Source organism: Delphinapterus leucas, chromosome 4 (genome assembly GCF_059928025.1).
Source record: "Delphinapterus leucas isolate spDelLeu-1000000601 "Yukka" chromosome 4, BTC_Dleu_Yukka2, whole genome shotgun sequence".
NCBI lineage: Eukaryota > Metazoa > Chordata > Mammalia > Artiodactyla > Monodontidae > Delphinapterus > Delphinapterus leucas.
Window position 1 is genome coordinate 12,260,093 of NC_143132.1, and position 243,793 is coordinate 12,503,885.

The 243,793-nt window shown below is 41.0% G+C and overlaps 4 protein-coding genes and 1 pseudogene across 12 annotated transcripts; all 5 read left to right on the forward strand.

Moving 5' to 3' along the window:
• The first annotated feature begins 31,798 nt into the window (after positions 1–31,798).
• On the forward strand, positions 31,799–33,365 carry LOC111163833 (microtubule-associated protein RP/EB family member 1 pseudogene; annotated as a pseudogene).
• Positions 33,366–40,658: 7,293 nt separating this feature from the next.
• Positions 40,659–60,561, forward strand: EPCIP (exosomal polycystin 1 interacting protein). Its single transcript, XM_089910297.1, has 2 exons — positions 40,659–41,544; positions 57,250–60,561. Exon 2 carries the CDS (start codon positions 57,309–57,311, stop codon positions 57,966–57,968), a length of 660 nt encoding a protein of 219 aa, XP_089766423.1. The 5' UTR covers positions 40,659–41,544; positions 57,250–57,308; the 3' UTR covers positions 57,969–60,561.
• Positions 60,562–80,212: 19,651 nt separating this feature from the next.
• PAXBP1 (PAX3 and PAX7 binding protein 1) lies at positions 80,213–114,021 on the forward strand. The gene is made up of 18 exons (XM_022552816.3): positions 80,213–80,667; positions 82,108–82,236; positions 87,050–87,226; positions 88,787–89,008; positions 89,535–89,638; positions 90,547–90,764; positions 91,274–91,463; positions 95,037–95,160; positions 98,573–98,672; positions 98,760–98,875; positions 100,741–100,940; positions 102,406–102,550; positions 103,241–103,362; positions 104,194–104,270; positions 104,632–104,698; positions 108,167–108,313; positions 109,968–110,122; positions 112,823–114,021. Exons 1-18 carry the CDS (start codon positions 80,325–80,327, stop codon positions 112,938–112,940), a joined length of 2,754 nt encoding a protein of 917 aa, XP_022408524.2. The 5' UTR covers positions 80,213–80,324; the 3' UTR covers positions 112,941–114,021.
• An 8,569-nt stretch (positions 114,022–122,590) lies between these two features.
• Positions 122,591–210,615, forward strand: SYNJ1 (synaptojanin 1). Of its 8 annotated transcripts, none has more exons than XM_089910298.1 (29): positions 122,591–122,701; positions 123,612–123,757; positions 145,895–145,981; positions 147,849–148,116; positions 151,121–151,346; positions 152,123–152,206; positions 156,992–157,053; positions 158,198–158,294; positions 159,671–159,840; positions 162,222–162,303; positions 164,749–164,901; positions 167,948–168,113; positions 172,915–173,106; positions 175,003–175,087; positions 179,228–179,368; positions 180,845–181,037; positions 181,282–181,440; positions 182,655–182,811; positions 183,429–183,546; positions 183,646–183,861; positions 186,724–186,802; positions 191,048–191,210; positions 194,799–195,008; positions 196,333–196,440; positions 200,119–200,157; positions 200,288–200,358; positions 201,986–202,094; positions 202,378–202,571; positions 208,439–210,615. In XM_089910298.1, the coding sequence occupies exons 2-29, from the start codon at positions 123,634–123,636 to the stop codon at positions 209,234–209,236; spliced, it is 4,551 nt and encodes a 1,516-aa protein (XP_089766424.1). In that variant the 5' UTR covers positions 122,591–122,701; positions 123,612–123,633; the 3' UTR covers positions 209,237–210,615. The 8 variants fall into 8 exon arrangements, with proteins under 8 accessions (XP_089766424.1, XP_030616791.2, XP_089766428.1 ...); XM_089910299.1 differs by lacking the exon at positions 122,591–122,701 and adding an exon at positions 122,787–123,427; XM_089910304.1 differs by lacking the exon at positions 122,591–122,701 and adding an exon at positions 141,887–142,202 and having other exon boundaries at positions 123,661–123,757.
• A 5,734-nt stretch (positions 210,616–216,349) lies between these two features.
• On the forward strand, positions 216,350–232,201 carry CFAP298 (cilia and flagella associated protein 298). Of its 2 annotated transcripts, XM_022552937.3 has the most exons (7): positions 216,351–216,751; positions 219,014–219,181; positions 223,463–223,530; positions 228,787–228,945; positions 230,651–230,782; positions 231,506–231,601; positions 231,893–232,201. In XM_022552937.3, exons 1-7 carry the CDS (start codon positions 216,613–216,615, stop codon positions 232,001–232,003), a joined length of 873 nt encoding a protein of 290 aa, XP_022408645.1. In that variant the 5' UTR covers positions 216,351–216,612; the 3' UTR covers positions 232,004–232,201. The 2 variants fall into 2 exon arrangements, with proteins under 2 accessions (XP_089766431.1, XP_022408645.1); XM_089910305.1 differs by lacking the exons at positions 231,506–231,601; positions 231,893–232,201 and adding an exon at positions 231,407–231,504 and having other exon boundaries at positions 216,350–216,751.
• Positions 232,202–243,793: the final 11,592 nt, after the last annotated feature.

Genomic DNA, 243,793 nt, shown 5'->3' on the forward strand with positions numbered 1-243,793 from the left:
GTGTCTAAATCCTGTACTGTTATTTTGCAACATTAAGAGTCCCAAACAATAAGTATAATCTTAACTCATAAATGTGCAAGGTCAATGATATTTGGCTGTTGGAAATCTGAATAGAGCAAAAACATTAGGCTGCTAGAGGGTAAGAGGGACAGCCTCCATCCCTGATGTGGTTGAATCATTTTCTGTGATGTTGTTCAAGTATATACTGCACACATGAGCCCTGATGTCAACAGTGGTCCTTTAAATCTGGGGGCACGAGTAGGAAAGAAAGTTTCAAACAACTCAACAAAGAACTGTACACTAGGGCTGCACAAAAACCATCCCCGGGGGGTCTCTTTCCATTTTCCATCTCTCCTCCAAAACTTTGCCAATATTTCCCTGCAATGGCCATTCTTTTCTCAGCAAACCTAAGACTTTTTCCTACTTCATCATGACATTTTAAAGGCATTTCAAAGACAGATGCCATGACTTGTGAAGAACTTTGGGCTGAGAAAACGCGTATGTTTAGTGAAATCTTTTTAGAGAATTATGCTTAGAAAAATGGCATTTCCCCGTGAATTTTGCCATGGAATGACTCCTTTACCATGGAAAGCTGTTGGAAAACTCAAGGGCTTCAGTAATCAGTCACCTGTTTGGGGCAGGCTTCTCTCTACAATCCACTAGGATTAAAAAGAACCCAGGGATGAGTAAGACCAAAGCTGATCCAAGTTCCATACAAAGATTGAAGAAAAATGAATAAATTCTTAGAGCTGCCTCTTTGCCTTAGTACTGATGAGATACGAAAGTTGCTGGTGGAAGCCATTTTTAATAGCAAGTGGTAGACTAAAATACAAAGCTTTTCGGCTCAAAAAAGGAGACCTGGTGCTAAAGAAAACGGCATAATTAGCAGGGTAGGGGATGGGCATTGTATGCAGGTCTCTGTGGAAGGAAGTGCCATTGACCTACATGTACAGTCTTCCAGGGTGGCAAAGTGACCCCTCTAAGAGCTACCCTGTCCCTGCAACATGGGAAGAATAGTATTTCCTACTGTTGTTGTGATGAATAATTTATGTGTAACGCTATGTCTGGTCGCCTGGTCCAGCAATTAAAAATATATATAAAATCAGTATCTATATCTAGATCTGTATCTATCCAAAGCAGAAAAGTACTAGTGTCTTCTGAGGCATCCAAAAAACCCAACGGAAAACACAGGGCCATGGTTGTAGCCTAATAAGTTAACCTAACTGGTAAATCCCACTCTGGTGCTAGACTACCAGGTAAGACTTAATTCATCAAATGTCAGGTCTGGATGTCTGCCTCCCTCATTTCACAGATGAGGAAACCGAGGTTCAAATTCACATGGGGTTAAAACTCAGGTCCTCTAACCCCCAGTCTAATAATGTCTTCAGCACATTCATTTTAAAGGAAATACTGTAAATGCTGTAAACTGGTTTATCTTTTGGGTACTTAATTCTAATTTTATTTGTATAAAAAGGGACATTTGGGTGAGGTCAGTGCGTTTTCTAATTGACACTCTTTGGCCACTTTTTGCCTTCTGAGTGTGTTTGCAGATCTGTAAGAGCTATTTTTAGAAGTTAATTACAGTGTCTAATCTTTCCAGGTAAATGCTGAGGTGGTGGTTATTGTCTTGTTACTTGCGAAGTCAAATAATCCAAACTAAACACATCTATTCTTTTTTCTTAACATCTTTTAAACATTTAACACTGAAAATACATTTTTCACATAAAAGAATTATTATTTGAGAAAACTGTACCTAAACCTGGGCCCAAGGGAAAAATGAATGGCAAACAGGAATGCCAATTAAAACAGGTTTTATGAGAAACGTACTTGCTTCACCTTACACAGGTTTTCTAAGATGCCCTCAGCTCCCCTAGAAACCTCTAAAAGGTTTTTGTTTTCTCCTTTCCATTCCCTTTCTGGGGTGGCTGCCAGACCAACTTCACCACAAGCACCAATTCAACGAGAAGGGACAGAAGCTAAAACAACTACCCCTCGGGGCTCAGGTTAGAATATTAGCAGCTCATCGCTTGGACTACATATTGCATCGATTCAACAGACTCCTTGTAAAATTCAAGTATTATCAGCACACCAGTTCGGCAGAGATTATCTTTTAGAGAAAGGGGTACAGAAAGAGAAAGCTAGAGCCCCCAAGATGAATTTCGTCCATTCTCCCAGTACCAGCTCACAGAAGATGCATACGAGAGCCACCACTGTTTAACTAAAGATGGGACCTGGATATTCAATCCCGTGTGAGAAGGAATATGGTGTAGGAGGTTGAAAACCAAAACAAAAAACAAAGAGGCTGTGCAGTCAGAAGACAAGGCTTTGAATTTTATTTCAACTACTCAAAAGCTATCTGACCTTGGTTATTCTTTTCTGCATGTATAGACTTTTTTTTAGTTAATTTTTTGTCGAAGTGTAGTTGATTTACAATATTTTATTAATTTCAGGTATACAGCATAGTGATTCAGTATTTTTGCAGCTAATACTCCATTTTTGGTTATTACAAGATAATGACTATAATTTCCTGTGCTACATAGTATATCCCTGTTGCTTATCTATTTTGTACTTAGTAGATTGTATCTCTTATTAATCCCATACCCCTAATTTGCCCCTCCCTCCCCCTTTGGTAACCACAAGTTTGTTTTCTATGTCTGTGAGTCTGTTTCTCTTTTGCCTATACATTCATTTGTATTATTTTTTAGATTCCACATATAAGTGATATCATACATTTGTCTTTGTCTGATTTCACTAAGCATAATACTCTTTAGGTCCATCCACGTTGCTGCAAATGGCAAAATTTTATTTTATTTTTTTATGGCTGAGTAATGTTCCATTGTGTATATGTAACACATCTTTTTTTTTTTTTTTTTTTTTTTTTTTGCGGTACGCGGGCCTCTCACTGTTGTGGCCTCTCCCGTTGCGGAGCACAGGCTCCGGACGTGCAGGCTCAGCGGCCATGGCTCACGGGCCCAGCTGCTCTGCGGCATGTGGGATCTTCCCGGACCGGGGCACAAACCCGTGTCCCCTGCATCGGCAGGCGGACTCTCAACCACTGCGCCACCAGGGAAGCCCGTAACACATCTTCTTAATCCAATCACCTGTTGAGGGGCACTTGGGTTGCTTCCCTGTCTTGTCTATTGTAAAGAGCCCTGCTATGAACATTGGGGTTCATGAATCTTTTCAAATTAGTGTTTTTGTTTTTTTCTGGTTATATGCCCAGGAGTGGAATTGCTGTATCATACGGTAGTTCTATTTTTAGTTTTTTGAGGAGCTTCCGTGCTGTTTTCCACAGTGGCCGCACCTTGTTTAAGTTATTAAACTAGGTTGTGCATGGTTTCTTCATCTATAAGGTGGGGTGATGTTGGATATTCTCAAGCTCCTCCAGTGCCCTGCTCTTCTAATTGAGGTCCTTGGACCAGCAGTATCCACACGACCTTCTTAGGAATGCAGAATCTCAGGCCCCGTTCCACCTGCAGAATCAGAATCTTTTTTAATAAGACACTCCTATGATTCATACACATGCTAAAGTTTGAGAAACACCAGCTTAGAATACACTTTTCTCTACACTCTCAACTTATCCCTTGAGGCTTTGGCTGGGTGGTGTATAAATGAAGGCTAGAATTTTCGGCGAGGATCCCCCATACACCAGAACACTACCCAGCAGTAGGGGTTGCCAGGCAGTTATTTAATGAGTTTTATGATACATTGAATCTTCCAGACATCAAGGTAATTTGACCATTAAAGAAATAACTTTTTTTAAGGTAGCCCAAAACAAGCCAACTCAAGCGATTAATGGGATTAGTGTGGTGATACTGAAATCAGAGCTGTACCACGTGAGTCTCTCTCCATCACTCACCACTGCTGTCCTCACGGCTTATCATGGCACATTGTTTCACCAAATTAAACACCAGAGGGATGTTGTAAAGGCAACATATGGTCCTCTTTCAAAAGTAGTTAGCCTGACATTGCACAAGTGGCCTCATCGTGGCTTCCCTGAAACCTTCTAAATCAACGCATTGAGGGTATTTGCTTTTGCAAAACAATGTCTCATAAAAGTAGTTGCTTCTAATTGCAGGGTTGCTGTTGTCAGAAGCACAGCCAGGATATGAGATGTGAAGGAGAGCAGAGGGAATCAGGTTAGGAGGGGGAAATCAACTGTTCATCTTTTCCTGGGAGACCATGATGGTGGCAGCAATCATAGGAGAAAAGATGTCTGTTCTCAGAACTGCCACTTGGATGGATGTGGAGCTCTCAGACTATTTTTTACCCTCTCTATTAGGCATAGCAGACAGGACGTAGGTTTTAGAATCAAGATATGAATAATTACATGCAATTAAAAGACTTGCTGAAAGGGAGAAGATTTTCTTTAATGATCGGGAGAGAGGGAGGACAGTGTTCTGTGGAAGAGCCAGGCTCAAGGTAGCTTTGTCAGCCTCTGCTGGGCCCAGTGGAACCTTCAGAGTTTATAAGAGGCATTTTATATGCCATTGAAAGGTGAGACCAGCCCAAGACTGAATCTCAAGAGAAAAGTCATTAGGCAATATTAGGAGTAATGTTTGGTTGTTATTTTGCATTTATGTGTCTGACCTTTCCTCACCAAAGTATAATTACCAAACAGCAATCCTCACAGAGGCCCTGTGAGCCCAGTGTGGGATGGCATCAAAGCCATCTTCCTTTCTTCTGGTTGCAACTTTTTTCCCTACTCTCCCCTCAAAGCACCCCCAAAATAAGAGGGCTTGACCAAACTGGGTGTGGGATTTAGATCGCCACGGTGTATGTCAAGTCATTCTGCGGTACACCTTAAATTTATACGGAGCTGTATGTCAATTATATCTCAATAAAACTGGGGAAGAAAAAAGATTTTACCATGAGGTACCTCCTACCTTCTGGTTTGTGTGTAACACTTTGTCACATGTTATGGAACAGTTGCCACCACCCTTAGGGGGCAGCCCTAGGTCCATAGCCCCTTCTGTGTCTATGCAGGGGCAAACACAACCAAGCAGGTAGGGGATCTTTGAATCACAGCCTGGAAAAAAAAAATCTTTTTTTTTTTTGTATTGTTGAAAAAGAAGATATGATTGTTTTCTAAATTTTCTAAATATACTGTAGAGGATAAAATAAAAAGTGAAAGTTTTGTCAACTGACCATCCGCTCTGATCACCCCTCTCCCTTCTGCCTAAGGACACCACTGTTACCGGGTACGTTAGCTATTCTGAAAAGGATCTTAGGTGGTGCGTCATCACTTTCCCAATGGTTATCGGAATCTCCTCTATGATGCTGAGAATGAGCGAAAAATGTCCCTGTAACTTCACCCTGGTGAGAATATCTCACAAATAACATAGCCTTTTACACTGGAAGTTGGGAGATACTGATTTTTATCTTGATTGATTTTTTTAAACTCTGGTAGGATCATAGGGATGTTATTTTGCTCTTCATAAAACGGACATGATAAAACTCACCACCTTCTTACCACAGGGCAAGAAGCAATAAATAACTAGGTATCCAGGATGATAAAATCCAGGACAGTGGCAGTTTTAGTGACCTCAAAATTCCAAGTTGTTTTCCTTAACCCAGTGAAAGCCTTAAACATTTAAATAGGCAGAAGTTGAATAAACAATCATCAAGGTCGTTATCTGCCAAAGAAGCTATTCGTAAAGTAAAAGGATGATTTTAATAAGAAATAAAACTCATCTACCGGTCTATTAAGAAAATTCAGCGTGGAGAGATATCATTATACATGTGAGGGAAACATTGTGTTCCTGCTGGAATAACAGGGGCGTGTGTGTCTTAGAGTGGAGCGTGGCCCCTCCGTTACAAGGCTCAGAACGTAACACAAATCTACGCCCTCAACCACGACAGGGGCAGGACCTAACGACCAGGCTGCTCCTGGTGTGGGATTCATGGGGGTTGGTGTGCATGTAGAGCCTTTGTCACTCAGCTGAAATAATAGATAGTCTTAACCAATTTCAATGACCTTAATAAACTCGTAACCCTGGTGTTTTGGCCACTTTGGGATCTGCTGTAGCTGAAGCGTAGCAAGCAACCAACTTGCTGGGAGAAGGCGCCACTCAAAACACACCTGTGATGAGTTATTTTTTGGTATCAGTTTAAAGCCCAAACACTGATGCAATTTGGCCCTCTTTAGAGCCAGGCTGCATCAGCCGCTCTCCCCATTAATTAGCGTGAGCTCTAAGATGTTGCTAATAGCTACACGTCTTGTAAATATGTTGAGTGGACCCAGCCCCTGAAGGCTCTCACTGTTAAGTGATATCTCAGCTGGGGCTGGCAGAGCCAGCGTCCCTACCAGGGAATAGCAGAAAGGTGTGCAGCCTCTGTGCAGAATCAAAACATCGTGTTCTGAGCGCTCCCTTTCTGGTGCGGTTCCCATAGAGGTGACTGCCTTTTGGTAGTAATGATAGTAATACTGAGGAGAATAAAAATAAAGAAGAAGGGGAAGCGCAGGAGACAAAACTTGCATTTACACTCACTAGGGAACATTTCTGATGAGGCCGGGTGGTGGGATTTTGGAAATACTGGTTTCTTGCCCCCAAGGTAAATGGGGACATCAGCCTAGCAGAGAAGAAAGTCTCTTGGACTGTTCCTTAGTCAGCTGAGATAACCGGTCAGCCGCTTTAGAGCTACTAGCTACCAAAACTAAAACCACAGCCAAAGATGATGAAAAACAGGTTTGCAAACCAGCTTTCGGCTAGGAAACTGCTAAGGGAGAAGAAAGGATGAGTGAAGAGGTGGAGAGGCCGCATGGCTGCAGCATGGTTGGTTTGCTAACTTTATGCTTGAGTTCTTTTGTAGGATTAGGTTCAATTTTAGGTGTGCAGTGGAATATGGGGAAGGGTGATGGTGGAAACCAAGGGGAGAGGAAGCCTGAGTTTGGGGTGAACTCATCCCTGTTTGTCAGTTTCAGCTGAAACTCTGCCAGTTTCAGCACTAGAAGTCCAATGCCCAGGGAAACCGCTCAGCCCCAGACCAGGACAACTGGTCACCTTCCTGGAGTCACAGAAGTGCATAGTGGACAGGGACCCCAAAGACAATCTCATCCAACTCCATCTTATATAAGGGGAAACTGAGGCCCAGTGGGGCCCATGAGCAGCACAGCATGGGGCTCAGGTCTTTTTAATCAAGAATGAATAGATCTACTGTCTTGTCACGTGGGTAAAATCACCAGAGATTACTAAACGCAAATATGGCACCAAGACAAACGACAGGCTCAAAGGAAGGTGAATTCTAATCCCGGTTCTGCCACTAAATGGGGACCTTGTATAAGATAATTCCCACCTGCCAAGCACTCTCCACAGATTATTTCAGAATCTGAATGATAGTCCTTTGAGGGAGGATTAATCTATCCATTTACCAGATGAAAAATTGGATTCAGAGAAATCAAGTAATTAGCCTAATGTCATAGTAAGAGGGGAGATTTGAAGGTGGGCTGTTTTGACATCAAAGTAAATATCCTCCCCAGAATGACACTTAACTGGTACGAAACTGCAGGCAAATTCCAACAGCCCATTGTTCCCACCAAATGACTCATCAAATAGGAACGACTGTTGGAAAAGAACTTTTTTCCGTTTGTGCACTGCAATCACAGAGGTAACCCAATCATCACAGAATGCCCAAATGTTGATAACTGAGGGATAAGTACCTTGCTACTTCCAAGAAGGATTTAGCTTAGCAAGATACACGTATTGACCTGAGCTTTCATTTCTTTTCTCTTCTTTTCTTCTCTGAGAAACTCAGTTTCTGATAGACTTAAAAAATTTTTTATGTCATCAGTTTCTTATCTCTACCAGAATCAGAATATAAACTCAATGAGGACAAGAATTTTGTTCACTGCTATAACATATATACCTGGCACATAGTAGGTTTTCAGTACATCTTTGTTGAATGAATGAAAGAAATTCAAAATTAGACATATAGAAAAGTTAAATATTTTTGCTATACGTTTTTATTTTATAGCATATTCAAAGCTGATTACGAGCTCAACAGAGGAGGAAGTAGAAATTAGGGAAGCAAAAATATATCTGCCAGAAAAATTTTACTCAAAAAATTATTGGATGGGCTCTTAAATAAATGTGTGTATTTTTAATTTTTGTAAATTAACTATTTTAGTTATACTAAAGGAGATTGCTATTTAAATTAATCAATTTTTTTATGTGTGTGGGGATCATATAATGAAACAAAGAAACGAAATTTTATGGTAAAGTTAAGTCTCACTTCCCTTTGTTTATATGGTGATATATACATAGGGAGCACAAAGACGAATGGTGTGATATATTATAATTATTTTTGCCTCTTGCATATTTATCAAGTATCTACTGTCAAAACAATAATAAACCGAATTTTTCAAGCTGATTTTTAAAGTAAATCTTTAGATCTTTTCTAAATGATTAACATTTTTAAAATTAGAAATTTCTACAAACATATACAAGCACTTCTGTTTTTTCAGCATATATGTTATACATAGGTTTCCTCTGATACTGTGGATGAGGTGGGTATGCAAAATTAGGGTTTGGGATTTATGAATGAAGCTTCATATCACTTACCAAGTTCTATGTTCCCTAAATAGTTAGCATTTGAAAATGATAACATATTGAAATGTATATTTGACAGTGTCAAGTAAATAAGAATAAATCACATAACTTCAAAAATGTTATTAAAATAGCCTCAGCCCTTAAAACACATTTTAGAGGAAAAAGTAAACTCTTATGTATAAGAGTTAATCATAATAAAGCAATAAGTCAGGTTTGATGGCAGGAGATCAGAAAGTAAGCTTAAAAGCAATATATGGTGTTTGGAGTTTCTGTACAAATGTAATGGTCTGAGAAATAACTTTCTCATTGGATTGCACTGCCACTCTGTTTTAGATGTGCTATTAAGATACTGATGGAACATCTTCTTTCTTTGTGGATACAAGAGGTCTAGTACCATAAAGAATTGATTAAATCTGTGACCATTTCAAGGCAAACAGTGCATGAAATACCCATACTACAACAAGGAAATGTGTCAAAGCCAGGTTAACAGATGCATGAAGCCATATGAACTCTGCTTCTTTTGGCTTAGTCTTTATATCTCCCTAGAACTATGACTAATCCTCTTTATGTGAACAACTTCAAAGACTCTGATTTAAAACACATGGCACACATATAACAGACAAACTTAGTTCCTGCCAGCAGGTAATCAGAGGCAACAAAAAGTGTCTCTTGATGAGGAATTGCCTTGTTGTCCAAGGCACCACTTCAGTTTATCCAACAGAAATTCGTCATGTCACAGCCCACTGCTCAGAGGCAGAATGAAGCCTGGTTTGCTGAGGCAAAAAATAATATAGCCTATCAGACTTGGAAGCGTTCAATTTCATCCCAGTTTACCTACTTATAGAAAAACCTATTAACTTTTGTATAACTAACTTTGTAACCAGGCACTTTAGTTAATTATCTTATTTCTAACAGCTTTTCAATAGACTTTTATGAATTTTAGAAATATATAATAATATCATCTGCAAATAATTCCTAACCCCATATGTACAGGGGTTTTTTGTTTGTTTGTTTCTCTTCTCTTTTGTCTTCTCTTTTCTTATTGCATTGGCTAGTACTTCCAGAATAATATTAAATAATAGTTTTCATAGTGGTCAATATTGTCTTATCTTTGATAATAGGAAAATGTTTTTTCCCATTGTGTCTAGGATCTATTCCTAATTAAAACTTTTTAAATAAAAAATGGCTGTTAAATTTTGATAAAAAGTTCTTTTGGCCACCAAAGATATACTTATGGGGTTTTTGCCCTGTGACCTATTAATATAGCGAATTTTGATATCAGATTTCATACTGTCAAACTATCCTTTCATTCCTATGACTTTTGCATTTTTATTTTATTTTTATTTTTTTTTTGTGGTACGCGGGCCTCTCACTGTTGTGGCCTCTCCCATTGCGGAGCACAGGCTCCGGACGCGCAGGCTCAGCGGCCATGGCTCATGGGCCCAGCCGCTCCACGGCACGTGGGATCTTCCCGGACCGGGGCACGAACCCGCATCCCCTGCATCGGCAGGGGGACTCTCAACCACTGCGCCACCAGGGAAGCCCGACTTTTGCATTTTAATAAACTCCTGAATCTTATATGCTAATATTTTCTTTGAGAATTGTACCTAAGGATATACAATAAAGAAATAGTATTATCCCTCTCCACACTGATGTTTCTATTCTCTTTGGCACTGTAGGAAGGGGGATGCTGTTAATCCACCTCTAGAAATTTTTGCTGAAAGCAAATAATAATAATAATTGTAGTTCGCATTTATATAGCATGTATTCTGTGACACCTGCTAATCTAACAGCTTTGCATGTATTAATACCTTCAACCCTCAGAGCAGCCTGTAAAGAAAGTACTATCATCAGCATCAGCATCTTTGTTTTTCAGATGAGGAAACTGAGCTTAAGTAACATGTCCAACGTCACACAGGTAGTAAGTGACAAAGTCCAGGCAATTTACCTTGAAAGTTTATGCTTTGATTCCCTGAGTCACTCATTTATCCAACTGTAACATGTACTTACTGAGTGCCTACTATTTTGAAGGCACTGCACAATACATTTGCCTTTAAATAAGCAAATGGATATTTAGGCGTATGTAATGAATCTAATATCTATATCCCTTTAGTCTAGGCAGTATTTCCATAAATCTTTCTCCCCAACCTTTTAATATTTCTGTCCCGCCTACTGAGACCCAGTATGTAGACTGAGGGAATATTAAGTTTAGCCCAAGATACTAGCTTAGTCTGATGGCATCCTGGCAGATCCTGTGTGGGTGCCCATGGTGACAAGGGAGAACTAAATACCAAACGTCATCAAATATCAGTTTGATAAAGAGGCTGCAGGTGATGCTGGCAGACACAACACGTCTTGTCTGGAAAAGGTAGAAAACTAGCTAGGCTAAGATGTGCCATAGACACAGCGTGCTTGGTCGGGAGAAGGGTAAAAAACAGGGAGAAAGTGCTTCCTCACATCCATCAGCACAGGAAAATCACTGAGTGCAAGTTCCAAACAAAGCTTGAGAGTGGAGCAGTGGCCAGGAGGTGGCTTTCACACCATATGTCTTTTCCCCTGCCCCACAGCCCCTGTGGCATTTTTGAAGTGTTGGTCCTTGATACCTTCTATTACCTGGTTTTAATTAACCTCCTGAAGCCCCTTTGTCTGGGTGGCAGTGTCAGCTGTGAGGGCGATGAATAGAAGGCAACCCTGTCAATATTTTTGGAAGGAGCCTTGTGAATGGGCCTGATGAGCCGAGGTTGGGGGGCAGGGAGGGTTGGAAGGAGTGCTTCCTCTTTAATCCGGCATTTAATCACTGGAGCTGAGGACAATGGAGGCTCCTCCAGCCTCCCAGAGTCCAATTCCATTTGGCAAGACCAGCCCTCTTTCGTCAGCCTCCCAAGGAGGCCCCAGCTCCCCACGCTCCACACAAGATTCGCTTCACAAGTGTCATTGAGATGAAACAGCCAGTCCATGGGACTTATGACTGTGGGGCCCAGCCTCTGCGACCAGCCCCAGCCCATCCTTCACAGGCCTTTGTTACCCTATGGATCCATAATTCCCTGAAAAGCTTTATTTTGATTTCTAGTCACCTTTATATTTAAAGTTCTCAAAGCAAGTACAACCCAGTGGAGTTATTTTCGACATACATTATTTTTCCTAAGAAAATTAGGATTCCGCTGAAGAGTTAAGGGTGCCAGGTGGTTCATAGCAATATGAAATTATAAACCCAGTGGCACTAAAATAAAAGGAAACTTCTCAGTGATTCTAATCTCTTCCTTTCCCTTCTAAGTCCTTAGCTGCTATGGCTATGTAATTCTATATAATTGCAGCAAAGATGGGATTTTTGTATTTTGCGTTTTTTCAGCCATGTGTTGTTGAATATTGCTATGCCGCTTTTGTAACAATTGTTTTAGTGTCTAGATATTTATTTCATCAAGCTCATATAGTTAACCTGTACCCTACTGCTGGGGATATATATATATATATATATATATATATATATATATATATATAAAGGGATGTTATACTATAGGCGAGACAGCTTCAGCCCTGGGCTGCCTTTTTCCAACAGTGTGATCTGTGTACCTTAACCACTCTGAACATGAGTTTCTTTGTCTATGAAGTGAGGGTAACAGCACTGTACCTCCCAGGGCCACCATAAAATCAGAGATGATGTGCATGAGAGCTGTTTCTGAGCTGCAGAGCCCATACAAGTGGTAGTTATTATTAGCTTGTTTCCAAATGTTCAACCTTAACAGTAAAGGTTATAGTGAACATTTTCAAACACATTGTATTCAACTTCTTTTGAATTCTTTGCCTAAGACAGATTCCAAGAAGTCTGATTACTGGATCAAATATTACGAACGTGTATTTCATGTTATTAGATCTCAGATCCAAATTGCTGCCTGATTTTCAAATGCTTTGAACCAATTTACATGGTAACTGGCTATGTAGCCTTTTGCCAAGACCTCACGGACACAGCAAATTTTCATCCTAAAACATGTTGGCTAATCACATAAGTTGCCGCCATTTCCATTGCTGGACTACTGGTGAAGTCTGAATATTTTTCATGTCTTCCTTTATGAAAAAGAATTCCTTTTGTGTGTGATTGCTTATCTATTTGTCACTAAGTGAGCTTTTATACAGTATTAAGACCACTTTTTAAGGAACGCAAATTCCCCAAGGTAGCAAGAAAGAGACTACAGCATGCAGAGAAACCAACTTGAGCTTTAAAACATCACTTATATACATACTTGCAGGATTCTGTAGTCAATGAGCTCTCAAAAACCAAGAACCCAAGTCTCAACTTTTTTCTTGAAATGCCTCCCTGCACTATGGTTTATCCACATCTGATGCCTGACCCTGAATCTTCGGTCCTTTTCTGCAGTGTGGTGTAATCAAAGGGTGTTGCCTCTGTGCATCCCAGGAGATCAAGAAACTGGGAGACCATGCAGCCTGGATTGAGTGGGAAAGTCTTTTTTTTTTTTTTTAACATCTTTATTGGAGTATAATTGCTTTACAATGGTGTGTTAGTTTCTGCTTTATAACAGAGTGAATCAGCTATACATATACATATATCCCCATATCTCCTCCCTCTTGCATCTCCCTCCCACCCTCCCTATCCCACCCCTCCAGGTGGTCACAAAGCACCAGGCTGATCTCCCTGTGCTATGCGGCTGCCTCCCACTATCTATTTTACATTTGTTAGTGTATCTATGTCCATGCCACTCTCTCACTTCGTCCCAGCTTACCCTTCCCCCTACCCGTGTCCTCAAGTCCATTCTCTAGTAGGCCTGCATCTTTATTCCCGTCTTGCCCCTAGGTTCTTCTGACCAATTTTTTCTGTATGACAGTCTCTAGGTCCATCCACCTCACTACAAATAATTCAATTTCTTTTCTTTTTATGGCTGAGTAATATTCCATTGTATATATGTGCCACATCTTCTTTATCCACTCATCTGTCAATGGACACTTAGGTTGCTTCCATGTCCTTGCTATTGTAAATAGAGCTGCAATGAACATTGTGGTACATGACTCTTTTTGAGTTATGGTTTTCTCAGGGTATATGCCCAGTAGTGAGATTTCTGGGTCATATGATAATTCTATTTTTAGTTTTTTAAGGAACAAGCTGGAAAATCTTGAGAGAGGAGGCAAAATTGCCCTGCCTTGGATCAACAACAGCAAAACACAGATGTGAGGAGCTGGTCCACCTAAAGCATTTAGTGCTCTGCTGTCCTGTCTATGGGGAACTTCCATTCCATCCAGGAGATGGGTGTTCACAGAGTCAAAACTTGGAAATAAATGGCAAAACAAAGAGGTAACTATAAGAAAACTCAAATGATAGTATTATAATCACAATATGTGAGTGTAAATATAATAGTATAATATTTGAGTACGGTGTTATAATTACAATATTTGAGTATTAGTATATTAGAATAATATCTGAGTATGGCATTATAATATGTGAATACTGGTCCTATAGTATATTCTTTGAGTATGGTATTAATCTTATAACATTTGAGTATTAGTATTTGAGTGTAATATTAATATTATAACATTTGAGTATAATGTTTAAGAATAGCATTACAATTATAATATTTGGGCTACATCCTAGCTGGAGGACTCCACGTTAATGTACTTGAGCCTCAATTTCCTCATCTGTGGGAAGATATTTTTTCTCAAGGTAACATGAGAAAAATGTGTGTTGAAAGATGCGTTTGTAATATTATTTAATGCTTTACCATTTACAAAGCACTCTCATGACCCTGTCTTGATTGAACCTTATGGACTCATTTTACAGATGAAAACACGGAGGTTCAGAGAAGTCATGTGAATTGCCTAAGGTTACAGGAGCCAGATTAAACCCAGGCCTAGACGTCTACATCAAATGATATTTTATTTTGTATCTCCTAAGTATGTGGCAAGCTTATATTTGCTTACGTTGTCTCGTGCAACCCTCCAGCCTCTCCAGATGAGTGGTCAGTTCTACTTAGCCCTGGCCCATAGAATGACACTGAGGCTCAGGGAGATGTAATCGCCCAGGGAGTTGATGGCAGAGCAGGTTGAGCTGTGGTCTATCTGACTCCAAAGGCTGTGCTTATTCCACGGCACATCCAGCCTCCCCGGGAGATGATGCATCTTGGCTGGGGGAGAGAGTCAGGAGGCTTCTGGAGCCACATGAGACAGGGGCACTGTGACTTTCTGCAGAAGTGCTGAGTGGGTTGGGGACCACAGAGGCCAACAGCTTTTATCTATAGCTCAACCAACCAACAGGTTGGTTCTCACATGTGTGCTCCCATCTTCATAGCACATCATTGAAAACGAAGCCAAAATCCCGATACTTATTATTTCGTTTGGGATGGACAAAGAAGATGAAACGTGAGCAAAAACTTCTTTGCCATTTGAGCTAATCACTGAAAACAGATTGTTTGCTCGCTCAAGGTAACGAATCTCTTTCTTTTCCTAAACCTGAAGACACACACAAATAAACAATACACTATCATTATTAGCTTGTTGTTAAATAGGTTTAATGCAAGTTTCTATTTCTTTGGTTTTTGCCTTCTGATTATGGTGTACTTTGTAAAACTCCAACAAAGTAACAATTAACGGAGTAAAAAGTTTTCGAGTAAAAATGAAAATGCTCTTCTCACCTCATTTAAATAGAGAAAATTTATTCTTCAGGTTTAGGGCTCTGCTTTTTAAAGTGTGTGGTTTAGGACTTCCCTGGTGGTACAGTGGTTAAGAATACACCTGCCTAACGCAGGGGACACGGGTACGATCCCTGGTCAGGGAAGATCCCACATGCCACTGAGCAACAAAGCCAACGCGCCACAACTACTAAGCCCGCATGCCACAGCTACTGAGCCTGTATGCCACAACTACAGAAGCCTGCGCGCCTAGAGCCTGTGCTCCGCAACAAGAGAAGCCATCGCAGTGAGAAGCCCGTGCACCGCAATGAAGAGTAGCCCCTGCTCGCCGCAACTAGAGAAAGCACACGCGCAGCAATGAAGACCCAATGCAGCCAAAAAATAAATAAATAAATTTATTTTTTAAAAAAACTTTTAATAAAAAAAAAAGTGTGGTTTATTAAGGAAGATTTTTGTATTATTCTCACAAAATTCCATGTTAATTTGCATTCCTCCCTTTTTCAGGAGATGTGACAACATTGTGATTGTATTAATCATATGAATTAAATATAATGTGCTTCGTTATTGATTTTCATTTCATTCCTTAGCATCCAGTACAAATATTAGAAAGGCCATGCTTGAGTTATGATCATTGCAAATGACTGTAGGTAAACATTTAATATTTTAAAAACAAAATCTTTTCATAAGATTTCTTTTTTAAAAAAATACAGCTAAACTGTTAGTCCTCCCATATTAAAACAGATGCTATTAAAATATAATTGTTAGTTACAAAGGGAAATGGAAGTCATATTAAATTAATATCATATTATAGCAAATTAACTTGAAATCTATTTATATTATCAGTTTTCATTTTATTTACAATTTGATGGCTTTAAAAAATTATGCCGCCAACAGACACATGAAAGAACGCTCAACATCATTAATCATTAGAGAAATGCAAATCAAAACTACAATGAGGTATCATCTCACACGGGTCAGAATGGCCATCACCAAAAAATCTACAAACAATAAGTGCTGGAGAGGGTATGGAGAAAAGGGAACCCTCTTGCAGAGTTTGTGGGAATGTAAATTGATACAGCCACTATGGAGAACAGTATGGAGGTTCCTTAAAAAACTAAAAATAGAGCTACCATATGACCCAGCAATCCCACTACTGGGCATATACCCTGAGAAAACCATAATTCAAAAAGAGTCATGTACCACAATGTTCATTGCAGCTCTATTTACAATAGCCAGGACATGGAAGCAACCTAAGTGTCCATCAACAGATGAATGGATAAAGAAGATGTGGCACATATATACAATGGAATATTACTCAGCCATAAAAATGAACAAAACTGAGTTATTTGTAGTGAGGTGGCTGGACTTAAGAGACTGTCATGTTGAGTGAAGTAAGTCAAAAAAAGAAAAACAAATACCGTATGCTAACACATATGTATGGAATCTAAAAAAAAAAAATTGTCATGAAGAACTTAGGGGCAAGATGGGAATAAAGATGCAGACCTACTAGAGAATGGACTTGAGGATATGGGGAGGGGGAAGGGTAAGCTGGGACAAAGCGAGAGAGAGGCATGGACATATATACACTACCAAACGTAAAATAGATAGCTAGTGGGAAGCAGCCGCATAGCACAGGGAGATCAGCTTGGTGCTTTGTGACCACCTAGAGGGGTGGGATAGGGAGGGTGGGAGGGAGGGAGACTCAAGAGGGAAGAGATATGGGATATATGTACATGTATAACTGATTCACTTTGTTATAAAGCAGAAACTAACACACCATTGTAAAGCAATTATACTCCAATAAAGATGTTTAAAAAAATTATGCCATTGCTGTACACCTGAAACTAACACAACATGGTGAATCAACTATACTTTAATGAAATTTTTTTAAATTATGCTATTTCTCCATGTCTATCATTAGTTGAATTTTATGCAAAAAAAATTTTTTTAAAGTCTGTTAAAACCAGAGATGATTTTGAAATAAATTGAAACAAAAATTTGTTTCATTAATAGAGCAAATTACGAAACACAGTTTGACCTTGAACTGTGGATAATTAGCATATGTTGAATGTGGTGGAGAACAGTTTACAGAATTAAGTTTGCCCTGGGAAAAACATGTTAAAGGCACAATTTTAAAACAGATTTCCCGCATTTTCAACTACAAGCAGGAGAGGATTTGTATGAATCACAGAGGATAGGACTGTGGTCTCTGGAGCTGCAAACTGTGGGCCTTTGTAAGTTTTATTTAGCACCCTTGCAGATCCATGGAACAAGCACAGAAATATTTTAGATTTTTGAAACAATTGATTTCTTGAGTTTCAAAATATTTTTCCCATATTTCAACAGCCATGAAATTACAAAGAGAATAATAACAATAGTCTGCAAAGAAGTGTGGTTTTTGTCTGAACACGGTTTTTGAAAACTCTACCGTCAGGTTTAACTGGCCGGGCTCAGTTTATGGCGCGTGTATGGCTGATGCGTGTGTTCTGAAGGAAAAATAAAGTGAGTAATGATTTGTGATTGTTTGCTACCTGTAACCACATTGACAGCATTAGAGCATAACGCTGGTGACATAATTAAAATACAAGAGAGCTATGCAACCCTCTGGGGAGAAATCAGAGCCCGAAGAAGGGTAATCTCCCAGCGCCAGGCCCCAGCTCTGCCAGGTTCATTAGGACACCTCGGCCTGGAGCCCTTCACCCATCTGCCAAGGGGGACTTGGCTTTGCCCACCTTTCATGGTTCAGCTCCAGAGCTGGGAACACAGGGCTGAGAGACCACGTGCAACAGGCAAACATGGGTGAGTTCTCCCGTTTATCTTGAATGCCCATGGCCTCTTTTCTCATCCTTTGCACCCCTTCTTAGTCCCAGCTCTTGGTTAAAGATCTGATATCCACATTTATGCCCCCCTGTCATTTTAAGTAGTTGGGTTGCTTCTGCTATTTAAATCTGAAAACTCATCTCTTAAATAGATAGAGGGGGTTGAAGTTAAAGTTCACTCATGAAACTATGAGAACACAGATGGGGTAGCAGAGCCACGGGCCCTGGTGACCAAGCCTGCTAATGTCCCAAGTCTCAAAGCTGCAAAGGCCTCCAGGGGCCATCTGGTTGGGCCTTCAGCTTTCAGCCTTGAGGCAGGTAAGGTGATGGGCCTGGTGACTGCCTAGGTTTGTCAGTCTACCAGGGCAGTAGCGCTGGGGCAATGCCAGCCCCCCGACACCGGCCCCACCTGCTGGTGGAGTGAGCTCCTCCCTGTAATGAGCTACACAGCACTTACTTTCTGTGGATTTCGTGAAGACTAGAATTTCCGTGGCGGCACTGAGAGGAAACAGTGAAATAGCAGGTGATTATATACAGGCTGTAATGAAACAGGCCAGGCCCTTGTAGACAAAATGAAGAGCATGGATTAAACGACTTCTCAGGTCCTTCTGAGCCCTCCAGTTCTGAGACTCAAAACAATTAGGGCAAAGGCTGGTTTTTTTTCTTTTTTATTAAAGTGTAGTTGATTTACGGTGTTGTGCCAGTCTCTGCTGTACAGCAAATTGACTCAGTTACACACATGCAGACATTCTTTTTCATGTTCTTTTCCATTGTGGTTTATCATAGGATATTGAATATAGTTCCCTGTGCTATACAGTAGGACCTTGCTGTTTATCCATTCTATATGTAATAGTTTGCATCTGCTAACCCCAAACTCCCAGTCCAACCCTCTCCCTGCCCCCTCCACTTGGCAACCCCAAGTCTGTTCTCTATGGCAAAGACTGCTTTTATTTTTTTAATTTTTTTAACATCTTTATTGGAGTATAATTGCTTTACAATGGTGTGTTAGTTTCTGCTTTATAACAAAGTGAATCAGTTATACCTATACATATGTCCCCATATCTCTTCCCTCTTGCATCTCCCTCCCTCCCACCCTCCCTATCCCACCACTCTAGGTGGTCACAAAGCACAGAGCTGATCTCCCTGTGCTATGCGGCTGCTTCCCACTAGCTATCTATTTTACGTTTGGTAGTGTATCTATGTCCATGCCACTCTCTCGCTTTGTCCCAGCTTACCCTTCCCCCGCCCCCCATATCCTCAAGTCCATTCTCCAGTAGGTCTGCATCTTTATTCCTGTCTTACCCCTAGGTTCTTCTGACCATTTATTTTTCTTTGCTTTCTTCTTTTTTTTTGGATTCCAATATATGTGTTAGCATACAGTATTTGTCTCTCTCTTTCTGACTTCCTTCACTCTGTATGACAGTCTCTAGGTCCATCCACCTCACTACAAATAACCCAGTTTCGTTCCTTTTTATGGCTGAGTAATATTCCATTGTATATATGTGCCACATCTTCTTTATGCATTCATCCAATGATGGACACTTAGGTTGCTTCCATGTCCTGGCTATTGTAAATAGAGCTGCAATGAACATTTTGGTACATGACTCTTTTGAATTATGGTTTTCTCAGGGTATATGCCCAGTAGTGGGAATGCTGGGTCATATGGTAGCTCTATTTTTAGTTATTTAAGGAACTTCCATACTGTTCTCCATAGTGGCTATATCAATTTACATTCCCACCAGCAGTGCAAGAGTGTTCCCTTTTCTCCACATCCTCTCCAGCATTTATTGTTTGTAGATTTTTTGGTGATGGCCATTCTGATCAGTGTGAGATGATACATCATTGTAGTTTTGATTTGCATTTCTCTAATGATTAGTGATGTTGACCATTCTTTCATGTGTTTGTTGGCAGTCTGTATATCTTCTTTGGAGAAATGTCTATTTAGGTCTTCTGCCCATTTTTGGATTCGGTTGTTTGTTTTTTGGATATTGAGCTGCATGAGTTGCTTGTATGTTTTGGAGATTAATCCTTTGTCAGTTGCTTCATTTGCAACTACTTTCTCCCAGTCTGAGGGTTGTCTTTTCCTGCTTTTAAATCGAGAACACCATCTAGCTTCCTGCTCCCTGGTACCTCCTACATTCCAATTTCTTAGCTAGAAAATTCTCTGCTTCCCCACCCCATCCCCCATCCCCACCTCCAGCCCTTATGCCCCTTGTCTCCAAGTCTTATTATTTCCTTCTTCAAATTGTTTCTCAAGTCTTTAGCTTCTCCTTCCAGTTATATTATTGCACACGCATCCTATCACCTCCCCCACACGTCTGGGCCACTCTTAGGTGCTTAATGTGAGACGAGATTTCCCTGCCTAAAATGTCACTTCCATCACGTCACTGCTCTGATCCACAGAGCACCGCCCCTCCCCATGTTCTGGCCTACGCCCCTGCCCACTTGTACTCCTTATTGCCTCCCTGATGTCAATCAATCCTCTCCTCCAGGACTCCACTCTCTAGCTCACTACACCCTGCTCGCTCTTGATCAGCTGTCTGTTCACGCTGTTTCTTTTCCTGAGAAATCCTTCTCCTTCCCCAACCCTTCCAAGTGTTATGGGCTTAACTGTTCCCTCGAAATTCATATGCCAAAGTCCAAACCCCAGAACCTCAGAATCTGACTCTACTTGGAGATTGTGTTTTAAAGGAATAATTAAGTTAAAATGAGGTCATATGGGTGGGGCTAATCCAATATGACTGATGTCTTCATAAGAAGAGGAGAAGAGGACACAGACGTGCACAGAGGGGAGAGCATGTGAGGACATGAGGAGAAGACAGCCACCTACAAGCCAAGGAGAGAGGCCTCAGAAGACAACCATTTTGCTGATACCTTGATCTTGGAGTTCCAAGACCTAGTCTTCATAATTGTAAGGAAATAATATCTGATGTCGATGCCCACCAGTCTCTGGTACTTTGTTACACAGCCCCAGAACTCACACATCAGTATCACCCACTCACCAAAGGATCCATTTGAGTCCCACATTCCCTGACTGCTCTTGTCTATCCTGTTCTCCCCTTTCTCTGAATATCATGATGGAACTATTGAGAGTTCAGCTGGGCAAGGAAAGACATGAGGATGTGATAGTGATAAGAAGTAGTGACAGGGACTTCACTGGCAGTCCAGTGGTTAGGGCTCCGAGCTCGCTTCCACTGCAGGGGATGCGGGTTTGATCCCTGACTGGGGAGCTAAGATCCCACATGCTGCACAGCGCAGGCAAAAAAAAAAAAAATGTGTAGTGTCAAATCGATAGCAACAATGGATTACAGGTCCAAGTTGGGTCAAAACTTGTGGGAGTTGGGAGTTCCAAAGATAAGTGGTCATAGTGGGAGATTGGGATGAACAGGAGAGGCAGTCATGACAAGGGGTCACATCCAGTGGTTTGCTCTTCAACTGGCACTTTAAGTTGCACTTACGATCAATCTCTCAGAGGCTAGTTGCTAACAATTTTCGAATTGTCCCAGTTGTTCGGGCACCTCCCAGTTACCACATTCACTATTCAGTACTTAGTAGCCTCCAGCGGGGCAAGGGAAAGGAGATTTGTCAAAGGGCTCATCGATTCAGGGCTACAAGGTGAGGATGAAGCCTGTAAAACAGAAGATTAGGGGAGCACAGGGAGCTAACTTACACCTACCCCAGCGACAGACACTGGGAGCACAGCAGAGAAGAAGAAACCCAGTGCCCTCAGTGAGCTTACCTACTAGTAGGGGTTGCAAACGCTCCAGGGGCCACTGGTGACAGTACATCTATTCCCACAGAAAAGTCAAAATAAGGCATGGCACATTCCCAGTCCAGCTCATGAAAGTCTATTTTGAAGTTAGAAATGGGTCAAATAAACCATACATCTTTCAAATACAGCTCTCTTGCAGTCATCAAAAAAAAAAAAAAAAAAGACTAAGGTAACCCTTTATGTACTGATAAGAAATGAATTTCAGAAATGTTAAGAAAGAATCCAGGGACAGGGGCTTCCCTGGTGGCACAGTGGTTGAGAATCTGCCTGCCAATGCAGGGGACATGGGTTCAAGCCCTGGTCTGGGAAGATCCCACATGCCGCAGAGCAACTAGGCCCATGAGCCACAACTACTGAGCCTGCGCGTCTGGAGCCTGTGCTCCGCAACAAGAAAGGCCGCGACAGTGAGAGGCCCGCGCACCGTGATGAAGAGTGGCCCCCCGCTTGCCGCAACTAGAGAAAGCCCTCGCGCAGAAACGAAGACCCAACACACCCAAAAATAAATAAATAAATTTATTTTTAAAAAAAGAATCCAGGGACACAACAGTATCTGTAGTATGCTTCCATTATGTAAAAATGGGCGAACATACACACACACCTGGACTTACACACACACGAACTTGTGTATTAGAATACTTCTGGAAAGTTATACAAGAAACAGGCAACACTGACTCTGAAGAGGGGAACTGAAGGACCAGGGTGAGAAGAGAACTTAACTTTTTTTTTAATTGGAGTATAGTTGACTTATAATGTGTTAGTTTCAGATGTACAGCAAAGTGATTCAGTTATATGTATATATCTATTCTTTTCCATTATAGTTTACTACAAGATATTGAATATAGTTCCCTGTGCTATAGAGTAGGACCTTGTTGTTTATCTATTTTATATATGAGTCTGGATCTGCTAATCCCAAATCCCTAATTTATCCGCCCACCCCAGCTATCCCCTTTGGTAACCATAAGTTTGTTCTCTATGTCTGTGAGTCGGTTCCCATTTTGTAAATAAGTTCATTTGTATCATACTTTAGATTCCATATATGTGATTATCATATGATATTTGTCTTTCTCTGTCTGACTTACTTCACTTAGTATGATAATCTTTAGGTCCATCCATGTTGCTGCAAATGGCATCATTTCTTTCTTTTTTATGGCTGAGTAATATATATATATATATATATATATATATATATATACACCTCATCTTCTTTATCCATTTATCTGTTGATGGGCACTTAGGTTGCTTCCATGTCTTGGCTATTGTAAACAGTGCTGCAATGAACACTGGATGTATATATCTTTTCAAATCATGGTTTTCTCCAGATATATGCCCAGGAGTAGGACTGCTGGATCATATGGTAACTCTATTTTAAGTTTTTTAAGTAACCTCCATACTGTTCTCCATAGAGTTTCCATCAATTTACATTCCCACCAAGACTGTAAGAGGAGAACTTACTTTTATTGTATTTCCTTTTTTACTGTTTGCGTTTTTATCACACGGTGTTACTTTTTCGGTTAAAAAAAACTAATTAATAAAAAGTAAATATGCACACTTGGAAAGAATAAAGTCAGTTTAACTTTTCCTCTCATACTGTATTCAAACCAAAGTCCAGAAGGATTAAAATTGTTACATTTTTAAGAATTAATTATATATTGCAATCATCAGTGAAATAATTGATTCAAGCAAGAGCTATCAATGGATTTAAAAAGCAAGTAGTGAGAGTTTTTGGGGGGAACAAGAGAGTCACACAGTCTCAAAGCTTCACCCCACAGATTACTTTTTAATTGTGGAAGAAAATTTAACCTGATCTCTGGGTGAGGAAGGATGTTTTCAAGCATAAAAACAAAAGACGAAATCCACCCCGCCACCGACACACATACAAAACAGGTCTGATTGCACACAAATTCAAATTTTCTTTCCCTCAAGAAAATTCCACTGTAAGCCTAAGAAAAAGTAATCTTCAAATTTCAAAGAATAACTACTATGAATATGGTAATGAGTTAGCATATGTATTATATAAAAAACTGACACAAACTGACTTTTAAAAAGTAAGATCACAATAGGAAAATGGACAAAGGAAAAAGATATTTCACAGAACATATGATAATAGGAAAAAAAAAATCTTGCTGCATCATTCATCAGTCATGCCAAGTGAGACGAGATTGCACTTTTTACTTTTCAAATTAGCCAAAATTTGAAATGGGTGAGTACTTAAAGTAACAGGCACTCTCACTGAGGCTGGAGGAAATATAAATCAGTTGAAATGCTCTAAAAAGAATTTAGCCAGTGTACATCAAGAATTGAAAAACAGTTCATAGGACTTCCCTGGTGGCGCAGTGGTTAAGAATCCGCCTGCCAATGCAGAGGACACGGGTTCAAGCCCTGGTCTGGGAAGATCCCACATGCTACGGAGCAACTAAGCCTGTGCGCCACAACTACTGAGCCTGTGCTCCTAGAGCCCGTGCTCCGCAACAAGAGAAGCCACCGCAGTGAGAAGCCTGCACACCGCAACGAAGAGTAGCCCCCGCTCGCCGCAACTAGAGAAAGCCCGCGCTCAGCAACAAAGACCCAACGCAGCCAAAGAATAAACAAACAAACAGTTCATATACATCAACTTAATAATTCCAGTTCCATGACATTAATCTAGATAAATAAGCCAAATGCAAACAAAGCTTTATCTAAACTATTCATCACATCATTGTTTATAATAGCAAAACACTGGAAGCCACTCAAATATCCAGTAATAGGGAAATAGTTAATTACATTACAATACTTCCGTACAATAGACTATCTTGCAGCCAATAAAATCAGGATTTTTTTTGGTGAGATAATAATAAATCAAATAGCAGCAAACAAAACCATACAGTAGGATCCCTATTTGGATTTTTTTTTAAGAAAACCGTTAAAAAAGAATTGGAAGATTAACAATGATCATCTCTGTGTAGTGAGACTATACGTGATTTTTATATTCTTATTTATACTCCTTTGACTTTTCTAAACTTTTAATCGATTTTATAATAGGAGAAAATTTTATGTAGCAATGGTAATAACAACATAAAAGCTAACGTTTATTGGGCATTTCTTACATGCCACGCACATTACCTGCATTATCTCATTTATAGATAATCCTGTGTTGGAGGGATTCTCATTACTTCCACTTTACAGATAAAGAGATCAAACTCAGTGTTAGCTCCAGAAATCAAATCAGGCAGTCTCTCTCCAGAGCGCACATGTTTGAAGAATTTTAATTGATGAAGCGAAATGCTCCTGATAATTAAAAATTATGACAATTTTTTTGTAATGAACAGAGAAAAATATTGACATCAAAATGTTAGCAGCGGTTATCTCTGGGGTTGGAATTTGGGATGATTACAATATTTATATTTTTAAAAATAATCATAGATTGATGATAAAGGAAAATGATAAAAAAAATAGGAAGTATTAATATTATGGGTTAATTCAGAAAACTGACAGCCATGCAGTAGGAACATTTTAATTAGAAAGTATATTTTGAGTTCCAAAACATTTGAAAATACAGTCCCTTCATAGAGAGGTAGCTGGCTGTGCCATTTTTGACAACCCAATATGCTGATACAGCAAGATAATAGCACTTTTTCAGTACCTACCAAGTACTTCTTTGTATATACCAAAGTGCTAGCGCAGTTGTTTTTTATTACTTTCCCTTATCTCTCTTTTTTTTAATTTTGTAAATTTATTTTTTATTGAAGTACAGTTGATGTAAAATATTATGTTAGTTTCTGGTGTACAGCAAAGTGATTCAGATATATATATATATATATATATACTTTTTTCATATTCTTGTCCATTATGGTTTATTACAGGATATTGAATATAGTTCCCTGGCTAGCACAATATTTTGAACATAGAATTATCTCCATAAATGTCTATTTATGAAAAGTGGCAATACTAAAAGAAATGTTCTGGAAAAAAAATTTTTTTTTAATTAATAGGCACAATAACATAAAGTAAGCATCTTATAAGGTGAATTGATTCCTAGCTGAGTCATATTAAGACCTAAAGCTGCACTGCCTGTTATTCAGATTCTTTCCAAGACAATCGGATAAAGAAAGCTTGTGAATATAGAACATCAGAAAGAAGGAAAGCAAGATTCATTTTCAAACCCAAAGTTAGGTCCAAAGACACTTCCTCAGAAAAGTATCTGCTTCCTGCTGTGTTTTCACTGAAGAGTTTGCTGTAATTAAGTATACCCTCTCTTCTCTTTCACTCATTCTCTTCCCTTCCCTACTTCTAACTCAGTCTCAGTCCTCAGGGGACTGTCAGTGTCACTCCTTCCTCAAAAATAGAAGCTTGTACCACTTCTAAATTGACTTCCTGAGTCAGGAAAGCTACTGAGAGAGCTTGCGCACCTCCTAGAGGAAGCTGGCTAGCCTGTCAATCTGGTTTGGTTTGCAGAGAAACACTGCCATCTAGTGCAAGAAAAAGCAATGTTTCCATTCATTTTCTTGAGCTAATGGTGGATAAAATACTTACAGCACAATCTCACTTTTAGGCTGAATCACATTTAAGCTTTCCCAGGAAAATGTCTGAACTTCTTTCTACCGTAAAACGTACATTTCAGTGAATTGAAAGAATATGTGGGACTTCCCGGGTGGCGCAGCAGTTAAGAATCCGCCTGCCAATGCAGGGGACAATGGTTTGAGCCCTGGTCCGGGAAGATCCTACTTGCCGCGGAGCAACTAAGCCCATGGGCCACAACTACTGAGCCTGCGCTCTAAACTCCGCGAGCAACAACTACTGAGCCCACGTGCCACAGCTACTGCTGCCCACGTGCCTAGAGCCTGTGCTCCACAACAGAAGCCACTGCAATGAGAAGCCCGCACACCGCAACAAAGAGTAGCAGCGACGAAAACCCAACACAGCCAAAAATTAAATAAATAAATTTATTTTAAAAGAAAGAAAAAACACGTAATTGGGTGATTCTTTTCTATAGAAATCACCAGAAACCTGAGCTAGACAGGAAAGGGAATGAGGAGAGAATAAAGGTATCTTTAGTTCATGATTAATTTGCTGTCTCCCTCATTATTACTGCTACTTTCGCTTGTTTGTGTACATATTTTGATTCTTTGTCGAAAGCTTCACCTAACCCAGTCCCACGGACTCAAGATTACATATGTGTTCATGTCAGCAAAACTTCCTGATGTGACAGTCTGCTTTGGTAATCTCGTTTTGGGAATATGCTATTAAGAAATGACTTTCAAAATAGAGATGAACTAACACAACATTGTAAAGCAACTATACTCCAATAAAAATTAATTTAAAAAATACAGATGAACTGATGATCCAAAGCTCAGAGTAAAGACTTAAGATTTATGGGCTTCCCTGGTGGCTCAGTGGTTAAGAATCTGCCTGCCAATGCAGGGGATACGGGTTCCAGCCCTGGTCTGGGAAGATCCCACACACTGCGGAGCAAATAGGCCCGTGAGCCACAACTACTGAGCCTGTGCTCTAGAGCCCACGAGCCACAACTACTGAGCCCGCGTGCCACAGCTACTGAAGCCTGCGTGCCTAGAGCCCGTGCTCTGCAAAAGGAGAAGACACCTCAATGAGAAGCTTGCACACCGCAACAAAGAGTAGCCCCTTCTCGCTGCAACTAGAGAAAGCCCACGCACACACAGCAAAAAAGACCCAACACAGCCAAAAATAAATTAATTTTAAAAATAATAATAAATAAATAAATAAATAAGATCATTGAGTGCTAGTCCAAAACACTTATTAAAAAAAAAGAAAGACACCATTTAGTGTGAAGAGGTAAGCCACAGTGTGGGAAAATATATTTAAAATACATGTACTCAACAAAGGACTTATATGTAGATTAGTAAAGACCTCCTATAAAGTGATTTTTTAGAAGCTAGAAAACCCAATAGAAAAATGGGCAAAATTATGGACAATTATTCATTTCACAAAGAAGATATCCATCAAATAGTTATCAAGAAAAGGTCAACTAATATGTGGCAACCTGGGTGGGGGGCAGTTTGGGGGAGAATGGCTACATGTATATGCATGGCTGAGTTGCTTTGCTGTGCACCTGAAACTATCACAACGTTGTCAATCGGCTATACTCCAATATAAAATAAAAAGTTTTTTTTTTAATTTGAAAGAAAAAAGGTCAACTAAGCCCACAATTCTATACCGCTATATACCCACTAGAATGACAAAAATAAATAAGACACTACCAAGTATGGATAGGATAAGGAAAACCTGGAACCTTCATATACTCCTCGTGGGAGTGTAAAATGGTCCAACCATCTTTGGAGAGTGCTTCACAAGATGTACTAAAGCTGAAACACTTGTGTACTCTATGACCCAGCAATTCCACCCCTAGGCATGTATTCAACAGCGATGTATACAAACGGTCACCAGAAGACATTCGTAAGAATGCTCATGGCCTCATTATTTGTAATAGCCGAAATCGTAACATAAGCCAAACGCCCGCAACGGGACAGGCCACAGCAGTGAGAGCCCCGAGTACCGCAAAAAGAAAAAAGAGAGAGAGAATGGGTAAATATATTGTGTTATATTCACACAGTGGAATAATATAAAGCAGTCAGTGAGAATGAGTCAAATGAATAGATCTTATAACCATCATGTGGAGTGCAAGAAACAAATAAAATACAAAAATAATGTTTCCATATATATAAGGTCCAAAAACTGGTATAAAATCAATCCAGGGTGTTCTAAGTCAGAGTAGCGGTTATCTGGGGGAGGCAGAAAGACTGGAAGGGGACTTCTGAGTCTGGTAAAGGTCTCTTCCTTGACCTGAGTGCTGGTGACAAAAGCATATTCAATTTGTGAGAATTCATGGAGCTTATGCACAATTAAGACCTGGGAACTCTGCTGCAAAGAGGTTTTATTCCAATAAAAATTTGCTTAATCAGTCTAACGAACAATGTGCAAGATCTCTATGGAAATGTCTCAAACTCTATTAAAAGACATTAAAGAATATTCAAATAATGGAAGTGTATGTCATATTCACAGATAGGGAACGTCACTATCGCAAAATTCAAATTCTCTGCAAATTTATCTACAGCTTTATTGCAAGCCTGATTTTTAAAAATCCTTAGGGGGTTTTCTGGGAAGTGTGAAAAGCTGGATCTAAAATTTTTAGAGAGGAGCATGGGTCCAGAGTAACCAGTACAGTACACTCCTGGAGAAGAGGAATAAAGTGGTATAAGGAATTTATTGGGATTTAAATCAATTAAGGCAATTTGATATCGGCACAGGGATACACAAATTTGCCAGGAGAATAGTACAGAAAGCAGAAACAATCTCAGACATAGACAGAAATTTTATGTTTGCATACCAATAAATGGAACTGGGAAAATGAGCTATTCACATAAAAATGGATACTTACATCGTATCATGCTCAAAATTCGTTATAGATAGATTAATAACTCAAATGTGAAAAGCAAAACTTTAAAATGTTCAGAAGAAAATATTAAGAAATGTCTTTAAAACTTCAGATTAGGGAAGGGCTCCTAGGGATCCCAGCCCTAGGATTCACTGGCTGTGAGATCCTGGGCAAGTTACTCCCTGTTTAGTTTCCACATCTGAAAAGTGAGGACACTTGTGGCACCCACCACATAGAGCTGTTGAGAGGTTTCCATGAGTAATACGCACATTATTATTATTTGTTGTTGCTGTAGAAGTAGCTACACTCAGTTACAAGGGACAGGCATTCTCAACTTGGCAGATCTATGCCTAACAACGTTCAGAAATTTTAGTAACTAAGGGAAGAAAAGGATATTCAATAGTGGAGGGTAGCAAAGAAGACGGAAAAGCAACAGAAAAACATAATAAAGAAAGGACAAATTAAGAATTTATGATCCACTCCTATCAAAAGCCAAACATATGTAAATGGGTTGAATTACTCTAGTCATCGTTTCATTTGATCTGTATCTGTGTGCATCCCTGCTACTTACCCCCAAACTGCCCCCACCAAGAATAAGCTCCGTGGGGGTGTATTTTTGTCTTCTCTCTGTCTACTTCCACATTCTGAAAGGCACAGTGCATCGTGGAAATCCAATAAAAATCATTTGATCAAGGGGACAGAATCTCCAACCTTGATGGTGCAAACATGAACCGGACAACGTGTTCTTTGTCTATTTGGAGGCACATTTTCTGGTAAGATGCTGCAGAAATCAGAAACATAGCAAAACAGAATCTTCTTGGAGGTCCAGTAGACTTTGCAGTAAGTCTTTTATGCTCATCTATTATAACAAGTAAATATTTATGACTACCTAGAGTGTTTTAAATAGTTCTTTAATTTCACAGTATTTTTACTACATGTTCATAAAACATAGAAAAACTGCAGTGTACAGAATTATGACTCACCTGCCCAAACAAATGACATTACATAGATACAACATTTTGTGATTTTGCCGCTGTAAGGGTGTGTTTTTTCTGCAGTAATTTTACTGTTATACCATGCTTTTTATTAAAAGATTTATTACCGTCATCCTAATTTTATCAGCCAGTTGAACACAGCATTTCCTGCTTTTGCAAGTGACATTTAAAATACTGAAAAACTGATTTTTTAAAAATTCTGTGAACCATAACACTTAATTTCATTTCTAACTGACCAAATAGTAACATTGCTTTGTCACCTAAAGCCAGTCAGATTCCATGAGTTTATAAAAACATTATTTGGGGCAAGTCCCACAAATGATAGTTCTATGATCTGAAATACCCAGTGTTTGCTAATTCCTCCCCAATAAACTTTAAGGGTTTATAATAGACACCCAAATCACCATTTGAGAGCTACATATTAGGAGAAATCAATCAGAATTAGGCCTACTCTTGATTACTAAGTGGTCAAAAGGCCTACAAAGGCCTACTCCCATCCTCTTGACTAGCTGGGCCCCCCTCCCCCTCCCATCAAAACAAGAAGCTGATTTTTGTTTCTGGTTTCATCATATCAGTGTCTGGTTTATAACTAAATTAATCTCTTATTGCTTCATGGATAGCATCTCTAACAGACATTAACTTTTTGTCAATAGTTTGACACTTCTAGAAGAAATGAGATCCAGCGAGTGCGAGCACCTCCTCTAACAGAGCGTTTGTTAAGGTAAGTGTTGCTGGCAAACCTTTGGGACAGCAGGGTTTAAGGGCTGATTCTGTGAGAATCCAGTGTCACCAATAGGTGGCGTACCTGGTCAGAAATCCATAGGCTGTGGGGATGTATGGAGGTTACAGACAGCTACAAACGTTGGAAGCAGAAACTGAAGAGATGCTCATGGCCCACATAGACTAGCAAATATCAGGAAGTGGGTATTTAATAACTGAGGCACAATACTAACCGAAAATGTAGGATGTAAGTGAAGGATGGCACCGCTAAGCTGGAGCAGCCCTCCACTTTGAGTGCTACAGGCGCTCTCTCTTGGGTGATGGAGCCCCAGTCTCCGGTCCTCTGGGCCAGGGCTCTCTCCGTCTAGCTGTCGGTGAATTCCAGCCACCTGCCCTTCAGCAGGCAGCCAGTAGATCCCCAGCTTAGCTGAAGGCACAGGCTTGGTGGGGATTCAGGAACTAGGCCCAGCAGGTTCCCGCATCTGGGATACATGAACCTACAGATACCATTACACTGGCTGTTTAAACCCAGGTCTCCTAAGAGTCCCCTCCCTCCTGGATGTAGATTTTGCTAGCTGGGCTCTCTGTACAAAGTTAATAAAAAAGCTAATAGGTGTCCATTCCCTTCCCCTTTCTTCCCCTGCCCTTCATTAGCTGTACCCTGCCCCAGGCAGTCAAATGCCCACCAGGTTTATACTTCAGTCTCCTAAGACTTTAGGTAGATTGAGCCAGTTCCTCAGAGCACGATCACTTCCCAGTTCACTGAAAAAATGGAACTTCTGTTGCCTCAAAATTTGACTAGATCCTGAGCCATGATCACCTTCTAAATGACCAGCCATCCACTTCTGTGGCATCTCTAAAATATCTCTATGTTCACAGCATAAAGGGTGTCCTTCCATTATCATATTCCAATTTTAAGTCCGCTTCCAGTAAAAAGAGGTGATACTGGTTTTAATGAATGATTCCTGCAATCGGCCGCAAAAAAGATGGAACAGTTATGCATGGGGGCTGCTGACTGTCAATTAATGGATATGCTGTTCCCTGGTTATACTGCCTTGAAGAAAAGGAAATTCCAAACTAAGCCAAATCATGAATATATCCAGAATTTTAAAATATTACAAGCAGGTTTTAAGAGAATGGATGTTGACAAAATAATTCTTGTGGACAAATCATTGAAAGGAAAGTTTCAAGTCTATTTTAATTTGCTCAGTGGTTCAAGGAAACTTTTATGTGAGTACGATGGAAAAGATTATGACCCTACTGTAGCTGCTAGACAAGGTCAAGATATATCAGGAGCATCTTCCCTTGTTGTTAGAGTTTGAACAAACCAGCAGTGCAGCTCCTTGGAGGCCAGTTAGACTCAAATACTAATACAGGTTCTGGCTGGGAGAAAAGGTCTTGGCTTAGGCAATGGGTATTATGAAGCAGTGAGATTAATGCCACAGGTGAATGTATTGAAAGGGCTGACAAGTAGGAGAAGCAAAGGATTTCTACTTTGGAAAGCTAAGGAACTTTGAACTGATTGCCAGGAGAATGAGGAAGAAGATTGCCCTGTATTGGGAGTGTGGCATCTCTGTACCACAGATGAAGCTTTGTGATTCCTAAGGAAGGGGCCCCATGGGAAGGACCAGCAGAGCATTAACAGCCTGGACCAGCAAAGCAGCAACATCTGGATGCTTCACTCCAAATCGTGCTTAACTGTAAAACACTCTCCTTTATTATACTTAGAGGACTTGATGGTTTCTTTCCATAAGCAAAAAGCACTTCTTAAAGTGCCCTTTGCAGCAGTGTTATTTTTTTTCCAATTAGTTTGAGTTGGGATCATTTTCCTTACAGCACAGTATTAACATCTAGTGGGTTCACCTCAGAAATGAAGAGGTTGATCTTGGGAGCTCTCCTTTGTGCTCCTGGCAAACGATGATTTCCGGGGAGGATGTGTTACGAGGTGGAGACTTCATAGAGAAATGCAAAGACTGAATTGAAGTAAGCTACAGTGAAATCTGGTTACAGAACATTTTAATGACTTTTACCACCATTAATAAGAAGGAAAAAAGAAATCCAATGAAAAATTTTCAGCTCTTACTTCATTTAATCTCTCTGTCCTTTTGAATACCATATACTCCTATCTCATTTGAGAAAGGATTTAGGATAAGGTTAATATTTTTGGAATGTATTATAATAGGTTGATATTTTCTTACTTTTTCAATTACTTTTTTAACAGCTTTATTGAAATATAATTCATATGGTATACAATACCCTTGTTTAAAGTGCAAAATTCAATGGTTTTAGTATATTCACAGAACTGTGCATCCATCACCATAGTCAATTTTAGAAACTTTTCGTCACCCCAAAAAGAAACCCACATGCATTAGCATTCATCCCTATTTAACCCCAAGCCCCCAGCCCTAGGCAACCACCAATCCACTTTATGTCTCTATAGATTTGCCTACTCTGGGTATTTTATATAAATACCATATATAAATATGGTATAAATACCATATAAATACCATATATAAATTTATATAAATACCATACCATATGTAATATTTTCAGACTGGCTTCTTTCACTTAGGTAATGTTTTTAAGGTTTACCCATATTGCAGCATGTGTCAGTACTTCATTCCTTTTATTGCCAAATAATACTCCATGGTATAAATACACCACATTTTATTTATCCATTTGTCAGTTGATGGATGAAGACAACGTGGGTTGTCTTCACTTTGGGGGTATTATGAATAATGCTTCTGTGAACCTCTGCGTACAAGTTTTTGTGTGAATGTGTGTTTTCATCTTCCTTTGGTACACACCTAACAGTGAAATTGTTGGGTCATATGGTAACTCTGCATTTTATCTTTCAAGGAACTTTCAGACTGTTTTCCAAGGTGGCTGCACCATCAATTACTTCATATCTAAAAAGTTTCTCAGTGTTCCAGAGATTTAATTACACTATCCAATTAATTTTCTCCTTATTTTTCTATGATATTATATTTTAAATTCACTAATCGCATATGGACTTCATTCAGTAAATTTGAAGTTTGGATTTTCCTCCAAATTCCTCACCAGTGATTCCAGAATCATTGCTGAGTAATCTTTAATCTCCTCTTTGATATGTATTCTCTTCTTTTATATATCACATTTTTATATTTAATAAATGATAATTCTGAGTTGTTCATGCTGTTCCATCGATCAGTCCAAGTCAATACCACATTACCTTAAAGACTGTAACTTTTTTTTAATAATGCATGTTGCTAATCGTCCCTTATCACTCTACATTTTTGTAATATTCTTTGTTTATTATGTCGTTTGAACTTCAGAAAATTTGTATTTACTCCTTTGAAAAAAAAATCCAACGGGATTTTATCACTATTGCATTAGCTCTGTAAGTTAATTTGAGATGTTATTATTTTTACAATATTTAAGTCTTCTACCTTGAAACATACAATTTCTGCAGGAGAAACTTCAGAACAAGTCTTGAGTACTTAGTGACTTGTTTCCTCTATGAACTAAAGGAAAAAGAAGAATCAAAAATGCTTCTGAGACTCGGGGTCTGAGTGACTAAGAGGACCTCAATACAAGCCAACAGAGTATTGCTAAGGGCTATCAGAAAGAAGAGGGAAATGTTTTCAATGTTACTTTGGAGGACAGAAAAACAGTCAATGTCTCAAAATTATGAGGAGATAGATTCAGACAAACATACTAAACCATTTTACATAGTAGAGCTCTCCAAAAATGAAAAAAAAAAAAAAAAAAAGCTGTTGTGTGAGAAGGTAAACCCTTCATTTCCGGAGGCATTCAAATGAAGATGGAGTACCAAGTATCAAGATGACAGCCCTCTTATTTCTAACCGTCTGTGCTGACTAGTTGTTCTCCAAATGGGCTTAGTATAATTGAAACAAGGAACTGGAATTTATGAAGAAGAAACGTAAAAGAAGATCAGAGTCAAGGATGGGCTTTGGGTAATGCTCAAAGGAAGGAGAAAGAAGAGATAAAAGAAGAGAAAGAGGGCTTCCCTGGAGGCGCAGTGGTTGAGAGTCCACCTGCCGATGCAGGGACACGGGTTCGTGCCCTGGTCCGGGAGGATCCCACGTGCTGCGGAGCGGCTGGGCCCGTGAGCCATGGCCACTGGGCCTGCGCGTCTGGAGCCTGTGCTCCGCAGTGGGAGAGGCCACAGCAGTGAGAGGCCCGCATACCGCAAAAAAAAAAAAAAAAGAAGAGAAAGAGATGATTAGAATGATGAAGTAAACACTAGAGAAAAATCACAGACCCATGGATGATAATGGAGGACCAAGGAAAGGCTGGCTAATAGTCAAATACAACAGAGAGGCTTAGAAAGTAAAGTAGTAAGATTTACTTTCTAGTAAAGCTTAGAAAGAGTCACTAGATTCAAAAATAAAGTCATAGGACAACCTGGCGAGTGAAGGTCCAGTAGATCTATTTGACAATAGAGTCATAGTTGAGTGACACTGTAAAGTCAAGTGAAGGTTTATTTTTTCCTGTTGAAGAGGTTGTGCACATCCGAAGTTCAAAGTCCAGACAGTACAGATTTAGAGATAGAAAGTACGATAGACCCTGGCATTTGTAACCTTGATACTCATGGTTCTTACTGTTTGTCAATGACCCCACGATCCAAGGCAAGTAGTAATTTTTAAATGTTGCCAAAGCACACACTGGAATCATGTCTGCTGTGAAAGTGCTGTGCAGGAGTGAGTCACTTTTTTGGAGAGCAAGCCTAGCCAGCTGCCCAACATCTGTATCATATCATGGCTTTGTTATTCTCTACTAATCTCTGAATAGGCTGTAACTGTCATGAAGCGGTAGGAACTCTACTTCTTCATAGATCCAGACAAGCTCATGGATCATGTTGCTATTACAGTGATGTACTATGACAAATTACTTTAGTCCAGGTGACGCTTGACCAATGTGGGGTTTAGGGGCACCGACCCTCCTCGAAGTAGAAAATCCTAATATAATTTAAGTGGACCCTCGGCATCCACAGTTCCTCCATATCTTCCCATCCACAGTTCCTCCTCCACAGTTCCGCCCATAGATTCAACCAACCATGGATCGTGTAGTGCTATAATATTTACTAATGAAAAAGAATCCCCATGTAAGTGGACCCACGCAGTTCAAACCATGTTGTTTAAGGATCAACTGTACTTTACAAAGCCACTGAAGTGCCTGAAAACATCACCATGATGTCTTGGATATTCTCTCCATTTTCTGGGGGGAATCATACATGAGAGATACTCAAAACAGTGCGATTTTTGAAGCTCTCAGGACACATTTCTTAAAATTATTAAGATTCTACTTACTGGAAGAGGTGAGGCTATCACTGTAGAAGAAAGCTCTCTCAGGAAATGGGAAGGGCTGGTTTTTAGCTCAGAGAAGGAAGAATTTGGAAAGAAGAATAAAGGATGTGTCTCAGACTATTTCCCCAGAGAGCGGACCTCAGAAAAATTGTACCTGCATGTCCTTTATTGTATCTGCATGTGATCTCAAGAAGGAGTAAAAGAGAGTGAAGCAGTGAGAAGCTGCACAAGATATGTTACTGAGTTGCTTGATCCCATGGACCTCTTGAGAAGCCATATGACATCGTCTCAGGACTGCCAGTCTGGGAGGAGAAAGGAGGAAGCATTTATCCAGCAGCTCGCATCCCTCACTAGTCAAAGAACATTCCAGGAAGCATTAGCCCTCCAGCACTTCTGGGTTGTACTTATGAGGATACCGAGGGGTGCCTGCAGAGTCCCAAGCCACAGTGAAAACAGATAAGTCCTAGGATGGGAGGCAGGAGGTGCTGGCAGAATGTCTCCATGTGCAGTTGGTTGGGTGGCTGGAACAAAAGATACGTGTGCCTGAAAGGATCTGAAGTGGTACATGAGAGGTGCCTGATCCAAGATGTTTGTGGTTTAAGAACACGTGTGTTGATGTGAATAGGATGATAAGAAAACTCAGACCACGTCCTGGCTCCACTCAGGGCAAAAAGATGCCAGGCGCTCTTACAGGAATGAGGATGCTGTGTTAGGAACGAGCATTCGCTATAAGTAGAGAAGAGTTGTCAAAACCACCAGGAAGAGCAGACTGAAAGGATGATGGGATAGTGGTAGGGGTCCATCTGATGCCAAGCATCATGAACTTTTAATTCTTTGCATTTTCTGCATGAGTGCCTTCACCCTAAGAGTAGGAACTGAGAAAGCAGACTCTGTGGGTCGGGTGGAGTGATATGGGGCATCTAGCAATGGTTGGGTGGGAAGGTCATCAGAGTGGTGGTGGGGGGGCAGCATGGAAGCAACTGATCAGAGAATCAAGAGTAGGTACAACAGACAGAGTAAAACCAAGGCCCCAATATATAGAGGTTTCTGTGGCAATAGGAGCAGAGCAGGAGCATGGGAGAAGGAATAAAAAAGGAAGCAGTGGCATCTGGAAGGTGGAACAGAGCCGTACACCGATGACAAAGTCTACAGCACACTCAGTGCTACCAGGTGAAGACATGAGTGCCTGTATCCTGCAGTGAATGAGTAATATGGTTGTTGGCATCGCCAAGAAGGAGTTGAGAAGGAAAGAAGGAAACTGACATGGTTCCTGAAGTTGTCCAGGACAGAATAGACAGTACTAGACGATACTGGTGATGATTTGGAGGTGGCTAAGCCAATGGTAGTAGAGTCCTCAGATGATAATACATAGAAGAAAGCCTGTTGGAAGTGGTGGGGTGCGACCTCATCATAAAAGAGTTTAAGGAGCCAGCATGTGAATGAGCAATCAAAGCAGCGGCTGAAGCTTGAAGACAAAGCAAGATTTGCTTCAGTAAAGGCTTACACGAGCACTATTTCTCCAGGACGTGTCGGAGAGGTAGGTGTAGATTTTCACTCTTACTTAATACACTGGGTATCATTTGAATGTGCTAGCGGGAGCCTGCATTGCTCTTGTGATGAGAAAAAAAATGAAAGAAGCAAAATTAGTCAACGACAAAAGTAGGATTCAAGCCCACAAGGAACAAATACTTTTCCACTACCCCCTTGACTCTGCAGCTGAACAGGAAAGGCAGTGGCATGGTTTCTTTAGTCTTCCAAACACTTATCTTTGCTAAATCAACTTAAACCATGTGACCCCATTAACACGAAGAGCAAATGGAAGTGAGTGTTTCAGAAAGATGGAGAGATATATAACCTGTGGTAAATGTTTAACATGCCACACACAGAGATCCAGCCATATTTCATCGGCAGCTGTCTTTTTTTTTTTTTTTTGGACTTCAAGTTTCCAGGGAGGAACCCACCCCTACACTCTCTGTGCCTTCATTCCAGCCCCTGACTCGGCAAGAGGTCCTGGAAAGCATCCATGTCATAAACAGAGAAGGTGACAAAGAGTAATGATTATAATAGCTACCATGATTGAATGCCTCCTCTGTGCACAGTTTAGGCTCAATACTGTGTGTAGTTTATCCCAGTTAGTCATTAAAATAACTGTGAGCAGGTTATATTAACTCTATCTTGAAGACTGGGTGGTACAGAGCTGCTGTAGGGATTCAGCAGTGTCCTCAGGGTACCAGGCTCCTTCACGTTCCTGCTCTGTCCTCAGTGATAGGAATTACTCCCCCAATCTGTGTCTGTGTTCAAGCAGGAAGAAGCAGCAGAAGAGGCAGTACCAGCAAACTTACCTTGTATTGGCCAGAACTAGTGTTTCACTCAGGGATCATGTCGATTAGAGACAACAGAGTCCATTTTAGCTGGTTTAAATACAAGGAGTTCCTTAAGATATACAGAGAGTTCTTAAATCATTGGGGAGGGCTGAAAAGACTTTAGCTGAACTCAGAATGCCACCGTAGAATTGGGTCATCAAGGCAGCTGCTGCCTCTTCCATCATCAGACAGTTGCTGAATTAACAGGCCATCTTCTCCTACAGGAAGCCAGTGCCACAGTCATCGGCTCCAAGGCATCTGCCACAACCTGGAAGCAAGTCAATCAGAAAACACCCCCCACAGCACTAGCTCCCAGACTAGGCCAGTTCTGCCGAGACCCAGGCCAGCAACAGAGATGCTCACAACCCTTCTCTTGCTCCCCGCTGAACTCAGTTCCCAAACAAACGCTCATGGTCTTCTCTCCTTGTGATTCAGTTCCAACTCAAGGATAAAGGATCAATAAATCTTAAATCATGTGTGGAGCCCCAGCTGCCATGGCAGTTGAGGACTCTGCAAATTGACTATTTTGGTTTTCCAATCTCTGTAGCAGAGGCAAGCGAGAGAGAAAAGCGTTGGCACAGAGGTTGAGTGCACCAAGCCATTGTATTAGCCACAATTTTCCTGGAAAGTTGGGAAAGCTGGTGTATGGACAGTCATCCTTCCCTTCTTCCATCCAAGGCATCCCGGCCACACATACCATCTCATTTAATCCTCACCTCAACCTCTCAATGACATATTGCTATCCCCACTTTATAGATGAGGAAACTGAGGCTTATAAAGTTTAAATAATAACGTTCAATATCCTTTCATAACCTCAGTGGAATATAATCTGCAAAAACTAATAACTGGATCACTATGTTATACCCCTGAAACTAATGCAATACTGTAAATCAGCTAACTGCAATAAATAAAAAATTAAAAGGTAATAATGTTCTAGAAGGTAGCAGAATCGAGATTTGAACTGAAGTCCATGTTCGACCATCCTCATGTGGTAAAATTAATATGTTTGCTTTGCTGAAACTAAACACCAACAATAATGGATTCTCTCTATTCTTAATTCCCTTGCTTCTAAATATGAATCACTGGCTTTCAAAGAATACTCGTAGGTGCTCTCCCATCTCGAAACCTTTGCTCCAGCAATTTTCTTAATTGCCTGTGTTTCTTGATCCCATGGACCACCTGAGAAGCTTGATGATGTATGTGTCAGGACTGTATGAGGTGAGAAAGGAGGAAACATCCATCAGCTCACATCCTCCATCGGCCAAAGAATCATCCCATGAGGCATTATTGCCCTTTTTCTCCCATATCCGACTACTCATATCCAGCCATCCTTTCAGGCCCAGATCAAGCACCTTTCCACAGAGACTTCTCCGGTCTCCCTGCCAAAATGTAGTCCTGCATTTTCCGAATCTCCTACATGTTTTCTTTGTACCTCCCTTCAAACATTTCCCACATTCAACATATATAATCACCCCTTTCACATTATAACTTCCTTAAAGACAAGAATGACGGACGACATTTATCTCTATTGTCCTTTAAAACTTCTGGCACAATGCAGGAGTGTGGAAAGGGTTCACCAGATGAATAATAAAGAAATGAATAAATTTCCCTAGGGAGGTGCTCCCCGCTTTAATGTATTGGATAATCTGTATCTGGGTAATTATAAATCAATTGCTCTAGTTTTCTAATGTTTTTAAGTAGAAAAGCTTTTCTCCATCACCATCATTCACCTGATTTCTTCCATAGTGAGCCCTCATCAATTAATGTAATAAAATGTTTTTTACATATTTATTTGATTTTAACATTTTTATAAAAGGAACTAAAAAAAGAGAGAACAGGAGAACACCTTTGTTGTTCGTTATTGTTGAAGTATAGTTGATTTACAATGTTGTATTAGTTTCTGGTGTAGAGCAAAGTGATTCAATTATACACACACACACACACACACACACGTATGTTCTTTTTCATATTCTTTTCCATTATATGTTATTACAAGATATTGGGTACAGCTCCCTGTGTTATACAGTAGGACCTTGTTCTTCATCTGTTTTACATATAGTTGTTTGTATCTGCTAATCACAAACTCCTAATTTATCCCTCCTCCTCCCCTTTCCCCTTTGGTAACCATAGTTGTATGATGCTATCTGGGGGTTGGGGGGGGGTTGCGGGATCTTAGTTTCCCAACCGAGGATCGAACCGGTGCCCCCTGCATTGGAAGCGTGGAGTCTTAATCACTGGACCACCAGGGAAATCCCTGGTAACCATAAGTTTATTTTCTGTGTGCGTGAGTCTGTTTCTGTTTTGTAAATAAGTTCATTTGTATCATATTTTAGGGCTGGCTTTGGCAGCACATATACTAAAATCGTATCATATTTTAGATTCCACAGATAAGTGATATCATATGATCTTTGTCTTTCTCTGTCTGACTTACTTCACATAGTGTAATAAACTCTAGGACTACAACTTTGGAGTTGAAATGAGTTCACTTTCTCTCTGGAACAACCACAATAGGACAATTTTTATACTAGCTCAGGCATTTGCCATAAGTAACAATTCATTGGACCAAAATGAGTGGAACAAATCATGATAGTGAAAGCATCAAGGAGTCTCCATGCTCTACACTTAATTCATTCAATTTCCTGCTACAGTAGAATTTCTTGCATTACTGTTAGCCCTTCAGGTCAGCATAGAGCAGCAGTCTCCTTCATTTCTTCTGGAAACTTTCCACTTTGGAACCCCCAAAAGAGTAGCCAGCAGTCTCCAGGGTGGGTTGTCTCCCACTGTGTGGTTCATGAAACTGGTAGGTGGGCAGCTTCCTTCTGGTTGCCATGGAAATGACCAGGGCCACTGGCTGTCTGAAAACGGAAAAGAACAGCAAGTGCAAGAACAGGCATTCCGTCCGTCCTGACTTGCAGATTATAGCAGCTGTCAAGCCAGAGTGAAGCATCAGGCAGAGATCTGGGAGTGGCGGAGCCAGCCTTGCAGTGGAGCTTGAGAGGTAAGTAATTTCTCTGTTCTTTTTTGAAAAGCATGTCTAGCTTAACAGTTTTTAAGAGCTTCACAATTTCTGCTGCATGGCAGGAAAGTTCTGTGATGCTTTGAAGAATCACCATCGGCACCACCTTCTTCTTGTAGTGTTTGCATTTCCTGAATATAACGCGTACTTATAAGTCACTTTCACTGTGAAACACTCCTTTAAGCTTCCAGGCATATGAGTTGCTCTTTACTGAGATTCTGCCTTTAAAAGGAAATGTTTTCAGTACATTAAGCAAGAATGAAATGATCTTCTCAGTCCCTAAATAGATAAACTCACTTAGGTTAATATTATATAACAAATATCGCCGTGGAATCTGAGCTTCCTGTTTCTATTTTTAAATCTGGCTAAAATAAAATAAAAAAAGAAAACAAACAAAAAAAATCCGGCTATATTACCCTGTTGGTCTTTAATGCTAAATAACAATTAAATGAAAGAGATTTGTGTCATATCTCTTTTCCTTACCGTGATCACCAGCAAAACTAGGAACTCTCAAAACATTGGCTTTTATTGTTTCTTCACTCTGATTTTATCTAATGGTATTATATTTACTGTTTATTTACACACTATTCATGAGAAAACATAGGAAGACAAGAAGAAACCAAATTTAGATGAGCATCAACATTTGGATTGGTTAACTTTTTAAAAACTTGGTTCTTGCATTCAAAAGTGAAACAAACACGATAAATACTGTAGCAAAACAGTGATGGGGATGTTTTAATCAAAACCAGTAATCCTTACACAGTTCTGCATATATTCATTGTTTAATAAATATGTTTTGGGGCAGTTTTTTAGCAATAAGTGTGTTGGTGTATATCGAGGAAAGGAAATGTTTCAAAAGAATTGTGCGTAATATTTATAAAAACCTGTCCTTAAAAGCTACCAAAAATATCAGACCTCATTTGCTTGAAATGTTTTTTAATGAAAAGGATGATATTTCGCAAGTTTTTTACTTTTATTTTTATACCAAACAATTCAATGTAATGCATTATTTAAACATAATGCTTGAAAGGAAAAAAAGATTTCTCATCATGTTTTTTGACAGAAACTGGGCATTTTCTGAAAATAACAGATTCAATACAGTATCTATGGAAATGAATACTTTTCAACAGTTGACATAGCACTTCCCAATTTTCTTTTTCGCATCAATATTTTTATTGCTTGAACCTAGTGTATGATCCACTTTTAAAATTCAGGGTCTATGGAATTCCCTGGCAGTCCAGTGGTTAGGACTTGGCACTCTCACTGCCAGGGGTCTGGGTTCGATCCCTTGTCGGGGAATTAAGATCTCATAAGCCACACAGTGCAGCCAAAAAAAAAGAAAAAAAATTCAGGGTCCAGTGGCTCGTGTCTCTGTGTCAATGGAGAGAAGAGACAAACCACACAGTTCCATGGGTGTGTGATTAAGGGGGCCAGACCTGCCGAGACGGGGGTTGGAGCACCAATGATCTAATTAGCTAAACGTATAGCAAGCCATCCACAGGAAATGCTTGAAGGGTTTGCAACCATTGGTTAATAAACTCTCACAAGAACCTGTGTTGAGTAGAAGGGTGCAGTAGCTACATATTTTAGTTAAGACTTCCCACTGGCTTGCTCTCTGAGAATCTTTGTCCCACATTCCATGACTATGTTAACAGCAGCAGCATTCAACCAATGTTGTCCTTATTTTAAAATCTAATTTATAAGCCATTTCTTTTTCTAAAAAAAAAAAGTGTTCTGATGCTTGTGCATAATAGAACTCACTTCATTCCTTTTATTTCCCGTTCATCTAGCTTGAGGTTAGAGGCCACGGAATCTAGTAATAGAATCCTAGGCATGGAACGTCATGTGAGTAGGAACTTGACCCTGGGGTGGGAAATGAAACTGTAATTTCCACCATGACGCCTTAGAGTATATTTGGCTGTCTGGGTTCAAATCTCAGTTGTCTCTTTCTGGCAACTGTGACTTTGACCAAGCTATTTAACCTCTCTGTGTCTTCATTTTCTGATAAGAAAATGGGGCCATAATTTCTACCTTTACGAGTTTTGTAAGGATTAAATGAAATAAAACATGTAAAATACTTCAAACAGTACCTGGTACAAAAGAAGCACTTATTAAATATTATTAATCTTTGAAAAATATGTGTAGTTCCTGATTTCAGTCATTTTTCAACACACATGGAACTCCCACATTTCTTATGTGAAAGTACGTTGCCTCCTATCGATGACCATTTTCTATATTTAGCTAGTTTAGCCCTGGGAACACAGGGCTGAGGGGCAATAAAGGTGTGTGTAGTAAAATGTTAATACAATAACATCTGTTCTCTATCTAGTGGTCTGAACTCTCTTGGGAGTCAAGAATTGTATATTTGACGAGTTAAGTCTGAGGTGTCTGTTAGCTATTCAGGTAGAGCTATTCAAGTGAGATGTTGGATACATGAGCACGAAGCTCAGGGAAGGGTGTGGGAGCGGTTAGTCATCAGCATGTAGATAATACTGAAATCCAGGGGTTAGCATGCAATCACCAAGGGAGTGGATATACACAGAGAAGAGAGCCAGGCGCCAAGCCAGGGGCATGCAACACTCAGGGAAGACGAGCAGACGTCAGCCGGATACCAAGAAGGAGTTGGCATTGAGGTAGCAAGAGAAACAGGAGCATGTGGCGTCAAGGAAGAACAGAAAGGCCTTTGCTCAGGAAGGAGGGAGCTGGCAACCATGTTGAATGCTGGTGAGAAGTCAAGCAAAATGAGACGAGGACATTAACCATTGGTTTTGGCACATTTGGGGGGTGGGAGTCACTGGGAATCTGATAACAATCACTCCAGTGGAATGACCCTAAGAACAGCCCGCTTAGAGTGGCTTAAAAAATCTAACATAAAACAGGCACTGGGCTCTCAGTATAATTATAGATTTGCTTGCAAAAGCTTGGTTTTAAATTTCTTTTATGGTTAACTGATGTGGACCTATGAGAGGTCTGAGGTAGGCAAGCACTGTCATCCATGAATCTAGCCAATAAAGATCCGTGAAAGATGTGAAGACAGTTTAAGAAATGAGGGTGGTTTCTTAGCAGAAGAGAAATAGAAAACACTCCTGACACAGGGGGCAACATAAGCAGCATGAGGGAGGCATCACACACACACAAAAGAAGACAATACACACACACACACACACACACACACACACACACACACATCCATCAGGACTTGTTCTAACAATATTCCCTGATGCCTTTCCATTCCAGTTTTGATCCATTTCCCATAAAATGATCACTTCTCATTTGCATTTCTGAACTGCCTGGGCTCCAAGGTCATTAGGAAGCCAGGATCTTCTCTGTGTCCAGGAGTTTTACAGGATTCCTTTGGAGTCATGCCTAGTCACCATTTCATGGGTATTCAGTTTAGCCCCAATTGTGTTGCCCATATTATCCACTAGAGTTCTGCCCTTGTCACAAAAATAACCTTCAATGAGTCATCAATGAGGTCAGAAGGCATTCTTTTCAAATAAAATTCTTATGTTAGAATAGTTTTAGACTTACAAAAAAGTTGTGAAGATAGCACAGAAAGTTCCCATATACCCCGCACCCAGTCTCCCCTATTATTAACAACTTACATTACTGTATTATACATTTGTCACAATTAATGAATCAATATTGATACATTATTATTATTTTAACTAATATCTATATTTTATTCAGATTTTCTTAGATACCTAATGTCCTTTTTCTGTTCCAGGATCCCATATTACCTTTAGTTGTAGGCACGTAAAAACCCTAAAAAATCTTCCAAGAAAGCAACAAGGTTCAAATGACCTTTGGTTCCAATACTTGTAACTAAAACCACTAAAGGAAAAATTTAACTCTTACTTGTCTAAACTCTAATGGTTGAATACAGATGAAAGGAAAAAGCTTAAGGCTTACATCTTAAGGAAATAGTTTAAGGTATTTTATGGGCTGTAATAATGTACAACTGTAAGTGGAAGGCCTGAGTCCCTTTTTATTGTTCTGGAAGCGGGTAATTAAAATATTAAAGGTCTGCCAGCATTTTTTTGTTTCTCATCTCCTAGCAAAGGGATTACTCAGACTTATTTTCCTTGGCAACCTCACACTCATATAATACAGGCCCAGTAATTTGAGCAAAGCTCTCCCTGAATTGGTTTCACAAGACTGGATGCTTAAATGTTGGATTGTGGGGAAGTTTGCAGCAGGGGTTATTATAATCCCTCAACGGAGAGCAATTAAGGCAATGGCTTCTGATGCCCACAAATATCTGTGAGATCAATATATACTAACTCAACTCATGCCTCCCTGAAGCCTGGGGAAGCCATGTGGAATGAGGTAGAAGGACGGTGATCTGGGGTCCTGACTCAGGTCTCATGGTCCCTATCCTAGGTGAGTGTGTTTCACCCTTTGTCCCCATCAGATTCACAGAAAAGTTCCAAGGCAACTGCAAACTTAGACGATGCTCACTGGTAAAGTCACAAGAGGTTGCGGATGCCTCATGGGTCTTTTGCCGGATGTCATTCGATGACCTTCAAGGAGACTCACAAGCAAGGCGTAAGATATTGAGTTTAAATTGCCACCCTCTCACCAGTACACAAAATCTCCTTATACTTCCTCCGTCACGGCTGAACCACATGCTGAAATTCCTGCTAAAGAAGAAGATGGATTTTGCTTGCTAATTTGATATGATACACTCCACAATTCCAGGAGGTAAAAGGTAAAAGAGGAAGCAAAGGATCAATAACATGCCTCTCTGACTTAGCTAATATAGGGATTTATTTGGATAATATAAATATTTACAGAGTGCCTCTATGAGTCAGGCGCTAAGGACTGGGGAAACCATGGTCAACGTGAAGACCAGGGGTCTGTCACATCAGAAATCTGACTGACACAGCGTACCAGCAGCAATTGTTCCAGCATCCAATAGACAAACTCGTGGGCGAAATCAACATTCAATTAAGCTGAATGCTTTCAAAACATAAAACGTCTGCTTTTCAGTTCGTTCTTTTAAAAAATAGCTTTATATATATAGCTATTTCTAAAACTATTTATTTATTTTCTTGGCTGCATCAGGTCTGAGTTGTGGCACGCGGGATCTTTGTTGCGGTGCTCGGGTTTCTCTCTAGTTGTGGCACACGAACTCAGTAGCTGTGGGGTGAGGGCTTAGGTGCCCTGCAGCATGTGGGATCTTAGTTCCCCAGCCAGGGATTGAACCTGCGTCCCCTGCATTGGAAGGCGGATTCTTTACCACTGGACCACCAGGGAAGTCCCCAGTTAGTTCTTAATTATCTTAGTCTAGATGCTTTTGAGCACTTTAGTTCATTTCTGTCATTAACTACGTTTAATCTGAAAGCAGTAATCCAATTGATACTTGAAGAGATCCTGGCTTCACCAACCAGTGGGCACAAATAAGTTTTAATTAACACTAATCGCTTGTATCTGGTTGGTTTGTGCTCCCATCTACCTGATACAGGTCCTTGCCTCCTTCCCACCCCCATGTCTACACAATAGAGTCTCCTCTAATCATTTCTTGGGGTCCCCAGGAGTGCCTCACCTGTATTCACAAATGGTCCTTTCATGTGCCTCTGTCCCCAGCCACCATTGGATGTTGACTGCCCCCCACATGCCACTGCCATGGGGCTCCCTGTTAACTTGTTGCCCGGAGAGCAGTATCTGGGGACATCCCAGTCTGTCCTCCAGGAGAGGCCAAATGATGCTATCTGCCCCTTATCCCTCACTGTGCCAGAGCTGGGCTGCCCTCAGTGCAGAAGTGGGGAGAATGACTCTGTCCCCTGCTCAGTGTCACACTTTCTCACCTGGGCAGGTGCCACTGTGCCCCGCATCTCCAAGTTCTTGAGAGCCGTCCATACAGTATCTGCCTACAACTCCACTGGACTCAGCCCAAGGCTTTAATTAGTCTGGGTTAAGAAGAGGCAAGTGCTGTCCCGTCCCTCCACCCATTCCTGCCCCAGACCCTCACACATCATCTTTACTCTTCCTTCTTTTTTCTCAACAATTCCACATATACAAATAACCACCTGGATATGGTCACCCTCTGAACTCATGAGACGTGTCCAGATGCATCTGTTCAGACTGGGCTGGGTCCAATACAGGGCGGCTACTCTATGACAGCTCCTAGCTTGGTACTACAGAAGAATGGAAAGGAGATTAAGACATTGTTACCCTAAGAGCTTATGATCCAGTCTAGTGAGAGTAATAAGGCACATGACACAACTAGTGAATACTGCAGGGCTGTGAATAAAGGGGAGCTAGTGTGCTTGATCCAAAAGTGGTTTGATTGGGTGGTTTTGTTTCCCCATAATTTCCGTATTCCTTTCCTATCACCATTCTAACAAATTCCCACAAACTCAGTGGCTTAAAACAACAGAAATTTATTCTTTCACATTTCTGGACGTCAGAGGTCCAAAATCAGTCTGACTTGGCTAAATTCAAGGGATTGGCAGGGCTAATCCTTCTGGAGACTCCAAGGGAGGATCCATTTCTTGCCTCTCCCAGCTTCTAGAGGCTGCTGGCATTCCTTGGCTTATGGCCACATCACTCCAGTCTCTGCTTCTGTTGTCACTTTTTCTTCTCTCTCTCTTCCTGTATCCCTCTTAGAAGGACCTTTGTGATTACGTTGGGCCTACCCAGATAATCCAGGATCATTTCCCCATCTCAAGATCTTTAACTCAATCACATATGTAAAATCCTCCTTGCTTTGTAAGGTAATATTCACAGGTTCTAAGGATAAGGACATGGATATCTTTAGGGGCCGCTATTCAGCCACCACAATATCCAGCAAACACAGTAGAAGACCAGAAAGTGTTTTGATCATATCCCATGCTCTTGCTGTCTCTGTAAGCATTTTACACACATTTAAATGAGTAGAAATGGGAACTGGACAGTTATTTCCATTTACCAGACTTGCTTACTAATAATTTCAAGGCCTCGCATTCCTCAGAATTTACAGGAGGACGTTTGTAAATTAGGTTCAAGAAAAAATGATACAGGAAGATCTTTTTGTTTTATGCTGAGCCTGTTCTCTGTTCAAATTTTCAATGCAAGCAGTGCATTAAATTAAGCATTACTTTGGATTTTTGGGAAGGTGGCTTTTGGGATGTTCTAATATCCCAAATATATATATATATATATATATATATATATTCCTATTATCACTATAATGCTGACATTACAAAATGCCATAGTTTATGAATAGTACTATAGTACTCTGTGTATTATAGTTGCTTATGAGTAGCAGTAATAGTACTTACGAACAGCACTAATAGACCATATATTATGACATGCACCTTGCTTTACTCTTATTATAACCTTGTGTGGTAGGTATTATCATTCCCATGCCATATTGAGAAAAATGACTCAGAAAACCTCTTTGGCCCAAAAATATTCAGTGAGTTTAACAATCACAAAAATGCTTTAAATTGTGCCCCCTGAAGATCGGAATTGGATGTTGAAGCTAATTTGGCCTAAATTCCAACTTATGGAGACATGAACTTGTATTTCCTCTTTTTCTAGATGAGGAAATCTATCAGATGATAGCAAATAGTGTAGGTCTTACTGTATAAATCAAATGAGAAATTGATCCCATCAGAATCACAGCGAACCCCGTTTCCTGCCTCTCACGATGAACCATGTGAACTTCGATGAAGGGGAAGTGATTGTTGTCGACAGAGACTTTACAAGGTGGTGACTTCAGAATGACTTGGAAGGGTGTGTGAAAATTCAGTGGCTCGTACCAGGGATGGGGAGTGTGCCGCTGTGGAATGTGAAGAAGAAAGAAAAGACAACACTTATCCTAGTAAGAAAACATGGGGGAGAAACCCAAATTCGCTTTCAACATTATAAGCTTTGAAATATTAAGCAATAAGAACATTATTCCTCTTTCCAGTATCATCTTATGTAGTGCTTCTCTCTAAACTGTCCCCTGCAGTGCACTTGTGGAGCAGAGCCAAGGAAAAGGAAAATGCTAAAAATCTTTTTTTTTCAAAAAATCATTCTCAAGATCCTCCACCTAAAGCCTTCATCCAGCATCTCTGTGAGCTTCTCACCCACAGAACACAGAGTAGCCAACATTTCCTCCCTGACCTCCACGGGAAGGGTGATTGCACAGCCACAAACGAGTGGGAACTGGGCCTGAGAACAGGTGGCCACACAATTCTGGGTCCTAGAAAGGAGTCTCACCCCACACTTCTCCTGTATTTCTATTTAACCCTCGCTATCCCTCTAACAAGGGGCAAGGTAGGGATAAGGCTTAAAGCGCAATCCCCTTGGGCAAGAATGTGTTTACTTAAGTCTGTACTAAGGCTTAACCAAGTGAAATTAGACCCCTGTATGGGTGGGCTTTTAGCACCAGCCATCTGAAAAGAGCGGATGAGGGGATGACCAAGGAATTAAGAGGAAGGCACAGCAAGGGGACAGTAGGGGCAGGAGCCTCGACCTCACTCCCACCTCCTCAATCCCACTCTCTTGTGCCCTCTACCCCCTCAAGGATTCCAGATAGTGAAATAAATTTATCTGGAGAGCCTGGAGTTAGAAGGAGCCAGCAAGTGGAGAGAGATAAACCTTCAAAGAAAATACAAAAGAAAAGCATTTTCTCACTTAGAACTCATTGTTTTCTGGTCTCTGCCCCTCTAATTCAATCTCCACCTGGCACCTCCATGAACTTCCTTAAGCACAGATCTACACGGGTCTCCCCTGCTTACAAACCTTCAGCGCCTCACTTTTGCCTCTAGCAGGGGCCTCCAAAGGGGGTGTGTACATCAAAGGGAGTACACGAGCCAGTGGGGTAGAGCTGACAATACTCAAACTTCCATTTTTAGTTTTCATCTGAAGTATTTAAAATTCTACTCTTCGTGTACAGTATAATTATGGTATTTCTAATACCTTTATAAATTAAAAATTATATCTACTGGGGAGGGGTTTTATTGGTGGGGTGAAGATTAGAAGCGGTTGGAGATCAAACCGCTTAGCTTGGCTGGCACAGCCCCGGCCTCATGGCCCCAACACATGCCAAGTACTCTAGTCTGAGATTTTGCTCAAGCAACTCCTCTATATGCAGCACCTCAGCTTTCCTCACCCCATCCCCTCTCTCCTCAGTCCACATAGCACCATCTCTGGGAGTCTTTCCCATTTCTCCCTGCCCAACACTTGGTCTGTGTCTTTAATAAGCACTCACCATGCACATCACCTTAAAGTTAGTTGCCCAGTTGTTTGTTCCCAGAGTACATGCGATGTTCCTTGAGCAACCCATTAGACTCCAGCAGTGAGCGAGGCCATCTTAACTGCTGTCCACGTCAGCAGGCAGTGTGTGCCCTTTTGACAAAATACACTCCAAGAGTATGGGTACACGTCTCACTTGGTGGGATACACCTAAGATTCCAAATTGTCTCCTTTTCAGGAATTCCTCTCATTTTCACCACCTCCAAATCTTCAAGGATTTTTGCAGGGACACACACTGGCGATTACATCTACGAGAGACATCCTCACTTAGCTCCGCAAGTCCTGCTTCAAAGTGGGTTTCTTGGGATGCCCAGACGCTGGATTTCTTCTCCCTTTCTTCCCCGTGCTGTGTTCAGATTTATATTTCAGACTGTCTGCTTCTTGCTGGAGCATCTCATCAGCGTCTGCTTCTCTTCTCCAGTTTCTTCAATTGAGTCTTTCCCTTAATTGTCTTTGCACTTAAAAAAAAATCACTTCTAATTTCAAATTCAACTTACATCTGAATTAAAATTTGAAATCATTCAATTTTTGATTGCTGTAAGGATTTGGAAAGTGTCACTCTATTTTCCCACAATCGTTATGTCTTGTCTTTTGTGTTAAGACTATCGAATTCAAAGCATCATTCTTCATGACATTTCAAATCTGTTTCAGGCAAATGGTCCAAATGCTATCCTCCCGCTGACACAATATCTCCTTACTAGTAATACCTTCTTATAAACAAAACTAGTCCAGTTTGAAACATTCCTTTTGGAACCAAGTATAAACATTATCTACATTTGGGGTGTAATCCTAGATTGAGAAGGAATCTGTGTGGAATTTGTTTTGAAGTAACTGATGTCTGTATCTGCTCAATTCAGGAGTCTTTGCTTTCATGCAGCTAGCTGCTAGTATTAATTGCTCTCAGGATTTCTCCAACTGAGATATAAAAATATTTCAAATGAGTCTGAATAGGAGCTCTGGTTTCTAAACATGTTCAGTGATTCAATGATCAAAGATTTAACGGCCATACATGGTTTTCAGCATCTTGCCTGAAAAGTTTAGGTGGACTCACACCACCTGAGCTTCTTTTGTCATGGTTGCATAAAGCTGTTCATTGTATCTCACAACCTAGGTACGTCAGAAACTTCTAGTGCCCACCAATACCCATATTCTCCTCTCCTCTCCTGGCAAAGTGCTGGGCTTCATTTCCAAGCTGCTTGCAGCCACGTGGTACCATGTGGCTGAGTTCCAGCCCATGAAATGTGGGCAGAAAATACTGTGGAGGGGACTCCCCTACCAGTGCAGTGGTTAAGACTCCCCGCTTCCCCTGCAGAGTGCACGGGTTCGATCCCTGGTCAGGAAACTAAGATCCCGCATGCCGCGCAGTGCGGCCAAAAAAAAAAGAAAAAATATACTGTGGAGGAGCTGAGGGCCCTAGAAGTTGGCCTAAATAAATACATATATACATACATACATAAATAAAGCCTGAGTCGCTGAATGACTGTGGAGCGGATCACACCCTCCCTACCTCCACCCCCCTTTAATGGCATTAGGCTGTATGTAAGGGAGGAATGAACCTTTGCCCTAGTTTCACTGTGCATTTGTTCATTAGTGGGCAGACTCCAGCATGGCATAAGCAGAATGGTCACACATAAAACCCACGCCCCCTGCCCCTCCCTATGCCCCTGGCCCTCCCTATGCCCCAACCCTAGGGGTGTGGAGGGGGCTTATATTAGGACACAGTCTGTAAGTCTCAATGATGGAGCCCACAAAAAACTGGGATGCTGAGAAATGATCTGTCAGAGGAAGTCAGAGGATTCCAGCCCCACAGGACCCCTCGACTGCCCCTTCCCACTGCCACCCCTGCCAACCTCATATCCTGTCAATCTCTCTATCCTACTTTTGATTTTAAAAATTCTGGTCACTCTATGCTAATTACGTAGGTAATTTCCCTTTTATGTTTCTCACTCAAGAAATATTTCTCTAATCAGGTATTATGAACCTAGCCACTCCCAGGCAGTCCTAGGTTCAGACTTAATATCCCATACAAATTGTTATTATAATCATCACATTACTCTGTGATCATTGGTTCCAGTGTGTCTTTGACTGGGGTATAACCCCTTGACGAAGCTCCTACTAGCTTTATCTTCTAGCACAGTGCCTGGCACAAAGCAAGCGCTCGACAAATGTTTACCGAGTGACTGAAAAAAGCATAGTTCGCCAAATGTCAGTGTACCAAGACAATTTTAATTGCTTCTTATAGATATCCCAGTTCAGATTGGCTTGAGTATGGAAAACAACTTGGCTCATATATTTTTAAAAATCAAGGAAGAAATAAAAAAACCAAAAAAAAAAATCAAGGAAGAATGTCAGGCGTGGCTTGATCTGGGCGCTGAGAAAAGGACTGTTAGGAATGTCTCTCTACTTCTTGTCTCTGTTTTCCTCTGTGTTGGCTTCATTCTCAAACTCACCCATTCTGGACACAAGGCAGTTACCAATAGATTCGTATTTCCCTTCTACAAGCTGAGCAACCCCCAGAGAAAGGAGTGTCTTTCCCAACAGTGCCCCCACTACCATGGGCAGGAGCAGGTCAAGGGGTGGGGGCAATGTGATGTATCTGTGCTCACTCTGCTTATGCCAGGCTGGAATTTGCCCACAGATGAATAGATACATAGTGCAAGTAGGGTGTTCATAATCCACGTTCAACAAACCTAAAGAAAGAAATCCATGATAAAGCTGAAGGAGATCCTTAAAAAACTCAAAATAAAGCTACTGTATGATCCAGCAATCCCACTCCTAGGCATATATCTGGAGAAAACCATAATTCGAAAGGATACATGCACCCCAGTGTTCATTGCAGCACTATTCTCAATAACCAGGACATGGAAGCAACCTAAATGTCCATCGACAGAGAAATGGATAAAGAAGATGTGGTCCATATATACAATGGAACATTACTCAGCCATAAAAAAGAACAAAGTAATGCCATTTGCAGGAACATGGATGGACCTAGAGATTGTCATACTGAGTGAAGTAAGTCAGACAAAGACAAATATCATATGGTATCGCTTATATGTGGAATCTAAAAAAAAGGGTACAAATGAACTTATTTACAAAAGAGAAGTAGAGTCACAGATATAGAAAATAAACTTACGGTTACCAGGGGATAAGCAGGGGGGAATAAACTGGAAGTTTGGGATTGACATATACACACTACCATATATAAAATAGAAAACCAACAAGGACCTACTGCATAGCACAGGGAACTCTACTCAATACTCTGTAATGGTCTATATGGGAGAAGAATCTAAAAAGGAGTGGATATATGTATATGTATAGCTGATTCAGTTTGCTGTATACCTGAAACTAACACAACATTGTAAATCAACTATACTCCAATAAAAATTAAAAAAAAAAAACTGAAGGAGAAAAATGTCCAACTAGCATCTCTGCGGAAACCCCATCAATTGGTTACCAGGGATAACTTGTCCCCCTCTGTAACCCTTCATGAGCCTTCAGGCATCTGGCCTCCTTGTTCTGGCCTTCAAGTTCCCTGATGTCCGGAAGGCAGCGCCCTCACTGCTGAGGCCCAGCCAGGGCCTTGACTGCTAGGAAGTTGCTCACAAATCCCTTTGGGGATCTCCAGCTCCACTGGAGAGCTCCAGGAAATCCATATCTTTTTCCCTTCTTACCCCTTGTCTTCTTCCATGCACGCCTCTGAATGGTAACAGCACCTGAAAGAATGAGGTAGACACTTTGATCACCAGGTTCCAGCTGATGTATACGTGCCCATCCCTCCCTTTCTCTCTAAGGCTGGGGTCAGAGCAGGTCATCGATACTGATGACAGCATTCCTAGTTCTGGGATGCTGGGGTTACTGGGACATGAAGTCCTAGAAACCTCCTGTGGAATCTGGGACAGGTGATCATCTAAAATTATCTGTATTTAATAAATTATGCACTGTTCCTTACTAAGTGGGGTATTTGCCACCACATTCTAACACAATTTAAAATTGTTAAGCCTCTCGTTCAGGGAGAATTCTGGATCTACATGTTTCTCAAAGCCCTTTCTTTTACTACAAAATGAACTAATGAATAAATCCTTTAAGAAAACCCTGTGCCATGGACCTAGAGGTTGTCATACTGAGTGAAGTAAGTCAGACACAGAAAGACAAATATCATATGATATCGCTCATATGTGAAATCTACAAAAATGGTACAAATGAACCTATTTACAAAACAGAAACAGAGTTACGGGTGTAGAAAACAAACTTACAGTTACCAAGGGGAAAGGTGGGGGAGGGATAAAGTGGGAGATTGGGGTTGAGATATACACACTACTATATATAAAATAGATAGCTAATAAGAACTTACTGCATAGCGCAGGGACTTCTACTCAGTACTCTGTAATGACCTATACGGGAATAGAATCTCAAAGAGAGTGGATATATGTATATGTATAACTGATTCACTTTGCTGTACACCTGAAACTAACACAACATTGTAAATCAACTATACTCCAATAAAAATTAATTTAAAAACCTATTTGAAAAATCCATTTTTAGAAAGAATAAAAACACTACTTATACTTAAAAAAAAAAAAAAGAAGAAAACCCTGTGCCAACTTCAAAATAAACACAAACACTCTCAGACGCCTTATCCAGCCTCCCGACTGGACTTCAGCCTACCTCTCCCCTATGATCCTATATTTGTGCGTACATTCAGGAGAGCTTTCTCGGTTCAGCCTTCCTGGTCTTCCTCTTTTGCAGATGAGCCCTTGGGGCAGGGTCCGGCTCTTGCCCATTTTTGTTTCTTCTGCTTGGCCTTACCTGACTCCTGCCTTTGCCTCCTTCCCCTTCCCTACTCTCATAGCCTCTGGTCCTCACACGTAGGCCTGACCCACCTTGGGCTCTGGAAGCAGAATCAAGTCCTTTAGAACATAAGCTCATTGTCTTATTCTGGGCTGTATCCCCTGGGCTAGCAAAGTGCCTGCCACCTAGTAAACCCCCAATGGGCATTTGTTGAATGAATGAATGTATTAGGATTGCTGTGAACCAATGTCTTACCATACATTCAAGTTTACTTGGCTGAGCTGATTTTTAATCTCCCAGCACTCACGCCACCAACCTGCTGATGGACTTGTGCTGTCTGCCTGTGTACCTGATCCCAGCGTTTTTAGCTCTGCCCCCCACCTTAGATTTCACATTGACTTACTCTGCCATCTTGTAGCCTCATCTTACTCCCTGAGGGATGCAGGTCTGCCTAGCTTCTTTCCTGCTGTCACCATCCTCTCTGGACACATGTGTAACTCCCTGGAGTGACCTCCCATCAATCCTTCCTTACCACGCTTCCTGCAAGGGGCCATCACTAGCTCTGGACTCTCCTATTCAGAGGTCTTATCCCCAGTGTCTTGCCATGCCTACCACCATATGTATAGATGCACTGAACTGTGTTGTTTGGTCTGTCTGTTCAGTCATCAGCTAACTCAGGAGAAATTTCCTTAGTTTTGCAAAACTGAAATCTGGTGCCCTATTTCATAATGTCTTATTCCACTCACACCATAAAAGAAGACCACACGTCTATTATATGCCAGGCACTGTAGGGCATTTCCCCCAAAATTGGACATCAGTGTTGCTCTTTAAATTAAACAAGCATTCCTACCTTATTTAGGTCATTTAACAGTGCTTATATATTGCTTCCTTTTGGAGCCCTATAGTAAGTTATTTAATAAAGTCAATTTATAAAATTTGTTCTGGGAAAGGAGTAGATAAATCAGGATCATTGTGATTAACTGGTGTGTGTTTAATCTTTTCATTGTCGAGTAACACAGTTAAAGTGGATGCTAATACTGGACTAGGAGACCAGGAAAAGTATGAATGGTCCTACAAACAGATTAATACGATCGAGGGGAGCATGTTTGTCTAGTTAGAAATTGAAGTTTACCATTAACTAAATGTTTCACCGGTATTCATGCTGTGTTAACAGGTAGCACGTGGGTAGCTGATTCCGACAAGGAACTGTTTGTCTCCTGAATTCCAGGAAGTCAGATATTGAGGGGGGGGTGGGGATATGTGCCTGTTTAGAGAGTAGACAGGTATTCAGTACTGGCAACGGGAAGTTTGGAGGAAGTTTGGAAGTACGCACTTAGATCACTCCAAATGCCTGCCCACAGACAGGCTGCGGTAGGTCTCCTGTCCGGCATCTGCTCTTGCTTACTTGTTGGCATGTTAGTCTCACTACCAACAGACATCACGGGGAGTTTTACAGCTCAGGTGAGCAGAGTTCATGGAATTGGCTGAGGCCTCCCAGGAGGTTCTGAGAAAAGAGCATTGCCTGCACTTGGGCTCCTAGCATTGTCTGCCTTTGCTAGAAACTGCAAGAGAGAAAGTTTAAGACGGGTTATTTAGGGGGCTCCTTTTCCGGAAGCTGCACGTTTCTAATGAGAGGCTGTGATCACAGAGCTGCACATTTTCTTTCAGGTGAGTTCCAATGAATCGGCTCATGAAGGGGAAGCTCGCTGGCCCACCCTGAGACAAGAATGGCACCGCCCTCTGGGTGCAGCCTCCTTGTGATCGGTGCACTGGGCGTCTTTGCACTTGACTGCTTCGCGAGAGCTCAGAAGAACAGCACGCTAATTTTCACGAAGGAAAACACCATTCGGAAGTGCAGCTGCTCTGCAGACATCCGGGACTGTGACTACAGTTTGGCCAACCTGATGTGCAGCTGTAAAACCGTCCTGCCTTTTGCAGTCGAGCAAACCAGCTACAATGACCATCTGACCATCTGGTTCACAGACACATCTGCACTGGGACCCCTGTTGAACTTCACGCTGGTCCGGGACCTGAAGCTTTCTCTGTGCAGTGCCAACATTCTCCCCACTGAGTACCTGGCTATTTGTGGTCTGAAGAGGCTTCGTATCAGCACCGAGGCCAAGCATCCCTCCCCAGAGCAGAGTTTACTCATCCACGATGGTGGGGAGAGAGAAACCAGAGAGAAGCCCATGCTGTTACACCAAGGCTGGCAAACCTGTATGTCCGTCTCCTTCTTAGATATGGCACTTTTCAACAGGGAGTCATCCTTAAAATCATACAGTATTGCAAACTCTGCCAGCATGGCCAGCAACTTCCCCTACTTTTCCTACTTTAAAACCTTCCCAGTTCTAAGCAACAAAAGCTATGTTGTCACATTCATTTACTAACATTGTAGCTGTGTCCAACCTTTGGGACCTTTGGCACATTATGGATCATTTCACCAAGGAATCTGTGAACAAGGTCACGGGTATTCCTATCCTCAACTTCACTTCACCCCCAGCCCCCATTCTGCCGGCCCCCTCTGCTCTGCCCATGCCCATCCATGGTAAAACAAAATAAAAAAACCAAAAAACCTACTTGATTCAGTCCAGAAACGAGCCTTGAGGGCCAGCTAGAGGCTAGGTCCTTGCTCCTGGGGGGCAGGTGGAGAAATGTCAGATCAGAAATGGAGAGACCAGTGCACCCCAGGAACTGCTTAGTGGAGCTCAGCAGAGGGGATGACCCCCAGGAAAGGCGGCTTCCTTCAAAACATTGCCTTAAGTTTTTTTTTTTTTTTGCTTCATTTTGTTAGATAGGTTGGAATTCCCCTAAGTAGAGAATGATAGACTTCAGCATTTTGAGACTGTGAGTGCCACAGAATGATTAGGTTCTCTTAGACTGGTATTTTCCAAATATCTTGTTAAGAATATTCACATTGAGAAAGGGGAATCTTGTGAGTGTGTTTAGTGAGGGAGGTTTGAAGCTTGGGCGATAGGGTGGGACCTTAGGACTGAATGAGGGCACTAGGGTCCTGAGGAAGGGATACAGAAATCAAAATTGGAAGTCACAAAAGCCAAGTGCATTGGGTTTTTTCCTTAGAGCAAGGCCTAAACCCAGGGAAAGTTTTCCTCTTCTAGCCCTTCATGTCCCTCTCTTGTCTTGCCTACTATCGTCGGCCCCGCTGTACCACTTCCCCCTTTCTCCTCTCATTGTCTTCATCCCCCACCTCCTTCTCCTGCTCCAGAAATCAGAACTTAGATTAATACCAGGAGAACTATGTTTGACTACACTAGGGACTAGCCTGGGAATGTAACAGTCCCTTATAACATTACTCCCATGGGTAAATATGCCCAGATTACTAATAGATAATAACTAATAATTAACGAAAGAACTTAACGAAAGTCAAGATACTTTGTATGATGGGGTTAACACAAAATGGTTTTATGTGCATTGATACAAGGAACTAACATAACATATTTCTTTTTTAATTAAATTGACTTGGGGATTCCCTGGTGGTCCAGGTCAGGATGCTGCAGTCTCACACCTGAGGGCCCTGGTTCAATCCCTGGTTGGGGAAGTCGGATCCTGCAAGCCATGTGGCACAGCCAAAAAATAAATAAATAAATACATTTAAAAATTAATTAATTAAACTGACTCATCCTTGTACGAAGAAAATCTTCTCTCCCAGAGACCCAGCTTACCATTAAAGTGGAATATAAAGAATCTGTGGCAATTATGGTATAAATGTCTAAATTCAGAGTGCAAAGAATTTGAAACATTACTGAATTTATGATATCATAATAAGACATAGTTCTATTATGAAATGACAGGCTGTCTTGGAATTGATGACTTTATATCACATTCATCACATTTTTCTCTTAACCTTAACACAGGGTGACTGAAATAACCTGAAATGTCTACATTTGCGTAATTGGTGGGGGATTTGGCCATTAGGGCTAATTAGCATGCATCTATAATGTCAGTGTTTAAATTAGACCAAAACTAAGACCAAAATACGAATTTTAATAGAAAAATGTAATGACCTCATTACTGACATTGTATTTGAGAGGTAAGATTAAAGTGATGGAAAAAGACAAAGAAGAAAAAAAGAGGGAGAAAGAATGGCAAGAGGGATACAAGTGAAAAGATTAATAATAAATATATTTACTGTCATTAGTTACTGAAAATGTAACAAATTGAATTTTAATAGATTTTTATTAATAAAGTATAAAATTAACTGACGTTAGACATTATGAGCATCTTAATGTGTGCATAACATGTGATTCTTATAAGAAATAATTGTGGATCAATGGGACTTAAATCAATAGAGGAGGAAAGCTAATTAAGTTATAAATCAAGCCTGAGGTTGCCAGGTTTCTAGACTGAAATGCGGTTCAGGTTGTGCTGACAGAGGACAAATAAGCATATACATGGGGAAACATGGCATCCGGTGCTCAGTCACAGGGTTGGGAGGACAATAGGGAGCGGTGGGGATTGTGGCAAGCTGAGCATGCACATCCACCTGAAGGGTCCACAGCAGTGCCAGCTGGCTGAGTGTCACTGCCATGGGAGAATACAGCAGGGCCAGACCTGATCCTTCAAGGGAATTAGGAACTCCAGGTGCTTTGTAAACGTTGGCACATTATTCTGCTTTTTTGTTTGTTGCTTTAAATACCACTGTGTGGGTCAAACTGTGTCAGTGGTCCCCATGGAGTCCGGGACTAGCCATTTGTCGCCTCTGATCAGTGGTGTGCTAGTGAAAGTTTAACCGTCAGCTCTCCCACCAAAAGTCTGTGTGTAGATATAAATGTGCATAAGTTTATTATAAATTTTATTGATAGAAAGGATGTGTAGCACACAATTTACAAATGATAATAAAATGTGTAATGCTCTTTATTATAAACTCTGTACGCAATTAACTCTCAAAGAATGCGTTAGTTGATTTTTGCCAAAATCTTGTATCCAAAGCCACCCTAGGGCGGTAACTGATGAGCAAGTATAATTCTGGCATAAGTGTTGGTTGATATTTTCACTTATGTTAGGAGTAAGAGGAAAGTTAAACAATAAAGACGTATGTGGGAATGCCACTTGTCAGTCAGTGATGTAAGCAACTTCTTTGCTGAATCAAATAATTGGTTTCAAATACTGGAGGAAACTTTCCTCAATTTAGGGGACTAGTCACAATGTAAGGGCTACAGACATGATACATTTTTAAGTTTAGTCTGCACTGTTAACATTTTTCCCATCACACTCAACAAAACAATAAATAAAACCCTGATATGTAGTGTTTTAAAAGACATTTTAAAGGCATATTTCTTAGCTTTATCCACTGAGAGGGCCAAGAAGCAATGACACTCCTGTAGCAAAAAGCACACCGATACCTACATTTTGGTTCCTCAAAACCATTCCGCATTAAAACAAACAAAAAAACAACAACAAAGAAAATAGGACCCCGGGACTTCAACGCAGGGAGCCCGTGTTCGATCCCTGGTCGGAGAACTAGATCCCGCATGCCGCAACTAAGTCTGCAGGCCGCAACTAAAAGATCCCGCAGGCCGCAACTAAGACCTTGTACAGCCTAAATAAATAAATAAATAAAAATTTTTAAAAAGAAAATAGGGCCTTGAAGAAATAACTGATTCCACAGGGCTAGGGCAGCAAAAATTTAAGGGTGAGCCTGGAACATCTTAATGTGACAGAAAGTAAGAAAAGCTCAATAACTTGATGGGGACATATAAAAAAATATAGAAGCCAGCTTAAAGAATTCCACCGGTCACAAAGGGACCATCTGAGCATCAATATGATCAATTACCAGAGTGCATTTTAGCATATTGACTTGAAAAAAATTCCATGAGTTAGTACTGTCAAAACAAAGGAAGGAAGGGAGGCAGGGAGGGAGGGAGGGAGGGAGGGAGAAAAAGAAGTGGGAATGGGGAAGGGAAAGTACTATTTTACAGAAGAATGGCAACAAATACATATAGAAGGAATAATAGAGATACAAAATCACCATTTTGCAAACACCACCATAATAATTAATTCTGAAAAGAATCATTAATGGATGCTAAAATGATTGGATGAAATATTGTCTAAAAGTATTATCATCCTGCAGATTATTTGTAAACCACAAATGGTACCTTTATGATGGAGAAAGGTCCCTAAATGAGTGACTGAACTTAATGGGACAAATTGGCATCATGGACTGCCTGATGTGATACACTGAGAAGGACACATTAACTATGTAGTAGCATTCTTGCCTAAAACGTTAAACCTGCATCTAACCCAAATCCAAATGGAGGGACATTCTGCAAAAACAACAAATAAGCAAACCAAAAAATCTGGCCTGGACTTTGCAAAACTATCAGTGTCATGAAAGTTTAAAAAAAGGGATGAGCTGTTCTAGAATGAAGGAGGCTAACTAGTCATGACAACTAAATATAATGTGCCATCTTCATTGGATCCTGAATTGGGGAAAAACCAACAGCTATCAAAGACAGGAGAATGGGACTTTCCTGGTGGTCCAGTGGTTAAGACTCCCGTGCTTCCACTGCATGGGGTGCGGGTTTGATTCCTGGTTGTGGAACTAAGATCCTGCATGCTGTGTGGCATGGACAAAAAAAGGGGCAGGAGAAGATAGACGTCTCAGCCCAAGCATAGAGAGTAAATTTCTCTTTCTCTGACTTTTGGTTATATTCAGGCCCTCAAAGGATTGGATGATGCCCATCCGCACTGGTGAGGGTGATCTTATCTCTACCAGGCACCCTCACAGACACACCCAGAAATAATGTTTTATCAGCTGTCTGTGCATCACTTGGCCCAGTCAAGTTGACACATAAAATTAACTGGCACAAACAGGAAAAGGCAACTCCGTAGAATAAGCATCCATTTTATCTAGGGAGAACAAACTACTGTCCCCTTCATGAGGGAAAGGGTCTAGTATAATGAAACTGGCTCATCCTCCCAGGGAGTGTTCCATATTGGGGGATCAAGATTGGTCTCTGCCGTTGACAGGTTGGATGCTAAACAGATCAGAAGTCCATTTGAATCCATACAGAACCTTCATCCCTGACACAATGGCTACTTTGTTCATGAGTCCATTGGGTAAGCACAGGAATAGCTAGGGAAAGAGGTAGACTGGTATCTATAGAATGAGTCATCTCATCCACCTTATTATTGGGAGCACCCTTTTTGGTGGGGGCACTTTGGAGTATTCACATAGACACAAACGTCCTCTTACCTGTGCCCATTCTGAGTCTGTCCTTGTAACTCTTCCCCACATCTCCTTGTCTTATTCCTTCCACATCCTGTAACATTCACCCCAGCCTTTCTTCCTCTGGGTTTTGTGAGAGAAGTAAATCATATAGAAAATGATTTGGGAAGATGGCGGAAGAGTAAGACGCGGAGATAACCTTCCTCCCCACAGATACACCAGAAATACATCTACACGCGGAACAACTCCTACAGAGCATCTACCGAACGCTGGCAGAAGACCTCAGACCTCCCAAAAGGCAAGAAACCCCCCACGTACCTAGTTAGGGCAAAAGAAATAAATAGAGACAAAAGGATAGGGACGGGTCCTGCACCAGCGGGAAGGCGCTGTGAAGGAGGAAAAGTGTCCACACACTAGGAAGCCCCTTCGCGGGCAGAGACTGCGGGTGGCGGAGTGGGGGAGCTTCGGAGCCGCGGAGGAGAGCACAGCAACAGGGCTGCGGGGGGCAAAGCGGAGAGATTCCCGCACAGAGGATCGGTGCTGACCGGCACTCACCAGCCGAGAGGCTTGTCTGCTCACCCGCCGGGGCGGGCGGGGCTGGGAGCTGAGGCTCCGGCTTCGGTCGGAGCGCAGGGAGAGAGGACTGGGGTTGGCGGCGTGAACACAGCCTGCAGGGGGTTAGTGCACCGCGGCTAGCCGGGAGGGAGTCCTGGAAAAGTCTGGACCTGCCGAAGAAGCAAGAGACTTTTTCTTCCCTCTTTATTTCCTGGTGCGCGAGGAGAGGGGATTAAGAACGCTGCTTAAAGGAGCTCCAGAGACGGGCGCGAGCCGCGGCTAACAGCGCGGACCCCAGAGACAGACATGAGACGCTAAGGCCGCTGCTGCCGCCACCAAGAAGCCTGTGTGCGAACACAGGTCACTATCCACACCCCCCTTCCGGGGAGCCTGTGCAGCCCGCCACTGCCAGGGTCCCGGGATCCAGGGACAACTCCCCCGGGAGAACGCACGGCGCGCCTCAGGCTGGCGCAACGTCACGCCGGCCTCTGCCGCCGCAGGCCCGCCCCGCACTCCGTGACCCTCCCTACCCCCGGCCTGAGTGAGCCAGAGCCTCCGAATCAGCGGCTCCTTTAACCCGGTCCTGTCTGAGCAAAGAACAGACGCCCTCCGGCGACCTACACGCACAGGCGGGGCCAAATCCAAAGCTGAGCCCCTCAGAGCTGTGAGAACAAAGAAGAGAAAGGGAAATCTCTCCCAGCAGCCTCAGAAGCAGCGGATTAAAGCTCCACAATCAACTTGATGTACCCTGCACCTGTGGAATACATGAATAGACAAGGAATGATCCCAAATTAAGGAGCCATGTGGATGAAAGGCTCTTGGTGCTGCAGCCAGGAGTTAGTGCTGTGCCTCTGAGGTGGGACAGCCAACTTCAGGACACTGGTCCACAAGAGGCCTCCCAGCTGCACATAATATCAAACGGCGAAAATCTCCCAGAGATCTCCATCTCAACGCCAGCACCCAGCTTCACTCAACGACCAGCAAGCTACAGTGCTGGACATCCTATGCCAAACAACTAGCAAGACAGAAACACAACCCCACCCATTAGCAGAGAGGCTGCCCAAAATCATAATAAGTTTACAGACACCCCAAAACACACCACCAGACGTGGACCTGCCCACCAGAAAGACAAGATCCAGCCTCATCCACCAGAACACAGGCACTAGTACCCTCCACCAGGAAACCTACACAACCCACTGAACCAACCTTAGCCACTGGGGACAGACACTAAAAACAACAGGAACTACGAACCTTCAGCCTGCAAAAAGGAGACCCCAAACACAGTAAGATAAGCAAAATGAAAAGACAGAAAAACACACAGCAGATGAAGGAGCAAGATAAAAACCCACCAGACCTAACAAATGAAGAGGAAACAGGCAGTCTACCTGAAAAAGAATTCAGAATAATGATAGTAAAGATGATCCAAAATCTTGGAAATAGAATAGACAAAATGCAAGAAACAGTTAACAAGGACCTAGAAGAACTAAAGATGAAACAAACAATGATGAACAACACAATAAGTGAAATGAAAAATACTCTAGATGGGATCAATAGCAGAATAACTGAGGCAGAAGAACGGATAAGTGACCTGGAAGATAAAATAGTGGAAATAACTACTGGAGAGCAGAATAAAGAAAAAAGAATGAAAAGAACTGAGGACAGTCTCAGAGACCTCTGGGACAACATTAAACGCACCAACATTCGAATTATAGGGGTTCCAGAAGAAGAAGAGAAAAAGAAAGGGACTGAGAAAATATTTGAAGAGATTATAGTTGAAAACTTCCCTAATATGGGAAAGGAAATAGTTAATCAAGTCCAGGAAGCACAGAGAGTCCCATACAGGATAAATCCAAGGAGAAATACACCAAGACACATATTAATCAAACTGTCAAAAATTAAATACAAAGAAAGCATATTAAAAGCAGCAAGGGAAAAACAACAAATAACACACAAGGGAATCCCCATAAGGTTAACAGCTGATCTTTCAGCAGAAACTCTGCAAGCCAGAAGGGAGTGGCAGGACATATTGAAAGTGTTGAAGGAGAAAAACCTGCAACCAAGATTACTCTACCCAGCAAGGATCTCATTCAGATTTGATGGAGAAATTAAAACCTCTACAGACAAGCAAAAGCTGAGAGAGTTCAGCACCACCAAACCAGCTCTACAACAACTGCTAAAGGAACTTCTCTAGGCAAGAAACACAAAAGAAGGAAAAGACCTACAATAACGAACCCAAAACAATTAAGAAAATGGGAATGGGAACATACATATCGATAATTACCTTAAATGTAAATGGACTAAATGCTCCCACCAAAAGACACAGATTGGCTGAATGGATACAAAAACAAGACGCATATATTTGCTGTCTACAAGAGACCCACTTCAGACCTAGAGACACATACAGACTGAAAGTAAGGGGATGGAAAAAGGTATTTCATGCAAATGGAAACCAAAAGAAAGCTGGAGTAGCAATTCTCATATCAGACAAAATAGACTTTAAAATAAAGACTATTAGAAGAGACAAAGAAGGTCACTACATAATGATCAAGGGATCGATCCAAGAAGAAGATATAACAATTGTAAATATTTATGCACCCAACATAGGAGCACCTCAATACATAAGGCAAATACTAACAGCCATAAAAGGGGAAATCAACAGTAACACATTCATAGTAGGGGACTTTAACACCCCACTTTCACCAATGGACAGATCATACAAAATGAAAATAAATAAGGAAACACAAGCTTTAAATGGTACATTAAACAAGATAGACTTAATTGATAGGTATAGGACATTCCATCCAAAAACAACAGAATACACATTTTTCTCAAGTGCTCATGGAACATTCTCCAGGATAGATCATATCTTGGGTCACAAATCAAGCCTTGGTAAATTTAAGAAAATTGAAATTGTATCAAGTATCTTTTCTGACCACAACGCTATGAGACTAGATATCAATTACAGGAAAAGATCTGTAAAAAATACAAACACATGGAGGCTAAACAATACACTACTTAATAACGAAGTGATCACTGAAGAAATCAAAGAGGAAATCAAAAAATACGTAGAAACAAATGACAATGGAGACACGATGACTCAAAATCTATGGGATGCAGCAAAAGCAGTTCTAAGAGGGAAGTTTATAGCAATACAATCCTACCTTAAGAAACAGGAAACATCTCAAATAAACAACCTAACCTTGCACCTAAAGCAATTAGAGAAAGAAGAACAAAAAAACCCCAAATTTAGCAGAAGGAAAGAAATCATAAAAATCAGATCAGAAATAAATGAAAAAGAAATGAAGGAAACGATAGCAAAGATCAATAAAACTAAAAGCTGGTTCTTTGAAAGGATAAACAAAACTGATAAACCATTAGCCAGACTCATCAAGAAAAAAAAGGGAGAAGACTCAAATCAATAGAATTAGAAATGAAAAAGGAGAAGTAACAACTGACACTGCAGAAATACAAAAGATCATGAGAGATTACTACAAGCAACTCTATGCCAATAAAATGGACAACCTGGAAGAAATGGACAAATTCTTAGAAAGGCACAACCTGCCAAGACTGAATCAGGAAGAAATAGAAAATATGAACAGACCAATCACAAGCACTGAAATTGAAACTGTGATTAAAAATCTTCCAACAAGCAAAAGCCCAGGACCAGATGGCTTCACAGGCGAATTCTATCAAACATTTAGAGAAGAGCTAACACCTATCCTTCTCAAACTCTTCCAAAATATAGCAGAGGGAGGAACACTCCCCAACTCATTCTACGAGGCCACCATCACCCTGATACCAAAACCAGACAAGGATGTCACAAAGAAAGAAAACTACAGGCCAATATCACTGATGAACATAGATGCAAAAATCCTCAACAAAATACTAGCAAACAGAATCCAACAGCACATTAAACGGATCATACACCATGAACAAGTGGGGTTTATTCCAGGAATGCAAGGATTCTTCAATATACGCAAATCAATCAACGTGATACACCATATTAATAAATTGAAGGAGAAAAACCATATGATCATCTCAATAGATACAGAGAAAGCTTTTGACAAAATTCAACACCCATTTATGATAAAAACCCTGCAGAAAGTAGGCATAGAGGGAACTTGCCTCAACATAATAAAGGCCATATATGACAAACCCACAGCCAACATCGTCCTTAATGGTGAAAAACTGAAAGCATTTCCACTAAGATCAGGAACAAGACAAGGTTGCCCACTCTTATTCAACATAGTTTTGGAAGTTTTAGCCACAGCAATCAGAGAAGAAAAGGAAATAAAAGGAAACCAAATCGGAAAAGAAGATGTAAAGCTGTCACTCTTTGCAGATGACATGATACTATACATAGAGAATCCTAAAGATGCTACCAGAAAACTACTAGAGCTAATCAATGAATTTGGTAAAGTAGCAGGATACAAAATTAATGCACAGAAATCTCTGGCATTCCTATACACTAAGGATGAAAAATCTGAAAGTGAAATCAAGAAAACACTCCCATTTACCATTGCAACAAAAAGAATAAAATATCTAGGAATAAACCTACCTAAGGAGACAAAAGACCTGTATGCAGAAAATTATAAGACACTGATGAAAGAAATTAAAGATGATACAAATAGATGGAGAGATATACCATGTTCTTGGATTGGAAGAATCAACATTGTGAAAATGACTCTACTACCCAAAGCAATCTACAGATTCAATGCAGTCCCTATCAAACTACCACTGGCATTTTTCCCAGAACTAGAACAAAAAATTTCACAATTTGTATGGAAACACAAAAGACCCCGAATAGCCAAAGCAATCTTGAGAACAAAAAACGGAGCTGGAGGAATCAGGCTTCCTGACTTCAGACTATACTACAAAGCTACAGTAATCAAGACAGTGTGGTACTGGCACAAAAACAGAAATATAGATCAATGGAAAAGGATAGAAAGCCCAGAGATAAACCCACACACATATGGTCACCTTATCTTTGATAAAGGAGGCAGGAATGTACAGTGGAGAAAGGACAGCATCTTCAATAAGTGGTGCTGGGAAAACTGGACAGCTACATATAAAAGTATGAGATTAGATCACTCCCTAACACCATACACAAAAATAAGCTCAAAATGGATTAAAGACCTAAATGGAAGGCCAGAAACTATCAAACTCTTAGAGGAAAACATAGGCAGGACACTCTATGACATAAATCACAGCAAGGTCCTTTTTGACCCACCTCCTAGAGAAATGGAAATAAAAACAAAAATAAACAAATGGGACCTAATGAAACTTAAAAGCTTTTGCGCAGCAAAGGAAACCATAAACAAGACCAAAAGACAACCCTCAGAATGGGAGAAAATATTTGCAAATGAAGCAACTGACAAAGGATTAGTCTCCAAACTTTATAAGCAGCTCATGCAGCTTAATAACAAAAAAACAAACAACCCAATCCAAAAATGGGCAGAAGGCCTAAATAGACATTTCTCCAAAGAAGATATACAGACTGCCAACAAACACATGAAAGAATGCTCAACATCACTAATCATTAGAGAAATGCAAATCAAAACTACAATGAGATATCATCTCACACCAGTCAGAATGGCCATCATCAAAAAATCTAGAAACAATAAATGCTGGAGAGGGTGTGGAGAAAAGGGAACCCTCTTACACTGTTGGTGGGAATGTAAATTGATACAGCCACTGTGGAGAACAGCATGGAGGTTCCTTAAAAAACTACAAATAGAACTACCATATGACCCAGCAATCCCACTACTGGGCATATACCCTGAGAAAACCATAATTCAAAAAGAGTCATGTACCAAAATGTTCATTGCAGCTCTATTTACAATAGCCCAGAGATGGAAACAACCTAAATGTCCATCATTGGATGAATGGATAAAGAAGATGTGGCACATATATACAACGGAATATTACTCAGCCATAAAAAGAAACGAAATTGAGCTATTTGTAATGAGGTGGATAGACCTAGAGTCTGTCATACAGAGTGAAGTAAGTTAGAAAGAAAGAGACAAATACCGTATGCTAACACATGTATATGGAATTTAAGAAAAAAAATGTCATGAAAAACCTAGGGGTGAAACAGGAATAAAGACACAGACTTGTTAGAGAATGGACTTGAGGCTATGGGGAGGGGGAAGGGTAAACTGTGACAAAGCGAGAGAGAGGCATGGACATATATACACTACCAAACGTAAGGTAGATAGCTAGTGGGAAGCAGCCGCATAGCACAGGGAGATCAGCTCGGTGCTTTGTGACCGTCTGGAGGGGTGGGATGGGGGGGTGGGATAGGGAGGGTGGGAGGGAGGGAGACGCAAGCGGGAAGAGATATGGGAACATATGTATATGTATAACTGATTCACTTTGTTGTGAAGCTGAAAGTAACATACCATTGTAAAGCAATTATACTCCAATAAAGATGTTAAAATGAAAAAAAAATAAAATAAAAAATGATTTGAATGACTATTCTCTCAATTCTCCCAAGATGGAACACGCCTAGATGCATACAAGATAAGTTAATTTATTACGTAAAATGGATACCTTAGGACATTAAGGCTAATTGTCTCTAGGAACCCCAGTTGAGAAGTGGTGATCCAGCCAAGCCATTAATTACTACTAATGAGTCAGAATAGATCTGTAGTTCTACCCATGTTCTTTCCAGGCAAAGCAGACAACCAAACCAACTATTTCCCTCATGCCTACGCCCGATTGGGGCTATAATGCTACTGAGCCCACTTCAGATGGTGCCAGCACATCATGTGGAACCATGTGTGTTCTAGACTTGAATTTTTCCTTCCTTAATCAATTGGTCATAGGTATGGCTCAAGGGACAGTTAGCAATGCATCAAGAGTAAGAGCGGGCTTCCCTGGTGGCGCAGTGGTTGGGAGTCCGCCTGCTGATACAGGGGATACAGGTTCGTGCCCCGGTCCGGGAAGATCCCACATGCCGCAGAGCGGCTGGGCCCGTGAGCCATGGCCGCTGAGCCCGCGCGTCCGGAGCACAGAGGCCGCAACAGTGAGAGGGCCGCGTACCGCAAAAAAAAAAAAAAAAAAAAAGAGTAAGAGCAACAAAGCACAGGGAACAGGTAAGTACTCTTTCAACTTGCTTGTGTCTTCAAGACCACTAGCATCCAGTCACATATATACGACTTCCACTCATGTATAGTGGGCTGTTTTTCATGCCCATCATTATATTTTTAGTAGATCAGATAACTTCAGTTTATTTGGGGCAGCTAAGATCATACGGTCACTTGGCATCCCATGGTTAAATATTCAGTCTCTATTAGGGCTTACATCAAGCCAGGAGCAATTTCTCAAAAGGAGAATACTTATTTGTCATTTAATTGAATTCAACTTCAGCTTACTACCTGATCCGTACTGGTCACAGGCCTAAGATTATCCTTACTATAAGAGTATTTAAAGCCACAGGACTTAATTTGGTCACCTAACAAGAGAGTGCAAAAGAGGGCCCAGGATCAAACAATAAAGCACCTGAATACTTAGGGATCACTTAGAGGAGAGCCAATAAAGGGTTGACAAGGTTAGTGAGGAAGGAAATAACAAGAGCCTGGGGTGTTTTTGAAGGAATGGTGTTCTGGTAAATGTTTAATAATCAGCTCTCAAGGAAAAAGAAGTCCAATTTGAGGCATTTGCTGGTTTCCATGGTGTAAATACTCCTACCGTGGCCAATTTCAAGCTACAATGTGGCATCACTGAACTTGAAGTTGGGAGATCAGGATCAGCTCTGTAAGCTAGACGAGCCAGCCCCAGCACACCATAGAGAGGACAGTGTTTTCAGTAGGAGAGTGGGGTCAGTTCCATTGAAGGCTGTTGATGGGTCAAATAAGGTAAACATAGGAGGGTCCTCTGGCTTTGCGAGAGGTAAGTCATTGGTGACCTCAATAATGGAAGTGTTAGTGAAGTTGTAAGGACAGAAGTCGGATTGGAGAGGTTTGAGGAATGAATGGGACATGAAAAAGGGCTGGAGTTAGTGAAGACATATGTGTGGAGAAGTCTGGCTGTGAAGGAGACCAGAGAAACAGAGCAGTGGCTGGAAAGAGTGGTCAAAAGAAATTTTAGGATGGACTTACTAATATAGTGTGCATGCTGGTGGGCATGACACAGTACAAAGTGTTGATGAGGCAGAAGACAGGAAGGCCAAAAGAGTGAAGGCTTTAAGGGGATAGAATTCTGAGCACAAGTTGATGAACACATCTTTGATAGGGAGAAGGCCACGTTTTTCATTTTCATGAGTGGAGGCAAGGAAGAGGAGTACAGATGCAAGTTGGTTTGTAGATGTGGTTCCCTCTGATGATTCTCTCTTTTCAGTAAAGAATTATGTAGTTATTAGTTGGGGATAGCATGAAGGTTTTGAGAACAGGTACATAATAATCTCCTGGTATGGGAAAGCAAACTGACCAAGGGAACATTAAAAATACTAGATAGATAAATTTGTTGAAATCCCTAAGGTGCAGATGACTCTCTCATGTTCTCTTCATTGCCATATGTTTACACATTTTAAGCCTTTGCCATTGTTTCATTGGAGTGATGGGAGAAGGAAATGATAAAAACCTATGGTTATTCCCACATCTTTAACTCAAAGTCGATTTACCTCTTAAAGACTTTCCTGCTTCTTCTTTGCTTATTGGTTTGCTAAGAGCTATTAGGTTCTTCTTAAGTCAGTTGTGAAATTTGTATTTTGCTAGAATACACATTTTCTGTAGAATTTCAAATGTATTGTCACTGGGTTCCGTAGCACATTTTCTCATAATTAATTCGGCTCTTCCTCGTGTCAGGTTATATGTAAAGTTGTGGGGATATGTATGTGTGCTCTGTATTCTTCCTTAATTAAGCTTGGGTTTTTCCTTGTAATTCCTATGTTTGGGGATTTACTTTTTTTATTTTTTATTTTTTTTGTGCGGTACGCGGGCCTCTCACTGTTGTGGCCTGTCCCGTTGCGGAGCACAGGCTCCGGACGCGCAGGCTCAGCGGGCATGGCTCACGGGCCCAGCCGCTGCGCGGCATGTGGGATCTTCCCGGACCGTGGCACAAACCTGCGTCCCCTGCATCGGCAGGCGGACTCTCAACCACTGCGCCACCAGGGAAGCCCTTGGATTTATTTTATTATTTTCTGATTTATTAATTACTGTTTTATCTTTGACTATTCCTACTCCACACATTCTTGAATTGCTTTGCTGGGTTTTTCTTTCCTTTGTCATTTCTGAGGCTGAATACTTTATTTCTGTTTTCACTTTGGTAATTATAAACTTAAAGTTATACATTATTCTCTGTGTACCCCTTTAGCTATGTACCATATATGTTTATATGGAAATAACATTTTTATTAATTTCTAGAGTTTTAGATAATGTATATTTTATTTCCTCATTGATTCAGAGATTTAGAAGATGGTTTATTAATTCCAAAGTAGTTAAGGCTTTTTTTTTTTTTTTAATTAGAAAGTGTCGCTCAACTTCTTGAATTTGGTTTGTCATTTAACTTTTTCTCTGGTTGGAAAACGTGCCCTATAAAAATCTCTATTTTGAAGAATTTGTTCAGGTTTTTTTTTTTTTTTGGTAGCCAGGTTAATGACTGATATTTATAAATGTCTCACAGATGACATAGGTGATTAAATGGACTCTTTGGAGAGTACAAAATTCTATCTATCTATGTATTTGAGCTCACTGATTATATTATTAAAATCCCATATAAACTTACACATTATTTGACTACGTCGTCTGCCTGATTGAAACTGAGAAGCATATTCAAATAATGTATTACTAAGAAAAATAATGTATTTAGTGTCCATTTGAAGTCTATAGTTAATTTAAGAAAAAACAAGAAAAATTAGCCACTCAGGGACAGATAAAGAGAAGGCCATAGTCTGGCTCAACTATGACTAGGGTTTTGCTGGGTGAGTACGACAAAGCAGGAGGGGGAAAGGGAGTTGAAGTTGTTGCAAGGGAGTGACTATAATCTGGGCCCCATGAAATCCAATCTGGATAAGGAGGGAAACAAAGACAGAAGCAAGAGGATGGGCAGTGAAAAGTGATGGGTTCATTGGACTGGAGGTAGAGTAAGCAAACTAGAAGGATGGAAGTGAAGCTTTCACTGGGGAAGACTCCCTGTAACTCACTAGTAACTTGGAGGAGGTCCAAGATGCAATGATTATGATAGGAGGACTAGAGTCAGGAGGTTAGAGAACTAACTCCAAGTAGATATTGCACTGGAATGTTGAAGCCACTAAGAATGAATGAGTGAATGTTCATAAAACAATTCTGGAAAGAAATTCACCAAAAATTAACTGTTAAGATTATAAGTGATTCTTATTTTCTTCTTTGTATTGTTCTACATTTTCTAAATTTCTAAAATGTAGTAATGCAGGTAGTACTCTTAAAATCAGACAAAGGTTATTTTTTAAAGTCAACTTAGTTTTTTCAAAAATTCAAAGCTTGGGCTTCCCTGGTGGCACAGTGGTTAAGAATCTGCCTGCCAATGCAGGGGACATGGGTTCGAGCCCTGATCTGGGAAGATCCCACATGCCGCGGAGCAACTAAGCCCGGGCGCCACAACTGCTGAGCCTGCGCTCTAGAGCCTGAGGACCACAACTACTGAGCCCGCATGCCTAGAGCCCGTGCTCCGCAATAAGAGAAGTCACTGCAATGAGAAGCCCGTGCACCGCAACGAAGAGTAGCCCCCCACTTGCCACAACTAGCGAAAGCCCGCGCACAGCAACAAAGACCCAATGCAGCCAAAAGATGAATAAGTAAATATTAAAAATAAAACTCAGGGCTTCCCTGGTGGCGCAGTGGTTGAGAGTCCGCCTGCCGATGCAGGAGACGCGGGTTCGTGCCCCGGTCCAGGAAGATCCCACATGCCGCAGAGCGGCTAGGCCCGTGAGCCATGGCCACTGAGCCTGCGCATCTGGAGCCTGTGCTCCGCAACGGGAGAGGCCACAACAGTGAGAGGCCCACGTACCGCAAAAAATAAATAAATTAAATAAAATAAAATTCAAAGCTTGATTTGATGCTTCCCTCTGTAATCATACTATAATGTTACTGTGTATTTATTGTATAGTTTTGCTGCCCTAGAGTAAAACTAAATAACACAGAAAAAAGAAACATTCTTTTGTCTTTATACCCAGAATAGATACTTATAACTTTGTTGTCTTTTTTTTTTTTTTGCGGTACGCGGGCCTCTCACTGTTGTGGCCTCTCCCGTTGCGGAGCACAGGCTCCGGACGCGCAGGCTCAGCGGCCATGGCTCACGGGCCCAGCCGCTCCGTGGCATGTGGGATCTTCCCGGACCAGGGCACGAACCCGCGTCTCCTGCATCGGCAGGCGGACTCTCAACCACTGCGCCACAGGGAAGCCCCTCTTTTACATTTTAACACTAGAAGGTATAAAATACTAAACAGATAAAATTATTTCAGCTGCTCCTCATTTTGCATGAAATATTCAAAGAAAAGTTTACTAAAAGAGACATCCTGGAGCTACTAATTGTAATCATCTTGAAGGAAAATGCTCTGCACAATCTCAGAAATCTTTCCATATTTACTAATGATGAAGGTATTTAAATGGCCAGGGACTTCCCTGGTGGTTCAGTAGTAAAGAATCCCCTTCCAATGCAGGGACGAGGGTTCGATCCCTCGTTGGGGAAATAAGATCCTACATGCTGCAGGGCAACTAAGCTCACGAGCCTCAACTAGAGCCCGGGTGCCACAAACTGCAGAGCCCACACGCTTTGGAACCCGTGCACCACAACTAGAGAGAAGGCCGAGCACTACAACGAAGAGCCCACGCACCTCAACGAAGATCCCGTGTGCCGCAGCTAAGACCTGATTCAGCCAAAAATAAACTAAATAAATAATAAACAAATCTTTTAAAATAAATAATTAAATGACCATTGGCACAAAGGAAAAAATGAATCAAATTTATGATTTTATATCTGTGGTTTTTGCATTATAATATCCTATTGACTTCATAATATTAACTGCAATTGTAATAAATTTTTGGCTTTTTACATGTTTTATTACCTGTCTTCAGCACTTAACTAAAGATCCAGAAGGTGAAAGAACACACCTTTCTTGTTCATTAGAACAACACATCTGCCTTGTTCATATTGATTCCTATTGCCTAGCATAGTGCCCAGACCATAACAGATGCTCAATAAGTATTGTTGAATGAATGGATGATAATAGCATTACCCGGTCTAAGTAGAAGATTTTTTTTTAAATACTTATCCTTACTATGTGTACCTATATGGTGTTTTACATTTTATCTATTTCATTTTTTTTATTATTTATTATTTATTTATTTTTGCGGTACGCGGGCCTCTCACTGTTGGGGCCTCTCACTGTTGTGGCCTCTCCCATTGCGGAGCACTGGCTCCGGACGCGCAGGCTCAGCGGCCATGGCTCACGGGCCCAGCCGCTCCGCGGCATGTGGGATCTTCGCGGACCGGGGCACGAACCCGCGTCCCCTGCATCGGCAGGCGGACTCTCAACCACTGCGACACCAGTGAAGCCCCTTAGTTTTTAATTAATGGAAATAAACTTGAACTACTTTAAGCAAACATGCACACAAACAAAACATCATCAACGACAAAACAAAACAAAACAAAAAGACAGGGCTTCACTGGTGGCGCAGTGGTTGAGAGCCCGCCTGCCGATGCAGGGGACACAGGTTCGTGCCCCGGTCCGGGAAGATCCCACATGCAGCGGAGCCTATGCTCCGCAACGGGAGAGGCCACAACAGTGAGAGGCCTGCGTACCGCAAAAAAAACCAAAACAAACAAACAAAAAACATTTATTCTAAGGATTCTGGGGGTACCTAAGGGAACCCACAGACAGGAGTGCAGTCCTGCTTTAAGAAGAGTTGAGAATAGGAACCGGGAAACGCACAAGAATCCCATATGTTATTCTTTTTGTCCTCTTCTGCTTTCTAGCACATCTGCTTCATCCTTCTGTCCTTCTACACAGACTAGCTTTCTCAGCTCCTGAATTGACATGGTAATTCATGGCTTTCCTACAGCTTCTGAGTTCACTGCAAGTCCAGCCACAAGCAGGGACTCATTGTCTCTGTTTCAAGTGCAAAATCTTGGGAGAATCTGATTGGCCTACCTTGGATCAGGTCTCCATCCTTTGCCTAGTCAGTATAATGTAACCAGGCTTCCAGCCTTCGCTGGGTGGGGTTTAACCTTTCTCCCAAAGGACGCGGTTCCCAAAGGCAGAGGGGGAGGTATCTATAACTACTTTAAGAACTAATCTACCCAGTAACTTATAACTAATGTCTTGTGATCTTGTTTTGAGAATAAAGAGATGTAAACTGTTGAAAATATTGATTTATATCAACATAGGGTAAAATATTTATCACTAATTAAATACACAGATAATGTCTAGTACCATTCAGTCAACAAATATTTATTGCCTACTGTGTGGCAGGCACTATGGTAGGTACTCTCAAGCTAGCAGTGAACAAAACATAAAATCTCCTCCCCCATGAAACTTACATTTTACTTTAAGTTAATGCACAGCTGTCTGCACCAAGGCAAGGGCTAACATAATTTAATTAAATAATTAAATGATTTCTTCAGCTTTTTTTTTTTTTCCAGAACAGAATTATTGAGTTATAGTTTTAGGAAGAAAAGAAAAATCTGCAGATCAGGGATTCATAGACTATTAGATTAGACTATTATTTAGACTACTTATTTGCCTGCCAAATAAAATTTTTAGATAAAATAAATGATTTGGGAGGACTCATACCTTTCACTACTTTTTAGTTTGCCAAATAAGTGTATAAAAACAAACAAACAGGGCTTCCCTGGTGGCGCAGTGGTTGAGAGTCCGCCTGCCGATGCAGGGGACACAGGTTCGTGGCCCGGTCCGGGAAAATCCCACATGCCGCGGAGCGGCTGGGCCCGTGAGCCATGGCTGCTGAGCCTGCGCGTCCGGAGCCTGTGCTCCTCAACGGGAGAGGCCACAACAGTGAGAGGCCCGCATACAGGAAAAAAAAAAAACAAAACACACTACCATATACTATCATCATTATTTCATATAAGGAAAGAGACTTCAGTATCTTAACATGGAAAGAGAAAGACAATCTCTGAATAAAGGACCATTTTTTCCCAAGAGAGGACATCTGGCTACTCTACATGAACAGACTGTTCTTACTCTTCTCATCTGGCAGCTGCCTAGGGAAAACTTCACAGGTTCATAGACCTGCATTTGGTAACTATCGTTCCAGGCTATAGAGTCTGAGTCAGCAAACAAAACAAACAAAAGTGGTTTGCCTTTTTTGTCTGAATTTATGGGCCAGTTAATCCATGTATAGTCACAATTTGGTGGAAAAAAAAAAAAAACAACTAATGAGAATTATTGCTTGGAAAGATAACTTTAAAAAAGCACTGAACTAACTGATTGATTCAAACAAAATGATGGATGTAAGAGTTCTTAGGAAGCAGTCTTTGTCTTCCCAGATACTAAAATCATTCCAACATTAAATAGTGATGACACACTTGGGACTTCCCTAGAGGTCCAGTGGTTAAGACTCTGAGCTTCCACCGCAGGAGGCTCGGATTCAACCCCTGGTGCAGGAACTAAGATCTCACGTGCCATGCAGCATGGCCAAAAAAAAAAAAAAAAATAGTGATGACATACTGTATTCAATAAACAAATTAGTCAGTTTAATACTCAAAGCACAGAGCATTTTATAAAATAATTAGTTTCATATAATATACTGGATGACAGGCAATTAAAGCAGCTACTCAGTTTCAGGAATTTAATTTCCACAGGGTCTATAACCTCTAGAAGGACCTCTGGCTTGCTTTGGCAGCAAGATAACTTCTAAGAGTTTAACTTTGCCCTTCAATTATCTGAATAGGTAGATTGTCAAAGTTATAAATACATGTTGTCTTTTCATTTGTTAGCTTGCTTTAAAACAACCAGTGGTCTCCTCTCTACCCATATTCAATCACCACTTGTACAGTGGAAGATCTTTTTGAGGTTTTAAGCCAAAATATTAACATAGTCCTTAAGTCCTCCGGACCTTGTCTTTGTTACCTCTACCCTAATCAAGTTACTGCAAATCTGTCTCTTGGCTCTGGAGCTGGTGTCTAGAGGCTGACCAGGCACAATTTGAATCTTTTGTGATACGAATTGGAGTTCAATTTCACCAATGAAACACTGTTGGAATCAGAACTTAAATCAATGCTGAATAGCCAGAATATAAGAACTTAGAGTAATTTGAGTAGAATGGAAGCTAGATGTTATTAACGTTCCCTATTAACTGGAAGAAAATGTTACAGAGGACGCTCTCAGCCTAGATCATCTTGCCAGTTTCCAAAAGTGAGTGATGGGTGGGCAGATCTCAAATCCAATCAAAGAAAACCAGAAGATGTGTATGATATAGAAATTCTTGAGCTTGGGATATTTTTCAACTTGGAACTTAAATCTCAAGTGAAATTTTGACAGGATGGTGTAGGCAAGTAGGCACTTTGGTAGGAGTACAGACTGGCACAGCTGCTATAAAGAACTTCGAATTAGCCAAATTACAAACGCACATCTTTGGATTTAGCAATTCCACTACTAGTTCATCCTACTAGTGACCATTTTTCGAAGCTTTTCATTGCAGCATTGATTATTACAGCAAGACTGGAAATAACAGTAATACCAATTTTTTAATGGGACTGGTTAAATAGATTATGGTACAGTCTAACCATGGATCACTATGCAGGTGGGTATTAGAAGAGACAACATTTTATGAACAGATACGAACTGATCTCCAATTTATGTTAGACTAAAAATGCACTGTTTGCACATTGTGTAAAAAGGCTAATTCATAAAATATACATCTTTTCTTTTATGTTCATAGAATATCTCTGGAGGGTCATAAGAAACTTTTGACATTGCTGGTGAACTGGAAGGCTTCTAGAGATGGGTGGGCTTTTTTCACTATATGAATGAATGCCCCTTGTTACCTTTTGAATTTTGAGACAAGAAAATTCGCATATATGCACATAGGTGAAGGACAAGGCCCTACATTTGGTGGCACAATGAGAAAGCAGGTGAGTTCCACTTCAAAGTCAAATACCCGGTTCCGCCCTTGGCAGTTAAGATTGTTACTGTGTGACACAAGTCTGAAATGTGTCACAACCATCTCCAACCCTCAAGTCGATTTTTCCTTCCGTTTGTTTCTGAAATCAGCCAGGTTTCGGAACTGCTAGCAAACCTGGCATTCTTTCGAAAACACCAAAAACACTTTTGCTTTCGTTGTAACAGAGGGAAGGTGGCTAAAATATCAGGCCAAGGAACATTTTATCCTAAATGAGATTCAGTGTTTTTGAAAGTGCTCGATAGCCATAAAGCTGTAGAAATACGAAGTGCTACTCAGTAGAGTTAGTTATAATTATCATACCACACCTCAATGCAGTCTCGAGAGTAACATCCCACCCTCTGGATTGCACTTTCCCTCGCCAAACCTGGCTTCCCCTTCTGGCTCCGCCCCTCCTCCCTCCCCTCCTCCCTCCCCTCCTCCCTCCCCTCCTCCCTCCCCTCCTCCCTCCCTTCCTCCCCCTCCTCCTCCTTCTCTATTTGCCCCTCCCTGCGCTTGGCGGAACGTTTCCTCGCGTGACTACGTAAGTGCAGAAGGCGCACTGCAGCTCCCTGGGCTGAGGGACAGCAGGGTTTACTCTGTCCTCTAATCTCTATGATCCTCTTTGTGACCCGTCGGATAGCACCGACGTCTCAGAGTTCCATGCCGATAATCCTCCACGCCGACAGAGGACAGTGCAAAACGCTGATGTTCTCGCGAGAGGCGCGGAGTTCTCCCCAAGTACTGAGAGCGGGAGCGCAAGCGCGCTCAGGGGTGCACTGTCGCTGGAGGGAAGACGCGACTCGGCTGAAGCTTGGGGGGAGCGCGCGTGCGCCTTCGCGAGTTCTGCGCTGCCGGGGCCGCGGTGTGAGTGCCGGTGGGAGACAGACGTGCGGGCCGCGGGAATGTTCCGAAAGGCCCGGCGAGTGAACGTGCGTAAGCGGAATGACTCGGAGGAGGAGGAGCGAGAACGCGATGAGGAGCAGGAGCCGCCGCCGTTGCTGCCGCCGCCGGGCACCGGCGAAGAGCCGGGCCCCGGCGGCGGCGACAGGGCCCCCGGGGGGGAGTCGCTGCTGGGCCCGGGGCTGCCTCCGCCTTCCGCGCTGACCTCGGGCCCCGGGATTGAAGCCGGGGGCTGCTTCCCGGGAGGCGCGGAGCCCGGCAACGGGCTGAAGCCGCGCAAGAGGCCACGAGAGAACAAAGAGGTGCCCCGGGCCAGCCTGCTCAGCTTCCAGGATGAGGACGAAGGTAACCTTCGCGCTTCGACCTCCCAGATCCCGACACCCCTACCCCGCGCATCCACCTCGAGTCCCCGCATTCCCTGGGCTCCCAGCTTCAGCCCCCGGCAACGGAGCCTCTTCCCGCCCGACCCGCTGCACACTGTCCCCGCCTCCGGCCTTCTGCTCTGGCTGGGGACGTGTTCCCGCGCCGCCACCAGCCTTTTCTTAACTACCGCCTCCTTCTCATCGTCCTCCCGTGCATCTCCTATTCCTGGATCTCAGATCAGTCATTCTGAGTTTTTCAAGTGGAAATTCAGTGTTCCCTGTCCTGCTTCTTTTAACTGGCGGGTGTGTTTTAGGGAGAACTCGAGTCAGGTCCCCAGACTGCTCTTGGCACGTTCTCTGAGCCCTCTGTAGGTCACCGTGCCCACCCCTTTTGCCGTTCTCGTCCTGGTTAGACATCCTTGACCGGGAAGGCCGGGTGTGTAAGGAGTACTCGGTCTGGGAACAGACGCCCGGAGTTGAAGCTCTGGTTCTGAGCCACCTGGGGCCAGTCCCTTGCGATCGCGGAGCCTCAGTTTATCCATAAAAGTAAACAGGGGTACAGATGTGCGGCCTTCCTCGCATTGACATTTGGACAATGAAGAGAGAGAGTGTAATGGTATTTCAGGGCAGTTTATCCAGTCTGGTGTGAGGGGCCAGGCTACAGTGGATTTAGATTTCTGATCGTAAATGAGCCTTAAATCTTAAACCGTTTTACCTCCCGAATTGTTGAGTGTGTGTTTATATAACCCAAGTAAGTCCATGTTATGAAGCATCTCGATGCGGGATGCTTTCTTGTTTCCAGTAATAGGCAGTTTCTCTTTGGCTTTCCTGTTGTTTTTTATCTTAAGTTTGAGAGGAGTACAGCCACATTTTTGTTTTTAATGATACAGGGACAACTTGGCAAAGTGTTTGCGTTTGACTTTTAAAGTTTTCAAATCAAGGATGATGGATACGTCATCAAAACTTATTTTTGAGACGTGATTAGCTCTCAGCTTAGTCTTGAAATAACAGTATGTCAGTTTGTGATGAATGTAGAGTTACTCGGATTTGACAGCTCTGTAAACTAGCACCTTTTGATTTTGGATGTTTTGTTTCGGATACCTTAATAATATGATAATCAGGTGCTTTTTCAATGACTTTTTCTTCCTCCTGCAATAGATGATTCAAGGAAGACAGTAGGACACAGGAACATTTTTTGCAGTTACATGCGTTTTGCCTTTTAAAAAGTCTCAAATTGGCATTATTCCAGATTAACTTATGAAGTTGACTCAGTTTTTGAGAACCTATTACAGATTTGAAATAATTTCAAGTTATGTAATGATTTGGCGTGTATGAGCATATATTTGGAAGAATTTGAAAGTTAGAATGGAAAACACTGTCTGAAAATGGTTACTACAGACTTCGTTTAATTTCTTTTTTTAAGAAAGTGAAGAAGTTTTCAAAGTGAAGAAATCAAGTTATAGCAAAAAGATAGTAAAATTGCTTAAGAAAGAATATAAAGAAGATCTTGAAAAATCGAAGATTAAGACAGAAATCAACTCATCAGCTGACAGTAAGTACCAAACGAATATGATTCTTTTGAAATGACAAAATGAAACTGTTTCTCACAGGGTTTGGTTGGATTTGGTATATATAGTGAACTTGTTCAGTTGACTTTGTCGTTGTCAAGGGTACAAATTGAGTAACGATACAGTTCTTTTGTTTAATTATAACACAGTATATATAGTGAACTTGTTCAGTTGACTTTGTCGTTGTCAGGGGTACAAACTGAGTAATGATACAGTTCTTCTGTTTAATTATAACACAATTGCATTGTAAATGCATTTTTTAAAAAGACAGAACCACAGGAATGTTTCTGCTGCAATGACTAAATTGTCTCCCAATTTTCCTACTAGTGTTCCAACTGCTGTTGAACAGAGAAGGGAGGTTTCGCACTTAAACCTGAGATACAGGTTTATTCCTATTTGAAGGAGTGCTGTGCAAATTCCCGTACTTGTATTTTGTAGAGACAAGCTTTCGATTCCTTTGGTGTTATTTACACAGTTGGTTTAATTCTTAGAGAACTTTTAGGAATGCCCTAAGTCTAATGTTGATAATACTCCCATTCAGCAACCTTATCAGCTACACAGATGAAGACTCCTCAGTGTGTGGCCCCTGCCTGCGTTGTACAGACATCTCTCATGTTCTCTCACAATCTAAGTTAAAATTTTTAAGCAGTCATTTGTCCTTAGGAAAGTGGTTCCATTATAATATGCTAATATGACTGCAAGTGCTTTAGGGAAATATTTTTATTTTATGGAATTAAAGATAGAATTATTATTTCCCAGTTCTCCACTATATGCTTAATGTGGAAAAGTATGTCCTTATATCTCAAATTTGCAATCTTATTTTGGAGACAGCATCACTTAAATGTATAACTGGACCCAGTATTTGGCAAAGTGTCCGGTGAAGGTTAACTACATTTTTTTTTAGAGGTGGGTGAAGGAATGCTTCCTAGATAAAGTGGAATTTGAAGCTGGCTTTTTGATAATTTAAATACCAAAGGCTAGGGGAGCTATGGGGATATTAAAGATTAATGTGACCTAGGCTGTTTTGGAAAAGAGCAAGTATGCCTGACAGGCCAAAGTAGACGATTTGTGGAGGAAGCGGAGGTTTAGGGTGAAAGGTACGTTGCTGACAGAATGTGAAGGATGTTTACAATCTAGTAAGGGATTTAGGGTTGCTGTTTCAGTGGGCTGCAAGATGCCGACATGATGAATGCCTTTTGAAATCTTAACCTGGTGTTAGCATGCAGCATGGATTGGCACAGGGAGAGATTGGAGGCCTAAAGCAGTTTAAAAGCAAGGGCCAGCTTTAATCCATTAGTAGTGGGTTTAAAAAGGTCTCAGTTGAGCAAGACGGAGGCTTTTCCTGACTCAGTGGGAAATTGTGGATGAGTTTAAAATGTTTGCTGTGGGTGTGGGAAAAGAAATAGTAAAAGATGATATGAGAAGTATTGCAAGGGAAGAATTGGTAGACCTAATGTATGAGTCAGCTGTTGGATTTAAAAGAAATAGTCAGATTTGAGCTTTTGTGCCAGGTGACTGAGATAATAATTATGTATGATATACAGAAATAGGGAATGCAGGTGGGAGGAGGAGGGTTTTTAGGGGAACTGATTATTTTTGACTCTAGGAAGCTGCTTCATTTTTTCCAGATCTCTTGAGAACCAACTGTGTCCGATGAAATCGAACAAGGAAGGTCAGGAAAAGTGAGAGCTGAGAAAGGACCATTTACTGTTGGGTTAAGAAATTGAAGCAAGCACAAGGTTTTTGAAGCCACCTTCTGTGACCTCTTCTATCCTCTACTTTCATATAACAGATTTCCTACTCACCCAATAACTCAATTAATGTCCTCCCCAAAGGTGGAGCCTCTGTGTTATATAGATCGTCATCCCTGAAGTGATGGCGCTCTGTAGCTCTTCTCATTCATCAAATCACAATCCCAGGCTTTTCCTACCCCAGCCCTCCTTAGACAGGCAGAGGTGCATTAACTTGAAAACAAGGGTAGTATCAGTCTACTTTTGTGATATTCCTAAAATAATGAGTTTACCTTTAAACTTGAATTTGAGTGGAAATGGCCAGTGAAGAGTTGGAGATGTAGATTTAGATATGGTGCTCATTGAGGTGATAATTAAAACCAGAGTAAATGGAGTTGATGAGGGAGTAGCATAAAGGAAAAATTCCTGAGGACCAAAGACTTCTACCTGTAATAAGCATATACATAGAGAAGAGGGTTTACTGAAGAGATAAAAAGAATCATAAAGTCCAAAGGAGAAAAGATAGGAAAGTTTCAAGATGATGATTGTCAGTTGTGTGAAATAGTATCGGAAAGGTCAGGAAAAATAAGGGCTGAGGAAGGGCTATTGGCAGGGTTGCTGTGTTTTTTTCCGGAGGCGGGCATCTGGCAAAAGAGGCTAGTTTACTTGCCAAGCTCTGTGCCTGTTTGGAGGAAGGAACATCTTTTACTAAATTGCTCAGTGACACTGTATGAATTAGCTGTGGCTGCAGCCTTTGGGTTAGTTGGTGAGCTTGGAATGGGAGAAATCAAAGGCTGTTTGCCAGGGTTGAGGCATGCAAATTGGTGAGGAAGGGGTGGGTAGCAGGTCTGCGCTGCTGCTTTGGGAAGTTTGGCAGAGGGAGAAGGAAAGGACGGTAGAGAAACAATTGGGATCAAGTAGAAGTTCTTTTGCTAAAGAGAAGCCTGTGTGTCTTTGTAGACGGAAGAGAGGAGAGGGAGAGCCTGACCCCCACCTCCTTTCAGATTATGTTAAACTCTGAATCTGTCCAAATGAGTTCACTTCCATTTTCAAATTTGGAGCAATCATAATTTCAGTTTATATATTCTTAATAATATTATGACCAAGAATTTTATCGCATTAATTTTTCAGTGTAGTTTGTTGTTTAAAATCATGTAATCATCCAAATGATACATAGTTACACTACTATTAACTAGACTTCCATATATCAGTGTTTATTTCCTTGTGTTAAATGTATACTTATAAATAAAACAGCTGCAAACCTAAAAAAAAAATCATTCAAATTAGAGAGAATATTTGTGACAGCAAGTTTCTTAAAGTAGTAGTCAAAGAAATTGAGGCACAAGAGGAGCCTAGAAAAGGTTAGTTAGCATCTCTTTTTATAAAGCTGTCTGGAAGGATAATATATGACCAAGTAACAAAAATTCACCTGTCAGCCATGTTTTGGACTTGTATTTGTTCAATCACAAGCAAATACTTATCAACTTACTGAAACACTGAATCTTTTGAAGCCTGCAGAAATCTTTATCTGGGCGTATCTGATCTAGTGAACCTTCTTGTACTTCTGTTTTGTCTATAAAAGCCATTGATGTAGTGTAGATTGAGAGCAGAAGGAAATGGGTAGTTCTTGACTACATCTATCTTTATACATCTGATTAAACTGAGTTTTAAAATCTCATAGCCTTAGAAGTCACTTCAGAGGGAGTCTGTGGCTAACGAGGTAGGATGGTAAATTTAAAAAACTAAAGAGCCTTAAAGCAGAATGACCTAAATCTTCTCAGTAAAGCTGGGGGGCGGGGGGAGTCATTATCCCCAGCACTCTTCTTTAGGGAAGTAGAATATGGTTTGAGAAGAATTAAGAACTTTTGAAGCAGTTTTGGGGAGGGAGGGGAGCATGCTAGGGAAACAACAGAAGTTTATCTTTCATATTTAGAATGAACTGTTGTTTTACTCTTCCATTATATTCATGGTGCCTCTTGTGTGCATTGCCAGGTTCAGTGCTTCAAGGTGAAAAACACTGATTTTCTGAGTTTTGCCTGGGAAGGGTGTAATAGGACTATTAAGTTATAAGTAAAGTAAACCGTTTGGTGTGAAGTAAACCACTGTAACAGTCTTGAAACTGGCCTCGGGAATGGCCTGAGAACTAGAGAGCTCTCTCCTCTGTCCACGCGGCCAAGTACGGCTACTCCACAACTCCCTTCCTAGTTTGCATATGGTTTTTAGTGCCACCTAGTCTCTGACTTGTCTCTGTGTCCCAATTCCAGATTGCCAGAAAAATCAAGTTTAGTCACACATCCACTCTTAAACATTCAGTCATGGCAATGGGGTCAGGGGCTTACACAGTGTAAATGTGACTTTTGGGTCTCAACCCTTCAGATGATGGGTGACAAATGGCTGTGAACTAAAACGATACCCCATAAAGTGTTCATTACAGAAAGGTTTATCTGGTCTGTAATCTTTGTTCTTGATAGAAAGCTGCCTCAAGTGGGCTTAGAGTTTAACGAAATACTGACATGTAAAGTGAAATAATGCTTCCAAGAGGTTTGAACAGTTACCTATGAGAGTTTAGAGGGAGAAACAGTTAGTTTTGATAAACTAGTAAAATTTTGGTAAAATTAAAGGTAGCGAGCTTCCCTGGTGGCGCAGTGGTTGAGAGTCTGCCTGCCGATGCAGGGGACGCTGGTTCGTGCCCCGGTCCGGGAGGATCCCACGTGCCGCGGAGCGGCTGGGAGCCACGGCCGCTGAGCCTGCGCGTCTGGAGCCTGTGCTCCAAAACGGGAGAGGCCACAACAGTGAGAGGCCCGCGTACCGCAAAAAAAAAAAAAAAAAAAAATTAAAGGTAGCGATTGGGCAGGCCTCATGCATCCCTGTGTCCCCTGTATTGTTGTTACCTCCCAATTGTGTTTATTGTGATTATTCATTTTCACACATCAGTGGTTTTAGTTTTTTATAAACAATTAAGATAGTTCAGGCTTTAATGAATTGAGCCCATAATTGCATTAGAAGTGACTCCTTAATTTATGGATCTTGTTTTAGATATATTTTATTACTTTTTTCAAAAATGTAGGCGAACCTCCTTTGGACAAAACAGGTCATGTTAAGGACACCAGTCAAGAAGATGGAGTTATCATCAGTGAACACGGGGAAGATGAAATGGATATGGAAAGCGAGAAGGAGGAAGAAAAGCCAAAGGCTGCCGGAGCCTTTTCAAATGCTTTATCTTCTTTGAATGTTCTCCGTCCAGGTGTGTACTTGCAAATTCTCCTTAGAACTGAAGTAAGCCCTCAAGAATGAGCTGTCTGTAAAGGTGGTCGTTAAGGAAGGAGTTAGCAAAGTGGTGTTTCTTATGACATCCCTCTTTGAAGCCAGGTTGTTTCATTTTGCAAATACAGAAAGTAAGAAAACGAGAAACTTCCCAACTTTCCAAGTTCATTGTCAGACAGGCCGTTTTATCATCAAAGCAAATGTAGGGCTTCAAGTAAATGGTACTAAAGTCCTTTTTTTATGTATTTCAGATTAAGATCTTAACTTTTTTAAGAACTGCTACCAAAAGCAATTGCTGCTAGTTTTATGTTCACACTTTTTTTTTCTTTAACTTTTTTATGGAAATAATTTGTAGATATATTCACTGGCTAATCAGCTTTTGAATAGATAAATGCTTAGTAGCCAAATTTAAATTATGAAGAGTAACCATTTAACTCATTATAAAATCTAAAAATACTTATTCTGTGGGAATTCCCTAGCGCTTTCACTGCTGTGGGCCGGGGTTCAATCCCTGGTCGGGGAACTAATATCCCACAGGCTGTGCAGGGTGGCCAAAAAATAATAATAGATTTAAAAAAAATAAAAATGCTTACTCTGGGTTTGTAAAGTTGTGAAAAGTTATGTATATAGTTCTAGTAGCATTCTAATTGGTACAGTCTTTATGGGAAGCAGTTGGACAATATGAATCAGTAGATTTCAGATGTTCTTAGTCTTTGACCCTGTAATTCCATAGCGAGAAATTTATCCAAGGAAATAATGTTCTTATTGCAACGTTATTTGCAATGAGCAACATTTAGAAAACGTCTAGCAGGAGAGGAATGGCTTAGTAAGTTAAGGTGCATTTACATGATGGGATATTACATAGCTGTTTAAATAACAATTTGAAGAGTAGCAAGGCATTAATTTTTACTGTAGGTGAAAATGTCAATTCATTTGATTATGTAGTAGATTATGCTTTATTGAGTGAATGTTGTAAACCACTAAAAATTATGTTTATGCAAAACAACATGGGGAAAAGCTTATGTTTTAATATGAAGAAAAAATTAGATACAGAATTATATATTTAGTGTGCTTACAGGTCAACTGAAAACTATTTGCAAGAGAAACATACTATAAATCTAATAGTGTTTTTTAGCGTGGAAGATTGTAGATACCTTTTTTGTTTTTATTTGTTTTCTGGTTTAGTAATAAATGTGATTTTATTGCTTTCGTTTACTTCTTAAAAATGAAAAAATATACCATTAAAATAAAACTGCTTTGGTGGATTTTCCCTTCCCCCCCTTCCGGTACATATCGCCATTATACATATTTTTTAGTTTCCCTAGCGACTTTTACTTTCATTTACACTAAACTAAAAATAAATCAGTTGTTTTGCAGGTGCAGTTTGGGAAGGGGGGGCGGGGATACCAGCAGATAACATTAGAACATCACTGTGACAAGGTTGTCCTGATGAGATTCACTTATCTTTCATATTTTCAAGAAAATGGAAACTTTATTCCCTAATATTGCATAGTTTATAATCCTCACCATTTGTTTCCAGGAGAAATTCCAGATGCGGCTTTTATACACGCTGCAAGGAAAAAGCGTCAGATGGCCCGGGAATTGGGAGATTTCACTCCTCACGATAGTGAGCCTGGTAAAGGCCGCCTTGTTAGAGAAGATGAGAATGATGCCAGTGACGACGAAGACGATGATGAGAAACGCCGTATAGTCTTTTCTGTGAAAGAAAAATCACAAAGACAGAAGATTGCAGAGGAAATAGGTAACTTGATTTAATGGGACAGTAAGCCTGTTTCATTGCTATTAAATACAATTTGATACTACAATCAACTAAAAAGTACCTGTACTTATTTGACTATGTTTAATGTTAGAGAACTGTTCTTGCTTGGGTGTAAGTGTCTCATTGGAATTTTTTGAAAAGTGTAGCATGATTTTGGCAGCTAGTGTTTGTTGAGCACTGTGTGACCAGTATTGTGCTAAGCACGTAACATACATAGATACATGTAATTAGCTCTTCATTCTTAGGAGGCATTAGGTTTCCAGAGGTTAGGAAACCTATCTGAGGTTTTAATTGTTACATTGATACTGCCTTTTGCTTAAGGTATGCTGTGTGTTAAAAGAAGCAAAAGCAGAAGTATCAAATGCGGGAGAGATCATAATAGACATTTTAACTTTAGTAAGATTGAGTTAATGCCAATAGTTTTGCTTGATTTTTGTGAAATATCAGGGTAGCATCTCTTCCCTCGCTGTTTTTTTGGAATTATTTACTTTGCTGCTTATGGCTGTAGGTATTGAGGGGAGTGATGATGATGCTTTAGTAACTGGAGAACAAGATGAAGAGCTCAGCCGATGGGAACAGGAGCAGATAAGAAAAGGAATTAATATCCCTCAGGTAAGAACCGAAGAATTAAACTTCAAAAATTAAAAAAAAGAAATTAAAAAAAATTTTAGCTTATTTTGTTAAAGTAAAAACATATTGCACATGGAATTGATCCTTTGTCATTCATTCAAGTAACGTAATGAGGAAAATTATATAAAGTTATGTATCCAGTAAGCTGTTAGAAGAAGCTATATTATATTTTGCCTTTTACCATCCAAAGGATGGAAGAATTTCTGGTTTCTTAGGTAACTGTTTCTCTAACTGGTCCTTCAGCCGGCAGCATCAGCATCATATGGAAGCTTGTTAGAAATGCAAATTCTCACCCTCCCGAGTGAGACCTAGTGAATGAGAAGCCCTGGGGGTGGGGCCGGGCCATCTGTTTAACAAGTCCTCTGGGTGATTCTGTTGCTCCTAAAGTTTGGAAACCACTGTATAGATAAGGTGTTTCTTTCCTATAGAGCTCATTTTTTTCTGACTTTAAAAATTATTTTGTAGAAGATGGATTTCTCAGGAATGCAAAAATCTTATTGTAGATGAAAAATATCTTCCTCAATAGTTGTAACAATTTATTTTATAGAAGTAAGTAGTACAGTGGAAATACCACATAAAATTTTTTTTGTTGCTAGTGTTTTGACACAATTTAATGTCCCTAACTCTAAACTTCTTTGTTATTGTTTTCCCGAAAGTTACTAGAAATGAATCCATCAATCGCATAGGATTAGAAATGAATCCAGCCCTACTTTTATCTGATTTTGAGGAGCTCTGCAATTACTTATTTTAGTTACATACTATTTGGAAAATGGGTATAGTTTTTATTGTTAGTGGGTTTTTTTGTTTGTTTGTTTAACACTAAAGGCATGGGATTTTTCTTTTCATAGTTTCAGCTACTAGTTTTAATATACATCCCATTTCTTTTCTAGGTTCAAGCAAGTCAGCCCACTGAAGTGAACATGTACTACCAGAACACTTACCAGACAATGCCTTACGGTTCATCCTATGGCATTCCTTATAGTTACACAGCCTACGGATCATCCGATGCCAAATCTCAAAAAACAGATAATACAGTCCCTTTCAAAACTCCCAGTAATGAGATGACTCCCGTTACTATTGATTTGGTAAAGAAACAGCTTAAAGACAGGTAGGGCAGATCAACTTCTTAAAGACCTGTCCTCTAGCTTTCCGTTCCCTCAGGCAACATGTAGTCTGGGGTAGCAGATGCAGAATATCGGCAAAGAAGATTCACTGGCCTGTCTTCAAAAGCTAAACAGAAGATGACTTCATACTTTGTTCTGCTACCTCCTTGGATTACTTCTGTGGAAGCCTCGAAAAGTTTTTAAAAATACCACTCCGTGATCTTGTTGAAGACAGTTCTGAATTTGCACCTCTTGGACTCTGAAAAAGTGTAGTCAAGATATGGGGGGAAAAACAAAACAGTGAGATTTTGGTTAGCCCACCAAGTAACTTTATATGAAGTCTGTAAACTGCTGTTTCTTTGAGGAAAAGAGCAGTACAGATGAAAAGATCCACTCCAAGCATTTTTATATTCTAATAGTGGAACTAAATGCATTATTATAAATATTGCAAGAGTCCTGACAGCATAGACTTTCAGATGTAAATGTGTTATATTTATCCTTTTCTGTTCTTAAGGTTGGACTCCATGAAAGAACTGCACAAAACAAATCGACAGCAGCATGAGAAACATCTGCAAAGCCGAGTGGACTCCACCAGGGCTATTGAAAGATTAGAAGGGTCTTCTGGGGGTATTGGTGAACGGTATAAATTTTTGCAAGAAATGCGAGGGTATGTCCAAGACTTGCTTGAGTGTTTCAGTGAAAAGGTAAGAATGCAAAAATATTAATCTCTTTGAATAAGGCAAAATTAAGGAGGTCTAGATTTCTATATTTCTCAGAAAATATCCACTGAATTCAACTTTAGAAGTGATGAAAAGTCATGCTTCATTTTCTCCACTTCATTAACAACCTTCTATCTTGGGGTAATCTAGTGCCTTGTAGAAAACAAAAAAAGATAATTCAAAGCATATTTAAATAAGACTTTGGCAAATCCTGCCTTAATTTAATGGTAGATTATTATTGGCCTGTCCTGAATTATTAAAATATAAGGGACTCATGAAATTTTCTTTTTTATGGTTCAGATCTAAACTTGCCTTTAAACTGTTTCTACAAGTAATTCCAAATATGCCTAAAGTTGCAATATTTTATTAGCTTTTTTTTACCCTAGATAAAGTTGATTGCCATTGCTGCTAATAGCTTTCATCTAAATAAGCCTGTGCTTTATCCATTTCAGAAACCATTCATTGGCCATAATTTCTGTTAAGGTCTCATTTCTTCCAAGTTCATTTTTTTTAGTATGACAGTCAGTTGGCACAATTATTTGCATCCTACTGTACCATTTGTTTGCATTTTTTGTTAGCTGCCCGCAGAATCCTCTTCTCAAACAGCCTTTTAATTGATTTTTCTTTAAGATAAATGTTATTGTTTGATGCATTGGTTTATAGGCATTTGTGGACTTCACAGCCTTTTCTTTAAAAAAAAAAAGTAAAATCGTGGTGCTTTTGAATATCCTGTCTCTATAAACTTGCAAGTGATACAGGATTAGAAGGCACATTTTCTGTTATTCTTGGCCATATGAATTAGCATAGAATCGGTAAGCATACAGTATTTTAACTTTTTATTATCTCCGTTGATTACTTCAGTACCTTAAGGCCAAAGGCTGGCTAAAGAACAGTGCCAAACTGAGTCTTCCAAATGGATCTTAATGGTTCCAGCCAGTCTGGTCAGATCCACCAAGTCTTCTCTGAAGGATTCATGTTCTTGTCCTTATCACCTGATTTCTGGAGAAGCAGCTACATTCTAAGCTATGATATCCCTTGTGGCAGATCTGTGGCTTAGGGTGACAAATACAGGGGTGAGAAAGAAACATAGGTTTGACTGCAGAGGGGCTGGAGTCAAGAGGAGAAGTGGACATAAATGTCGGACCTGGCAGTTGTGTCCTTCCTACTAATAAAGCCCTTATGAGCCCAGGGGACATGGTGCCGGGAGCAGGTCTAATAACCTTTTGTGACTAGAGAAAGGACCTCTGTCTTAAACCATACTTTGTAAGTGAGATTTGTCCCCGTGGAGCTTTTTCTTGAAGTATCTGGGTCTTTGCTTTGGAACTTACTTGAGTAAACTTACACGCTTGTAATTGCAAACTGAACTCTTAAAAAATATCGACAGTAATATGATCAACTAGATTGTACCATTCTTGAGTTAAAGAGACTAGTAGAATATCTAGTTCATATAGTTTTCAATTGCTTACTCTTTTAAAAACACTTAGTAGTGTACTTTATCTCTCCTTGATTACCCTGTTCCTAGGGAAGTATCCCTCAGACTGTGCTGATACGTTTTTACAGAGTCACTTAGATAAATGTTAATGGAGCAGATCTTAAACCGTATCTATTATATAGTGACTACAGTTTAATTAAAAGAGAAGTAGATAATTCCCTTTTAAAGATGAGTATTTCATTTTTGACAGTTTCATATGCATTTGATTTTATTGAGTGCTGCTGAGTTAATAATGTCATAAGTTGTCATTTTGGAAATACTGAGGAATAATTGGATAGATTTGAATATTCATTCCAGTTATACTATCAAAATATTGTTTCAGGGTAAGACCATCAAAATAGAAACATTCTTTTGTTTTTTTCTCTTTTGTTATAAAAGTTCAAGTGGTTTTGAACTTAGATTTTTAATTATTTTGCAGATTATTTTAACTTTACATTGTTTTGTTTTCCTGCCGTCATCTTCCTTCTGTGTTCTTTGTCTTAAATTTGGCCTTGAAATAATGATAGTCAATAACAATTTCCAGTTTGGAGTGGGCAAAGAAATTGTCATGGTGCGCTCTTGAGATAAATTAGTATTGTTAAGAAACATGAATGAGAGCCGAAAATGTGTTTTAGGGCTTTTATTCTCAGTAGAATTTTCTCTGGGCTTTGTTAAAAGGCATTTTAATTACCTAAACAGGAAAATCACGTTATCGGAATTTTAACTATAAATTGAGTAATTAAGGTTCTGTCTGATGCAACCTCAGGCGTGCAGCTCTTATAGTAGAGGAGTGTTAATAATCTCCAGGACTAAAGGAATGCATAGGTACATTTGTCTTTAGTCCTGCACAGTTTGAAAAAATGAGGGGGTAGGTAAGTGTAAGTCACAATAATATGACAGTAATTGCTTCAGAAATCGATTCTAGTTAATTTTAGAGTCTGTGGGCTCAGCTCATATCACCAAGATAATCAGTGCAGATTTGGGGACATTGTTGCCCATGGTGTGGCATATTAAAAAATAAAATAACTCCATCAGTTTGACCTTTCTGTGAACATTGGCTGCTTTTGCAATGGGATCATGCAAGTGTATAAAATTGCTTTTATTACAGACATCTTTGTATTCCACCTGCCTTTTTTTATTTTCCATTTACAGTCTGTTCAGTTCAGGACGCTGCTATAACACTTGGTGCCAGTGTTCCCAAACTCTAATGTGTTTTTTCATTTGCACTAACCATCAGGAAACTAGAATTTCTGGTTTCCTCAGGTATGTGTAGTGGTTGTTAGCGTTTGTGAAGGTTTCATAGCATTTGGTTATAGCATAGGTATTTATAAAGAGAACGTTTTCTGGTTTTTCCTTTTAAGTTAGGTCTCATTCCGTAAGCTTTTTGTATTCCATATGAACCCAGTGAATGCTTAGCTGTGGCTATTAACCTGGAAAAATGTGTTGACTTTGTAAACTGACAATTTATGCAAAGAATTTTATTATTTTACTTACAAATATGGAGAAATTTAAACATTTGATAGGAAGAGAAGAACTTTCTGAGTTTTAGATAGATTGATTTTAGACAGGTTAGTGATAGCTAGAAATTTTATTCACCATATTAATGTAAATGAATGCAGTTCACGTTTTAAATGTGTAATAAAGCCACAAAGGTGCCATTGCATCTTTTGGTATTACACAGCAATAATGGTTTATTTTAAACCACAGAAATTGGCAAGGGAGATCATGCTGCTAGAAAGTTAAAAATGGACTTTTAAAAAGGACTTTCAAGTACTTTATTCTAAAAGAAGCACTAAAATTTCTGACAGTTCTTTACTCGCTCTCTTTACTGATGTTAAAGTGTTTAACCTAACCAAACTTTTGCTCCAATAACTAGGCACTGGACATTATAACTCCATATACGGAATAAAAGAAGAAGTGGTGTTTCCCAGAAATCATAAAACTGAATTACTATTTGTGTTTCATTGAGAGTTCATGATTATTCTGTCCAGAGGGTACTTTTTCAGAAATCCGGAAATAATATGGAACCCTCAAATATATAAGCAGCTGAGGAGTTTGGTGTTACGGAGTGTGTTGTATTTTTACAGGTGCCACTGATTAATGAACTTGAATCAGCAATACATCAGCTGTACAAACAGCGAGCTTCCCGCCTTGTCCAAAGACGACAAGATGATATTAAAGATGAATCTTCGGAGTTTTCAAGCCATTCAAGTCAGTCCATCTTGAAGGTTTTTATTATTCATTAAACAACCTTGTTTACTTAGTGCATCCTAATTGAAAATTAGACGTCTCAGAGCATTTTTTCTTTTTAAAGAAACAAATTTCCTTGCTCTTGTGTCAGGTAGATCTAAAATTAGCATGTGCTTGGATTGTGTTTAAGAAAATATAGCTTTGCGAAGGAACTCAAATCATGTACTAACATTCTATCGATCTTATTCTTCTTTGGGCATTCTTTCATTCCTTATAGTAAAGACATCATCAGTATTTTATCTTAAAACCAGTACCTATTTGGCCCTAACTGATTTCCCCCCATTTTAACACCAATACAAACGCTGTTGTTGATCACAACAAAGGTTTTGAGTTAGGGGCTGGGAAATTCTGTATGGGAGAGGGGGCTTTATTACATAACAAATGATACAACTCCAAGATTAGGGGAGTTTTGAGCTTCACCCCTTAGATAAAGCAAAATTTTTTATATTTAAAATTTTTTTGTATTTTCTAGTTTGCCTCATATAGTGGGGTTTTTTTTTTAGTAAGTCAGTTGGTGCCTACACTTTTTGAAATTTTAGTGTAAAAATTTGGAGATTTAATTTATATTCCTTTCATTATGATATGTGTTATGGAAAACCAAAATTAATTGGAAACCTCTTATTAAATAGTTGAGCTGAAATTCTTTAACCAGACGTTTTAAACATTTTAATTCTGCTTTTTCATTGCCCTCTGTATTCTTGGGTGCTGTAATAGGAATTTTCCTACGTTGGATTTCTCATGGCTTCTTTTGTCATCTCTTCGGTCCCTATGTCAGCAGTTCTTAAATGGAAATGTACATCAGAATTACCCATGATATTAATTTAAAATGCGGATTTCTTGGTCCTGTCCCCAGAGATTCTTGCCAGGTCTTGGATGGTGTCCAGTAATCTGCATATTAAACAACCACCCCAGGTGTTCCAAGTGCAGAGGGCCCTGTTATTCTTTCTGAAAACAATGCTTTGTCATATAGTGTGTCCTCTAAATTAGAGAGACATTGAATCCCTGAGAAAGCATTCTTCTGTGTGCTGGATGGGTTTTGGAGCATCGTAAAGAGGTGGTAACATGGCCGTCAGATGAGTCAGACTCAGATGTAAGCCCCATGAATGGCTTTGACCTTCTGTTTTTGCCATACACGTTTAAATTGGATTAGTACCATCTGGGGCACCTAAATAACTAATGCATCCCGCCCAAATCACTTTTGATCCAGACAGAACCAGATTTCTGGGGCAAATTACAGGTAATCATTGTACCTATGACGGGAAGTAATTTCCTTTTAAGTTAAATGGTTGGGTGAGCCATGCATTTCATCAGATACTTTTTCCTGCCTATAATCTGTTCTTTATAATTTGGAGGTATTTACTTATATGGAATTTGAAGTAAGGGTTGAATGATGGATGTTAATTAGATTGATAGCTGGAAAGAAGTGAAAGGTAATGAGAAAGTGAAAAGTATTTTCCTAGAGGGAGTATTCATTAATTGCCAAACATTTGAGAAAAATTGCATGGGGTACTGAAGTATCGATTCTTTTTCTGATCTTTTTTTAAAGAAACAAAAATACAGCCAGAAATTCATTTGTTTAGATTTGTAAACACTTATCACAGTTACTGCATATAATTCTGACCGAAGTGAAGGAGGCTATCTCTTGAGTCATCTACTCTCTTATATCTCCCTCAATATATATTTTACAAAATCTGTAAATATAATAACATTTTAAGTATTTATTATAGTAGAGAATTTTCTTTAAAATATTTCTTTAATGAAGGGTAGCTCTTAAAGAGGCAGGAATCATTTCTGTAGTTTGGGACTCTTTAGCCAATTCATCTATGGTGTGTAGTGGAGTTCCAGTTGAGGTAGAGCTGGGGCATTTTGTTTACTGACCTTTTTTTGTAATTTGAACTCTGGAACATACTTCCTAATATCCAAGCTATTTTGGAATATGAATGAAAAATTCAGTAAGAGTCAACTTTTAAAAGTAGTAGGATCTAGGGTAGTTAGGATACACTGAAGTGGATACCAGCTCATTTTTGGTTTTATTTTTCCTGTTGTTGCTATCAGTGACACACCTTTGATATCAGGAAAAAAACTATGGAAAAGCCTTAAATTGACGTCTTTCATTTTGCACGTGATCTCCCCCTCCCCCGCCACCACCCTTTGGGTTTTGTGCTTCTCGTTACTATCCCATGTAATACAGAATATCTCCATAGCGTAGAACTTAAATGTAGACATGAGGAAGCATCACAGACAGATGTTTGCCCCACTCTTCCTTCTACCCTAGGCAAGAGATTCGAAGATTCTTCTCTGGAGAAAGAGAGTGGGTCCAGAGAAAAGACCATGAGACACTATAACATCTGGGGGCCCCAACAGAAAGTTGACTTGTACCCAGGGATCTGATGGAGATGCCTCTGTTAGACAGCTCCCACCTACATCCACGAAACTTCCAGTCTCATTCTTACGTAGGAGGTAGTTAATGATCATGGTGATCAACACAAGCAGTTAGAACCAAAGGGACTGAGGAAACAAAGGCAATGCAGGTGACGGGAGAAAATTTAAAACATAATTGCTGTCCTCAGGGAGATGTTGGAAGGGATCCTACACGTAGCACAAGTAGAGGATGCTATAGAAAAGGAATGTTCTAAGAAGAATAGCTGTATCTCAGAAACTAAACATGTGGTAAGTGAAATATAAATTTAAATAGGAAGGTTGAAAGCTAAAGCTAGAAAATTGCCCTAGAAATTAAAAAAGGAGAGATGGAAAATAGGGGAAAAAAGAAATAAGGGAATTGTGCTTTGAAAGTAGGGTTTGCGAAAGCACAACTTGGTCCTATCAGATATGGTTTTCAGTCTATATGTTGATTCTGCCCTTGTTCTTAAAATAGTAATAGAGAATAAATTTCTACAAAGAAAAATTAGAATGAACTAGAATAAATGATTAAACTCCTGCAACAAAGCTGTTTTTTCATCCTTCCTACTTGTGTCTCTGCTGTCATATCATTCAACGTGTGATGCCTAAGTTCGTCCTTAAAAAAGTAATGTATTATTTTTCCCTTTACACAAGTAATTTAGATTTTTAATTTATTTGGTCATCATGATAGCATAAACTAGTTCTGTTACTTAGACATAAGAACAGGGATTAAGCCCATTTGCATTTGTGTAGTGTTGTTGAACTCTCCATTTATTTTTCTCTTCCTTTTCGTGGGAACACAGATTAATATTGAGATTTGCTCTAAACTAGAAAACTATCCAGTTTATCGGTTACTGCAGAATCCTGCTGTTGAGGTTAGAAAGCAGCCTATCATTATGGCTTATTCTGTGCAAACTCTTTCCTCAAGATTGTTGAAGGAAGGCTTTTAATGTTAACCATTGTTGTTTTACAGATAAAGCTCTGATGGCACCAAATCTTGATTCCTTTGGACGAGATCGGGCACTGTATCAAGAGCACGCAAAACGTCGGATTGCAGAACGGGAGGCGAGAAGGTAATTCTACAGATGCTTGCTGTTGGTTTGTTTGTGAAGGGAGGAGTCTCTTTTATCTGGTTTGGGAACTTGATATTTGTTATTTAGGACTCGTCGTAGACAAGCCAGAGAGCAAACCGGTAAGATGGCAGATCACCTTGAAGGCCTGTCCAGTGATGACGAAGAAACATCTACGGATATTACAAATTTCAATCTGGAAAAAGGTTAGACATTTATTTGGAAATGAGCTTCATTGTCAATGTGCTCTCTCCTTGGCTGTGGTTTCTACCATGAAATAATTTGAAGTTTTGTGGCCTCTGCTTTAGAACTAGGCACTTTGGTTTAATTATTAAAACTCGCACCCATTTTTATTGATGAGTTCTCAAAATTAGTGGTAACACTTTGTTGTGGGGTTCATCTAGTACTTGCATTATAAATGGTATCACTCTTTGAATCACAGAATTTTAAAAGTGACAAGAAAATGTTTCGGATCCCAGGGGCAGCCCTAATGCAGCCTGTCTGGTCTAGAAAGGTAAAGGTTGGCAGTAGGGCATTCAGCCCTGAAGGGAATTCCTGATTTTGGGAGCCCCGAATAATTCAATCAAGAGGAATAGTTAGTTCTGTTACATGAAGACATCTCCAGAAGGATCCCCAAGTAAAAGTCTTTATTTCCCACCACTGGCTGTGATTATTTGGAATTATATTGACTGCGAGCCCTTTGGAACTTAGTTGGATAAGCTTATTTTTTTCTCCCACTCTTTTTACAGTGAACATTTCCAAACATACGGAAAATTGGAAAGCATAGCACAGTGATCACCCATACACACCTGTCACCCAAACTCAGCAATTCTTACCATCATTTAGCCAAGTTTGCTTTGGATATGTGTGTGTTTTGCTGAAACATTTGAAATTAACTTACGGACATCATGGCACTTCCCTCTAAAAACTTTAACATCTTTAATGTCTTCTTTAAAAAAAAAGGATGCTTTTCTACCTAACTGCCACACTATTGTCACACCTGCGAAAATTACCTAGAAGTTTTAGTATCATGTCTGCATTCAGTTTTCCTCCGTAACAGCCCCCCCGCCACCCCGCCCAGAATTCCTGGGACTGTTTCTGTTACTCTGTATTTTCTAAACCTGGATCCACACAAGGTTCCTGCATCGCACTTGGTTGTTACATCTTTTTACGTAGAATTAGTGAATATCATGATAGCTTATACGCATACACACACCCCTTTCTTTATTTGTTTAAGGCATTAACTTCCTGAAGAGACCAGGCCACTTATCTTGTAAAACGTCCTACATTCTAAATTTGTTGCCTCATGGTTTTAACTTGTTCTTCCAGTCGCTATATTTCTTGTAAACTGGAAGTTAAGTCTTGAGTAGATTCAGGTTAAAGCTTTTTTGGCAAGAATACTTCACACAAGATGCTGTTACCAGCATGATACCGGATGGCAAATGTTAGGTTGCCCACTATTAGTGGTGCTGAGATGGATCTTGAGAAGTAGGTTGTCATGACTTGGTCTCCTCATTATAAAGAGTCTGCTGTTCCAAGTCATATGGAGCATTAAATAACCTTTTACTTAAAGATCCTAGCATCCATTGCTGATTCTCGTCTATGTCAGTTATTGCAATCACCAACAGACTTTGAAAGAAGAGATATGATTGGTCACTGATAATGCTACTACACATCGGTTATTTACATGGTGATTTGTGGGCTGAAGAGCTAGATAACAGAGTTTGTACTTTCTGCAGTTACTCACAGTTACTCTTCCATGGTGCTTGAAATTTGAACTGAGTTTTTGGGGACAGGTGTTATTTAGACTGTGGTGACAGATAATAGTACATATTGGAACTATGCAGAACGGAGACTACCTGCACTGTGGTTTGCATGATAGACGTTTGGAACCTAAACTTACCTCTGGTGCTTTTCTTTTAAGTTGCAGTTAACAATTATTCCTTTGCTAGTGAGCCTATCTTTTTGATACTCAAGCTACAAAGAAAACACTGAAAATATTTGAACTGTGTTTTTTCTACTGCATACTAAGTTTTGATTCTCTGTGGGGTTTTGTTGTTGTTGTTTTTAGATCGCATTTCAAAAGAGTCCAGCAAGGTATTTGAAGATGTCCTTGAAAGTTTCTGTTCAATCGATTGTATTAAATCCCAGTTTGAAGCATGGCGTTCAAAATACTACACATCCTACAAGGATGCTTACATCGGCCTTTGCTTGCCAAAGTTGTTCAATCCCCTCATAAGGCTGCAGCTTCTCACTTGGACTCCTCTTGAGGTGAGTGGCTTCTATCACTGTTGAAAAGCAATATACTGGACTCCCCTGGTGGCGCAGTGGTTAAGAATCCACCTGCCAATGCGGAGGACATGGGTTCGAGCCCTGGTCCGGGAAGATCCCACATGCCGCGGAGCTACTAAGCCCATGCGCCACAGCTGCTGAGCCTGAGCTCTAGAGCCCGCAAGCCACAACTACTGAAGCCCGCGCACCTAGAGCTCACGCTTCGCTACAAGAGAAGCCACCGCAATGAGAAACCCGTGCACCACAATGAAGAGTAGCCCGCACTTGCTGCAACTAGAGAAAGCCCGCGCACAGCAAGACCCAGTGCAGCCATAAATTTAATTAATGAATTTTAAAAAAACAAAAACAACACTTTCTTCTAAAAGAAAAAAAAGAGCAATCTACCATGATGCCTTGGGCAATTGTAATCTCAAAGCTAGAGATGTGAGCCTCAGCAAAGTGTGTTTCAGGGGAGGTAGGTCACCCACAGGGCGATAACTGACACATTACCACTGGACATAATCTGACGATCTTTCCCTTTATGTCCTGTCCCTTCTCAAGAGAACTGTCTCTTGCTTTTCGATTTTTATACAGTGTCTTTCTCAGTCAACTAAAATTACATGCAGTGACGCTGAGATGTGAACATGAATGAATAAGAACTTGGTTCTTTGATTCCAGAAAAATAGAACATCATGGGAAAGCTCAATGAGGAAGATGAGAAATGGGACCCTGAACTAAGTCAGTGGTGATGGAAATCAGGAGGATGAGATAAACTGAAAGATTTTAGAGGTGGAATCAAAATAGGACCTCTTTGCCTGTTACATAAGGGAGGAAACTCAAATTGTCTGTTTACATGTAGTGGTCATGCTTATGATACGGTTTTGGAAGTTACCAACATATGGATGGAGCCGTGGGCATGAATGAGATGGGCTGGGTTGAATATGTGAACTGTAACGAAAAGAAGACTGAGGTTGAAGCCCTGAAAACAAGAGGAAAAACATCTAAGCTCTGGGAACCATTCAGCTCCCAGCTCCTGATTGCTCTTTGCCAGACCTTGTGGAGCCCCACCCTGTGCATATGTTTCTCAGTGTCCAGCAGAGGCTCGGGGACACTTGTGTGCATCTGGGAGCTCTCCTGTGTAGCTCCTTCCTCTGCCCCACAGCTACTAGCGTTCCAGCCTTCCTGAGCTTAGATTGTCTCCTAACTCAGCAGGACTGCTCTGCTTGCAGTTGCCTACCCTGATCTCCTCTTCTGACCAGGAGCTCACCTCATTGATTCCGTTCTTTCAGGGGTCATAGTCCTATACTGCCTGTGGTCCATTGTCTGAAAATAGATGTTTCATATATTTGTCCAGTTTTTAGTTTATGACTGAAGGCTAAATCCAGTTCCTGTTACTCTTTTCATGGCTAGAAGCAGAAATAGCCACTATTTTAAATGTTTGGGTAACCTTTTAAATATTTTCTAGGCAAAATGTCGTGACTTTGAGAATATGCTGTGGTTTGAATCTTTGCTGTTTTACGGTTGTGAAGAGCGAGAGCAAGAAAAAGATGATGTAGATGTTGCACTGTTACCTACCATTGTGGAAAAGGTGATTCTCCCTAAACTAACAGGTAGAGATTACTGAATTGAACATTCAAACACATTGGGTTTTTCAAATCTGTTTTTAGGAGTTTTTAATCAGAACATATTTTCTCATAGAAATTACAGTATTAATAATAAAGTTACCACCAGACCCAGAGATGGCTAAAGGGTACCTATCTTTTAACTTGGGACTTAAAGACCACCTTGGGGAGGGCCTGGAATTGGGGGCAGTAATTGATCCACAGGCAAATTTCAGGCTCTTAAGGACTGCCTGAAGCAAAACTGAGTGTGTAGTTTCAGGGGGGATATGCATTTTTCTGGGGAGCAGTTTCATTACTTTCATCCATTTCTCACAAAAAAATTAGGAATTGTTGACATAGGGACCTATTTAAAATATTGATATTAAAAATAAAGCTCAAGTTCAGTTGGAAATTCTTGATGCTGGCACAGCATCTCCTAGGATACAGAAATCCTGCTTTCCCGAATCTTTATTTTCACCAAGAAGCAGAAAACCATAGGAACCTGTCCCCTCGCCACGTGTGCCTAATCTTCAACACTCCCGCGGTTAAGAGGACGAAGAAGACTGACGCTTACACTCTAGAGGAAGAAAAAAGTCATGATTGGCATTTCTGAGTTGGGGACTGCTTGACATCAGACTCAAGTCAGCAGCAGTTTACTTCTGTATCTCAGTACATTCTGCTTTTTTTTCCCCTTAATAGTGATAGCTGAAAATATGTGGGACCCCTTTTCTACAACACAGACTTCAAGAATGGTTGGAATTACTCTAAAATTAATAAATGGGTATCCTTCAGTAGTGAATGCAGAAAACAAAAATACACAGGTAATTTAATTATTATCTATGAAAGGTTTTTAAAATTTTTTTTAATTTATTGTTTTGTCTTCTCCTTTCCCTTTGAAAATGAGCAAGAGTTGAGAGAATGAGTGGTTATATTCTGAGCCAGCGAGAAAATCTGATTCTCCCACTTGAGGCGTCTGTCCTTTATAGCCTGAAATATACAAAATTTGAGACAGTAGTTTTTAGTTTCAAAATATCGATTGGGAAAGATGATGTAATTAGTATAGATAGCCTCTCGTTTGTACTGTTTTCACCCTCCTCACCACCCCACCCCCATTCTCAATCGGACTAATCAGACATCCCTTGAAGACCTGTATTTTTTTCGGGAAAAGAAAAACTACTGGAAAGGGTAACAATTGATAATTTAAATGCTGAAACATTTAAATAGCATGTAAAATAACGAGGTATTGTTTTATAAAGTTTCAGAACTTCAGATTGCCACTGCCTGCACTGAACATTCTTATGAGCTATTTGGATATGAGAAAGTACTCCTTATCATTGTTTTATTTTCACTGACCTCATTTTGAGAGGAACCAGATTATAGGTCTGGTCTTAAATCTCTATATAGTAGATTAAGAGGTTGGAAGATTTCTAAATGGCTTTATTGCTTGGTAATTCATGAGGGCTGAACGAAGAGTAAGTAGTAAATATTAAAGACCTTAGAACCTTCAGTGGGGAAAGTTAAAAAATTTGAGATGCTGTTCACTCAAAATTGAATACTCTGTATGATTTGGAATATTGCTTATTTTTATTTACTAAAATTTAACTTTTATCATAACCCTTATTAAAATGCATGATCTATTTTTAACTCTTTAGGTGTACCTAAAAGCACTTCTATTGAGAATGAGGAGAACTTTAGATGATGATGTATTCATGCCCTTGTATCCCAAAAAGTAAGTAACTCCTAAGAACATTAAAGATGATAATATTCTCCATTATTTTTCAGAGAAGGCTTCTTAAACTCCGGAAAACTAAGCATAGCTTGAAATACAAGCTTTACCTACATAGTATAAACGTGTAGCCCAAAGAGAGTGGCTCAGTGGGGAAATTGCTCCCTTACGCAGCATAACCCTTAGTGTCTCACAGTAAATTGCCATTACCTTTTAAAGTTACCTTCTGGAATACAGTTGTTTGAAAATTTGAAATATTAGTTAACTTCTTATGCTCACCCCTTTTACTTACAGAAGTCTTCTAGGAATCAGATGGCATTTAACACACAACTTTGATCATGATGTGTTTCTCTTTTTTTCTTAGTGTCTTGGAAAATAAAAATTCTGGGCCTTACTTGTTTTTTCAACGACAGTTTTGGTCTTCAGTTAAGGTACGTGTCTGTAGGCTATCTAAAAGACTTCAGATTTTGTTTGACTTCATACAAACTAATTTTATTCCAAAAGTTTATTCAGGTTTGATGTTTGCAGAGGTGAAAATGTATTCTGAGTCCCAGTAAGGTCCAAACTAGCCAACAAAACGCCTTACTAAACCACAGCAAGGAGAGTACCAGATACTCTTCTAAGTTGCGGAAATATAGCACTGAATTAAGATAGAAGTAGAGCCTTCATGGCGCTTATAACCAAGCTCAATTGGCAGTAGCAAATAAGTAATCTCAGGTGTGATGAGTTTTGAAAAAAATTCAAAGTTGTATGGGAGCATATGACAAGGGTCACAAATACCTTGATGGATGAGTCACAGAAGATTCCCTTCCACCCTGAGGAAGTGATATTTAGGTTATTAGTTGGCCCTGAGGTAAGGGAGAGCAGGGTATACTAGAACTGAGAAAAGGCCAGGATGGCTAGAGTTAGGGAAGAGATGAGCAGTTCAGATGATATGGGAGCTCTAATTTACATGTAGGCATGTAATCACTCCCTAAATCAAGATGTATAATGCTTCCATCATCTCCCCCAAATTCCCCATGCCCCTTTGTAGTCAAGCCCACCCCTACAGCCTGGCCACCCCTTTTTATTGTCCTGTAGTTTTCTTTATAAGAATGTCTTAGGAATAGAATTACATACTAACTAGCCTTTTGAGCCTGGCTTCATTCACTTAACAGAATGCATTCGTGATTTATCAGTGTTGTCTTGTGTTCACTCCTTTTTATTGCCAAGTAGTATTCCATCGTATGGTGGATATCCCACAGGTTTTTTTGTTGTTGTTGTTTTTTTATCCATTCCCCAATTGAGGGACACTGGATTGTTTCCAGTTTGGAGTAATTATGAATAAACCTGTTTGCACACAGGTTTTTCTGGGTATATAAGTTTTCATCACTTGGGTGAATACCTAGGCAAAGCTGTTTTCTAAACCAACAATATATTAGCGTTCTAGTTTTTCTTCTTTCTCACCACTCACCACACTTGGTATCTTCAGGGTTTTTATTTTTTTTAAGTCATTCTCCTAGGTGTATATTTGTGTCTTGTTATTGTTTTAATTTGCATTTTCCTAACAACTGATGATGTTGAGCATGTTTCCTTTTTTTTTCCCTCTTTTTTATAAATAAATTTATTTTATTTATTTATTTTTGGCTGCGTTAGGTCTTCGTTGCTGCTTGTGGCTAGCGGGGGCTACTCTTCGTTGCAGTGCGCGGGCTTCTCATTGCAGTGGCTTCTCTTGTTGCAGAGCATGGGCTCTAGGCACGCGGGCTTCAGTAGTTGTGGCGCACGGGCTTAGTTGCTCCGCGGCATGTGAGATCTTCCCGGACCAGGGCTTGAACTCACGTCCCCTACATTGACAGGCGGATTCTTAGCCACTGTGCCACCAGGGAAGCCCAGCCATGTTTTCATGTGCTTACTTGCCATTTGTATATGTTCTTCGATGAAGTATCTGTTCAAATCTTTTGCCCATTTTTAAAAATTGGGTTTTCTTATTATTGAGCTTTGAGTTTTGTATTCTTGAAACAAGTACTTTATCAGATATGTGATCTGTAAAGAGTTTTTCCCACCAGTCTGTGTCTTAACAGTCTTTCAGAGTGCAGAAGTTCTTCATTTTGATGAAGTCCAACTTACTATCTTTTCCTGTTATGAGTTGTGCTTTAGGTGTTGCATCTAAGAAATCTTTGCCTAATACAAGGCCACAGAGTTTTTTTCCTAGACATTTCATAGTTTTAGGTTTTACATTTAAGTCTGTGATCCATTTTGAGTTAATTTTTATATAGGGCATGAGGTCTTGAAGTTCCTTTGTCCCAGCACAGTTTGTTGAAAAGACTATCCTTTTTAAAATTAAATTACTTTTGTACCTTTGCTGAGAATCATTTGCTCTTATATGGGTTGTGGAAGGGTTTTTGTAGGGAAGTGACATGAAAATATTGCCCTTTTTAACATATTCTGGCTTCTGTGTGGGGATAATGAAATGAAGTAGGTGAGGATAGTAATAATGAAAATGGAAATTAGTACTTATTACATATTTACTGTGTGCCAAGCACTGTAGCACACATTATCTCATTGAATCCTCACAGCAGCCCTATGAGCTTGACTCTGCTGATGGGACAGTGAGGCACAGAATAACCTGCCCAGGCTCATCCCTTTGTTAAGTGGCAGAGATGGGAGTCTAACTCAGGCCAGTCAAACTCTTGAGCAGCTCTTCTCAGCTGGGTTTCTGTGGAAGAATTAATACCTGATGCCCTAAGGCCTCCATTGCGTATGCAGCTAGAATGGTACTAGCTTGTACCATCCTTGGGAGAATTATGTAAGGAGTCACTCAGATCATTTTCTGTAGGTTTTAGTTCTCTCACCGAGCCCTGCTGGAGGAGAACTAGACCAGAGCTGTTGCTCGTAGTCAGTTGAATAACTGCAGGGCCCACAGAGAGATGACGGTAGCTTCGATCAGGGGCATGGCGGCAAGGACTGAGAGAGAGGCACAGAATGGGGAGAGGTGGGGTTCGACAGCTTGAGGGCGAGGCCGAGAATGATAAGGCTCATGTAGGCTCTGGCTCGATTGAATTGTTGGATAGTGTTGCCATTTCCTAAGATGAGAAATACTGGGAACTTAGAATTTTATGGTGGAATGGGCGGGGGCTTCCATTTTATATGTATTGAGCTTAAGTAGTTCCAATATCCAGGTTCATGAAGTCTGGTAAACATGCAATGTGGTAGTCAGAAAAAGAATTTCCATCTTTTTGCAGGGTCACAGGACTGGTTTAGGCATGATTTTCAAGGGAGGACATTTACCTAAGAATCATCATTTGCCCACCAGTACTTTCTGTTATGATGGGAAATGTTCTGTATCTGCATTGTCCACTATAGTAAACACTAGCTCCATGTGGCTATTTAAACTTTAGTTAACCTCAGTCATTATCGGAAATATTCAGACCCTTCAAAACTGCTTATTAGTGCTTCGGCAAGACATGGTCCAGGGTATTTCATAAGGTGTTTTATTGTGTAAGTAATTTACTTCGTACCTAATTGCTTTACATTGCCGCTCAATTTTTTTTCCTTCTCAAAAAACCAAACTTTTAGTAATAGAAATGAGATTTGTGGCTGCCACAGGTGGGGAGTTGTGGGGAGATTGGATAAAGGGGGATCAAAAGGTACACACTTCCAGTTGTAAGATAAGATAAGTTCTGGGGATGTAATGTACAACATGGTGACTGTAATTAACAATAGTGTATTGTATATTTGAAAGTTGCTAAGAGAATAGAGAAAAGATTTGTAACTGTGTGAGGGGAAGGATGTTAACTTATGGTGATTATTTCACAATATATACTTAAATCATTTTGTTGTATGCCTTAAACTTACACAATGTTACATGTCAATTATATCTCAGTAAAACTGGGGGAAAATAATTTTCTTCTTCTTTCTAGCTCTTAGGGAATTTTCTTCAATGGTATGGCATTTTCTCAAACAAAACTCTTCAGGAATTATCAATAGACGGTTTATTAAATAGATACATTCTCATGGCTTTTCAGAATTCAGAATATGGCGATGACAGCATCAAAAAAGCCCAAAATGTGAGTTAAATGACACATATGGTAGTTTTTAAAGCACACGAGTTAAGATGGATTAAGTTTTCCTTGTTTGAAGAGATTTGAGAATTTCATGAAAACCCCTTTGATTATCGAAGTTGGTGTAATGTTGACAATCTCCCCTTAGCATTTTTTACATAAAAAGTTGTACTGTTATATATGTGTATATTTGTCCTTCTATCCATCTATCTATATCGATATTTTTATAGGTATTAATAAAAGTTTTAATTGGGGGATAATTTTTTAACAGTTGAATGAATGCTATTTTAAGTGTTACTAAAGAAATGGTCTCTTCTCTCATTTAAGAAATAATTTTAGTTAATTTTTTTTTACTTCATATACGTGAGTTATACAGTTTTGATAATTTTTTAAACTATTTTTTAAACAGTCATATGATTAAAGAAAATGTGCAAGTACAGTACAGTTTTTCGACCTAACCACATCAGAGTAATTCTCTGACATGATACCCCCTCACCCTCAAATAGTTTTGTGTCTGTTTCCTATACACATGGATTTTCTTGTACACGGTTACAATATGACCATCAACATCAGGAAATTAACATTTATATATTACTGTCACCTAATCCTTAGGCCCCTTTTCACGTTTTATCAGCTATCTCAATAATATCCAAAGGAACTGGCAAAAGACATTCCCAGATCATCCTTTGCATTTAATTGTCATGTCTCTTTAGTCTCCTTTAATCTGGAAGAGTGCTTGATTCCTTGACCTTCATACCTTCTGAAGATGATAAGCCAGTTATTTTGTAGAATGTCCCTCAATTTGGGTTTGTCTGATATTCTCTCATGAAGAGATTCAGATTTTGCATCTTTGTCAGGAATTGTCCTAGACTTCATTAGTGTGAGTCCCTTCAAGTTGACCTCTGTGACCTTGTGGCATGTCCTCTAATTTGGGGGGAGCACTTTCTTGCTTTCTGGCACACGACGTTCCAGGCTTATCTTGTACCTGCTTGGCCCAGCTCTGGAACCAGTTGTTTCTCCAAGCATCCCCGGGTTCTTTGGTGGGGAGCTGTCTCTACCCACTGGCTGCTTTCTCCCGGGTGGGAAACAGCCTCCCCTTGCTCGGGTTTTGGTACCCCATGCCAGGTTGCCACCATGCCCTGTTCACGTCCTGCTTGGGCTCTTGCCCTAGGCTGCCCCTCCGGTGTGATGCTCTCTTCACTCCTCTGGGCCAGCACGGCTCCTACTGCCAGCAAGGATGCCTACTTACTGAACTGTTTGGCATGGGGAGAGGCTGCAGTTTGGTACTTATGCTATACATGTTTTTACATCAAAAGCTGCTGATCAAAGGACAGTTCAGTTCATTTAGGGCTTTCTGGAAGACTGGAAAATGAAGCAATTGGTTATCAATTTTATGTCCCTAATTTACTTAAATATTGGAGAAATTATCTTTTGCTTTGAGTGTCTATATATTGAAGTTTAAAATTAGGGTATATCTAGGTGTATTTGTGTCGTTTATGTAGAAAATCAGGTTTAAAAGAATATCTCTTCTAAGTAATTAGTTATATGTTGCTCAATAGCAAGTCTTCTAGTTAAATACGTTATACGCATTATCTAGACTCAGCTTTTAGATGCTTTAATTTATTTTTGTTTTAACTGTTTACATCTTTCTTCTTCATAGGTGATCAGTTGTTTCCCCAAGCAGTGGTTCATGAATCTGAAAGGAGAAAGAACTATTTCTCAGTTAGAAAACTTCTGTCGATACCTTGTACACTTAGCAGATACAATTTACAGAAATAGTATCGGGTGCTCTGATGTGGAAAAAAGAAATGCAAGGTAATTATTTGTAATTATTGAATGAAACAGTGATCTAGAGTCTTTAGTTGTTAGGTTTAGTATTATTAAAATGTTTTCAGTAGAGACATGGTTATATTTTACTTTAATTTTTATTTTGATTCTTTTCTTTCTTTTTTTTTAAATTAATTTATTTAGTTTTGGCTGCTCTGGGTCTTTGTTGTTGCGCAACCTTTCTCTAGTTGCAGAGAGCGGCAGCTACTCTTCGTGGCGGTGCGCAGGCTTCTCATTTTGGTGGCTTCCCTTGTTGCAGAGCACAGGCTCGAGGCACATGGGCTTCAGTAGTTGTGGCTCGCAGGCTCTAGAGCGCAGGCTCAGTAGTGGCGGCGCACGCACAGCCTTAATTGCTCTGCGGCCTGTGGGATCTTCCCGGACCAGGGCTTGAACCCATGTCCCCTGCGTTGGCAGGCAGACTCTTAATCACTGTGCCACCAGGGAAGCCCTATATTTTACTTTAAATTGTAAACATTGACTTAGTATTGATAAACCTACCAAAAATACACATTATTTTTTTCATTTTTGCAACTTTTACCTAATCTTTTTTCAATATTTTATTTATGAAGATATTAAGGGAAGATTTCTGGTAAGTGAATCATTGCTTTTTCTGTCTCCTCCCTTGAATAATTGGGGAAATCTCAGGCTCTTAGAATGTCATGGATCTTGGTCTTTGGAGGTTCATTTTACAGATATAAACCCTAGAAAAGATAGCCACTGAAACCCAAAGTATATTGAAGGTTATATCTCAATTTTGAGATGTTTGTGCTCTATGTTGAGTTTTTCTATATCCATATCATAGACTAAGTCATCACTCATGATTTATGGGGAGCAGCTTATACATATTTTTTATCAGGTTTCAAGGAAGGAATGAACAAACAAACCATTACCCCTTTTTCAGTACATTGTCTTGGGTGTTCATGGAATTTGGGGGTAGATCTCTAGCATAAAAAGTAAGTAATAGTAATAATAACAACTAGTACCACCATTTGGAAGAATTTTTATTTTGATTTTCGTGGTTTTTTTTGGTTTTTTTTTTGGCCACACTGCATGGCTTGTGGGATCTTAGTTCCCAGACCAGGGATTGAACCCAGGCCCACCACAGTGAAAGCGCCGAGTCCTAACCACTGGACCACCAAGGAATTCCCAAAGACGAATTTTATTTTTTAAAGTTTCAATTCATATATTCTTCCTAATGTCAGAGTTTTCTTTTCATTTTGATCACACCATTAGTCATACCCCCTAACAAAATCTTTTTCTTTTCCCCTGTTCCCCTTCCAGGAAAAAGAACCTTATTTTCTTGAGAGAAAATTTGCTATCTTTTATAATAAAATTAAAGGCAAAGTACATAGTAAATACTTCAGTGGTTAAAAAAAATCTTTGCCAGGTGATTTTGGGGGTTTTTTTTGTGGCCACACTGTGTGGCTTGTGGGGTTTAGTTCCCCGACCAGTGATCGAACCCAGGCCCTTGGCAGTGAGAGCTTGGAGTGCTAACCTCTGGACCACCAGGGAATTCCCTGGTTTATATTTTTATTTCATCCTTAACATGTCATTTTGCTGTTGGTTGTTATTTATTGGCACTAATATTTCTTCTCAATGTGTTGTTTTTTACGAGATAAATCCTATTCACTTCACTTTAAAATTTGATTCATATATGTAACAGTGTTTTTGTTTGGGAGTAAATATCAACAAACACTATTTACTTTTGTATGGAAAAGAATTTCAGCAGCTGTTTAAGCACCTGCTGTGTGCAGTGCGCATAAATAAAGCAGGTTCCACTTTATGAGTGTGAGTCACAAAATCTTAAAAATTATAATCCTTCCCTGAAAGGTGCTTACTACAATTTTGTAGAGAAGAGACAGCTAATAATGTCACATTGTATGTTGTTTCCCACAAGTGGTTCAAACTATTGTAAATGTTAAAAGTAGTTCCTGGGAGCTTTGTTAGAAATGCAAATTCTCAGGCCCCGCTCCAGACCTACTGAACAGAATTCTGAAGGTGGGGCCTGGTGATCTGTGTTTTAGCACTCTTCTAGGTAATCCTGATGTATGCTAAAATTTGAGGATTACTGAGAATGACTTCTAGCTGGGTGATAAAAGAAGCCAGGTTGGGCTTCCCTGGTGGCGCAGTGGTTGAGAGTCCGCCTGCCGATGCAGGGAACACGGGTTCGTGCCCCGGTCCGGGAGGATCCCACATACCACGGAGCGGCCAGGCCCGTGAGCCATGGCCGCTGAGCCTGCGCGTCCGGAGCCTGTGCTCCGCAGTGGGAGAGGCCACAACAGTGAGAGGCCCGCGTACCGCAAAAAAAAAAAAAAAAGCCAGGTTATACTTTATTAGTGAATTTTGGAGGAGTGGAAATTACTCTGGATCTTGATGGATTGGTCATGAATACCCACGAATATAATTTGTGTTCCAGGTGTACTCTAGGAGAGCTAGGACTCTGGTTTGGGAAGGAATGGAAGGCAGAGCTCTGAAGTAGTTAAGTTAGGCAATAGAGTGCTTTCTCTCCTTTCTCGGTATTAATGAAAATCATGGATCTGAATGAGACTTTGGGGTGTTTTTAGTTTTGAAAATGGGTCCTCTGTTTCTGGGTATTTAAACGTGGGCAGGTTTTTTTTTTTAATATGGACAATTTTTTTTTCCACATGCTGTAACCTGCTGATCCGTGTTTCCTTTTTTCTCCTTTAGGGAAAACATAAAACAGATAGTAAAACTCCTTGCAAGTGTTCGAGCTCTGGATCACGCTATGTCTGTTGCAAGTGACCACAATGTGAAAGAATTTAAGTCTTTGATCGAAGGAAAATAGATCTGTGAGACTGAAAAGAAGCCTATTTGTTCTAATACCATTCCCAATGTAAAAATTTTGTATATATGTAAAGTTTCTTAAACTGTAAAATATTGACTCTTGTTTTAATACAAAGAACATTATTAATATTCAATACTGTGTCTTTAAATGCGATTTCTTCAGAATGAAATGAATTCAGATTATTTCTAGGAAGTCTGTGAATGGTTTCCTTACTGCCTGTCATACTTTGTTTACAGAAGTATTTTATATGGTCATTTAAATTAACCCTCTCAGCTAATTGTTCTCTGTAAACAATGTGTGCAGTGTATATTGTATAATTATGCATATATATATATATATATATATATTTATACCACCATGGAGTTACTTTCACACTGGAAATTTGTGGTGTTTTTCTACAGAGTAAGCCTTTTAACAGCAGAAAATTATTCAGTAGCAAATTGTCTTAGGGAAAATTACTACACTGTTGCAACAAAAGGGCTGGCAAGTGACTAAGTATTCGTCACCTTTTGGTTAGCAGTTGCTATCACCGTAGCTGTACTGCCTTAAAATTGAGAGTTGAGTGTGGACTTAGTCATTGGTGAATGGTGAACTTTTCTTCCTTGAATTAGCATCACAGTCAACTGTACGTTTAATGTGAGCTCTAAATAAATATATGCAACATAGGTTTTTGAAAAGAACATAGAAGTTTCATTTTTGGAAATAATAGATCCACAACCTAATGCATGGTTTGGGGCTGACTCTCCTGTCTCATTCATGATTTTACTCCCTGACCAGCTTAAAAAAATACATGCATTTGGATTTTAGTAATCTAGCATTATATTTTAAACCTCACATATGTGAGTTATGATATGCAATAAAGAACACGCCTTGCTGATCAGCTACCCAAGCAGTTTAATATCCGTGGTCTTCTGTAATGTTTATACCATGTTGTAAATACTCAGAGAACTTGTTTTAAAGTTTATGCTTTCTGATTCTGTGATTTTCAAAAGAGGAACTTTTTGGAAATTAAGGACTATTGTTTGATAATTATATATGTAATTAAGCTTTAGCCAAGCATTAAATTAATTTTTAAATAGAACCTTTGTTATATTTGGCTGGCGACTAATTTTAGTTGGAGCATTTCAAATGACTAACTGAGACTATTAGCATGTGTACCCTTGGTCAAGTCAAATGATATTTAGAACAGTGTCATGCACTCTAATTGCTCTGTCAATTTTATCTTCATTGTAGGATCATTGCTTATCCCTACAGATTCATTCTGGATGAATTCATTCTGGAGAAAGTGGCCTACTAAATAGAATTAAAATAGAACACTTATTCTCAACTTAAACGGACTAGAACATATAAACTCGCATATCTATATATGACATGCACATCATTTGTTCCTTAAATTTGTGTTTCCAAATGCATTGAACCGATTACTTTTCCTATATCTGCATTTAAGGACTCTTGAAGTAAACTCAGATTTTTCATCACGTGACATCCATCAGGCTGTTTTAGGGATGAGTTTGAACACCACACTAGGACCTTGATGTCAGGTGAATTTAGCATAGAACTGTGCATAAAACAAGTGGTTTTCGTTTCGCAACCCAAAGTTTTTTATTCCTGAAATAGCTAAAGGACATTCTTTCTTAGGAAGGAAATTGTCAAAAGATAAATTCAGAGGGTGACATTTTAATAAAGCTGAGGTTTTGTCTTTGCAGTTTTTTCTTTTGGCGCAGTCTTCCAAAATACTTCCAAAATAGACGAGGAAGATTTTTGAAAAGGAAAGTTATTTTATTGAGACAACGTAAACCATAGGCATAAGGAACTGTAACTGCTGTTTTACCAGGTGAGGATGGTGACCCATATCCTTATTGATGCCATGGTATCCCGCATAGACCTGCAGCTCTGCCTGAGGGCTTTCTCTTGGCCTGTGCTACGGGCTGGAGTGTCCACTGCCTAATGTCCCTGGGAGCAACCCTCAGCCAAAGTAGGGAGGGGGGACGATAAATCCCCCAGTGCGTTAGTTCAGGTCATCTGGGGAGCAGTCTCTGAGATGGCGTTAGGTATATTGATACAAGAGATTTGGGGCAGGGAATGACAATGAGGGGCAAAGGAGAGGAGGCGGGAGGAGGCTGGGAGAGCCTTAGTGCTGAGAGGTCGTGAGGCAGGGAAGGAATTAAAGAAGGTGTCAGACATCAGTGCAGTTCGAAGAAAGTTCCAGCAAGGCTGACAGGGCCCTCAATACAAAGTTACGATTCTGAGGAGCTTCATGTCTCCAGGAGCTGGCCTGCCTTTGGACCCCGCCATGCTCAGTAATTGGTGGACAGCAGTTCTTGGGGAGCATGGCCTGTACAACCAGATTGTTGTAGAAAATCTAAGGCACGATTTCACGTCTACCACACCGGCTTCCTAATCTCATAGGAAAACAGTTAGGTTTCACATCATCTCCCAGAGGGCTTCATTTGATTTGAACCATGGTTGTCTGCAGTGATAACCTCATCACCCAGAACTGGCCAAGAATTTCACAAGTCTTCAAGCAAGTACCTTCCTCATGAGAATATACTAAAATGTAGAGTTCCCTAATTGTTTTAAAGACAGGTTTATTGAGGTATGAGTTATAAACTGTAAAGTTTACCCTCTGTAAACATGTATAGTTCAGTGAGTGTGGACGAATGCCTAATTCTGTTTTAAATGCTAATTTCCCTTGAAATCATGAAATCCTCCTAAAAATGGTCAAATGTTTTAGAGCTGCAAAATACAATATGAAAACGTCAGTTGCTACATTGTAGTGGTTCTTTACGGTTACGGTAACTCTTCTAATTTCTAACATTGTAATATCCACATAGTAAAGGGAGTGTTGCCATTCCCTGATTATGGCAAAGAACACTCTGGTCTGTGGTGTCAAGTAAATGAAAATGAGAGCAATTAAACTCTCTATGGGTGTTAGGTTCACAGCTGTTGAGAGTGACTACAGATTTCCCAGCAAAGGCAGACAGGCTAAAAATTGTTATATGGAATTGGTATTGATAGGCAGTGTTGACTGGCCCATGGTCTGCTTCTGGACCTCCGGGCCCCGATAATTTGTACTGGCTTCCTCCCAGCCCTGTCGGTGCTAACTCTAGCAGAGGCTCAGAGGTTAGAGTCATCCTGTACAATGAGAATGCCTAGCACAGAGTTTCTCAGAATGTATATTGTGGTCCACCAGTTCACGGGCTCTTACTTTAAAAGATCTTTAGGAAAATGAGACCTAGATATAAGACATGACACCATCAGACTCCTAAAAGAGAGCGTAGACAAAACATTCTCTGACATAAATCATACCAATGTTTTCTTAGGTTAATCTCCCAAGGCAATAGAAATAAAAGCAAAAATAAACAAATGAAACCTAATCAAACTTACAAGTTTTTGTGCAGCAAAGGAAGCCATAAAATGAAAAGACAACCTACGAACTGGGAGAGAATATTTGCAAATGATGCGACTGACAAGGGCTTAATTTCCAAAATATAAACAGCTCATACAACTCAACAAAAATAACAACCCAATTGAAAAATGGGCAGAAGGCCTAAATAGACATTTCTCCAAAGAAGACATACAAATGGCCAACGGGCACATGAATAGATGCTTAACATCGCTAATTATTAGAGAAATGCAAATCAAAACTACAATGAGGTACTACCTTAAACTGGTCAGAATGGCCATCATTAAAAAAAATCGACACATACCAAGTGCTGGAGAAAGTGTAGAGGGAAGGGAACCCATCTACACTGTTGGTGGGAATGTAAGTTGGTGCAGCCATTATGGAAAACAGTATGGAGGTTCCTCAAAACACTAAAAATAGAGTTGCCATGTGATCCAGCAATCCCACTCCTGGGCATAGATCTGGACAAAGCTCTAATTGAAAAAGATACATGCACCCCAATGTTCATAGCAGTGAAGTAAGTCAGAAAGAGAAAGACAAATACCATATGATATCACATAGGTGGAGTCTAAAATACAACACAAATGAACTTATCTATGAGACAGAAACAGACTCACAGACATGGAGAACATAGACTTGTAGTTGCCAAGTTCGGGGGGATGGGGTGGATTGGAAGTTAGGGTTTAGCAGATGTAAACCATTATTTATATAGAAAGGATAAACAACAAGGTCCTACTATATAGCACAGGGAACTATACCCAATATCCTGTGATAAACCATAATGGAAAAAATATGAAAAAGAATGTATATATGTGTATAACTGCATCACTTTGCTGTACAGCAGAAATTCACACAACATTGTAAATAAACTATACTTCAATAAAATAAATCTTAAAAAGAAAGATCTTTAGGAAAATGTACCTTATACCCCATGCTTGATGATTCAAAATACATGGTAAATGATAAAAATTTGACAAATCCTGTAGAAACCATTTTAAGCTACTTTACAAAAGCACTTTGACCATGAAAGCTTACCTTTTACATGTACCTTTAGATGTTGAAATTCCAGAGGTGCCTGCTGTTTAGGGACCAAGAGCCATGTTGAAGAGTGAACATCCTGCAGCCCTGATCTCAGGAAGGCCAAGCCCTGTTATGGCTCTGGTCCTTTGATTTCCACAAGGATCCTTGTGTGTCACTAAAACCATCCTAGCTCTCTTGACTTGGTTTCTTTTTCCAAATGAAAACTATTTTTGTCACATACAAGTTCCTTGTTTGCTCCAGTTGCAATTTTCTTAACTCTGGTATGTGTGAGCAATTTTTCAGTCTTTGAAGTTTTTGTTTGTTTTATTCTCACAATGATTCTGCTCTCAAACTTACTATATTTTTGACTGACAAAATTTCTATTTTTCCAGTTTAAAATCTTGTCCTTTACTATGAACTTATTCAAAGCAAACAGCTAACGCTATTTGTAACCTACTGTTGTGTTGCCTCTCAAGACCACCATTTTCTCTTTAACAAGGAGTCATCCCTGCCTGTATAATAGGTCTCTGCAGATCCTGATATGAAGGTTAGCTCTAGTCTGTGTAACCTGAAAAAAAGCTATTAAAGATAACTGAATCAGGCTGTAAACATTCCCCAAATTTGCCAAATGCTTTCTAGTATTTTTGATAAGGAAATCCAGGAAAAGTAGGCCCCATTACTAATTTACATGGTGAATCTGTCAAAATTCATAGCCTTGTAACATATGGTATTTTTTTGTCATGGGGATATTCATTTCTAAATTAATAAATCCCATCATTTACCGGTGACATAAGTGTTTTTGACCTAAAGAAACGGCAAATACATGTTTCAACCTGATACAGGGAATTGTCCGTAGGAGAAATAATTTGGTCAAAACCCAACATTTAAAAATCATGTTTTTGTTTCTTTGTTTTTTTGCGGCATGCGGGTTCTCAGTTTCCCCACTAGTGATCAAACCCATGCCCCGTGCAGTGGAAGCACAGAGTCTTAACCACTGGGCCACCAGGGAAGTCCCTAAAAATCATGTTTGCCTTCAATTCATCGAAGCTATTGGAGCTGTTATCTGAAACACCTATTGGGCTGTTTTACTGATTGTCTGTGGATGCTGTAACAAATTACCACAAACTGGGTAGTTTAAAACAGCAGAAATTCATTCCTCACAGTTCTGGAGTCCAGAGATTCGAAATGAAGGTATTGGCAGCGCTATGCTCCCTTCTAAGGCTCTAGGGAAGAATCCTTCCTGCCCTCTTCCAGCTTTTGGTAGCTGCTGACATCAGTTGGCTAGTGGCCACGTTGCTGCAGTCTCTACCTCTGTCTTCACACTGCCTCTGTGTGTGTGTGTGTGTGTGTGTGTGTGTGTGTAATCTCCCTCTGCTGTCTCATAAGTACATTTGTGATTGCATTTAGGGCCTACCCAGATAATCCAAAATGATTTCAAAATTCTTAACTCAATCGTATCTACAGACTTGTTTTCCCTGTAAATTAATATTCACATGTTCTAGGGATTAGGATGTGGATATCTTTTGGAGGTGGTATTTTTCATCCCACCACAGGCCTCATTGCTCTTTTTTTTTTTTTTTTTTTTGCAGTACGCGGGCCTCTCACTGCTGTGGCCTCTCCCATTGCGGAGCACAGGCTCCGGACGCGCAGGCCCAGCGGCCACGGCTCACGGGCCCAGCTGCTCCGCGGCACGTGGGATCTTCCTGGACCGGGGCACGAACCCGCATCCCCTGCATCGGCAGGCGGACTCCCAACCACTGCGCCACCAGGGAAGCCCCTCATTGCTCATTTTCAAGGTTCAAGATGGTGTCAGCCCATCTCTGTAGGCCCTTAGGACCTCACTAAGAAGTTTGTGTATACCACCTAACTTGTATTTTAAGTCAGCCAAGCCCAAAGACACTCTTCAAATTTGGTGACAATTTGTCCAGCTATTTTCATGTGCTGTAATAAAGAAGTATAAATAAGAAAGACAAGAAAAAGAAGAAATAAAGTTTTTAAAAGTCACTAATAAAATGGCCCTTATGTTTTTAAACCCTGATCATGTGCTTATTTCATGACTACAGTGATCTATTTTGAAAGGGTTTGGCCAGAGAAAACCATAATTCAAAAAGACACATGCACCGCAATGTTCATTGCAGCACTATTTACAATAGCCAGGTCATGGAAGCAGCCTAAGTGTCCATCGACAGATGAATGGATAAAGAAGATGTACATATATACAATGGAATATTACTCAGCCATAAAAAGGAATGAAATTGGATCATTTGCAGAAATGTGGATGGACCTAGAGACTGTCATACAGAAGTAAGTCAGAAAGAGAAAAACAAATATCGTATATTAACGCATATATGTGTAATCTTGAAAAATGGTACAGATGAACCGGTCTGCAAGGCAGAAACAGAGACACAGATGTAGAGAACAAACGTAAGGACACCAAGGAGGGAAAGCGGGGGTGGGTGATGGTGGTGGTATGAATTGGGAGATTAGGATTGATACATACACACTAATATGTATAAAATAGATAACTAATAAGAACCTGCTGTATAAAATCCAACCATTACCAAAAAAAAAAAAAAAAAGAAAGGGTTTGGTAAAGCTGTGGCCTTCTACTGACAGCTCTACTAATGAGTCCAATTTAACTTAAAGAAAAGCAGCAATTCAGACCAAGAACCAAGAAACATTGACCTAAATTGCCTTAGTTCAAAAATCGAAAGAAACCAGGAGTAGGCAGAACATCTACTTCTAAAAGGGCCTAGCACAGATATTTCCCACTCTGAGAAAGGAGAGGTTCCTAGAGCAGCCGCACGCAGACACAGTTGCACTGGAAGTTTTGCTGTGGGCAAGTTTGGTTTGTGGTCCCAACTTCACTTCAAACTGAGTAATTTTTAACAAGTTAACTTTTCTGTGTCTCAGTTGTCATAAAAAGCAACTTCCAAGCAACATCCTCAATAACATCAACACATCTTCCGGAGCCATAACCTTACATGTGTTTTTCTGGTGCATATCTGTCTGGTATTCCTTCGGGGCTATACAAGTATTATACCTGAAAAGGCAAATAAGAAAAAATCCATTCTCACCCACTCCCATTTCATTTTTCTCTGTCCAGTGCAACCTCCAATTGAAGTGGGTTCTTCTGGCGGGGGGCGGGGGGGAGCAAGCAAGGACCAGTAGAGTATCTTAATGAGTTTAATTCTGAGGCTGCTGTTAGTAACCACTACCAAGAGCAAAACAGTTTTTCTAAGGAGATAGTACATATTAAATGAGAGAAATCCCCTCCAGTTCTCAGAACTAAACCTGTGTTTCTGCATATCTCCTTCCATAAAGGAAGTGGTTTCTTTTCTAATGAACTATAGCTACTTTAGTATCCTGAAACCAGGGTGGGTCCAGCTTCTCTAAAATGGATGAAGAAATGTTAAATCAAGCCACATGACAGGGCCTGGAGGGGGAAATGATCTTGTGCAACACGCTAGATTTAAATTCTGCTTTTGCTGTTAATAAAAGCAAGAAGGGGAAGAAGCAAAGAAAGAGCAAAGGCAAGAGGAAACAGTTTCCCGGGGTGCTGAGTTCTTCAGGTTTTCAATTCCTTTTGACCCTCCGGGTTTTGACTTCATTCCCACATTTAGGTCTATTAAGTGGAAACGGAATGAGAAGTCCGTGGGACACACTGATATTAACCAGGAAAAATGATTTGTTGAAAAATGAGGATAGGATGAAACGATAAGATGTCTTTAGTTATGAGATAACACGGATGGCAGGAGCTACTCGCCATTCAGTGCCGACCATAGCTGCCTCGGCCTGCGTACAGCCGTGTTGGAGTCTGGAGATCCTGACTTGGAACTTTCCACTCCACTGTACATACAGCTGAGCACTCTTTTTTTTTTTTTTCCACACACACACACACACACACACTGTATTTTATTTTTACAAGAGATAAATAAACTGACACCAAGCATTGTAAATGGATGACCACAACAAAAGCAACAATGTTGCAATTACCAAACACGAAACACACTCATACTGTCATAATATTGACATTCAGTCCAGGAATCCTCCACTGTAACAGCTCCTTTACTTTGCAGTGAAAATTGATTTGTATATTTTTTGCCTCTGAGTCCTTGTGGGATTTTTTTTTTTAATTCAAACAGAAAGTCACGAGAATTATAATCATTCTCATCAGTTCACTCAGTCCCATGTAATTAATTATTTTTTCATCTTGATCTTTTGTTAAAACTTTTATGAATTCATCAGTTTTCCATTAGAGCTCTGAAAATGCTTATCCATTCAGTTCAGCAGTATAGTCAGTTACCAGAAACCTGTACTTGTCAGAGTCTTTTCCATGAATTCCTTGAAGATGAAACCCTTTTATAGGAACATATTTGCAAAAGCATCAGAGTCCACCCAGAACTGTCTGTAAATGACAAAAGACTTAAAAATGACCACGGTTAAAGATTTGATGAAAGTTCATAATAATGCAATTGACAAGGAAGTTTAGTTATTTCTGAGATATACATTTTACGAGCACTCTTTTTTAATAGTGCTCCTGAGGGCTCCAGAGCACACCAGAAGAAAAGGCAGCGAACAGAGTTGTTCCAAAGCAGCCATTAGTTTTTCTTCCTGCTACCTACCCAGACGCTCAGAATAAGAACTCTGCGCTGTTCGCAGTGAGACACCATGGACAGCTCTTCAGGCGCTGCCCTGTTGCCCAGCGTGCTGACTGTCCCGAAGCCTCCCCCCAGCCAGTTAGGCGGGGGAGGCAGGGGGTGGTCCTGATACCCTTCTTGGGCACCTATCAATACCCAGCCCCCAAAGCTTTTCCCCTGAGTCCCTCCCCGTGGTTGGTAAGCTCTGAAAAGCCCACGCGAGGGGCCCGGGGAGGCCGCATCCTCCCTCTCCCAGCAACCTCAGCGGTGGGACCTGCAGCTGCAGCTTGGGGAACACGCCGCAAGAGGAAAAGGTCGCTGCGCGTGGAGGCGGCGGGCAGCTCACGGTTACCTGGCCAGCAGGGCAGCCCAGAAGGGGCGGGACCTCCCCCCGACGCCCCGCCCTTCCCCGCGAGGGGCGGGCCTTCCGCCCCCGGCCGCTGCGCCATGCGGAAGAGATGGGCCTGCTGGAGCGGAAGTGACGCTTCGGGCGGCTGTGGCGGCGGCGGCGGCGGCTGCGGAAGAAGGAGGAGGAGGAGCCGGAGGAAGAGGTGAGCCGGCCGGCTGGTGGGGGGGGCGGGGAGCGGCAGCGGCCAGACGCAGCGGCTGCGGGGCGCGCGGGCCGGCGCTTCCTGAAGCAGTCTCCACCTCCGCAGCCTGGGCGGGAGCGGTGAGCGGCGACCGCGGGCAGCCAGGTACTGGAGGGCAGGCGGGGTGGTTGGGAGACCACCGGTTGTGCGGGGCGCCGCGTCGGGCGGGGAGCAGAGGTGACAGCGGCTGTCAGCCTGCCCGCGGGAAAGGCACCGAGTCAGTTTGGGCGCCTGGTCATCTCTTCTGGCGTATAATGGAGGGATCGGGCTGCTCCGCACTTCTGTCCCCCTGGGAAGGAGCCGCTCTCCGGGCGGTCGACTGCCGGGAAACCCCGAGGAGCCTCGGTCCGGTCCGTGTCCCGACTCGTGATTCTTCCCGGGTGGCCATTCATATCCACTGGCTGCTGCCTGCGGACCCCTCAGCCGGCGGTGCCCTGGCGCTGGGCTGGAGGCGGCGGTAGCCTGTACCGCTGCTCTTGCCCTTCACCGCCGACCCCGGGAGAGCCCGTTGTGTCGGATAATCCTTTCCCCTTCTCTCGCCCCCTAAGGCGCTTTGAATCAGCCTTGTTAACCTTCCTTCGCACCTACCTCTTCTTGCCCCGCAGAGGATCGGCTTGAAGTTTCCGAATCGTTTCCCTTTCAACGTAGTTGACAAATTCTGAAGCAGGAAGCTGATAAACAACTCCGAGCGAAATACGCTCAAAATGTTTCCTTTTGGTAAACATTAAGTAAAGGGGAAACTCATCTTCACCAAACCGTTCATGGACTTGGAGTGATAAAACCCTGTCTTGCCTTGCTGTGAGAATTGGCAGCTTTTCCTCTTGCTTTTCGGTAAAATTAAGTGACGACTTATCTTTTGGAATCAACCATTCTCTCCCCAAGCTCCCCCCCCTTTTTTTTTACCACCCCACCCCCCATCAAAACCTGGCAGGGAGGGACTTCTGGATGCCTTGCAGTCCTTTGCTGCAGAAGGAAACATTAGCTTCATTTGCTTTGCTTTGCTTGGTTTTCACAGGGCTGCCTCGGAAGAAAGGAGAATGGCGTTCAGCAAAGGATTTCGGATCTATCACAAATTGGATCCTCCACCTTTCAGCCTCATAGTGGAAACTAGGCATAAGGAAGAATGTCTCATGTTCGAGTCTGGGGCTGTAGCTGTGCTCTGTAAGTCATCTCTCACAGCCCAGCTGATCAGGGTCTGTTTTGCTTGAAATAATTCAGCTTCAACCATTTTTTAAGGAAGACTCTGATATGCTTTTATTTCCTTTTAACCAGACCTTATTTTCTTTAAAACTTTTATTTTCTTTTCTTCCCCCACTGCAGGTTTTTGTTGGGGCGGGGGAAGATGCAGGTTTTGGTACAGATTTTTGCTTTCTTGGGTTCTTCTGCTGCTTCTCAAAGTAAATCTTTCTTTCCAAAAAATTATCGTTGCAGTGTATAGCATATCACATAAACCTGTAAGATGGCTTGCTTGACATTTTGGCTGTAATGAACAGCATTTCTTATAGGTCAGTTGTAGTAATGGACTATAAGAGTATTTATTTAATATTGTTGGAGGATTTTTTGGTGAGGTGCTTACATTTTCATTAAGAGGATTGTAAACAACCTTCAGAATTTCATGTAAGGTAGGTGATTGATTTCATATTGTTTAAGAAACTACTCTGATAGTTTATTTTAAAGAAAAGGACTACTGCACCACAAGAAAAATAGCAGATTAGTAAGGCTTGGGTTATTTTGTGGGCAGATGGATGAAATTAAAACGAAAAAGATTAATTTGAACATTACACTTGCTAATATAAGATTTCGTCTGGTAACCTCAATTTAGGATTATTTCAAATGTGACTGTATTGTCAGAGGCTCTCTAGTGGTAACGACTTGTTCTATATTATGCTTTTGCTATGTAGGATCAGTTTAGTTATTGGTCATATTTTTAAAAATTAAAAATACCATTTGAAAGGCATACTTACAACTGTAAGCCCCTAAATATTTTGAACTGTTAAACTTTCTCCATATTCAGTAACGAAGGGCAGGAGGCCCTAATCTCGGCATACAGAATACTAACGTACAGAATATTAGTATCAGTTAAACCTGATTGATCTTAATACTCTGAAATAGCAAAATTTTATCCTGATTGGGGAAAAGGATAGTGACATAATGAAAAGTCTTAAGCAGAGAACAATGTATAAGAAATATGTATTTTTTGGTACATGTGGTAACATGGTTTGAGTGAACAGGAAGAGGCTATATGTGTTCTAAGAAACAAGTGTTAGTAATATGGGTTATGTTCAGTCAGACTTAATTCATTTACTGATACATTGTTATTTATGCTTAAATCAACTAAAATATTACTTGCTACAATATTAATTTTGCAAAGCATGTTTCTTCATACTACAAATATTATTCTTATACTGATGAATTCTATCTAGATAAAACTATCTGTGGGGGAAAAAGGTTTGTTTTAGCATGTGAAACCCTTTTCAGCTGCTTGTGTGTTTTGGTGATTTCCTAATTTGTCTAAATTCTAAATGTTTCTCTAATTGTGATTACTGGTAATAATGGGAAGTCAAATTTTCAGCTACAAAGTTTGTATTACCTATAGTTATTAGGGTTATTGCTATACTTTACTCCAAGGTCAGGAAGCTTAAGGATAATCCTACTTCCAAACCTCCAGCAGTCCTCTCTTTTATGCCAAATAATGGTTTAACAAAACAAAACAAAACAAAACAACTTCCCAAACCATCCATTTTGGCATTAACATTCATTTTAAGGAAAAGAATCTTAAAAACATTGTCTTAACTATTTATTAACTCTTTTTATTTTCATTAGATTTAGACTATGTAAGTAATTCTTTTCAGGAGAAAAAAGCTGTGAATGTTGCCTCTCTCCGTAAAGCTAGCATAAATGGATATATAATCTCTTGAGTATGTCATTAGCTTTTCTACTAATTAGCTTTTCTATGTCAGTAGCTTTTCTACTGTAAACTTTCATATTTAAAACATTAATATTTAAGAGCTAACAGACCTTTTTATAACTTACTTGACATGTAAAATTAATTTGACATTCAGGTCAGAATGATACCAAGGTGTGTATTTTTTGTGCTGTAGAATGTTCATTTTTAAAACCTTCACATTTTGTCAGTGCCTGTTGTATTCAGGGGGCTGTGCTTGTAAAATACTGAGGTGTTCTGTTTATCTTCACCAATCTCAGACCTTTGAATTTCGATGCATCTTGCATATTAATCTACCAGAAGAATCTCCTAAAATCATTTTTGATAGTAAACCCAAATGTAACCCTATTTTTCAATAAGATTAAGTTCAGACTCCTCAGCCTGTCAATCAAGGCCTGCCATCATTTGGTGCCACCCTGTTGGTTCAGTGTTGATCTCCTTTGAGGGAGACTGGTGTTTCCTCAGTGCTCTCCCAAAGTAGTGTGCTTTTTCCAACCGTCATCGTGCTGTCCCTCTTCCTCCAAGACTGCTAGAATGCTTTTTTCTGCCTTTCCAGTCGAAGCCTGTCAGTTCCAGCTTGAGTCTTCTTCCTTAATGAGAATCTGCCCCTCCAGCTCACTCTTGTCTCTTCCTTCCCTTCATTTTGTGGAACTTAGTCTGTATCACAAGATGAATGCTTTTTATATGCTGCTTTTGTTGTTCTCTGCATGCTTGTATGCAGGTGTTTTTCTTGAACGTACATGGTGAGAGTGACCCTAGCAGGACTCAGTTTCACGTACCCAAAGTTTGTGACTTCTACAGGCTTCAGTTGCCTGGGTTTAAAGTTTAAACAATTAGGCATCTTAGGCAATACATATCGTTAAGGACTGACAGTCACTTAATTTTCTTGGCTTAGGCCAGAAGTGTCATGAGATAACCAATATGAAATATCATTTTTCCTATTATTAGCACATATTAAAAAATAGGGTGCAAGTGAAAATAAACTCAGCTCATGGGTCCTCTTAGGACCCAAGTATCCACTAATTAATCAAGCCTTAGAATTCTGTCTTAATGTTGATAAAGATGTTAAATCAGTCATGATGCTACGACTTAATCAATCAATGAATCAGTGATTTTCAGCCCTGTGTGCACATTATAATTCCCTGGGAAGGTTTTTACAAATACTGATGCCTGGGCTCCAGCCCCACAGAGATTCTGATATAATTAGATTGGGATGACCATTTCTGAGCATGGCTTATATAGGCCTCTCTATGATAGATTATGGCATAACTTTTTTGGCTCACAGACGCTATCCAAAATAACCATGTTTCCAGAATTTCAGTGCTGTTACTGTCTACTGTGGGGTCCGTAATGAGTTTCCTTGAAACCCTCAGCCTGAACCAAGTGCTGATGTTCCCATAGCACTTTTAGTCTAGTGCTTTTCACAGAACGTGGAACTGTGTTCAGGTTTCTGCATCTGGATGCTTCACTCATTGAGGAAAAGGCCCAGGTCTCAGTAATCTTTGTATCCCTAGTGCTTAGTTCAGTGTCTTACTCATATTGCAGAATAAATGATTATTAAATAAATGGCATGGGGGGAAGACTAACCTAATGTAGATTATAGTATTCTGTGTTTGTAGTGCAGTATTCTGTGTTTGAAAGTGTGGTACCTTTTCATAATAAAATTTATTTTCTGTCTTTTAAAGAATTGCTGTTTGACCGAACTGCTGATGTGAAACACATACGTTACACATTGTTTGGATTTGTTACTGAAAAATTCTCTTGGAAATAACTATTAACCACATCATTAAGGTTTTTCTGAAATGCCAATTAAAATGTGTGTGATGAATGTTCTTCATAACTACCATAAGTACTGTTAACAGTTTGTTTTAAAATTACTTTTCTTGAGATGGAAAATTTTATCGATTTCTTTCATTGCATTTATTTATTTAAAGAAACCTTTGGACTTCCCTGGCAGTCCAGTGGTTAAGACTCCACACTTCCACTGCATGGGGCACGGGTTTGATCCCTGGTTGGGGAACTAAGATCCCACATGCCTCGAGGCACGGCCAAAAGTGAAAAAAAAAATAATAACAAAATAAAAATTAAAAAAACCTTCTGAAACGTTCTTAGATAATAGTTAATATGTTTTTTAGTCACATGCCCATTTTCAGTGTTACTCATTTTTGAAAATTACTAGTCCAGAAAAATGTTCAGTTGAACCAAAAATTTGATGTCTGTGGAGCAGTGACTCAGTGTAGCAAGTGGACTCTCTGTGACTGGTATACTGCGTCTGAACCAGCATAAGCACAAGAGTGATGGTCAGCAAGTTGTAACACTACACCCTTCTTCTTGGAAACTAATTTTTTTTTTAAGTTCATTTATTTTTGGCTGCGTTGGGTCTTCGTTTCTGCGCGAGGGCTTTCTCCAGTTGTGGCAAGCAGGGGCCACTCACTATCGTGGCCTCTCTTGTTGCGGAGCACAGGCTCCAGACACGCAGGCTCAGTAGTTGTGGCTCACGGGCCTAGTTGCTCCGCAGCATGTGGGATCTTCCCAGACCAGGGCTCGAACCCGTGTCCCCTGCATTGGCAGGTGGATTCTCAACCACTGCGCCACCAGGGAAGCCCGAAACTAATTTTTTAAGAGATAAAGGAAGACATCTGTCAGTTTTGTGTTGAGTTCAGTTTTCCTCCACTTTGTACAGCTAGACACATGAAAAGACCATCACAAGGGACGGACAAGTAGCCAGTCAGACAGATACATGCTTTAAATTCACAGGCTATCTCATTATTTTGCAACCCATCTCATGCTTTAGTAAAGGTAAATAATTCGCTTTATAATTGTATCCTAAATAGAAGATGGAGTAAAGGGAAGGTCAGCACATCGGAAATGGAGGATGATGTGCGGGTCACATAGATAGTGAGCGTAACATCTGTATTAAACGTAAGAGAGGAGTTTATAAAGGGCATTGGCAATAAACTCTTTGTTGCAGCTGTTTTCCAAGTAATGTAAATACTTTTTCCTGTGATTATGTATAGCCTTGGAATGGCGCCTTTTAACTAACCCACATGTGTTTGATTTTCAGTGGTTTTTTAATATTCACATGTATATATGGTGCTCACTTTTAGGATCCGCAGTGTTGCCCATTTATGCTGCATAGCTGTATCATAGCCTTACTAGTTGTGTGTGGTTGGTTGACCCTCTGGGTATACAAATGTTAGTCTGAGCGGCGTCTTACTCGTTTGTTCATAAGTGAATGATTGTGCATGTGTTGTATGTCATAGTATGTCGTCACATAAAAGGGAGGGAGCAAATAACCATTACATTAAAATAATATTGGACCAAATGACTTACTTGCTCTAAACAGTTTCTTGTGCCCCTTAACCTGTCTTCAGAAGTTGCATAGAGTTACAGTAGTGTGTAAATTAAATATTGTGAAGTTATGGATCACCTGTTTAAAAGACGGCGATGTACGGTGTTGATGTAAATTCCTAACTCTTAAAATGAGAGCTTTCGTTCCTTTGGGTGTCACATACTGCTACGGTAGGAAGGATTAATTGCGTTTATCTGTCTAGTGGTAAGATTATCTTCAGGCTTTAACTCTGGACCTGGTTTTACCCCACATTGTCCGTCTAAGTGTCTTTGTCTACCTAATTTGTTTTCTTTTATCATGGAAACCTGAGCTGTAAAACAGAGGGATAAAATTCTGGAGCTCTTTGTCACAGAATGTGAAGTGTCTTGCCTTTTCTATGAAACTGTACACGGCAAAGGAGTCATACTTGCTATTCACTGGAAGTTACTCTGCTAGTCACAACATTAAGCCAGAGGGGCCTATAAGCTTTCTCGTTTTATGGCATCCTTGGGGTCTTATTAAGTTTTTAACAGCACCCGTAAGCCACCGTTCTGTTCATTAAATAGTTAGGTCCAAACAATAAATATTTATGTCCTAACAACCTTTAGTAGCTGTTTGGAAAAAATATTGCAAAGAAATTGAAAATAATTTATTTCCTTCATAAATAGCCACAGTTCTTTATTTACGGTATGGGAATGCCTGTCGAGCACTGAACAGCTTTCCAGACCTTGGCACCAGATTGAAAAGCACCACCCTCATTGCCTGTTCCACGTTGATTCTGGAGCAGTACTTGTTTTTTTTTAATCGCAGCAACCACTGAAAACCCAGCTTCACTAAGATATGATGTCTGATGTCATAAAGGAACATACTGCAATCAAATGTTAAAACTCTGAACTACCCCAAGCTAATAGTTTGGGCAGTGTCCAGCATGTGTTGAATATCTCCGTGTTTCTTTCCATTTAAAATATCCCTCATCTCTCCTGAGAGTTTGCTGAAGTGTCCCAGACCATCTCAGCATACAGTTTAGACTGGCATTAGACATGCTTTATTTCATTTAATTCTGTGGGTTGTACTTTTATCCACATTTCGCAGATGTGGAAACTGAGGCTTGGAGAGATTAAATAACTTGTCTAATGACATAGTCTTACCATTTGCCTTTTCGCTGTAATTATTATTTATACTTTTGTTAGGGTGGTGGTTATTATTTGGGGGGGTTGAGGAATGAAGAGCAAAAAGAAAAGAATGCCAGTAGACTTTAGAGTGAAATGGTAAGCATTTTCTAATGAGGGAAGTGTTAAACTTGCTGTGTTTTTACCTACAAACTGTTAATATCTAAGAGGGAAACATGGTTTGATTTAGCGTTAGGTAATTAGAAACTTTACGTTTTAACTTTGCCAGGCCAAGTTAAATGTCAGGTTTTAGAATTTTGGATGAGTGTAGTAGGTGGTGATGACAAGCAGTGTGCATAGTTTTTTGTTTGTTTTTTTAATTGCCAAATGCTACTAGTCAGCACGATTGCCATTTAGATAAGTTGCAGTATCTTATCCCTTTTTAAGAAAAAATTTCAAGTTGAGGAAGGAAGTGCCTTTTTTTTTTTTAAGAATTTTTTTTTTTTTTTTCCTGCGGTACGTGGGCCTCTCACTGTTGTGGCCTCTCCTGTTGCGGAGCACAGGCTCCGGACGCGCAGGCTCAGCGGCCATGGCTCACGGGCCCAGCCGCTCCGCGGCACGTGGGATCTTCCCGGACCGGGGCACGAACCCGTGTCCCCTGCATCGGCAGGCGGACTCTCAACCACTGCGCCACCAGGGAAGCCCAGAAGTGCCTTTTTTATAGTTGACTTTTTCTGTGCAGAAAAATGAAATTTAGACTTGTTATATATCACTTTATGTTAGGGTTGCAAAAATTCATTTTCTTTTTGTAAATAATTTTTGGAATGTTCATATTTAATAGAAAAGAAAATAAATAGCAACTTAAATATCAACACTTAAAAAAAAATCAACCTTACTTCTCTATCCTGGGCAGCAGGATTAGCCTGCTAACATAGGGCCAGTAGTCGTTCCTAAGTGCCTTCATTTCTTTACCACTTAAGTGTGCTATGAGGAAATAAAAGTGAAGGCAAAAAATTTCTCTCTCACTGAACAGTAAAGCCTTGTTATGTGACTTCTTATTATATGATTTCAGGTCTCTCAGATGTTCTAAAATGTCCTTAAAATATAACTAGGCCAGGAATGTAGCAGGATACTTGCTTCTGAGCATGATGGTGTAACAGGATCTGTATTTGCCCTCCCACCTTAAATAACAACAACAAAAAAACGAACAAAAAAATGTGAAACAATTTTCAGCTCTTGAACAATAGACAGCACAAGACACTGATCCCTAAGAGAAGGGAAACAAATGAGGGGAGCCTTGCAGTCGCTGCCTTGAGAGCTTCCAGGCTACAGCAGCAGCAGGGTCAACCCAGACAAAGCCTGACAGTCTCCCTGAGTTGAGGAGATAGAGTAGGGGCTTCGGCGAAACGCGAGCATCTAGAATTCTCAGGACTAAGTACCAGAAAAGGTATAACTGCACAGAGCTCCTGAGATGTGTAGCGGATTCCACTTGAGGCATCAGCTGAGTTCTGATTGGTGCCAGTGGAAGCTATCAAGGCAGGAAAGAACCACCAAAGAGGAGCAGGCAGAAAAATTCCTGGAGCTCAGGGCTGGGAATAGTTCATGCTCCAAACAGCCAGAATGGAGAAAACTGGTAATACTTGGGGGATTGGGTTGAACACTCAGAGAAGGGTATATTACTTCAGTAGTGGAGCCAAGTAGCTCTAGACCACATGCTGCTCTGGTCCTGCATGACAGAGCTTCAAAGCAAGACCCAAAGGGGTCAAACTGTTTCCAGATAATTTCCAAATAACTCAACTGTATCCCAGAATAAAGATTAAGACTGTTTATAGGAATACAGAATGTATATACATATATCCAGCATTCAACCCTGTCAATTTCACAATGTCTGGCGTTCAATTAAAAATTACCATGCATGAAACGAAGCAGGAAGATATACCCTGTAATGAGGAGAAAAGTCAATCTGTAGAAACAGATGCTCAAATTAATAAGAACATTAAAACAGCTATTATAAATATAGTCCATATGCTCAGGAACACAGGAAAGAATGAGCATGTTAAGGAGAGACATGAAAAATGTAAAGGCCCAAATCAAACTTCCAGAATTGAAAAAAACAATGTCTGAAATGAAAAAAATACACTGATGGGGATTAATAGATTAGACTCTGCAGGATAAATGAGTGGTGAATTTGAAGACAAAATAATAGAAACAACCCAAAATGAAGCACAGGAAAGCAGACTAAAATAGATAAACAGAGCATCAGAGGGCAGTGGGACAACTTCAAGTGGCCCCATATATATGTGCAGTTGGAATCCTAGAAGGAAGGGGGTGGAGCAGGAAAATATTTGAAGAAATAATGGCTGACAAGTTTCCAAAATCGATGAAAACTATAAATCCATGGATCCAAGAAGCTAAATGAACCCCAAGCAGAAGAACCATGAAGAGAAAGAACTACACCGAAATATGTGATCAAATTGCTTAAAACGGTGACGCAGAGAAAAATCCTAAAAACAGCCCAGGAAAGAAAAAAAAAAAAAATGATACACATGTAGAAGAAGGAAGAAACAAATCATGATGGACTTCTTCAGAAACAGTCCAAGCCAGATGAGAAAGAGCTAGATCTTTATTTTTTTTATTTTTATTTTTTTTTACATAGAGCTAGATCTTTACTGAAATGGAAAAAAAAAAACAAAAAACAGCCCTGAAACTGTCCACCTAGAATTCTGTACCCAGTCACAAACAAAGATGATGTAAAGACTTTCAGATGTTCAGAAGCTAAACAAAATGAGCCAGTTATATGAGTAGCAATTTAAATAGTATTGCTTTTCTTTGCATCTAGCGCCAGTACATTCAGAAATTTTGAGGTTGTAAAGTCTGAATCAGTGACATTTTGTTACTTAGTTATGTTTTAACTTAAGCTTGAAAGAGGTAGAAAGAGTGGAACAGATCAGTGCAGTTGGGGTTAGTCTTGTAAGCAGAGTGCCGAAAGGAGGTATATATTTAAAACTTGCATGTCATGTTTTTACTGGTGACAGTTTAAATTTGCTTGAGTTTTTTAATGGTTGTTAATAAGAATTTGTGTTTATCTTTTTCCACTAAAATAGATTTCGCAAGTGAAAGCCATTGTTATTCCTCTGTAATGTTACACAATATAAGCAATGCGTTCACATTGGAGTGCATTTCATAGCTAATGAACTAATCAAATTACTGTGAGTACATTTGGCATTTGGAGATACGCATTAACTCTTCGTGGTCAACTGGACACGTATTTAATTACTCCCTCAGTTCAGGCTGAAAGAATTTATGCGCTCTTTATACTCCTGGATGATTTTAAGATAACTTAGTCAGTTAAAAGAAAAAATAAAAAACAAAATACTTCTTATTAAATTATTAACTAAAACGTATTGAATGTTATTAAAATACTCTCTTCTTCCCTTTTATTATAGTCTTCTTACATAACTTTATAAAGTTTGCTTGCTTATATAAACTAGGTCTTCGCAATAAATATTTATTATGGGTTATGTTTCATTTTGTTCACTAGTCGACCGTAGGATTGCTGTTGTCTGTTGAATACCTTACTGAAAGGTAGATAAACAGCCTTTTAATATCCTGTGGACCATGTTCGAAGTATAGGCAGGATGAATCTTATTATTTGTTATTTATTTTATTTTTTAAATTAAAAAAAATATATTTTATTCATTTATTTGGCTGTGCTGGGTCTTAGTTGCGGCACACGGGCTCTTCGTTGCGGCATGCGGATCTTTCAGTTGTGGCATGCATGTGGGATCTAGTTCCCTGACCAGGGATTGAACCCAGGAACCCTGCATTGGGAGCACGGAGTCTCAACCACTGGACCATCAGGGAAGTCCTGAATCTTATTATTAAGTAAATTCCTAGCTGGTTGTACATTAGTGCTCATTAGTGGTCTGTCTTAGTCAATGTTGGGGATGTGACTTTGGCCTATCTTGTTTCACAATTTGATTATTTTCTTGGAGAATAGGGTAGAAAGGTCGTTATCAGATTTGTAGAAGTTGCAAAGCTGTGTGGGACTGATACAGAGCTGGGTAGAATAATTATTTATTTTGGATGGCACAGTTGAGATCCAATTTTTTTTCAAACTGAGAAAATGGGTTAGAACCTACAAAATGAAAATGCCCTCCCCCTTGTTTGAGTTTTGTGTCCATTCCTGAACCAACTGCCGTGGCTGCAGGGATATCAGGTGCTACTTGGGTTGGGCAGATGATTGGCAAAAGAAGGTAGAAATTTCTGTGATTGTTTGAGTTCCCATAAAACCCCACCTGTACCATGGCTATGTAGTAAGGGAGGGTGGGCACAGGTACTGGGTCGATGGTCACCTTGACCACTGCATTCCTTCAAATCTGCTCTCCTTCAGTCTTCCTTATCTCAAGGGATTGCTCTCCATCCACCTAGCTGCTTTAACCAGAACTTAAGAATCACCCTCTACACCTCCTTCTCTCTCATTTCACACATTCATTCCATTACCAAGTACAGTCAGCTCAACCTCCTAATTTCATTGAGAATCCACGCAGTTCACCGTTTCAGCTGGTTCTACACCAGTCAAGCCACTGCAGTCTCTTTCATGGACCATTATAATAGCCTCCTTAAATGGTCTCCCTGCTTCCACTCCCCCACCCACTCTCCAGTGTTCTTAAATACACAGTTTAGATCTTATTATTCCCCTGCTTAATACCCTTCAGGGGTTGGTCACTGAACTTAAAATCCAAACTCTTTAAAATGACCTGCAGTAAAATCGAGTCCGTCTCCCTCTTCAGTCTTACACTGTACTGTCTGTTGGTTTCTGTGTTCCAGCCACATTGGCCCTTTTTTTTTTTTAGTTCTGAATGTATCAAATTCTTTCTGATCTCAGGGTCTTCACAAAAGCTGTTCCTTCTGCTCAGGATTTTATTTTTAAAGATAAACTTGTTTGCACACATGGAAAAGTATATAAACGATAAATGTTCGACTTGATGACTTATTACAGAGTGAACATATTCATGTTACCACTACCAGGTCGAGAATAGAACGTTATTGCTGGCTCTCCAGAAGATTCTCTCATGTTCCTTTCCAATTATCTCCATCATGATCTGCAAAGATAATCACTGTCCTGACTTCTTAACTCATAGATTAGTTTTATCTGGTTTTCAACTTAACATAAATGGAATCATTCAATATGTATTCTGTTGTGCCCAGCTTCTTTCATTCCGTGTTAAATATGGGAGATCATGCATGTTGTAGCGTATAGCAGTAGTTTATTCATTTTTATTGCTTTGTAGTATTCCATTGTATGAATATTCCACTATTCTGTTGACATTTGCTTTCTTTCCAATTTTTCCTATTATAAGTGACACTAGTATGAATATCCTTTTACATGTCTTTTGGTGCACATACATACATATTTCTGTTGGATATTTTCTTAGGAATGGAATTTCTGCTCGTAGGGCATGTGGATGTTGTCTGGAACACTTTTACCTGCACTCTTAATTTGGCTAACTTCCTGTTTATTCTTCAGGTTTCAACTTAAAGGTCACTTCTGCAGGCAGCCAGGCCTATTCTAACCACCACCGTCCCCCACAAACAATTTTAGATTCGGTCCTCCTGTTGCAGTCTGTGGGAACTCCATCACTGTACTTAGTATAATTCATAATTTTGCAGGTATATGATTATGTAATGCCTGTCTTCCCAGTGGAAGGTATTGGGGCACCGACTTTTTTTTATTCCTAGAACTTTGCCAGGATCCTGGTGTATGGTAGGCATTCAGTAAATACTTGTTGAACAAATGAGTGAAAGGTTATTTTTATTTTGAAATGTTGCCAAGATTGGGATGTGCAGTTTATATAGAACACTAATTTGGATAGCTGAGTATCTTTCAGCTGGAATTTTAGTTATTTACTAATACAAAGAAAACCTTTTTCCTTTAAAATAATTTTCTCTTTATGTGTGATGAAATGGAAAGAGTCTTTACCACCAGCTGGTTATATGATCTTGGACGAATCACCTAGTCATTTTCTTCTGAAAATGAGTAGCTTGGACTGCATGATCTCAAGGATCCTCTGACTAGAGGCTCTCTGCTTCCACACCAGAGTGGTACCTGCATGCAAATAAGCCGGCCACAAACTGCGGTGCATGCAACCACAGGCAAATTGTGTTTCTAGGAAGGTCGTGCTAATTTGTAATCCTGTTTTCATATTCTTACTGGCTTTCTTCAGCTTGGTCTTCTGTATCATCAGCTAAGGAAAGACAGTCTGTTCCCACCTGGAAGGTTTGAGCCACAGCAGAATGTTGACCTTGGATGGCAGGACCTTCAGTGGGTAGCGTAATTATTTAGTTTGAAATATTGTTAATTCATCAGAAGTTAGAGAAATCTACATTTAAATTTAATCTTCAAAATACCATTTAGGTTTTTAGAGAAATGACTTTTTATTTATCTGAATGTCTTAGATAATAAGTTAATTTTATTTCTTTCCATTCAGATGGTAGAGTTAGCAAGGCAGATGTGACCATCGTGTTGCAATTATCCTATGTTTAATAAGCCTGTATTTTAGAGACACAACTCATGAGAATCAAGACATAGGTATATGATTATGTTTTCATCTGAATTTCTGTAGCCTGATCTTATGTTTCTTAATTGCCTTAACTTTTCATTTGAGAAGGGCGGGTGTAACACCAGCAATGCTGAGTAATGCCAGCTGTGTCATATGACAGAGTGCTATAAAATAAGCCAGTCCAGCAAAAAAAGGTGTTGAGTAATGTGATAGAGAACAATAGGTATGTTAAATTTTGATAGAGAACAATTGATATATTTATACTCTGAGTGTTTTCTGTAGTCTATAAACAGATAATCTCTATACCTTCTATTTTTATTACTTTCCTGTAGTTTAAATAGGAGACGTAGATTAGGGCTGCCTTCAGTCATGAATTTGTTCAGTTAAAAAACTCTGAAACAGGCACAGAGCTAAAATAATGAATAAGTTATCTGTATTAAGCTGTGGGATATCACTAGCTTGTGGCTTTACGTAGTTTTAAAGGCTTCTTAACTACTTCTGTGATGACAGGTAAAGGTAAGCTTATGATTTTCCAGCTACAAGTTTGACAGGAGGATATGAAAGCTAATTTATTTAGGATGAATGTAAGGAAAACATTTGTGACAGAGTATTAGCAATATTTACCCTTCCTGGGCTCTCCATTCTATAATTGCCGAGTCTGCTTCTTTCCCAATTTGTTATATATCTGTTATTTGATGAATATATGATAGACTTGGGAAGAGCAGGCCATGGGGCCATTCTCAAGGCTGTAGAACTTATTGCTCCCTTTCAAGTTTATAAAAGTCCTAGTGCCCATTGAACTTTTGCCTACTTGGAGGAAAATACCTCTCGGATCACTTAGAATCCAGTAGCCTGTCCTCTCCCACTGACTGGCCAGGTTATCTTGTCTTCTCTCCTCTCTGAATTTATCCAGGATACCAAAGAATGCTGTCAGAATAAATTTTATCTGGGGAAGTATCAAACAGACATCAAAGAAGAGAGAATAGTGTCGTTGATTCCCATGTATCTGCCAGCCAACCTCAGCGATTATCACAGACACTTTTTAAAATATATTTATGTATTTATTTATTTATTTATGGCTGTGTTGGGTCTTCGTTGCTGCACGCAGGCTTTCTCTAGTTGCAGTGAGCAGGGGCTACCCTTCGTTGCGGTGCGTGGGCTTCTCATTGCGGTGGCTTCTCTTGCTGAAGAGCACGGGCTCTACGTGCGCGGGCTTCAGTAGTTGTGGCGTGCGGGCTCAGTAGTTGTGGCTTGCGGGCTCTAGAGCGCAGGCTCAGTAGTTGTGGCACACGGGCTTAGTTGCTCCTCGGCATGTGGGATCTTCCCGGACCAGGGCTCAAACCCGTGTCCCCTGCATTGACAGGCGGATTCTTAACCACTGCACCACCAGGAAGTCCAATCACAGACGCTTGTGTTTATCTATATCCCTTATCTGCTATTTCCCCCCCCCCCACCGCCACCACTGTTTATTTTGAAGTAAACCCTGGACATCATTTAATTTCATCCATAAATATTTTTTGAGAATAAATGTTTATGGCACATATTTTATTTTGCTTTAAATTCTTTTCTATGACCTGATTCATATTCATATATTCACTAGGAGTAGATTCAGAGGCCCTTCAGATGATCAGTTCTAATGACGTGAGAATATGTTAAAAATATAGCTATAATTATAAATTTATGCTTAAGATAGCTCTGTGTTCTCAGGAAATGCACATTTGCACTAGATTGATGACTAAGATTTAAAGCACGAATGAAAGATAGTGTTGAATGTGACATGAGAAGAAAAGTTTTTCCAGTTAAAATAAGGAAAATAAGGAGGAGGTTAGTTACTGTTGTTGCCTGAGGTGTCACAGCAGTAACTTCAGAAGCCAGGCTCTGTCTTACCTTCCGGGCTTAACAAATGAGCTGAAGACATGTGGCCCTCCTTACCTCAGCTGAACTGCACAAGATCTTGATCAGCTTAGAATGACTCCTAAAACAATGGGCTTCTTGGCTATTCCTACCTACCTGTGGTTAGAAATCAGTCACTTGTAAAAAGAAAGGTTTGTTTTTCCTAGCGTTTCGTTTGTTTAATAACAACATGAAAAGGAGGAAAAAAAACCCACTTCTCTTTCAAAAAGCACTCTGTTGCCCTCATGGAAAGCGTAGTAGATAACCTGGAAAGACAGCACTAACAAGAGAGTGAGTGGCCTGAACTTCCGTATCACCACGTTTCCTGAACTTTCATTTCTGCTCGTTGTTTCCTCTGAGCTCTCCACACCCCCTGCCATTTTATACACTCCACAGCTTACACCCTGGTTAGCAGTCATTTAACAGTGCCCATTTTCCCATCCTCACCTTCACACCCCACGACAGACATGACGTCACTGTTAAACTTCAATAATGAAGGCATTCAAATGCTGTCAATGGTAAGATAAAATGTTTATCTTTTTATGCATTATTTATTTAATTATTTATTTTTCAGTTTTTTTTTTAAATTTTTTTTAAAATTTTTAAATTTTTTTTTTTTTCGGTACGCGGGCCTCTCACTGTTGTGGCCTCTTCCGTTGCGGAGCACAGGCTCCGGACGCGCAGGCCCAGCGGCCATGGCTCACGGGCCCAGCCGCTCCGCAGCACGTGGGATCCTCCCGGACCGGGACACGAACCCGCATCCCCTGCATCGGCAGGCGGACTCCCAACCACTGCGCCACCAGGGAAGCCCAAATTTTTTTTATTTAAAAAAAAAATTATTATCACTACTATTTTTGGCTGCGCTGCGCGGCTTGTGGGATCTTAGTTCCTGAACCAGGGATTGAACCCAGGCCCCCTGCAGTGAAAGCACAGAGTCCTAACCACTGGATTGCCAGGGAATTCCCCTTATGTATTATTTTAAAACTTACGAAACATTCCCTTTTGTGCCAAAATCTCTCAATTTATTTTTGTCTATTAGATGAATACTTAGTCAATAGCTGCAGTGTTTAGAGTCACTGTGTTAGGTGGGCATCATGTTGAGATATAAAGAAATAAGACTTAGTTTCTATTGCTACTAGTAGACAAGTGTCTGTGGCATAAAGTAAAGAGAAGAAAGAGATTTCCTTCCAGCCAGAGTAATCAGAGGAAACTTCAGGAAGAAAGCGGCATTTTTTGTTAGGTATTGAAAGATGGGTAATATTTGGAAACACAAAGATGGCTAACAAGTATTCGGGGTGGGAAGAACGTGGTGAACAGCGAAAGAGGGGAGGGAGGGGAAAGAACATGGAGCCTGTAGGAGGGGAACACGTTACTCATTTTGGCTAAGGCCTGGGATGCAAGGGGAGAGTATTAAGGGAAGAAGAAAGATGGGGATGGATTGAGTAAAGTCGTTACAAATGCTGTGTTTTATCTAAAGGTTATACACATTATTTTAAAGTGTTATGGCTTTCTTTCTTTTTTTAAATTAATTTATTTATTTTTGGCTGTGTTGGGTCTTGGTTGCTGCACGCGGGCTTTCTCTAGTTGCGGTGAGCCGGGGGGGCCGGGCTTCTCTTCATTGCGGTGCCTTGGCTTCTCATTGTGGTGGCTTGTCTTTGTTGTGGAGCACAGGCTCTAGGCGCGTGGGCTTCAGTAGTTGTGGCTCGCGGGCTCTAGAGCGCAGGCTCAGTCGTGGCGCACGGGCTTAGTTGCTCCACGGCATGTGGGATCATCCCAGACCGGGACTCGAACCTGTGTCCCTGCATTGGCAGGTGGATTCTTAACCACTGTGCCACCAGGGAAGTCCCATGGCTTTCTTTTTTTTTTTTTTTTTTCCCCATGGCTTTCTTATTTTAAGTAATCTTTTTATAGTGGAGGAATCTCAAATTATTTTCTAGAATTAAGTTACCAGAGAAATGGGACAATAATTTAATTGGATCCCTCCTAATCATGTATTTCTCTGGATTTCATGGAGTTTCACAAAAGAAGGGAATCTTTTTCCCCCAATTAAAAAAATATATATGGGGAGGGAATAAAATGGTATTGTAAGAGTTTATCTTCATGCCATTTAGAGAAAAAAGCTTCATAACTTAGGCATATGCACATGTATTTTCAAAGTTATTTTTGCTGGCTACATTAAGAAAAATTTTTTTAATTTTTAAATAATTTCAAATATATGGAAAAGTTGAAGTTCAGTACAAAAGAACTTTTCTGAACTATTTAAGACTACTAAGTTGCCAACAAGTTACCCTGTCACCCCCAAATACTTTATTACATATTTCCGGTATTCACCTACATAACTACAATATAATCATCAAAAAATTAACATTGGTACCTTACTGTTGTCTAATCCTCAGACTCCATTTAAGTTCATCAATTGTCCCAACAATGTCTTTCGTAGAAAAAAGATCCAGTTGAATTTTGTGCATTTTATTTAGTTATCATGTCTCTTTAGTCTCCTTAAATGCGGAAAAGTTTCTCAGTCTTTGACGTTTATGACCATAAAACTTTTGAAGATGAAGGCCATCTTCATTGTTTTGTAGAATGTCCCTCACTCTGGGTTTGTCTTATGGTTCCTTATGCTCAGATTGAGGTTATCTTGGCAGGAATATTACAGAAGTGCTGCTGCGTTCTTTTCATTGTATCCTGTCAGTTGACACAATCTTGACTTGTCCCATTACTGTTGGTGTTCACTTGGATTACTTGGGTTAAGGTGGTGTCTGCCAGGTGTCTCTGGCTGGCTCTTTTTTCCTTTATAATTAATAAGTGTTTGGAGGTGAGGTACTTTGAGATTATGTATGGTCCCATTGCTCTTCAAACTTTCAGTTTATGGGTTTATTCAGTGGGTTGTAATCTGTTACTCTTATAATTTATTTTGATGCTCAAATTGTCCCAGATTTCACCAGTAAAAGAAGCCCCTTTAAGCCAGCTTCCGCATTTTTGTAACATGCCACCATCATTCTTTGAACACTCCCTTACTTCCTGGTGCAGAAACATGTTATAGGCTCATCTTGTCCCTGCCCTTCCCCTGGAATTAGCTGTTTCTCCGAGGAGTCCTAGTTCCTTTTAGTGGAGAATGGTATTAGAAGGCAAGGTCTGGGTGCTAGGTGTGCTGTTTGTTATTGGAGTATTGCTGGTCGTGGTCCTGTCAATGGCTAGAGCTAAGGAGAACATATAAGTGTATATGATATGCATACATAGTTATACCCACCCATTTATATCTCTGTCAGTCTGTCTCACTAGAAAACCGTGAGTTCATACTGGTAACTCCAATTCTGATCAGCACTGCAGTGTCCTTTCTAGTTTTCTCTCTTTCCATGTTTGCAATTCCCTTCTCTGACAGTGAGAAGCCTACTCCTGAGGTCTTTGATCATTCCCCTGTGCATAACCACTCTCCTGTTGCCCCTGCAGCCTCCTCCACCGCGTGGCTGCCTTCTTCACCCCAGTGGGGCTCCAGCACCCTGCCTGGGGCTCCCTCCAGTGCACCCTGCCTTCTCATCCCGTGCCAGGCCACTCCTACTGTCTCTGGATGGACACCACCCTCCTCACTCAGACTTCAGCATCTCCTGCCCGGCTGCTCCTCCCCCCAAGTGGATGCTTTCTTTCCCCACCTCTGGCTTCAACTCCATGAACAGGGCCACCCTTCTTACTCCACCTAGACTCTCACAGCCTGCAAAGGACCTCCTTCCACCCACCCCAGACCTTTGAAGCGTAAATGGAAAAATAGGTAATCCTCTGCAGTCCTTTAGGTTAAAAATATTTCAGAAGAAAACACTCAGTTTTCTTTTATGAAATTGGAAGTGTCTGGAGTTAAACGTTCGTATGGCTCTGAAATTGCATTCACCAGTTCATTGAACATAAATTACCGAACCCCTCCTGGGTGCCAGGCACTGAGCTAGGTCACCGGGGATAGGACGGTGAGCTAGACAAAGCCCCTTCCCTCATGAAGCTGCATTCTCTGACTCTGTTTAAGCTTAAACAGGTTAGTAGCAAATCAGTAATCTCTCTAAGCCTGTTTCCTCATGTCAAGTGGAAGTAGTCGCAATTCTGCTCATGGGGTGCTTGTGGAAATTGAATAACACATGAAAAATACCTAGCCCAGTAACTAGTTAGCTACTGTCTTGATCATCACAGAAACAATATACAAGTACCTCAGCTAAAATAATATTCGTCACTCTAAAAAAATCATTAAAATTTTTCATTTAATATTTTGAGGGGAAACCAAAAAAATTCCTGGCAGGGAAGATGAAATCTCATCTATTCTTTGAATCTTTTTTTTTTTCTTTTAGCATACTTTTATCTAAGAATATGCACTTTAGTTTAAATTGTGTGTTTAAATGTGTCCTGTTTCTTGAGCCTCAGAATATAATACAAAAGCACAAATAACCAGGCAACATGACATTTGTCTGCATGTTTGTATCAGGTGACAGTCTAATAGATGGGTCTTCTTTGGGCCTGAAAGACATGATAGATTCATATGTTTGGAGCACAGTTAACGAAAAGGTAATTATTATGCATTATTAGAGAGAGAACATTTTGTTGCAGGATAATTTGTTATAAAATGACTTTCTCTTTTCTAAGGGAAGGTGATGACTTAATATTAAAAATTATTTTCTTTTTAACCCTTACTAGCTGCTGGTATTGGAACCCAACTGGTTACTGCTAAACTGGTAGATACATCTAGTAATGTCTACATTATTCTACCAGTGATAGTATTTGAAATGCATATAACATGTAACCTGTAAAACTCTGGAATAGTATTTGCCCTGGAAGCCATGCCTTCTATCATCAGAGATAGCAAGCCTCTCTAAGGTTTGCTTTTGTACATGTGGTACTCTTAACAAGGCAGTATTTAGGGGAAGGAGTTCCTGTTTTACTTTATAAAATATTAAAATTTATGTTGTGATGTTTTCTAGCTGTGTTCCTTGTCACTGAATGTTAGGAGTAACTGTTCTCGAAATATATGGTGCAGTAATAATAATAGGAACTCTAGGAATGCAGAATGAAATTCAAATCCCCATAACTTTAGTGGCTTGGTGAAATCTTCCTCACTCCCTAACTTCATACTGGGTGGTTTGATAAAGATAAAGACCTACCCCTAATAATGAACATACTAGAAAATTGTGACAGTATCAGCTAATTGAGTGACTGAGTCCTTCAGTCTCATAAGGCCTGTGCTGCCAGCTAGCAGAGCACAGCTCATTCGAAGGCAGAAATGGGATAACTAGGAAGAAGCATAAGAGTAGATGGTCTGAAAAGAGGTGAGGCAGGCGGAGAAAGTGAGCTGGTCTGTAGAACCCTGGAGAAGAGCTTCAAAACAAAGGAAAAGAGCTCTAATGCAGAGTACTATGGGATATTAGGAAAGCAGTAGACTGAGAAGATAGCCATTTTGTTGTCAATAAAGGTCGACAGAGAGGGACTTCCCTGGTGGTGCAGTGGTTAAGAATCTGCCTGCCAATGCAGGACACACGGGTTCAAGTCCTGGTCTGGGAAGATCCCACATGCCGCAGAGCAGCTAAGCCCGTGTGCCACAACTACTGAGCCTGTACTCTAGAGCCCGCGAGCCACAACTGCTGAGGCTGCAGGCCACAACTACTGAAGCCCGTGTGCCTAGAGCCCATGCTTCGCAACACGAGAAGCCACCGCAATGAGAAGCCCATGCACCGCAATGAAGAGTAGACCCCGCGGGCTTCCCTGGTGGCGCAGTGGTTGAGAGTCCACCTGCCAATGCAGGGGACACGGGTTCGTGCCCCGGTCCGGGAAGATCCCACATGCCGCGGAGCGGCTGGGCCCGTGAGCCATGGCTGCTGAGCCTGCGTGTCCGGAGCCTGTGCTCTGCAATGGGAGAGGCCACAGCAGTGAGAGGCCCGCGCACCAAAAAAAAATAAAAAATAAAAGAGTAGATAGACCCCGCTTGCCTCAACTAGAGAAAAGCCCGCGCGCAGCAATGAAGACCCAACGCAGCCATAAATAAATAAATAAATAAAATTTAAAAATGTACTATAATTCTGTATCAGAATGTAATTTATTAGAATTTAGAACATACTATCGTTCATGTACAGATCATAGAGGAATGGGGAAAGGGAAAAGGGGTAAGTGCAAGAGATAAGAGGTAAATGAGGAGTGAACCAGTCAGCTAAGAGGTGAGTTGGTGGGTTGTGGGTAGGGAGTGGATAAGGGAAGTCAGTAAAGAAGAAAACTGGAAGGGAAAGGATAGAATGAGAAAGAGGCTCATACCTTTCCAGATTTGTAGACCTTAGAATGTAGTATTTGTACTCGTCCATTGAGTTACTAGCTGTGGTTTATGTTTCTTTGGTTCTGTGTTCAATTTTTAATAAGTGTATTTGCTAAGAACTAGGCATTTTCCTTTAAAGCTTCAGGATTTGTTTTTTTGTTTGTTTTGTTTTGTTTTTTTCTGAATAGAATAACCACAACAGCCTGTCCTAGGGAAATTAATCTGTGGGTTATATTCATTAGCAGATAACATTAACTTCATAGCAGAAGAAATAAATCCAGACAAAGGCCAGACTGACGATTTCCCCCCTGCTAGACTTTGTGGTCAAGTACTGCCATTAGCTTTCATTATTTAAACGTTAGTAGCCTTCTGTGCGTCAGGCACTGTTCTGAGTGTCAGGGATGAAAGGATGAATAGGACAGAATTCCTGCCTTCAAGGAGCAGGCTGGCTAATGAGAGGGACAAGCGATGAGTATATTTTAAATGTTTGGGCAACGTGAAGAGGGAGCTCTGTGAAAGACCTGTGCCTGGAGGAGTAAAGGAAGGTTTCCAGAAAGTGATTTTGTGCTTGTGTTTTTATAGGGTGAATAGAATTTTGCCAAGAGGCAAAGGTTGTGTATAGAGTCTTTCAGGCAGAAAGCCAGATCGCTGTGCAAAGGTACAGAAATGTAAAAGACCATGCTTGGGCCATAGTGATAGTTTAATATGATTGGAGCCTAAGATGCAGGGGGTGGGAAGGAGAGGAGAGTTATGAAAAATGAAGCAGAAAGGGTATGCTGAGGCCAGATTCTGGAAGACTCTTTGTTAAGGAGTTGGGTGTTGTCCTATAGGGGATATCATAACAGAGAGTGTTCCTGGTATTAGAGTAGGTGAACAGATCAGTGGAACAGAGAAGAAAATTCAAAAGCAACCTCCAAAACATGAATATTGTTAAAGGTAGTACTTCAGATCTTTAGGAGAGGATGGATTAGGGAATAGATGGGGCTGGAGTAACTTGTTAATTCTTTGGGAAAAACTGTTAATTTACTGGTTTGAAAAAATATTTTATGCGTTGCATTTATGTTAAGAATATCAGGTTTAGATTTGGACATTTTTGCTTGAAACTCTGGCTTTATAGCTAAATAGAATCTGATGTTTCAGGTCCTTTTTCTTACCCTAAAACTTTTATTTATTTATTTTTATAGCATCAGCAGAAAAAGAAGCAATCAAGAGTACATACTCCAAAGTTCTAGATGCCTATGGACTTTTAGGTGTTTTACGATTAAATCTTGGTAAGTAGTCCATATAATTGGTCTATTTTTTTCATTTCTGTTTTTGTAATTCTAAGGATTTGAGAGAGACTATCTATTTCAGACTCTATATCTGAGCTATAAGTGTGGTAACAGCTTTTAAACCTTAATTAAGCTAATCTTGAGATAATGCTTCTTGCCCGAAAAGGCATGCTACATGCTCATGCTCTTGTGATTTTAAGTTCCAGAGACAGCGTCCTATTTGAACACTTTAAGAGACTGGTATCAGTTGTCAAAAGAGAAAATCAGGGCATTGCCCTTTTTCTTTGTTTCAGTGCATTTAGGAAAAGATGTCTTAGTGGGAACCACACACTGATTTCCCTGGTTTATAGTGGAAAAGACATCTGCTTTGTATTCAAAAGGTCTCAGTCGAGCCTGTGTCCGCTACCTAGTGTCACCATGGGCTGCAAAGTAACCTTTATGATTCTATAATGGTGTGACTCGGAGTGTGGCCCAAGGACTGGTTACGTTCCATAAACTGTTTTGTTATTGGTCTGGATGAGAAAAGAAGCCAGCACCATCGTGCAGATCAACACATGGCTTCCTTCATTGATAAATTCTTACTATGGAGAAAAAAAGAAGTCAGCGAAACCAAATGGTGAACTTAGTGATGTCATTTTTTGTTCTAGGAGAAGCACCTTTTCTCACCATGAACTGGTACCTGTGAACTGGTTCATGGGGCATACTTTGAGGAGCTCTGGTCTATCAAATGGAGATTTGCCATATGTTATGAATCTGTCACATGTAAAGTACCGTGCCTAGTGCTTAGCTAATACTGTCTTGGGTCATCCTCGCAGTCCAGTGAGATTTGTTTTAATCTTATTTTCTAAGGGTGGATATCTCAGGTTGGTTATGTTAACACAGTGAAGTTGGTTTGGATAATAAGTAGTGGAGGAGCCAAGGCGCAGGGTGCTTCTGCCTACGTTAAAGCCCACGTTCAAAGTACACCACTGCTGGTGGTTAAGAATCCGCCTGCCAATGCAGGGGACACGGGTTCGAGCCCTGGTCCGGGACAATCCCCCATGCCGCGGAGCAGCTAAGCCCGTGCGCCACAACTACTGAGCCTGCGCTCTGGAGCCTGCACGCCGCAACTACTGAAGCCCGCGTGCCTAGAGCCCGTGCTCTGCAACAAGAGAAGCCACCGCAGTGAGAAGCCCGCACACCGCAACGAAGAGTAGCCCCCGCTCACCGCAATTAGAGAAAGCCTGTGCGGAGCAACAAAGACCCAGCGCAGCCAAAAATAAGATTAATTAATGAATTAAAACAAACAAACAGAAAAAACAAAGTACACCACTGCTGAATTCCACCTTCATACCCATTGCACAGAATTTTTGTCAATACTAGATGAAAAAATCCCTGAGTTTTTTATAAGCCAAATTGCTTTATAAATTGTTTCCAAGGACTTTTTGTCCACATAGCAGCAGCAGCAGCTCACATTTATGTGCCATGTTTTCAACCTTACTATTTACACAGAACTCTCACATTCATTGTCTTGTCTGAACTTTCTAACAGTCTTAAAGGAAAGGTAGGGAAGATAACGCATATATATTTTTTTAATTTGATAAATCTTGCATACCCTTCAATTAAGTAGAGGAACAGTTTCATAAATGTGAGATTATTCTGTTAATGTTTAAATGCTTCATTATACTGAATGTATTTAAACAAGGATTTTTTCCCCTAACATTTGCCAAAATCTAGTTGTGAACTTAAACATGTCTATGATAAACTTAAAATAACCACAAGGCCAGATTTTCAAACATGGAGACACGAGAAGGAAGGCGGAAGAAACTTTGAATAGCTTGAGAAACATTGGGACTTTTCATCCAATTAAAGTCTTTGGTTTTTGCAGGTGATATTATGTTACATTATCTGGTCCTCGTCACTGGATGTATGTCTGTTGGGAAAATTCAAGAATCCGAAGTTTTCCGAGTTACTTCCACTGAATTTATATCACTACGAATTGATTCTTCAGATGAGGATCGCGTTTCAGAAGTGCGAAAAGTGTTGAACTCAGGAAACTTCTATTTCGCATGGTCTGCATCTGGAGTCAGTTTGGATCTGAGTCTTAATGCCCATCGTAGCATGCAAGAACATACAACCGATAATAGATTTTTCTGGTGAGTTCATATTACATTTTTCCCTTTGTAATCACGTGCTGTGCAACCTAGAAGGTTGAACAGTTATTTCCAGAGATAGCAGCAGTGGGCATTGCCCATTGAGCACACCGCTCTTTCCTGCTACAGTATCCTCAGCAGAGCATAGCAGGCATCCACTGTCATTTTTTTAAAGTTGTCATGTGACGTGAAACCCATTTACTCCCCCTGATCTAGACTGACCTTCCATTTCAGACATATATTTAAAATATTTATTTTAAAATTAGGAACGAATTAATTGTAATACAATTGTGTTACATCCACTGTTCTCAGTTTTGAGGTCTTGTCTCTGGCAGCATTGCCTTTCTAAGCCCACATTCCCTTATTATTTTTAATTTTAAGGTTGTAAGTAGATGATCTTGATTCAAGAGCAACCGACTATGAGGAAGTAGTACGCTGGGATAAAGTTTAGTACTGTAATAAAATAAGACTTAATAAAACTTACCATAATAAAATATGTAACTGTGCCATGTTTCACGATTATGCGTAAGTGTGCTGTATTGTAGGTAAGCACTAATGGGGGCAGGGCCCACATGACTGTAATTAGTATCACTTTACTGGAGCAGACCAGATTTCTAGTATAGCTGTTCTCTTGTCCACAGTCAGCATCGATGTTGACTTTTTTCCTTAACACAACGGACAAATTTTATTTCATTTGTTTACTTATGTTATAAGGCCAAAGTCCGGGACTCTCTGCTCTCGGTCTCCCTCAGTAGTTCAGATTCAAGGTGTTTCCTCCTGTATACTTTCCCTCCCACTTTCGCTATCTGCCATTATGGTCCTGGAGAAGGCCCTGGGTGTCAGAGGGCTTAAAGTCAACAACCTTAGGACAGGAAGCTAACTTCAGAGCAATAGCTTGGTCACCTTGTAGCTCACATGGAAGTATCTCAGCCCAAAGGAGTGGCATGGGGGAGCAGAGAGGGCAGAGTGAAAAAGGGCTTTGGAGCACTGTAGTCAGGGGACGGGGTGCAGTGGGGAGGTCAGTGGGACAGACGAGTGGACGGAGTCCTGTCTGCTTGTGTCAGCCCTACACTTTTCTGACGGAAGAGACATTGAAGATTCTGCAAAAGGTAACGGTGTTGCAGCTGGACTTAGGGCAGCTATCCTTACCTTTTTCCCGCCTGCTCATTCTTACCCAAAATTTCCTTGATTGAGAGAGAAAAGTTTTTCTGCCATAATTAGAAGTCCAGGCAGGTGCAGATGCATTGGCTAAATGGTCAGCAGTCCAGAACATCACTAAGTTTAATCAGTGGGAATAATTCATGTATCCTTTCATTCAATTATGGCTAGAGTTGGGGCAAATTTAGATAACAGATTGAAGGGTTTGTCCAGCAGGAGACAGACTGAGCGAAGGGGACGCTGAAGTGCCAAAGGTGAGTTTTGCTCGTTTTACAGTTTCTACAGTTTTGCTAAGGATTGGATACTGGAGCTTCACTTAGTATAGAAAAACGAAAGCTCTTAGAACTCATTGTGCTACCCTTGCAGCTTATTAGTAGGAGTATTTTCCAGGATACAGCCAAGTAAGTTTTGTAGCCAGAGAGTAGCAACTTCCTATCACGAAAACCCAGGCAGCTTTACTCCATTGGAGATTTGAGGCTGCTGCCAGTCGAGAGTCAGGTGTAAATTTAAACAATCAAAACAGCAAGGCATTGACTGCAAAGAAAAATGAAAACTGACAGCAGAGGGAGAAACTCTACCTGAATAAATGTACGGATCCCGCTCCTATTTAAATGGGGGACCTCTGCTAGGACAGGGGCCTCAGCTGTGGTGTCTGGACAGACTGGGTCACAGTTTGAGCTTTGCCTCAGATCAATGTAGATAATAATAAGCGTGGAAGCTTATGTCATTGGATTTCATGTTATCGCCTGAGTAATCCTACTACTCATCGCCATTCCAGTATGCTTTCCTGAGCGGGTGAGAAGGGCTGGGGTTGCAGCTGGTTTTCCAGGACTGCACGTGGCCACCGTCTGTTTTCTCTCTCCTACAGCTGTCGCTTGACAGGAGGGGGTTGGGGACAACTGCTGCAGCCGGCGTTGCTGTGTATTCTTGGTATTAATGGCCCTAAGGCGTCAAGAAAATGCTGTGACATTGTTTTTATACCTCTTAAGACAACAAGATGGTGCAAAGCACTTAAGAAAGATTTCCGCTTAGATTGGTAGTTTTAAAACTCAGAGAACCAAGCTCCAGTATTCTAGAAACTTCACTTTTGTAAGGCACCTTTTTATCTGAAAGTACCAGATAGAAAGTTTTTCTTCACAACAGTATATTTGCTTTGGTGGTAGGTTGGTGAGGAGCTTCACGTGTTTGCTGTTGGAGGAATAAGGTTCGGACAGAGCCCCTGAGGCGGCCAGCAGGATGAGAAGATGGCCGGCGTGGCAGGACCCCAGCCCCTCAGCCCTGCTTTAGCCGTAGCAACTCTGCTTTTATGTTTCCTGATCACCAGGCTTCTGCGTGTTTGTTTGAACAAAACTCTTTGCCCCAAAAAAGTTTGGCAACCAGGCCCCATCCGTTATCTAGAATGTAGAAGTATTTGGAGCAGTGGAAAACTCTAGACATGCATTAATACGGTAGCCACTAGCCCATCTGGCTGTTTAAACTTAAATTAATTAAAATGGAGCCTTATAAAAGTCAAGCCTTAAGTAGAGCCTTCTAAAGTAGGGTGGGGATGTGTGTATGAAACCCTTTTTTGGAACAAGTGATAAATACATTATGAATAAAGACATAACAGAAATGGGGCCCAGATTCTAAAAACATAGAATGTATGCTTCTTTTCTATGGACCATAGATCACATGTCCAAGGATCTCATTTTATAGCCCTATCTTCCAATCCCTGCCATAGTAAATGTAAATGAATTGATTTATTTTTGGTGCCTTTTAATGTGCATGTTCCAGGAGCAACATTTTGAAACGTACGCTGTGAGTCGTCCAGTGCTCATTACGCTAATGCAGTTACTTCTTTTTTTGTTAGGAATCAGTCTTTGCACTTGCATCTCAAGCACTATGGTGTGAATTGCGATGACTGGTTATTACGCCTCATGTGTGGGGGAGTAGAAGTCAGAACAATTTATGCTGCTCATAAACAGGCAAAGGCTTGCCTCGTTTCCAGGCTAAGCTGTGAACGAGCTGGGACCAGGTTCAACGTCCGGGGAACAAATGATGACGGTCACGTCGCCAATTTTGTAGAAACAGAACAGGTATATGTTTGTATTGCTTAATTCATGTATTAGGGGAGGGGCACAGAGAATAATACGATAACAGATTTTTATTGATTCAGAACTCATTTTGACATCTGTAATGTCATTTTATGGTTGTTCTTGGCTACTTATTAGCCTTAAGAGAGGATTCCCAAAAACAAACTTATTTAGCCATGGCTCTTCAAGTAAGTAACAAAACTTTTTGCTAATCAGCATGGCATTGCCAGTGTCATACGTTTTAGTACTGAATTTAAAATCCTCAATTATAGAGCTAGACAGCTTAAGAAAAGTGTGTTTTGATGAAATTAAGTCAAACCCAACTCTTAAAGCTAGGTATATAGTACCATTAAAATGAAAAGTTATAATATTTTTGACTATGAAACTATGTAATTGTAAATTCAGGCCATGCCCCCGGTCCATTTCAGATCTTCAAATTAGTTTTTGAAAAATAGAAAAAGCTAAAGGAAAAAAATGAACTCTGAAGGTATATGTATAAAATATTGAAATTCAAAAGGAATTCCTTTTTAAAAGTTGTAATTCTTATGCTTCTATAGTCACTATTTTCTTGGTTAATGTATATAGAAGAACTATCACTAGTTGAAAAAAGAATCCAACTTATTTAGTGGCCTATTGGATATTTTGTTAGGATCGTTTGTATATGAGAGATTGGTCATGAGATATAACTGGCGTGCACTAGAAGTTAGGAAACTTGTCTTTTGCTGTAGAGGTAACAGCTTCGTCTGTGGAAATATTTTACCCATTGTTTTTCTCTGTAGGTTGTGTACTTAGATGACTGTGTTTCTTCCTTCATACAAATCCGGGGGTCTGTCCCATTGTTCTGGGAGCAACCAGGGTTGCAGGTATGCGTTTTGACATTCAGGTTTTTTTTTCTCTTGAGAACTTTCCATATTTTCTAAAGTTTCAGGATAGTTTATCAGTTCATTTGATAGTTCTACTACTCAGTCTAATAATATTAGCTAGATCCATAAATGAGGATCCAAGTACAGAGGTCCTGGAATTGTTCTAGTTATTTTTTCCTTTAATGTTCTTTTAAATATCCATAGAAATTCAGCTTCCATATTTAATATTAAAATTTTGATGGTTTCATGGGACACTGATTTTCAAAGTGTTTCTGTGCTTACTATCTCAGTATCTTAGTGTATAACAATTTAGTTTCTGTAGGTAGAAAAATGTAGTAGTTAAAGCTTCTGAAACCAGACTTCTCAGTTTGAGCCCTTACTCACCACTACTAGTTTTGTGATCTTGGACAAGTGATTTAACCCCTTTGTGTCTCAGGTTTCTTATCTGTAACATGGGAATAATATTAGTAGTTCCTACTTCTTAGGTCTTAGGGTTCTTATGAGGGTGAAATGGAAAGTGCTTAGAATAGTAACTGGCACACACAGTCAGCACTAGGTAAGGGTTAGCTATTGTTGTTAATAAGAATATATCTGCTACTGAAATTTTACTTTGTAATTTGTAGTGACTTGTCATCTTGAATATGTTCTCTGTTTTGCTTTCTGATCTTTTTTTCCTAAACTTTCCTTTGTTGATTAAATGTAAGATTTTTTTTCACCTAAGATCATAATACTGGATTGCCCATAGTAGTGTGATTTTGCATTTTATTTTTATTCAAACATGTTTAGTTCTGAAAGTGTTAAATTCTATTCATTTTAGGCTTCTGGTATATAATGTGTAGTAAATTTTGTACCTCAGTCTACAGTATTGAGAAAACGGACAGAAAAAAAAAATCTTGCCTCCATTTAGTTCACAGTTGGATCTCTCTTATTCTAGGATGGTTATTGTGGAGGAAAATTGCAGACCACTTGAACCTTTTCAATAAGGCAGTTTATTCAAGACAGGCTAAGAATTAACAAGGATTAGTACTTGTACTGCTTTGCTAAAATTCCTGAGTTCTCGTTAAGACCAGTTTAACTCATGTGGGTTTTATCTTTGGCATATAGGTGTAACTTAAATAGATACAATGCTCCCCAAGTCTCTCTTGGGAAAGAATACCCACCCTACCCCACTTCTCCTAACTTTTTGTGACCAGAGGAGGGTGTTTGGAATATTTGCTTTAAGAAATTTCTAAAACCCTGTTTCGGTGCAAGGTAAATGCTTTTGCGTTAGAGACAGGCTAGTATAAGAGATTGTAATAGCCTATTTATAAGCCCTCTGTTTTACCTGCTTTCTGTGTTATGAAGAAGTTCAGAATTACAGTGTTTGGTTATTCAGTAAGGTTGGATCCTGAGTAGTTACATTGAGGGATCCTCCTTGGGTGGGACTTCCTTCCGACTTCCTTCTGTGTTCTGTGGCCTGTCCACACAAGTAGTCTGGCTGGATAATGTCATTTGATTATGGGCTGAAAACTACAGATTTTTAAATCGTGCCTTTCTTGATAGAGTAATATTTGAGACATCAAGGCAGTCCAGCAATTCTGCCAAATCATCACTGAGCTGGCCTGTTGTCTCAGGTTGGGTTGAGGATTGGGTCAGTAGTTCCCAGTTATTTAGCTTAGTAGTTTTTAAAGCCAGCCTTTCTTTGAACAGGGATGGATTCGTTTCATGAGTATCTTTTATCATTTCCCCACCATTCTAAAAGAGTAGGTAATAGAGGAATGAAAATAATAGATATTGATTTAAAAAAAAAATATATCAAGACCCCAAGTTCATTTTCTCATAGAAGACAAATAAGGACTTTTGACTTAGGGTGGCTGTAAATGGTCGTTAGGTGTCCTGTGTGTTCTCGGGACTGGAATTTATTATTGGGAATCCTTGAAGTTAGTGTTGCCTAGTGAGATGTCGCACTTCACAAGTCACGGACAGAGAATCCTCAGGCAGTTGTCCCTTGTTCTACCTCTTTTCCTCCATACATAATTCCTCTCAGGTTCTTAAAATATTTTAAAGGAATCCTTGGCAGTGATTTTAAAATGCAGATTCATGGCCTCAACTTCACTTGAATCTTTTTGAAAGATTCAACTTGAATCAACTTGAATCTCTTTGAAAAGATTCAAAAAAAGAATCTTTTGGAATGGGGCCAGGAATCTGCATTTTAATTTTGAGTGGTTAAGTTAACCACTCAAATTAGAAAACTTGTGCTGTACTGGATCCTTTCCTGCTGCCCTTGCGGCGTATCCAGCCCTGCCTGCTCCAGTGGCCAGTCCTGAGCCAGCAAGGCGGCCCTGTGACGCTTAGCCCCAGCTTTCTCCTAGGTCTTGGGACTTTCTCTTTCTTTTCATCCCCACTCCTGTCATCTCAGTTAAGGTCTTCATAATTCCTTCTTGCCTGGAAGATTCTATTCTCACAGTTTTCTAACTGGTCTCCTCCCTTTCTGGCCATTCTTACCACTTTGGATCTATTTCACTCATCAGATCTGTGCACCCGTTTCTTCGTGTTCTGGCTTCCTCTACTCATCTGGCTTCATGCCTGGCTATTTCTAGCAAGAATCCTCTGCTCCCCAAACGAAGGTTTGTTGTCCTTCAGTAGCCGACTCAGATCTCGTGGAATGGATTCCGGTCACTCCTCCACACTGATCTCTTCATGAAATCCTTAAGTTCTTTTAAACGTGTATTATTCTGTACACATTTGGTGTATATAGTCTTGTATCCTATGAGAAGTTCAAAGACTGTAGTGGTGCTTCAGAGAGAGCTTGCAGTCTGTTTGGGGAGACAGGCCTTTTATGGAAAAGATAAACATCAGTATCAATTAGTTTGAGGCATCATAAGAGTTGTCATAAGGTGCTGCCCAGGTAAGAGTGATATTTCAAGTGCTGGCAACTCACTCATTTTACTTACGATTTCCTTTTTTTGAAGGTACTTAGCATTTATAATTTGTAGTATTCCTCTGATACTATATCATTACATTATATTATAGCCTATATTAGTCTTAAAAATGGTAAGCGTCATGAGGTTTATGCCTGGCGTGGTGTGGCACATTGAATTTTTGGTTGAATTGAAGTTTCAGGAGTATGTGAACACGAAGCAGTGCTATTGTCAGAAGGTGATGTTGCACACCACCACCCAGTGAAATGGTTTTCTAAACACAGCTTTGATGTAACTTTTTTTTTTAATGGGGTAAATTTATGGTTATTTAAAGCCTTAAAACTTTTATCACCGTTGACATAACTTTTTTATTATAGAATTTTTTTTAACATTGGGTAATAAAACCTAGTCTAGTCTAACCAACAGATTGCTGTGTTATGATGTGTAGCTAACTGTGTATATGCGTTGGGGAGCAGACAGTAGGGAACCACCACAGCCGTTACCTAAAAAACATGAGAAAACTTGTATTTTTTTCACCTTCTTAACAGTTGAGAGTACTGTGCAAGATAAATGTTAATGAATAAACAAAATGCTAAGTCTTGAACTTTTATAGTATAGGCAATTACCTGAGAGGACTCCAAAGAGAAGGTTTTCTGCCGCCTAAAATGCTTAAAGTCCTGGAGCACACATCTTTCAAAATTTAAGATTTTATGCAGCCTGTTAAGCACTAGAAAATGAAATGGAATATAGATGTAACATTTGGCTAATCAATTTCTTACTAAGAATAAAAAGCACTAAAGAGAGAATCCACTGATTTCTCGGGACAGTCATTCAGTTGTCTCATCAGATCAGGAGGGGTATTGCTGAGTGAATGATAATACTGTTAATTCAGTTTTGAACTTGGATGGGCATATTAGTGCTTATTTTCTAGTTTTACTTGTCCAACTGCATGACTGATCTGGCAGCCCTCCTCCCACGCTGCCTTTAAAGTCACTTTGTTCACAGATTGGCAAGAACGAATTCTGGGGAACTTTGATCCCAAAGTCTCAGGGAAATGTTTAAAAGTGAAATTCAGGGGAAGAATCTGGTCTCACTGCTGTATATCTTCTTGGCATCTGTTATACCTTTCTCAATTCTGCCTCATCTCTCTGTTGCTTTCCTATAGGAGAAAAGAAAAACTGTAACAAAACACAATCGCTAGTTATTTTCCATCTTGTTTAATTCTCTTAACCCAGATTTTCTGATTCTGCAAAATGTGCTGTAACTATAGTTGTGTGCCTGAGAGATTGACTTGGAAAGTCTGTTTTTCCAGGAACAATATTTTTAATTTGTAGGATCTTTGGGTGAGGGAGGAGTGAACAGAGTATTCAACATAACAGAGAAAAAAAGAATATGTAGACATTGCACTTGTCGGCAGCCCGGAAGAGTAGGAATTTTGGTCAGGAGGCCTGAATTGTCATGCGAATCTTTTTTGAAATGAATGCTGTTGCCCTGAGAGGACAAGTTTATTCACTTGGCTGTATTCGGTTTTTTATTGCCCAAGTGGCAATATCGGTTGACATATAAAGGGCACGTAGTTTCAGCTTAAAACAAGGTAATGTATGTGAAAGCACTCTTAAAAATATCTTACATAAATAAAAATCCTTGTTAGTTTACAAGTGTTTCATAATGGTCTAACTTGTAGTTCTTTTTTTGTGAGGTTGTGTTTTAAAAAATAAAAGGGATGAGAACCTCCTAGAACTTGTTTTTTAAAGAATATCATGAATGGCAATCACTCAGCTCGCTACTGGGTGTTTAGCAAATGCATTGTTACATACTGTAAACAATATTTCTTTTGTCTACATGTTGGCTTTTGGTATGGTTAAACATATTTTTCTTATCTTAGGTGGGGTCTCATCGTGTTCGTATGTCAAGGGGGTTTGAAGCCAATGCACCTGCTTTTGACAGGTAAGACTGATTATTTTTACATTGTGCTGTAGGTTTTGATATTGCTAAGCAGTGAGACTAGTTCTAATTGTATTTACTGATTCATTTCAGCTTTTTTGGCTCTAAGGAAAATTTCTTCTTGACTCCTAATTTAACTGGAGGACAGTGACACTTACTGTTATGAATTCTAGGGGTGGTAGCACTAGGTGTGTGGGTCTTGTTGTCTGGGCCTTAAAACTACCTCTCACCGGTGCGCTGTCCAGTACGGTAGCTACTAGCCGCCTGTAACTCTTGAGCATTTGAAATTGACTAGTCCAGATTGAGATGTGCTGTAGGTATATAATATATACTGGATTTGAGACTTAGTGCAAAAAAAATGCAAAATACTTTATTGATATTTGTTTTATATATCAATTACATGTAGAAATGATATTTTAGCTGTATTGGGTTAAATAAAATATATGTAAATTAATTTCCTCCTTTGATTTTTACTTTTTTAATATGCCTTCTAAAAAAGTTTAAATTCTGTCTGTGGCTCATATTACATTTCCTTTGGACAGCATTGCTCTCTAGCTTCTGGAATGGTTAGAAGCTGGAGCAAATAAAGGCTTATATTGGGGGTCTCTTTTCCTTAAGGCTAGAGCTGTTAAGGAGGTCTCTCTGAATACTCACGGAGTGTGTGATGTCCTCATGTGTGAGGTGCAGCCCTACACCCTCTGCCCTTGCTGCCTTCCCAACCAAGCTGGGTGGCTCGTGTTTTCCGTGGCTGTCTAGCTTCAGCCTCAGGGTGGAGAGGGATCTGGATGATTCCAACAGCTCTAGCATAGGTGGGAGTTTAAGTCAGAGAGGAAATTGCATTGAGTTTTTATAAATTCAGAGTTTTGAGACTGTGTGGAATGGATTTGTATCCAGTTTTGCCAACTGTATGAGTTTAGGGGCTTCCCTGGTGGTCCAGTGGTTAAGACTCCGTGCTTCCACTGCAGGGGGCTTGGATTCGATCCCTGGTGGGGGAACTAAGATCCCACATGCCACAAGGCACAGCCAAAAAAAAAGAAAGAATAATATACTGCCACGTGGGTCCTGTTTAATAATGGGTTCCTGTTTATTGAAAAAGGTTTTTGGCTTGTCATTTGACATATGTTTATTTCCTTTCTTTCTTTAATAGGCATTTTAGAACACTTAAGAATTTATATGGTAAACAAATAATAGTAAATTTGCTTGGATCTAAGGAAGGGGAACATATGCTAAGTAAGGCTTTCCAGGTAAGTGTGATCATTTTTTTCTTCTGTTCTGGCCCATGGACACCTAGAATGGTATTTTTAAATAATATAATAATCAGATTCTTCCAGGAAGTAAATTACTTCCTAGAAAAAGATTGGGTACTTGTTGGAACCATTCATTCTTTGGGGCAATTAGGTAACAGTTTAGGATAATCTTGCTGAAATTGGGATTATGGAAAGCTTTCAAGGCAATTGACCCTGTTTTCTAATCTGCTTATTTATGTTGTAGAGAAGCAGGAGGATACCCTCCCCCTAAAAAATGCTCGTCTGTCACTGGCATAAAGATACCAGGCAGGGCTTCCCTGGTGGCGCAGTGGTTGAGAGTCCGCCTGCCGATGCAGGGGACACGGGTTCGTGTCCCGGTCCGGGAAGATCCCACATGCCGCGGAGCGGCTGTGCCCGTGAGCCATGGCCGCTGAGCCTGTGCGTCCGGAGCCTGTGCTCCGCAATGGGAGAGGCCACAACAGTGAGATGCCTGCGTACCGCAAAAAAAAAAAAAAAAAAAAAAGATACCAGGCAGTTTCCTCCTTCATCTGTTCATCGTCTTGCCTATTTCCTAGAAACCATAGTCACTGTTTTAAACCTATGAAATGTTGAATAATGCATTTGTATACACACAAGACTTCTTGTACTGATGAGAGAAAATTTGAGAATTTTCATTAAATTAGAACCTAAAGAAATGTCTGACTTCTAAGGAAAAATATTTTTCATAAATGTTTATTGAGCCTGAATTGATATAAATTATAGTGTTACATAAGATTATAAACTTAAACAAAATGGTTAGAAAACATTTTCTAAAGTTTAAGCTAATGAAGTCCAAAATTAATTGTTTGGCTATTTTGTTTTAATATTGTTAATAAACAACTTATACTTTAGAGAATGTGGTAAACTTTTTATGGTAAACTTTTGAAACGTTTGTATATATTGAAGGTATAAAAAAATGAATTTTTCAATTTTTGATGGGCTTTGTCTTAAAAAATAAGCTATTTTATTTTGAGATTCTGTAATAGATATAAACAGTCATTATATTTTTATGGTAAAAAATGAAACGCTGGTGGCTGGAAATCATTTTTCATTTTCTAAACCAGATGGGAATCTTATTTAAGTTCCCTGATATTAATCATGCCATACCTAGTCTCTCCGGGATAGTATATGAGGTTTTAGGAAAAAGATGCCATAAGATATCAGCAAGCAATTTTCCATTTTACTGCCAGTGGCGATGAAAGCTTCGTGAGATTAGTAAGATTTCAAGGACCTGCTGAGATTTTCATTTAAAATGTAAAGTTCCATTTATAACAGTATATTGATAAGATCATATTTAGTTAACATTTAAATGAATATTTACCTTTCATTTTCAGAGTCATTTGAAAGCTTCTGAACATGTAGCTGACATCCAGATGGTGAATTTTGACTATCATCAAATGGTTAAAGGAGGAAAGGCAGAAAAATTACATAGTGTTCTTAAACCTCAAGTCCAGAAGTTTCTGGATTATGGATTTTTTTATTTCAATGGAAGTGAAGTTCAAAGGTTTGACTGCTCTGTTTCTCTTTTCTTTAAATTGGGACTTTGCTATAATTTTATTTAATTAAATAAAATACCTTCCTTTATTATACTTGATTTTAAGCTTGTTTTCCTTTCTTTCTAGTAATAGCTTACATTACTGGGCACATACCATGGGTCAAGCAGTACACTTAGTCTTTACAAGTATAATAACAATTGTAGAGATCAGTTCTTTTATTATCTCCATTCACATTTGAGGAAGTGGAGGCATAAAGCTGTCATCTGCCCCAGGTCATATAACTAGGAAACGGTAGAGCTTGATTTATCTGGCTCCAGATCTCATGCTGCTATCTCTGAGGCTATTACATTTCTCTCTTAAAATTAATGTCTTAGGGGCTTCCCTGGTGGCGCAGTGGTTGGGAGTCCGCCTGCCGATGCAGGGGACACGGGTTCGTGCCCCGGTCCGGGAGGATCCCACATGCCGCGGAGCGGCTGGGCCCGTGAGCCATGGCCGCTGAGCCTGCGCTTCCGGAGCGTGCTCCGCAACGGGAGAGGCCACAGCAGTGAGAGGCCCACGTACTGCAAAAAAAAAAAAAAAAAAAATTAATAATATTTCTTGGCTTCAGTAAGGATCATTATTATTATTATTATTATTATTATTATTATTATTATTATTATTATTTGGCTGTGTTGGGTCTTCGTTGCTACATGCGGGCTGTCTCTAGTTGCGGTGAGCAGAGCCTACTGTTCGTTGTGGTGCGCGGGCTTCTCACTGCGGTGGTTTCTCTTGTTGTGGAGCACGGGCTCTAGGTACGCGAGCTTCAGTGGTTATGCAAGCAGGCTTAGTAGTTGTGGCTCATGGGCTCTAGAGCACAGGCTCAGTAGTTGTGGTGCACGGGCTTAGTTGCTCCGTGGCATGTGGGAGCCTCCTGGACCAGGGCTTGAACCCGTGTCCCCTGCATTGGCAGGTGAATTCTTAGCCACTGTGCCACCAGGGAAGTCCCCAGTAAGGATTATTAAATGCAAAAAAAAAAAAAAGAAGACATTGGTTATTGTCTGCTCTGATACAGAACTATGAGGTTATAAATCTGAATGTGTGTTTAGCTCCTAACTACTGGCCTAATTAAAAATAAGTGGTAATCGTCATCGTTCTATGAAGGCCTCTGCACATTCAAAAATGGAGGTGCTTAGCATGGTCTGAGGGTGGAGTTTTTGGCCCTCTGACATCAAAAGGTCACTGACTCAACACTCACACATGCCCAGTTGGAGGGTTGGTGGTCCTAACCAGTGTTAACCAGTTCAGCTTGGTCCTATCCAGTCTTAACCAGCTCATCTCCAGCTATACACAGCTGACTCCAAGTCCCTGGAAAATAACTTGGACAAACATTTTATTGCTTAGCCTGCCTGCTGCTTGGAGGATGTGCAAGTCTTAAAATGACCTTGATTAGTGAAGGCAGGTAAAATGGATTTGACTAATAATTACCCATGATTTAATTATAATCTACATAAATCATTTATTTGGAAACAAAAAAAATAAGTGGATGTGGTTGAATAGAGAGATATGTAATAAAGAATATATGGCACATTTCAATTAGGATGTGGTCACAAATCCCCCCTGAACAATGCCATGGAGGGAGTGAGTATAGGTCACAATTAGGTGACTTGAGTTCAAATTCTAGTTTGTTTCCCTTCTGATTTTGTGAGCCTGGATAAGTCACTTAGCTATTATGAGTCTATTTCTTATGCTACAAATGACCCAGATTCCGTTAATAGTTAATGAACGCCTGCTAGAAGCTAGAGGCTGTGCTAGGAGGGAGAGGTCCAAGAAAGACAAGATGCATTTCCTGCCTTAAAGGAGCTCATGGATTAGTGAAGAAGATACAGTCTATAATAGACATTTTCTCCCTCATAGGTTATTGAGGGTGTTCAATGATGTGCATGAAGGGACTTGAAAGCCTAAAATACTCAATAAATGTAAGCTGATGCTACAGCTCTTGAAGATAATGATTTTACAAATAATTAGGGGCATCTGAATAGAGTACTCAACTTTTCCCTTTCTCTATGTTCCCAAAAGTCAGGTAACAAGAAAACAATTCAATGTAATTCCTTGTGACTTTCTAAAGTCTTTTGCGTTTTCAACAAATTGAATGGAGATAATAAAATCTATCTTGCAAATCTAAAAAAAAAATGTATGGCAAAATGTTAACAGTTGTAGAATCTGGATGGTGGGTATATGGGTGTTCACTGTAAAATTCTTTCACCTTTTTTGTGTGTTTGAGAACTGTTACACTAGAAAGTTGAGGGGGGGAGAAAGTAGATGCTACACTTTAATCAGCTTAATTTTTCTCAGTTGTTTTAGGTTTGTTATTTTTGTTTTAAACTGTTTAATTTCACTGAATTTGTTACAGATGCCAGAGTGGTACAGTTCGAACAAACTGCTTGGATTGTCTTGATAGAACAAATAGTGTGCAGGCATTCCTTGGCTTAGAGGTAAAAAGAATAAAATATGTCTATGCAACTTGTATCAAATGCCTTTTTCAGTGCTTTTGTAATATTTATGTTTCTCATTAATTACTTTTCACAAAATGAAGTTATGCTAAAGGCATTCTTCTAGTCTTTTTCTTTGGGGGAGGGGGCAACATCCCTTTTTGTTTAAATGTTTCCTTTATCTGTTCTAAATACTTTCTTTAGATAGCATCTGTTTCCCTCTATTGTTCCTTAACTTTCCCTTAAAAAAAAACCCTGCTATTTATACTATTCCAGTAATTGCCTCTTTCTGCCTGTCTTTTGAATAAAGAAAAGAAATACATGTATAGTGTGTGTGAAGGAAAAAAACAAACATGTATATATTTGGCCTTCATTCTCTGTGTTGTCTTTTAAAAGTCTTTTTGGAATGGGGGAGGATCTGTTTTCACATGTACAACCCTATAGGATTATATTTTCGACAGAGTCTGATCCAGTGCCATTTACATGGCATTTTCAAATCAGTAGCTACAAAAAACAGGATCAGATGAAAATGTCATTGTTAGAAGTAAAGTGAATGAGAGCCAACTTCTGTAACAAAGTCTCTGTTTAAAAGTTTTTTCCTTTACTATTCATATATCAAATTCAGTCTAATTTAGGCATAATCTCAACTATTTGACAAACTGTGTAGCAATGCTGAGATTTCTAAGTCTTGCCTATTATGCAGCAGTTAGGTTCATAAGGCTATTGTGGGCCTTCATTTAGTTCCATAGGAACTTAGCATAGTTCTCAAATACTATGAAAAACAGGAATAGGAAGTAACAGGTTCTTATTTCCTCTAACAGATGATCTTAAATTTGGCCAGAATATTGGTTAATTAGCTACTCTGCAACTGAGGGTCTTTCTTTCTCGAAATGAAAGTACAATGTATAGAATTGTCTACTACAAAAATGTAGTTTTCATGTAACTAAGTAAATTTTACTGCTTTGCCTTTTTTGAAATCTGTCCTTGAGGTTTACTTAGAAAATACAACAGAAATAAGAAAAGTAAAAGCAGGAATTTGGTCATAGGGATGGAGTTTATCGCACGGCTCCGGTTTGTTCTGAGTTCTGTTCTGAAGTGGCTAAAAACATTTAGTTAGATTCTGAGAATGAGCTTAGTGAAATACTTGAACATCTTCATTAAAAGTAGAACAAGTGTTAGAACCTGACTTAGCTGACTACCCACTGTCTGTTGTTAGGTGTGAGAATACTCCCTCGTATAGCAGTTGGTTGACTGGTTACAAAATATACTGCTAATGTAGGCAAAACCAAACTACTTGTAGTGAAGGCCACTTTTGCCCAGTTCCTTGAAGAAGGAGGTATAAATGATAAAGGAGATGCCGGAGGCTGATTTTGTTAATGCTCCATGCCAGCAAAGAGTAGCCCTGGTGTAGGTCTCTAGGCAATCAGATAAACCCAGTATAGGGTTTTTAATATTATTTCAATGTTTGATCCCTCTATAATTATGGATAATGTCCACTTATAGACAAGATAAAAGAAAACACAAATGGGAGGGAGTTAAGTAAAAATGCAAGGCACCGACTAGATTCCAAGTAAGAGAAAGAGACTAGATAAGGATTATACGTTGCTTTGCCTTTGCCAGACTTCAAGGCTAAGAGTCATTCATAGTAAAGACCAATAACTTTTCTCAACACTTCTACTGTAATGAAGGAACTGTGGGAGCCCAAAGATCCTTGCATTCCTTGCATTCCTTGCATGCTGTGTCCCCCCCTAGTTCTCCCTTATATGCTTTACTGATACGAATTTTATACATTAGAAGCTGTCGTGACTTTATTCAGAGATATGACTTACTTTTAAAATTTTGATAACAATTCAAGAGCAGCTCTACTTTTCTCACAATCTCCTGACCTTAATTACCCAAATGTGTAGAACCAAATCCAGAAATTAAAGAAACTTAGTTATTTCTACATATATTTAAATAAACTAGGTAAATATTGATATATTTCTCTGCTCCAATGTGAGCTGTTGTGTGTTGTTCTTTTAGGTGAACAAGATAAACTAGTCTGATTTATAGGGACATTTTTTTCCTTCTTTTTGGCTGCGCGGCTTGTGGGAACTTAGTTCCCCAACCAGGGATTGAACCTGGGCCCTCGGCAGTGAAAGAGGGGAGTCCTAACCACTGGACCGCCAGGGAATTCCCCATAGGGCCATTTTGATAAGCTTAATATCATTTAACCAGAAAGAAGTTCTTATTACTGCAAGGGAATACTGAGTTACTTGTAGGTTTCATTGATGTGATATTTACTTTAGAAATTGACATGGTGGGAAATAGTAAACTTGTGTTTTCAGAATCCAGACCCACAAAGTCCTGTAACTGTAAATTTTTGGTTTGATTCTGGTAGTTCTTAAAAAGTCACATCATAATGAATGTATTCATATACTTATAAAAGTTTCTCTTTTGCTATTTTAGATGCTAACTAAACAATTGGAAGCTCTCGGCTTAGCTGAAAAGCCTCAGCTGGTGACTCGCTTCCAAGAAGTTTTTCGATCAATGTGGTCTGTGAATGGTGATTCAATCAGTAAGATTTATGCAGGAACTGGAGCTCTTGAAGGAAAGGCTAAGGTAGATCTAGATCTATCGTAACATTATAAAAGATCCTTTTTCCTTCTTTAGTAAAGCTTTAAATGGACTCTTTTAAATTAATAGTTTGGTTTTTATAAGGTATCTGTTTTAGAATTCTGCTTTATCATGCTTTTATGTCCTCTTTAACACTTCCTTCTATAGTGGATACTAATCATTGAACAAATAGTTATTTCCCTAGGTTTGAGGGACATGTATATATGACATATTCAGTTGTTAGTGATAATCCACTAGGCTTAGATATGTGTTCCTCACATTTTTTAAAATGATTTTTCACCTGCATAATATCTGTTTTACTTTTCATATTATTTTGATTAAAAATATGTTTCTTTTAAACCTTTGGTTTTGTGTGTGTGTGTGTGTGTGTGTGTGTGTGTGTGTACGTACGTGGCCGCACAGCACGGCATGCAGGATCTTGGTTTCCTGGTCTAGGGATCGAACCCAGGCCCCCTGCAGTAGAAGCACAGAGTCCTAACCACTGGACTGCTAGGGAATTCCCCCAAATATGTTTTTCTTTAAAAAAAAAAAAATCAGAGACTTCCCTGGTGGTCCAGTGGTTAAGATTCCACACTTCCAGTGCAGGGGGCATGGGTTTGATCCCTGGTTGGGGAACTAAGATTCCACATGCTTGCTGTGTGGCACGGCCAAAAAAATTTTTTTTTTTTAATTAAAAAAGTAAAACAACAAAACAAAACCTCCCCTCCCCCCCAAATCATAGTCTTCCCAATAAGGAGTCTTGTCTTATTTGACTTTGTTTCCCCAGCACTTGACACAGTGCATTCTGTTGGATAGATGTGTGATAAATGCTGGATGGACTAATAAATCAATGGGCAATTTATGCCACACCCACTGTGAACCGAATGCTATTAGGGCTTAAGTTTGTTTTTTGTTTTTGTTTTTGTTTTTTTTTGCGGTACGTGGGCCTCTCACTGTTGTGGCCTCTCCCGTTGCGGAGCACAGGCTCCGGACGCGCAGGCTCAGCGGCCATGGCTCATGGGCCCAGCCACACCACGGCATGTGGGATCTTCCCGGACCAGGGCACGAACCCGTGTCCCCTGCATCGGCAGGCGGACTCTCAACCACTGCACCACCAGGGAAGCCCAGGGCTTAGGTTTTTATTCTTTTTCTTTTCTTACCTTGAAAAGGAGGCTATCAAAATGTGCAAAGGAAGTGTGAAATATGGACATAATTATAAGTCTGTGCCTCATCATTACTTTTATCTACAGACTACTTTCTCCTTTAGTGTTTGGCCCTTACTGAGGGACTTTGGGTGCATACTTGAGGTATTTTTCATTATTTTCTATACTTAAATATTGACCTTTTATGGCTCCTGGCCTCCACTGAATTTATTAATATTCTAAATCCCTATCCCCAGAAATAGAAACAGGGACATTTACCACTTTTATAGTTTCTTATTTAGCCGCTTCAATATAGCAGCTGAAGTTCATCATCACAAAGTCTTCTTTTAATTTCCAAATCTTCCTCCTCTTCTGTGTCTCATAAAGTGTCATGCCTCTGTTCAGAGGCATTGGCCTTACCTGCAAAAGTTCCTTTTGTTCAACTCACAGAAATAATTTGTATTGACATTTACAAATATTTACATCTTAAATGGTCCCTATTTTTTTTGTTTTGTTTTGTTTTCGGTACACGGGCCTCTCACTGTTGTGGCCTCTCCCGTTGTGGAGCACAGGCTCTGGACACGCAGGCTCAGCGGCCATGGCTCACGGGCCCAGCCGCTCCATGGCATATGGGATCTCCCCGGTCCGGGACACGAACCCGTGTCCCCTGCATTGGCAGGCGGACTCTCAACCACTGCGCCACCAGGGAAGCCCCCTTAAATGGTCCCTATTTTTGAAAACCCGAGATTGTTAAACTTTCATGTATTCCTTTTGAATAAAGAACATAATTCTTGCTTTTAAACCTGATTCTCTACAACTATTGCTTAAAATATTCTTTTATGTTCTGCCTTTTTGTTTCTGCAGTTGACTTTCTATGTACAGAGGTTACATATATTTTCAGTGGTCTTTTATCTCTAACAAAATAGATATGAAATTTTATGTATTAAATATTCTAGTCTGAATTGAACTAAAATCTAACATCTGAACTGCTCTTTCTTTTCCTTTCTCTGGGTTCCTTTTGATTAATTGCCTGATAATGTGAATGGTGAGTCTCTTTTCAAATAATGTCATTTGCATATGTTTTATGGAAGGGAATAACGTTTTAAGCCTCAAATTCCTGTTATTTCTTTAAGGAATAAAAATTACATATTGCAAACTAAAGTTCTTTTTCTAAAAGGCAAGAGTTGGTTGTTGTTTTTTTAAAACAATCATCAAAATCTGTAAGATTAAAATATCTTTATGATAGCTAACACACCTGAGTAAAATATATGTTCATTAGAAGTTGTAATCGACTCTCTCACTGTAGGAATTGGCATATATTTATTTTTATTACTTATATTTACATAGGCAGAGTGACCTAAAATATACAAACTGTAGTTTACATGTTACAGACTAGACCTTCGTTCTCATATTCAATTTTAGTTTTAACTAATGTAAGTTATTGGGAGCAATTTCAATTTTATTTTTCTACTATTAGAGTACTTTGAAGTTTTCCTGAGAACATGCAAGTGCAGTGTATCCTCCTTTATCTCCCCTGCTTCTCCCCACCTATCCCATCCATCCCCAAGTCTGAAAGTTACTATGTAAGAAGTAATTTCCTTGTCTTGAATAAGTATATTTCAGTTTATTTCCTTTATAGTAAACAATTTTAAACTTCTAAGGCTCTAGATATCATTAGTGGATGCAGTTGTGGCCCTGAGCTTCTTCTGTCTCTGTGCAGAGCTGTTATCCAAAAGAGGAAAAGAAACAGTGACATCTTGAGGCATTTTAATGTGATGGTTTGATATTCAAAATAGAATAATTAGGTCCTTTTTATTACAGTAAAGTCATATAAAACTTATTTAAAGTTTCAGAATACCTATTGAATAAAAACAATTTAGAATGAAAGTCCATGCTTTTCTCCCCAACAGGCTGGAAAGTTAAAAGATGGTGCTCGTTCTGTTAGTAGAACAATTCAGAATAACTTCTTTGACAGCTCCAAGCAAGAGGCCATTGATGTTTTGCTACTGGGAAATACTTTAAATAGTGATTTAGCTGACAAAGCTCGAGCCCTTTTAACTACTGGAAGTTTGCGTGGTATGCGTCCTTACTTTATATTTTACTTTATATTGTTTATATTCCTTCTAAAAATCCAAGAGGTAAATGTAAACTTATTTACGTAAATACTTGTTAGATTGAGTTGATTAAAATAGTTTTGGAAGGAATTTCTGTCCATGTAATTTTCTAAAATTGCATTCTCCAAAGGAAGTTTATCTCTCCTAAAACATCTATATCATTAGTGGAATTATTAAGCTAAAACCGAGGCCCATGCATGTTTTCTTTTATAGATTATGATTGAGGAGGGAAATGGTTTAGGTATTGCTAACTTTATATAAGGCAGGAATTCATAAAATATTCAGCTAGTACTTTCAGTAGAGTATTTAATAATTATGTAGAAAACATTGCTTTATTGAAAAAAACAATACCTTTGTTGGTTATTTTGCTAATCACCACCCCAAAAGTTTCTATAACTTGGTCCTACCTTTTAAATGCTATTGTTTGAATAAGCATTAAATCATATTAATAATTTTAAAATGCTTATTATTGGACACTATCATTCCCAGTTTTAATATTTGACATAAATATATGGCTTTCAGAATGGCTGTTTATCTTTCACTGTGTCTTTCATTAAAATCAAAAGAATTTGAGCTCATATCAGTGAGCGTATATTAAGCAGTATCGTGGGAAAACTCAATATACATTGTAAAACTTAATAGACTTCCTTAATTTCATATTTCTTTCTATTTTAACACTGTAGCACTCTGAACATTTTCATTTCTTCTGTTACCGCCCCCAAACCAAACCTTTCAGTTTTCCCTGTTCAAGTAGGAGAAATTGTTCTTCATCCAATTATGTACTCTTGGGTCATTACTTAGTCAAATATGTTATCATGGATTCTTTCAGAATTCTGCATGGTGCTGAAGGTAGTTAATTACGGTCAGCTTCTCAGGGGTCTGTGAGTAGGCTGGGGACTGAAGTCTACTAAAGCTCTGAAAACCAGAATCTGATCTTAGCTACTGCTTTTAACATCAGGCTTTCTTCCTGGCTTCCAGCAGTAGATGCTGACTGATTTGCATCTTATCACCTCTTTCCACCTGTGCCTACTTTGATATGGAGGCATTTATCAGCAACAACTGAAAGTAAGCCATTGAAGGAAAGAGAAGTGAGGGACCTGAGTAATTCCCAGACTTGATCATCAGTTTTTTTGGTTTCCTGCACATTTTACTATATGAAAAATATACCCTTAAAAAAAGTACAGTCAGTTCTGCTCTAATGCTTATTCTGAGAATGGGAATTTTGTTCCAACAGGGATGCTATATCAGGGAACATTTTGAGTATAATGCCAATTCTGCAGTAGTTTATGCATGATTTCACTGGTAATAATGCTAGGGAAATGCAGAAAGCTGCACCCAGCAGAACTGAGTTGGGTGGAAATATACACAACACACATACACATGTGCGTACACCTGAGACATCTCTCTCCCTCCGTTCACCAGACGTATGATGAGCCAGATCCATCCATAACTGGTGTTACAACTTACCGTCCAATTGCAGAGACCTCTTCTCCCAGGATTCACAATTACTTACAAGCACAGGCCTCCTGCTGCCCGTTTCTATGAGCAAACCTTAGGTCTTTGTCAAAATGAAGTGCCATATTTTAGACGTATTCGTACCTTCCTTAACCATCTAACACGTGTAAAATTCTGCTACCGTTTTTATATTAGGTTCCTATCTTTCTTGGCACGTCATTGCCGAAGTGTTTGAATGTTGTGCCCGAACCCCATTTTTGCCATAAGCCCTGTGCCTGTGGGAATTTGCACCATTTTGCCTAGCATGGTGATTTTGCTGGAATGTATATGTTTTGTTATAACTGAACTGATAGTACTTATCAACTGGTGAGTCCCAGAAAGAATACTACAAGGTGTAAGGGCAGTAACTTCAGTATTTCAAAGTCCTCCAGCCTCTTAGGTTTTCAGGTTCATATTCTCCCTCACAAGTATATGCACGTGCACACACACACAGGCTTACATACGGGAGTAGCCTGGAAAGCAGGCCTAGAACCTTCTGATTGTGAAACTCTGGACATCACTGAGTCCCCATAGGATTTTTCTTAGATGCAGAAGGTTTGCATCAGTCATCATCATTTATTTTTATCTTTGGTGTCCTACAGCCATCAGAAAAAAATTAACTCATCAAACTAAATCAAAAGAAAAAAATGAGGCCGTCTGAGAATGTTTTGTCTTAACATTCTAGACTTCAGCTGTAACTTGCTGTTTTACTAATGATTCTTTGTTTTCTTCTTGATGCATCCATAGTTTCTGAACAGACATTACAGTCAGGTACAGTATAGAAAATCAATCTGTAAATAAAAGCAACTTTTTCTCTATTTTTTTAAAAAGTTGATGTTGTATATAAATAAAGCCGCAAATAAATGGAAACTTTATTTTGCCCTCTGAATCTAACATGATAAATTGATAACCTTGTTTTAATCTGAGAAAAAAAATTTTGAGTTTGAGAAAACTAAGTATTTCATTTAGAAGGAAATATGCAATGCTCTTTGTATTCCTGTAGCAAGTGCTTAATTCCAATTAAATATAGGTCATCTAGTTTTAATTTTACTTTCATATTTCATTGAACAAACATTATTAGTGTTTTATCTTACTCTTTATAGCCTACTGGAAAAAACCCAGGTGTGAGTCTTTCGGATTAATGCCCGAGTACTGTGACATTTATGACTACTCAATGGTGCTTCTCACACATAATATTTTAAAAGGCATTTAGTGTACTAAAATATGATCTGAAATCTTCTAAAAAGCATTAAGATTGCTAACAAACTTAGGAGAGTTAAGTGTGTAAGACCTAAAGGTCATTATTTTTCTTGCCTTTCCTGTTCTTAGGAATCTCACGCCTTCATTCTCTGGACAAGGTTTATGATCTTGTCTTTAAACTTGAATCTGTGGTGAAATGAGCAAAAGCTAAACTCTTGCCAGAAATTTAGCTGAAAAAGACTTTCACTTAAGATTTGGTATCCCTTAAGATTTGTTTCACTTAGTTATTGTTCTGAGTGTTTTGAGAAACTAAATTTTTGGCAATTGGCAATTTTTTTGAGAAGGATGGAGGAAGAGAGCCCTTGGATATATTTTTGAGTTATGTCATGGAGTCCATTTTCTGAAATGGTATGGTATTTAGGGATGGACATCTGTTTGAACATAGACTCATGTCTTTCTGCACATTAAGGTGCCAACCAGTTAAGAATAAACTAGGAATTTTTTGTAAACTTTTTATTCCATTTGTAAACAGACTTTAGTAGCTCACCCACCATGGCAACATGTTTTTGTTCACACAATTCATTATTTGTCTTGCTGGATATTTTAAGCTGTTAAATCATTATGGAGCTTGTGTTTTGATGTAGAAAAGATTGTAGAAGCTGTTTTCTAGCAGTAACAATGGCAATGACTTCAATTAGAAAGACCAGTGCTAATCTGTAGTAATAGAGAATTATTCTTTATCCAGGTTCAGCAGGCTTTCAGTTAACCCTACCAACAGGCCAGAACAAATAATCTGCTTTCATTACCACTGGACACCTCTATATGAGTAATCAAATCAAATAGCAAGAGGGCTAGAAATGTGCGCGTCTGCCCCTGGGAACAGTGGGGACGTGCTTGTCATGTAAATCAGCAGTCCTCTCATGGGATTCACAGGTCAAACTATTTTCACTCTAATCCGAAAAAGTTATTTGCCTCTTTCACTCGTTCTCTCACAAGACTGCTTGCTGTATGTACCTTGGTATCCAACAATAATAATTAATACCGTAATAAAATAAGATCCTGTGGTGAAAGGTGAGCACCGTTGTGATTTCCCTTTCCTCTTGCCAGTTAACCGCCCGTTAAGGGCATATTCTCTGTCTTTAGATTGAAGTCCTGTTAAGGCTCTATTAATTTAAGTGCCAAGGATTTGACTTAACCTAAATGAAGCATGGTTTAGGGAAGGAGGATAGGTGGAAGTCAAAAAAATAGGTGGGGAAAGGATTGAGGATTCAAAATGTATTGAACATTTATTCATTTAACCATTACTTACTGAGCACTTACTATGTACCAGGCGCTCTTCTAGTCACTGGGGATATTAGACCATTTCTGCCCTCATGGAGCTTCCATTCTTGTGAGGGTCCAGTGGCTGAGCAGTGTGAGAACAGGGATGGGGTGGCAGGTGAGGGCAGAAAGGCGGGGCAGGTTGTTTGGGGTCTTGCAGAACGTTTGTAAGGACTTGGTGTCTCCTCTGAGCTGGGAGGCATTTAGTCATGGCTTCATCTCCACCCTCTCATTATTGTCCATAATTTGTGTTTTTGTCACGGAGCCATTATTCATCAGACCACCTGTCAGTAGCTAGAATCCTAAATGTAATGGCTCTTGAATGTTTTTGTTTGGGGAGAAGTAACATATTTTTACTAGCCTCCGAATGAAAGCTGTATGAAAGTCAGTTGTTATATTCCTAAAAATGTGCAGTCTCTGCTTTTGTATTTCATAAAATAGTGTACCATTTCCGTGAAACAGAACTGTTTGTTCTGCATGTTTTTTTGTTGCTGCATTAATTTTGTAATAGGTTTTTTACTTGGGCTATTGTACTTAATGTATGATTTTTTTAAAGTTGTGTTGGTTAATTGCATTGTGCTGGGCTCTGTGTTCAAGGCTGTCTTTTTTGTGCTTATGCATGTATCTGATGCTTCTTTGTGCTGATGATGGTAATTGTACTTTCCAGCCATCATTTCTCAGTCATGAAAATCAGTTTTTGTAAATGATTAAATGCAGCCAAAATTCTGTTGTGTTTTGTTCTCGATTAGCATCTTCTAAAGTTCTAAAGAGCCTGTGTGAGAATTTCTACAAGTATTCAAAGCCCAAGAAAATTCGAGTATGTGTGGGCACCTGGAATGTGAATGGCGGGAAGCAGTTTCGCAGCATAGCTTTTAAGAATCAGACCCTCACTGACTGGCTTCTCGATGCACCCAAGTTAGCTGGCATCCAGGAGTTTCAAGGTTGGCTTTTTATAATACGGATTTAATTAATTAACCCTGACTGTGATTTATTAATCTAGAAAAGAAATGTGGCACTTCGCAGTATGCATTACCTTATAAAAGAAACTGGGATTTATACATTTGAAGACCAACATTCTTATAGGTAAATCTGTTCAAATCTTAGGTCTTTTGTATTCCTAGACCTTTATCTACTACTTCATAAGAAAACATGGTAAAATAAAAAATCCTTTTCTTTGTTATTTGATTCTCAGGAAATTGGATCCGTACATAAATTGATATCTTTAAGGTAACTACACGTATAAGAAAAACTAGTTCTGTTTTTATTCTTTAGACTGATACAAAGCAAGCTTATTTTATGATTGATAATTTTTCAAATTTAATATGTTCTATTTTTCAAATACAGTCCTTTATTTGCTAAGATAAGAAATAGGGTGATCATGAGCAGTTTTACAAAACTTGTTTTGACGTTTGTTGGCCCTTTATAGCAAACGGCACTGACTCATCCTCGTAAAGACTCGTCATTCAGTTTGGGCACTCTGCCACCAAGCTCTTAATAGCCAGAACCAAACACTGAGCCGAGGATGCTTGTATTCAGATTTTATCCAGAGTCATAGATTTGAGGCCTTCTTCATTTAAGTCAACTTTAATTCCTTTTTCAAATGGTACACATTTACCAAGTGTTATTTATGAAGGTGATGTACATAGGAAATACTGTGAGATGCAGATTTTCCTTTTTTAGTTGTCTTTAATCAGTCACACCTTAAACCCTGGGAATTTCCCTAAACTTTTATTAAAATGCCCCTTTTCATTTACACTGAACCTAACTTGAAACTGTTGTTGTAGTAATAATAAAATAACAGCTAATACTACAATTCTAACTACTTTACATCTATTCATTTAATCCTTATAACAGACCTAATATACCGTCACTATTATTATTCCAATTTCACAGATGAGAAACTGAGACACAGTAAGAGAAGTGACCTGCCCAAGGTCATTCAGCTAGTAGTGACACAGCCAGGGTTTGAACTCAGGCAGTTTCGTTCCAGAGTTGGGCCACTGCATTTTATTTGTGAACTTGGGCAAGTTGCTTAGGTTCTCCAAAGCCTCAGTTTCCTGTCTGTAAATAAAAGGCAAATATAATCTGTCTCCTAAGGTGTTTGTGTAGTGAATGAGAAGATTTGTGTATAAGCCTTGCACATAACAGCAGTCAATAAATTTTTTTTTTCTCAGTATTTGTTCATAGTATTTATAAGTTCTTTCTCTAGCTATTTATCCTCATTTCTGAATGCTTGGGACACCCAAAGTACCCTGGGGTTGCTTATCTAAAGCAGCTCTGTTCTCTTTTGGTCTTGTCAGCTATGAGAGAGCTAATGGCTAGAACAGAGGGGTTAGTCTGAGCCCCTGACTCTTCTCATTTTCCTAGGTTGCTTCCACTTAGGAATCTTCAAATTTAAGTGTAAAAAATCCCTCTCAACTGTTTCCTCTAATTTGAGACTGTTACTCAACCACTTTATTATTTGTACCCTTTCTGAAAAATTTCTTTCCCTCTCCATTTTGAGTCACTTTAGCCTTTGAGAAGTGGCTTGTTTCTCTGCTGTCCATGGTACAAACTTTAGCAAGAATTCTTTCAAAATGATTTCTGAAAGGACTTAAGGATCTTCAAGAATAACAGTCTTGGATAGGCAAACTTAGGTCACCTAAATAGAAACTAAATGGAAAGTAATTTTGTCCCCCTCAGAGGGTTTTGCCTTTAATTTGAATTTGGTTAAACTTGAAACACAAAAGTGGACTTTTATGAGATCTGATGTTGATCTTAGTTGGGTTGGGGGGTAGGGGGGTTGCCATTTAACTAAGGCCATCTCTTAAAAGTCTCTCCTGGATGCTTCATTGTAGATAAAAGAAGTAAACCAACTGATATATTTGCCATTGGTTTTGAGGAAATGGTAGAGTTGAATGCTGGAAACATTGTGAATGCAAGGTAAGCCAGCCAGGTAACACACAGGGAAACTTTCTAGTTGACGGGCGTGGGGAGCAGATAACTAAGTACTTGTTACAAGGATAGATTGAGAGAATATATGTGAAGATGCTTTTTAAACTATAAAATAGCAGTTCTCAAACTTTTTGGTTTCAGGTCTTTCTAAACTCTTAAACATATTAAAAATCTTAAAGAACTTTTATTTATGTGAGTTTTATCTCTTGATACGTATCACATTAGAAATTAAAAATGAAAAATTTAAAACATTTAATTCATTTAAAAATAACAATGATAATAAACTCATACACGTTAACATAAATAACACATTTTCTTCCTGAAAAGCAGCTGTTTTCCAAAACAAAAATTTACTGAGAAGGATGGCATTGATTGATAGTTTTGCAAATGTCGTTAGAATCTGGCTTAAGACGGCTGTATTCTCACATCTACTTCTGCATTAGTCTGTTGCAATATGTTGTTTTGGTCGAATTATATGAAGAAAATCACATAAATATGTAGCTGGAAACCGAAATATCTTAATAGCCTTTTCAGACCATTTCTTCTCTGATACCACTTAACAAATAGTTTCCCAAAGGTTAGTTGCAGTGTGGAATCTGAAACCATAGCGATGACCTTTTTGTGCTCAGTTATATTAAAACATTGGTCTGTCTTTTACCCTTGCATGATTTTGAAACATCATGTGTTGGTCATTTGGAAGATATTAGTTCATTGAGTTATGTAGATCTTCCAAATTTTGACACGTTTCATTGTACAATATTAAACATTATATTGGTTAATTTCATCACTCATCTCACCAGCAAATTCGTCAAGTGTGTGGAAGCTGTCAAGATCAGAGGAGCAGATACAGGTTTATCAAGATTCTCATTTTTGTTTGAAAACATAAATTTTATCTTTGGAAATAGATGCTATTTTTTTTTCCCTTGAAAACACAGACTTGGCTGAAAAACTGTTTGCCAAATAGTCTAAATCTGAATAACCATAGTCTGTCACTCGTTCTTTCTTACAGTCTATGACAAAAGGGGCATTTCAGCTCTGAACTCAAAGTATCAGGTGCTTTTCTCTGAAACAGCCATGGTGTATGCATTCAGTATGCAGCAGAAGTGCTTGATGTGTATTGTCCATTCATCACACAGAATACTATAAAGATGGGACTCAAGGACTGAGCTTTGACAGAGTTAATAATGTTTACTGCTTCATCAGGATTTTCTTAGGTGAAATGGCATTTTTTTAAACTGTGAGCGCATGGGGGTAAAGATGATAAGGAATACTAGTACGGTTTGGTGCCTGGATTCCTGCTAAGGCATCGGCACTTATTGTTTTTGCACCATCATGCAAATGTCAATACAGTGAAAAAGGCAATCTCTTAGCGATATTAGGGAGACAGTTTTGACCTCATGGGTTTTAGGGATCCTCAGGGATGTTCCCCGACCACAGCAGAGAACTGATGTTCTGAAGTGTTATTACAAATACAGATTATTTTAGTGAAATTGAAAGCTTAAGTGTTTTATTTTAAGAAATGATGCTTGCTTTAAAAGTTGAGTAGTTGCCCATCTTTTGTGACTTTTTTTTTTGAAGAATCTTTTTCTTTTTTTAATTTTATTTATTTATTTTATTTTTGGCTGAGTTGGGTCTTTGTTGCTGAGCGCAGGCTTTTCTCTAGTTGCGGCGAGCGGGGTCTACTCTTCATTGCGGTGCACGGGCTTCTCATTGCGGTGGCTTCTCGTTGCGGAGCACGGGCTCTAGGCGTGCAGGCTTCAGTAATTGTGGCTCGCGGGCTCTAGAGCGCAGGCTCAGTAGTTGTGGTGCACGGGCTTAGTTGCTCCACGGCATGTGGGATCTTCCCGGACCAGGGCTCGAACCCGTGTCCCCTGCATTGGCAGGCGGATTCTTAACCACTGTGCCACCAGGGAAGTCCTCTTTTGTGACTTTTTAAAAAAGATTTTCAGAATAAAATTATGGGCTGAAATAGTATGTTATTATAGTCATCAGTCTTGAAAATGACAACTTTCTTCTTAGCTAAAGTGAATAACAATTTATACAGGGAAGTAGAAAAGAATTCCGACTTCATTCATTTTGCTGTTTGACTCTTTCCTGAAAATACAGATTCAGGTCTTAGAACATATTCTGAGGGCTCCCAGTACCAAACACATTGTTCAGTTGTTGGTCTAAGTAGAGATTAATCAAATTATTCTTTAATGAAAATGGTGATTATTCATTCATATATTTAACCAACATCTACAGAGCACCTACCCTAAGTGCTGAAGATACATCAATGAATAAAACAGACAAATATCCCTACCTGTGTGCACCTTCTTTTCTAGTGGAGGAGACAGACAATAAACAACTCGAATAAGTAAGTTATATAGCATGTTAGAAGACGGTAGGTGCAACCGAAAGTAGATAGATAGAGGTCAGGGCATTGGGCATGCGGAGGTGGGGAGGTGTGTGTGGTTTGCAATGGAGTGATCAGGGTTCATTGAGAGAGCTGAAGAAAGGGATGAACGCTGTCGTTCTGTTTTCAGAATCCAAGTCTTGGTGGTGGGGTTGGTAGGGAATCCGTGCTCTGAATTTGTATTTTGGAGGCAGTGTGGCATAGTGTTAGCTAGATTAGATGGGTGGATGTGAGGTCGTATTCTGGCTTACCGTTTATCGTTTGTATGACCTGGAACTACGAGAAGATTGTTTTTGCTCGCCATTGGAGGTTCTTGGGCACAAACTTAATACTCTGAAAATGTATAAAGAGAAAGACTCAAGCATTTTTGCTACCTTCTTGATACGAACTGTGTTTCAGAATAACTGAGTAGTTGATAAGAGAGAAGTTGTTTATAGAAGAATTCCAACTTGTTACAAATGCCCATGGAATGCTGAAATTATGAAGTCAACATGTTGTAACCCCTAATGAAATAATGGATCTAGGCAATGATCATCAGTCGATGTTAAAACCTTAGAAGAAGGATCAGTGGAGGAACTTTTTATTACAACGAGTCAATTGTCACGGTCCTAACAGCCTATCGGGTGTAATATCACAGAGATTAGTTCCTGCTATGATGCAAGGGTGACTATACCACCTGTGAGGTTATTTTTGCCAAAACAAATCGATAAAATTGAATGTTTCTTAATCAAGCTTCTAGAGTAACCAGTTTAAAACAAACCTGACAGAGGGACAAGGTACCATGAAGACACATCAGACAAACCCAGACTGTTAAACATTTTACAGACAAATAGCCCAGCTTCTTAAAAAATAAATAGCGTTAAAAAGAGGGTTGGGGGAGCTGAGAGACTGCTAAAGATTAAGAGAGATTAAGAGACAAGCAAATGCAATGTGTGGACCTTATTTGGACCCTGTTTTAAAGAAACCAACTATAAGAAGAGTTTTTTTTAGATAATCAGGGAAATTTAAATATGAACTGAGTATTAGATGATACTAAAGAATTATTAATATTTGAGTATGACAATGGCATTGTGACTACGCAAAAATGAAAATGTCCTGTTGCATTTACAGGTGCATACCAACGTGTTTCTGGGTGAAATGGCCTATGTCTCAGATTTGGGTTAAAATATTTCAGGTTTAAAAAAAGGGGAGGGGGTATGGAAGAAGAATGATTGGCAAAATGTTGATAAACGTTGAAGCTGGATAATGGGTATACGGTGGTTTATTTTATGAGTATCTCTTTTTTGTGGATGTTTAAATTTTTCCATTATAAGTTTTTTTTAAGATACTATAACCCATAAAAATAAGAAAAGGCAGGGGAATGTATCTGGAAGCATGTTCTTCTCTGTTATCCCAATGAATACTAAAGAAAAAACAAAGTATACAAGCTTGAGATTACTCACATGGTGAGCACTCATTTAATCAGTAAGCTCATATTTTCTTTGTAAGGGGGTAATAGGATAGACTTTGAAGTGTGGGTGTTCTTTTGGCTAAATTTTGGGTTTTCCTTTTTAAAGGAAACAAACAAAAAAGCCCAGCCCGCGTAAAGACTTCACTGTTGGTGTGGATTTCGTGACGTCAGCAATTTTATTAAATGTGGGCATATAAAGGTATAATTGACAACTGTCTTATAAAACAGGCTATATTACTGTCACCATCTTTTTGAAGGTTCCCTTTTTAATATTTTCTGTTAGCACAACAAATCAGAAGCTCTGGGCTGTGGAACTTCAGAAGACCATTTCCAGAGACAACAAGTATGTGCTGCTAGCCTCCGAGCAGTTGGTGGGCGTCTGTCTGTTTGTTTTTATCAGACCACAACATGCTCCGTTCATCAGGTCAGTAAACAGATCGCTCTCCTAAGGCTGCTTCCTAACATCAGATAATAAAAAGGCCTGTCATGTTTGTGGCTTCAGAGAAACACTTGTTCGTGGTTCTTGTTTTTAAATGAGCTTTTTGTTTTAATTGAAATATAGTTGACTTACAATGTTGTGTTAGTTTCAGGTATACAGCGAAGTGATTCAGTTATACATTTGTATGTATATCTATTCTTTTACAGATTCTTTTCCCTAATAGGTTGTTACAAAATATTGAGTATAGCTTCCTGTGCTATACAGTAGGTCCTTGTTGGTTATGTTTTATTTTATTTTATTATTTAAAAAAATTTTTATTGGGGTATAATTTGCAATGTTGTGTTAGTTTCAGGTGTACAGAAAAGTGCATCAGTTATACATATACATATATCCACTCTTTTTTAGCTTCTTTTCTTACATAGACCATTACAGAGTATTGAGTAGAGTTCCCTGTGCCATACACTAGGCCCTTATTAGTTATCTATTTTATATATAGTAGTGTGTATATGTTAATCCCAGACTCTTAATTTATCCCTCCCACCAGCCCCCTTCTCCTTTGGTAACCATAAATTTGTGTTCTGTGTCTGTGGGTCTACTTCTGTTTTGTAAATAAGTTCATTTGCTTATAAGCGATATGGTATTTGTCTTTCTCTGACTTCTTTCACTTAGTATGACAATCTCTAGGTCTATTCATGTTGGCACAAATGGCATTATTTCATTCTTTTTTGTGGCTGAGTAGTATTCCATTGTATATATATATCACATCTTCTTTTCTTTTCTTTTTTTGTTTATAAAGTAGTACTTACTCTTTTTTTTAAACTTTTCTGAAGATTTAAATTTATTTATTTAAAAATTATTTATTTATTTATTTATGGCTGCGTTGGGTCTTTTTTGCGGTGCGTGGGCTTCTCATTGTGGTGGCTTCTCTTGTTGCAGAGCACAGGCTCTAGGCGCGTGGGCCTCAGTAGTTGTGGCACGCGGGCTCAGTAGTTTGGTGTACAGGCTTAGTTGCTGTGCGGCATGTGGGATCTTCCCAGACCAGGTCTTGAACCCGTGTCCCCTGCTTTGGCAGGCGGATTCTTAACCACTGCGCCACCAGGGAAGTCCCTGTACCACATCTTCTTTATCCATTCATCTGTGGATGGACATTTAGGTTGCTTCCATATCTTGGCTATTGTAAATAGTGCTGCAGTGAACATTGGGGTGCATGTGTCTTTTAGAATTATAGTTTTCTCCCAACGTATGCCCAGGAGTGGGATCCCTGGATCATATGATAACTCGATTTAAATGTGTTCTTGAGTAAAGAATCACTAATAGTTTCACTGTACTCTTTCACAGGCTTGCCCTCAAAGTGCCCCACAATGTGTAATGTTATAATTATGTAACAGACATTCCTATTTTCTTATGCACACGGAACTATTGGAATTTCTGACCTTTGATTTAGAATTCTTCCTTTTAAAGGGATGTTGCAGTTGATACTGTGAAGACTGGAATGGGAGGCGCAACTGGAAATAAGGGAGCAGTCGCAATACGAATGCTGTTCCACACCACAAGCCTCTGCTTCGTCTGCAGCCACTTTGCTGCAGGACAATCGCAGGTCAAAGAACGAAATGAAGATTTTGTGGAAATAGCGCGGAAGTTGAGTTTTCCAATGGTAAACTCTTGTGGCTTGTTTTTGAAGAGGAAGCTTTGAAATGTGTTTCAATTTACCCCAAATTCTATATCAGTTTTTGAAAATTTAAGGTAGTTCCTAGAAATGTCAGCATTGTTCACCTAAATATTAGGTACTTCATGTGTAATTACTGTGGGGTTAAATAAATCGGGCATGGCAGGGGTGAGGCAAAGAAGAAGTTGTAAAACATTTTTTTAATTGTTTAAAATTCTCTCTTTGCTTCCAGGGGAGGATGCTGTTCTCCCATGACTACGTATTTTGGTGTGGTGATTTCAACTACCGAATCGATCTTCCTAATGAAGAAGTGAAAGAGCTCATAAGACAGCAAAATTGGGATTCTCTTATAGCAGGAGATCAGCTTATCAACCAGAAAAATGCTGGACAGGTAGATACATACTTAAGATACTTGCATTGGGGAGAAGGGGACCTTTGATTATGAAAACATACTTTTCTTAAAGTGTTGCTTTTTTTTTTTTTTTTTAACCTCTTGGAGTCTCTTTATACTTAGTAGATATATATCTGTAGTTTAACAGGTAGAAAATTGCCTTCTCTTTTTTTTTTTTTTTGGCGGTACGCGGGCCTCTCACTGTTGTGGCCTCTCCCGTTGCGGAGCACAGGCTCCGGGCGCGCAGGCTCAGTGGCCATGGCTCACGGGCCCAGCCGCTCCGCGGCATGTGGGATCTTCCCGGACCGGGGCACAAACCCGTGTCCCCTGCATCGGCAGGCAGACTCTCAACCACTGCGCCACCAGGGAAGCCCTGCCTTCTCTTTTAAAAAAAGAAAAGGAAAGGAAAACTCATAATAATTTCCAGGAGGAAAAATATATTGTGTCTCCATAAGATTCACTTTCAAGTAGAAGAATATACATTTTTTCTTTCAGTAATAGCGAATTTAGAATCTTACTTGTCAGGGCTAGAGCTTTTTGGCTTTAAGATCCTATGGTAATTTGCTTTATTTTGATGTTGTTGTTTCTCATATCATCTGCCTTTTTGAGACTTAGTTCTAAAAACTTGTGACCACAAAAGTTGGAAGAATTTATTTAAAAAAAAAGTTTTTTAAGAAGAGGTGATTGAAGCCACTTGATATGGTATCTTTCTGGTCATCAGACTTAAATTCTGATGGATACCATGTAACCTTCTCAGGCCCCAATAAATTCTGATGGATACCATGTAACCTTCTCAGGCCCCAATAAATTCTGATGGATACCATGTAACCTTCTCAGGCCCCAATAAATTCTGATGGATACCATGTAACCTTCTCAGGCCCCAATTCCTCATTTGAGAATAAGACATCAAACTATTTGATTTCCAAAATCCCATACAGTTTTAAATGTGTCATGTAGCTCAAAAGTCTGGTGGAATTCCATTGTTCACGATTTTGTACTTTGCTTAATCAAATGTCAGACAAGTGGCATGATAAAGCCCACGTCTTGGGTTATTTTTTCTTAAGCTCTGTTCCATTCAGTTAGAAGTGTTCATCAGAGGCACATAAATTTCATGAGTCTCCAGTGCATAATAGACATTTAATGCATGGCTGCCTGAATGAAAACAGAACGTTTTTGCCTTTTCGAATAACTTACTTTATGTATGTTTATTTTAGATTTTTAGAGGATTTTTAGAAGGAAAAGTAACCTTTGCTCCAACATATAAATATGATTTGTTTTCTGATGACTACGACACCAGTGAAAAGTGCCGCACCCCTGCATGGACAGACCGTGTCCTCTGGAGAAGAAGGAAATGGCCTTTTGATAGATCAGGTTGGGAAAGTTGGGAAATGGACTTCTTCATTTAAGTGAACTAGTGCAAATTTTACAAGGAAGAAGGGAATGATACAAATATCAAATAAGGCGAGGAGGACTACTTTTTTTTTTCAACACAGGTTATCTAGAATAAAATAAATTCAATTTAAATATAAAACTTAAAAAAAAATTCTCAGACCTGCTTGTAATACTTTAATTTTTCAATTTGTTTTCTTTCAGTGATGTAGTGTCATACAAAGAGAAGCAGGGAAACATTTTTACGGAACTGTCAACTGAATGCTAATTAAGATTTCTAATTTGAGTAACTCAAGTGGCTGGCAGATACTTTGAACTGCTACCTGTCTGTTCAGTTATTTTTGAAACACTCTCTGGTCACAGGCCTTTAAGTAGCCTCCGAGTAAAGGCTTATCTTAATTTTAACTAAGTAAAGCATAACATGAAACCTTTTTCACCAAGAAACCTTTTTAACTTAACGGTGTCTAGACTTCTTGCCTGTTAGCAAGTGTGTCTGGCTTCCCAGCCTCAGACAACTGAAGCCAGTGAAATGAACGAGCTCCACATGATTGGTCAGGCTCAGGTGGCTTCTCCTATGTTTTGTTTTATTCTGACTGCAGCTGAAGATTTAGATCTCCTAAATGCTAGTTTTCAAGATGGAAGCAAAATCCTCTACACGTGGACTCCTGGCACTTTGCTGCACTACGGAAGGGCCGAGCTGAAGACTTCTGACCATAGGTTTAAACAGTCTCTGTATTCCTAATTGTGCTTGAAATTTATTTGAAATACGTCCTTCCTTAAATGTTCCTAACACATCTTCCTTCCTTTATGCCTAAGGCCTGTCGTTGCCCTGATTGACATCGATATATTTGAAGTGGAAGCTGAAGAGAGGCAAAACATTTATAAAGAAGTAATTGCAGTTCAGGGTCCGCCAGATGGTACGGTGTTGGTCTCAATCAAAAGTTCTCTACCAGAAAAGAATTTTTTCGATGATGCTTTGATTGATGAACTTCTGCAACAGTTTACAAATTTTGGTGAAGTTACACTGATAAGGTAAGTAACATATTTATTGTCCAAAAGCAGCTCATGGTTTGTAAATGATACTTTCTGTGTTAGAAATCACTTTATTTAGTATTTGAATAGCATATGAGTATTTGTGTTTCCGAACTGAAGGCGAATCATACTATAGAAATATTATTCAAAGAGCTCATAGGTTTTGAAACTGGACTTGCTACTTAGAAAGTTTAAAGTTGAGTAGTAAAACTTCATATGAACAATTGATGATAAGAATAGGTGCACATTTAGATGTGTTCTCTCAAGATTCCTATACGCTGTAACATGTAAGCCCTACAGAAGAATGAACATGTGATTGCTATTTCATTTTTTTAAGGAGTGACAGGAGTAAAGCGGAGTGACTTTTCTGCCCTCAGTTTAAGAAATTTGATGTTTTCTGTAATTTTAAGTCGTTTAATTTCCATCTGATGGAGGAGCAGCCCTGCCAGGTGAATAGTCAGGAGTCATTCTTTCCCGTCTTGGTTTCCATCACTGACTTAACCATCTGCCTTTTGCAGAACCAGATGCCTCTTGTGTGGTTTAAAAAAACGGCCTATTCCAAATGCCCAGCAATCTTGAGAGACTGAATAACATGTATTGAATTCCATAGGGAAGAGGTACTATCCAATTCCTTTCTGTGCTGTTCCTCTGTTTATTTAGGGATGTTTTATAGCTAGTTAATGGGCAAATCTCTATATTAGGTGCTGTGGCAGAGCAGAGGACAAATGGAAGACCCAATTCCTGTTTGGAATCTAGGGAATATCAGCATGTGTGTAATGGCTTTCCTAGACGCTACACAGAATACTCCACAGAATGAAGATGGGATAGTTTCTTCTGGAGTGAGAAGCATGCCTGGGAAACCTTACTCTCCTTTCTGAGAGTAAATGGGAAAATAGAGAGGAAATTGTATTTAGACTTAACCTGAAATCATTTGACAAAGATCTACCCCAAAGGTTTAAAATGAAACAAAAAATGTCTAGAGATCTTAAGACTCTAGCAAGTACATGGTGAAATCTCCAGATGACAGTAAGCTTTGCCAAGTACAGAAATGCCAAACCACCGGGAGCATCACATGGACTGTGTGAGTGGGCAGCACAGTAGCAGATAAATGCCCTTTTGAGCAAGTTAAAATATTGCACTGGGCCAGAGAGAACCCAGAGTGTGCATAAGGGATGAAAGACTGATGCAGGAAAAGGACCTGCCTGCCTTTATTCTGGTCTCTAAAGAAGTTGGTGTTAAATTGGAGCTGAAAACTTTCCCCAAAATGCTTGTTATCATTGGAAAAAGAATTAGTAACAAAATAAGGCATTATCCTAATATTATATGCTGTGCCTCCTCACCTGGAATATTCTGGTTGTTACACCTTAGACAACCAAGTTAGAATAGAAAAAGCAGACAATGAAAGTAAACAAGGACAGGACTACTGTCACTGGTAGGCTAAACTGATCATCACTTTTTGCTCTGGAATAAGGCAACCATTAGGGAATGAGTGAAGTCTTTATATGTAAGTAAGAGATCCCCTGGAAATGTAGATGGGGCAAATTTAGATACTTATATTAATTGGGGGAAAAGTCTAGAAGCTTTTATCCTCGTGAGTGAAAAAAAGGAAGAAAATACAGCTTCTAAAAGGTCCTACATAAATCCATGGATATCAGAACCAGAATCTCTTGTTAAAGTTCAAAATGTATAGGGGGCACATTGCCACGTAAGAATAGGACCAAGAAATTAGCCCTGCCACATGGCCACAAACGCTTTGGTACCAGTATCAGAGAACAAATAGGGTTTGGCGTGGGGGAGACTGGTGCAGCGTAAATGCAGCCTTTTGATAGTGACTATAACCTTTGGAGGATGGATCTGGTCCATTGCCAACGATTTGAAAAAGATCCCCTTCATAGTCTTTAGGTAGGAATGATGTCCCTGTGTCTTTCAAATGGCAGCATCCTGCAATTTAGTAACTTTATGCCAAAGAAATTGAGTCTCTTACCTATGTTTTGTGTGTGGGGGGGTATGTACGCATGTACATGTTTTACTGTCTCTTATCTGAAAAATCTGCAAGGATTTCTGAACTTGATTTATACAGTTGGGAGTAGTTCAACTGGTAAAATTGTTTCTGTAAATAAGACTGATAATGTTGTAATTTGTTTTCTTTTTTCATGATAACATTATTATGTATCAGTGACCATCTCCTTCAGAGCTTGTTCCAGTGTCCTTTTTATTTTTCCTTTCGGGGGTTTCTTATTTCTTATTTATAAACTTAGAATGATAGCACAGGCCTTTGAAGTCATTTAAATGCCTGTCATTGAATAAAAACAAAGACCATAACTAAGGCTCCTTGCGGCCAGTCTGATTGATTGATTGACTGATATCAATTTTTTTTTTTTTTTTTTTTTTTTTTGTGACAACTCCCTGTCTTCTTTCTTGGTCAAAGGAAATTTGCTTCAGGAAAGTCACTGAGACAGTGAAAATACATAATACTGGACTACAGGGTCAGGAGAATTGGGTCCTAGCCCTGTATTTTATTCTCGTAGGGTCACTTTGAACAAGCCACTTCACCTCTGGCCCTTTTTCTCCTTGTCCATGAAATGAAGGATTGGATTAGCAGGGATCACAATTGGAGGTCCACCGGTCCATTTCTTCTGGCAGGCTGTTTTATTAACAAAGTATTTGAAAGAAATTTGAATTTGAATGCTTTTAGGGAAAGAGTGCCCTCTCCAGGTCACCGCTGGCCCTGTTGCTCTCGCTCTTACTTTCTGGCCTCTATAAGCCCTTGTTAATCGATAATCATTGGACTAGTCATTGGGCTAGTTATACCTTAGGTATTAATTATGGGTTTTTTATTGTTTGTTTTTCCCTTCCTTAAAGATTTGTAGAAGATAAAATGTGGGTTACATTTTTGGAGGGAAGCTCTGCCTTGAGTGTTCTGAGCCTGAATGGTAAAGAGGTAAGGTAGCATTTGTTGAGTCTAAACCATTCTGTAATTAAGTGTCTGAAGATTGTATTTTTAGAGACATGCAGCAAATTATCTAAATGTATTTCCAGTTCAGGAGGATAAAAGACCTAGTGTTGTGCTTTAATATTTATTATTTAGACTAGATTTCAGACTAATTTAGGATTATTTTGGTCCCACCCTAGAGATGTTCATCATTGATATAGACTAAGAAGAAAACATGTTTACTACCAAATTTTATTTTATTATATTTTCTTATATAAAACTTTAAAATGTTTAATTGGAATAGATATTCTGGCTCACCTATATAGTAGAGAAGATTTCTAGCAAATGGAAGAAAATGCTTCACTTACAAGAAAACAAAGGAGGAATGTGCTCATTATTCCAAGGAACTTGTTTTATTGGCTTGGATTGTGGTACCCAGGTCCCTTTTTCAAGCGTAGGTAAAATAATTCCCGTAGATAACAAATCCATCCCATTGAGGCATTTTAGAAATTTGTAATTAGTGCAGATATTCCTAACCTACGATTTGAAATGTCATTGATTGTGGGAAACTTACATCAATGTCCTGGAATAGTTTTACCCCTGTAAAGTGCTATGTCTATTAGTTTTTTCTGAATGCGTTTAGACAAATCCTATATATCTAAGTATATGGTCACTAGATAGGATGGACTAAAATCCAGGCCTAATTTCTCCAACAGCAGGCAACTCGGTAAAGATTTACCTGAGCTTCCTCTTCTGTTACATAACTTCCACTTCCTTGGAGAAAAAGATTTCCATGTGTATATTGCTTTTGAAATAGATTTTGTAGGGTTTTGCTTGTTTTTCCCAAATGCATTAGTAATACGCTCATGCGAAAGTAAATTGAGAAACACAGAAAAGTATGAAGAAATAATAAAGACCACTTCTGGTCCTACCATTATAAAATAATTTTTCTTAACCTTCACATAGGCATATATATATATTAAAACAAATGGGATTACATATACATGTTCATATATATTAACAAAAATGAGATATACATATCATGGACATCTTTCTGTATGAACAAATATGTCATTTTTAATGACTGCGTTTTAATTAAAAATGAATTTAAAAATGAATTTTATTATGTGGATAAATATATAAATGTATTTAACCAAACTCCTATTAGTAGACATCTAGGTTGTTTCCAACTTTTTTTTTTTAATTTATTTTATTTTTTAATTTTTGGCTGTGCTGGGTCTTTGTTTCTCTGCGAGGGCTTTCTCTAGTTGCGGCAAGCGGGGGCCACTCTTCATCGCGGTGCACGGCCCTCTCACTATCGCGGCCTCTCCTGTTGCGGAGCACAGGCTCCAGACGCGCAGGCTCAGTAGTTGTGGCTCACGGGCCTAGTTGCTCCGTGGCATGTGGGATCCTCCCAGACCAGGGCTCGAACCCATGTCCCCTGCATTGGCAGGCAGATTCTCAACCACTGCGCCACCAGATAAGCCCCCTGGCAGGAGTTCTTTAGACCCAACCAAGTTGTCAATTACTTGCCGCGCAGTCTTAATTTGGATGTTTGGTGGTCGTCTGGGTGGATCTTTTCAAGTCCAAAGAGATAGAGCAATAGGAGAATGAGAAAGACTGAGGGGGAAAAGCCTTGGCTTCAGTGCGCTTCTTCACGGCCAGAGAACTGCTCTCTGCCAGACCCTGCAGGCGACGTCAGCTGCCACTTAACGGGCTACTCGAATCTCCATGGCTCAGGATAAGGCCCAGCCACCCTTCAGAGGGGAGCCATAGCCCAACAGGCGGATCGAGATTATGGCCTTTGAGGCCCTGCATTGGGTGCCGGAAAAGATGTTGCAGGAAAGAGAGTGGGGTGCGAGAGGATGGTCACATCCCAAGTCATGTCTGAGTCCCTGGGATGGCCGCCAAGTGTGGCTTCTTGGCTTTGTGCAGGCAAGAATTCAAGAGCAAGACATAGTAAAGTGAAAGAAGGTTTATTCAGGGAGATACACACTCCATAGACAGAGTGGGGGCCATCTTGGAAGGCAAGAGGCTGTTTCCAACTTTTAATTACTAAAACCAGCATTCCAGGGAACCCCTGTGTACGCTCTAACTTTGCATGCTTAACTATTATTCCTTAGGATAAATTCTTAAATGTAAATTTGCTACGACAAACATATTAACATATTAAATGTTGATACTTGTTGGCTAACTGCTCTTCAGAAGGAATGTATCTAGTTGTATTATGCCTCGGATTACCTAACATCCAACATTCTAATCAGTATTGGATGTTTTTTAACTTTGACTGTCTGAAAAACTAGAAGTAGTATGTCACTTCTGTGTTAAGATTTTGATTGCTAGCTCTTTTAATTCATTGGTCATTTTGTACTTCTCTGACGAGCTGTTTGTGACCTTAGCTCATTTTTCCCCTGGGGTATTATTCGTCTTTTGAAGCTCCCTTGATGTTAATCCCTTTTCATAATACTCTGCAGATATTCTTCCCAGTTTGCCTTATGACTTTGTTGTGTCTTCACCATATGGAAATTACTGATCTTTAAACTTAGTTCTACCTTTGATATCTTAAAAAGCCCTTCCTTCTCCCGTGGTGCTGTAAATATTTAAGAGCGGCTCTCAGTTTGGCATTCTTTGTCAGCTCTTATTCCCTTTCTGAATATTTCTTTTGCCTTTCCCCTGATAATTTTCCTTGTTTGGTTTTTTCCTCCCTTCTTTTCAGCTCTGTTCCTCACCCTCAAGTCTAGTCATGTATGTTATGCTCTTAGAAAGGACCCACCCTTAGCTCCCTTAAAAGATTTTCAAAATTCTGAAAAAATAATGTTTTGGGAAAGTGCATAATAATGTTTGATTTATCCTTTTGAAAGTTAGACATTTCCAAACCTCTGGTCTATCTTTGTTAGTACCACTGTTTCAGCCCGAAATCTTCTAGACGCAAGATCAATAGGAACACCTCCGATCCAGGGGAGAACCTGGAAAAAGTATATAGCGTAAGCAGGACAAACCTGAAGGATGACCTTCTTGAGCATTTTCTTTTCTGTTGTCTAAATTTCTTTCTTTTCATTTGGCTCTGATCTCTGCCAAGTGGATATTCTTGATGAAGTGCCTCTTAAATGGCCATTGTAGTGACTGAGGCTTAAGAATACTTGTTAGTATTCTTTGGTGAATATATAAAGAATGCTGTTGACTTTAAAAAGTAACAAATGGCATATGAAGCCTGTTGCCAAGTTCTGAAATTTAATTGATTTGGTCTAATAAGTGAGTAAAGAATTATTAGTTCTTAGGACTCTGACTTCAAAGCTCAGGATGGACACTAAATTCCTACTAAACACGGCTGTGCTGTTCAGGCCAGCAGCTTTCAACCTCTCCAGCCTATGCCTTCAAAGAATTCTAATGTCAATAGCACGTAAGGAAAGTATTTTTTTTAATACATCCACAGGACACTGTAACTTGATTATAATATGTTGGTTGTTTTAGATTATACTTTTGTCTAAAAGCTTCTCACATTTATAGGAAAGGCAGGGTGCCAGTTTCACAGATACCAGTCTTTCTGTTTTCAGAATGATTAACTTTTGTTGAAGATTTAAAATGGTATTAAATTCTCTCAATATTCTTCTGACGTTTGAAATGCTGAAACTACTTTGACAGTATAGCACCTTTCAAGACCATGACACCAAGTTAGGAAGGCCCAAATGAACAGGGAAATTATTTTAAGGATTTTCTACTGTCCTTTCTTTAGTTGTCTCATGTAGGAACAATTATTTAATCTGTGAATCAAAATCATAGGAAGTATAAAATTATGTAGTAGAGTTGTCAGTGAATTTATATCTGGCCAGGGAAAGATACTTACTGCAGCAAAGGAAACTTAAATCTGTGTGCATCCTAAGAAAGAAGACCTGAGATTTAGCAACACAGGCTTTTAAAGGGAGGATTGGGGACATTTGAAACTAGTTAAGGGAATTCCCAGGTTAGGACTATGCGCTTCCACTGCAGGGGGGGTCCGGGTTCCATCCCTGGTCGGGGAACTAAGATTCTGCCAGCCACGTGGAGCGGCCAAAAAAAAAAAAAAAAAACCCCAAAACCAAAACAAAACAAAAAATTAGTTAAAAATACAGTATATGTGAAATGGTTATGTTGAATTGAGTCTAGCTGAATGAAGCCTATACTGTTGTCGTAGTATGACTGAGGCAGGCACTGTATTCCAAGATAGTGAATTTTCATGCAATGAATTTTTATTTTATATCTCTTTTACTCAACTAGTTATTGGGTCGGACTATAACTATTACTTTAAAGAGCCCAGACTGGATCAAAACTTTGGAAGAAGAAATGAGTTTAGAGAAAATCAGCGTCCCCTTGCCGTCCTCAACAAGCTCCACCCTGCTGGGTGAAGACGCGGAGGTTGCGGCCGACTTCGATATGGAAGGTCTGCTTGTTGAACACATTTACTGCTGTCCTTCAAGATGTTTCCTTCCCATCAGTAACGTCTCAGTCTCCAAGTTTATCCTTCTCTTCCTTCTTGTAACACTGAGAGCAATATTAACGAGATCTTGTTTTGCACCGTATTGTGTCTTTTGCTTGTACCCAGATTTAAATGTATTTGCCATTCTGCCATGCAAAGGTCAAGACCTTTCCAAATGTTAGTTTATGTCCTTGTGTCGTAAGAGCACAAAGTGGTATTTTTGGTGTGTGGTTTTGTCCCCCTAATTGTAGTTAAGGTAGAAAAGTAGAAGCTCAATGTGCCGAAATGGGTTCAAAATAATTACTACAAAAGAATAATTACTACGAAAGAAGATATATTGCTTTCTTTTTTAAAAAATTTATTGAAGTATAGTTGACTTTACAGTGTTGTATTAATTTCTGCTGTACAGCAGTGATTCAGTTATACACACACACACACACATATATACGTACATACATTCTTTTTCATATTCTTTTCCATTATGGTTTATCACGATATTGGATATAGTTCCCTGTGCTTTACAGTAGGACCTTGTTGTTTATCCATTCTACATATAATAGTTTGCATCCGCTAGTCCCAAATTCCCAATCCATCCCTCCCCCACCCCCCTCCCCCTTGGCAACCACAAGTCTGTTCAAAAGAGGATATATTTCAAAGTAATTTTAAAAGATTCTCAAAGTGGCTAGGAACACATGCATTTGAAACTGAACCCAGCCATATAAATGTAATCATTTCAAGTTTGGAGTTCGGGACAGATGATCTCGATATAGTAATTTCCTTAAATGTGATTAAGAAATGCATTTGCTTTTTAATGCTATATATGTGCTATATTATTTGAGCATATTTTCCATTAAGATGCATACCTTAGTTCATAAAATGACAGTGCATCGTATTGTGATACCCTGTATGTCTAGATAATGCATTTAAGAGTTGAACACCTCAGAAGATCATCTCACTTTCACATGTCACTGTTCATTTGTTTACTTGGTCCACACGTTTATGTAGTACCTTTCATGTGCCAGGTCCATGCTAGGTGCTGTAAATTCAACAGATGTCTTCCTTGCTCTCCCCAAGCTCACAGCTCAGTTGGTGTTGCAAACAAGTAAGCAGGCACTTGTAATCACGTGACATCGATGCACTGGTGAACGATGCGGCAGTAGTTCATGGGGCAGCTGCCTGACCTAGAGTTGGGAAGTCGGGAGAGTTCTACCAGAGAAACTGAAATTGAGAGTCTGAAGACTGAGTGAGAATTAGATTAAAGAGGATAGAAAGGTGTGAACCAGGAAGAAGGAATGTGCAGAGACCTCAGGGGACAAAAAGGATCTAAGTAGACGATGCAAGTATGCTTGTGCAGGAGGAGTGGGTGTGGATGGGAGGTGGATTTGGTTTTGAATATGTTGAGTCTGAGGTGTCTATAGGGTCCATCAGGCCCAGATGTAGGCTGTGGTGTGTGGGCCTGGCACTCAGCAGAGAGCTCTGGGCCCACCAGGCAGCTCTGATGACAGTTTAAGGCCATGCGTTTTTATTAGCTTGGCCAGGAGGATGAGATAGAGATGGGAGAGGACTGGTCCTGGGATCAAACAGAAATGCAGACTTCAAGGACAGGCAGAAGAAGGCTGCCCATAAAAGGAAAATGAGAAGAAAGAACCAGAAATGTCAAAGAGCCAGGAGAATATAGCAGCTTAAAAATCAAGGAAAGAAAAGATAACAAGGGAGAGTGGTCTGTGGCAAGAAGGAGAAGTGAGCACCGCAGCCTGCCCTTTGGGTTTAGTCCCAGGGAGGAAGCTGTTGGTGACATTCAGGAGAGTGATTTCAGTGGAGTGAAGAAGGCAGATGGTGGTAAATCGGGGTGTGGATGCAAGGCGAAGACGTGCAGAGAGTGTCTGTAGGCAACTCTTTACAGAAGTTTGGCTAAGGCGGGGGAAAGGGAGAGGAAGGCAGCTGCTCCAGGGAGTGTTATTTTGAAATGGGGACGCTTGAGAACGCTTAGTGCTGATGGAAAGGGCTGACGCCATTGGGGAGGGGCAGGGCAGAATGAGTGGCAGAACACGGTCCCTGGGAAAACGGGGGTGGGCAGAACCCCACTGTTTCCATCCACAAATACCTGAGTGCCAACCACGTGGTTAGGCTCCAGTTGGGGGCCGGGTTGTTGAAGAGAGTGGGTCCCACCTTAAGACTTCCCTTTTCTCTGTGAAGTTTAAGGAGTGGGGCAACTCATGGTTTCAGGAGAATTGAGAAGGTTCAAGATAAAGCTCCTGAGAAGGGGTCAGAGGGAGAGCCAGCCAGGAAATTGTGGAATTACCAGGCAGCCCTGGGAGCCCAGATGAGGCTGAAAACCACAAAGTTAACATGGCTTCAGTCATCGGGGCCACGTGGTTGTCTCTGGCCGCAGCACCCAGCAGCCCAGGTGCGCAGTTATGGAGAGGTTAGACAGTGGAGTTGATGCAGGCGCGATGGAAGAATAGTGCAGGAGGGGAACGGCCGAGGTGAGGAACCAGAGGACGTGAAGACAGATGCAGAGGCGCAAAATCAAAGGCCTGGATCCTGGTGAAGTCAAAAGAGGAAAGAGTAACTGAGGGCGAGAGTGGAAGTCTGGGAAGTGGTGGTCAGAGGGCAGTGTTCTGAGTTCACTGTTTCAGAGGCACTGCAGTTCCAAGGGGCATATGTGTCAGGAGTGGAGGAGAGCGTCAGCAGGGAAAAGACATCAGGTTGTTGATGGGCTGACCACATGGACTTCAATGTCGCCCAGAAAGATGGCAGGACCCAACTTACCAGCTTGCTCTCTCCTTAGTCCTCAATGAATGGGTTCAAGAGACCAGAAGGATGGAGGTTGGAGATTATGGCAGCAAGCGGGGGTTGAGGGTGCTACATAAATTCGTGATGGCACAGCCTCAAGGAAATAGGCCTTTTTGTTCAGGCTTGGAAGATTGAGTTCTGCAATTGGAATTGGGTTGCAAGGGGCACCCTGACCCCACTTTCCAACCCTATGGAAAGAGGAGGTGAGGAGACCTCGGGAGAACCAACTCCCCCCTGTTGTGTATATGTCAGGTTGGGGGAGTCCAGGGGACAGAGTAGCGAGGAGACTTCTGGGGAAGGTGTGTGACGGCGTGAGAGCCTGTCTACTGCGAGGGCAGGACCTGAGTTGAGGGCACTGGGGAGCGGGCAGTTCCACTGGCGAGAAGGAAGGTTTGGAGGGAGAGCATTAAGCTTCCAAGTCAGCCAGCACTGAGACAGCTGCTCAGTGGAATATTGAAAGCTCTGGAGCCAACCCAGCTCCAGCTGTTAGTCACCACGGCCTCCTGTTGCTCTGAAACAGAAGACTATCCTCAGTTACATTTCCTGTCAGAGCGTTTGCACTAATTCTACTTTTATATGTATAAAATTTTTATATATGCCCACATGCTTAACCTATATATGTTTGCAGTGTCATAATGTTAAACGTGTTTATTTTATGTATATAACCCCTTAAAGCCTAGATTGGTGAAAAAAATCTCCGAGAAAGTTAACATGGTGGTAACTTGGCTGACCTTGGCTGACCTTGCACTTTCTCAGGTGATGTTGATGACTACAGTGCTGAGGTAGAGGAAATCCTTCCTCAGCATCTCCAGCCATCTTCCAGTTCTGGCCTTGGCACTTCCCCAAGTTCTTCACCCCGGACCAGTCCCTGCCAGTCACCTACCATATCAGAGGGGCCTGTGCCTTCCCTTCCCGTGAGACCAAGTCGAGCTCCATCAAGAACACCCGGGCACCCAGCTTCACAAAGTGTGTATTTTACTTAAAGTTTTGTGTGACTTCCCCTGGCTAATGCATTTGATTTTAGACGGTTAAACCTCTGATGCCTTTGCCTCTCCTTTGGAGACCCATTTTTGTTTTAACTTTCATATCCATAGGCTGAAGTGTAGCATGTTTTCTGTGTATACAAAAGAGGAAGCTTCGCAGATGGTAAGCCCTAAATGGAAAGGATACTCATCACTGCCACTAGACGAGAATTTTTCTTAGTTCTTTTTCTGTGTGGCCAGGCTTGTCCATGTCTTATCATTGATGATTTTCTATCGTTATAGTCAGGACCCATAACTATTCGGGCTTAACTGTCTATCTGTACATCACCTAAATTATAATATGAAGCAGAAAGAGACAAGATATATTTTTTGAATTCAACTTGATAGTCATGACTTCTCCAAAGTTGGAAGATTTGTCTCTGGAGGTTGTTACGTTACATGGTTTAGTCACTGTTCCATGCTAACCAATGTCTTCAGAAAATACCTTCCATTTCATAAACTTCTCTAGCTCGCCCATGCTACTCTTAGAGGACTGGCTTCATTCAATAAATTCAAGATAAGCCAGGGTATAGAGAGAAGAGACACCCTTTTCTTTTTCTTCTCTCTATTGGCCAGTACACTGCAAATGACTTAACTCACACAGTACTTCATGCCATCTTTTTTTTTTTTAAATAATATAACCACTGTCTCTTTTTTTTTTTTTTTTCGGGTGCGTTGGATCTTCGTTGTTGTGCACGGGCTTTCTCTAGTTGCAGCAAGCAGGGGCTATTCTTCTTTGCGGTGCGCGGGCTTCTCATTGCGGTGGCTTCTTTTGTTGTGGAGCACAAGCTCTAGACACGCGGGCTTCAGTAGTTGTGGCATGCAGGCTCGGTAGTTGCGGCTCGTGGGCTCTGGAGCGCAGGCTCAGTAGTTGTGGTGCACGGGCTTAGTTGCTCCACGGCACGTGGGATCTTCCTGGACCAGGGCTCGAGCCCGTGTCCCCTGCATTGGCATGCAGATTCTTAACCACTGCACCACCAGGGAAGCCCCCTTTGTGCTGTCTTAATAGGGCCGCTCGATAAATCCCCTTCAGCACCTGGGGCCTGGGTAAGAAGTCCACAGAGAGCTAGCCTGATTGCTCTCATGGTACCAAAGGGTAATGTAGTAGCAGAACTGCTTATGTTATTGATATCAGAAATGTGTGACATTACACTGTAGTACAAATTTAGAAAATTAGCAAAATAGTTTATCATACGCGTATAGAAAGTACCTTTGTGCTCACATCCACTTGGAACGTGATCCTCTTACCTCAGGTACTTTTTCGGTAGGTTCTCCTGTTGACACTCAGCCCCTGGAGCCCAAGCGGCCCCCCCCTCCCCGCCCAGCTGCTCCTCCTGCGCGTCCAGCCCCCCCACAAAGACCGCCTCCGCCTGCAGGTAACAAACCATTTTATTTCCATTTTTGCTCGATTTAAAATCTCCCTCCACTCTGTTTAAAAATGTTGTGCATGTTTCGAACTTCTAGCTTCTAGATTTTACTATTTTTCTATCACTGGTGCTACTTCCTCAGTTTTTCTCTAAAAAACGTGGTGGGTGTGACAGAACAGGGAAAAATATTGTTTCTCAACTAGATTCCTGTAACATGTTTTCAGAGCTGACCTTTTACAAGTGTGAAAGAAGGGTTTGTTTTGTTTTTGCTAATGGGGTTGTACTGATTTCTATAAAATGCATGATTAGAACTGAAGAACATACATATACTTATTTACTATAAAGTTTATATATTTGTTTAAATGTTCTTTTAAAATAAGTATAATGTTGTTTCTGTTTAGAAGCATTTGCATTACATAATAGCTTTTTTATAGCACCAAGACATGAATATGTGGTTTCTACATGATATTTGACATCATGAATACTATAGTAAATCTTTGACATTTCAGTTCTTTATTTAATGTCGTTTCCTTTCTGCTGCACATTCTCTTATGAACCATAAGGGGCTAGGAGTCCTGCACCTGCTAGAAAAGAATTTGGAGGTAACCATTTATATTTGTTGTAATGTATGGATCTTGGTTCATTAATTTTTTTGGAGTTTGGTTCCTATAACTGAAAGACATTTTAGGTTTGTTTGATAAAAGTCAAAATGAATGACATTTATATGCCAAGTTAAAAATAGCTCCAAACTTCCATTATATTCCTGTTAAGTAAAAGATTAGAGCTTGCTTTTATTAGTGAATAAAATTAACAAGAGCTTCCATTTCCCAGATAGAGGTGAATTACTCATCAAGGCCTGATATACTTTTTCTTAACAAATACAGTCAATTTGGTTACAAAGATTTAATTCCCCCAAATCATACTACTTTCAAAAATGATTCAGGCACAATGAGTACAGAATGTTTCCCAAGTATTTGATTATATTAGATTGTATTTGAGCTCTAGTACATTCCCTTGCCAGTAGCCTGTGGATTAGCAAAGTGTCCTAGAAATGCAATTTAAAATAATTATCTGAAATACAGCTTTCATTTTGCATGGCTTTATCATAACTTGTCATAACATTCATGCCTCATTTTTAAAATGTAAGAACAATTTTCTTTTATATATTTCAATAAGGAAATTCTTACTAACACATGGGTCACTTTTTGTTAAAAGTGTAGTTTACTTGGTTTACATGAAAACTTTCACAGAGCGTAGTTGGAGGTATACATTTGACAAGCTTATTTAATCTAATTCTCAGGAAAGGCTGAGGCGATATATCTCAGTCCCACAGAAGAGCTTTTACAAATCCAGTTTTAATATCATTAAGGCTCACTATACACATGCAGTTGGTCTTTCTACTCTAGCTGCCTAAGGACATTGCGGACTGGCTCGTGTGTTGTTACGGATTGACTTTGCTGTGTGTAGATTTTAATGACTTTGTATAATAAGGGTAGCAAAGTTATTTCAGCACTGTGGCCTCTGCAAGATACTGCTGGAGTATAACTTTTCCATTGACTTACAGAAAACATTAATTTTTCCCGTTTCAAACTTGTGCTTTTATTTATAGTTATAATAGACTTTTATTTATTTTCTCCTTTAATTAGGAAAACAATCTGTAGAAAATAAGTTGCTAAATAAATTTGTGAAAAGTTATACATGTTAGCAACTCAGTGGCTTACTTAGAAATCTGATTTAATTTTTAAAAATCGCTTCTCTTCACAATTCTTTTGTAGGCAATGTTTGCAGTGTATTTTTTTAACCCTATAAACCAATAACTGCTTGAAGGCAATAAGCTGAGAGAAAGTAATTACAGTACTTTTAGGTTTTTTTTTTTAAATAATGTATCAAAAACTAACTTCTAAGAGACTAATATAGTCTCAGAGATTTCATATGAAATTGGAACTTTAAGATTTTTGTTCCTTTTTGACTGGTAAATATTGGAGCTTTTATGAGTGATTTAACTCCGAATATAAAGAATGAGATGATCATAAAGCAAAGGCTTTCATTACACATATTTTTCAATTCCTTACTGCGAGTAATGTCAGATATAAAAAGCAAACTGTCCTTCTCTTTCATTCTAACTGTGGAAAGGGCCAGACTCAGGTTTGGGCCAGGCACCTAAAGTCACTTTGGTTTGTATTGATATCTTTGAAGAAATTTAAACCAGTGAAAGAATTTTTTGCAAAAGTAAGCTTAACTCAGAAATTGTTTTGTGTGCCTGCCTTTCATTCTGTGTGCTACGGGCCCTGAACAATATACAGCTTCTGTTCTTTCTCTAAAAAGGTATTGGAACCCCTCCCAGTCCTGGGGTAGCTAGGCGAGAGATGGAAGGTAACAAGACTTTTGCATCATAGAAATGGATCTCTCGTTTTATTTCTAAATGTCAGCCCCTCCAGTGTTTAAAGGCATACCAAATCTTTTCTTGGTCCAACTGTAAACTCCCCCTCCCATCCTTATGTATACCTTGTAACTTGGTATTTTTTTTCCTCTTTCCATTCTGTGTTGTGTATAGTTTCTAATGGATGTCCATTTAATTTCCGCACAGTTCTCATGTTGTTTTGCACTCTGTGTTGTATATATTTCATATATCCTTTGGATGTGAAATTATTGTACGATGTTATTTTAAGAAGAATGCCTTCAAAATTCTTTTCAGAATAAGTCAAATGTTTAGAAATGTACTATACTAACTCTGGAGTTTTAAAAATTAATAATTGTAATTAAACCTTATTAATTTAATTGTAATTAAACCTTATTAATTCAGGTCCAAGAATATAGTGTTTTTCGGATGATTTCAGATAACAGAAATGTTTTAATGTATAATGACGCTGAACTAAATTTGCTTAAAAGGCTATAAAAACTAGAAGCCATTCATTAAGATCATAGTTCTTAAAAAGCTGATGGATTTCATAGAACAATCACACTTGAATTTCCTTTCAAAAAGAATAAATATGAGATGCAGGCCTCCAGAGTGTCCCCTAGCTCCTTTTGGCCCCAAAAGTAGTTTATTTCATTTCATCCTTTTACTACATTTCTAATGAGTTTGAACCGTAGTTTAACATTGTCTTGCATAAGGCAGATATTTGGTAATTAGATGTGCCTGTCTTCTACCTTCATCATAGGATTTTGCTATAGAAATCCCAAAGATCTCATCGTGAGATTCCTTTATCCATAATGACATCTACAGCGTGAAGCCCTGAAACAGTGCCATTAGGTGCCTCTTGTGTGACTCGGAAGATGTAGTGCTGTCTGTTTGCTCCGGAGCTGTTTGTCCACCAAGCTCTGGGAAACAGCGGGGCTGCATCTTGTGACCATCCCCCTAAGCTGACCATGTGTTTTCAAGGTTCACAGGAGAGAGCTCTGTTGGGAAAGTCACCTTAAAAGTGACCTTCTGAATGAGGTATCAGACCAAGTGCTAAGCTGGCTCCCATGAATGTCACTCTCAGTATCCTAATTTTTCTCTTTTTGGGGATATTTCCTTCAGAGCTGATAATATGCTTCCTTCATCATTATCTAAAGCAAAGTACTTTTGTTTCCATCTCATGCCCCCATTTCTGCTGGTAATGAAACAGAACAGCCAGCCAATGTTATGCAATATGGCTTGATTGTTTACTTACGACTAATTTTTTTTTCCTTCCTGCTTCAAAGCACCCAAAAGCCCTGGAACGACACGGAAAGATAATATAGGTAAAAACACTTGAATTCAGCTTAACCTTAAAACTGGACCGTGAATAGACACTTGGGATATAAGTAATGGTTTCTTGTTTCTTTCTTTTTTAAAAAAACTGAAATACATGGTGCGATGTCTTTGTTCCAGGACGCAATCAGCCTTCACCTCAAGCAGGACTCACAGGCCCAGGACCTGCTGGATACAGTACAGCCAGGCCGGTAGGCAGCACCTCGCTTGGGAGCCAGGAGGCCTAGGTTCTAGGTCCCAATTTGCTGCTAATGAAATGTGTTATCTTGAAGAAATCATGGGGCCCATTAAGGCCCCAGTTTCCTCAACTCTAAAATGGGGAATTGCACTTGGCACTCTCCAAGGTACCTTTCAACACTAAGAGTATTTTAACATCCTCTTCAAAAGTAACTAAACATACCTCCTTATTTGAATAAAAGTGATACAATTAAGTAGTTACAGTCGCTACATAAATATCTTAGAATCTCTATATGTGGAAGTGATGTTTTGGGGCAACTTTTTATATTATCTGAGTAATTCTTCAATCAGAAGGATTTTAAAATTAGATTTCAGAAAACCCATTTATGATAGTCAACTAAAACTGGTTCCAAAGGTATTAAAAGCAGGAGAGCAGGTGGCATTGCAGTGCCTTTCCCTGTGTTGTGAATCTGTGGTTTTCTGCATGTCTATCAGTGTTCTCTTATACACAGAATTATCCTCTTATTCACCGAAGTGAAAATTTTCTCTGGGATAGAACAAGTAACTTAAAGGGAAAAAAAAGAAAGAAAGAAAACAGAAACCAGGATCAGTCTAGGGGGGCCAGCTGAAGAGTAAGAAGTGGGAACTGTGACTGTAACTGGAAATTAAGAAACTTCTGCTAATGAAACTACTTCTAATTTCTAAGGAATCCTCATAAGATTTATAAGATAGAAATACTTCGTTCTTTCTCTTGTAGCTTTCTATTTAACATCCAACCTAAAGGCCTTTTTCTATATATAACATCACACTCCAAAGTAAAATGTCTGTGGAGTATACCTAAAGATAGCCATTACCCACTTTCCTTTTTTCCAAAGAAGGGGAAATTGCTATCCATTGATTCTACCACTTCCCACAAAGTACTTTCTTTATTTAATACTGTAAGAATAGGGAAGGAAAGTCAGAATTTTGTGAGATAACATTCATAACTTTTGCTTAAAATAAGGAGTATTGGGAGCTTAAAGTCTTCAGCAAACGTGTGAAAATAGAAAAGACACTTTTCACCAGTGTGTCTTCCAGTGTATTTATTTTAGCATATCGAGTAAGCCATTCAAGAGGTTTTACATCTGTGTTTAAAAAAAAAGACCTCGGCATGGTTTTCCGTAAGCCACTTAGTTACACAGTGCATGTCCCTCTCCACGTCCTCGTGACCTGTAATACCATCCCTGTCGCCCAGTAAGGCAGCATCGCACAGGATGAAGAGCACGGCCCTGCAGCGGGTCAGACCTCACTCTGGCTCCTGGCTCTACTTTCTAGCTCTGTGGCTTTGGGAAAGTTGTATACATTTCTTCATCTTCATTTATAATAGAGATGATAAAAGAATACCTACCTCTGAGGGCCATTTGGACAGTGAAATGGAAATGCCTACACAGTGCTTAATTAACACAGCACCTGGCACATAGTAAACAGTGGAAAATAAAAAGGACGATTTTTAAAACTTAAGACGATGTGGCTATAAATAGAGAGCCATTAAAATGACAAGAGGCTGAGGAAATGAGATGAGATGCAAAAGCAAATATTTTCACCAAATCTTATCTGTTGAAAATAAGTAAATATCTCAACGGTTACGTTTTCCATTTTTAGATTATTCCACCCCGTGCTGGGGTGATCAGCGCCCCCCAGAGCCATGCTCGGGTGTCTGCTGGAAGACTGACTCCTGAAAGCCAAAGCAAACCATCAGAAGTACTGAAAGGTAGGCCCTGTATTAGAAACAGCAGTGCCGTTCTGTATTCTTTCCCTTTTTCTTTTTCTTTTTCTTTTTCTTTTTCTTTTTCTTTTCCTTTCTGCGGTCTCTCGCTTTTTACAACTTACTCGAATTGGGATAGCCTTGTGTCTTTCTTTATGCCACAAGAAATGAGGCTGCTTGGGGCCAGGGGTGGGCGGGACAGGGACTAGAATCCCTTACATTTCACTAAAGGAAGGATAAAAAGTGGTTTTCTAGAAAACACCTAACATCTGGAAATGACTTTTTTTAGGGCCGGCTCTTCTTCCTGAACCACTGAAGCCTCAGGCCGCCCCTCCTGTGCAGCCTTCTCTGGCCCCGCCGGTTCAGCAGATGCGGGAGCCTCTTGTCCCAGTGGCCACACCTATGCCTCAGTCTGCCCCGCAGCCGCCCCCTCGGAGCAGGTCGTCCCACAGCTTGCCTTCTGAGCCTTCAGTGCAGCCGCAGGTAAGTCCTGCCAGCCGGCAGAAGATCATCTGGATGCTTCTGTGAGGGTTTTGGCTTATTTTTTGTTTTGTTTTGTTTTTCTGTTTTTCTTCTTTTACTGAGGTATATTTGATGCCTTTGGTATAGTCTTTGAACATACTTATTTTAATTATTAGCTTAAGAAATAAATATGAGATTCACTTTTAACAAATGTTTGTCTTTTGGTAGACAAACATTTAATCGCATGTTCAGATATGACTTCAACGGGCGAATGTCATTGGACATCTCAAACCAGTCACACAACAGATGCGTGGTTTGGCTGTTTGAGGTTTGGGGTTTGTGTCTGTTTGTCTAACCTGTGGCCTGGATCAAGGGTTCTCAGAGAGTGACCCTAGGTTAGGGATCTTTAAGGAATTCCAAGCAGCTCCCAGGCTGTTTTATCTTGTTAATGTTAAAAGTGTTGGTGACTTTCTGGTTTTTTTATGCATAATTTACTTTGAATAGTTAATGCATTAGGATGGACAATAATAATTTATTTTCTTATTGCTCACAGTTAGTAAGTTTTGGCTTTTACATCGTGGAGAGAGAGGCAGTCAGATCACTCCTGACCGCTGGCAGTCGAGTTAATTTCCAGTAACGCTCTTATTCCTCCTGATGCCACACAGCTAGCTCTTTTCCGTGGTGGAGCCGGCACTGGGCTTCCTCAGGGATCTCTAGCAGTTTCAGACACTGTCGGATCAGTTTAGGAGTTTTGGGCGTGCAGCAGCAGGCTTATTCACCAAAGTGAAAACCATCAAAATAATGTTATCTCATGAGTGTGACACAGAAAACAGCGCCATTGCACTCTTGAGGATGCTGAAGATGTATAATCATTGTAGGAATCCTTCCAACAATAAATAGCTATTATTTTCTCTCTGCCAATCGGCTTTTAGTGCATCATGAATTTTTCTTCTCATTTTCTTGTGAGGTGTACTATTGTATTTTTTTTTTAATGTAATTGGAGGGCAAGAAACTTTCAAAGTAGCCGTATCTTAGAGCTTTGTATTGCTGTTTTAGGACAGAAAGTGATCATGAGTTTCTTAGTAAAAGTGAACCCTGATTCCTAAAACTCTATAAATGTTTTCAGTATTGAAAGTAGGTATGGTACTCTGAACAACTTCAGAAAGGACACACTTCAAGTAAGGTTGCAATTCTCAGTAGAAAGTCATCTATGACACAGAAGTACTACAGGATGAGTATTCCAATGACTGCCATGTGTCATTTTCTTAGGTCATTTTTCAGCTTGTTTTGCTTTCTGATTTTCATTGGAATGGGTGCGGTAATTTGGTGACAGACAGCAAGCCCATGCTTTGTGTGTGGCTCAGTAGATTGTGTTCTTGACTCTTGTATTCTGTTCATCAAAACTGTGAAAGATGTTTGTTTTAAACCTTCTTTTTGCCTCAATCACCGATACCAAATTCCTCTGCACATTATATACACAGACACACTTTTCTTTTGGGGGAGTGGGGTCTTGTTCATGTCTTTGTGACTGTCTTTGTGAAGGATCACAAAGTGGTTAGTTTCCTCCTTGGAGCTTACAACGCTGAGGGGCTGGAAGGAAAGGGAAGTATTTTACCTTTTGTGCCTTTTGAACTTTGAACCATAAGAATAATACCTATTCAAAAAATAGTAGACATTTAAAATTTTAAAAATCTTCTGTAGTGGCTATAAGTTGAAAAGGATGGGATAGTAAAATATGACATTTGTTATTTTGGTAATAATATGAAATAGTCTTAGAATTGAACACTTAGTAATTTTTACAAGTCTTTATCAATTCTGCCAAAAATCTACAAGGTATTTAAAACATAAAAACACACATGACCCAGCTTTACTTTTTATAACTATTTAAGTGTCCTTTGATTCGATAATTCTATATAGAAAAGATTCTTCTAATTCATGTGATTATACAACATGTTTATATCCTTTACAAAATGTGAAAATGCCTCACCTATCTGACTTCCAACATCTTAGTCATCTGATTATCAGCTAAAAACCAGAAGTCAGGAATCCAATGAGAAGTAAAATACTAGCATCGTGGCTATACTGTCGGCGTGATTGCTGCCAGTGAGGGAAGGGGGCAAGTAGAACACCTCAGCATTCCGGATCAACTGAATTCCATCCCTGTGTATCTTAGTATAGACCCATTCCTGTTTCCTGTCCTGTGCCAAAGCAGATACATCAGGACCATCAGGAAAGCGTTAAATTCAGGAGTCTCATGTTTCGTAGGCAGGAAACTCTAGTAATACTTAATATATTTTAGAGTGGTGTCTCTCTAAATTGTCAAAGTGAGTTTTGGTATTTTAAAATAAGGTGAGCTTTAAATATTGGGGAAGATTTGCTCAAACGGTTCCTTGAGAATACTGTAAGTTTTAAAAGTACTGCTATATTATGAAAAGATTATGATTTCATTTTTAAACAACAAAAAGAGGATCCAGTTTCTTACCTTGTTGTACCTTCCAGCTCATAAATTATGAAGTGAATTAATGATAGTATCACCCTTCAGAAAACCTGAGTAATATAGAACAAGCCTGGATCCTGACCATTTGTTAAATACCATTTTTCACTTTTTTGCAAAGTGATGCCATTTGGTACATTTTCTCTAATGATGATAAACCCACAGACTACCTTAAGGCTGTGTCCTACTCTTCTTGGGCTGCCATAACAAAATACCGTAAACTGGGCGGCTCAAACGGTAGAAATTTGTTTTCTCACAGTTCTGGAGGCTGGAAGTCTGAGATCAAGATGCCACCGTGGTTGGGTTCTGGGCTGTTTTCCTGGCTTGCAGACAGCTGCCTTCTTGCTGTGTGCTCACATGGCCTTTCCTCGGTGCTTGCACGAGGAGAAAAAGAGCAAGCCCTCTGGTGTGTCTCCGTCTAAGGGTGCTAATTCCATCGTGAGAGCCCCACTCCCATGACCTCATCTAACCCCAGTTACCTCCCAAAGGCCCCATCTCCAAAGACCATCACTTTGCGGGTTAGGGCTTTCAACATATGAATTTGGGGTGGGGGGGAGACACAAACATTTCATCCATAACAGGCTGCTTCAAATATTTTAGAGCTTCCAAACCCTATTCGGAATATTATTTTTGGAATAATCACTTTGAACTAGTTAGTAATCAACCTCAGACAAAATTAAAGTTTGAACACTAATTCAACAATACATTTTTCATTCAAAATGACAGAAGAAATTGGAATTGTCTCTTGGTCTTATGCTATGACCTGCAAATATCACTGCTCTTGGATTTTGTATATAATATAGAAATAAAAGTATTTTGAAGGCTGAATTGTTAGGGTTGTTGGTTGGTCTCCAATTGTCCTCCTAACTCTTTCCTTTGATGTCTGTGTTCCCTTTCTCAAAGCAGGAGCAACCATCAGGGTAACAGGTATTGGATTATTTCTCAATCTTATATGTGCTTTTCATCTGTCTTAGCACATTAGATGTATGAGTCTTTTGCTTCATACATCTAAATTTTCACTCATTTTAAAAACCACCTGTCCACATTAATAAATTCTATTATCATACCATAAAATCTGCTTTTTTTCTTAGTATTTTGAATTTTTAGGAACCATTTTAGTTCTTGCTAATGCTTTCCCGTTTTTTTTGCTTTGTTTTTTACAAAAATTAACAAGACTAAGAAGTTTAACTTCAAGAAGGTAAGCTTTAGGTATATAGAAGTGTATTTGGCAAAACCAAAAAGGTTCTTGGTTTTAACAATGGCATAATTACATAAATACAAAATTCAATTTTTTTTCTTAGATTTCTTTTGGGAAATAAAAAAAAATAATTTTAGTAGCACAATTCTTTTTCGTAAGGAAGAATTGATGATTTACAAAGATGAAAGTTAACGTAGCAGGATTGTTTAAGGGCCTTTCCAACACCCTTCTCTGTAAAAATACCATCGTCATTAATGTCAAGTCATCACAAATCCTGCTTAGATATATATAAATTAATTCTAATGTAATGAATGATGGTGTGGCTCTCATTATAATTTCAAGTCTGATTGGGCAAAATGATCCTGTTCCTATCAAATTACCCTTTAACTTATTTTGGAAGAAAAAAATTTAATATATGAAAATATTCAAATGTATAGCATTTATTTGGCAAGGGCCTACTATTCTAAGCTGTGCAAGCATAAACGTCTTACCTGTAATGTCTATGTCGTGGACTCTTGTATCTACCATGGGAGAATTGGGGCCCAGGCCCAATCAAGTACTTCTGTTTTGTTATACGAACCATAAATAATCCAGACATTATTGGTAATGTAGAGCTAATTGTAATTTTATGACGTCTGCAATAAATTTGTCTCTCGAGTACTTTAATACACTTAGAATACAGTTTAGAATCTGTGACATGTTTACTCTTCAATTTTGTACAAATTTATTGCCACATTAAGTTTAAAGAAAAACATATTTGTTTATTCAATTATAAAGTATGTTCTAGATCAGTTGAATAAAACAGATACAGAGAGTGATTCACTTATGAAGTTATCCACAATGTTTCCTTTTGCAAATGAACAGCCTTCCCTATTCTTAAGCACCAAGTTACTGTTTCATAAGATGCAGTTACATTTTATTGGGACTGCTGCTCTTTGTTTCAACATATTTCATGAATGTTTAGTTATTTGCTTTAACAACGATCTAATAACAACGATCTAAATTCATTTTGGGTCATGCTCTGTTTTGTTACATTGCAAGTCTTGAGCTAAAATTCTCCCTCCCCTGTCCTTTTCAACCCAAAGGTTTGTTTTCTTACCTTTAATTTGGCATAAATATCCAAGTCATCTACCTAGTTTTAATAATTATGTAGGGTTTTGAAAATTATTAAAATGAAGTTCCTGATGAGCCAGTTTTCTCATAAGGCCAGGCCCCCAGTTCTGTTACCCGTAGGGAAAGTTGGCTGTGCTCAGTCCCACAGCCATGCTCCACTCCAGCCGGCTTCTTTGTGAAGTAGGCACACAGGGCAGATTTTTCATGACCGTGAAGTAATTCCGACCCCTCCTCCTGCCAGTAACAGTTCACAGCCAACTCTGTCACGTAGAGAGGACTGTGCACCCTCTGGGCACAGCTTCATTTTGGTTTAAGAATTAATATACCAAATAGAAAATGGGACTTCCCCCACCACCCCGTTTTAAACAATCATTGCATTTGATTGTTAACAAACGTATCCGTTTTGGAACATTTTTACAAGATGAAGGAAGGTCAATTAAGGAATACTGTCACGTTACTCACAGCGTTTATCCTGCAAAGGAGAACTTACATTAAAAAGCAAAGAATGCTTTGGAAATTTATTTATCCAAGGAGAAAAGGAAAAGATGTGTTGTTTTCAGCTGGTGAATACAAATATACTAATAAAATTAATTTTCATCCATAAAGTTGAATTTCCATATTTAAATCTCAATGAAAATATATTTAAAAGAACAGTGAAACCACATCATCATCATAGATGGGTGCTGGAAGTTTATTGATAGAGATTTCGCATAAGTTCTAAAGATGGATTTCTTCAGTTTGTGTGAACATCTGATAGTACTGGGCATGAGCAAAACTCATCTGCTAATTCTGTACAGTTCTCCATTTTACCATCTCAATACTTGCATGGATAAAGTAAGCTCTGTTTAAGAAAAGGACTTATTTATTTAGTGGGGAGTTTTTAAAAAATAATACTTCAGCTGTGCTATCTTACTTAAACCACCAGAGCAACAAGCCACGCAAAGCAGCTTTTTAGTTTCTAAATTCGTATACTTCCCCACCCCCCCCGAAAATGAAGAATAACTGAGACAGGAAGAATAGGGGGTATTCAAAGTAAGTATATTGCTTTTTGGTTGATTATTCAGTGCTCGCTCTCTTCTCCAGGTAAAAACAAACGGGGTCTCCGCCATCAGACTGGACTCGCCATTGAAGACAGACCCATTTGAAGACCTGTCATTGAACCTGCTTGCTGTATCAAAGGCTCAGCCATCTGTTCAAACCCCACACCCAAAGGGGTTGATTCCATTGCCTTCTGCAACCCCAAGTAACATGAATACTTTGAGTTCTGTAAGCTGCATGCCGACAATACCTCCAATTCCAGCCCGGAGCAAATCCCAGGAAAACACGCGATGTTCTCCAAACCCATTCACTGAGAGCTCAAGCAGCACAAATCCTTTCACCGACAGGACTGCCGCTCCCAGAAACCCCTTTAGAGCTGAATCTCAAGAATCAGAGGCCACTTCGTGGTTCTCCAAAGAAGAGCCCGTTGCTCAGAGTCCTTTCCCTTCTCTGCAGCCTCTCAGACAGAACAGTAGCAAGCCTTCCTCTTCACTGGATGGCTTTGAGGACAGTTTTGGTCCGCAGGGCCCACCTACACTAAAAAGCAGCAACCCAAAAGGATGGGTGACCTTCGAGGAAGAAGAGGACTTTGGTGTGACAGGAAAGTCAAGGCCCACTTGTCCAGACCTACTGGGTGATCCGCCGAGTTCGTCTTCTGGCTCCAAGGTGACCTTTAGTGATGACTGGAACAAAGGAACCAGTGTCTCTTTCTGTGTGTTGCCAGCAAGAAGACCACCTCCGCCTCCTGTCCCTCTGCTCCCACCTGGCACCACCCCTCCAGCAGACCCTTTCACAGCCTTGGCCTCTAAGGCATCACCCACGCTAGACTTTACAGAAAGATAATGTTATACAGTAGAAAGCAGTTGTTTTTATAGTTTTGGCAGGGTAGAGCCAAAAGAATTGGGCATTCGTTATTCGTTATGTGCAATAAGTAATCGTTAAGTGCACTGATGTTGTCATGAAATACCACTATTTAATGTGTACAGAGTTGGAATATGTGTATATTGGAAATAAGGAAAAATCTTTCTCATTATTAACTGGAATTTTGGTGTGTTTCTGTTTGGATAAATACGAGAGAGTAGAAGCCATAAAAAGTGCTCGAAACTACTTTAGAAAACAGTCCTTATTCAGAAATTCTTTGTCAGTCTCCTTTACAGAATCTCAAAAAGCCCAAACAACTTCTAGCTGACATTACTGCCAGCCCCTTTCTTACTTGTTAAAAATTGGTATTTATAAGTATTTACCAAAGAGCTGTCAAACTTATACTGAAACAGAATTTAGAAGGATATATATATATATATACACTATATACAGTAATTGTATGTGTATATATATACAGTAATATGTATATATATATATATATACACACTTACATATTTGTAAAACACATAATTTAAACTCTAAATCAGACCAAATTTTTACCTAAAAATTCGAACATAGTTCTTCTTTCAATATTTCATTATCTAAAGGATGGCTGAAAATGAAATTTGGATATTTCATTCCTTTTCTTTCTAAAACTAGAATGATCTCACTAGGGAACCAGAATCGACCACCGTTCCACACCCACCCCCGTCTGACACGCACACCACGCACACCCTTGTTACCTGCCACTGTAGCACGTGCGCCGGCTTTTCCGGGGGAGGAGCTTCTTGCAGCCGGAAGCAGCGTAGTGTGTGGTTACAGTCGGTCACATGGACCGACACCCCGGCCCTTTCAAAAAAGCACGCCGGCCCAGAAAGTCGGGAAAGCACGTGCCACCAAGCTCAGTGAAAAGCGTTAGAGCTCAACGTACGCGAAGGCGTCCGCTGCCCACGGCCCTCGCGCGCTTCTCTTGCCGCCTCCGCTCTGGAAGTGGTGAGCGGGCCACAGGCGCCGCCCGGGGCGGAACTGGGATCTACTCCTCGTGTGTTCTCTCCCTCTCACGAACTACACGACACATCTGTGATGCTGCTTTACGTTTGTAGAGGCTACACCTCAAATTAGCTGTGGATTTTGTCTCCTGCACTGCCAATATGCAGCTGATCCTGCTTTAATTTTATGAAGACGTACACAGAACGTACACAGAATGTAGTATTTTGATACCATTGAGTAATCCTAATCAGAAAACTCCTTGAGCGAGAGCTGTTTTGTTGTCAGTTTAAGATCACCTTTACCCATTACATTAACGTTCCTTTCATACGAAGAGTTGTATATGTCGACCTAAATAAATTCCGTTGTCTGCATTTAACCTTTAAAGATGTGCATTAGCGGAATATCAGAAAAAAGAGTTCCTGGCTAAGAATACGTAAAATGTAAAAGCACAGCAAACTGCATCGCACTTAACCGCATAAAGCAAATCTGTTAGGAAAAAAGCACTTTTCTAAATACTCAAATGTTATCAGGATACTATGTTTATAAAAGTAACCCTCTCTCTATTAACAGCCAGGATTTGCTGTTAGAAATAACTCGTGAGTTTTATATTGTGCTTTTTGGGGGGGTTCTAATCATTTCAGCAGTAGTATATTTTAAACAGCAGTATTACTATAGGCAGTGTGCTTCAAAATGTGAATTAACTTGTTGAAACTGTGGCTTTAACAAATCTATGTGAATAGTATATATGGTATTCAATATTTGCTCTCCATTAGCAAAATAATTCATTATAAACTTCACTAGTGCAGATTGCAGTTCTGTGAGCAATGTTTCCTATTGAATATAAACTACTGTCTAAAATATACATATCACGTAGCAGCTCGGCCTTTATCAGCAAATTCTACTTGGCAAGTTGCTGAAAAAGTGCACAAAGTTATGAAAGTTAAAGGTCTGCTGCAAATAACTAGCCACTATTCTGTGTATTATTAAAATATTTACCAGTTCTGTTAAAAGCAGAGCAGAAGCTAGACACAGGATCTCTTTGTGAATTCTTCATTCTCTATAGTAGATTGCTGTTTATATGTAAGAATTTTATCGCTTATGTGGCATACAGTATAACTATATACTTTATAGAAGTACAGTATTAAAGTCAGTGGTATGAAACACTCTGTACATATCCTGTGAAATGCGCTCTCATATGAAATAAATATACCTGTCTTTACCATACTGACTGCTTTGCTCAAAAGGGAGGAATTATTCTCAGCCGCTTTCCTTGAAGTTTATATATACGGGTTTGGTGACATTTGGGGATTAATTCTTGTTGCATAATTGGGTATTTTGATTCAAGATCTTATTTTCATCCATTTCACTTCTCTATGTAATATTTCGGCTAAAAGTAAGAAGAAAGCTATTCTGAGATTACTAATCACCGTTAAGAAGCCATGCACTTATTCTGCAAGAGAGGCCCTGATGCAAAATCTTGTTGGCTCGAAAATAACACGTGAAGCATGAATGATGGTTTTCTAACCCAGAGCAAGAGAAACAGCCTGGGGGGTCAAGGGGAGGCGCAGAAGGGAAACAGGTGCACGAGGAGCCAGATGAAAGAAGAGACTGCCTTAAAAGACCCAAAGTTGGGGGCTTCCCTGGTGGCGCAGTGGTTGAGAGTCTGCCTGCCGATGCAGGGAACACGGGTTCGTGCCCCGGTCCGGGAAGATCCCACATGCCGCGGAGCGGCTGGGCCCGTGAGCCATGGCCGCTGAGCCTGCGCGTCCGGAGCCTGTGCTCCGCAACCGGAGAGGCTACAACAGTGAGAGGCCCGCGTACCGCAAAAAAAAAAAAAAAAAAAGACCCAAAGTAAGAGACCGAGGCCAGTAGTTCCTGTGAGTATTGCCTTTTTTCAGATTGCCATTTAAAACAATAACCTTGATTCTTAAATAGTTCAGTTGTGTTCATTAACCTCTGATTAAGAAGTTACAGATACAGAATAATAGGCTTTGTAAAACCTTTTTATTTTAAGGTAAATTTGTATGCAGTTATAAGAAATAATACAGAGAGATCCCAGTTTCCCAAAACTGGGAAACTACCTTTTACCCAGTTTCCCTCAGTGGCAACATTTTGCAGAACTATAGTACAATACTACAACCAGGACATTCACATTGACACAAGACCTTCCCATCACCACAAAGATCCTTCATGTTGCCCCTTTCCTGCTTCCCTCCCATCCCATGCCCCTCTCCTGTGTCCTTAACTTCTGGCAACCACTAACCTAGTCTCCATTTCTACAATTTTGCCACTTCAAGAGTGTTCCGTAAATGGAATCATGTGTAACCGTTTGGGATTGACCTTTTTTACTCAGCATAATTCCCTGGAGAGTCATCTGGATTGCATGTATCAATAGTTTGTTCCTTTTTATTGCTGTGTATCAATAGTATTCCGTGGTATGGATGTACCACAATTGGGTTAACCATTTGCCCACCCATTGAAGGACATCTGGGTTGTTCCAGTTTGGGGCTATTATAAATGAAGCTGCTATGAACATTCATCTCAGGTTTTTATGTGCACATAAGTTTTCTCTGGGATAAATGCCCAGGAGTGCAATTGCTGGGTCGTAGGGTAGTTGCATGCTTGGATTTTTTAGAACTGCCAGATTGTCTTCCAGAATGACTGTACCATTTAACATTCCCATCGGCAATTTACGAGTGATCCAGTTTCTCCTCATCCTTGCCTGCATTTGCTGCTGTTACTGTTTTTTACTTTAGCCATTTTGGTAGTAAATGTTTCATTGTGGCTTTGTGTTTCCCTAATAGCTAATGGTAGTGAACATATTTTCATGTGATATTTGCTATCTAACATCTTCTTTAGTGAAATATCTATTTGTGTCTTTTGTGCATTTTCTAAATTGCTTTTTCACTATCGTGTTTTGAGGGTCCTTTTTGTATGCTAGATACTCTACCTCTGTTGGATATGTGGTTTGCACATATATCTCTCTGTCTGTAGCTTATCTTTTCAGCCTCTCCACATGATCCATAGCCAAGATCCTGAGCCCCGCAGGTCCACATTTACAGCATGAGTGACTGACACAGGAAAACCAAACTCACAAACTCATGTATAAATCAAAATGCCAATTTATTAATGTTAGAAAAGTAAGTCTGACCACATCAAGATTTCACGAACATGTGGAAATATGGGAACTCATACACTGTTGGCGAGAGGGCATACTGGCACATCAGTTCTGGAGAGCAATTTAGCAACATCCAGTAAAGTTCCTGTATTCTATCACAACCAATTAGACTTGGAGAGAAACTCTAGGACTTGTGGAGTGGGATGTGCATTGTTTGTAATGGTGAAAACTAGAAAGAAACTAACCATCAAGAGGGGAGTAGAGCGACATATTCATAGTGGAATACTATACAGCGGTGAAGTGAATGAAATATTAGTAAATCTCATTATGGAGCCATAAAGCAAGGTACAAAATAATACAGTATGACATTAGTTACATAAAATTTAAAACATGCAAAACAATATTCTCTATTCTTTAGGGATACATATGTGTGTTAATGGTTTTTTTTGTTTGTTTGTTTGTTTTGCGGTACACGGGCCTCTCACTGTTGTGGCCTCTCCCGTTGCGGAGCACAGGCTCCGGACGCGCAGGCTCAGCGGCCATGGCTCACGGGCCCAGCCGCTCCGCGGCACATGGGATCTTCCCGGACCGGGGCACGAACCCGTGTCCCCTGCATCGGCAGGCAGACTCTCAACCACTGTGCCACCAGGGAAGCCCAGTGGTATTTAAAAAAAAATTTTTTTTTTAAATACAGTAAAAATGTGCTCTTTTCCTCCCTGGCTGCCTGATATCTAGCAGCCATCATGAATGGCCCATTAGTTATTTGTACCAGAGTGTTCATCACTAATGCAGTGCTTCAGCAGATACAAATGGTCATAAGATGCCCTTTACCCTAGAAAGGCAACAGTACCTAAAATATTGAGACAATAAGCTAAAGTACACAAGACCACCCAGATGTCATCTTTGTCTTCAGATTCAGAACCCACTTGGGTGGTGACAAGACAACAGGCTTTGGCATGATTTATGATCACTTAAACCACACTGAGAGAGTTTCCCTGGTGGCACGGTGGTTAAGAATCCGCCTGCCAATGCAGGGGACACGGGTTCAAGCCCTGACCCCGGAAGATCCCACATGCCACAGAACAACAAAGCCCGTGCACCACAACTACTGAGCCTGCGCTCTGTAGCCCGCAAGCCACAACTACTGAGCCCGTGTGCCACACCTACCAAAGCCCGCGCACCTAGAGCCCGTGCTCCACAGCAAGAGAAGCCACTGCAATGAGAAGCCCGTGCCCCGCAATGAAGAGTAGCCCCCGCTCACCGCAACTAGAGAAAAGCCCGCGCGCAGCAACGAAGACCCAACGCAGCCAAAAATAAGTAAATAAATTTATTTAAAAAAAATAACCACACTGAGAAAAAGCTACGCACAGAATTTGTAAGACATGGCCTGTATGAGAAGAAAAAGACCTAAAGAGAACACTGAAAGGACTGCAACGAAAGAGTAAAGTTAAGAGGACTACAAAGGCAAATATCAGTGCTGACAAAGGTTAAAGATGGTGCAAGGGCTCGACCTGTGACAGTCTGGCAGATTTTCCACCAGATATGTAGTTGATAACTACGTATTTAAACAAAACTGAGTGGCCAGTACAAACATGGGTTTTCTATACTTTTCATTCATTTTATATTATTAAAAATTATACCCAGAGACCCTGTAGTACATGAGTGTGTGGATAAATGGTTCTCTCTACCTAGAAGGCTATACTATAAACCAAGTTTTTAAGCAGGAGTTGGCTTGATGGATACGCAGTTGGATTCAGGAGAAATAGGGGGATGATCTTACAGCCAGCAGTCAGGAGCTAAGTGACCACAGTAGGCCACTTTCTTCCTCTGGGGAAGAGAGACATTTGCCAATCTGACCAGTACTGCATGTTCCAGGGCTTGGGTGAACCCTGCTGCAACAGTACTAGAGATGAAAACACATCTCTCCCTGGGCGCCATCCCGCTTCTATCCAGCGTCAGTCTAACGGTCTTCACATGAGGCTCTGGATTGGCTTTGGGCATTTCCAAGGCCTACAGTCACACACTTTCTCCACTCTGCCCCGGAACTTAAGGGTTTCAATGGAGGGAGGCAAAGTTTCAGGTACACAAAGTGGCAGGTGCTTGTAATATTCAATTTGCATTTGGCAATGGCCCTTCCAAGGAGATAACCAGGGATCGGGGCCTTGCACTAATTTAGCTTTGCTAGCGCCTCGTTATCAAGGCCTCAGTACAAATGTCACCCAAGGAATGCCTGAAGGCTTAAGGCATTCCCTGACCATCCAATCTAAAAAGGCAGTCACCCTGTTCTGTTTTTATATCTATTTGAATTTGCCTTATCCGTTTATTTTTGTTTTCTCTTTGTCACTTACACTGAATATAAGCTCCATGAGAGCAGTGACCCTGAATCTGCCTCCCTGTCACCGGCGCCTGGAAGGAAGAAAGCACCGAACCCGATTGCCTTTAATAAGAATTTGTTGGGCAGTGAGTTGCTGGATAGTTTGGGGAGGGTCGCTACGGCAGCAGCCGCTCGAGCCACTCTAGAGATGTGAATTCGAATCAGCCTCCACGAAGGAGTACGGACACTCCCTGACCCTTCAGTGCTGAAAACCGGTGCAGAGGCAGCAGACACCGGGTACCAGCGATCCGAGACAGCCTCTTCCGAGCGCTCCAGACCCGAAGCAGCGGGAGGAGTTTCCGGAAGTGGAGACTGGGGGCGGCGGAAATGCTACCGAGGCTCGGAGCTGCGGTGGGGAGACTGCTGCGGGGCTGGGCACCTGTGGGTTCCCACCACCCCACCCATTCCCGACCTAGCAGCCTCTTTCCCACCCACCCACCTCCCTGGGTGGAATCTTGGGCCCCAGGCGAGCCGACTGGGCGGCCAGCACTCCACTCAGCCGGCTGGTCTGTTTGAGGGTTGCCCCGACTACACCCACTTCCGGGAGCAGGGCTCGGCGAATCCGGCTCGCCGGGTGCGGGCGGGCCCCGGAGGCCTTCCCAGACTGTGTGGATCGTTGCTCGCCAGCACCTGCTCCCGGGAGTGGAGGGCGGGGTCTCCGCCCCAGCCTCGGGGTCTGACCTTGAGCGGCGGCCCTCAGACTTTCTTTGTTGCTCCTGGCAACAGCCACTTCCGGGAGCGAGTGCAGTTCCCCCAGCAACGCGAGCCCCGGAGCCCCGGGTTCCCGCCTCCCAGCGGCAGGTAGTCGGTCGGTCGTCGCTGTTCGCCGGTCATTCCGGGCCTTCTCGCCTCCTCGGCGGGGCCTCCACAGCCGCCATGGTTCTGCTGCACGTGAAGCGGGGCGACGAGAGCCAGTTCCTGCTGCAGGCGCCGGGGAGCACGGAGCTGGAGGAGCTCACGGTGCAGGTGGCCCGGGTCTACAACGCGCGGCTCAAGGTGCAGCGCGTCTGCTCAGGTGCGGCCCGGCGGCGCGGCAAGTTTGCCGGCTGGGTTGGGGTGGGGGCCCGGACCGCGAGGGCCCCAGAAGGGAAGAAGAAACTGGGCCATCTGGGACGAAGTTGGGCGGGACCCACGAGGCTTTCTTGGGCAGGTTGGGGCCGAGGGTCAAGTTTGTGAAGATTTGCAAAGATATGCGGCAGCCGGGCTTGAAATGGGACAGCGGGGTTCGCCAGAGATGCTTCAAGAGCTGGTGGACCGCGAGGAGAGGCTCCCGGAGCCGGCGGGGAGGGCGCACCCCAGGTTCTGGGAGCCGGGATTGGGGCGCTGTGAGCAAACCGAAATAGACCCTGTACAGAGGAGGCAAGAGGCACAGGAGGGAGCCGGAGGCTTGGGCCCAAGAGCCGGTGTAGTGGATTTCAACAAGTGTGAGAGGTGGCACGACCACTGGGCCGTTTTTTACAAGTGAATTTCCTATTTTGAGACTTTGGAGGTAGAGCAGTTTCCGGTGGTGAGCCCCCCACCTTTGGGATGGCCTTCAGAGGTGAGAAACAGTGAGAGAGCCTCGGTGTTCTTGCCTCCCTTGGTGTTCCCTTCTCCAGGAAGCAAAGCCTGATTCTCCTGTTACAGTGTTTTGGTCGCTGTCCTCTCGACACTCTGGAGCAGTGCCGTCCAAGGGAGCTTTCCCCCGCGATGGAAAATGTTCCCAGGTTGTGCTGTCCAGTAAGGTATCCACTAAGCACAGGGGGCCGTTGAGCACCACCAAGAAACTGCGTTTTTTATTTCATTGCATTTCAACTTAAATCCAAGTAGCCACGTGCAGCTAGTAACTGCCACATTAGGCAGCGCAGTACTTGACAGGATGCTACTCCAGGTGTGGTCTAGGGTGTGATTGTGTCTATGATTATACCACGTGATTTTTGTACCATGGAGAACTCCTTAAGCGTCGTGGTTTCTACCTTTATGGGTCATACGTATAGTTTCTTAGTAAAATTTACTGACTCCAAAACAAGCTCGATTAAGTGTTATTTTAAAATGAAAGCATTTGGGGAGAAAAGGGCCTCAACTTCTTCTTCTATGAAATTATCCATTGAAATGTGCTGATTGTTCAGGCATGTTAGTGAACTTAAAACCCATTCATTTGGGACTTCCATGGTGGTCCAGTGGTTAAGCCTCTGCGCTTCCACTGCAAGGGGCACGGGTTCGATACCTGGTGGGGGAACTAAGATCCTACATGCCATGCAACGTGACCAAAAAAAAAAAAAACCCAACCCATTCATTTAGTCTACAGTCCTTGTTATCAGCCGTGATTCAGGCAGGCCCCAGTGCTATGCCCACTGAAGACTGGGATGAATGAGACCAGCTCCTTGACCCCCAGATACTTACAGTCTGGTGGGGAGAGAGACAATATGTATCCCATAAATAGCCCATTAAGTTCCACCATTTGTTCCATAGTATCGTATTATTATAGGCCATCTAGTGTCTTCACACAGTGCTATGGGAAGACTTAGCTCCACCTACCTCTTTCATGTGAAAGAAAGAAGGGAGAGAGAGAGAGAAGGAAAGAGAAGAAAGAAAGAAAGACAGTTTTGCAAGGTTGAAATGTGGATTCGTTTTGGGGTGAATATATATGGAACAGGAAAAATATAAAGCATGCATCTGAATAGTGAACATGATACTAGAAAATCAAGATCTTGTCTCTGCCACTGTGGAAGGGCGTGAGCTGCCTTACATCCTCCCCAATGATCAGATGTACATAAATCCTTTATAAAGTATTTATATAAAGTTTTATATACAGTAGTTGAAGTGTGACCAGAGCAAGCCTCAGGTGATACAGCTGCAGATTAGGGAATATGAGGATGTTGATAACGGTCTGGCCTACCTCTCAAGGTTAAATTAAATGAGATAAGCTATGTGAACGCGCTTGGAAATCCATAACTCCCTATGTGGATGTGTATTCAGACTGTCAATGAATTTGAATTTGTGCTCCCTGAGTGCCGGGAAGTATAACATAGCACAGTGGGTTAGAGCACAGAACCTGTAGCCTGTGAACGGTGGGTAAACACCCAGACTCTCTGCATCGGTTGACCTAGGACAAATTGGTGAGCATTTGTCAGAGGTCAAGGACAGGTCTGGCACATAGCAAGTGGCATCAGAGTGTTTGTTAAATAAAATAGCCAATGGGCAAGACCCCCGACCACTAGGGAGCTTACATTCCAATGAGGTGTAAGGTGTTATGATGATGACTACCATACATATTGTCTAACTTTCTCTTTTTAAGAAATGGAAGAATTAGCAGAGCATGGCGTATTTCTCCCTCCCAATATGCAAGGACTGACTGATGACCAGATTGAAGATTTGAAATTAAAGGATGAATGGGGTGAAAAGTGTGTCCCCAGTGCGGGTTCAGTATTTAAAAAGGATGATATTGGACGAAGGAATGGACAAGGTAATTCAGCATTTTTCTTCTCTCTGCATGCCTGAGTATAGCGATAAGTACGAAAGCAGTTCTTTAAGTTAAAAAATTGACCTCAGTATTTATATACAAACTTATAAAATACTGCACCATATAACTACTTGTAAAACACTAATCCAGAATGAATTAGGCGGAAAAGAAGGCATCTGTCTTCTTGCTCTAAGTTGCAGCTAGCTTTTAAATGTGATAGATGAACCATAAGAAATTACCATTTTTTGTTCTTCTTTCTCTAATTGCTTTAGGTGCACGGTTAGGGTGTTTATTCGAGATGTTTCCTGTTTCTTAAGGTGGGATTGTAGTGCTATAAACTTCCCTCTTAGAACTGCTTTTGCTGCATCCCATAGATTTTGGGTCATTGTGTCTCCATTGTCATTTGTTTCTAGGTATTTTTTTATTTCCTCTTTGATTTCTTCAGTGATCACTTGGTTATTAAGTTATTAAGTAGTGTATTGTTTAGCCTCCATGTGTTTGTATTTTTTACAGATCTTTTCCTGTAATTGATACCTAGTCTCATAGCGTTGTGGTCGGAAAAGATACTTGATACAATTTCAGTTTTCTTAAATTTACCAAGGCTTGATTTGTGGCCCAAGATATGATCTATCCTGGAGAATGTTCCATGAGCACTTGAGAAGAAAGTGTATTCTATTGTTTTTGGATGGAATGTCCTATAAATATCAATTAAGTCCATCTTGTTTAATGTATCATTTAAAGCTTGTGTTCCCTTATTTATTTTCATTTTGGATGATCTGTCCATTGGTGAAAGTGGGGTGTTAAAGTCCCCTACTATGAATGTGTTACTGTTGATTTCCCCTTTTATGGCTGTTAGTATTTGCCTTATGTATTGAGGTGCTCCTATGTTGGGTGCATAAATATTTACAATTGTTATAACTTCTTCTTGGATCTATCCCTTGATCATTACGTAGTGTCCTTCTTTGTCTCTTCTAATAGTCTTCACTTTAAAGTCTATTTTGTCTGATATGAGAATTGCTACTCCAGCTTTCTTTTGGTTTCCATTTGCATGGAATATCTTTTTCCTTCCCCTTACTTTCAGTCTGTATGTGTCTCTAGGTCTGAAGTGGGTCTCTTGTAGACAGCATATATAAGGGTCTTGTTTTTGTATCCATTCAGCCAATCTGTGTCTTTTGGTGGGAGCATTTAGTCCATTTACATTTAAGGTAATTATTGATATGTATGTTCCTATTCCCATTTTCTTAATTGGTTTGGGTTCGTTATTGTAGGTCTTTTCCTTCCGTTGCGTTCCTTGCCTAGAGAAGTTCCTTTAGCATTTGTTGTAAAGCTGGTTTGGTGGTACTGAACTCTCTCAGCTTTTGCTTGTCTGTAAAGGTTTTAATTTCTCCATCAAATAATGAGATCCTTGCTGGGTAGAGTAGAAAGTTAGATCAATGGAACAGGATAGAAAGCCCAGAGATAAACCCACGCACATATGGTCACCTTATCTTTGATAAAGGAGGCAGGAATGTACAGTGGAGAAAGGTCAGCCTCTTCAATAAGTGGTGCTGGGAAAACTGGACAGGTACATGTAAAAGTATGAGATTAGATCACTCCCTAACACCATACACAAAAATAAGCCCAAAATAGATTAAAGACTTAAATGTAAGGCCAGAAACTATCAAACTCTTAGAGGAAAACATAGGCAGAACACTCTATGACATAAATCACAGCAAGATCCTTTCTGACCCACCTCCTAGAGAAATGGAAATAAAAACAAAAATAAACAAGTGGGACCTAATGAAACTTAAAAGCTTTTGCACAGCAAAGGAAACCATAAACAAGACCAAAAGACAACCCTCAGAATGGGAGAAAATATTTGCAAATGAAGCAACTGACAAAGGATTAATCTCCAAAATCTACAAGCAGCTCATGCAGCTCAATAACAAAAAAACAAACAACCCAGTCCAAAAATGGGCAGAAGACCTAAATAGACATTTCTCCAAAGAAGATATACAGACTGCCAACAAACACATGAAAGAATGCTCAACATCACTAATCATTAGAGAAATGCAAATCAAAACTACAATGAGATATCATCTCACACTAGTCAGAATGGCCATCATCAAAAAATCTAGAAACAATAAATGCTGGAGAGGATGTGGAGAAAAGGGAACCCTCTTGCACTGCTGGTGGGAATGTGAATTGGTACAGCCACTATGGAGAACAGTATGGAGGTTCCTTAAAAAACTACAAATAGAACTACCATATGACCCAGCAATCCCACTACTGGGCATATACCCTGAGAAAACCATAATTCAAAAAGAGTCATGTACCAAAATGTTCATTGCAGCTCTATTTACAATAGCCCAGAGATGGAAACAACCTAAGTGTCCTCATCGGATGAATGGATAAAGAAGATGTGGCACATATATACAATGGAATATTGCTCAGCCATAAAAAGAAACGAAATTGAGCTATTTGCAATAAGGTGGATGGACCCAGAGTCTGTCATACAGAGTGAAGTAAGTCAGAAAGAGAAAGACAAATACCGTATGCTAACACATATATATGGAATTTAAGAAAAAAAAATGTCATGAAGAACCTAGGGGTAAGACAGGAATAAAGACACAGACCTACTAGAGAATGGACTTGAGGATATGGGGAGGGGGAAGAGTAAGCTGTGACAAAGCGACAGAGAGGCATGGACATATATACACTACCAAACGTAAGGTAGATAGCTAGTGGGAAGCAGCCGCATAGCACAGGGAGATCAGCTCAGTGCTTGGTGACCGCCTGGAGGGGTGGGATGGGATGGGTGGGAGGGAGGGAGATGCAAGAGGGAAGAGATATGGGAACATATGTATATGTATAACTGATTCACTTTGTTATAAAGCAGAAACTAACACACCATTGTAAAGCAATTATACTACAATAAAGATGTAAAAAAAAAAAGAAATTACCATTTTTGTAGGCAACAAGTGATTGAAAATTGCCATTTTCATGTGGTTCGACCTAGTCGTTTGAGGGGATAATCATTGATAATGTATTGAAGGGTGTGTTTTGTTACAGTTTGCAGATCAGGGTTTATTTAGAGATTCTGTGTGGAAGGAGGAAATAAATGTCAGCCCAGCAGTCTCCACTCGAATTGAGGACATGTCTCTCTTTTGTACAAAGCAGCTTAGGACACACCAGAACACTGAAGAAATTCCTCTTGTTTTAGTATATGGTTGTTTGTGTGGAATTGGAAGGAAAAAGGGATGATAACCCATTTTGATAGCTTCTTATCCCTTTTAACCTGCATAAAAAACTCCATTTAAAAAACTATAGGGGCTTCCCTGGTGGCGCAGTGGTTGAGAGTCCGCCTGCCAATGCAGGGGACACGGGTTCGTGCCCCGGTCCGGGAAGATCCCACATGCCGCGGAGCAACTAAGCCCGTGCACCACAACTACTGAGCCTGTGCTCTACAGCCCGCGAGCCACAACTACTGAGCCAATGTGCCACAACTACTGAAGCCCGTGTGCCTAGAGCCCGTGCTCTGCAACAAGAGAAGCCACCGCAATGAGAAGCCCGCGCACCACAATGAAGAGTTGGCCGAACTCGCTGCAAATAGAGAAAGCCCGCGCGCAGCAACGAAGACCCAATGCAGCCAAATAAATAAATGAAGAATGTTTATCATGGATTCTTTAAAAAAAAAAATAATAAAAGACTATAATTGATCAGTTAACAAACACCTAAGTATCTACTATGCCCTTAAAACACTATTAGGAGCGAAAGAAATAAAGTGTCCGTATAAGGCCTTTGCATGCTCAGAAATTTTTTTTTTAGTATTGAAGATAATAGGAATTTCTAGTATTATTTCTTTTGAACTTTAACCTAGAAAATAGTTGGTTGTCTTCCACATCTTTTCATACCTAAACCCATTCTCAATTTGGAGAGATCTTTTGCTTTTTAGGAGGAATTGCATCAATGAAAAAACTAATGGTACTCGTAAGAAGAGTTGACAGTTTATTTTTACCAGTTCATTATTCATCTTTAACCAAGATTGTCTTAATCACTTTTATTTTAATACAGTTTTGTATTTCTAGTATTTTCAATGGCTATGTTATTTATTCAGCATATGAAGTTTGAAAGATTTTTACCTAATTTCTTACAGCCAGCTTTCCTGTATCCCTCATCTGAATTCCATTCTTGTACTTTCTCTCATCTCACTTCCTCCCTGACGCAGACAGAAGGGATTAAGATGTTTAAGAAGAGTTTTAAAGATGGCTGTCTCTCTCCCCCTTCCCTTTTTTATTTTCATAGCTCCAAATGAAAAGATGAAGCAAGTTTTAAAGAAGACTATAGAAGAAGCCAAAGCAATAATATCGAAGGTTAGCTTTTTAAATGAAGCCTTTCTTTCCTTTCCTTTTCTCCCTCCCTCCTTCCCTCCCTCTCCCTCTCTCTCTCCTTTTCTATTTCCTTCTTTCCTTCTTTCTTTCTTTTTCTTTCTTTCTTTCTTTTCTTCCTTTTTCTCTCTTTCTTTCTCTCTCTCTCTTTCTCTCCCCCTCCCTCCTTCCCTCCTTCCTCCTTCCAGAGGCAAGGGAAACAAGCATGTTCGGGGTGGGCCCTAGCTTTTCCTTTTCATAATTGTCCTCAATCCTCCCAGTTCTTTCAGGTCTGACAGAAATGGTTATCGGCTTGTGTAAATGTGGTTCACATATGAATTCATGCATATATGATTTTGTTTCCTTAACTTTTTTTTTTTTCAGTTGAAGTATAGTTGATTTACAATATTGTGTTGGTGTCAGGTGCACCGCATAGTGATTCAGTTGTGGTTTTTCCTGATTATATTCTATTTTAGGTTATTACAAGATATTAAATATAAGTTCCTGTGCTATACAGTAAACCCTTATTGCTTGTCCGTTTTATGTGTTGTAGTTTGTAACCCTTAAGAACTAATGAAAGTGGAATGGGGAGATGCGAACGTTGTAACCACACGCTGGATCTACAGATACCTGACTGGCACAGCATGTGTTTATTACGAATTAGCTTTTTGTAATTGTCTTAAGTATTTACACAAAAAGTGTTTCATTGAAGGAGAAACATACCATTGACATGCATATACTGTGAGTCTGGAGGAGAATAATTTAAGGATTTTTCAAGAATTGAATGTTTTTATCAGTCACTTTTGTTTATGTGTTGCTGGTACTAGTTGCTCCCACCCGCCACTGCAGGCCTTCTCACTTGATAACTGCTTTTTCTTCTGTTCCTCTCAATGTACTGGGCATAACTGTCATTTCTAAACCAACATTTCCCAAGTTCTTCAAGCTCTTAACTAATCCTTTAAGTGCTTCAGGAAAGGCTGCCCTTCTGCCTGTTAATATAGGAAAGACTGGGAAAGCCGACAAGGAAGGCTTCGGTTTGATCCAGTGTTTGCAAAATGCATTTGACTGCAGAACCTTTTTTTAAAAGGATAATAGCTAGTAACATCTAGTCAAATGGGCACATCTCAGAGCACGTTAGGAGAACAGTGGCCTGGACCCTGCTCCGCCCCCTTCACTCCCCACTCTTGCTTCTGTGGGTATCCTTCCTATTCATTTGTATCACTTCTTCCCTTTGCCTGTGTGTCTTTTTACATAGTCATGTCATAGTTGAGAGAGAGAGGTTTCCCAGGGGCTCCAGTCGCTTTGCTGCAGCGATTTTCCCAAAGTTGCAGAGCTCCTGGGTTGCCAGGCCTCACTTCTCACCCGGGGCTTCCACGCTGCTTCCCAAATGCAGCCGGCGTCGCTCTCACCTCCCTAGACCCTGCCCTGCGTGGGGCACTTAGCCCTGTGGGTCAGAACCCACTGGGTGAGCAGGGAAGGAAGAGTTCAGGTCCCAGCAGCCCCACTGTGACCAGTCCCTTGGCCCTGGGACTCTACCTCCATTGCTCAGGTTCCTCAGGGGGAGAGTGGAAGACAGTGGAATATCGAAACTGGGGCTCCTTGGGGTGGGACGATGGTGTCCATGCCGCCTCTCTTCCTGGGACCCACCCTCTGCTGTGAGTGGGAGACCAGGACAGCGGGGAATCTCTGTCGTCCTGAGGCCGCACCGTGAGTTTCTCTGTCACCCAACCATGGCATCTGGTGGGGAATCACCGCCCTTGACAATGGTGGAGTTTTTGTAGAAAATGACCCCGTGGCTCCCCCTTTCTGCATATATTGGTAGTGGGGGGTGGAGCCCTCTGAGTGGGACAGCTTCCCTCCGGTGACCCCGGATCCGGGAGATCTTCACACCGTCTCTACGGCATGTGCCCCTCATGGGAAGGCCTGATTTATTTTATGAGGATTTATGACTTGGAAACAATTTCATAAGCCGCACTGGGAGTAGGTAAGGCAGGAATATTACCTCCGTCTTACAGATGAGAACGTAGGTTTAGAGAGTTTAAATCTGGGCCTCCAGGGCATTCTGCCTTCCCTGGGGTGCATCAGCTTCAGGCCACGGGTGCTGCCTGGCCCCCTGTCCCCCCGGGACTTGGGCATCCACGCTGATGATCCGTGTTGTACCAGGTCACGGGACTCCTGCATTTCCTCGGAAGCGAGGATTTTCATCTCCCTTCTGTGTCACTTGCCTACAGCTCAGTCAGGTTATAACTCACAGTTACTCAGAGCGGTTCCGTCTCAGATGTGGGCCCTGATGTCGCCCTCGTAGTGCAGGATCCTCCATCCTTCCCTGCCCCCGCCCTTGCCCCCCAGCCCCTTGTCAGCGTGCCGAGGGTTCCCGATAACCCCTCTCCCCTACCTTGCCTCCCAGCCCAGCGGGGCCCGAGATGGCCTCTTCCTGGCTCCAGGTCTCTGCGTGGCCCGTGCTCCTGTCCTGACCTCCTTTGCTGAGCAAGCTCTGACCTCATGGGGACTGCGGGCCCGTTGGCCCTCCCCCCAGCCTGTCTCAGACCCTTCCTCTCCTTGGGCCCCTGCCCTCTCACCTTCTCCGTGGCAGATCTGCCTCCTGCTTTGGCAGTGAGGTCGAGGCCGTCTGGCATAAGCCCTCGGTTTTCTGTCCCCCCTGCAAACTGTCTCTTCCTGCATCTCTCTCGTTCTTCCCTCGAAACTCCGACCAGTGTCTCCTGCCCCTGGGCTCTCCCACTTCTGCTGCATCCCCCACTCCAGCTGGTCTGCATCCCCCCTTCTAGAAACCCAGGAGGAATAATGCCTTTAGTCTCTCCTGTCCTATGGCAGCATCTACTCTGTAAGCACACTCGGGCCTCTTTCCTTAGCCTGAAATCAGTCCTCTGCAGCTTAACTTTCCACCTGCCCCCCCAACACTCGCCTCCCCCATCTTCCCACCCCCAGCAGCTTTCCCGAAGGAGAGGCCCCCAGATCCTCGGGCCAGATGCTCCCGGGTTTCTCAGAACCTGGCCTCTGTTTTCTTCCACCACAGAAATGGCCGCCTCAGGGCCAACAGTGACCCCCCTCCTGCAAATTCAGGGGCTTTTCCCATCTGACCCCTGGAGCCCTCTCTGCCTTTCGACCACGTACATGAGCCTCCTCTATCCTGGTTCCCTCCCGGCTTCCTGGTTGCTGTTTTCTCTGGCTCTTGCCTCTTAAATTTGGTGTTTCTCAAAGTACTTTATCCTGAATCTCTTCTCTTTTCTTTCTGCTCTTTCTTCCTCGGCATTTTATCTTCTCTGCCAAATACAGATTCCACTCTCCACAATAACTCTCAAATCTCTGTCCTCTACCCCAGCATCTTCCTTTACTTGCAACCTGAGTTTCCAGCTGGTTTCTAGAAGGTTCTACCTGAAAGTCCAACCAGCACTTCAAACTCAAGTTTTCTAGACCTGAGCTCATTGATTCCTCTGCCCTGTGTTCTTTACCCAAGAGGAAGCACTTCCTGCAGACTTTCCATTTCTACTAAGAGCCACTGTTGTCTCGGTTATCCAGGCTCAGTGTCACCTTCGTCACTTCCTCTGTCACCTGTATGCCTTAAGTCTGGTCCTGTACCGTCCACTCCCATGAATTTAAGATGCATCTTAAATCCAACCCCTCGTTTCATATCCACGGTCATCACTTTATTTAAGGCTCCCCTGATAGCCTTTTTTTTTTTTTTTTCCGGTACGTGGGCCTCTCACTGTTGTGGCCTCTCCCGTTGCAGAGCACAGGCTCCAGACGTGCAGGCTCAGCGGCCATGGCTCACGGGCCCAGCCGCTCCGCGGCATGTGGGATCTTCCCGGACCGGGGCACGAGCCCGCGTCCCCTGCATCGGCAGGCGGACTCTCAACCACTGCGCCACCAGGGAAGCTCCCCTGATAGCCTTTGTGTTCAGACACCAGCTGGGGGGCCTGCAACTCAGCTCTGACACTAACTACCCAGAGCTGGCACGGACCCCACAAGCTAAAGGGTGAGATCCTCAGCCAGACTTGCCCGACTTCAGGCACCAGGTGACCTGCACTCTGTCTGGTTTGGCTGCAGATTTGGAGGTTCCCATCACCCCACTTCAGGTTCAGTAATTTGCTTGAATGACGCACCGAACACGCTGCAAGTGCTGTATTTCCTATTTTGTTATAAAGTTTTGTTATAAAGCATACAACTCAGAAACCGCCGGATGGGAGAGACCCATAGAGCAAAGTTAGAGCCAGGGGCAGGGGGTGCAGAACCTCCGCAGCCTCTCCTCCTCCGTGGACCCCGGGTGCACACCTTCAGTGTGCTCTCCATCGAGCTTCAGTGTCCAGAATTTTTATCAGGGTTTCATTGTGTGAACCTGATTGGTTAAATCAGTGGCCACGTGACTGAGCTCCTCTCCAATCCCCTTCTCCAGAGGTGGGGATGCGGGGAGGGTGTCTGAAAGCTCCAACCTGCTAGTCCCAGCTTGGGCTTCCTGGGGAGGCCACCCCTCCCCAAACTATCCAGGGGTTCACATGGATCACCTCGTCAGCATGAACCCAGGTCTGGTCAGAGGGGGCTGGTTAGGAATAATGACAACCCTATCACTCAGGAAATGCCAAGGGTTTTTGAAGCTCTGCGCCAGGAACAGGGGGCAAAGACCAGATACACTCTCGATTACGTCATACCTTTCTCTGCACTCTTCAGAGCCTGCTACGTGGTCTGCCCCCGCCCGGGTCCATTCTACAACCACTGCAAGATGAGTCTCACAGCGTCACCACTTCTTCCCAGATGAGCCACTCGCTGCCCATCGCCTCACTGTCAATGCTAACTCCTCAGCCTGGCGTTCACGGCCATCCCAAAACAGGCTCCAGCCTGGCCGGCCAGCAGTGCCTTCCCTTCCCCGAGCTGTGTGGGCTGCTAGCTGTTACCTCCTTTTCTTTGCCGTTGCTTGTCCTGAAGCACTCTGTTCCCTGAGATGCCGTCCCCTCTGCCCTGTTTCCTGATGCCCTCTCGCATCTGTACCGCTGGACTGAGGTTCCTCCCCTCAGAGTGTCCTCTGCACTTCATCCCTCTTGGTGCCGCTCGTATCCTGCCTTATAACCTAGGTCGAGGTGGCCGTGGCTCAGCCCCAGAAATAGACGGTAGTCACTTTGGTAGCGAGCGCCGTCTGATTCTTTCTGTCGCTCTGGCAGTGTCTGGCCCGGGTCTTGTACAAGAACTTGATTGAGATTTGTTGAATTGATCAGCCGCATCACAGATAACAATGCCTGTAATCATTTTCAGAAACACGTGGAAGCCAATGTCTGCGTTACCCTGGAGATGGTGAAAGACGCCTTGGACCAGCTTCGAGGTGCAGTGATGATTGTTTATCCCATGGGGTTGCCGCCATACGATCCTATCCGGATGGAATTTGAAAATAAAGAAGATCTGTCGGGGAGTCAGGTATGTGGCTCTTCGGGTTTCTTCCAGGTGAGTTCCTTCCCTCCCCCAGCCCCCAAAGAGCAGCAGCCCCTCCGATTTGACCTTTCTCTGCTGATGTAGTTTGTTGCTTCATACACAGCTTTCCATTTTGCTAGACTAGGCTTCAGAGCAGAGCTGTGAATTCAAGGGAGGACCCCGAGGACGTGCTCCTGGCTGAGGGCTTGGCCCCCACACACAGGGGTGGCAAGAGACAAGGGAGTAACTGAAAACAGTCCCATTTTCTTTGACCACTGGGAAGCCAAAACCCTAATTTGTGCCTATTTCTACCCAAACGTATCGGTCCCTTTGCATGGAATTTTGTGTTCTAGCCTTATCTCTTTTTTTGTCCCCAATACATTTATTTATTTATTTATTCATTCATTCATTCATTCATTCTTGGCTGCGTTGGGTCTTTGTTGCTGCGCATCGGCTTTCTCTAGTTGTGGTGAGCAGGGGCTACTCTTTGTCGCGGTGCACGGGCTTCTCATTGCGGTGGCTTCTCTTGCTGCGGAGCATGGGCTCTAGGCACGCGGGCTTCAGTAGTTGTGGCTCGCGGGCTGTAGAGCGCAGGCTCAGTAGTTCTGGCACACAGGCTTAGTTGCTCCACGGCACGTGGGAGCTTCCCGGACCAGGGCTCGAACCCGTGTCCCCCGCATTGGCAGGCGGATTCTTAACCACTGCGCCACCAGGGAAGCCCCTAGCCTTACCTCTTGCTCCTTATTATTTTCTTAGCTTTATGTTCCACTTTCCTTTGTTTTTCTCATTTTTTCATTCCTTATCCTGTGGGACAGTATCTTTTTCTCTGAACCATCTTAAATAGGCAGGATATGCAGAAGCAAACGAACGGCCCCATTATACCTATACAGCTCTTCCTCAATTTATGATGGGATTATGCCCCAACAAACCCAGCATAAGTTGAAAATATTATAAGTTGAAAATGCATTTAATACATTTAACCTACCAAATATCATAGCTTAGCCTAGCCCACCTGAAACGTGCTCAGAACACTTACATCAGCCAACAGTTGGGCAAAATCATCTCACACAAAGCCTATTTTATAATAGTGTGATTTATTGAATACTGTACTAAAAGCGAAAAACAGAACTGTTGTCTGGTACGGACAGTTGTATCGGTTGATTACTCTGGCGATCACAAGTTACTGCCGTTGCCCAGCATCACGAGAAAGTCTCATACTCTACATCACTAGGCCGAGAAGAAATCAAAATTCAAAATTTAAAGCATGGTTTCTACTGAATGCGTATCACTTTCACACCATCATATAGTCAAAAAGTCATAAATCGAACCATCGTAAGTCAGAGGCTTTTGTATTTAAACACCCAGCAGGATCCCCGTATTCTTCCCTGGCAGTAACCTAAAAATCCATCTAAGACAGACCTTATATCATGGATGAGGGTGCAAATGAGATAGGATACCCGCCACCTTCCAGAAGTGACCTGAGTCAGGGCATGAGTTAAAACTAACAGGGAAGGTGCTGAAATGAGTGAGGGCTTTGAGTAGGGGGCATTAGTGCTGCCCGTGGGGGACGGCAGGGGAGGGCAGGGTGCTGGAAGCCTGTCCCACTTCCGATGCTGGGAGGGGCATTGGCCAGGCTCCCTGCCCACAGGGCCGGGCCACACCCTTGGCCGTGTCCTGACCACCTTAAAGCTGGTTCTTGCTGTGAACCCAGGCAGCACTCAGCGTCATCACAGAATCAGAGGCACAATTGTGGTGGGCAGCAAAGGAGCTAAGACGAACAAAGAAGCTTTCGGACTACGTGGGGAAGAATGAAAAAACCAAAATTATCGTCAAGATTCAGCGGGTAAGTACTTTAACGTGTCACTCTTTTTCGCTTACTTGCAAACTGATAAAACTTTACATTAAATCTGAAAGATTTAAACTCTTGTGCAGACACTTTAATCCTGCCGGTGCAGGCTTAAAGTCAAACTGTCCTCTTTATGGAGCAACAAAAACATGAAGGAAATATGGATCGATGGACGGTATCTGGAGTTTGTTTTAATTGGGGGGAAAGGAGAGTATGCTGCATTCATTTCAGCTTTAAAAATGGGGCTTACAAGTCACTAAAAATGTTTCTTGAATTGAAAAATACAGCCCAGAGCACTGATCTCAAGTTTTCCTAAGTGCTGACAGTCTGTGAAAGAGGTGGAGAGCTGGAGACCTGTAAGGACTTCGTGTGGAGCCGTATACCTGCAGGCTGCTTTGTTACGTGCTCTCTCCTAAATCATCTCTCTATAGTTTGGGGGCAACAGGGTCCCCCCACGATTATCTCTACCCCTCCCTCACTGGACCTGCAGTGGCTGACTTGGGAATGGCTGTGACCAACACAGCACCACCCAGCCTCCACCGTGAGGGCCCAGGGCCAGAGCGAGACTCCCCTCGTGATTCGCTGTGGATGATCAGAGATGCATGACCTGTTTATCTTTAGCAGTCGGCAAAGGCAGTTGTAAGGCGTGAGCTGTAACTTCCTGGGTCGGCCTTATAAGAACGCCTCAGTCCGCAATTTGCTGTCCCCCCGCCTTTTCAGAGGGGGCAAGGAGCTCCAGCGCGAGAACCCATCATAAGCAGTGAGGAGCAGAAACAGCTGATGCTCTTCTATCACAGAAGACAAGAGGAGCTCAAGGTACCGTGTGACTGATGGATTCTCAGCTAGCTGGCGCCTGGGGCGTTCACCCCCTCACCCCCAGGCCTTACTCTGGGCACGGGGGTAGCTCGGGGGGCTCTGCAGGATGTGGTGAGGGCACCTCCTGAGCTTCAGCCTCGCCAGGGCTGCGGGGGCCCTGCCCGGTGTCCGCCTGCCTTAGGCTCTGGAGGTGTCCTGCTTCTGGGGACGTGGGGAGCAAGGAGGTTGGTCGTGGGTTCTGCAGAACACTTTCCTGAAATGCCTTCCTGAGCAAAATACGTTTGTGTCCAGAAACTGGAAGAAAATGACGACGATTCCTGTTTAAATTCTCCGTGGGCAGATAACACTGCTTTGAAAAGACATTTTCATGGAGTAAAAGACATAAAGTGGAGACCAAGATGAAGTTCACCAGTTGATGAAGCTTTCTAAAATATTAGCTCACCTTTCTTTTGGCAAAATAATAATAATAACTAAAAAGGACACCCATAGCTCTCTTTGAAAGTTGTTGAAATTTCTGGTTTTCCTAGTTTTTTCAGTTTGAATTTTTAAAATAAAAGTTATTCAAGGTTTTAGAACTTAATAAACACATCCTCAAAAGAATCCGCCTAAACTATTTTTATTTCAGGACGACTATCTACTAATCTGAGGTTTTTCTTTGGCAAACTACTGAAGATATAGTTACAAATATATTTTGCTTCCTGATTGCTTTATTTTATATTCTCATAACAGCTGCTGTATTGCAGGAGGTTGAAAGTACCTTTTTTCCCAGGGATCTGCTGTGAAACTTGGCTGTCAGTGGCCACTAGAGGCCGCCCGTCACTTCCTTACCCGCATTCTTCCTGGGCCCTCCCTGTGGAACTGTCAGAGGCCCAATTCTCAATCTTGTTTCAGAGACTGGCAGGGGGTCTAACTGTAGCCTCGTGTCTCCCAGCTTCAAAGGTGAAGTTCACCCCCTGGTTGAGACCTGGCTGGTCTTGTCTTCCAGGTGTAAAGCCTGTACCTGTGATGGAAGTTGGGTGGCCAAACTAGACTAACCTTGAAACTGGACAAATTCTTATGTAGTTTCTGGGCTTTTCCTGAAAACAAATGCAGATCCTGGTAACCGATGGTTCTCCCCGTGGGCTCACAAGAGCCTGCAGCTCTTGTCGTGCTGAGGTCGGTACCGAGGCTGACAGATGCAAACGCTGTTGGCTCGGTGACAACCACGTTGGCTCACCTGTCATCCTGACTGGTTTTCTAGGACATCTTTGATTTTAAATTCTCCAACTTATCATCTCTGCAAATGCTGACGTCTGAGCAGCTCGAGTACATCTCTTAGATTGTGCAGCCAGAAGTGGCCTAGACGTCTTGTCCAGCTACACTGTAGAAGACTCTTCCCCTAGTTGGAGGAAACGCATCATGCTCACTCTGAGGAAGAGTGAAGTGACAAGGACGCTCCCTGCCCTGGTCTCCCTGTGCCCAGTGCTCCTCGCCCGCCACGGTGCTGGAGCGCCCCCGTACACGCACAGCCACAGGGATGGAGCTGGGAGCGGGGCCGGGGCCGGGACCCTGGGTTCCCAGACCTGATTCCGTTGTGGAGGGTGAGGACCGTCCATGTCTCCCCCAGCCCTTCACACATCGGCGAGACCCACTCAGAGTGCCCTCACCTCGAGGGGAGGCCTTGGCTCCTGGCAGGCTAGTGCCCCTGGAGAGCACCCTACACAGGTTCTCCTCCCAGAGCCCTCTGCAGCCTGTCCTCATCTCCCCACAGTCTCCAGGTTACTTAGGGCCCCTGCACTGACGAACATTTCTGCTGTCCTCAAAACAGCATTGTTCTAAAGTGGCTTGTAACCGACTATACGTCTTGATTGTACCTTACTCTTTTGATTGTCAAATTTTGTAAAATCAGGTTTGCATCTGTGTGCTTTTTGACTTTCATTAGTATTTTATTTTTAGCAAAGTAGAGTTGACATAATATTATATTAGTTTCAGGTGTAACTTTCATTGTAATTTTATTTTTTTTCATTATAATTGTAAACGTCTCTGTGGAAAGCTTCTGTCCTTGGATGATATAAAGTTTGCAATAAGATCCTGTGATTTTATTTGAGGAGCACCCGCTCTTGTCAGTGCATAGTTTACGTGCATGCATGACAGCCATACTTGACTTGCAGAAAACGTTAAGCCACATGATCACAGTAGATCTTCTTAAGAATCACTATTTCCATATCACTAGGAATTCTTGACTCAATGGGATTTCAGTGCTTTCTGTGGCCATGACGGTTACTCTGTTGCTTCACATAATCACCGGAAATTGTTAACCAAAGGGCCACTGGCGCTTGAGTGCAGAAATCACTGCATTACTAACATCACACTACAGCCCTTTATTGAATACTCACGTAAAACGCACAGTCCTCTCCTCGTCATAACCCCTGAGCTCTGTCCGTTCTGACATAGCGGCTCCTTAGAAGGGCAGTACGGGAGCTGCCCCTTCACGGCCGTCTGTCTGTAAGGAAGGGGGGCAGGCAGTCCCTGGGCGACTCTGTGCTAATGTGGGTTGATTCACTTCGCATCCACTCCCTGAGGAAGGTGGTGGTGACCTCAGATGGGTGGCCTCGCTCATCCATGGTCACCTGGCTAGTGAGGCTAGAGCCAAGGGCCACTCCCAGGACTTCCCAAGAAATCAACTTACCAGCAAAAGTCATCTTGCCAAATGGCAGGCTATGGATCAGCTTAAGTATGCAGGCTTGGGCTTTTTGGTGGGACTGTTGTTTTTTAATCCCATACATCTGTGGATCAATGTAAAGGAAACACAGTGCATGTTGTCTGTTGCCCGGCTGGGTCTGCGGTTTTGTCCTACATAACTTGTCTTCTCACACGGTTGTTTCAGGGAGACCAGGAATGCCTGTAATAAAACTTGTCACCACCCAAAACCCTTTCCACCGGCAAACCGAAACCCCACGCAGTGTTTCTGCCACAGGATTACTTTGTTCCTTGGCAACGGCTCTGCGAAGGCTGTGCCGTCAGGCTTGAGGTCAGCCGCCACGAGCTGAGGCATGGTGGCCTTGAGCCGTTCTCCATGAAGCCTCAGGAAACTGCCTCCATCGCCCACCCTTCGTCCCAAGATCCCAGGGGTCGTCACTCTGTTCCTCCAAGTCCACTGGCCCCAGGAGAGATGTCATTGGTTCCCAAGAAAAGTTCGATACTGGATGTCAGAGTACGGAGCTGTTTCCCAGCTACCAACGTGCTAAGTGATTTACGTGTGTTTTCTCATTTACAACCTCTCGACAGCCAAATTAGGAAGAAACTAGCGTTGTCATTGCACCAATAAGGAAGCCAAAGCCCAGAAAGGTTCTTTTGCCCAAGGTGAAGCATCTAAAAGCCCACCTGCTTGCCCCAGAATCTGCCACGAACTATACGGTAAGTTTCCATGTATACCTAGTGTAGATGCTAAACCACGTGCTAGGGAACATCGGGGAGGGAACGTCCACGGAACACGCCCCTGTGAAGGGCCCCAAGCAGGAGCGCTCTCTCCAGAGCGGCCAAGTGGCGGCCTTTGGTTATTTTAACTTACTCTGAGGCCGATAGTGCTGGGACTACGGGTCCTAAGACTGCGTTGTTTCACCGACCACTGAAAAGGGGGAAAAGAGATATGTGAGCCCACCCATGAGATGCTTTAAGCAAATAGACACTTGGCTTGACTCTGAAACCACTGCCCAGAGCGATAAAAAGAGTCTGGGGTTGTGTCCCTGCTGGAGAAGGGACCCCAACCTGCTCTCAGGCCCAGCACACGCGGGTCGTAGGACACTTTGCCGTAGGATTCTGGGCCACACTAGCATGGATTCAGAGGTTAGTGGATGAGCAGATTCCCACAGGCCAAGTCCCAGGCTATCATTACTGTGAATAGATTGAACTCGCTGCATTCAGACCAAGAAAACAACAGCCACAGCCGTCTTGCTGTTCCAGCCATGGGACTGGATTCCAGCATCGTCATGAAATGCAGAATGGGAAGTGCCAGCAACTCCGTTTGCAGTTTTGTCACCTAAATCCCTGATCCTACAACCGTCTGTGTTGGGTGGCAGCCCTGCTCAGCAGCCCCATCACCACAGCTGTGTCCCTGCCGTTCCCCTGACCCCACCCCAGTGCGCTTGGTACATCCACCCAAGGTACCCAACGCGTTCTGTTGCTTTTCCTTGGCTCGTTGAGAGAGGCCGTCGTACTGCAGGTGCCCAGGTGGCCTCAGCACAGGGCTAATGAAGGTGAGGATGGTACCTGTGCCTTCATTCTGCCCCTTCACCTGTCACATCATTTTGTTGTTGTTGTTTAATATTTATTTACTTATTTGGTTGCGCCGGGTCTTGGTTGCAGCAGGTGGGCTCCTTAGTTGCGGCTCACCAGCTCCTTAGTTGCGGCACTCAGGCTCTTCAGTTGTGGCATGTGAACTCTTAGTTGCGGCATGCAGGTGGGATCTAGTTCCCCGACAGGGGATCGAGCCTGGGCCTCCTGAATTGGGAGCATGGAGTCTTCTCCACCGCGCCGCCAGGGAAGTCCCTGTCGCATCGTTTTGAAAGAAGACAAACCCTGCCTACGAGTAGGTGACTACAGCGCAATAAATGCCCACGGGCCTCCTCTGTCCCCTCCTCCCTGCTTGCTTACCCTCGCCTCCCCCAGCCCCACCCCCAGACAAAGTAGGCAGGCATGATAGCAGCATTATCCTTCCGTTCTCATTTCTCATTTCGCGTCTCTATTTGCATTGTGCTGGACCAGGTCCCATAGGCTCAGAGCAACTGTATGTTTCAGTGGTAAGTCAGCAAAATACAAGATGCACTCAAAGCTCCTACTGGGAATTCCCTGGTGGTCCAGTGGTTAGGACTCCCCTGGTCGGGGAACTAGGACCCCACAAGCCTTGAGGAGGTGGGGAGTGGCTCCTGCTATCAGAATCCTGTGTTGTAACTAAATCACTTATTGTAAAATAAAAGAGATGGAGGTAAAACTACTAAGGGCATTAATATGCAAATCAGAACCCCCAAACTGAGAGCTCACGTGAACAGGTGTCCACCTTTTCTTGCAACTATTTCCAGGTCTGAAAACGCCTGGCGTTTCTAGAGGTAACTTAGCATTGAACTGAGGAGAGAGTTTTCCAGTGGCACAGCTGTTGATTTTTCCCTGGAAGGTAAATCTGATTTAAGTTATTGAATATAGGATCTTATTAGCTTTATGCTAAAGGAAGTCAAAAATTGGTGCACATGTCTAGAAAATAAATGTCACAAATTGTTAGCAAATATAATTTAATCTAATAAAGTTCAACTGAAGCTGTCTGTATTAGAAAATTCACCCTGAGCTGAGATGGAGGAAAAGGAAACATTACCTGGCCTAAAATAGCAATTTGTTAAAAACAGAGAAAGGAAGGGAAAGAGAGAGAGAGAGAGAGAATTTCGGTGTGGACATCCCATGCTTGTTGAAACAATTAAGACCGAGGAATTGGGCATTTTTCTTTTTCTCAAAGCAGTACGTTTCCTATAATGCTTCAGACTACCATGGTTAGAATCTATCCCTCTGAGCGGCTTGTAACTCAGTCTTTATTTGCACGTCTGTCCCCTGAACGGACTGAGAGCTCTTGGCGGCAGAGACACTGTTTTACTATATTTTGACTCTTTCCCCGCAAAAGCAAGTATTCTGACACTTCCCCCGACCTTTCTAAAGAAGGTGAAGCAGATGTGGAGTGAACAGACAGCACTCCCGTCTTAATTCAAGAGCTGCTTTGCCTTTTTTTGCTCATTGATTATCGAAAGGGGCGATGGGGCCAGAGTCGGGCAAGGTGGGGTAGGGGGGATGTTAATTCTTTGCAAGTCTGTGCCTCGGGGTCAGTGATAAGGGTCCACAGTCACCACCCTCCCCCAGGCTGTCTGGTCTTGCCTGGAAGATGCTACTGCTCCCACACACTGTGGCTGGATGTGGACTTCCCTGGTACAGGAAGCAGTTTGGGGATAGCGCTCAGCATGTAACGGAGTGCTCGGTTTACAAGCTACTGCGTGTGCCTTTGTCACCACCCAATTTTCGGCCTGGGGAAAGTCCTCCGTGAAAGTCAGCCTTACAGCTTTTGTGACCGGGGAAGCAATGACAGGATCGGACTTTCACTTTCGGAGAGGGGTCTTCAGCAGAGCACGGGAAGTTCTGTCATCACACAGAGCGCACCATATGTAATAGATCATCTACATTTTTTTAATGAAAACATTTTAGGGACAAACATTTACAATGGATCTGTTCCACCCAGCACATCTTGAAATGGGGCACACAGGTTCTTTTTGTTCTTGGAGGCCTCCTCCAGGCCTGTGTTTCTCCAAAGGGCTGTAGAAATGCTACCAAATAGAAAATTTACCAAATATTTGTAGAACATTTTCAAATAGAAGAGAAATGTCTCTGGGAAGCTTCCTGCTGCGTATGTGGAGCAGAGGTGTGTAGACACCCACCCTACCCTCAACCCAGGAATGTATCTTCCAAAAGGGGAACGAGGCACCCTTCCCCCAGAGCTTCCTGCATGGGCTCTGTAGTTGTGGCTCACGGGCTCAGTAGTTGCGGCACGTGGGCTTAGTTGCCCCACGGCATGTGGGGTCTTAGTTCCCCAACCAGGGGTTGAACCGGCGTCCCCTGCATTGCAAGCGGATTCTTAACCACTGGCCCACCCGGGAAGTCCCAAGGCAAAATTTTAAAATAAAAATATAAGGAAATTGAATCCAAAAATGCATTAAATATGATATTTCACAACCCAGTGGGATTTATTCCAGAATTGCAAGGATGGTTTAATATTAGGAAATCTATCATGTTAACGGAGCGAGGACGAAAATCACATGATCATGTCCATAGATGCCTACAAGGCATTTGACAAAATTCAACTCCCAGTTGACTCTGGCTGTAAACCACAAACCACACTGTACAGGTGATTTGCATCCTGCCACACTTCATCATGCTCTTAGACATTCTTCCAAAACATGACAAGGATGAGGTTCCAAGGGGGTGCTCTGGACCCCCCTCTCCCTGGGGAGGCTGAGTATGGAGGGTGAGGTGGAGGAGCTCAGGTCAGACAAGGAAGCAGGGTTGACCGCAGATGTGCAAGCAGTTGAGGAGGAAACAAAGACCCACAGGCCAATATCAAGCTGGCAGGTCTGGTGTCTTCCGAGGCCTCTGTGCTTGGCCTGCACACGGCCACCTTCTCTCTGTGTCCTCATGGTCCTTCCGCTGTGTGTGCACATCCCTCATGTCTCTTCCTCTTCCTATAAGGACGCGAGTCTTATTGGATTAGGGCCTCACCCTTATGACTGTGGTGTAAGCCCTGAAAACTAGGTTTTCTCTTTTTTGTAATGCAAGTGCCAGATTTAAGCTTTGATTGAATAAACACATTGCCAGCCACAGGACCAGGTAAAGAGCGAGGCCACCTTCCCCCACTAAGCCTCCTTTGTTTTAGAGGTCTTTTTTATGTTTTTGTTTTTGTTTTAGAGATCTTGATTGACTTCAATAACTGCCGACTTTGGGCCCCTTGTTTTTTCTTTTCCCTCCCTTTAAATTCCTGCTCTTATGTTTTGAACTCGGCAGTAGTGAGCCCATGAAACCCTAGGCCCCCACCCTCACCCCTATAAAAGGAGAACCCCGGGCCTGTGCTCACGCGCTCTCTACCCACAATCTCGCGGTGTGACCCCAGGTGTGCCGTGTAATTTCCAGGTCCTGTAAGTAATACGTATTTTTTTCAGTTTCCTGATGGTTATTGCAGTTTGATCTCACACCGATTGTGTTAAATGTTTACAAGGACCGGAGGACTGAAGCCTGTTCTCTGGAGGAAATAAAGAAAATATGTTTGGAGGAAAAAAAAAGTGATTACGATTGTGTCTTGAAATCATAATAACCACAAGGGCTTGTCCAGCCACAACACTGGTTATTAGCAGGCTGAGACTGGCACACAACAATGACCTCATTTAACCTTGTCTCCAAATGCAGTCATATTCTAAGATGCTGAGGGTTAGGGCTTCACCATATGAGTTTTTGGAGGACACAGTTCAGTCCATAGAGGCTCTGTCATTTAAGAGCCACCAGGCTTTGGATAATTTTATTAACATTATAGGCTTCAGTCTCCTCCTCTATAAAAGGGAATAATACCATTGCCTATTTCATCCATTAGGACTAAAGTTGGCTGCGTGTACCAGTGACACAATCACAGTAACTTAGCCAAATAGAGGTTACATTTTTCTCAGGATCCAACTACTTGATCCAAATCTGTCCTGGTCAAAATTGAGATCTGGCATCTCCATGTGTTTCTGATGCTTTGACTTTGGGCCTTTTCTGGCCCTGGAGGGACTGCCCCTCCCAGGGTTAGCTGATTCCTAGAGACAGCAAACAACTCACCTGGGAGCACACCTCTTGTGTACAAACCAACCAATCCAGAGGCAGACAATTCAGGGTTGGGGCAGCTGAAGACCCAGGCTCCTTCTGGCTTCCTGCTCCATTATCCATGGCTTGAAGCTTTCTTCTTCATGCTTGGAAGTTGACTCTCATGCCTCTAGCACCCAGCTTTTATATTAGGCAGGAGGACAGGGGAGGGGCAAAAGGCAAGAAGCTGCAATGTGGATGCCACTTGTGTCTGCTCCCTCCTGAAAAGGTTCCTAGGACCTCTTTCCTTTGTATCACATTGGCTAGAACTGGTTGTTTCATCAATGTTAGCTATTAAGGAGTATGAAGTGGTCAGTATTTTAGCCAGGGGCATTACTACCTTGAAAAAAATTGGAGTTCTGCTAGTAAGGAAGAAAGGGAAAGTGAATATTAGATAGTTAACTACTCATATCTGCCGTACCTAACCTCAGGGTTGTTGAAGGATTAATTGAGATAATTTGTTTGAAGCAAGACAAATGAATAGTGGAGATGATATAAAACTTAGCCATGAATTCAACATGTGAGGTCCAAGAACGTCAAATGTGTAAAATGTAGGATTGCATTACTGCAAGACTAATGAAAGGAAAATGACAAGCCTGGGCAGCCAACTGGCTGAGCATCTCAAGGTCCAACTACTTGATCCAAACCTGTCCTGGTCAAAAGTGAGATCTGGCATCTCCATGTGTTTCTGATGCTTTGACTTTGAGCCTTTGCTGGCCCTGGAGGGACTGCCCCTCCCAGCCTTAGCTGATTCCTAGAGACAGCAAACAGCTCACCTGGGAGCACACCTTTTGTATGCAAACCAACCAGTCCAGGGCCCACCCCAGTGACCTCCTTTATTGAGCTCTCACAGGACTCTCACACTCAAGGCCACTTATCTCCCTGCCCTAATCACCCAGGGCTAGGTATCAGACAGTCCTACCCTCCAGAGCTTGCTGGAATTATTCAAACTAGCCAGTCTCAAGCCTGCTTACCCTGCCTAGCCCATTCCTTCCAGTTAAACCACAGTAAAGGCTCTGTTCACATTTCCCCTGCACTCCCTCCATCTCCTGACCGACCCTTGTGCTTCCCCGTGTGGCCCTGCATGGGGCGGTGTGCCCCCTCCTCTTAGGAACTGTGAGTAACAAGCTGTCTTTTCAGCAGCAGTTGTCTCCTGATCTGCTGCCTTCACTACCCCCAAATAATAATAAAACCGATGTTTTAGCAGTAAGAGGATAACACAAAAATATAGGCAAGTACAGGCAGTTTAGAGAGCTGCTCACGCCTGGGGGCGTGGCTGAGATCCTGGTGGGCAGGTGGACTACCTGCCTCTGCCCAGCCCTGAAGGCGCCACTTCTCCTGTCCATACAGGATGCACAGGAAGCACACGGACGCTGGCCCCTGCCTCCGGGCGTGGCCCTTCTTGGCAGTTCTTCCCCACATCGCTATCTGACCCCTGCCCCACTGCCCAGTCCCCATGCACCCCACCCTGGCCACGAGGCTGTGGGGTGCAGCGACTGGACCTTTGGATTCCCAGAGTGTACGCTCTATCCGAACCCATATTTGGGGAACAGAGGGGGGAAAAAAGGCTGCTAAGTTTAGAATCTCAAAGAAAGGTTCACAGCCCGTGAACCCAGATGCGTCTGGCTGTTTCAGTAAAAGGAAGTTTATAGAAAGCTGTGGGAAATATAGCACTTCCTTGGATACAGACACAGCCCAGTTACATATGAGCTCAAGATTTTGCCATCGTGAGAAGGAGTTTCAATAGCTGGAGACCAAGCAGACTCCCAACAGGAGCGTGTGGTGGCCAAGTGGAGTCAGAGGGAACGGGCTGGTTCTCAGCGGCCCCAGGTCCTCGGCTTCGGGGAACAAAGTGCTCCCCAGAGTGAAGGAGCTCGGCTGGGTGTGGGGAGGTCATCATAAAGCAGGCCCGCGGGGATAACCGGAGCAGCCACGACACGTGGGGCAGAATCTCTGAAAGTCACCTCTGAAGCGAGACTCTCTGAGTGCCTGGCCGGCTGTCCCGAGAATTGCGAGGTTTTCCAGTCTCGCTGGTGGAACAGGCACCTCTACTCCTTGGAGAGCTCGGGATGCAGCTTCTGCTGGTCCTTGCCTGTTTTACCCACCCCCCCTACCCCAGCCTCGAGTGGTTCCCTCCCAAGCACATGTGATGAGCTCTCAGCCGCCTTCTCGAGGGGCCCCTGCTCACCCCTGGGTTCTCTCTCCCTGTGCACCCCTCTCATTCCCGATAGTCTGTCCCGGGGACTCTGGCCACCTTGGTGTCCCTGGATGCTCAGCTCCATGTCTCCAACTCAGGTCAGCCACTGCCCACCCCCGTGCCCCCGGGGCTGCCCCTGCCTATGCTGCCCCCGAGGCAGTGAGTGGGGCCAGCACTGCCCCTCCTTGCCTCATGTCCAATGTCTTGAAGACGTTGTTTCACATACTTTTTAAAGTTTTTGATTGTTGCAGGTGGGAGGGTAAATCTAGCCTCTGTTCTCCATTTTGGCCAGAAACAGAAGTCTCAGGATACTCTTTTTAATCAAATATTATCCTCACTATAGACCTACAGTCATTAAAATACCAATGTTTAGAGAATTAAAATAGGGCTCCCCTGGTGGCGCAGTGGTTGAGAGTCCTCCTGCCGATGCAGGGGACGCGGGTTCGTGCCCCGGTCCGTGAGGATCCCACGTGCCGCGGAGCGGCTGGGCCCGTGAGCCATGGCCGCTGAGCCTGCGCGTCCGGAGCCTGTGCTCTGCAACGGGAGAGGCCACAGCAGTGAGAGGCCCGCGTACCGCAAAAGAAAAAAAGAATTAAAGCACATCAATCACTGGAAACTATACTAAATATGATTTGGTTTGGGGTGATCAAGAAGGTGACTGGGGGCATATGGTGTTTTATGGTCTCTGAACTGGACCACTGCCTCTAATTTCTCTCTGCTCTGATTTTGTCTGAATCCCACCACAAGCCCCTCACTCGTTAGAGCCACCCCTCTAAGGCTCCCCTTTGAGTTCACAGTTCAGTTCAAACTCCTCATTCAAGCAGGAAAAGCCGCTAGGATGGGTCACTGTGGGTGCTTCAAACCCATCCCGCGACTGGCCGGCGTCGTGATCCGGGCCCAGCTGGCCGTTCGTGTTTCCCCACCCCGGTGACATAGGGATCACCGTCACTCCCTCTGGGTCCCCATATTCCAGCTGAATGGAACTGCCCATCCTTCCCTGTGATGGCCACCGCTGAGCGCACCTCCCTCCCCCACCGTTTGCTGAACTGGGCTGATGTGCCCATCCCCCCACCGCTGTGAGATTGGCTGCTGAGTTCCCACCACCACCCCATTCCCTGGGGAACTGCTCTCTGCCTGCCAGGAGCCACCTCGATGGGGACGTTGGCCTCTCTCCCCTCCAAGTTCCCCAGGCCACGCCCGACTGTGGACCACTCCTGTGCACGCGCTTCACTCCAGGGCTCCAGTGGGGCAGGCTGCACCCACACCCCTGCTGGGCTCTCTTCCTCTGCTCCATCCCTCTTCCCCCTTCCCCTCGGACAGCCCTCCCTTAATGAATCTCTTGAACATGAATCCCCATCTCAGGTTCTGCTTCTAGGGATCCTGACCTAACAGATTCCCCTAAGAGGCTCGCATTTCTGGCGTCCGCCCCTCAACTCCTGTTGCCCCCTCTCCCCCAGAAGACCCTCTTCCCGACACACTTCTACCTGAGCAACTTCTACCTGTACTTCAGGGACCTGATCAAGGGCCCCCTCCTCCATGAAGCCTCCCTTCATGTATAATGAGACGAGACAAGAGCAGACGCCCTGGTCGTGCCAGCCTCA

What these genes read in the sequence shown, in the direction of transcription:
- PAXBP1 (XM_022552816.3), top strand. Translation starts at nt 80,325, where the DNA reads ATGTTCCGAAAGGCCCGGCGAGTGAACGTGCGTAAGCGGAATGACTCG. An exon ending in TTGAGTGTTTCAGTGAAAAG is followed by an intron (nt 91,464 to 95,036) that starts GTAAGAATGCAA and finishes GTATTTTTACAG; the next exon opens with GTGCCACTGATTAATGAACT. An exon ending in ATGCCCTTGTATCCCAAAAA is followed by an intron (nt 104,271 to 104,631) that starts GTAAGTAACTCC and finishes TTTTTTTCTTAG; the next exon opens with TGTCTTGGAAAATAAAAATT.
- EPCIP (XM_089910297.1), top strand. Translation starts at nt 57,309, where the DNA reads ATGGCACCGCCCTCTGGGTGCAGCCTCCTTGTGATCGGTGCACTGGGC.
- SYNJ1 (XM_089910298.1), top strand. Translation starts at nt 123,634, where the DNA reads ATGGCGTTCAGCAAAGGATTTCGGATCTATCACAAATTGGATCCTCCA. An exon ending in AATGCACCTGCTTTTGACAG is followed by an intron (nt 157,054 to 158,197) that starts GTAAGACTGATT and finishes TTTCTTTAATAG; the next exon opens with GCATTTTAGAACACTTAAGA. An exon ending in AGCCTTCAGTGCAGCCGCAG is followed by an intron (nt 202,572 to 208,438) that starts GTAAGTCCTGCC and finishes TCTCTTCTCCAG; the next exon opens with GTAAAAACAAACGGGGTCTC.
- CFAP298 (XM_022552937.3), top strand. Translation starts at nt 216,613, where the DNA reads ATGGTTCTGCTGCACGTGAAGCGGGGCGACGAGAGCCAGTTCCTGCTG. An exon ending in TGGACGAAGGAATGGACAAG is followed by an intron (nt 219,182 to 223,462) that starts GTAATTCAGCAT and finishes TTATTTTCATAG; the next exon opens with CTCCAAATGAAAAGATGAAG. An exon ending in TTATCGTCAAGATTCAGCGG is followed by an intron (nt 230,783 to 231,505) that starts GTAAGTACTTTA and finishes CCGCCTTTTCAG; the next exon opens with AGGGGGCAAGGAGCTCCAGC.